The sequence below is a fragment of the Grus americana genome, chromosome 23 (assembly GCF_028858705.1).
Source record: "Grus americana isolate bGruAme1 chromosome 23, bGruAme1.mat, whole genome shotgun sequence".
In the NCBI taxonomy this organism is placed as follows: Eukaryota; Metazoa; Chordata; class Aves; order Gruiformes; family Gruidae; genus Grus; species Grus americana.
Window position 1 is genome coordinate 5,176,590 of NC_072874.1, and position 223,828 is coordinate 5,400,417.

The 223,828-nt window shown below is 49.4% G+C and overlaps 5 protein-coding genes across 59 annotated transcripts; 2 read left to right on the forward strand and 3 right to left on the reverse strand.

Moving 5' to 3' along the window:
• Positions 1-2,608: 2,608 nt before the first annotated feature.
• Positions 2,609-17,934, forward strand: LOC129195822 (CCN family member 2-like). The gene is made up of 7 exons (XM_054802380.1): positions 2,609-2,630; positions 2,966-3,275; positions 5,268-5,495; positions 10,463-10,676; positions 14,558-14,809; positions 15,223-15,431; positions 15,635-17,934. The coding sequence occupies exons 3-7, from the start codon at positions 5,430-5,432 to the stop codon at positions 15,944-15,946; spliced, it is 1,053 nt and encodes a 350-aa protein (XP_054658355.1). The 5' UTR covers positions 2,609-2,630; positions 2,966-3,275; positions 5,268-5,429; the 3' UTR covers positions 15,947-17,934.
• A 1,514-nt stretch (positions 17,935-19,448) lies between these two features.
• EPB41 (erythrocyte membrane protein band 4.1) lies at positions 19,449-113,366 on the forward strand. Of its 50 annotated transcripts, XM_054802334.1 has the most exons (25): positions 26,620-26,825; positions 28,939-29,044; positions 63,950-64,418; positions 66,770-67,000; positions 69,374-69,478; positions 71,944-71,986; positions 73,958-74,033; positions 74,533-74,751; positions 76,953-77,040; positions 77,589-77,741; positions 78,614-78,711; positions 79,040-79,212; positions 80,314-80,430; positions 81,766-81,894; positions 84,630-84,841; positions 86,595-86,651; positions 86,778-86,822; positions 87,651-87,713; positions 90,482-90,661; positions 103,759-104,193; positions 105,397-105,525; positions 107,228-107,329; positions 107,780-107,860; positions 108,725-108,832; positions 109,709-113,366. In XM_054802334.1, exons 3-24 carry the CDS (start codon positions 63,957-63,959, stop codon positions 108,821-108,823), a joined length of 3,297 nt encoding a protein of 1,098 aa, XP_054658309.1. In that variant the 5' UTR covers positions 26,620-26,825; positions 28,939-29,044; positions 63,950-63,956; the 3' UTR covers positions 108,824-108,832; positions 109,709-113,366. The 50 variants fall into 50 exon arrangements, 49 of the variants coding, with proteins under 49 accessions (XP_054658327.1, XP_054658324.1, XP_054658349.1 ...); XM_054802349.1 differs by lacking the exons at positions 26,620-26,825; positions 28,939-29,044 and adding an exon at positions 19,450-19,562 and having other exon boundaries at positions 63,967-64,418; XM_054802337.1 differs by lacking the exons at positions 26,620-26,825; positions 28,939-29,044 and adding an exon at positions 19,547-19,562.
• An 8,528-nt stretch (positions 113,367-121,894) lies between these two features.
• Positions 121,895-150,531, reverse strand: TMEM200B (transmembrane protein 200B). 2 transcript variants are annotated; one of them, XM_054802453.1, is made up of 2 exons: positions 149,820-150,531; positions 121,895-123,572 (listed from the first exon to the last, which is right to left on the reverse strand). In XM_054802453.1, exon 2 carries the CDS (start codon positions 123,547-123,549, stop codon positions 122,230-122,232), a length of 1,320 nt encoding a protein of 439 aa, XP_054658428.1. In that variant the 5' UTR covers positions 123,550-123,572; positions 149,820-150,531; the 3' UTR covers positions 121,895-122,229. The 2 variants fall into 2 exon arrangements, with proteins under 2 accessions (XP_054658428.1, XP_054658427.1); XM_054802452.1 differs by lacking the exon at positions 149,820-150,531 and adding an exon at positions 130,972-131,226.
• A 1,966-nt stretch (positions 150,532-152,497) lies between these two features.
• LOC129195900 (lethal(3)malignant brain tumor-like protein 3) lies at positions 152,498-202,703 on the reverse strand. 4 transcript variants are annotated; one of them, XM_054802545.1, is made up of 20 exons: positions 202,570-202,703; positions 184,816-184,924; positions 184,085-184,193; positions 182,610-182,667; positions 181,452-181,540; positions 180,101-180,205; positions 179,320-179,455; positions 178,738-178,829; positions 177,607-177,758; positions 175,943-176,019; positions 174,412-174,497; positions 170,609-170,719; positions 169,293-169,407; positions 169,083-169,182; positions 168,069-168,248; positions 166,649-166,780; positions 166,189-166,250; positions 163,613-163,779; positions 159,059-159,121; positions 152,498-155,684 (listed from the first exon to the last, which is right to left on the reverse strand). In XM_054802545.1, the coding sequence occupies exons 2-20, from the start codon at positions 184,875-184,877 to the stop codon at positions 155,556-155,558; spliced, it is 2,025 nt and encodes a 674-aa protein (XP_054658520.1). In that variant the 5' UTR covers positions 184,878-184,924; positions 202,570-202,703; the 3' UTR covers positions 152,498-155,555. The 4 variants fall into 4 exon arrangements, with proteins under 4 accessions (XP_054658520.1, XP_054658517.1, XP_054658519.1 ...); XM_054802542.1 differs by having other exon boundaries at positions 184,085-184,247; XM_054802544.1 differs by having other exon boundaries at positions 184,085-184,247; positions 202,604-202,682.
• Positions 202,704-209,037: 6,334 nt separating this feature from the next.
• Positions 209,038-221,938, reverse strand: SRSF4 (serine and arginine rich splicing factor 4). 2 transcript variants are annotated; one of them, XM_054802538.1, is made up of 6 exons: positions 221,425-221,938; positions 214,623-214,765; positions 213,624-213,736; positions 211,640-211,854; positions 210,661-210,744; positions 209,038-210,481 (listed from the first exon to the last, which is right to left on the reverse strand). In XM_054802538.1, exons 1-6 carry the CDS (start codon positions 221,529-221,531, stop codon positions 209,698-209,700), a joined length of 1,446 nt encoding a protein of 481 aa, XP_054658513.1. In that variant the 5' UTR covers positions 221,532-221,938; the 3' UTR covers positions 209,038-209,697. The 2 variants fall into 2 exon arrangements, with proteins under 2 accessions (XP_054658513.1, XP_054658514.1); XM_054802539.1 differs by lacking the exon at positions 221,425-221,938 and adding an exon at positions 217,537-219,065.
• Between the last annotated feature and the right edge of the window lie 1,890 nt (positions 221,939-223,828).

A 223,828-nucleotide genomic window follows, 5' to 3' on the forward strand; every position in this document is an offset into this window, starting at 1 on the left:
GGGATCTGGTGGACAATTTTACCTTGCACCCATTCAGATATGGCTATAGAGACACAGCAGCGCCTGGCTAGAAAAAGCTCCTGGTAATTATGGCAGAGTGGCTGCTTATTCAGGGGGTGGCAGAGCCCAGTGATTAATGCAGTGGCCCATAACTCTCTAGACCTCACGTTAGTCCCTTCTCTTTCACATTTTACCTTGAACACATCCTTTTGTGCCTCATCTGTGCAGGTGCTCTGGGGACCAAATCCCCTAACAGATAGAGGGCTACTCGGATACATCAGAGCTGTGCACCAAAGGAGTCCTGTACATCAGGAAGCCTCCTTAAATGAGACTGCCCAAGTCCACCTTAAACACGCCCTCCCTCCCTGCACTTTTCCTTCAGGATAATTAAGCATGCAGTGAGTTAAGAAGTGGAAAAACCCAAGGAAGCATCTATTTCGCAGGTGGGTGCAGTTGACTTTTTCCTCCCAGGGCCTGTTCCTCCTCCAGCTCTGTGCAAGCCAATGCCTTGGCACAAATGCTCCTGGCCGTGGTGGTGACTGACATTTGTATCCAAATTTTGCGGTGGTTAAGGGTATCAGAAGATCACCTGCTATCACACTACCATGTAGAGACCTGTGCTGGTCACACAGGGGTTCTGCAGCAGGGCTGAGTGCTAGGCCAGGCTTGCCGGAACTCTAGTCCTGGTCTGTGCATGAACTTCTGCGTCTTTGCCACGTTCAGAGCTGGTTGCAGCCTGCCAGGAGGCAGAACACAGAAGCTGGTCACAGAAGCCCTTGTTGCAGGGTCTTGGGCAAAATCCTCCAGCCTGTGTTAGGCAAGAAGTCAGGTTAGATAATGAGTGGTCCTAGCTTGCCTGAAAGCCTCCCAGCTCGCTGTGCTCTGGGTTGGGGTGAAAGGCCACTTTTCTCACAACAGAAACAGAGCAAAAGAGAGGTAGAAGACTGCTCTGCTTCCAGAACCAAGGCCTATTTTTTGCAAAGAGCTCAACACCTGTGGTACACTGCTCTGGGAATGCCTGTTGTTGCATGTGTGTCCTTACAAGCATCGACTTTCTTACTGTTCACCCATTCTGCAACCCGAATCCTGTGCATTGCTAAGTGGGGTTCAGTGTCTTTCCTGGTAGCCCCTCCGGGTGCCCTTGGTTGCACTCCTTGGGAAGCTGCAGAACTGGCTCTTTGCCTCCTGCCAAGATCAGGCTCCAGGGGGGCATTTTTTTTTTTTTTTCCAGAAGAGAATGTGTGCTTTTGCTGGCAAGCTCTGTGTCTAAGCACTGGCTCTTTCTGAACTCGTGATGCCAAGAGTGTTTTTATATATTTACTTCCTTTATAAGGACATCAACAGGCACCCCACCCATCCCGAAGTTTTGCGTCCCTTGATAGGCTTCAATTTCACAATAAATCCTCAAATACAATGGAGTGTTCCTCCCAGAACCAAAATAACTGTAGACTTCATTAGTGAACTCTGCAGCCAGGGACAAAATTTGTTCCCTGCTTGACGTCCCTTAAAGGATGAGCACAGCGGCGTGCCCTCAGGGCTGTAGTATCTGGCAAGCCAGGTGGAGAGGGGAATCCTATCTCTGGTGTTTCCATGCAGTCAGGATTTCACCCCAAGGCTGTGCTCAAGTGGGGAGGGGTGGGTTTTCCTGCCCTTTCCCACCCAGATTGGAGTCAGATTTGCTGCAGCATTTGGCCTTTGCTGAGCTGTGGTGCTGCCTTTGTGTGACACTTTCTCCTGACAATTTACAGCAACTAATGTCGCGATACAGCTGGTTCGGAGGGAGCAACAGAGATAGGCACCATCAGAAGGCAGGTCAGGAGCTTTGGTCCTTCTCCACTGATTATAAAGAGCGCCTAGAGAGATTAGGCTTAATTAAATGCCTAAGGATTAGATGGCATGAATCTGACCCAAACATCCCTCTAGACAGACGCTGAATTAGCACTGAACTTGAACTGGAACATGGGGTAGGTCTCTGGGAACCATGTTTAGCCCAAAAGCATTCAGAAACTGCTCACCTGTCATACCCCAAGGCACACGGACCTGCCAAACTCCTTCCCAGCCTTGCAGCAAACTTACAGCCTCGAGAGACATTGATGGGTTCCGTTCTTTTATTAATAATATACCACAGATGGAGAAATCAAGGGCGACACTTATGTCTTGCAGCCTTGTATCATCAGGAGAGAAGCTGGGTGAAAGTGCTCAGTCAGTCTTAAGAACTGCAGCTTACCCTCAAACCCAAAAGAAGGCAAAAAGCAGGGGACAGGACGCCTCCGTGGCCCCAAACCTGGCAATCAGTTTAGCCTGAGCCTGTGAGCAGGGTGCATCAAGCATCAGTAGTTGGGTAATGAACAATGAAACGAAATTCCTGTGAACCTCACCATCTCTGCTGGGCCAAATTTATGTTTGATGTATGCTGCTCGTACCGGCTTTTTATTTTGGCTTCTGCAGGCAGAGTGCCACTGGGAGAGATCACACTGAGCCAAAACCCATGTGTGTGCTTGCCTTCATTTTATTCTTTAGCCTTACATTATTTTTGGCAATTACCTAACTGTCTTCTTTTTTTAAATTACTATAAATTCAGGAAAGCCGCTGGTCGGGGATGGTGAGTGAACCCAGAAGAACGTAACAAGGTGAATTAAACACCCACTATTCTTTGCTTGGGGGAAATTTTAAGCAGGGTTGACATCTTTATCCCTTCACTTGAGGCAGCTCAGGCAAAAAGAAGAGACGCAAATCAGTGTTAACTTGGGTGTTTCCTTCCTTTGATCACTCTGAGTCACTCAACCTTCATGTTCTCCTCTTGCTTCTTGGCAAGTGCCATGTCCAGTGGGGTGAACAGTTCAGCTGTTAGCATTAGGGGTAGTTTTGGTTGTTGTAGTGCCCTAAGAAAATCTTGGACCGTGGGTGCAGGGAGCTCCCTAACACTTGTCCTTCAAGTCCTGCTGCTCCTTGACTTTTTTTTCAGCTTATGATAAAAAGGTGCCTCTGTGGCAGTCTGGCTCGGGGCTCCGAGAGGTGAAGTGGGCTCTTCTGTCCCCAGAAGCCCTCATGCGGAGGGCTCAGCGCTGCTCCCAGCACTTTGCAGTGGAGATACTGGTGCAAGATGTTGGTTCTGCTACGCGATGTTGGTTCTGTTACCCAGTAAAGGAGCTGGAGTGGACCTGGGCGCTCGTCTCTGGGCAAGGCAAGAGGGCGGCTGGCCATGGCAGAGCTAAGGTGGCTTGAAGGATGAGCAGAATCGCAACTCCGCATGTGTTACTTATGCTGCTCTTCTGGTAAGGATGTTTTAAAATTGAATTATTCTTTATTATTTTTGTTGTAGGTTGAAAACTTAATCAGCCACCATAATGCTGGTTTAGTGCTGAATATTCCCCACAAAACTCCTGACAAGTGAGTGAGTGTTAATGATTTTGGTTGAACAGTTCATTTGAGGTCATGCAGAAGGTTAAAAGAAATTCTGAAAGCAGAATTTGGAAGATCATGGCTCAAGGTGCAACCGCTGCTTCTTGGACAAGGAGCAATGTATGAATCAAGCCATACATTAATTACTGTCCTTTTAAAAAGGCACAAATATAACACCTTCAAATGCCCCATATGGCTTGGAACTCAGCTGTGGTTTATATTCTTGCTGTGTGAGAAAATGAGAACAGAGGTGTGTAGCACTTTATCCCTGTCTTATTTACGAGCAGTGGGAGAATGTCCTGCAAAATGTGAGCAGCTAATTTTAGGCGACAACATAGTTTAAGGTGCCAAGCCTTCCAAAAGGGGAAGGACTATATATCCAGCCAGACTGCCTTTAGCTCCGAGCTGCTCCAGGGCACTGGGTGTTTATACCACCTCCAGTACATTAATTCTTTTGTGTGGAGACATAATCCTTCGTTGTGACATTAGTAGAGGTAGCTGTTACAGAAACAGTTGTGAAATCCCTCGTCTTATGGCAGAGGAGAAGAAGGAAGTGCAATTCGCACTGTGCTTATGCTCTCCAGCCCCAAATCCCGAGGGGCTTTCCAAGTGCTAATTAATTAAGAGTTGGAGTTGTCTGTTTTCAGCAGTGGATGAGCAGTGGCACAGGGAGTGTGGAGGAGGCTGATCGGGGGCTGCACAGGGACCTGAAAGGACCCGAGTAAAACGCAGGGCTTGATTCCCAGCTATGATGCCCTGCACCTGGAGGCAGGAAGGAAGGAGGCTGAATTTAGATGACCCACTACAGATGACCCACTACACACTCCCTATATTTTTCTTCATCTTCTGTCCTACTTCCCAGCTCACGCTGCTGGATACAGGGACTGTATGGCACCGTGCATTCTGCATACGCTCCTACCCCCTGCTTTCTGTTGGGCCCACGTAAGCGCACAGATTTTGCACCACTTCTACCCTGGAAAGGTCCCTGACTCAAAGGCACGGCTCCATCTTTTTCAGGCCACTTTTAGGCACAGAGGATTCCTGCCCCGTACCCAGCCTGCTCTGTTACACCCCAGGCCAGCAAGGACTAAGAGTGCCCTCTGCTGCACTCCTTCTCCTCATCTTTCCACCGCAGCATTCCACTTGCTGTTTGGGAATAAGCAAAACAACCTCTTCTAATACACAAAGCAACTCTTTCATATTCTAAAGGTCTTTTTGTGCAGGCTGTGCAGAAGCCCGGTTCTGTATTTCAGTAGCAAACAGAAAAGATCATGCCCCGAGATAAAACCGTCTGATATCCCGCATCAATCCTGAGGCGCAAATAAAGCCCTGCGGGGAACTGCTGTCCTTTATCAATAACCTTCACCCTGTAGCTTTTCGTTGCCTCGTAAAACAAGCGGCTCCTCATTGCAGGAGTTCAGACGGCAGTCTTTATAGTCATGAAACTTTCATTTCTGGGAGCTGGCAGCACCAAGTGCTGGTGATGCCCAGTCCGTTATGGTACCTAATTGGACCTAACAGTGCTGAACTTTCCATCTTGCCCTCCTGTTCAAAGGAAAAACATTGAGCGCCACAAAGCTCTGCTTATTTAAGCCCTCAGCTCTTGCAGCCAAAAAGGAATGGATGTAGGTAGGGAAAGGGCAGGGGAGGGTATCAAGAAAGCTGTCCCAAGCTTCATACTTTTGGAGTTAAAAAGAGGACAAATTAAAAAAATAATAATTATCCTGCTTTTACTGGGATGTGATTTACCCATGTGGAAAGTAACCAAGCTGCAGGCTGTGCCGGCAGGCCCGTAACCGCCAGGGCCACAGGAATCTGCTCATGTTCCCTGGAATTTGGACATTTTTTTGTTGCACCCATTTCAGCTTGCTTTCCAGATTGTCACTCAAGCATGGGGCACGCCCCCTCCAGGAGGCTATTTAAAGAGGAGCTGGTGTGCAACTTTCTCCAAAGAGAGAGGAGAAACTGCGAAGGAGAAGGAGTGAGTCAGTCGGCAGCCTGAATCCCCTCCCTTCCCTTTACTCAGGATGTCTGGCAATGTGGGGCCAGTGACCCGGACCTTCTTCCTCTTCCTCCTCCTCACACCTGGCTGGGTACGTATTGCGCTGCAGCAGCTCTGTGTGCTGGCTGGGCATTGCAGCTTCTTGCTTTGATGCATGCGAATGCTTTAGGCTGAATAACTCTTCCCAGCTGCCACCTGCCTCCAAAGGTTTCTGAGAGAAGGTTGGCTGTTAGCAGAGCAACGCGAATGCACCGTGTAACTAAATCACACTCAGGAGCTGCGCCGCGCGTAATGCCTGTCATCTACGGATCTCAAAACTCTTCACAAATGTGAATGGATTTTGTTTCACTGCACTCGTGTGAGCTAGAAGCCAGCCCTGGTTTACAAGGGGGGAGAAGAGAGCAGAGAGAGGTGAAGGCACTGAGTTTATGTCATTGCAGGGAATAAAAGCCTCGTATCCCAGTTCCTTACCGTCACCATCCTTCCCTGGCTGCCACTGAATCCACCCGTGTGTTCCCAAAAATGGTGATCCCAAGGGAGAAATTAGACTGCAGCCTCTCCAGAGCAGCATTTGTGCCTGTTTTTGTGTTAATACAAGTGCCTGACAGAGCAGCTGATTCTGCTTAGGACTTTTGTGTGCTATTACAGTGCCAGTAATAGCAGGAACATTGCTGCAGTCATTAATGTATCTACATTGCAGTAAGTGCCTTTTGGATCGGTGAAGAAATCAGGTTCACAGAGCCACTGTGCTTTGCACAGCTTATTGTGCTGGTAGATGCAATAAACTTCTGGTTGATAAGGTCTGTTTGATTGTTCCTGGCAGCACCCAGCACGTCCCTTTCCTGTCAGGAAAGGTGTCCTGGGCACCTAACGCTACTGTGATCTAGGGGCAATTTCTGTGACTGGGGATGCTCTTCTTGATTCTTGCACTGACCCAGTTTTGGCAGCATCATATTGGTCATATAAAGGACAGCAGTGAGTCCCGCTGCTGTGACGTTTTATTACTACTCTGAGATGATCATTTTCCCTTTCGACTGCCTTCGAAATGGGACTTTTGATTTTCTTTGAGCCCTGAGAGTGATGTTTAGTGGATTGAGCAAGGAAATGAGAGCTGTCGCTCCTGAATCTGCCTCCCCTGTTGTTCAGAGGTGAGAGTAGATCCAGGATTGCTTGGGGTTAGGTTTAGCCCTGCCAGGCTCAGCCTGGGCAAGTCCTCGTGCCTCTGCTGTCTGTCTGTGAAATGGGGGTGGTGGTTTTTCCTCTCGCAATAGGCTGTTGTACAGCATGCTGCAGCAGCCTGGGAAGGTGCCTTGAGAGCCTGTGACAGCAGGAGAGCAGGTATTATCCATGATAATTCACCGCTTGGAGTTGGGGAATAGCTGTGCTTTGACTGCTGTATCTACTGCCAGTCTTGGAGCGAGAAAGACAGCCAGTTACGTAGTTATTATATTGCTTCTACCTTACAGCCTTAACCCCAAAAGCACTTTGCAAGCAGCGAACTCAGCTCCAAAATGCACCTTTCCCAGCCCTTTGAATGCAGCCACAAGCCCAAACCCATCTTAAAAATCCTCTTTGGCTTGGTCCTTAGCTGGTTCCCTGGGGTCCTTGGACATGGACTGATCAGGAATGATCAGTCCTGATGATGCCACAGAACTGCTGCAGTGGTGTGAGCTTGTGTCCCCCCACTCATGCCTTCCTGCGAGTGGAGGGGAAGAGGTTTTACGTGAATATGAAGCAAGAAGAGCATTCTCACTTTTTCTTCCCCCCCCAGGTAGCTGGGTTCGGTGCTGGCAGTTGGGAGGGAGCTTGTTCTGGCTTGTGAGCTGAGCTGATGGGACCTGGGAGTCAGTGGTGGAGAACATGGATGGAGCACAGGCAAGGGCATCCTGTAGTCAGACTGTTCTTAGTCCTGTGGTGGCTTGGCCGTCGCCCAGGGGTCCTGCGAGTGGCAGATTCACACATGGTGTCTGAGATCGATACAAGAGCTGCCAGCAAAGCCAGGAGCAGGGAGAGCTGATATTCCAGGTTTTGGTGCTTTCTTAAATCTATAGCCTTTCTTAAATCTATAGCCTTGATCTCTAACACTGGTTCTGTTCTGCTCTCGGAGTTCACAGAAACACACTGCTAACCTCAACTGAAACAAGGTCAAGGCTGTAGTGAACTTGAAGTTAGGAGCCTGCTCAGTGGAGGTAAAAGTGTAATTTTGGAACAGACCCTTCTGCAGAGCGGAAGGCAGTTAAATGTTCTCTAAATTGAGTGCCCCTGCACCCAGGCCGGTGGCGCGTTATGTGGAAATGTTGGTCTTTGTGTTAGGTGTGGGTCTGTAGCAAAGCCCTGGATGCGAGTCCTTGCACTTCTTTGGGACAGTTTGGGCAGTTTCCGCGCTGTATGGAAACAACTCCTAGAAGCAGTCCTTGAAAATAAGGCAGGGTGGAGGGTGCTCCATGCAAATGCCACATAATCCATTATTTAGCCTATTTCAAATTGCTGTGAAAGCAGATTAAGTAATGGAGAACTCTAGGAACTTGGTTCAATGTTGACTTTCTACCAGCTGTTCCCAACTCCAGAACTTCCCCTCGCCAGCCGGTTATTTGGTGCTCACTGTTGAGACTGCATGAGCCAAAAAAGGTTTCAGCTCATTCTGTCCTCTTGTGGGCCCATAAGAGGAGCGGAGTTATAAACAGCACGAGCTGACTTTGCTCACGAACAGAACAGGCAAACGGGACCCCCAACACACCCTGGAGCCAGGTGGGCTGGGGGATGAGAGAGGAAAATCTGGAAGTATTGAGAAAATCCCTGCAAATACGGATGGATTTGGCCTTTTAAGCCGTGATTGTGCTCACTGCTGGGGGAAACGAGGCACAGGAGAGGCAGGGGTGCGGAGGCGCCCAATGGGGGTCTGCTACATCGGAGATACGGATCCAGATGTTCTGGTGCTGAAAAGCAGCTGTAGTATAATGAGGAAGTGAAGCTGGTTGTAAACAGAAGGTAAAACCAGGTGGTCTAGTTTCTTTGGGTGAGTTATTAAAGGAAATAAACAGCGCCAGCAGTGATTAATGAAGGAGAGAAAAGAAAACTCAGTTGGGGTTAATTCCGTCGCATTCTCTGTTACCCTGAAAGAGGTTGTTTTGGTTTGTTTTTCAGTAGGAGAGTTATTTTGAGAGTGTTGCTTTACATGGCCTGTGGCTGACACTGCATTGGAAAATGCTTGTTGTCATTTTTTTTTTAAGTGCATGGATTGCATCTTAATATAGGTCCTGCGTTAGGAATGCTTTGCCTCTTTTATGATCTCATGTACCTCCCACCCACTCACCCACGGTTGAATAACACGTCTTTTTGGCAGCGGCAGCGGTTGCATACATGAAAAAACAGTAGGAAAGCATTTCTGTATTTTTAGCGTCTTTTAATGCACTTCAGCAGTCGGGAAGAGATCCCTGTGACGTGCCGGCTCCCAGTGCGTGGCTCCAAGACTGCCGTCCGAGAACAGCTGGGCTACAGGCAGGAGAGGCCTGTTGCCAAAATACTTTGCGCTCAGAGTTTTCAAGGAGCATTACGCTGATTCCCGCTGAGCAGGGTGAGACTTCGGGAGGACTTGTGAGTTAAGATTTAGACCGATCCCCGTCTTACACCACATCGCGCTGATTGTTACAGAAGTACAAAGCAATTGGCATCTTCTGACCCCACGTGAGCTAAAGTCAGAGCAGCTGTTTTGAGCAACAGTCAAAACAGCTGGAAAAGTTTTACTACTGTTATTGGTGACAAACACAATATCCAAGGAAGCTGTTTCACAAGCGAGGGCTGGATGGGATATAACAAGTGCAAACAGAGCTGTAGCAAGATATTTTTTTGGCCTCTGTTCCAGGTTTCCCCCTGGGCCCTTCCCAGCTGCTGCAGCCCCTCTCCCTGGGTGGCAGCGGCGCTGTGATGGGTCTGCCGTCATGGGTCTGCCGTCAGGCGCTTTCCTCTTCACAGCAATGCAGGATCCCAAAGCGTTTTGCTGATGTCACCTACATGCAAGGGTCGTATCAGCCTCGCGGCAGCAGCTGCCCCGGGGGTGGGAGCTGAACGTGTCTAGCAGCGCGCAGCATCTGAGCACTGCAAGTTGGAGTGGTGTTCTTGCGTCCCTCTGAGCTACCTGGAGAATTTGAGTGGGCAGAAGCCAAACAAAAAAACCAGGGTAGACCTTTCACGGTCGTGATTTTACATCTTGCCCAAATCTGGGCACATCCAGAGCTGAGGGTAGTGTATTCGCCTCAAGCTGATTTGGGACAAGGTGCCACAGGTGGAGTTATTGGAGTGTCTGAAGCGTCCTGGGTTTTCCGGAGAAGGTAACCCCCCTTCAGACAAAGCCTGATGGCTGTTTGGCATCTGAAGCGGCACAAAAGCCAAGGGTGGGTTTCAAGAGATGACCAGCACTTCTGAAATGCTGCCGAGTGGGCAGCTGTAGGTTCACAAGGTCCTGAGAAAGGTTGGTTATGCTGCGTTCTCTGGAAGGGCGAGAGGAGAGGGCACATCTCTGGGAGGAATGGAGAAAGTTTGAGATCCAGGGGACAACATGGGACTCGGGAGCCTTTGGGTCAGTGCTGGCTGACTTTGGGCAAGTCCTTTCGCTATGTGCCTCGCTTTTTCCATCTTCGGACTGGGTCTAATGACGCTGCTGCAGAGTGCTTTGATGTTTTCTCCTGAGCAGTGCTATGTAAGAGCTGGGAATTCCTTACTGTTAATAATTACTGTTTTATTGCTTCGAGGGAAGGGGGGGCTGAGCTGCGCGTGGGACTCCAAGCTACTGCTTGTCCTGTTTGTTTTGGCCCTGCTTCCCAGAGGCATCTTTTTTTTTTCCCCTTGAACTCCAGATGAGTTTAGAGATGAGAAAAAGAGGAGTCTTGCAATTCCTCAGGAGCTGCATGCATGTCCTCTGCAGCAGGGCTCTCCGTCGGAGGGCGAAGTCAATCTTCCCTCCTCTTGATGGGGTGTCTTGAAGCAGAATCATGTTTTTCATTTCCCTGCCTGGCTGGCTTGCGGGAGACTCATTCTCTCCGTGGCTTGTCTGCCCTCCAGGTAGAACCGCAGGCCTGCACGTACCCATGCCAGTGTCCCTCCCAGCCTCTGCAGTGCCCCGCTGGCACCAGCCACGTGTTGGATGCCTGTGGTTGCTGCAAGGTGTGTGCCAGGCAGCTCGGCGAGCTCTGTTCCCTGCAGAAACCCTGCGATCATCACAAGGGACTCTACTGCGACTTCTCCAAAATCCACAGAGGCAGCGGGATCTGCTTAGGTGAGAGCTGTATGTTCTGTTATTGTGCGGTTTTCTTGTAGCCCCTTCAGCCCTCTGCCTGCAGACCTCCCAGAAAACCCATGGCATCGTCAGAATTTCCTGCGGCGCTCGGAGCTTCATCCAGCATCACACCGTGAGATCTGTGCCAGCCCTACGAGCCAGATTCACTGATACCGATACACACACCACCTACTTCCTCCTGCAAGGAAGGATGTTTCCAAAGGCACGAGTGGGGGTTTGGGACTCTCCTTTGTTAGGAGACACCCTCTAGCCCTGCAGCGCCTGTGGGTAAATATCAGAAATCTGGACTTTTACTGCAAAGTACAGTGGCTTGGAAAATCTCACCCAAAATCTCATTGGGGATTGGCATTTTGCACTGCTTACATGCAAGAGGCAAACCGTATTTCTGGCTGTAGCACGTGGGTGGAAATAGCTGAACAACTCACTTGCAAAATCGTGTGTGTGTAGAACATGAGAATTACTGAGCCAGGTAAATACAAATGCAGACCTGTTTTCTCTAAGTTAATCCTGGTGCCTCTTTTCAGCCAGAAAAGAAAAATATTTTGGTTTTTATTTTTTTTGTTGGTTAGTAGCTATTTTTAAAGTATGCAAAAATTATTTTGGTGTAGAGGAAAAAAAAAAAGGCATTTCCTCAGCCTCCTGTTCTTTGTTTAAAACCAAGACTCCTCTGCCCCTGTCTCTGCCAGGAGCTGACTGGTTTTTACTTCAAGCTTTTCAAAATAGTCAGGAAGACAGGAGGGCTGGAAAGCTGATGTGAACGCTTTGGGAAGCGTTCAGCCACTGTGTCTCTGGAAATTCTCTGGCAGCCGTACCACTCGCACCACCCCGAGACAGCGGCATTGGGGCTTTGGGGTAAAACTGGACGGTTTTGCAGTGCCAGGATCACACATACAATTTTTTTTTTAAACTCTAAATAATGAATTTAACTTGTAGAAGGTGTTTTTTCCCTTCTTTTGAGAAGTTTTATAGGTTCTTTAATTTTCCTCCCCCAGTTATTGTGATCTTTAGAAGCCACGTGAGCTTCCTAGTCCTCTCTGTAGGCATCGATACACCTAAGAGCTGACGATTGAAGCTCAATGAGGTAAACGTAGGCACAGTAACATCCAGCGGGTGTAAGCTGGGAACTGCCTAATTAAGACTGGCAATGAGGTCTATGTTTGTAAAGGCAGCTAAATCACTGGAATGATTTACTCAGGGGCATGGAGGAATCTCCATCTCGAAGACTTCACATGGAGACTGGATCTTTCTAAAGAAACGCTTCATATTCACCATGACGTCTGGGTTTGACACAAAGATTTTTGGAGTGAGAGTCCCAGATTGTAAAAAATCAGACTCAAAGACCACAACTGTCCTTCCTGCCTTTAAATGAGAAATTAAGATTTTCATGGCAAAAATCCCAGATGAATGTAAACCAGGAGAGCTCCTAAACTGGACTGAGGATTTGAGACATGATGTCCTTGGGTGATATTTCTGTGACATCCACACTGATGTCATGGAAGATGGGGGATTTTAGAGGCAGTGAAAGGAGCTGAAGGTGGAGTGATGAATTGAATGAAGGGAAAGATCAGTGTTTGTGAGTAGAGAAGACTTAGAGGTATCCGAATAAGATGTGATGGGAGCAGAAAGGAGCAGAGACGTGTTCAGGTGTCATGGGAGAAGCTTCTAGGTTGGGAACCCGCCCGAAGGCCATGTCAGAAGCAACAGGAAGGGAACCATCAGAGGGAAAATTGCCGTATATTTGTTTAATGTTATCACAGTATGTAGCACTTCATGTGTTGCAGAGGAATTCATCCCTTCCTGCAGAGACCTCGGAGTATCAGAAACGTAGAGATGATCCTGTAGAAACTCTAGAGTAGGACAACCTAAGGGTGGTAGGGTGGGTGCAGGGAGCTGGCAGAGCTGCGGCAACTGGGGTGGCTCACTTGAGCTCTGCCATATTCCCTGCGGAAAAGGGCAAAAGTCTCCTTGGCTGGACGTGGCGGTCGGAGGCGGGAGGTGGCAGTGGTGCCAAGCGGAGCTGGTAAATAAAGAGTCTTCTCACTCCGCTGGCGCAATCCGTTTTGGTGCTTTAATTGGATCAGGTCAACGGGAAAGTGAGGTCATTGTAGGGTAATGAAGGGCATGACAAAATGATTGAGTTTTGAAAACAGAATAAAAGCCCTGAGCTGCCGTTCCTGGGGTGGGGAGGAGCGCTGCTGAGGGAACAGCACGCTCAGTTCATTGGGATGGAGAGGGCTCGGGCTAAAAAACAGAGAAAGAGGATTTAAAAATAAGTATGAATGGTTGTGTAGAGGGAAAGTGGATGGCTTCCGCTTTGACGGAAAAAGTGAGGATTTTGAAACTTCCAAGTAGGAGCACAGGAGTATTTTTATACCAGTGGCATCGAGGAGTTGCAAGTTGAGATCCAGCTCTGGTTAGAAACAAGGCGTCAGCAGCCTGGAAGGATTTGTGTCCCCTCAAGGACGAGGTGGGATGGAAAGAGGCTCTCGCCTCTTGTTTGGTCCAAACCCTTTCTGTCTGACAAAGTTCCACAGGCGAGCAGGACTATGGGGAAAATAGATCAGGGCTCCTGGTAAGCCTCTGCAAGCAGCCAAGAATCCTTTGTTTTGGTAACTTCCCAACAGAGGTTTGCATGGATGGTTTTTTGTTGTTTTTAAGGGTCAGGATTTGCAGAAAGCAGCAGCTGATGAGAACTGTCCAAAAGCAGGATTTCTTTCCTGTGAACAACTCAGAGATTTCAACATTTCATTTCAGGCTGAAAGAAAAAAAAAAATTAAACAAAAAAAAAAAATCCCAAAACTTTCCAGGAGTTATTTAGAATACTCGTTTGGCTGTGTCAAAACTTTCCACTTCCATTATATCAAAATGTTTCATCTTGATCTTTATAGTATCTAAAATAATTACCCGAGCAAAATGCTTCCCCCTGTGGATACTGTCCAACAAGTATTTTGCTTGAGCTATTGTAAGAGCATAAAGGAAATCTTTGATATCAAATTGAAATGCTTCAGTTGTTTCTCATTGAAAACATTCCTGACGTTGATCTGTGCCTGCAAAACTCTTAATTAGCTAAGAGTTTTCTGCTGAAGAACTTCCACTTGAAAAATTTTGGCTAATACGGACATAAGAACTTGTGAGCGTTGCTCGCGCCCGCAGACTGAAGATTGCTCCTATGTGTCAGATATCCTTGCGTTTCCTTTTTTGCTCATTTATCGGGAAGGAGTGAAAGACTCGTAGGAGGGCTGGAGATGAGAGATCTGCAGATCAGAACAGAGAGAAATAGAAAAAGTTGTGGCTGGAAGGAAGAAGAGATTCATTCATCACAGAGGAGCCAAAAAGGTCATAAACCCAAAGTGTTATTTTCCTTTTGTAGGTACCTTTAGACGTGGGGAACCGACTGCTCTTGGGAAACTGTTGCCTTTTGGTCTCCTAGGAGTAATGAGGAGCAAAGCCGCCGGCTCATGTGTTGTGTCAGGAATGCATCTTGCACAACACCAGGGACTGGGGCACTCTGAGCCGGACAGGGAAACCTCTGGCTGGGGAACAGGCTGTTTACAAGCTGTAAAGACAAAATCCCACTTAGTAGCTCATCCAAGTGGAGAAGAGATTTTTCTAGAGAATTTTGGGAGGTCTGGCACAGCTGGAGCCGACTTCCAAAAATCGATGTCAGGAATAGCCTCGGGTCCAAGGAGCCCGACAGTCAATGTGCCAACTTCTGCTGGATCCAGCGCTGGGACGGCAGAGCAGGGGGGAGTCTGCATGTGGCACGTGTCCTCATCAGGAGCCCTGTGACCCTCTGAGGCCGTGCTGCCGGACCCTACCATCTGCTCAGCTTCTCCTCCTCCTCTTCCTCCTTCCCACAGCTCACGAGGGTGCGACGTGTGACCTGCTGGGCAAGATCTACCACAACGGGGAGAGCTTCCAGCCCACCTGCAAGCTGCAGTGCATCTGCATGGATGGGGCCATCGGCTGCATCCCCCTCTGCTCCGACGACCTGCGGCTGCCGTCCCCCGAGTGCCCCAATCCCCGGCGGGTGAAGTTTCGCAATAAGTGCTGCGAAGAGTGGATCTGCGAGGAGGGCAGTGAGGAAAACCGCTTCGAAACAGCCATGGCGGGTGAGTGGTGGGCAGAGGCAACAGGGAGCTCTTTGCTGGGGGACAGGGGACCCAAACTGCCCCAAGTCCCGCCTTAGGGCGTCACATCTGGTTTGGAACCGGTGGTGAGTGCTCGCTTTGTGGATACCAAGCGTTGAACTCCAGAGCTGTTAAGGTGAGACCTTAGCGGTGCTGCGGGGAGGCTCGCACACCCCCTGATACTGCAGCAGAACTGGCTGCAGCGGGGCTGTGGTAGGAAACGGCCCTGTGCTTCCCTGCGTCCTCCTCCTGCCGAGAGGCTGAGTAGCTCACGGGACGGATCAGACCTTTGCTGCTGTTCCTGAAGAGTTAGACCAAGTTGGGAGCAGCCAGGGAGCTGCCACGCTTCATCCCAAGCCCTGAACCTTGCCTTGTGTCTCTTCCCTGTGGCTCAGTTTTCAGGGAGGATCCGGCACACAAGCCGGAGCTGAATAACCTGCAGGAGAACTGCTTGGTGCAGACCACCGAGTGGAGCGCTTGCTCCAAGAGCTGCGGCATGGGCATCTCCGCCCGAGTAACCAACGACAACCCCCAGTGCCGCCTGGAGAAGGAGACCCGGCTCTGCATGGTCCGGCCCTGCGACTTCCCCATGGAGAAAACCAAGGTACTGGCCTGGGGAGAGGGGACGCAGCACCGTGAATGCCAGGGACAACCCAGTTAGGTCCTTGCCCGGCATGAGCCCGTCTCACAGGCTTTGCTCTGTGCTTCCACTTTTTCTGTTGCCCGGTGATGGAGACGGAGCACAGGCCGAGGTGGACCTCTCATCTGATTCTCATGTCCTTATTAACCCACCTGCTCTCTCCATAGAAGGGGAAGAAGTGTGTGCGGACCCCAAAACCACGCCAGAGCCTCCGCTTTGAGTTTTCCGGCTGCACCAGCACCCGCTCCTACCGGCCCAAGTTCTGCGGCAGCTGCACGGACGGTCGCTGCTGCACCCCGTACGTCACCAGCACCGTGGAGGTGGAGTTCCGCTGCCCCGAGGGGGACTTCTTCCAGCGGAAGATGATGTTCATCAAGATGTGCTCCTGCCACTACGACTGCCCCCGAGACAACGACATCTTCCTGGCCACCTACCACAGGAGGATGATTGGAGACCACGTCAAGACAGAGACGCAGTAGCCCTCTCCGTGCCAGATCCGTAGGCCAAGGCATCAAGAGGGCTCTGCAGTGCTTTCAGGGCTGCGTCCCAGGACAACGCAGCCTCTTCCCCCTCTGTGAGGGGCTCTGCTCTTCAGAACAGCACCATCGCCACCAGTGCTCCCGGTGGCCTTGCTAACAAGCCGATGCGCAGGGGGGAACGGCCCCGTCTGCCCCAGGCTCCTGACCTTCACCCGCAGTGCTGCAAGGCTCAGTGAAGGAACCAGAAACAGGCTTGAGCTGCAAAACTTGATCCATGTTCCCTCTGACCAGATGGGAGAGTGGATCAAAGCCGCGTGGCTCCAGCCTGTCTCCAGCTGAGAGCACAGCGGGTACGATTCCCCGTGGCCAAAACCACGCGGCAAACCCAGAGCACGAGACGGGAAGCCCAGGAGGCCTGAGCTAAAGCCGAGCTCTGCCCCCAGAGCGGGGCTCTGCTGCGCGTTGATGCAAAGCTCGGTGAGCAAAATGGTCCTGGCCCTGTGCTGGGCTCCTGCTGAGCTTCTCAATTATTTTTGGTTAATTGGATCCAACAAGTTGGCAAAAGCTCTGCCCCAACCTTGTGCCCACCTTTCACCCTGCCGCGTGCTTTCCCGTCAGCAGCTTTGTTCCAGATCAGTTCGCTCCTAGAGTGGCCGGATCATTTCCTGGGTGACCCGTTCTCCGCGCAGCTCAAGGCTGGGCTGTCTTTTTTTTTTTTTTCCTCCACGTTAAATTCCTTTTAGCCTTGTGTGCAGATGAGGAAACAGCGAGTTGGTAGTGTCACTGCAGGAGCTGGAGTGTGGCTCGGGGCCTCCTGCAGAAGATCTGGGCGCAGGAAGGAGTTTCTCCATAGACGAGAGGATTCGGCCAGGCTGTAGCTTTGCTCCGGCAGCGCTGTGTTCCCTGGGGCCCGTTTCAGCCCCGAGCAGCTCTTCAAGCGTGAAACGGGGGTGAGCCAGGCCGCAAGTCTGAAACACGTCCCCCGCGGGGGCTGCTCCTGGCAGTTTTTAGTGCCGCGATGAGCGTGTCCTGCTGCGCCTTTCCGTAATCCCTTCAGAAGTGGCTCCGGGGTGGGAGAGGGGCTGGACTCGGCCGGCTCACGCTTCCACAGTGGGGCTGCAGCGACGTTTGGCTCCGGAGACTTTGCCGGTGGGTCACAAGTTGGAGGAACGCTGTTCAGCTCCGTCCTCCCCGGCGAGTTTAAGGCCCTGGCAAGAAAAATGCCCATATTTGTAAACGGAGCGGAGCTCTCCTGCAGTTCCCGAGGCAGCGGCACAGAAAGCCACGCGGTGCTGGGGTCTCCAGCGGTGGGGTTCCCGTCTTGCTGCAGGCCTGCGCAGAGTCTCTCCGCTGTTAACACGAGCTGACCGCCGGCCCCAGGAGCGACGCAGCCCCGGGGTATCTCTGAAGCCTTATCCGTTGGGTTTAGTCTCTGCTGACGTTAGCAGAAACATCCAGGTAAAGGCCCAGTCTCGTTCCTTCAGTCCTCCCAGCCTTCAGCCTTTCCCGCTCACTGGAAATGGTGACGAATCCCTGTCCCAGCCGGGCTGGAGCAGGGGCCGCACTGCAGCTCCGAGGCATTACCCCGCCACAGCTCCCACCCCGAAGCGGAACGTGATGCCGGAGGATAATCCCAGCCCGCAATAAACGCTGCCGCGCAGCCCGTGACTCCGCTGAAACGTCAGCTCGGGGCCCGCGGCTCGGCTCTTTTCCTGCTCTCAGCCTGCGGAAGCTCGCGAGCCTTCACCCTCCTGTTACCTGTAATCAATTGGAACTGTAAATAATTTATCTGATGTTGTTTCTTTTTTTTTTTTAAGGCCTTTGTACAGTTTTTGTATCCTTTAGCACAACCTTGCTCGGGGCCTTTCCTCCCCTCGCCCTCCAGGTCTGCTCTGAACTTTTCTCCTGCCGTTTACACGGCTTCTGAGTGTAAAACTACGCTGAGGTCGCACTTTACTCAACGCTAATAAATATCTCTTTATTTTTTATATCCCTGGCAGCATCCCTCTGTCCAAGGCTCCTGCCTGGTTTCCCCTCCGGCCTTTCCCCAGTGCCACCAGCTTACTGGGACCAGCGCTGGGACCCTCTGCAACACTGATGGCCGGGTGGGGAGTGGAGGGGGGTCCCGTTCCCCCTCCCGAATTGCAGCAGGGCTGGTGTGAGTGTCACGGGCACCTCTGCAGCCCACAAACTGCGGCTCCTGCTCTGGGGGGGGGGGACAAGCAGAGTCCGTCCCCCCCCACCTGCTTAAGGCCCCAGAAGTCCTTAATTCCCAGTTAAAAATAACCCCAGGAGCAGATGTGAGCAGTAGTTGGCGATAACGGGGCCAGAGCGCGATGGGCTTTGCGGTGGCTTAACAGCTTACGGATTCATCCTGCTCTCGGCACATTAGCCAGGGGCTCCCTCTTCTCCCGCCCCCGGCACCTCTTCCTCCCCCCAAACCCAAATCCTGCCCTGGGGAAGGCTTAGGGCTCCCTGGGGGGTGGCGGGGGACCGAGGCTCTGAGCCCGGAGCAGGATCCGTCCCGTCACGGAGGGGAGACGGTGACAGGCCTTGCCGGTGTCCCCGGGGCGGTGGCCGTTAGGTGGCACCAGGCACCTCCCCGCGGGGGACACCCCGTCCCCAGGGCAGGGTGCTGTGGGGTGCGGGGCCCTGGCCTGCCCCAGGAGAGCCGAGTGGGTGCTGGGGCGCGCCCAGCTGCTGAGCGTGGACGGGGGCAGCACCCAGCTCCTCCAGCCCAGCCCCGGGCACCCACCAACACCCCAGGGCCACCACCACCACTGCCGGGCCACCGCCACGGCCTGGCCAGCAGCACGACTCTCGGTGCTGGCGAGGAGGCCGAATCCCGGCCCGACGCCACCTCCGCGGCCGTGCCGGTCCCCAGGGAGCCCCGCTCCCCCCTTATCACCCGCAGCCACCGCCTGCGCGGCACCGATAGCCCAGGCGTGTCCCTGCGGCCCCGGGGATAAGGCCGGGTTTTTGGGCAGCCAGGGCCGTGCAGGGACCCCGGTGAGGAGCGGGAGCAGCTCCGGCCCTTATCGGCCTCGGCCACGCCGCTCACGGGGCAGCGTCACCCCCGGGGCGCCTGCAGCCTCCCCTGGGCGAGAGGGGAACGGGGGCTCCCCCGGCTCCCCGGGCAGGCAGGGGTTTTTCCCCTAAAAAACCATAAAACAGGGGGCGGGTGAAAATGAGCATAAAAATCTACAGAAGACCCAATTCTGCCGGGTTTTGGGGGGATTTGGGGCTCTGCCGGCTGTGTCCCGGCAGCCCCCTGGCACTCGGGGCTGCCCACGGCCCCTGGGGTGCGTGGGGAACCCGCGGAAGCGCTTTCTCCTTATACGGGATGGTGACGTCACGGCGGCGCAAGGAGGCCAGCGGTGAGGTCACACCCCCCCCCGGGGGAGCCCCGCCCCTTCGCCCACCGAGACGCCACACCGTCACCTGCCCGCCCCGCCCACTGCAGCGCCGCCGCCGGCCCCGCCCCCTCCGCGGCCTCCAGTGGGCGCGGCCGGCGGCCCGGGGGGCGGGGCGCGCGCTGACGTCAGCGGGGGCGGGGCTGCGGCGCAGGTGGAGGCAGCGCGGTGCGGAGCGGAGCGGAGCGGCGGCCCCGGGCCGGGTAAGGGCGGGGGAAGGGCTGGGGGTTACAGTGGGCTCGGGGTTGGCCGTGGGGGCACCCGGAGTGGGGTCAGGCTGGTTGTGGGGTGGAGGGGTCACGGGGGGATCTGGGGGCCCCCCCGGGGGCTCCTAGTGGGGTCAGGGTGGTTGTGGGGTGGGGGGGGTTAGGAGGGGACGTGGAGTGCTGTGGGGCGGGGGGTCCACAGTGGGGTCAGGCCGGGTGTGGGAGTGGGGAGCGTGGGGTGACCTGGGGCTGGGGGAGCCGGGGGGTCCCACAGAGGTCAAGCGAGATGTGAGGCGCTTTAGGGCGCTCCGGGGTTTGGGGGGTCAAGCTGGGTGTGGGGGACCCACAGTGAGTGAGGCGTGGGGAAATGTGGGGCGTCGGAGGCGCACAGGGGGGCACCGCAGCGGGGCCAGGCAGCGTGTGGGGCAGAGGCGGGGATGTGGGGTGCTCTGGGGTAGGGTCCCCCCAGGCTGGGTGTGGGGGGAATGGGGTGCGCTGGGGCTGAAGGGGAGGACATGGGGTGCTCGGAGCAGGGTGCTCGGGGTCAGCGGGGGGCTCACAGCGGGCTCAGGCTCGGGAGGCAGATGGGGCGCAGAGGCCCTGCCCCGTGGGGGGATGGCAACCCCTGGGCTGGGGTGTTTCCCCCCGGCGTTGTTCCCGCTGGTGCAGTGGAGGGGAAAAGGTGGGTGCAGCCTCAGGGACCCGGGTCCCCCCCTGCACCCCATGGTCACGGCGCTGGTCGTCCCTCCCTGGGAGGTGACAGCTCCCGCCTTGGCACCCGAGTCTGGCTCTGATTTCCTGGAGGTGTTTGGTGCCCGCGGGGTTGTGCCTGAGCCGCAGCCTGCTCAGCCGGCACTTTGGGGTGGCCGCGCTCTTTCCCCTCTCTCCAAGACGCCGTCTGCGCCTGCCGAGACGATTCCCGAAGCCGTCGGTGGCCGAGCTGCAGAGTGCCGGGAGCCTCCTCCTCCCGTCGATACCTGTCCCAGCGCGGATCGATGCCGTGCTCAACCAGGCAGCGCTAAAACCTCACCATCGACTTTCTGCGCCGTTCCCCCAGCGCAGCTGCGGGAGCAGGGGGTTTATCTCGCCACATCCCCTTTTAGACGAGGGTGCTCTGCGCTGATGTTGCAACCAGAGGAGCATGTGGTGGGACTCGGGTCCCCGGCAGTTCCTGCAATCTCTTCCTTTACTGAATTTTGTCCTCTCGCAGCCGTAGCGGGATGAGGGGTCAGTGAAGCTGCTCCCTAGCCTGTGCCGGGGGCTGTGCTGGGGGCTTCTGCCTTCCCTGCTTCCCGGTGGGCTCGGCAGGTGCCGTGGGGTCGGAGCCGCCGGGGACAGCGGCTATCTTTAGGGCTGTGTTGCAACGGAGGGGTGTGCCTTGGCTCGGCGCTGCGTGGCGGCTGCCTCCTCACCCGAGGATTGACTTACGCCGAGATTTCCGCATGGGAAAAATCAACATTTGCTCTGCGGTTTGTGGGACTGGGTGTTGGGGTGCCCCATCCTCCGTGGGGTCCGTAGCGGGGCTGTGGGGCCGGCGTGGGGCTGGCGAGTCTGGGGTCGGGTGGTGTTGGCAGCTGCCTGCAGCGGGGTCACTGCCAAGGCTGCTGGCCGGCCCTGCCAGCTTGGGCAGGCAGCGGGCAGGGGCTGACGTCAGGCGATGCACGCCCTGCGCGAGGTCGGGCTATGCAAGGTGCGCAGGGCTGTGGTTCGGCGCGGGGTGTGCCAGCGGCCCCCCAGCATCATCACGTGTGCTCTGCCCCCGCCCGGCAGCGGGACCGGCTGAGCCGGAGCAAACAGTTGGGGATGGGGAAGGCTGACAGCACAAAGAAATCTCTGCTGCGCCGCGGGAGAGGAGCTGTGCTGGAGGGGAGCGCCCTTGGGTGCGGGAGCATGTTAGGTTCTTGAAGGTGCCCCCCCAAACCGCCTCCATCCCTCTGCTGCTCTTCCTCAGGCTTTAACGAGGGCATGGACACAGCTCCGGGAGAGCCAGCGGCAGCACGCGCTCCCCTCCGCGTCCTCTTTCTGCCAGAGTAACCTGGTTACTCCATGGGAGTAACCTGCACCCGCGCCAGAGCTTTGGGTGCCACAGGACCAAGTTCCCTGTTCGGCTTAATCCTTCCTGCGCAGCCGTTGCACTGCTCGTGCTGAACGTGCCCGTGGGTCGCGCAGCTGCACCGTGCCCATCCCCGAAAGGAGGCAGCTGAAACGTGTGGAGCAGTTTGTGTCCCCCCCAGGCGCGCAGCCGTGGCGTGGCTTCTCTCCAAGTGCTGGGGCGTGCGTAGACGTGGGTCTCCCCCAGCTCATGGCGGCGCTGGCAGTGCCTCTAGTTTCTCGCCCGAAGCGGGGCACGTGCCACTTCTGCGTGTCGTGATGGTAACGGCGAGTCAGAGGCAGCAAAAAGTTCCTCCGTGCATCAAACTGCTTTCCCCGTGGTTGTGCTCAAGCTGTTTTGCGGGCGGCGGGGGCCTCCTCCGTCCCTTCGCTTGGCTTCGCCTCGTGCTGAAGAGAAACTTCAGGCCTTCTTGAGAGGGTTTGAATCCCTGCCGAGGAGAGAAAGTGCCTTCTCATCCGCAGCCGTGCTGCTCTGACGAGGCTCTTCTGCCGGTGCGCAGCCTGGCAGCTGCCGGAATTGCCTGCAGCCACATCTCTCTGCACCGCGCGTCCCTCCCGGGCTGGCACGGTCCTTCGGAGCTGCCGGTGGGTGAAGGTCGGAGGGTAAGCACAACGTTAGCCGTTCGCCAAGCAGGGAACTCTGAAGATGTCACTAATTTATCGTATAAGGGAGCTTTTTGTGAGCTCCATGCGCAGCCGTTCCCCAGGGAGCAGAGCAGAGCGGGCTGCAGGCGGTCCCCACCCCGGAGGACAGATATCCTCCCTCGTGCGTTTTACCTTTGTGCGTGATCCCAGCCGCAGGTAGTGGCTCAAGGCTGCGGTGGTTGGAAGTTTGGGGTCAGAACTGGCTCTTGGCCACGCTGGATGCTGCGGGTGTGGGAGCTGCCTGGGGTGTGATTGGGGGGGGGGCAGGGACTCACCCACCATCAACCCAGAGATTTCTCTTTGAATAAGCTGCCCGGGAAGGATTTGCATGTTTCGGTTGTCCCTTTTACGCATTTTTTTTCTTCACCTAGTGATTTGCGCGAGGCTCTGAGTCAGGCTTCACAGGGAGGTGCTGCAGCCAGCTCTCCGTGCTTAGCCTGGGACCAGCGCCGGGTGTGGGACTGCAGCTGGCGCGTGGGGACGACCCCTCCGAGCGGTGTCGCGCGCTGGATGCTCTGCTGAGGCCGCGATGGTTCATTCCACAGCTCTCGGGGTCCCTCATGCCCTGAGCATCGGGGCCGTGCTGTGCCGTGCCGTCCCTGCCGGGGTGGGCTCTGTGGGGCTGCGTGTCCCCCCAGGGCTGGTGGGGTCCCTCTGAAGCGTCCGGCCCGTCTACGCGCTTCTCCCCACTAGAGGCTGCTGATGAACAGAGCATTTTTCTTTCCCTGGCTCTGACAGAGCAGCGAGGTCTTGAATTTGCAGGGCTGAGCATCCCGGCCTGAGCTTTTCCTGCTGATTCACACTAGAGACAGCAGCGGGCTTCCCCCGGCAGCGGCCGGGTTCAGGGGGCACATCTGCTCCCCTGCCAGGCCCACAATAGATCTCTGCACTTCATTAAGTCTTAATTAGGCAAATGCACCGGGACCATGTGCGAGGCCATTGCCAGGGGACACGGATCATGTGTGGAGCCGGGCATCAGGGATGCCGGCTCCCATCCCGCCTGCCTTGGGAGTGCCGACAGGGTTTTTCCAGCTGGGTGCTGAATGCGGAATGAGTTCAGCTTCTTGTATCGTTTTCCCGGAGGATATGTGCGCAGTGATAACCACTTCACCCCTCCAGCGGATCCCAACTGGCAGAAAAGCCAAGGATTGGTTAAGCCGTGGAAGGGATACTTCACCGCTGGGCACGGCAAAGCCGCCCGGGAGGCGCAGAGGCAGCTGGTTTAGTACCTAAAGCCTAGGCAGGGTGGTAGTCTGGAGTTTTGGAAAACAAGCCCAAACTCTGGGAAGATGATTAATCACGTTACAATTAGGTGTAAAATGAAAGGCTGTTGCTGTCGCATGGCAATAGCTGCAGTGGAAGGTGCCTGGGAAGGAATTTGTGGTGTTGCACAAGACCCCGCTGCCTTTGCTAGGTACAGGCACTGCCGGGAGGGCAGCGGGGTGCCAGCTGGCTCCGGCTCCGAGCAGGCAGCGCGGCTTCCCCAACAATGGCAGAGCTGCGCTTTACATAATCTGGGACTTGCAAAACAAGCTTGAAGGTCTGGAAAATCCTCCTGCTATTGTTTGTGCTCAAAGTTTGCTAAATTTCCTGGTTTGGTCTGTGGGTCTGTTTTTTGTTTTGAGACCGCAATGGGGGAAAATGTACTTTGCACAGGAAAAAGAAAAAGGCGTTTGTGGCGTTTAATCCATGCCTGCTTCTTAGATGAAACTATTTTTGCGGCTCACAAGAGGTTTTGAGCAGCTGCTCACAGCTTTATAGGGCTGCAGAGGACTCTTCGTCTATCCAATTAGCATGGTTTGTCTCCAGTCCCCTCCTGATGCCTCCCGAGAAAATCCTGAAATATCAGCCATGCGGGCACGGGGTGCTGTGGGCCGTGCACACACAGGCACCAGCTGGGCTCCCAGCCCAGGGACAGAAACACCGGGTCAGAATGGCTTTGTGTTGTCCAAGCTTGGCGTGGGTCGGACCCTGCTGCTCTGGGAAGGCCCTGAAGCTGCCTCTTGCTGGTGGATTTTGGGAGGAGAGGCTGGAAGGGAGTGTGGGTCGTCTTATTTTGCTGTGTCTCGTAGGCTGGAGGTGTCTGCTGCTGCTTCCTGCAGCTCGCTGGTTTGAAGGCAGCCGGGAAAACGCAGCTGGGAGGATGCTGAGGCTGTTGGGAACCATCCCGGCCCCGCACCGGCTTGCGGACAGCCACGGGCTCGACAGCGGCATGTTGCCTGGCCCCTGGGAAGTGTTTTGGGGTGTAGGACCTGCGCTTCCTCCTCCATTTGCTCATCCCAAAGCCTTTTCCCAACACAGCTAAAGCCATTGACGCCCTGTGCACCATTCAATTAAATGAACAAATCCTGTTAAAATCTTCTCCGCTCCTGTTTGTAAATAGGTGACTAAGAATCCTGCCTTTTCCTGCCGTTCCTGGGAAAGCTAGGTTTCGGTAGCAAGGAATGAGGTTAAGTTCTTGCTGGCCTGCTTAATGTGAGGCAAGTTTTGGCACCCCAGTAAGCAGCAGAAGAGGAGGAGGAACCCTGGCCTGACGGCACAAATACACCCTCTTATTTGAGGTGGGTTCTAGCTCCTTTCATGGAGGTAATTACATCTGGCCACAGTTGACCTGAGCTGGATTTGAGCAAAGAGGTGTGAGGCTCGGGAGTGACCGAGCTCCGACTGCAGCAGTGTTAAAGCCATCTTGTAGGTGTTGCAAACAAGCCAGCGTGTTGCAGTGATGAGGTGGGAGATGTGGGGAAGCTCTGAGCTCGCTTACAGCCTGGAGAAGCCGGTGTTGGTGCTGAGCTCTGCTTGGCGTGGGTGGGAGCTGGGGTGGACCGACGTCTTGAAGCATCATCGTAGCCAGGGTGTTAATGCAGCTGATGCATTACAGCATTTATCCTGCTGTACATGACCTCCGTGAGCTGATCCCTGCTTGGTTGCTGCCCCTTGATTGCAGCGATGGTTTTAGCTGCTTGTCAGACAGCACCAGCCTTTAAGGGCTTGTATTTCTGTCTCTGCTCTCCAGTAGCCCTTGGAGATGGGGTAAGCTGCTTGTGGGCACCTCAGAACTTGAGGGGAGCTCCTTCTCTGCGTTGAGGGTCTGTATCCAACAGGAACAGCACCGAGTCGCCTCCCTGCATCTGCGTGAACTCGAACACTGAGCACGGGAGCAGTGGAGGTCAGATGCTGGCCCGGCCCGGAGCCACGTTGGGCTGTAACGTGACTTTCTCCGTCTGTGTCGATGTTGTGCTGGGGGCGCCCGCATCTGACGTGGAGGTGAACCTCTCCCGTATGGTGGGGATCAGCCTTGGCCAATCTGCAGCTGTGAGCAGCCTCGCTGCAGGCTGGCAGATGGGGTCAGCGCTGCTCGGGGATTTCCTCGGATACGAAGTGGAAGCTTTTAATAGCAAACGTGGTCGGCTGTATCATCGCATAGCTTGAAACCTGTCCTTTAAAAATACTGACTGTCAGCTGGGATGTGACTGAGTGAGAGAAGTCCACTCTTCTCAGAACTTTTTTTCCCTGGTTTGGAGTAAAAATGAAATATGGTTTAAACCTATCGCTGGTGATGCTAACGTGCTCGTGGGTTTGGGGTGCAGTTCTTCCCTGGGAGGCAGCCTGGAGAAAGCCCTGCCATTCTCAGGAAGGTCACTTGGCCCCATGTGACGGTCGGATCCTTCCTGGTGTGCTGCGCTGTGTCAGATCCTGTGCCTCAGCCAGGTGCCAAGACTTCGGTCTTCTAGGAAAGGCGGCAGGCGCTGGTGTGGGTTTCCCTCGCTACCCACTGCCAGCCCATGGGTGCCTGGTGCCTCGCGAGCGGCAGTCGGAGGTGTCAGGGCAGCATCCGGAGTTGCAGATGGCTCGTGTTGGGGTTGCAGCGCTGTTTAATCCATCTGAGCTGCTTTTCAGTGGGAAAACACAAGATATCTGAGCTCAGAATTGATCCACACTGCTGGCCGGGCTTTTTCCTGGCGGTGCTGTTTTTCCCCAACTGCTGTAGCAGGAGGCAAATGTGGTTACAGCAGCTGCCTGGCTCTGGCAGTTTGTGTCTTGCCTCCCCTACAAACTGCCTTCAAACTTTTTGGCTTTCTGGCCCCCTGTTCTGGTCGATACGAGGCCGTTATCAGAGCTCAGCAAACCGCGATGATCGCATCCGAGCACTGTACCTCAAACCACCTGGCAGCGTTGGGCTGGATGAAGAAGCTTATTTGCATGGGGCGGTTAATTCTCTGTATGTTTTAATCTCTACGACCATCTGTGTTCTTGCCTGGGCTGGGGAGACGGGAGCTCTTGGGATTTATTCCAGGAGGTGAACATGGAGGGGACTGTTTATTCTGTGTCTGCTGAAAACTGCCCTGGGTCAAAGCAGAACAACCTCATTAGCTCTGGGAACAGTTGTTCCTGCATCTTCAGGCAAGGAGGCCTTGATGTGTCAGCTCTATCCTGGAGGCACATCCCAAAAAGCTGCAGGGAGAGGGCAGGGGCAAAAGGCACTTACTGAAAATGGAGACCTCTGTGAGTATTTCCAGCATGCAAACCCAAAACAGAGAAGGTCTGCGATGGGCTCAGCTGGCACCTTGGAGGGCTGTGAGGTCCCCCTGGGGAAGGCTGCATTGGTTTGGGGTGAGGTAGTGTGCTAAAGCATCTCCTGGCCACCCTAAAAGCCCTGCCCCGGGTTGTGGCAGCCTCCAAGGAGCGAGTCTGCCCCACCAGCAGCTACTGCAGTCTCTGCCGTGGTGAATGCCATGGCTGGAGCTCAAATTTGAGCTTCAGAAGCTGCTGATGATTACAGGGGTGCTCACATACAACACCAAAGTCAGGGGACCAGTACCTATAGAAAGCTTTTTTGCAAGCAATGCTTGAAGTCTGCCTTGTTTTGGGCTCTCACTTTTGCAAGCTGAGGCTCGGCAGCTCATCACAGAGCCCCAACCAGGATCTCGCGTGGCACGGGCAAAGGCAGCGCTTGCTGCAGGCTCTGTCGAGGAACGCCTGTCCCATGGGGCAGCACGGCCCCGCCGAGGCTGCTGCTGACATCCGAACCCAGAGGGAATGATCCCTGCCCTGTAATTAAGCTCTCTCCTGCTCCTGTTCACTGGACTAATGAGTAGTCTCGTGGATGTACTCCTTGCAGCTGCTCTGGATTCTCTGTGTGGCTCAGAAGCTTTCCAAGAGAGCCACCTGCAAAGGGCAACCCCAAATCTCCATCCCTGTCTCATTGGTGTGAAGCTCGTGGGCTGGGAACCTTTGAGTGTAAAGTCTTTTCCCTGACTGCACCTTGCACGCTGTAAATTTGTCTGCCAATGTACACCTTGCTCTTAAGAGAGGAAAATCCTTCCTGCCATTCATGCTGGCAGGGCCAGGCAAGATGGAGATGTTCCCCCACCCTTTGGTTGAAGGCTGCCTCTTGAGGGTTCTCTTTCATCTGCTTGCCAGACTCTTGACAGCAGCGGATAATAACAGTTAAAACCAAACAGTGCTCCAGCTAAATCCTCTCCTGGTTTAGCGTTTTAGGGTTTCAGTCTCGACGGAGGCCGTCAGCGTCGCGGCGCATCCCAAAGGGTGGGTGCGGGCTTGTGCCTGTCTCTCTGGTGCGGCAGGATGGCTGTAGAGGAGGTGCATAGTCCTGTGCCCGGTGCAGTGTGGCACCGTGCTAGACGTCCCGTGTGCTATGTGCATTTGTCTGTGCTCTCGTGTCGGGCACATTCCTGGACCCTCGGTGGGGCGATGGCATGGGCCGAGGATCTGGCTGGATTTTGGCTCCACTCCGCTCAGACCCTGGCGTGCGTCCGCTGGAGCACGCAGCCGGCCTTGCTGCAGCTGAGAGCACCGTTGCTCTCTTGAATCTCTTCATTTAGTTAATGATCCTTTTGTTGAGAAGGATTAGGGTTTAGAGGCCTCTGGCAGAGTGTTAATTAAATTAAGTCTATGGGTGTTTTGTTGAGTTTTTAAAGCCCACTAGAGGGCTCAGTTGGAGCCCAGCGGAGTTGGGGCCGGAGGCGCTGGGCTGTGTCCATCTGCTGCAGAAGTTTGCATGAGAAGTTATGTAAGGCCAGAGGAGCCGGACAGATGAAGTGCGTGGGGCCAGTCTGCAGCCTCCGCACCGCGCTCGCTGCTTCTCCAGCCCGGCTCTACCCTGCCTGACCCGTGCCGTGCCACCCCGGGCACTGGCTGGGGCTCCGGAGACCGCACTCGCTGGTGGCCAGCAGGCACGGGACGCCTGCGTCACCGCTTGCTGTGTTATCAGTGTTAAGTAAAGTCAGGCTAATGTGGGTTTTTTTTGGTTTTGGTTTTTTTTTTTCCTTCCCCGCTTGGTGTTTACATTTCTAAGAAGTGGCTCAACGTGAACGTCTGGTTCCACCTTCAGTTCTGGGAAGAGTCAGACACCGAAGTTCGCTTACGTGAACTCTGTTGCAGCACTCATGTAAAATACAAGTGTGAGCACTAGGCTTTGTGGGTTAAGGGATTTTTCTGGTGGGTGCGTGGGGTTTTTCATGTTTAGCTGGAACTACTTATTAACCAATGTCTCTTCTCCTTTCTTTTCTATACACTGCCCCACGATGGATTTTGGTGCTCCGCCTGCGTGGTTTGCCCGGCTGTCTCATCTCTGGGTAAGTACCTGATTCGTTAGATCAGTGAGGGGAGATAGCTGAAACCAATCGCTTGGACTTAAATAATGAACTGACCTGTTTATTCTGTCTTATACTCTGGAGCATTGATTGTTATCAAACAGCGAGGTTTGTCTTCTCTGTGTGTGTGAAGATTTTGGATATTGAAAAGGACTTCATACAGCAATTTCCAGACCAAGTTTTTAACATGAAAAAGCCCCCAGCAGTAGTTTTTCTCACGAGCCTGGACTGTGGAGCGCTGACCCAGCAATAAAAGCACACTAAGTGCCAGCAAGTGAGCAAATGGAAGAGAAAATGGTTTTGGTAGTGGAAAGCAATACTCCCTGTTTCTCCCCAGATTCCTCCTGACGGCTGGTGATGGTAAATCAGTACTGCGGTTGTGTAAGGGACTCTCTGAAGGCCAGAGCGCGGCGCTGGGCTGGCTTCCCTTTCACAAACCTGCAGATGCGCGGGGCTTTGCAGGGCACGGAGCGGAGCCTCAGGCCCTTCTGGTGGGAGAGGAGGGGAAATGCGCGTTGAGCTTGGAGAAGCGCGGCAGGGGCCGATGTTTCCAGCTTGCGTTCACAGAGATCCTGCTTTGCACAGGGGGAAATCGTCCTGGTGGGGTGGTTTCTCTTGGCTTCCCAGCAGAGGTGTGGTGGCTGCCCCCGAGCCTGGGAGGTGCTGTTTGTGTATTAAAGCTGCTCAAAATAAGGTGTGTGTGCCCAGGGTGGAGGAAGGGAAGGGGTCTCTGCTTGGTAAAGCTGGTTCTCTGGATGCAGTGCTGCCTTTGCTTTAAGGTTGCTATCACTGGAAACTTCATAAGTTTTTAATTGACTTTTTTTTTTGTTTTGATTTAAAGTATCCTCCTGCTAAGCATTCCCCTTTCTTGTCCATCTCCACCCCCTCCCCAGTAATATCCTCTCCTCTCCCACTAATGGAAAGGACTGAGCATACTTAGAGAAGCTCCACTCCGTGTCCGAGCGTTCAATGTACTGCCAGTCACTGATGAAAGACTTGAAGGGAAAGCAGAGGAAGGTGCTGGGGGCAGATTGCTTTATTCTTAAACTCAGCGTTATTATACGATGGCTCACAGGGGAGGGCAGGAGAGATGAATCAAATCCAAGCATAAACCTGTTGTTCTTACACAGAAGCACTATATTTGGAAGCTGAGCAGCTGTCTCCTGTTCTGAATGAGCTGTTCTTTGCTATCAAGTCTCTAAAAGAAGAATCATTAACTAGAGAACCTGCCTTGATCAGAGGTGCTGAGCTCCCATCCCCACCACACGCCCAGCAGTCATTTGAATGCAGAATAAACCTTGTCCACACAGAAGGAGAAGCAAGAAACACAGGCTGGCAGCTTGCTGGCCAGGAGGTCGTATTTGGAGCAAGATGCAAGCGCTCACTCGCGTGACGGTGGGAGTGGGTTAGCGAGAGGTGTACCTCTACCAGAACAGCGGCTGTAGCTGTGCCAGGGTGTCCTGGACTGGGAGAGTGGCAGCAGTGCCCTCCTTCTTGGTGCTTGAGCAGACCCTCAGGGCACAATTGCCCGTCTGGTTATTGTTGTGTGACAAATTTCTGGTCAAGAGTGAATTTCTTCCGTGGAGAAAGCTTGTAACCTGAACAAGCCCCGTTTTGTTCTCCCCAGAGCAGTCTCGCTGCGACTTTTGTCTGTGTGAGCAGCCTGTTGTCTTTCATGTACTGCACAGAGAGCAGGGAATTGCATTTCAGTGGTCCTGCTTCTTAAAGGCTTTTGGGGTTTTGCCCTGATATGAGATGAAATTTGCTGCTTGCTGAATACTTGGTATTAATTTTGGTCAGCAAACAAGAAAGCTAAGTGGTACCTTGTTAGCGATGGCAAAGATAAAGGTGGTGTGGTACAGTTTCACTGGATCAGGGACAGCCCTGACCTTCACCCAGCAGAGAAATCGGCAGGCTCAAGTTGCCTTTCCATCTTTAAACCTGGCTTATCTCTTAGGTAAACATAAAATGCATAGGAACTGTAGTAAGTGAATCTCCTCTCCTGGACTGATAAGTGTGTTGGGCATCGGTCCTAAAAGTTAACACACCAGTAGCTTCCGTGAAGGGATGTGCTATGAGAAGCTGGAGGGCAGAAACCGTGAAGGAAAATGCTGAAGATGCAAGTGCAGCAAGAGGAGCCCGTGACGTTTGAGGTTGTGCTCTTGACCTTCAAGCTAAGATTCACATATGTTGCCATTATTTGAAGCCTGTCAAGAAATCTGAAGTGAGGTCGTGCGTGCTGGGTGAAAAAACGTTCAGAGCTGTGTTTGTGGGAAAGGTGGTAAGCGGCAGCGTGTCTGTCAGTGGGGTGCTGCTGGGCTGGGTCTGTCCGTATGTTGGCATTGGTGATGCCGGGAGCCACGTGTTGTCAGCTTGAAGTTTACCTGTACGTGAAATTGTTTCTCCCTATCCCTTAATTCATGGGTCACCTAGAGGAGGGCATTGCTTCGTGAAGCCGTTGAACAGCAGTTGTGTTGTGAACTCGGGTCTCACCTTAATTTGTATTCACATGTAGCTCAGAGAGGAAAAACAAACAAGGTCTCCTGCTTTTCCATGAGATTTTCTGCTTTAAAGCTCTCCTGGAAATGTGGTGGCAGGGTATCTCTTTCACTTGTCCCAGCCCTTCAGAAGAGACCATCAGAATCCAATGCAGTGTCAAGTTCTAGGGCTGGCTTAGCTCAGTGGTTTCACTTTGTCGCTTTGTAAGGCAGTGAAATAGTTCTCATTGTGGTGTTTAAAATAGCAGCGCTGCCTTCTGAATTACCATCTAATTAAATGAAAGCAAAAACTCAAAAGCAAGTGAGCTTTCTGTATCTCTTGTTGCATAAGAAAAGCTGTTTTAGTTGACCTAAAAACCAACATTGAAAAACAGCCTAAACAGAGATGCTTTCCTCCTAGCTCTGTGGGCAGTTCGTAGCAGTTGCTACTGTTCTTGGAGAGCCATTCATGCAGTGGCAGCTGCAAGCCCTCTTCAAAACAGTTACTCCTTTGAGACTTGCTTCCCTTTTGCTTGATGGTTGGAGGAACCCTGCTGTGGAGACAAATAATTAGAAATAAAAGATGGCAGCTTAATGATTATTAGCTTCTTTCACTGCAGACTGCATCAGAAAGCTGAACGCAGGGGTGAGATCCGGCTAGCGTGCATCTCTTGCTCGAAGGATTTGCCGTGTACACCATGTTAACTTGCAGCCTCTGTGGACCTGCGGAACACACTCAACTAAGAGTTATATTATTTATTTCGGTAACAAACCTTTTTCAGAGAGGACGACTCGTAGCAATTAACTGTGACAATGGTAACAGTTCAGATGAAGCTTGCTTCCTGCCCTCTCCTCCTAGTCTCTCCATCTGTACCCACAGTTTTCCTCTACAACTCCTGATTTCCCTCCTTCTCCCCTCCTCCAGTACTTCAGTTCTGCCTATAAATCTGAACTGCTTTGGGTTTTCTTTATAGAACAAGCATGGAAAGGTAGGACCTTAAGTAAAGCCTCAAAATGCTTTATTTTGTAAAGCTCCAGAAAAACCGGCAGCAACGTGATGCTATCCTCTGGGATTTTGTCCTATTGATATTAATCTCTTTGAAGCTGGTATCCATGACTGCTACTTTCAAAGGTTAATATACTGCATTTCAACCAAGCTGAGAAGTCTTTTATTTGTGATACAGAAATGTGCACCAGTTAATCATTGCGCACCTGCAGAAGTGCCTCTCTCAGCAGACTCGGGCTGTGCTGTATTAGGTTGTGGGATCATCTGTAGAAAGGACTCGGGGTGATGAGTCTGAGGCAGTTAGTAGCTTAAGACAAACCCTGCAAGGTCCAAGGAGACAGCAGGTAGGGAAACAGCACTGAACAACATGGTGCGGAGCTTCAGCTCTTATTGGTGAAAGAAAGAAGGAGACCGTGCTCCATTTAGAAGTTGTGTTTGGCTTGGGTGAATTTGCTGCCTGGCCTTTGGGTTACAAGTGACCAGAGGGCTCTCTGCCAAGTATGTAGCTCCAAATTACTGCGAGGTACACATCGGGCCTAAATAAACCCTGATCTCAAAACTTTCCTTCCCTCAACCAAAGAGCTCTGAGTATTTTGAGGCGAAGGGATGCTCTTTGCCCAACCTGCAGTATGGGGTCAAATCTGCGCTTGAGCAGCCCCTTGTGAAAGCTTCACCTAACTGGTGCCTTTCTGAGGAGAAGCTGCAGTTCAAACATGTACCTGGTGTTATTTAAACAGACCTGAGCCTCTCCTCACTGCAGTTTGACTCGTCATCCGTGCCAGGAGTAAATCAGCCGCTGACATCCTTTGTTTGTGGGATGGCTCTTCTGCCTCCCTGCCTTAGCGCTGGTCCCTAGGTGGCACTAACTGTTATTTTTGGGTTTATTTCAACAAAGGCTGCATAGCTGAGCTTGTCCCCTGCTGAAGTGACAGCTGCGTCTCTGGCCAAGCTGGCTGTTCGTGTTTGGTTTAGGAGGCTGGTGCAAGGGCTTGAACTTCCTCCGGCTGCCCAAACATAAGAGGTTTCCAGCAGGGTCTCCTGGAATTTATTAACGAGGGGCAGGGAGTCAAGCACTCTATGTGAGCGCGCTCCTCTCTTTTTAGTTGTGTCTTCACTAAGACTGCTAGGGAATGAAAAACTGGTAAATGCTTGAAGTAAGGGAGAGCTCGTGACCTGATGGAGGTCAGCATGCCGTTGGGCCGGCTGTGTGTCTTGCAATGGCTCTTTCCTTGGTTCAGTCCGTTTCCCGGGCTGTTTCTGGAGCTCAGGCTCATGCCACACTGATTCTGTACCACTTGTATTCACAGTATCACCTGTCATCTATTCTCCAGGGGTTTTAAGAGCTTTCTAGATCCTTTAAGTGCAGCCACTTGTATGTTTAATACTTCCTACCCATACTTAAGGGGAAAAGTATTTCTCTCTCAATGTAGAAACATTCACCATATGAAAACTCGATCCTGCAATCTGAAGCTGACCTACTCTAATCTTTAAATGGTGCATCTTGGCAGAAATGTGATTTACGCACCATCTTTAAGCCCTGGAACAAAGCTGGCTTTCCAGGGAGCTGTTCTTCCCTACACTGGCGCGCAGCCTGGAGAGAGCCGATGCTCCTCTTCGTCTGTTTTCTTCCTCTTTCTTCTTGGAGCTGGTCTGCTGTGCTGCAAGATACCAGACTCAAGTGAACATTGTCTTCACGTAAACCGATGAAACCCACAATGGGAGCTTTTTGTTATTTTGAATTAATAATCTGAAATAAACAGATTCTGGGTGGGATGGGAATTCCTAGCTGTACAGGCTGAGTTGTCCAGCCGTCCCCTCTGCTTTCCCCATTTCCCCAAAAGGCATCCACATAAACCAGCCCAGTACCACAAAGATGTAGTTGCTTGAAAAATGGATTTTTCTACCCACAAGAAAGAACGCGTGTGTTTAGTTTGGCAACAATGGCCTTCAAAGGGCACAACTCCTGCTGTTAAAACAACCAACAAAGGAAAACTCTCCAGTAGGGAACCACGGAGAAAAGGATAGGAGAAGCAGCTTGGGTTTAGCAAAACTTGAGGCTGCCAGGATGCCAAGTGGGATTACAATAGCAAAATCACTTAGTCTCTTTAATTATGGAGGGTGCTGCTTGGCCCTTTATTAACTGGCTCAACAATGAATTGATTGTTGGTTTTGGATGTCCAGCTACGATGGGCTGGACTAGATCTAATCTTTGGTTAAATACTTGATACAGAGCCAGGTGAGTGTACATGTTCCAGGTTGCCTTTGCTGCGCACACACGTGTTGTATAGCAAAGCGGTGCAGCATGTTCTAGTCCTTCGTGAAAATTTCTTGAGTTTTCTTCAGCCTGTGGCAGGCTTTTTCGGGAAGTGAATTCTGCCGTGGCTGCCACTCTGTGGGTTTAAATCGAGGGGTGCACGCTGGAGAAACACAGCGTTAGCTGAAGCACTTCTTCCTTCTAGGTAAATCATTTACCTGAAATCTCTTTGCTCTAGATCAACGTTTTACAGGAAAACAAAGCTTGTGAAGTCGAAGGGAGATTTCCTTTACACCTCACCTTGGCTTTCTGCTCTCAGCCAAAGCAGCACTGCTGATGGTGACAGTACATCTCGGAAGAGGAGCCAAGGGCAGAGGGCCAGTAGCTGGCAAAACTGAGCCACCTGCTCTCCTCCCACCTTGTTTGCTCTTGTGAAATGGCTGCTGCTGCTGCTGCTCTGGAGATTCTCACTTGCTAGTAAAATCTGTGAACGTGGCACGTAAACTGAAAATGCCTATTGTGTGTGTACAAACGTATGCATACTACAGACACAACCAGCTTATTTAGAGCAGTAGTGGATAAATGATTCAGTTGACCAGCTTAATTTCTTTGTTTTCGTAGAAACTGGCATAATCCTGAATCTTTCTCTTCACCTTACATCCTGCTTGCTTTGGGGGAGGGAGCACTGATACCAGTGTGATGCACAATTCCTTTGTTTAGATTGGGAATTCCTCACGTAAAGGAGCTCCTCGGGGTGAGGAGAGCTCTGTGCAGTTTGTTACTTGTGCCAGTAATGCTCTAGGCACAGCGTTCACCGGCACTGGTGTAAATTGGGAGCCCTGTTTTACAACAAATCCAGCAGCTCATCCTGCAGGGCCCTGCAGAGCACTGGATCACCTTACAAAGGATTTTATTACTTTTTTTTTTATGAAGAACTTACTTGAGCTGGATTGAATCTACTCTCAAGATGCTATTAAGAGGCTAGAGCGTGTACTTCTGAGCCGCTTGCTAGCTGCGTGCACTTTTAACAGGCAGAGGGTAAGGTTTGGCATCGTCCTCCGTTGTGACCCAGTTGATTTGCCCTCACCAAGTCCGTCGGGATCCGAGCATTCGCCAAGCGGCCTTTCAGCTTGCAAGGAACAGCCTCTGCCTCAGAGACCACAAACACATGCCTAAAATGAATGTAATTCCTCTCCTTATTCCTATATCCAGCAGCCGAATACCAAGAAATCCTGATTTATTGAAATAATTCTCAATTTCTAATTTATTCCTATAAAGGGACTTAACCCCAGCTATAACTGAGAGAGTTCTTTAAATATTTGCAATCCGGGTTTGGCACAGGGAAAACTGTTCTTATAGTGAAGAATTTAAGAAATTTCCATTACTTCCTATGGGATTTCAGAGGTCAGTTTGGGGCTGTGTAGGAAGGAAAAGGTTAGAAGCTAAACCAGTGATTTACAGCAGAAGTGTGGTGTTGATGGTGGTATTTCCATATACAGAAGAGTGGGGTGTTTTTCCTGTTTTTTTTTTTTTCTTTTTCCCTGCTCCCTACAAAAGGATTGCTTTGGCCTAAGTTCAACTCCCCCGGCCCTAGAAGAACATTTTCAAGGTGCTTGCCACGTGCCTGTCTTCATGTTTGATAACTGTTGCTCTTAAATTTCTCCTTCTGTTTGAAACTCTTGGCCATTTGGGGTCTGAAGAGGCAAGAGCGTCCTTTGCCCTTGTGCACACCGTGTACGGCAGCTTGCACTACTGCTCCCTGCGGATAAATGCTTCACCTGGGAAATAATGGTTCAAAATATGGGAGCGCTGCTGTCTGTACTCACTTGCTGGCAGATGGAGTTGGGGATCATCTGGTGATCTGAGCATGGTGGATGACATGCTGCATGGTGTTAAATCACTGTTTTGATGCGAAGGTTTCGTTGCCCTGGTCTCTTCTCCATGTAATCTGCAATCTGCTGTTGGTCAGTGTGTGTGTATGTTATAATGAAGCGGTGTGGTTCTGTTTGCTTGTTTTTCTTAATTGCAAGAAACTGTTGCCAACCCATGGCATCCAAAAATTGTGGCTTCTTTGCTCAGTGGTTTTCTCCTTAAAGCCCTTTTGGACAAGTGTTTCTTTTCTGACACAGTCTGTTTTCAGCCCATCCGTGGGTGAACGTTAGCAAAGGCAGCGGTTATTGTGGTGGGTCAGCATCAGACATCTGAGCCTCATCCATTCACAGCCTGGGCTATTAAAATGTGTTAATTTAATGCTGTGGAGAGTGAAGTCAGAGCTTCAGGGCATGTTTCAGGGGAGCAGGGACTTACAGCTGCCAGGCCTTTCCCAGCCCGTGTCTTTGAATCAGATGTGCTCATCTGGCTCCGAGGAAACAACCAGATAGTCCAGAGTTAAGGCGAAAATACCTCTCTTCCCTCCCATTAAGGAGCTTTTTGCAAGCGATCTCAACACCGGGACAAGGGAGGAGCTGTCCTGTTCTGCGTCTTTTGGTAGAGCTGAGTGTCATAGACATATAGAGGAGAAGGGGTAAATAGCTGTAAGCAGCACGTTAATTTTTCTAAAAAATTGGGTTTGTTTGGCTCCCATTTAGCACAAGTGTCCTTGCTGTGTGAGTGGTCCTCGTGAGGTCAGTGCTAGTGAGGGCTTCAGCATGAGGATGAAGCCGTCCCAACCAGGGCATGCATCAGCCTGGAGTATTATCTGCTGATGAAGAGGCAGGATGGTTGCTCTTAACGCAAGAGTAATGTGCTTGATAGCTTAATTCTCTTTGGGAGGCAAAGAGAGATGTCGGTGCCGTGTGTCTTTTGGGGGTGTGTAAATATTTGAGCAGGATTTGGTCAGGCTGGCATGCTGGAGCCCTATAAAAGCGCTGACGAGAAGCTGGGCAGCGTTTTGCTGTGCTGCGCTTAGCTGGTGGACAAAAATAACTTATAATTTGGCTGTAGGTGAGGAAAAGCCACTCCATGCTGTGACATGAAGAGTTCGTGAGTGGCGGGCAGGCCGGTCTCCTCTGCGGGGTTGTGCTGCTGCTGCTCCTGTTTTTGCAGGTTCACCAGTGTGGCTGCGGGGTTTTCTTGATGACCAGGCGCTCGCCATCTCACTGGGCACTTTATCGGCTCGACCAGTACCTGTTTGGTTCCTAATGGCCTTATGTTTAAAAAAAAAAAAAGAAAAATAAAGACAACCCCAACACCATCCTCCCCTCTGACCTGGGCCCCAACTTTCTGTGGGAGACAGGGAACTGTATTTAAAAATCTAGGTCACGGAGGGAGGAGAGAGCAGCCCGCCGCTGCTCGGCGTTCCCGGCAGGCAGGGCCTCTCCTGCTCCTTTCGTACCGGTTCCGGGCGGCGCCAAACGGATCTTACACCCCCCCCCCCCCCCGCCCCAGTCGTTTTAGCGCCGGGCTGGCGGGGAGGGCTGGCGGTAATCCTGTCATTTCAGCCTCCCCCTCCCGGGGCGCGGGGTGCTGTTCTGCCGGGCTGAGGGAGGCGGCCGAGGCGGGGCAGGGCCGCGGTCCCTCAGGGTCGCCCCCGGTCGCCGAGGGAGGGAAACGGGGCGGGGGGGGGGGGGGGGGGGGGAGAGCGATGAGGGGGCGCGCGCTCCCGCTGCCCCCACCCTCCCCGCCAGCCGCCGTTTCCCTTCCGCCAATAGGGAGGCGGTGCTCCTGCCCCGCCCCCTGCTCTCGGCCAATGGGAACTTACTACAGTGTTGTGGGTGGGGGCGGGGCCAGGTGCGGGGGGCAGAGCCGCGGGGCGGGCGGCGGCGGCCGGGAGGAGCGGAGCGGGCGCGGAGCGGAGCGGAGCCGGGCGGGCTGGGCGCGGAGCGACACGATCCCCCGAGGTGCCGCACGACCCCGAGGAGCCGCACCGGGGGTGTGTGGGGGTGTGTGTGTGTTTCTGCGCGGCCCGGCGTGAGGGCGGCGGGCGCCGCGCGCGGGGGCGGCCGCGCGCGCGCTCTCGGCGGGCGGGTAAGTGCGCGCGGGAGCGTGTGCGTACGGTGAGTGTGCACCCGTGTGTGTGTGCACACCCGTGTGTGTGTGTGTGTGCGTGTACGGTGAGTGTGCACCCGTGTGTGTGCATACCCCGTGTGTGTGCGTGTGTGTGTGTGCGTACGGTGAGTGTGCATACCCTGTGTGTGTGTGCACGCTGTGTGTGTGCACGCTGTGCGCACAGCGTTATCTGTGCGCGCACGGTTTTTGCACAATGTGGCAGTGTGTGCGCGTGCAGGGTGTATCGGTGCGGGCGGGGGGTGGGTGGGTGTGCAAACGGCGTATCAGTGCGTGCCCGCGGTCGCTGTGCTGTCCGGGCATGTATATATGTGTGTGTGTTTTTGTACACGGTGTGACTCTGCGCGTACAGCGTGTGCGTGCACGGCGTATCTGTGCGTGCACACCGTGTGTGTGTTCATGCGTGCGTGGTCTGTGTGCAAGGTATATCCGTGCCTGCACGATGAGCGTGCGTGCATGGTCTGTGTGCACGTAAAGGATATGTGTGCATGGGGTTTGAGTGTGCACGATGATCTGCACACGCACAGTGCTTGCACACCTCCCGTGTGTGTGTGTGGTGTATCTGGGGTGCAGTCTGCGTGTCCGCTGCGCTCTCTGCGTGTGTGCACGGTGCATGTGCGTGTGCAGCCTGTGTGTGTGTGTGCACGGCATAACCGTGCGTGCACAGCGCGGTGTGCGAGCGCTCCGTGGGGGTGCGTGTGTCATGGAGAGCCACAAGCCGACAGGCTGAGGCTCAGCCGGACACAGGTTCTGCAGGAGGCGAGAAACGGGGTGGGGGGATAGCGGGACGGGGGCACACCCCACAGGGGAGCTGGCACCCAGTGTGTGTCGTCCCCCCCCGTTGCTGGAGCGGGGGGTGCCCAGGGCTGCCGGCGGCCGAGCCGGGGTCCCCAGCTCTGTGCGGAGTCCATTGTGCAGGAGGAGGAGGAGGAAGGAGACATGGCGGGGAAGAGCTCCGGGCTCTGCAAACCGGCGGGGCCCCGCTCGCCCACCCGTGGGATGAACGTGGGTGCTGTGGTCTGGCACCGTCCAGGCGAAGGCTCTTTCCCGGCCGTGCGTCCCGCTTCCCTCTGAATTTCAGTTCAGGAATACGCGTCAGCCCGCTGGGAAGCGGCGCTCTTCAGCCGAAAGAATGTTCCGCTAAGGCGTATTTTTATTTTTTTATCTCCAGCGAGGCAACGGTTACGATGAAAACGACTCCAAAGGGCCCGGAATGAGTTAAAATCGCACCTTGACCACATCTGTGAGCGCGGCGTCAGCAAGCGTCCCGAGCGCCGTCGCTTGAGTGTTCCTTGGGGAAAAGGAACTTGCTCCCCCTTTGCGCGGTTTGGGCAGGGGCCGGTAACCCTCCCAGCTGTAAATGTTTATTTAAGAATTGCGCATCCAGCTGCAAAGAGAAAATTTCTTAGAGGCTGTCTGAATTCTGGAGCAGGTGTTGTACTGGAAATTCTAGTTCAGTTATAATTCAGTTTTTTGTGTTATAATTCAGTTAGGATGCTGGTAAAAATATAGAGAAGGGAAGCAAAATCTTATTGTTGAATGACAGCATGAAACTAATTTTTGCCTTATTTTGGTGTTTATTTTTAGGATTTTAAGGCTTTCCAGATGCGCTAGGTTTTGTTTGCAAAAGTTCTATAGATCTGGAGGGATGGTCCTTCTAATTAGTTGATTCTCATTTCACAATTGAGTTACCAAAGATAAAAATAGTCCCTAGAAGGTCTCGGGAGGGAGGAGAAGACGGCCGTATGTTGGTGGGAGACGTGGAGGGGCTCTGACCTGGCCGCTATCGCTGTTCATCGCTGCGCAGGGCAGTTCTTTTACAATGAGCTGACTCGCGTGTCGCTGCCCCAGGAGCTGCTCCCTTCTCTTGGGAGGTTGCTTTGTGGAGGTGCAATAACAGATTTTTCTTTTTTTGTTTTTTTTTTTTTGGTAACGGCTGGCGGCAACTGTGTTTTGAATTTCTTGAAGGTTTTCCTGCAACGTTGTGGTCGTTAACGGGCGTGTTCTGCTCGTGGTGTGTCGGGTGTCAATGCTGCTAATGTACTTCGTGTTTATTTTTTTACATAATGGTTTCAACCTCTGGCATCTTCACTTTCATTTCCGTGACAATTTTGAGCGTTGGGTGTGATTTAAAAGACAGCGGGGTCCTTGGCGTATCTCTGCTGACATGGCCTTAATAAAGAAGGCGAGGATTTTCTAGGATTCCCGTGGACAAACATAAGCTGCTGCAGAAGGTAAATATCAGGATAAACATAGCACTCCTTACCTTTAAAACTCAATTAGAGCCTTATGAAACAGAGAGAACGATGATTTTTTTTTCCCCTGATATAAATGCATGAAGTATTTCCTGTATCAGTTTAGAAGAACAGGAATTACCTGTGTTTTCATCTGATCTCCCAATTGCAATTTAAACCAAACTCTTATCAGAAGCAAAGCGTTTGACAGGAAGGCAGCAGTCTCTCGCTCGGGCACTGCTGACCCGGGCGAGGGGAGGAAGGACTCTTCTTGGGAACACCGTATGTTCCCAAAGCCTGAAAAAGCTTTAGACAATGAGACTCCAGATCTACAGCTTCTGTCCCCGGTAACGCGCTGCCAACTGCCCGCGTGTGCCGCATGAGCGGACGCGATATTTTCACTTGACAGCATTTGATTTTTGGAAAGCGGTAAAGCATATCTATTCTGATGCCCCATTTACTGCTTATTGAGCAAATATTGGAATTGATGGGAGGTAGGCTGGTAGATATGTTGCTTTTCTAGTAAGCAACTGCATTTACAAATTCATTCATTAGCGATCAAAGCGTTGCTGTGCCGGGATAGCTTGCAGGCATCCAGCCACGGGATGTTGGGATGCTCCATGTGCTTTGAAATGTTGATGGGTGGATGATGATGTTGGGAATGTGATATGTAACGTGCTGGAATAAAATTGTATGTAGGGACGTGTTGCTGATGGAAGGCAGTGGCTCTGTACCGGGTTTTTATCCGGGGTTGTTCTCAAAGGTATCTTGGATTTTTGGTGTTGATAAGTAAAAACTCTGGATCTTCATCCGCGCGGCAGTTCGTGGAGGTGTTGGTTGTGTGTCCACAGCATCTGGCCAGGAGTTTCTTGTCAACACCTTTCCTTTATGCATTCTCTGATGAGTGGTGTTTGAGGAGAGCCTCTTCATTTGGGGGGACCACAACAGTACCTGTTCTGCTGCAGAACAGTTTTTTCTTCAGCCTCTGAATGCCACATTTCATCCGTTTCTTGGAAAAAGCCCGGGAAGTTGGTGCAGCTCAGCGATGCTGTGGATGGGGAGAGCTCCGGGCTGTCTCTGGGTGTCCGGGCCAGGGGATCGCCTGGGATAGAGAAACCCAACCGGCGTGGGAGGCAGCGCGGGTCCTTCCCACCCCGCTGCGGGTGGAGGTGTGCACGGCTCTGCAGATGGGGAGCTCGAGCTGGGCTGCGTTTGTGTACTCTGCTGGGTTTGTCTGGACTTGCTCTGCTTGTTGGAGCTGCTTTTACCTTCATGGTAACGAGCAGTGATGAATCAGAGGCGTTGCTTTAATACGGTAGTCTTTGAGGGGCCTGCAGTAGCACTATGGATGCAAATTGTTTCCTCTTATAAACCTTATTTTGTGTTTTTAAACTCAGTTCAGCCCCATGTAACTTTTCTGGAGCGTTAAGGAATGGCAGATACTCAGACCTGGAGCTGTGTTTCATTGCTGTCGTGCCGCGCTCTGGGGAAACTCGACACAAAGCTTTGCATCTCGAGTGGAAATTGCACTCTAGGCTTGGTGATCTTTTGCAATGATTGTTCTGCTTTCTTGGTGCTTGGCTTTTGCTGTAATCTTGCGTAGATTAAGCAGGCGGCTATACGTAAAGATTTCACCTTATACTCCTCATCTGCTACGCTGTTTTGATCAGTACTGTGGTTCCTTAAGTTGCAAAGAACTGTAGGATGCGGCATAGCAGGGATTTATCTTTGTCCATCGGATGGATTAGGTAGGAATGTTCATGGCTTGTACTTAATCCAGATTAATATTATTAGTTTCTTTACGTTCAGTCGGTTGTTTACGCTTGTTTTCTGTTTATGTGAATTTTTGCTTGTGTAATGCCGCTAACATTATGTATTAAAAGCAAATACTTTTAATTCATCTGCGTAGATGGACTAAATCTCCTTTTTTTTTTTTTTTTTAATGAAGCAGTTCCGCAGAGAGGAAAATTGTGTGAGCTTGGGGTGCGTATTTCAAGCACTCATACTCTTCCAGGGCATGCTCCTCCAGACCCCGCTGTGTTTCTGATACGAGCTTTTTAAACAAATCCCCATGCCAACTTAACTTCAGCTGCTGCGCTCAGAGCAAGCATCTAGAGCAGTGGTTTATAATTTATGAAGTCACACAGCGCTTGAACTCCGGTGCTTTTGGAGGGGACCGAGTGTTTTTGTATCTCCCCCATCTCGATGCAGAGCCTGGAAGATGTAGGAAGAAGAGCAGCTCTAGAGAGTGTTTCTGCTTGTGATGGGAGACCCCCGTGGCGCTGGCCGGTCGCGTGCCGTGGCCATGGCCGTGGCCGTCACATTGCATGCTTCCCTCCCACGCGTGTATTTTTGGAGAGTGGTCCATTCCATCTGTTGGCGAGGGTGAGTGCTGTGAGACGTCAGCCAGGCTTTCGGGCAGGTTCGCAGCATGAAATAACGTCCTCCGAGGCTGTCCGAGGAAACCTGCAGCCCAGACTTCAGGTTCTGCCCAAACCGAGGTCCTTCTTACAGGGATCAGGTCAGTGTGAGTTGTGACCGCAGCAAAATGCCCCGTGGATGGAGTCCTGCGGGTGGAGGCTCGGTTTGGAAGCAGCAGGAGAAAGATTTGGGCTAGTTAGCTGTTTCTATGAAAAACACAATTCCTTTGAACCCGCAGGTCACCGGTTGTAGGCTGATTATTTCCCCCCCTTCCCCACCCCACGTAATGCGTGTGTGTGAGAGAGATAATTAAAAGCTTTTAGTTAAATAAATAACTAAGCCGCTCACGCGGCTTTATAGTAGAATTGCAGAGTCAAACACTTGGAGGTAGAAGATGGTGTGTGCTGCTGCTGGTCCCTGCAGCATCTCCTCTGTCTTTCTGTGCGAGCTCAGACCAGCGTGGTCTCGGTGTGTGATTGCATACAGGCTTTCCCCCGCCTCCAGGGCTTGCATATCGCTAAATATAAGATAAAGCCACCTGCTAAGTGGAAACAGTCCCGTCCCATTGTGTGCGGGGCCCTGGGCTGTATTTATTTCCCCGCTATTCAAACTCTGCTCCGAAGACAGGATTAATAATTCCCGCTTGGGTTCATCTGCGATGCCTGTGTGCAAATGAATCAAAAAGCACGAGCTGGTCTTTGCAATTCGCTTGTGAGATGGGGCTGGATGCTTCGGGCCAGGGGGTGGTGTGAGTGTTGAAGGGCGGTTTGGTTTTATCCCTTAGATGTGGAGCACAGTGGAACATTTTATATTCAAGTCCCGGTTTCTGTCTCTGTGAGCTGCCCGCAGTGCCTCAAGCCAGGCACTCGGAAAATGAGAAACATGCAGCTGGTGACCATTCCTGGGGAGTTTTCGGACTCGTTCGTCATTGGGCAGGGGCTGGTTCACGGAAGGGTAAAAATCTTTCAAGCCCAGCTTCAGCTGCCATAGCTAGGAAATGTGTCTCCTCCTGCAGCCCTGCCTTGCTTGCTGCCTTCATGAAACAAATGATAAGAGAGCCCTAGAACCAAATATCCCTAATTTCTCCGCTTAACGTGAGGGCCAGAGGAGAGCAGGGTGCCCTGGGGCTTTACGGGCAGATGCAAATTTTAGTGGGTGCAGAGGCAGCTCAGGGTGGCGATTTGCAGATCGACAAAAAAACCCCAATCCTTGAATCCCCAAACAGAAACTGTTAGTGTGTCTTTTAAATACTGGATTCTTTGTACACGTCATTTTCTAGTCCTGCTTGCAAACTCACGTATCATTGCCTACGGGGATGCAGCCCCTTGGGTAGACGGGGAAGAACGTGAGCTGTAATCCTCCCCGGCCAAGGGAGCCCTCCTGTTCTTCACATCGATGAAAACACAGCTGATCATTTTGTCTGAAAAGTCTTAAAATCCAGCATTAGGCCAAAGTTTTCTGTCTTAGGTGCCCGTTTTACAACTGTTGGCTTGGCAGCGATTGACGTGCAAGATGGAAATTGTGTGTTTAAATTCAAGGGCGTTGTCGGTGCGCAAGTCAAAAGAAATGCCACCTAACCGACATCTCCGTTCTCCTGCCTGAGTGTGTGTAAGTGTACAGAGGGGGTAAAAAGGCCATCTATAATGTCAACGTGCCCTGGCACAGGCAGAAGGCAGAGGATGTGTTCCCAGTCTTCTTGCAAGAGGAAGGGGTCACATCCTACGCAAGAAAACAGCATTTTTAGGGTCCTCAGTAGCAAATATTAAAATTTGAGCAGTAGGAAGCCAGGTGGGGTGAGTACTGGCACTGCCCCAGCGTCACCCCATCCCTCCCGGGGCTGTACCCCAAGAATGTCACCCCATCCCTCCCTCCCAGGGAGTACCACTACCACCCCGTGTCCCTCCATCCCTCCCGGGGTTGGCGCCAGTGGCCGATGCCAATCTCGCTGCTTTTTTACCTCCAACCTGGAAGTGAGTATGCGTGGTGAGAACCTAGTGAAACTTGGTGAATAAGCGCATCGAATAGCAGCATTATAAAATCGAAGTGTGGGGTGCCTGGTGCAGCTGATGGAATAACTTTCATCTGGGTACAAATCGGAAATGTTTGGGGAGGAGTCCAGCTGCAGAGAAAATGACTGTTTTCAGCTGTTTGTTGTATGTAGCTCTAGTCAAAAGGGTTTAAGGACCCCCACGCTTTCTTGGAGAGGGAGAACAGCTAGGAAGAGAAATTGATTTGGGAAGGTAAAATGCAGGCTAAATATATGTTGGTTTTCCATTGATTTTCATGTGCAGCCAGCCCTCCTGGGGTGTTTAAACGGGATGGAAAAGAGCTCTTGCAGATGCGCGGGTTTGCTGAGTTAATTACGCAGATCGGCTGACTTCATTCTTCAGGAGTTTCTGAAAAAGAATGTAATATTGTAGAGGACGGGCACAGGATGGACCTTGGAGAAGGGAGTTTTATCTGTGGTGAAGCCAGGAGGAGCAACGGGGGCGATTGCATCAACATGGGAAGGGCGTGCTGCCGATAGCACGGGGAAATGGCCATGTGCTGAATTCCTCTGACTTCAGCAGCATCTGATAGAGTGTTTCATTAGAGGAAATAGTTTCTTTAGACTTCTCCTTGAGGTTGTTGTTGTTGTTGTTACTGCTGCTTCTGTTATTTCCCTCCTGTCTACCTAGATGCTGTCTTCAAAAAACACTTCCTTTGTTTATGGGTGGCAGTATCTGGTTTGTTTGGTCCCGCCTGTCTCTGCGCTTCCCTTCCCTCCCCCAGGAAATGGTGGAAAAAAGCTGGAGTTGGCCTGTGAGGTCAGAGCAGCGTCTGGCCTGTCCTGGTGCAGGGATTGTGTCCCTGCCCCTCTCTGCAGCGGGGTTTGGGATGCTTCGCCCCCTCGTAACGAGGACCCGAGGGACTAGCAGTATCCAAGCGTGTTTGTCTCAAAGAATGACTTTTTTCCCCCCCTTGCCTGCACGCTGGAGCAGGTTTTTTTCTGTTTTCTTTTGCTTCTCAAGTGAGATGCTTTGAGTAGCTGGTGTCTCCCATCTCCTCAGTTTTGGGGCACTGAAAATATTCCTCTTCTCGGTTGCATTCAGGTCCACTCGATCCCCCCCTGCGAATGCCCAGCAGAACGGGATCTTGGATGCTGGTGGGGAAACCAGCAGCGGCATGGGCAGTGCTACTGCCTTCATATTTTGCAGCTGCTGCTCTTGGCTATATTTATTTATTGGCTTATTATCTGACCTGATGATGACAAATGGCAATATTCCTTTTGTAAAGATGTAGTTTATTAAAAAAAAAAAAGAGTTCCCACTGCATGATGAGTAGAGAGGGAGAGCTCGGGGAAACAGAATCTGTTAGCGCTATGTGCCTGCATGCCTCCAGAGGCAGGAATGGGACTAGATAATGAACTTGAGAGATGACTTCAGCAAAGCAAGGAGGCTTGCAGTTACAGTGAAATTTGGTATTTCACTGTAACGCTTCCCTTGCAGCTTGCTTTCTTTCCATAATTGTACTGGACTCTCCAGCATCAGTATTGCCTGATTATTACACTGGCAGGGTTGTTCAGGCTGGGTTTGATCCATGCGGTGCTAATTGCAGGTGATCTAGTAACAGAAATACAGCGGGCTTAAACTTTTTTCTCCTTTTTTTGAGGTAGATGCACAGCTACATCTCTACCAGCCATTAGATTCATTGCAAACGCAGATGAAGCGAGCAGCAGAGCTGGTGTAGGGAGACCTGCGAGCATCCCCGTGCCCAGAGATCAAACACCCACCGGTTCAGTAGGTTGTAAGGTTTGCTAATCGGTGGCTTGGCGAGGTGCAAACCTGATGACAGGGTTAGCTTTGTTTGCTGGGCTAACGCTGCTGCTGGAAGTGGTTGCACATTAACGATTTCTTATGATTTCTCATCGCAAACAGTTGTAAATCGCTTGCGTAGTAGGAACAGATGCAGAAAGCCCTCAGCCCTGGTTTTGCTGTGCAGCATACCACCTCCTGCCTTGGGTCTTTTAGATCGAAAACAGAATTGTAAGGAAAGAAAGATCTGTGCCCTTTTGATGCTTAAACTATAAAATCAACTGAAAAACAGTGGATAGCTTGTGCTCGTTTCGGAAACAGTTTAACCTTCTGAAACTTCCGACTCTGGCAAAAAAACCAAGTAGTGCTTAGTTATACCGAATCTAAAGTTTGATTAATTGTAATTTTCATAACACTTGACCTTTACCACTAGAAAAACATCTTGGGATAGGTGAAGAACATTTTTTTTTTTCCTCAACTGTAACCACCTGTTTATTAAGTTTATTAAACTTTCTCATAATCTAGCTGGGGGCGGAGAGGATGTAGGCTGGAGTTGCAGCCACGCATCTCTGAAGGATGAAGTCTGTGGGTAGGTTGTTCCTGTGCACTTCAAGGGTCTGCAGAATTTTTCCCTTGTGTTGAATATCCTGATCCACTTCAGCAGAAACACTCCCTGAGAAAATATTTTGAGAGATTTCTTTAAAATAAAAAAACAAGTGGAGAAAAGCACAAGCCTCTCTGTATTCCTGCGGTTGGAAACTGTCATCAGAGAGCTTTTCTAAGGGAGCAATTTATGAAAACAGCGCAGAAATGCAGCCAACTGCACCCCGCGAAGTCGAGCATCGTCTCAACGTCCCTAGATAAGCCAAACCCAGCAGTCGCTCGGTTCCTCCTCTCCGGAAGAAAACAGCAACTGAGGACCGTGCAGTTTTTGTCTGCTTTTCCTGAGTTAATCTCCTTGCATTGCTTTCCCACCCATTTACTGTGTTTTTGTCTGGTCACAAGGTGTTTCATGGGTGCAGCCAGTTCAGATGCTGCGAGTCAGAGACGTTTGGGAATGAGTCAGTAGAGCTCAGGATGGGGCAAGTTTCTTGGAAACAACCTGGGAGATCCCCAGGCTTTGCACGAGCTTAAAATTAAGGCTTGACTCCAAGGCGCAAAAAGATCCAGACTTCTTGGTATTGGCTTCTAGTAGTGCTTTGGGAAATACTGCTTGAAATTTGTTGCTCTCTTTTAAAGAAAAAATCGGTCTTTGCTGCTCCAAGCAGCAAATTATAATTTTTTTTTAAAATGCAAATTGGAAAAAAATTCAGCTTGGAGAAGTGCAGGTATTTGATTTTTAAGTTGATAGTCTGTTGTGCAAGTAATGAGCCGGTGTGGTACCCGGTACGGTCCCCTTACGGATTTCAGTGATTGTGTATGTAATCTGCATTTACTGCGAGGAAAAAGGGATGTGGCACTTGCGTTTTAGTAGGCGGACTGTCTTTTTGGTTGAATCCGTGTAAATGGGGATGTGTGTGCTTCATTGGAATCCGAGATCCGCCCATCTCTTTTATTAAAGAAGTGTTTGGTTTATGCCACCTGCAGTAAAAGCCCACGCTGCCGTTGCCTAATTCCTAATGGCACGAGCGTTTATGTTTGTGTAGCATCTTCCTGTTTTAAACCGTGCTGGAAGTTGATTTTGCTGCTTAAAATCAACTCCTTGCGTAAACTAGCAGCTCACTGGGTGACCACTAATTGGTTTAATTGCCGCTCTTAATATTAAATACATTGTGGATTAGAAAAGCATGTTCTGCTGCCCAAAGTACTCGACCGAAGTGGCCCCAGATGTGGGTGACTCCACGTTCCCCGTGTCCCCGTGCAGGCACATCCCTGATGTGAGCAGTTCGTGCCACCGCCGTGATCCCTGGTTGTGGTCCAGTGCGGTCTCCGAGCCCTGTTGCTGAGCAAACCTGCACCAAGATGGGTTTTTCTCAAAAACCTTGTGTTTGGGAAGGTAGGCAAGGGCTGGGAGCAGAAATGAAGCCATTTACCTTTTTATTTTCTTAAGTTTAGCGCTGACCTTCCCTGCCGTTGTCAAGAATGAGTTTTGCAGTGCTGTTGGTGAAACGCTTTGAAAGTCCGCTACACCACGCAAAGAGAAACATATTTTGGAAAAAAAAAATAAATCTAATATTCAATTAAAAAATGAGTAGACGATTGTGGTAAAGCCATATTTCTTTCTGGTGTGTAGCTGTTTCACCCAAGTGGCACTGCATCAGACCTTTGTGCAATAGATATCTATTTGTAGAAAGGAAAAAAAGAGACCAAAGTTTACGGGTTCTTTCTCAAAATCCAACTGAAGGCTGTCTTGCACAGGGGGAAGTATTAAATCTGAGCAATGAGAGTTGCAAAATAACTTCTTTTCCTGCTGTCTGCAGATGCCGGTGTGTTTGTGAAGGCTTTGCAAGCGGCAGAGGGTGGTTCTGCACCATTTGCTAAGGCTAATGCTGTGCTCCCTTGTCCTGGGCTCTGCAACAGGGAGTAGTTTCAGGTCTTAACCTCCCAGGTCCGGTGTTAATGCCTGAACAGGCTCAGTTCATGGTTTAAAGTGACCCGTTCTTGGGAGGGAGATGGTTTTCAGGCATTTCTCCCATAGTCTGGGGAGTTCGGGGTCTCCATCCTCCTTTTTTTGAATGGTTTGCGAAAGGCACCTGCAACTCGCGTGAATTTATATGGTGCTGGCGCTGACGGTGATGGATGCCTGACATCTCGGATGTTTCCAGGTTAATGTCCCCAGTCCTGAACTGGTGCTGTGCTTTGTTGAATCCCAAAGAAGAAAACAGACAGTTAGTGCCATGGATGCATGGGGGATCTGAGGGGCTGGCAGAGGCTGCTGAGATCTGGGCGTTGAGGCTACGGTGACCTTCTGCACATCCGCTCTTTCACCAGCCCTGCTGCTCTTGCTCAGGGGTGTTAGTCCACCACTGAGACCGGGAATCTCTATTTCTTTTCCCAGAGGAGAGGCTGATCCTGGATGCTGGTGGATTTGAAGCGTTGCCTCCAACTCCATGCGGCGCAGCCGTCAGCAGCCTCGTGCGCAGGGAACTCTGTAATTAATGTTGGCTCTTGAGTGCCGAGTAATTGGGAGCAGTAATTGGATGGTAGCTTAAGAGTAGGAGCATGGTTAAATAAAACAAACAGGCTTGCAGTCATAATGTCAGCAGGTAAAATGCCTGGGAAATGGCAAATCCGCATGGCGATGACGTGCGCCACGAGCGTCCGTGAGCAAAGTCCCTGCTGAACGCAGGCGTGCTTCAAAGCGAAGCAGTGAAACCAAAACGTGCAGGGGCAGGCTCCGCTCCTCCTTCCCTGGGTGCTGAAAAGGAGACACCACTCGGTAAGGCAGAATTTTTTTTTAAGCATCTCTCTCACTTAGGAATAAGATAATGAAATGTTCTTGATGTGGAGTTGTAATTCACTTCTGAACGGTTTTTGCAACTTGTTTAGTTTGGGGAGCTGAAAGGAGCTCAGGCTGCTGTGCGTGCATGCACCGACATCCTGGATGGGACGTTACGTTTGTTTCTGTCGTGTCTTTTCTTTCCTTTTTACTCTCAAACCACATTTGCCACTGCGAGGGCTGCAAAAAACTAGCTGCTTTCTGGAGCTGGCGTGGCTTCACTCTCATTTTCTGTACTGCCCTACTAACAGCTTACACCGTGTCTTGGGGCGAGCTGAACCCCAATCAGCCCTCGTTTGCACGTTCATTATTTTTGTCTTACGGAGGAACAGGCAACCATTTACCTTCAGTGTGGGTATATAGAAAGAGAACCTGAAGGGAGTGCAAAGGAGGTGGTTTAAGAACATATTTATTGGAGGAGTAAAGAGCTGGTTTGGCGCGAGCCGCCTGGCCGGGGAGCCTGGGTGAGCTCACCGATGCTTTTTGCTCTCTCCACTCTTTCACCCTGGCGTCATTTGAAGGGTCTTCTTATGGCAGTTTTAGCCTGAACAATGATATCAACAGAGCTTGCAGAAAAGAGGATTTGTGTGGCATTTTATTCCCTTGTGCTGCATGAATGTGGATTTCAGCGATATTGTTGTGTCGCTCCTGCTGTCAGCAGCACAGTGAAAAGAGAAGCTCACTTGTCTGGTATGGCGACTGGGGCACTCGCGGCCCTTTTGCAGCATAATTTTAGCTGGGGCTCTCCAGTCAGTCTTCAGTACTGGGTGCCGGACAAGACCAGTAGGTTTCAAGTCCAAAATACCGAGGATAGTAAGGTTTATTCTTAATTTTCTGGTGGTTTTGGTACTTGCTAAATGCCTGAGCCAGGCTGAGTCCCCGTGAGTCTGCGGAGTTTTCAGCTGGAGGAAGCAGCATTGGGCTCAGCGAGGCTTCAGCTGTGCATGAGGCGATTGCACAACTGGGATTTAAATATAAAAAAGGGAAAAATAAGCAAAGCTTCTCCGAAAAAACATGCAGCTAGTTATTCATCCCTCCTCTGTATTGTTGGGTGTGTGCGCGTGCACATACGTGCGCACACTTTGAATAGAGTAAGGATTATTGTGAGACCTTACTTGTAAAATAAGTATCAATGGGATGCTAAATTGTGTACACAAGATCAGTAGCTTATCGAGAAAGCAGCGCTAGCCTCAGCTACCATTTATTTTAACAGGGAGATACTTAAACCAGCTGCTTTCTCTTTTCTGCATGTGCTTTATCCCTACGAAAGGAAATATTTTTACTTGCAGGGCTCTTTATTATTATTATAATTTTTAAATATTGCAGTGTTTAAAAACTTGTGAGCTCTTTGCTGTTGTCTTCTCAGCTGGAATGTGGCCGGCGGTGTGTATCGGCACCGACGTATCGGCACCGGCGGGAGTGGAGAAAGCTGGTTTACAACAAAAGCAATGCCCCGGTTTCCCCACGCCTGCGGTCCGCCCGCCTGTCTTTATGCCCAGGCTCTCTTTAATGCCTTCGGGGACGTTAAGCTGCTCCCGGCACGGTGTTTAATGCAGAATGAAAGGGAGAAGGTTGAAAGGGCTGCGGCGGGAGGAAAGGTGTGAGCGGGCTGGGGAAAGGGGGAGCCGGGGAGAAGGTGGGAGGGGAGCAGTGGGGTGGTGGGGGGAGAGAGAGCAGGTCTAGTGCAGCCAGACAGGAGGGTGGGAGAGATCCTTTTAGTGCATCTTGTCCACCGAGCAGCATCCGGACTCCTGGGCGGAGCGATGGTTGGATCAGCAGAATTGCGCACGGCTGGAGAGGAAGGTGCTGCGGCGTGTTGTTCAGAAGTACAAGGGCCAGCCAGGAGTGCCGGTACGAGGCTCAGCACTAACGCTGTGCTCCTGGTGTGCCGGATGGCAAAGGTGGGAAATACCTCTCGAGGACTGCTCGAACGTGGCAGTGCTAGTGTTCGTTCAGTGAAACCCAAACCTACCAAACGCTTCCCGTACCAACCCATCGAGTGCAGAAAGGAAGGCAGCAACTGAAAATATAAGCAGACAGCCCCTGTAAATGTGGGTGCAAAGTGTGTTTCTGACCCCCTCCTTGCAGGTACTGAAGGTGAACGCAGCTTCCTTTTCCTTTCTGTAGTTTGAAGAAGGCAACTTCAGTGCGTTTCCTCCATGCAAATGATTGCAACAACTGTGAGCCGGAGGGTTGATACAGGAGCTAAGCAGAGGGTGCTGCGGGGACTGGCAAGGATGCTTACTTGGGTCTCCAACACTGGAAAAAACCTTGCAATGCCATGTTATCTCCCTTCCTATTTTTTTAAATCAATTCTCTCCCTTCCCCCCCAAGCTGATATTTAATATCCTGCTCACTATTTCCTATCACTGATGGGACAGGCTGCACGCTGGAGCTCAGCTGCAGTGGGCTATTAGTACATTGGGATGGGAGTCCGGTGTAGTAATTCAAAGCAAGAGGCACCCCGTGGGATAACGCTATAATGGCTCCGTGGGCAGGCAGAAGGTGTCAGCGTAATTATTTTGGTTCGGCAGCAGGAGCGGTGGTAATAAAGTGCTCACTGGGTATTTGCTCTCCCGAGGATCAAAGGGATTCCTGACAGCTGAGCAACTGAAATGAAGTGTGCCGTTGTCCATCTTGAAGCGTGCTACCGAAAGGTGATGTACCAAAATAACCGGGTTAGGCATTGAAATATCGTCCCTCTGTCCCATGGGTCAATATTGAGAGTATTGCCTGAAATAGTCATGTTTTCTCTGCAAACTTGTCATCGCTGCGCTCCCGTTCTGTTGCTTCAAGCAGACTGCCAGTGGTTTCTCAGCACTGTAGTCACCTCCTATGTAAATCCTACCAAAGAAACAGGCGATTATTTAATGAAAATCGCATTTCCAAGCTGTGTGCAATTGTGTCTTTCTAAAGCATCCAGAAAGCTGGGTCGTGTCGTCTCCCCGTCAGCGATGGCAATTTTGATTCAAAGCCATCGCCAGTGAAAATGGTTGGTTGTAAATGTGTTGCATCAGATGTGTCAATAGATGTAATTAAGGAATGAAGACTGCCATACACCCCTAATTAAAGGGATTAAAAACTAAAGCTGCCTGATTTCATTGCTGAGTGGAAAAAATAAACAGACTGACTGGTGGAAATGGTTGGGAGGCCAAGTCTTGGGTAGGGTGGTTCTGCTGCAGCCACATTGGGGACCGACAGGAGCAGCTCTGGGGATGGTGGTGGGACTAAGCCGCTCTGCAAGTTGTGCGTAAGTGACAAATTACAAAAGCACGCAGAAGAAGATATTTAGTCGTTGCTTCACTGCTTTGGTTTCTGTTCCTGGTGGGGATGGAAGGATTTTCATCCCCCGCCAGCCGTGCTGGGATGCAGCCTCGGGGCGGTCACTGTCGTGTCACCCCACCATGTCAGTACCTGTCACCAGCTCCTGGCTGTTGGAGACGGTGGTGTGGGATTTCGTTGCGTAGAAGCAGAAGCGAGATGTGCGTATGAGGTGCTGGATGCAGGGCAGGACCTCCAGGCATCCGTGAGGTGGTTTTGCACACGTGAAGCGGGCAGTATTGTGCCAGGTCTGGGACAGCGAACGTTGTGTAATGGAAATGTTAGGAAGCCGTGCTCAATGCGGGCTTCTCCCCAGCCTTGCTAAGAGGAGAACTACTTTGTCATGGGATGGGGACTGCCGATCCAGACACTATGATCTCCCGATGCTTATTTGACTCCAGGTGGGTGCTGGATCCCCGAAGGGCTGCTGGGGGAGCACCTCCGTGCGGGAGGTGTTGCAGTGCCTGCTGTGATTTTCCAGGAACCATCTTCTCCTTTGCTTTCCAGCTTGTGAAGCCACCCCAAGGGGAAGGGTGACTTTGGGGTCACTGAGCATCACGAGCAGGAGAGATTAGAAGAAAACCATCCTTGTGGAGGTGGTGTTCAGTGTCTGAGTGCGTGCCTGGGACGTGCAATGCTCTGCTGTAATACACGATGCTGCATTCGTTGGGAAAATGTCCTTCTGGGGCCCTGGTGGCACTTGAGTTTGTCCCAATCAAACTGATTCGATACCTTGAGGCTTTACAAACGGCATCTGACTCTTGGGTGCCAGTATTTGGGAAGACATCTGAATGACTGGTTTGCAGGCCTGCCTGCTGATTACCCATGGACCAGGTCTGGTTGAGATCGTGGTTGCTGGGTGTTTGTCTGCTATCTCCAGGAGCCCGGAGATGCACAGTGGCATCGTCCCCATGGGATGCTTTTCTGGGAATGGTGCAGAGTTTGAATGAACTTGTCACCTGCACTATTTAAAAAACAAAACAAAACAAAAACAGGGGAGCTTTCCGGAGCAGGTGTCTCCCCAACTCCCTTCTGTGCACGGTGCCACCAGAAGATGCTTTGCTGTTCCTAGTCTTGAGACAAGGTCAGCAGCTGGCTGAGCATCTGCATCCCAGTTTGCAGTCCCCGTTGCTCTGTGCCTCGTGGAGCTGCAGCCAGCTGAGAGAGGGTTTGTGCTTCTGCAGGTTCTTCTGGTTTTGTTAGGGGACTTTATTTAGCTCTTAGTGGTTTCTAAAGCTAAGCTGCGTGGTCATGCGAGTTTTCAGATGGTTAAAGGTTGGGTTCTTTCTGTGATACTAGGAGTACACAGCTCGAGGTTTGTGGTGGGAACAGATTTCTTCTTCTTCCTTGTCCTGGTGTTGCTGTGTGTGATGCTGAGCCCTGGAAGGAGAAGAGAAGACTTCAGAACAGGGAAAATGCCGAAGGGTGGCAGCTTCCTGAAACAAAGCCTTCCCCTTGTTCGGGAGCAAGCGCAGGCTGCTGCTGCTGTGAGTACGATACCTGCGGTGGTATGTACCCACCCAGTGAAACTCAGCTTTACGAACCTCCCTGCTAGCTGACTCATTCATCCTGGCCTTGCCGAAGCGTTTGCAGCCGCCCCAGCCGTGTCCGCAGAGCCAGCGGCCATGGTGGGGCTGGGTCGTTCCGGGCTGATGGATGCTGAGGAGGTCTCCAGCTTCTCCATCTCCTGTGCTGCTCTGCAGGTGTAAGCCGCTGGGGCTTGGCTGTCCTGTCGAGAACACCAAGAATTGATGAATTTAGTAGGATAATCTACAGCTGGCCGGTACCTTCCAGTGCTCCTAGGTGGGGGTCGTTAAACAAATGCAATGTTCAGGGCTTGCTGCTAATTACTGTAAAGGTATTTGGCCCCTTGCAGCCCCCATCGTCACTGCTTGTTGCTCGATGTTTGCAGTGACCGTGCTAGAGCAAACTGCGTCAATAAACTCAGCTTTGCGGCTGGTACCAACTTAGTAAAACAGCAAGCAAATGTCCTTTCTGCTGCCTCTGGGCAGACCCTTGTAGCGCTGGTGTAGACGGCGCGTCCTGGGGTATCCTCACCGCAGGCTCTTCGGGGAGAACAGGTCTCCTTCGCGTTGAATATTTTTGGAGTGTTGGTGTCAGGAGGAGAAGCGATGGCTGATTTACAGGAGAAAAGGTCTTGAAATCAGCTTAGGGTAGCATAGGTGCTACCTTGTTTAAGTAGCCTTCATATTCAGTGGCAATCCTGAAACAGTAAGCCCAGCTTAAAGCCCTGGCTGAGAATGCTTTCAGGTAGCTTTTACCTGGGCTTGGCGGAGGGCGAGCCTCGCGTGACTCAGGGCATGCCAGCCCTTCTCGTAAGTGGTTCCCATAGTTTAAATGTCATGTGTTTATTGTGCAGCTAATAATGTAAAAAAAGGGGCGCGATAGGTTATTTTTAATGAATTTTGGGCATTTACCAGGGTGTGGCAGATGTATTTGAGGCACTCGGATGAATGCAAATTGCACTGCAGCCGTACAACTACAAATCAAGCGGTTAAGCGCGATGTCCCCGGCACACAGCGGAGGAACAGCCCGCGCGTGTGAGCCGGAGCCGTCGGCACCCGCTGCAGAGCAGCGGCAGGCGATGATGCCTGTTAAGAGCTTTTAGCATCAAACGTCCTTCTGGCTCGCGGTGCTGCAGTGGTACGTACTTGGCAGGTGCCTGCGTGAGTGTGTGCGCGGGTGGTGTTTATCTAGCAGGCAGCTCTTTATCAAAGGAACGTGCGGGTCCCTCTTGGGTTCTAATTATAGCTTTGGTTTGGAAACAGCCGAAGGGAAAACGACAAAAGCAAAAAAAGCGCTTTACCCCTGTGCTTGAAAAAACTGTAAGGAAGGAAAATGAGCCCTGTTATGTTAAACCTGGAGTGTAAATGAGGCACAGTGTGAGTAAACACATCTGTGTTCAGGCGGGGAAAAAGACCCACCCTTATGAATAGTGCAGGGAAAAAACCCTCCTGTTAAGTTGATTGAGATCTATTGCTTATTTCTATTTAACTGTTGCTTTAGAAAGTGGTGTGCTGCTGGAGGAAGGAGGCTGTTGTCACGTGCGGCGCTGGCGATATCACCTCTGTTTCGCTGTCGTAGCCACCCTAGGTATTCCTTCAGCGCGAAGCCGGGAGCTGTCGTGATGGAGTGACCTGCAGGATGAAGCCTGCGCGCCCTTGGCTTTGCTCGCTCGTGACAAAACGCCGCTCGCGGTGCTCTTGCGAGCGTGCGGGCTGCACCGTTCCAGCTGCTTTTATTTGCACAGATTTTTGGTGCCTGCCTCATTTTATGCGTGCTGGGCTGCCCACGCTCCCTGCCTCTGCGGAAGGCTGGTGGACGGAGCAGCCCCCAGGGATGCTATCTGCAAAGCGCAGGTGCCGGAGCTGCCCGCAGGGTGGGGACGGCTGCCGGGGGTCCCTCCCTTCCTCCGCGAGGTCGGGCAGATACCGGCTCCTTCTGCAAAGGAGGGTTTCGGTGCGACTGCCGCCTGCCAGGCTGAGCTCGCAGTTTCCTTCACGGGTGGTTTGGAGGCTTGTTTCTGCAGAGGGAAAGCTTCGGCAGGCGCCGTGCGTTCGAGGCAAAACCTTGTTATTTTTGCTCTGACCTGTGTTGAAGCAGGGGAAGGGAGCCCCAAGAGTCACTTCTGCTGCTCTACAGCCTAGGAAGCAACACTTGTATTAAACTGACGGCGTTCTTAGTCTTTTTAAGCAAACAACCGATTTGCTCCTGCCTTGCAATATGAGGAGCTTCGTGCTCATATGTCTATGAGCAGCTTTATTTTGCTGGCAGCCTGGTGCACGTGCCTTCTCCATGGCTCTACTCTCGGCTCGACCACTCCAAGTTCAAGTGAGTTTTCTTAACAGGTCCCACATGGGCAGCCTTTCCAAACCTATTGCTGTAGACAGGGCTCCGGTGACAAATACACGTTTTCATTTAAATTTCAGTGCTTTACCAATGAGCAAAGCCCATGAATTCCTGCGTAAGGAATTTTGTAGCATCCAGGAGGATTTCTGAGGATACATGGGAGGAGTTCCCGGCTCCCTTCGGTTGTAATGCACTTACTGCTCCATTTAGTCAGGTCATTTTATAAGCCCAGTCTTCAATTTGACATAAATGATTTGCTTTCAGCAGATGGTGAGCTACTATTTTTTGCCCTCATTTAAATAGGAAAGCTGTACGATACCAGAAGATGAAAGAGGGGCATGGTGCTGCCGACATACAGTAGATTACGAGGGCTGGTCTAGTGAGAATTAAATCCGGGTGGTTGTAATGTGCCATCTGTGTTGTGTTGGGGGGTTTATTTTCCCCCCGTTCGATGAGGCTCCTGAAGTCTCCTGTTACCCTCCGGGTAAGGCAGCGTTGCCAGCTGAGCATCCCTTTTGTTCAGGACCCAAAGTATCGGCACAAAAAGACGATGCGCGTTAATGCTAATGGTGATTATAAAATGCCAGTGCTAATTATTCCTCTAATAAAATATATAAAATAAATTTTGAAAAGCTCTGGTGCTTTACTGTATTTTAAAGTTGTTCGGCTTTCTTATCGAGAGGCTCAGTTTATTGCATTTGAATTTCTTGCTTTGTTTAAAAAAAACCCTCACAAAACCAGCTCTCTGCTATATTTTTCTAACTGTAGTAAAAATCACGTGTAGGATATGTTACTCGAACAGAGGCATGGGGCGAGTCCTGCTTGTGGTGGTTGCAGTTTCCTCCTCTCCCACCTGCAGACGGAGATTTGTTGCATGTGCACCAGGTCTTGAAAAAACCTGAATTTTCAGCCTCTGCTATCTATTTCAGAGCAATGTTATGTGTAGTTTCCCTGGTGAATTGTGCGCTTTTCACACATATTATGAAATGGGAAGGAACGCATTTTGAAAAAAACCCACCCTGTTGCTGAAACTATTTGATTTTTGCCTATTTTTAGCAGAAATTTCTCTCTCGTCGTGGTCTCTGGTTCTCGCTGGAGCAGTAGCATTCGCCGAAGCCACACGTTTTTGGGTAGGAAGGTCAAGACAGTTTGTTCCAGCAGCGTGATTACCGTTATCTGACGTTGGGCATCTCTGTGAAACAGTTTGTGTTTCCAAGAAATGAACCTTCCCGGTGGACAGTCCTTTTTCTTCTCTCTCTGAAGGACTAAAACACTGGGAATTAAGTAAGTTATGAGCCATAAATAATTTTTCAAGGCTTGGAAGCAGCGATAAGTTAGATTTTATTATTACTGTGCTTATTCGTCTGCCTAAATAAGAGAGACTGGAGGATGCTGACAGGTAGGAAACAGTGATGGATGCGTATCTAAATATTAGCGTTTCTTTGAGCCTCTGTAACTTGTCACGAAACAACCCAAATGAGCAGCATCGTTATTTCCAGAGAACTAACGCACCATCAGTTAATGACAGCCTTCTGGGAGCGCAGGCGCAGTAATTCGGCATCCTCCAGGCTTGAAGGCTTTCTCAACAGGGAGCCGTTGGGATCTGTTGAGCTACTCTAAAAATCTGTATTTTAGATAAATTGTTGTGCGTGTGTGCAGGCTGGGAATGGGGAACGGTTTGGCGTGGAGCGTGGTTGTTTTCGATGTTGGCGAGAGCAGAGCCCGTGGAATGGTGTGGGGTTGAAAGCGAGTTTTGCTATCCTCTGCTCATTAGATATTAATTACTGTTGGATCAAACCATGGATGTTAGGAACAGGATGAGCAATGAGCCATTATATTCCTTTTAAGCCTCAAGTCTGTTTTGTTTAAAGGATTTTGATGCAGAAGCGCAAGGCGAGTGTATAGGTGGCGGTGTGCTCCCCACAGCCATGTCCTTGGGTAGAAATAGGGGGTGAGCCCTGAGAATGGGGGGGGGAGCTCAGGCTGTTTGGGTGGTCGGAGGGACAGCAGGTTCATAACGTGCCCGTGTAGTGGTTTGCTTTGCCATTCGGTGCTCAGGGAGGTTGATACCTTTCTAGAAGAGGTGTGCGGGGCTCCCTCTCCATCATTGAACACCGATGTTCCCGGCAGTGCCGTGGGACACCAGGAGGTCCCGGTCCTCTTCTGCTGTCGGTGGGGAGGTGGACCTGCGGTGCGGCTCTCCTCGGGGGGGAGAAGCCTGTTTGTCTTCTCCCCCTGGCTGCTCCGAGTGTGTTTAATTATCTTAAGATTGCTTCCTGTTGCTAAAGTCTTCTTGTCTGGAGTAGGATGTTCTTAAACGTAAAAATGCTTAAATGTAAACCCATGCTGACACACTTTTCTGATGAGATTTTTACTCAGAAATCTCTATGTGGGATCATATCAAAGTTTTGCTGTGATTTTCTTATTTCTATACCGTTAAACGCCTTCTCTTCTCCAGACTTGTGAAGAGCCTGCCTTTTACAGGCTGTCTGCCACCAAACCCTCATCCTCTACCAAAAAAATAACCCCCAAACCCGGCATTTCCAAGCATGGCAGCTCTGAGCAGGAGGTGAGCAGCACTGCTTGGGTGCTCCTACAAGAGCAGAGCATCCTCCTCCAGGGGCCAGGGACCTCCCGAGGCACCTGCAGGCTCTGCAGAATTGCCTTGTAGAATAATGATGGAAGAAAATGTAATTTAAATCAAAACCTGCTTGTGGTTTGGCTGTGAGCAACGCTTTCTCCAAATAACGAGTTGAAGAGCAGCGGAGCAGGAACCTCACGTCGGCTCTGCTGTGGGCTGGGTTGGAAACAAAACACGACTTAGCAAACATCTCTGTGCAGCAAAGGTGCTTTTTTAAAAAAAAAATACAGCCTCTCGGGTATGCTTCTTGCTTACAAATCTCTTTGCTTTCGGTCGAGAGCTTAGGAAACCGTTTCTGAACATAAAACTTCAAAGGGAGGGAACCAGCCGTGAGCTGCTCAGGTCTTGCAGCAAGATGTTTGCCTGCACCCAGTGAGTTACTGGTGCTGGCTGCCCTTGTGGAATGGTTACTGGGAAGGGCTCGCACGTGCCGATCTCCGCGTCCCCAGCCCTGCCGAGAGGATCTGGCCGAGCTGCGAGGTGGTTCCCGCGGGACGGAGGAAAGACGCAGAGATGTTTGCTCATTGCCAGCGAGACCTACCTTCCCGTGCCAGGAAAGGTCCGTGACTGCGGCTTTGAAATCCAAACAAGTAAACATTCCTTGTTCCAGAATTGTTGGTATTTAAGGAGAGAAGACTATCTCCAGAGGAAATGTTTGTTTGTGGACTGTCCTTGTTTACTGCGACTGATAAGAGCTGGTCTTTGTGCCCTCTCTGCACTTGGGATTGCAAGAGCCTTGGTTCTGCCTTTTTATTTTTAAGAGAACGACGTGCATCCAGTGTGTGTTTTGATAATGATTCTTACAAATGTATTTATTCAAAACAAACACAGTGGGAAGCAACTACAAAGCAGGCTGCTTTGGCAGCTGGTGCAAAAGGCAGCTCGCTATCGTCGTGTTTTCGTGGTGGGACAGTCTCGCAACGCGTCCATCCCGCTCTGCGTGTGCGGGGGCATCAGGAGCTTTGCCCGTGGCGAGTCTGTCCTGCATCACGGGCTTGGGGTGATGTGCGTTTGGCTGAACGTAGCTTGTTGCCCCCTGCACCGCCTCGTAGCATCTCTAGGAGGTTTTGGAGAACCGTGGAGAGCGTGAGTTGGCTATGTGGCGGCTGGGGTGACTCTGCAGATGGAGCCGCGTGTTGCTGACAGAGCCAGCAGCATCCCTAGCGAGGGATCACGGGAGGAACAGAGCAGAGCTGCAGGGGCAAGTCACCCACGTGCTGCCATCTGCAAGCAGATCACAGCCCCTGGTGAGTGTGCAGCCCCTTCAAAACCTCTCCCGAACTGAACTGCAGATGTTTCTGGTTTAGGGAAGAAGGAACTTCAGCGTTGTGGATTTTTTTCTTTTCTTCCCCCCCTCAAAATGAGCAGCAGGCACAAAGCTGCCCTTTCCTCGAGGGTGGTGGTGGGAGCCAGCTGGATGCTGCATGAGTCCACCATAGCCTTTCATTTAACTTGGATTTTACGGCTTTCTCGTGGAGCCTGTTCTGTGATAATCTTGCAGAGACAAACTCCTGCAAGGCTTCTGGGGAAATGAGGTGACACAACACCCAACTCGGCAGCGTTTTGGAGAATTACCTTTGGGTGCTCTCGCTGCCTTGGTTGGGCTATGCCAAGCTGTCCTGTCTTCTCCCATGCATAGCGCTGGAGGAGGAGAACCGATGCAGCGTGGTTTTCTGCACATCTGCATCTCCACCTAGCTCGGAGCCGTGCCACATCTGGGTTTTGGCAGCAGCTTGCGATGTCCCTGGTGTGCCCGACCAAGGCTGCCCGTGCAGGCTGTCTGCTTGGCTGCCCACGCTCTCAGTGCAGGTAGAAAGCTGCTGGTTCAGTGGCCTCCACCTCTCCGTTGGGTTTGGAGACACCCAGAGCAGCTCCCCGTGGGGAGATGGTGTGCAGGGCATGAGGCTGTCAGCCTGGTTTCTGGAGGAGACCGGGCTAAAATGGGCCCTGCAGCTCATCCCCAAAGCTGGCTGGGGGAGCTTGTCCAAGCAAAGAGTTTTCAAAGAGTTCAGAGAGCCTGTCCCAAATCTGACGCAGCTCCGAATCACTCCGATGGGAGCATGGATCCTGGGGGTTACCATCCTTGCTTTTCCAAAAGCCCTGCCGGCAAGCAAAAAAAAAAAAAAAAGCAAGCAAAAACCAATACAAACCTCATAAACTCAGAAAATTTTCGTTGCTGGAGAAACAAATTCAGTGAAGGTCTCTAATGCTGCTTTGTTTTCACCACAGCATTAGGAATAATATTCAGCTTTTCCATTAAAGGCGAGGGAAGAGTACTTTGGGTAGCTAGGAGGGCTTTTCTCTTTCAAGCACCCTGGTTATTTTGGCAATCAGGACGAGTTAAATTAAAATTGTTGAATGCAATAATATGTAGGAGGGTGACATCTTGAAATGTTTCTCAATTTTCAGTATGTATTTTGAGCAAACGTTTGTATGCCGAGGCTTGGGCTGGGGAGATTGAAAAGCATATTGGATTATACGCTGTTTGCTCTGTGTAAGCAGTGGCAGTTTATTGCTGCAGATACATGTGATGCAACGCGCAAAGATTAGTTCTATCCTCTCTAAAGCATGATTATTTTGGGTCCTCTTTATACCTTAAATAGATATTCTTCTCATGTGATTTCCATCTTTCTGTGTCAACAGCCCAGGCTAAAGTTGAAATAAACATTGCATCAGCTTAATAGCCCCGGCTCTGAAGAAATCTGCTCTCCATTATGGAGGTTGTTTGGAAGCTTTTTCATTTTACGTTTTTCCAGTGCAAAGATCTCGTGAACTCTGAAGCCTGCGCGGCTCCTCTGAGATCAACATCGTTGATCAACCCTGATGAGTAGTGTCCCCAGCAGAGCAGCAGCGTGGTTCATCGTGTTCAGATATCTCCCTTTTTAGTTCGTGGTGAGGATCCGTGGCCTCTTTCAGGGACATTTAGAAGTGACCAGCTGTTAAAATTTGTGGCCATGCAATTTTTGACTCTCGTGGGCTGTAAGAGTTTTCTCTCGAGCGGTGGATTTCTCCTTCCCGTTGCAGTGGTGGTGAAGGATGCTGTAATGCTGCAAGCCGTCGCAAGCCGTCTGGGGTTTTGGCGTGGCGTGGTAGGAGGAAGGTTGCCCGGACACGTGCGTGTCCTCGTCTGCTCTGCTCCCACAGCCAGTGCTGCCAGAGGGGAACAGGGACTGGGAGGAAGAGAGGACCTCCGGACAGTCCTGTGGAGCAAGACCCTCTACTATGTCTTTCCCTTCCCCTAATCTTATTTCCATTTTTTTAATCATTTGCTCTTGTCAGGCTGCAGACCTGGTGCCAGAGCATTTAGCAGGTTGGAGTCAGCAGCATCCAAATGGCAGAAGGTGCATGGGCAAATGTCGATAGAGATGTTTCTATCAAAGCAAACCTTAACAAAATGATTTGTTTGCTCTTAATGTAGGCTGGAGTCGGCAGGACAAGGTGGTGTGACTGGGGAACGCATATGTCTGTGCTTGTGGCTTGGTTGGAATAGCTTAATGCAGACTTAAATATTGGAAAGCTCGTGATTGAGACCTTCTCCACCTCTCTTACAGCATCATCATGACAACAGAGAAGAGTCTAGCGGCGGACGCCGACAATTCGGAGCAACAGCAAGCCAAAGAGGAGGAAGGAGCTGCTGAAATACAAAAGCAAGAGGCTTCCCTAGAGGAAGGCGCTCAGCAGACATCGGAGGGACAGCCTGCAGCGGGGCAGAAGCAGAAGACCTCCAACGGCGATACGCCCACGCACGAGGAGCAGAGCAAGAAGGAGCGCCGCACCTCCGAGGGCCGGGGTCTCTCCCGCCTGTTCTCATCCTTTCTCAGGAGGCCCAAGTCTCAGGTGTCCGAAGAGGACAAAGACACTGACGCTCCTAAAGAGGCGGGAGGTGACCAGAAAGATCTGGGATTAGGAGCCAGCCCTGATGAAGACATCCTGGTGAAAGCCCCAATTGCAGCTCCTGAGCCTGAGCTCAAAACCGATCCATCGCTCGATCTCCATTCCTTAAGCAGTGCGGAAACACAGGTAAAACACCCTGCTCCGTGTGGCATGCTCCCTTCTGTTCTTGAAAATGTGTCTTTTTAGCCAAAACTATAAAAACTTCATATCCTAGGATGGTAAGCTTGCTCAGAAAAACTCATGAGATGCTAAAAAGGGTCTTGTCAGCTGCCTGTGTTGCATCGCATACTTCCCACTCTTGCATCCCTCTATCAGACTGTCCTGCAAAGTTCCTGCTCCTGAAATTGTGCTTGCACTTCACAGCATAACTTAAAATGCCCCGTGCTGACTCTTTGTTGAGGCATAGGAAGTCACATCAGAGCTAGGGTTCAAATTCATAATTCACGACAGAGCCGTTGCTCGTCGCAACGTCCTTGGTGTGTGCAGAATGAAAGGCAGGTCAGTGGCATGAGGTGGAGATTGCAAGAGGACGTGGATTTGGGAGAGGGTTTCTTCAAGGAGCGCAAGCGTGGCATTTCAGGACTTGGTCATCTGTTCAGTCTGGGCTGGTGCTGAGCCTGCCAAATACAAATATTTTCTGCTTATGCATCATGTAGACAGGGATTTCTGCGCAGCACGTCGGCTGAGCCCCGCTCCTGGTAGCCGTCTGGTGCCTACTCTTTGCAGCCCAGGGTCATTTGTCATGCAAAATGTAAAAGTTTTTAAAGCGTGGTAGAAACTGAGGCAGAGACATTCCCAAAGCTGCAGCTGGTTATTGATTTGGGATATCAGATGCCCTCTCCTACTCCTTGGGTAACTGGAGCTCTGCCGTTACTAGCGCGGCTGCGGAGTTAGAGAAAGGCGGGCGCCCCTTCTCCCTTCCCCTTCTCCTGGGACAGGGATTTCCTACAACCCAACCAACCTGGGTGTATTGCTGAAGTTGTGGCACGTTCGTGGTGAAATCTGGGTTACCTGCCCCGCTGCCCTAAGTTTTGAAGGGGCTCCAGAGAGGTGTTACACATCTGCAAACTTTTGACTTTTGGAGCAATACTTTACAAGTTAACGCATTGCCAGCTGTAGGCAGTAACTGTAAATCCACCTCCTTAAAATTCGAAAGTTGTAGAGAAGGTAGTAGGTAACACCTTCTTCTTTCTTTTCCCAAATTTCTGAGCCTGTGAAAACCATGGGATGATCCCTGCTCATGTTTTGTACCTCTGAGGGTTGGGATTAGCAGAATGGGGAAGAGCTGGAAATTTTCATGCAATTTTAGCCCAGAAATTCTGTCTTCAAGAGGAAACGCGTGATTTCTTTCTCTATTTAACTTTGATTTGCCGCTTCTGAGTGCATGTGAGTGTGCACTCACAGCCTTCCTTCACCATGGGCTGTTCGTTTCAGACGAAGCATTTGTGCTTTTTTTTTTTTTTTTTTTAGTTCTTATTTTAGGTCAACGTCAGTGGCTTTTTGAACTGTGACACTCGGCAGATATTTCTGCTGTGAAAGCATTTGTGAGGTGCTGCCTGTTTGATAAATGCTGACCGACGGGCATTACGAGCTTTGACTGATTCCCTGCTCCCGATTGTCCTGGCCCTGCTGGAACAGAAGTCAGCAGCTTGTGGACATTATTTAGTTTTTAAATACCTCCGTGCAGTTGTGGCTGAGTGTGATTTCATGAGATGTGATGGGCTGAAAAGACAGGGTTTTGCTCTTCCTCTGCGGTGGCTGCGTGCTCCTGCTGCATCGAGCCACTTCCAGCACTTGTCAGAGCCTGCCATGAACTCGTTTAACCTGCTGAAATGGCAGTGAAAAAAAAAAATAATGCAGCTTCCTTCCTCCTCCTGTCCCCAAATTGCATCTCTTTCTGCTAGTTTAGTGAATTAAACTGGCTCACAAAGTGCTTCAGCAGGCAAAGGGAGAGCGGTATGAAGGCTGCCTTCCCTTTTTGGTGGCAGAGAGCTGCTCGGTGGGCTCAGACGGCTGTGAAATCTCAGCACTGACCCCCCTCATTTTAATGCTGCTGCTGTCGGTGCCCTGGAGCAAAGCCCATCGCCCAGGGTGGCAGTGGGGCACGGGTGGTGGGTGCGCTGGGTGTCTGACCTAGGAGGGGAAGAACTTACTAGTCCAAAAGGTGCTGTTATTAAAACCGTGAAGATTTGCATGATATAATCTGCTCCGATTTCTCTCATCAGCCCTTTTTCCTTTTTTATTACATCCTTTATTAAATGAAGACCTGAGAATGACTTGAAGGGCTTTAAAAATTAACATCGTCACCTTCCTCACCCAAGCTGCCGCTCCACGTCCCGGGTTACACATTTAGCTCAGACAATTAATTTCGGAGTGTGATCCCAGCCCTACAGTGCACCTATACAATGCTCGTTTCATGTGACGGTTTTTTTGCTTGATATGTCAAAATTGCAACCGGGATGATGTGGGGGTTTCAGCCTGCGCAGGAGGAGAGGAGGGACGACCAGGAGCCAGACAGCAGAGACCTCGGGGGCAAGGAAGGAGGGGAAGCCAAGGAAGAGTGTGCCAAGCCAGAGCCGAAACAAGAGACCCCGGAGACCAAAGCAGAGAAGGATTTGAAAGCTGCCCAGAAAGCAGTAAAAAGACACAGAAACATGTACTGCAAAGTCGTCTTGCTGGATGACACCATTTTTGAGTGTGCCGTGGATGTAAGTACTTCCAGGGTTTGTTTGTGCTTCTCCTCTTTTCCCTCTCCCTTCTCCTCCCCTTGAAAAATCACTACAAACAGTATTTAATAGGGGTCTGATTTGCTGCCAGTGAATTACATGACAGGCTTTACTGCAGAACAATCTGGCTGTAAGCTGTAACAACTTTAGTGTGTTGTAAAAATCTCTGGGTGCCTAGGGATCTTTTTTTTTAAAATTTTTTTTTATTATTGTTCTACAATTTCCAGGGTGTCTTGCTTTGTAAAGGTGAGGAGAAGCTTAAAAAAAATCAACAACTGATCTCACTTGCTGTTCATCATCTCTGTCATTTGTTTTGCAGATTAGAGTTTAGGTTTTTGTGTTAGGTTGGGGTTGTCTAAATTATTTTCTGCCCCTTTCATTTGAATAAAATGGGTTGTCGAGTTGATTTGTGCTTTTTTGTTCACCCAAGGTACCTTCACCTATCAGGTTGCTGGCTAACATAACTCCCGGAGCTTGGATGTAAAGAAAAACATGCTGTGTTTAGCCTGCAGTTGAATATATTTGCAGTAAACAATTTAAAATTATTATGTCGACTTACAGCACTGCAAACCCCTTCATCTGAGAGCTTTTCTTCTGCTTTATTTTGTGCATTCTCTCACAGGGCTGTCTTGCTGTCAGGGCAATAAAAAGCTAGCAGAAATCCCCATTTCAGTATTGAAGTACTTGTCGGGAATATTAATAATCCGGTACTTACCAGTCGAGCATACTTCCATCAGCTTGTTTTTCCCCAGTCCCGCTGGCTAAATGGGCCAGGAGAGGGTATCTGGGCACAGGGCTCCTTGTGAAAGCCGTTACCTTGGGTGATCCTGGGCAAGTAGGTCAGCGCTGGCCGTTTGTGTAACGACGTCACTGCTGCTACTGCCCGGGATCAGCCCGGAGCATCGCCACCCCCCCGATCACCTTCCCCTTTGCCGGGGATCTCGCGTGCAGCCCCCAAAAAGAAACCGTACCCCAAAATGCTGGTGACAGCTCGCCGTGGCGTTGTACGTGAGTTTGCTGCAGCGATGCCTTCAAATAGCGTCAGGCTGCACGGACGCTGGTGGTTGGAGAGCTGGGGGTGGTGTGGGTGGTCCTGAGTTGAGCAGGACGTTACAAGTCTCTTTCTGTAGGGCCAGAGGGTCGCGGTGGGCGCTGCGGGGAGGATCAGGAGGGGACCCTCTTGACTTGACAAGTACCCTTGGCTTTAAGGCCAATGTAATCCTACTCTAGCAATTAAGACTTGAGAAGGAATTGTAAATAATGTAGGCAAAGACCAGCACAAATTCCTTTATCCGAGAAGAATAAGCGCTTTCAGACATCCTTTCAAACTGGGAGCTACGGAAGGTTTTTAATTCCTATATGTCTTTATGTGCCAATTCCTTGAGAAATACCCAGGCTGACACATGCGCTATGTTACCTATAGATTCACAACGTATGCGCTAACGACCTTACAGCTGAAGGACCGGAATGAAACGAGGCTATGGTCTTGGATCAGTTGCTGTGCAAATATGACTAAAAGGAGAGATGCGGACACAAGCGATGCATTAGTAAAGCTTATTTTGCGTCACTGGAACTGCACTTTCTTTTCAGCAAAGCCTCCAATAGAATTAGCTGCTGGTGGTTACCATAGTTTTGTGCCTCAGGGATGTTTTCCTTCATGCTTTTGGACTAAAAGGGTATCTGGTCCTCAGGCCAGTCCACTTCTGCAGGATTTGGGGGAGAAAAAAGAAGAAAAGAGGAGATAGGAATGCTCCAAGTGTGTTTCTGGAGGCAAGAAGTTGTGTGCTAAGCAGCTTTTGGTGCACAAGGCAAAACCGGAGAAGCTGGGTTTCATCAGCAGGTCGGGTTGATGAAAAGGCCGTGGAGATGATGGACTTTGGTCCTGAGCTGCTGTTTCTTTTGCGAACCTAATAAGTCAGGTTGCCCCCCAAATGGGGCACCGGAGCAGGGGGTTATAGCAGCAGTTTCATACCCCACGTTGATCATCTTCTGATCAGTGAGTGCCTGGTTGCCTGACGGCTTGGAGCTGGGAAGTACCAGTGCAGTAGATGTTCTTTGGGAGGGAAAACCCATACAAGTCCTCGGTGTTTATCGAGGTGTGTTGAGAAGCTCAGCTTTGGGGGGCTTCAGACACGGAGCTGGTGGTAGCAGAGACCCACTGCAGTTCCCATCGCCTCTCCAGTTTGAATTTTTACACCTGATGCTCTTTCCTAGCTGGGAGATCTGATTTTGAGCTATTGAGGACTTTTTCCTTCTTGGCAGTGCGGTTTGACTACGTTCCCTTTCTTCCCTCTCCCATGAAGAAGGACGGGTAAAAACCAGCCCATCCTACAGAATTTCTTTTGCTATTTGCAGAAACACGCCAAGGGGCAGGATCTACTTAAAAAAGTCTGCGACCACCTCAATCTCCTGGAAGAAGACTATTTTGGTTTGGCCATATGGGACACGCCAACCTCCAGGGTAAGTAGCCGCTGTTGCGTGGTGCGTAATCTCTTCTTCAGACTTCTTTTGGTGTCTCTCCCCAAAGGACTAAGAGAGTCATCACAGAGGCAGAAACTGTGAATAAGTGACTCACAGGAGTGTGGATTTTATTAAAAAAGCTACAGGAACTTGGATCTTCACCTGGAGAAAATTCATTATATTAGTTTACTGCAAAACGATGCCATTAATTTGTAAAGCTCTAGCTCAAGAAGTTAGGGGAAGATGAGGCTTTTCTCACTCTGGAAAAGCAGCGGGTTTGTTTATTGTCATTTTAAGAAGAGGTTAACTACTCTTAGGCTGCAGAAGATGAGCCTGAAAGGCTGCAGGGGGACTTGCCAGTCTCGGAGCCTGTGTTCGCCAAGAGGCAGAGCTCTCTCTTGGGTTTGTTTTGCTGTCTCTGATGTCTTGCTGTTTTCTTGTATGTGACATTTGCTTCCATGTACGTAGCCTGGATTTTTTTACTCTACGAGGTGGTCGTGCTTGCAGAGGGAGGGATAGGTGTGCTTTTAGATCCCATTAAGAGCAAAAAGAATTTAGCTGGAGCAGCTCAACTTCTCACGCTTGTGCTGTGGGGAGCTCGCCGCTGCTTCTCCTGGATCCCTGGCTCTTCTCACGTCCAGGCGCGCTGGCATTGATTCTTCCGAAAGCAAAAGCATGCACCTCCTTCCTGTGCTGCTTTCCAACCATTAGGGACTGAAAACAAACATAATTTTGTCAGATTTTTGTCCCAGAGCTGGGAGCTGAGGAAGGTAAAGCCGACGTGCATGGGTTTAGTTCCAGTGCTGAGTAAGCTGCTTGGTAGAAGTCTGGTTTGCTCTGATGGGGGAAAACACCATTTTTGGGGTGTTTTTGGGAATCTTTCTGGTTATGTTTCATTGAACTTTGAAATCTGAAGCTCCATCTGTCTCTTGCTGTAGCTTCAATCCAGATCCGACACCGAGTTACTGATTCACAAGTAGAAATAATCTTTATAGGAAACCAGCGGATGAGCATCTGCACCTCACGCGCAGAGCTGCGCGGAGCAGGTGGAGGTGTGTGTATTCCTGGACAGGGGAGGGTTGTACGTGGGATTTTCCACCTTGATGTTTAGGGAATAAACCTTCCAGGCGACGGGCGTTTTCCCATGTGGGAACAGGAGATGGGGACAGTGGGAACAGGAGATGGGGACAGTGGGTAGAGCAGCTGGTCGGCACCGGAGGAGCTTGATGCTCCTGCTGCTCTGAAAGGGAGGATTGTTTCCCGTTGATTCATGACACAATGGTGGATAAAAGTGCCGTTAATTGCTGTACCCGTCATCGTCTGCCGGATCAGGCAGGGTGAGAGCCGAGGATGCGTGACTGCACCCTGGGCTCGGCTGCAGTCGTGCGGCACCAGCATGGACGTAAAGATGCTCCGCTTAAATCAGCGACCCTAAGACAACAGCAAGTGGCATCCTTTCAACTGGATTTCGTATCCCCAGTTTTATAGGTTAGAAGGGCAAGCATATAAAAAGGTATGATTAAATTAAGTATCTCTGTCACCCTGCCATGAAGTTACGTGTCCTTCTGGTCAAGACAGATTAGCTTGGGGGATTCAGTGGGTTAATTCTTTCACCTCGGGAGACCTGGATGTCCAAATCCTGCTCAGAGCTCATGAAAATGAAGAAGGTGGTTGAATGTAGTCTCTCCAGGAGGGCTGTTTGCACCGCGCCGTCCCCTTCAGTGGGGCAGACCCTGACTTCTGCAAAGGGAAAAGCTCAGACTTGACGTGCCGGGAGTTGCTCAGACTGTGCTGGCAAAAGCAGAAGTTGTTTTTTGAGGCTTGTGTTGCACCAGCATCCCACAAACCCCCAAATTACAGAGGAGGGGGAAAAAAAAGGATATATTTCTAAATTTGTAGCTGACATAATTACTAGAAACTTGAGTCATACTTAAGAGATGAAGTTTATGTCACGCTCCTGTAAAATATTCCATCCTTCCCCAGCAATTGGATGTTTTCACTCATATTTCAGTGATTAGGTCGTTTAAAAACCATAGCTAATAATAGAAAGTATTGGTGATCTTTATTCTGAGTAGGGTAAGTATGGAGACAGGGTGCCTAGAATGAATGCAAACATCCTTGTTGCCTATTTTTAAAGGTTCTGGAGGGGAAAAAAAAGGTGTTGCACAAGTGCCCCTCTTAGCTGGATGTGGCTGCTATATGCTTGCAGCCCTAATATGCTGCTTCTTTTTCCCCTCCTCTTCCTCGTGCCTTCCCTACGAGTACCTGGTAGGTGAAGGGTTGGAAGTGCACCCACCGAGACTGCAGACTGGAGTAAAAGTTTTGGAAAAATGCACCGTGTCTCCAGTTTCCATGGCTGCATTCGTGTCAAATGTTGTCTTTTTGCCGTATTTTTAGCGATTTGCAGTTTTCTCTGGTGTTTCTGGAACGTCTGTTAAACTGTGAATGTTTTTATCCTCTTACAGACGTGGCTGGATCCTGCCAAAGAAATTAAAAAACAGGTTCACGGTAAGTAGTTTGAATTTATCGTGTGGGGGTGTGTGGTTGCTCCCCCCTTCCCTAAATAAGCGTGGCTTTGGCAGGCGATCCGAGGGGCCCAAGGATGGGTGAGAGTTCAAGTGAGGGTGTCTGGCAGGGATCAGCACAAGTTCAAGCAGGCTGTGCATCCTTTCTCCTCTTCTTAAGTACTTAGCGATGCTCTGGATTCAGAAAAAAAAAATGTCATTTCCTTGGGAAAACATAGCTTGGGGTGCGTTCGCCCCATGCAAACCCACGCTATCCTTGCTACCATGCGATGCCGAAATGGGAGATCTGCTCCCTGTTGGAGGATGGGATTTAAAGCTCAAAGGAGATTGGGAGGGCCTGAGTAAAATTGTACGCTGTAGTAAGGTTTTATGGACTCGGAGGCTGTTTCGGCGTCCGAATAGGGGTACCGGAATGATAAATGGCTCAAGTAGTATCAGGGCAAATGCCAGATGGTTTCCAAAGTTGTATTTTAAGGTCTGCTAGCACTGAATTAGTTCAAGATGAGGGCAGTGTCAAAGTTAAATAAATTTTAGATGCTTTTGTTTTCTCTCAGGAGCACGTCTGACTGCTTTGAAAGTAAAATACTGTTTTATGAAAGTGAAATACTGTTTTATGAAAGTAAAATACTGTTTCACGTAGGATTTTAGTGGGGGGCGCAGGACAAAGTGTGTCATTAAGTACAGATTAGGGGGGAAATGCGGCAGGGCTGTGGAGTGGGAAAAGCTCCTGCCTTTATCAGCTTCTCTTTGAATCGATAGCAGGAGGTGTGCAAAGGGCACGAACAGCTCGTGCCATGCCGCGCGGATAAAATTCAGCTCCTAAGTGTAATGAGCAACCTGCTGTGGAATCTGATCCCCCGAGATGGGTTAAATAGGAAATTGAGTTTACTTGAATATGTGGTGAATGTACGTAGGGATATGCATGCACCAGTGTATGTTGGTTTAGGTAACCTCTGCTACCTAAAATATCTTCTTGGAATAACTTGGTTTGAACTGTGTATAATGGAAACAACATGCCTTGTGTTTAATCCCAGCTACGGCGTTGCGTAAGAAGTAAATCCCTGAACGCTACGTCCCCCCTCCTCCCTGTTTGCGATTGCGATAAATCTCTGAGCAAGTTAAGCACAAGGGTATCTTCTCTTTCTGAAATAAATATTATTTTGAACTAGTGCTAAACTATTACGAAAATTACTTTGAGTGCTTAATGGGTTGGTCAGGACTGTTTTCTGCGGGTAAATGTGATTATTTTCAAGAAAAAGAGAGTAACCCCTTCAGCTGTGTCACCTCGACTCTCCGTACCGCAAATAATGCCAGTTCTAGGTGTGATTATGTGGATTCTCACTCCGGTGAGCGCCTGTAACGGTGCTGTACAAGGTTTGCAACAAGCTGTGTTAAAGCGTTTAGGTCTGGACTTGTGAAGCTCTTCCTTGCTTGCTGATTTCTTCCAAAGATTGATGCTTGTATTGTGCCGAGTTTAAACTGTGGTCTGACCGCCCGACCGCAGTGCATTAGGCTGCTGAGTGAATTAGCACATCTGCTCCTTACAAGAAATTTGAAAATTGGGTCGAGTGATGAAACAATACTAATTCATTTACTTATAGCACACCCCTGACCTCTCTTCTTTTGAGATTCTTTTCAATCAATGAAAAAATATGTGAGTAATTTAGCCTCTTAGCAAGGAATTAAACTTTTTTTTCCGCAAGTTGTGGTTTATTCACGTGTATTTGCCTGCCCTGCTTTGTTTTCTCCTGCTTCTATCTTAGCGCCTGAAAATGAAATCATATCTTAAACCATCTGCTTAAGCAGCAGCTAGCAAGTATTAAAATCAGTATTGTCATCTGCTGGCTGTATTTTGAAGATCAGACTGGATATCCCCGGCTTTTTGTAACGACTGACTATTGTGAAGCTGTTCTGGTGGCTTTATTTTTCTCAACCTCTTCTTTATTAATTGCAGGAGGCCCCTGGGATTTTACCTTCAATGTCAAGTTTTATCCACCGGATCCCGCGCAGCTGACGGAGGATATAACCAGGTGGATTACCTGGGAATCCGGGGAGCTCACTAGGCAAAGGAAGCTACTAGGACTGGAAGATTAAATAGAATTTTTTAATATTTGGGTGTTATTCCATCCTTCAGCAAGGACATCAGCTGTCTTGGAGGGTTTTTTCTTTGTTTTTAGTGGATGCGTGGGTTGTTCCCTCTCTTCACTGAAGTCCACATGCGTCATTTATAATCCTGGCATGTGTGCGCTTGTATAGAAAAGTACATTTTTATTTAAAAACAAGATTTTCTGATCATAAGTGTCCTCTACTCCCTTTGCAGAGTGGAGGTGACCATACATCCTCCTGTCCTCTGCACTGTTTACGTGGGAATATTACCCCATAAGTAAAAATACAGGTAGAAATTAGAAACAAGCATCACCTTGCATTCATCAGTGGCATAAAAAAAGAGGTTCTGTTTGATCTTCAAGTTTCTCGCATTTCTCAGTGCTCTCCATAAATAGTATTTTGCTTTCTGTCCCCCTCCTCCAGGTATTACTTGTGTCTTCAACTTAGACAAGACATCATGACGGGGCGGCTGCCCTGTTCCTTTGCGACTTTGGCTCTGCTGGGTTCGTACACGGTCCAGTCCGAGTTGGGAGACTACGATCCTGATCTGCACAGCCCGGATTATATCACCGAATTTAAATTGGCCCCGAACCAGACAAAAGAACTGGAAGAGAAGGTTGTGGAGCTTCATAAAACGTACAGGTAAGGTGCAGTGGCTGGAGAAGCCTGAAATAATGGAAATAATGGGGCTCTCTGGTGTTTTCCCCACCTCTGTTGTATGCTTTTTTGTTTTCTGCTGCACCAATTTTCATGTTGGCAACAGAAGCTTTAACATTAAGGTGTGAATTTTCAGCTACTGAGGAAATCAACTATTTAAAAAAGATCTAATATTTTAAAGTTATAAGAAAAATGTATCTGGAAGCTGGAGTTCTTTTATCCTGCATGAAGAAGCAGGTATGTTTTTAGGAAGCAGATGCAAACTCTGGCACTTGTTTTTTAACAAATGCTCTTTTTCAACAGTATAGCCATGAAAGTGGGTTTTATTTCATATGAAAATGCAGTACAAAGTTTGCTTCTTTTGACCTTGCCCTTTGTATCTTTTTTTTTTTTAATATTTGCTTTGGGATTTATGTAAATTTTGGATTGCAGTCTGGTTGGAGCAGATCCCGTCTCTGTGTATGTGCTGTAGCCTACAGCATGTTTGGGGTTTTCTGCTGCCACGTTTAATGAGTAACACTTTATAACGTGGAAGTATTCCAGATAATGCAGGACGTATAAACCGGAGTTAGGCTGTCCTTGTGTTTCCAAGCACGGCCATGACCTGGGCAGATGTGTCTTGTTCAGGTAGGATTGAAGGACCAGATTAGAGGATGACAGTATCCGAACATCTTCCTCATCTTTATTTTGAGCGTATTTTCATAAATGCTCTCGAGCGCTTGGATCGCAGAAGCTGTGCGAAGTTGTGTGCTCGCGTGGAGAGCGGCCAGCCAGCTGCTTCTGCCTTCTCCCAGAGACACATTTGGGTTTTAAGGGAGGGGAAAAAAAGCCCCTAAAACCACTCCGTGATACCGAGGCCTTCAACCGGCAGCCCCTTGACCTGCGAAAAGCTGCTGGCTGATGCACTAATAACGAGAACAGAGCGAAGACGAGACCTTCTCGCAGGCAGACGGGAGCTAATAACCTGAGTGCGGTAGGGAAGGGTGGACGTGTGCCCCCGGCTGTGACCAAAGCTACAATTAACACCTCGCTCAACCCCGCAAATCAATACCTTAAATTGATTCCCCTCCATTTGCACTGAGAGTAGAGGAAACGAGGGAAAATAAGTACGGGGCCACTGACAGGCTTCATGACTTGAAGTCAAAGGCCGTTAGCTGTGCTAGAAGTGGTAGATCGCGCCGTTGAATTATTCATGGCTTCATTAGAGGGCTACTTCAAGATATAGGACGTAGTTATATTTAATCTAGTCGTGTGTGCAGGAGGGAGGAAGCAATACGTACCCATTTAATTACTGGTCCATATTCTGTGAACCTCTGTCAGAGGGTTTTCAGTGGGAAAATTTCTTTGCTAAGCCATGCTCCATCTCTTACCACTTTATTTGCAAAGTGCAAGGCACATGTCGGAGATGGCGACTGCTCCTGGGTCTTTCCTAGAGGACTGTCGTTACAATTGCCTTTGTCTGCCCTGTCTCCCACCACTAAAACCTCAATTTACATTGCCCACAAGACGTACACGAGCTCTCTCGGTAAGAGAGACGTCAAAGCAGGGAACAAAACGCAATGCATACAGCCGAATGCTGTCCCAGCAGAGCTGTTACATGTACCTCGTACACCAGAAACTTATTAACGAGGGCGTTTCAATAACGTTGCTAATAGCCTCCATTATCAGGATGTTTCTGTTAAGCAAAGTTGCGTTGCGGTGCCCCTCCTGCAGACAGGGTACCATCTGTTCCTGGAAAATGTCTCATTCATCTGGTCTGCCCCAGTAGGAATCGCTGCTGAGTGGTCTCAGCTGTCCTTGCATTTACTTTGGAGAATAATAGCTGGGTTTGGGGGGGGTCCGGAGGCAGGAGGTGTGGGAGGACAGTACGGGTCACCCTCTCTGCCTGCAGCTGAATTGGCGTTTCGTCCACTGAATCAGGTTTTATGCCCTGTATCACACTTACTCGCTGGCTTGTCTGGGGTCCGTACAGCTCCACGGAAATAAGGTGCATCTGTTTTATGAGGAGGTCTCAAAGCACAAATTTGTGCATTGAAAGCAATTTAATAATTCATCGTCCTGGCACAAATTTGTTTGTATTGAAAGCAAAAGAAAATCTAACGAGTAAATGGTTTTGTGAAGTCTGATCTGTCCCCTCCTAAAAGCAACAGTTCTGCGAATCCCAAGCCCTTTCTCTCTTTCCCCAGATCCATGACTCCAGCCCAAGCAGACCTGGAATTTCTTGAGAATGCAAAAAAGCTGTCTATGTATGGAGTTGACCTTCACCAAGCTAAGGTGAGAATCAGCATGTGTGCACCAGCCTGTGGATTTTGTAATTTGATTATCCATCCCTTGTAGGAGCAAGCTTACCTATTTCAGGAGGTTCCTTTTGAAAGATACAGGAAGTACGGAAGCACAGACACACAACAGAAATGCCACAAGCATTCTTGCAAGGGAAGGGATTCTTCCTGATTGCTTATTAATTATATATCACAGGAAAATTTACAAAGCTGCTGATGCAGACAGGTCCTTGCTCTGAGGAACTTAGAATAAGGCTCTGACCCTGCAAGGTCAGCCACTCCGCTCAGAGCAATGCAGGGTAGACTTTAGATGAGCCCTTTGAGCAAACAGCGTCGCAGGACAGATCGGCAGAAGGGAGGAGGTTGTAAGGAGAAGCGTGAAGGAAAAGCAAGCCTGGCCCTGGCTGCACAGGGAGCTGGAAGCAGAAGTCGGGGGCAGGGGGAGGTGAATTTGGGGGAAGACCAAAGGGGTCGTTCGGAAGGCAGACATTGATCTGAAACTTGTAACCCTGACGCTGCTGAAATCCTCATCTGCTTTCCCAGGACTTGGAGGGAGTGGATATCACTCTGGGAGTCTGTTCCAGTGGCCTTCTTGTTTACAAAGATAAACTGAGAATCAACCGCTTCCCTTGGCCCAAAGTCCTGAAGATTTCCTACAAACGCAGCAGCTTCTTTATTAAGATTCGGCCCGGGGAGGTACGTTCTGACTTCTTTGTGCTCGCGGCTTCTTTAGTCGCCTTCTGATTATCACCATCGTGCTTCACTAAAACAAAGTTAGGGGAGGGAGCAAGCTTTTCTCTGAATGAACATTTTACACTCTATTGGGTTTCTGATCTTGGCTTGGTATTAAGTTCAGATAGAGCCTGCTCACCTTGCAGATAAACCAGCGGGTGCCAATTTAAACAACGTGTCATCCAGCACCACCTCCTGGCACTGCGTGGTATTCCCAACATCCAGAGGAAAGCGGTGGGAAGTTCTCAGTTGAAACTGGGAGAGGACTAACTCCTTTTTTTTGGAAACGGGGCAAAACAAAGGCTCTTTGTCTCACTTAAAATATTAAAAAACTAAAATACAGAGGCATACCTTTTCACTTAGCCTGCTGCAGGCAGGGGGTGGCTGCCCTGACGCTGCCTCTTGTGAACGGGGAGATCCCCGGAGCAGCCTGGCTGCTGGAAATAAGAGTGGGGAGGGAGGCTGTACTGGGGCTCTGCCTCTTTCCTCCTCTCCTCCTTCCTCCTGCTTCGCTGCCGTGACCCAGCCTTGCCGGGAAGTCGATTTTTGACCCAGCTGAGTAGCGTGACAGGGGGGGTGAATGAGTCTGAATGGTTGCTAACCCCACAGTAGGCTCCTCTGCAAATCCCGGTGCATCCTGAGAGGTGCAGGGACAGGGGAGTGGTGGACCAAGCCCTGTGTTTTCTCAGACCATCCTGCACATCGTGGAGTGGGTTCAACTGCTTTTGGACTAGACCAGCAGTTTGTGCCGCAGCAGAACAGGTCGATGGGCTGGGGACTGGGCTCCTGCCACATTTGTTTTCTTGCTGTACCTAAATAACTTCTATTTTCCACAGCAAGAGCAGTATGAAAGTACAATTGGATTCAAGCTCCCAAGTTATCGGGCAGCGAAGAAGCTGTGGAAAGTATGTGTTGAACATCACACGTTTTTCAGGTGGGTTTTCTAAACGGTATGACTAATTCTTCAGATTAGCTGCTGAAAATGAGCCACTCCTTCAGTGTTCCTTGGTGTTGCACAAAATTTGGAGTGAAATGGTTGCAGAGACGTTTATATTGCAATAAATTTCTAATAAGCTTCCGCTTCATGAGATACATAAGAGGGAGGTCTTCTGGCTTATGTAAATGTGGGCTTATAGTTCGCGTTTGTTGTTTTGTTAATGAAGCGTATGCAGAGCCTTCTTTAATTTGTATTTTAATTTCCCTTTACCTGCCACTGCCTAGATCTGGAGGTAGGATTTTTAAATCGTGCGTGTGGTTTTCAGGCTGACTTCCACCGAGGCCATCCCGAAGAGCAGGTTCCTGGCACTGGGCTCCAAGTTCCGCTACAGTGGCCGGACGCAGGCACAGACGAGGCAGGCAAGTGCCTTGATTGACCGACCCGCTCCACAGTTCGAGCGGACGGCAAGTAAGCGAGCCTCCAGGAGCCTCGATGGAGGTGAGTGTCTGGTGCCTCTTCCCTCTCCATGGCTGGATTCTGCAGGATGCTGAAATGCTCCTTAAATACCACCTAAATTCCCTGCTTTAAAAAAAAGAAAATAAATAGAAAAGCGTAACTTCTCACTTTAATACAAGACCTGGATATGAAATGCAAACAGAATAGTAGTACTAGCAAGAACTGACTGACAAAAAGGATGTAGGTGGGCGCCGAAGGCTTATGGCAAAGTTCTGGTTGCAAAGACATTTCCTCATTCAACCTCAACGCATTTTTCCTTTTAGCAAATCAGGAATTAAGCTATTCTAGGGTTTGTTTTGTTCAGTGTAGCTTCTTAAATGATGTCGTTTTCCTTGAGGGGGGGAATTTTTTTGCCACAACTGTTTGAAACTTTTTCAGTGTCTATTAAAGCGATGCTGATGTTGAAGTTGGTGGCACATCGATCAGGTGGGCTCGTTCCTGACAGTTTTGAAAGAGCCGGATAGCCGCAGGCTAGAGGAGGTGAGGCAGGGAAGGGGGAGTGCCGAAGTTTGCCCCCCTTGATCTGGATCATGGGATGCTTGTAAAATTAGGATCCAGGGAGAGGGGAGAATCCCTTTGCACTAAGGGCGCCTGACAGAGCAGGAGCAGCGTTGCTTTGAGCCCTGAGGTCATGCTGCAACCCGGCATGGAGCAGGGCTGCCCCAGTGCCCCGTGGCCAGCAGCAGCCAGGCTGCCCCTGCTCCTGGCATGGATTTAGAGGGCTCAGCAACACCCCGAGCCTGGGCTTCACGCCTCGGAGCCGGGAAGGGAAGGGCTGCTTGGTCTGAGCTCCATATCACAGCAAAGCAAAACCCCAGCTTGCCTGTGGTCTGGGCGTGCGAGGTTACCCAGGCACGATGCACGGAGGCTCGGGGACCAGCGCTGTTGGTTGCCCTTTGGCCGTGCCCTGTAGACCATGACGGCCCCAGAGCAGCAGCGAAATCCCCGCTGCAATCCCGCACCCGAATGTCAGAGCTCAGAAAAGAGCAGCCTGTGAATGTAACGCTTCTGTCCCCGTTGAAGTCTGCAGCCTTTTTCCATCTGCTGTGTGGGCAGTCGTTAACATGTGCCCCATTTCTTCAGCTAAACGTGCGACTCAAAAAGTTGAGTTCAGAGCCGTAGAGGAAGAGAAGCAGGAGGAGGTGGTGGTGGTTGAGGTTCCTGAACCAAAACCCGCGGATCAGGTCCGAGAGAAGCCAGGTATAAGCTGTGGTGGTGGCTACAACTCTCTGCAGTGCCTTTCCTATCCTTTACATGCTTGTTCCCAACAACTCAAAAGTTTCACCAAATCTGGCGGCTTTCTTTTTTCGTTTCTTTGCAAGAAGAGTTTCACAGTCAGAGGAGAGAGAGCCCGGCAGAGCCCCGGCTCTGGGAGACTCGTTAAATTTCCACCTTGCACCTCGTTAGACTGTAATTCTTGCGGGGAGGTGGGGAAAAGTTTAGGATGCGCTGGCACTTGAGAACTGTCTCCTCGTTAAATTTGGGTGTTTCTGTAAATATGGGTTAGAAAACGTTGAAGTTTGATCTTGAAACTTCTTGTAAAGCTTCTGAAATTCTTCATCCTGGGACCTGCTTGCCATTTTTTAAGCCTATTCTGGGTTTTTTTGGGGGGGGGAGGTTGAGAAATGCCGCCCATTTTGCTACATGGAGCTTATATTTCTCTTAAGATAGGTACTATTAATAAATATTAATGCCCTTAAGAGGTGTGTAGGTACAACAGCATATTTGAATACTAATAAGTCTGTCACAGCAGCGGTGTTGTCAAATATTTGCAGTCTTCATCGCTTAAATATCGAATGCCTGTGGTGCATTAGGGCTGGAGATGATTCGTATGCAACTGCATTCTGGGCTGCTTCCACCCCGACTTTTTTTGCAGCACGCTTTTGACATCACCGTTTTTCTGGTATGAAATCTAGACCAGGCTTTCATAAAGTAACGTGGCAGACTGTCTCCCCACCACTCTCTTGCCTCGAATTCTTGCTAGTCAGCATCACCTGGCAGGGAAAGCCTGACGCTGGAAAAACAGAAGAGGGAGAATTAGCATTTAAGACACCAGGATAGATGGCTGTGTGTTCTTAATTTTCAGATTTGAAGTGGATCACTCAAGTACATTTAATTAAAGCAGCTAGTTTTTATATAGGTTTTTATCTTGAGGAGCCTGGGTGTGTTTTTCCTGGATTTTACGAGCCAGCACCTGCATCTCCCCAGACTTTGCAGCCAGAACCCGTCCTGGTGCCGCACTGGAGAGCCGTTTGCGTGTCCCCGTGTATCCCTGCCTGGGCAAGAAGCCTGCAGCGCTTACTTGTTTTCCCCTCTCATCCAATACACTGTTGGTCCTGGCAGCGCTAGAAAGACCGATATGCAGTTGCTTGGTGAAAAATTACTATTAAGCTGCCTGATTTAAAAACCTCCTTGCTGTTCTCAGCCGCTGCCTTGGAGAGGGATCTCCCCTCACTCTTTCCTCCGCTGCACCGACCGTCATGTGTCCTCGTGGTTCTCCGACCGCTCTGTTAACCCATGCAAACCTCTTTCTAGCTAAACACGCTCTTGAAACTTTTGAAATGAAACCCATTGCAGAGGAGGAAGAGGAGGAGGAGAAGGTAGAGGTGGTTAAGGTTCCCGTTGCTGAGCCAAAGTTACCGGAGCCGTTGCGGACGCGGTCAGGTACAGCCGCAGCGGTGTTTGGCATCGGTGTGGCTCCCACGGCCGCCCGTGCTGTGACCTGCTGGGTTGAAGTGATGCAGTGCTGTAGGACGGAGTTTGCATCGTTTGCAGTGGTGTTCGCTGCCATTAAAATCACGCCCGGCTTTGCAAGTATGCTGTAATACACGAGCGCTGCTTTATCGAGGCACGCCTCTGGGTGAGACGAGGAGGTGCCGTGGCTTGGCTGCGTGTCTGCGTGTTAAAATGAGTGTGCAATGGCCTTTTAACGCTCCTCTCTCGCTGTCCCTTCTCGTAAGGTTCGTTTCCCTGAGCCATGGGAACGTGAAAATCAGGTTGTGCGCTCTGGGACCGCTGGAGCTCACCTACACTCGGCTTTTTCTTCTTCGCTAGGGAGCCTGCTTTTTCCATAGTTGGGTGGTTGTTTTCTTTTTCCCAGAGTAGCTTCACTGCTGCAGACAGATCCACCCTAATCATAATTAAAAGCAGAGTCGGTTAGTCATTGCAGGAAGAGGAGATCGATGCCATGGAGGGAAGTAACTGGGAACTTCATCCGTTTTCTGGATTATTGTCAAAAACACTAAGCCAGCCCCTGCACGTAGACTCGAGGATATTGCGTGGGATGAGCTGCAGCAGAGCAGGCAGCGGCCAGCGTCAGACCCGAGCACATCCAGGGGTGTCCTGCTGCAGCTGCCCCTTCTTCTCATTCACCTCCTGCACTTTTTCCTCCTCTTGACACTTTTTATTCCTAGTAGGGACTGTTTTCTTGGCCAGGGTGATGATGATGGCTATTTTATATCGCATATTTTGGAGCAGTGCTTTTTACAGTGTTTAGTCAAAATAGCTAATGGTAGTAAATCGAGAAAATACAACTAAAACGATGCAGCACAGAAGTTGTCACTGAACATCAAAGGCAAAGCTTGATATCTGTTGTTATTTACCCGCGTGTCTCGATGCTCTGAAGTGCCAAGAGAGGCAGGAGTCCCTACAGAGAGGAGGCCCTGAGGATTTACTGATGGCACTATTTCCTTTGTCATCTTCGAGGTGACATTTTAACACGTCCATAACTTTTTTTAGCCAAACATGCTCTTGGCAGTGTTGAGGTAAGCCCAATTGAAGAGGAGGAGGAGGAAGAAAAAATGGTGGTGATGAGAGAAGTAGAGCCGGTCCCGAAGGAGCCAGGTACCGCCGTGATGGCTTTGCACACCCGGCATCCTCCTAATCCCGACTGTCCCTGCCGTCTCACCGACCCTCTGTACAACCTCCCCGATGGCTGTCACCGCTTCCATGGCATAAATGACACCGAGACGCGGCACCGGTTGTCCTTCCGAAAGGATAACACAGAAATGAACTGCCGTGCCGAAGAAGCGGGGAAATAATGGAGATGGCGGTGGTGGTTTTGGGGTTTTAGGGTGGGTTTTCAGAGGAAGTGGTGTCTAGGAGTTTGTCTTAAAAGTGGAATTTCAGTCTCTGAAAAATCAGGTTCTTTTTTTTACCTCTCCATCTTGTGTGTTCTTGTCCACATGGATACTTTATTCTGTACGTGGTTTATACACACAGATGAGTTATCTTTTCAGTGGAACCAGAATTCTTACTTAGGAGTTACTTAAACTTACAATTTCTTCTTTAATGTCAAATTTTCTGGTGTTTTTGACAAGCTGGATGGACACTAGTAACCTCGTGTTGGCTGGGTAGGTTACACAGTGTGAATGTCACTGCATAAACTGTGACGTTAGGAATATGAGACCGCGTCAAAGAAATTATTTCGGGCGACTAGTTACCTTTGTAGTGGAACGGCCATAAAAACCCAGCCTCAGGAGAATTAAATAGTTTATTGCATCTATAGGTACGCAGAGTGAATTAATTGGGGCTCGCTTTGTCGCACAGTATTGGCTTGAATATTTGGGAGGTGGCAGGCTTTTCAGGGATTGGGAACTGTCTGGGAAATCAGGAATTGAAGGAAAGGGTAGGCAGTTGATTTTGTGTGTACCTAGTGCTTGTATTTAAGACTGTCATCCTCTGGAACGGTGATTTTTTTTGGCAGCATGCTGTTCATTTCTGCACTGTCACTGATCTGGAGGTGCTGGGTATCTTCTCGCAGCGGTGCCTTGGGCTGCGGCAGGAGATACCCACCTCGGACACGCAGCCCCAGCCTGCTTTGAAACCCACCTGGAAGTTGCTGCAAAGTTTTATAGAGCAAGGCTTGTTAATGATTTTTTTTTTTTTTGGTCTGAATTGCTGAAAAGACTGGGGAGATGGGGGAAAGCCTGTGTTGCCCTTCCAGAAATCATCTGTTTCTGGTTGAGGAGATGCCAACGAGTCAAGAACTCACCACAGCTATAAGTGTTTCTATTTTAACGGCTGCATTGGGATGGACTTCTGTGTCTGTTGTGTGCGAAGGACCCAGAAATCGATGGCAGTGTGTCAAAAATAGATTCGCCTTTCTGGTGTGGCTTCTCTGCAGAGTGCAAGCTTGCTTTTTGTAAACCATCTGTTGTGGGGTTTTATTTTATTTTATTTAAACCATAAGGAAAATAATCACAACTTCCCCGTACTAAATGCACAAGCTGCTTTGCTCAACATCTTTCTTTATTTTCCCCCCCTTTTTTTTTCCCCCCCTCCTTCTCCTCCCTTTCTTTTCAAATGACAGCGCTGTAATTTGGAAAGACTTCTTCTGGTGCTTTAGAAACGTTACCTGTTCTGAACCATGTCCCTGTTTGTCTCTCCCCCATCCTCAGCAGTGGCCGTGATAACCCCTGAGAGGAGTCCCCGTCCCACCTCTGCCCCAGCCATCGCTCAGAGCCACGCTGCAGAACCACTCCCAGCTAAGCCCGACGTGAAGGACACATTCGCTGCCTCTAAAGTAGAAAAAGAAGCGGCGAAACCCGATGTGAGACGTGAAGAAATCCCACTGGAGAAAGCCAAGCCGGAGCCAGCCGATGCATCAAAGGTATGTCAGACCAGGCTCTCGTTGGAAGAGGCTGGAGCATCGGCTCTAGAAGCCAGCCCGGAGCAGCAGCTCTGCACATCTTCCCCTCCCGGGCAGCGAGGGGTTTATTCCTCACCCAGGCATTCGGTGGGAAAGAGTTACGGGCATCTGGGTCCCAGGGAGATCTCAGCCCTGACCCTCTGGGTGCAAGGAAGGATGCCCAGGGCAGCTGGGTTTTGGTGGTTGCAGTCAGACTAAATGTAACGTACTGATAGACGGTTAAAACAGCTGGCCAGAATTGCACACAAGTTCACAGTAATTGAATTTAGAGCTCACCCACTGCTGAGCTGTCTCTGCTGATTCCTGGTACAACAGCAGGAGCGATTCCAGTGAAATCGGTGATATGGATCTGGTCCGCAGCCCAGCGTCTCAATGCAAATGTTTTTTACATTGATAGGCTTTCTCTGGGAGAGCTGTTAATATGTTTCTGCAAACTGGCCTAAAACTTCAGTTGTGAACGGCACTGTTGAGACCTCTGGGGCTTTATTGTTTAAATGAAAATTTTTTTAAACATTATTTGAACTTTTTACAAATGTCCGAGACCTCTGCTGACCTTGATCTGTGTGTGTTATTCTTGTAAGTGAAAAGAATGTGAAAAATTTCTGTTCGTATTACAGTGTCCTTAATATTCTGCAAATCTCATTGACTGAAACCTTGCAGTGTTGCAGCAGAGGTGTATGCCTCAAGACACAATTTTCCCATTACTCTGAATATTTAGCTATTCCCAGCATTACCAGACCCACATTTTTGCTGTAACATATCACGCACTGGGTCTCATGTGACATGCTCCAGGGGAGATCACTATGACTTAAGGTTGGGACATGGAGGTGAAGGAAGGACGGTTGCTTTAAAAAAATTTCGTGACCTGTGTGACCAGTAGTTTTTAAATGAAAATGCTGAGGGGACCTTCAGGATGGCACGTTGGAGTGCGCATCGTGGCGCACAGTTCCTGCACGGCTGCTCACCCTCCCTAGCATTAAACTGAGAGCAAGTACATTTTATTCATCCCATCTCGCTTATTACAGGGCTTTTTCCTAAATGCTTAAACACTGGATTATTTTTTTTTTCCCTTTAAATGTAGCTGTGGGAGGAAATTGTGGATTTGAACGTGCCAAATTTACCCTGTTTCTCAAATGTAGCTGCATCACTTCTTTTAACGCCCACCGATGCTTTTGCCTTCAGAGTATTTGGCAATCCAGTTTCCCTCAAATACTTTCCTTAAAGCGTTAAGACAATCTTGGCTCTTTGCTCGGGGACAGTAAGGAACTGGATTTGTGATGTTAGGCTTGAGTTTGTAGATAGGCCACTTCTTACTGACTCTGCGAGCGTAATACCTGCGCGTAACAAATAATTTTCTGGTTTCGAGGTGGTCCGTGTTAATTTGAGCACGTTGCTTTGGGTAAGGATTTCACTGGGAGATCCAGCTGCAAATTAAATTTGAAAATGTTGCCTGGCAAAGCAGCACTAGAGAGCACTGGTTTCAAATGCAAATAATTCTGAAGCTGAAGGAATGATTGTAAATGTGCTGTTAACTAACAGACTGTCGGAGAGTTGCGGTGTCATTAACTCTTTCCGGAGGACTGCATGTTGGTTTTTGCATGTTCACCCAGCATTTCAAAACCAACTTTATGCAGCTGTGTTTTGAAACTAAATGATCTCTTAAAACAAGTCTACTAACAAGAAATGTTTTTACCAATTTATTTCTTAAATGTAGGTGAGGAAAACGCACATTGAGGTCACGGTACCCACCACGAATGGTGACCAGCCCCAGGTTTGTGCTGATAATTCAGTTAGGTTGCTCACTTTTTCTTTTTTTTTTTTTAAGGTTATACAGTGAGGTTCAACATAGTTAAATGAACCAACAACTTTTTTTTTTTTTTTTATCACTGCCCAACAGCAGCAGCCTGCAGAAAAAGAGGAAGAGCTGATAAGAATGAGGAAGGTTAGACATTTTACACTTTCACCAAACAAATTTGCCATATCATTCATGCATCTGTAACCTGTTTAAAAAGACAGTGCTCCAATTTCTTCATGTGCTTTGGGTTGGGGTTTTTTTGTTGTTTTTTTTTTTCTTTAAACTGCAACTATCAAATACTTGATTTTAAAATTAATAGCTTTTTGTCCCATAGACAGTCTGATTGCTAAAATTATGCATGTTGAATGTTCGAGAGAAGCACACTTGGTTTGATTTATACAATTTATCCTCCCTGTAACAAATTGAATTAGAAACCAAAGAAAACTGTATAGCGTGCATTCCAGGAAAAGCAAAAAGAAAAAAGAAAAGAAAGGAAAAAAAAAAGCATAATGCTTTTTTTGTATCGATTGAGTATTAGGGGACATATCCGAGATGGGAGAGGTGGTTAAGACATAGTTACTGTGCACATTGAGACCTTGTAAAAGTTCCACCAGGCAGTGCAGCCTCGGGCACGCATCACTATCAGGAGTATGAACGTCGTGCAAGGCTTCCACGCAAAACCGGTAAAGGAGCGATACAAATCGAGGCAAAAGCCGACGACCCCTTGGGAGCTGTCTCTTTAAAGGACTCATTGCATTTCCCCATTCTCCATGAGCAAGAACCCCCATTTCCTGGTGGGGGCCCCACGCCGGGTCCCCACCCCACCCCGGCACAGCGCTGCGCTCCCGACGTTGAGTTAACTTTTTTAATTTGCCAATTTGTCAATCCCGCAAGAACAACATTTTAATTTTTTGTGCTTTTCTTTTTCTTTTTTTTTTTTTTGTTTTGTTTCCCCCTTTTCTTTCATTTTCACAGAAAAGATCAAAGAGGCTAGATGGTGAAAACATTTATATCAGGCATAGCAATTTAATGTTGGAGGTTTGTATGAACTTGAAGCTTTTTTCAGTTGCGTTTGCCTAGACCTTCTGCATCTGCGCTGAACTTTTTTCTTTCTCTTCTGCCGCTGCCTTTGTTTTTGCATGCTGTTGCATGAAAGACCTTTTTTGGTTGGTTGGTTGGTTTTTTTTAAATACGCTTTTGCATGGTGACAGTAAACACGACGATGTGCAGGCATTCTTCCTTCTGCCTCTTCTGACTTTCATTCTCTCACACTTACCCAAAATATATGATTGGCAGAGCTGCTCAGGTCTGCTCTTGGACCCGCTGGGTGCTCACAGTGACGTGAATCGTGGCAGGGGGCTCATTTACAAGTTTCTCCTTGCTTGAAATAAGGTGGGTTTTTTTTTCCCCTGGGGGGAAAAGACAGTCTATGAAAATGCAAAAATTCAGGGTAAGATGCAGGTGAAATTGCCTCGCAGCATCTTCAGCGCTCCCCCGGGCCCCAACCTGCATCGGCACCGGGTCCCCTTGGAGCTGACGCGGGGGCTCGATGGCCGTGGGTGGCTTGCGAGCAGGTGAGAAGCCATTTCATCCCTCCTGTTCCCTTTGGCTTTGGGAAGCCTTTACGCTTGGTTTTGCCCAAGCACGGTCTCAGAACAGACCATGCCAATCATATATTTATTATTTTTTTAATACACTCTGTTACGGAAGACGTTTTGTGGCTTCTGATACTCTGTGTTACGTGTTTCTACTCGACCTTGCAGCACCAGCAGCTGGTAGGGTTTCCCTCTTGGTATCTCTTGCAAGTGAAGTGTACTAACTGCCTTCTCCTAATCTCAAATTTTAAAAGTTTTGCAGCTTTTGGGTGGTTTTCGGTTGGGGGTTTTTTTTTAAAAAAAATTTTTTTTTTGACTGCTACAACCTAAGCTTTCTGCCACGAGCGAAGGGTCTGCGGCACGACGGGCAGGGCTCAGCCGCCGCCGGAGCGCTGCGAAGACTGCGCCTGTCACTTCCTTTTGCCCAACTCGAGCATCTCCATCTCCCCAACCCCACACAGAGCTTTTTCATTGCTTCTAAACCCCTTTTTCCTGTTAGTGCAATACTTGGCTCTGGCACCCAGCCCCTTCTCCCTCCGCTGCCCTTCCCACCGGTTCTGTTGCAGGTGCTCCAACCCTCCCCTAGGAAAGGGCTGACCCCAGCAGCTCACCCCCTTTATTCCTTTTGGGTTTTTTTGTTTGTTTTTTTTTTTTTAAACTCCATGCATTTGGCAGATCAGGTGTTTTTCCAGCAGACCTCATCCTCCCGAAGCTGCCGCTTGATTTTATTGTAAGCCTTTTATCGCTCCGTGCTTGGTAACCCGCTCTCCGTATTATTACAAAAAGGGGCAAAACGGGAGGAGAAGCGTTAACGCTGAGTGAGCTTGTTCCTCCAGATGCTTTCAAGACCCCACGTAGCTCTTCGTGGCTTTAGCTTCTCCGCAAACCCTCCCAGGACCAGCTCCTGCGCAGTGGTGGATAGCCAAGGTGGTCTTTCTCTCTTCTCTAAACCAGGAGCTGCCGTAGGGCTCCTGGACCCGGCAGGCTTATTTATGGTTTGTTTTTTTTTTTTTCCTAACTAGCAGGCACGTGCCTTGTGCTTTCATCCAGGAAAGATGCCAAAACTGGTTTGTTTTTTTCCCCCCCGCCCCCAGAACCGTGCCAAATGTTGTTACTGAGGGGTTTGGGGCTGTAGCCCTGCAGAGGGTGGGCGGTGTGTCCTGGGTAAGCTGCAGGGATGCAGAGATTGGGGGTGCGTTTGCTCTCCCATCGTCTAAAATTGATGGGTTGAGAACCAACTGAAAGCCCCAAAATAGTGACGTTTCCCAGTGATGCTTTTACTGACCTTGATTTCCCCCTTTCTAACGGGTGAGGCTTGCTGCTTTTTGGCACTGTCCAGAAAAATTGTTGTTTGGCTTACGCCTATTTTATGGCTTACGCCTATTTTATGCAAAAGCTTTGTTTTCAACAAACTCTGGTTTGCTTGCAAGGAAAAGCTATTTTTAAACAAGTCGAAGAGAGCTGACTTGCCTTGAAGTCTGTGCGTTTATGCTGTAAACTGGCATCGCAGAGCAGAAATCTGGCTTTTTCCAGATGAAGTATTTTAGCAGGAGTTTCTTCATTGATCCAGCACAAAGTAACTTCTCGGTTTGATTTTTAAAAGGCTGTCATCTCATCTTCATTTCAGAAGTCTAAAACCTCCTGTGGTAGCTCCTGGAGGGATGAGATGAGAGTTGGGGGAAAAGTAATGGGGGTATTTTGGGACCAAAGATAATTCCTGGTAGGACGAAAGCAAAATAGGTATGAAGAGAATAAATAAAATTGGGAAAATATTTTCTTTAAATGTTAACTGCATTTATACTCGTGAATTTTGAGGCTAGCAGAGGGAAAAGAAAGCAAACCCACCCAATTTAAAGACATTAAATTAAAAAAACAAAAACCAAACGAAACCCAAACAAACCTATTATTGCAATTTTAAAAAAAATCCCACATGGGGAAAACCTCAGCTGTCATCTCTTTTGGTGTAGCTTGAGATGAACTGATGGCACGTCCCGCTCCTGGAGGACACCCCGCTCCGTGCCGATTGCAGTTATCCCAATTAATACGAGAGGAAAGAGGAGAGAGGACGTTCCCTTTGTGTGTTTGCAGTGTGAGCACAATTGATGGAAGTCGGCAACATCTCTGCTGAGCGCAGCTTTGCTATGCGGCAGCCTAGGCAATCGCAGGTGTCACCTCCGTGTCTCTTCATTTACCCTGTCCTTTTACTAATAGGATCTAGATAAGACCCAAGAAGAAATAAAGAAGCATCACGCCAACATCAGTGAATTGAAGAAGAATTTTATGGAGTCCGTCCCGGAGCCTCGGCCGAGTGAATGGGACAAACGCTTGTCCACTCACTCCCCTTTCCGGACCCTCAATGTCAACGGGCAGATTCCCACGGGAGCGGATGGAGTGAGTACCTCGGCGGCGCGTGGGTGTCGGTGCACTGCACTCTTCCTAGCTTTGCAACCTAGGATTCAGGCTCGGCTCCCCTTAGTTTTTAGTTAAATTGAATGTTAATAGTTAATATTGACATTTAACATGTATAATGGTCTCTGAGAGAATTGATGGTTTAGTTGTAGTATCATAAAAACGGGATTTATTTTGGCTTTGGTAGAAAAGAATGTAGGAATTCTTCACTTCTGGTTTCGATGCTGCTTTTCCTAGCGTTGCTTTCATCCATGATGCTCGAGTATACTTCACGTGGCTGGTTTGGGGACTGGCTTAATCCTGGTGCCAGAATATAGGTCTCCCCAAAATGTGTGTGTGGGGAAAAAGCCCCAGATCCCTAAATTGAAGGGAATTACTTCAGAGATAATACGGCAGCGGAGATAATAACCCAGTGGAGATGCACTAGGACGATATCAGTTTTCAAAAGTCAGTTTATTCTCCAGTTAATCCAGTATGTCGTTGGGTTTAGTCTTGCATTAGGACCTGCAGGTGCTGATCTGCTGTGGAGGCTCAAGAAGACTCCTCAGGTGGCTACAGCAGGGCTGTTCACACGTGGTGGAAATCTTTCTCCTTACAGGAACAGTACCTGTACGTTAGTAGCCACATACATTCACAGCTTCTCTGCTAATTTCCTTGAAAAGGTAATTTTTCAAAGAAACCGAGTTGGAGCAGCAGAGATCTTGTCTGCCAACTGGTTTCTTGTTGGATAACAGCCAGCTTCCCTCTTTAATGTTGGCGTAACCTAGCTCAGATTTGAAGCTTGTGAGTAAAACTGTAGTTACGGGCCGTGGTAATCAGCCTCTTAAATAGTAAATGCGATTTTTTTATTACAACTGAAAAATCGCATCCTGGCTGCCGTGGCGGCAGTCGTAGACTCTCTCCTGGTTTAAGCCCGGCTTCTCCCCTTCCTACCCACAGGGCTGCAGATAAGCTTGCATTTAATCTTCGAACCATTGCGAGGGAGCTACTTTTTAAACGGAAAAAATCTTGCAGTGGATGGAGGGTTATTGTCACAGGTACAAGGGGTTTTAAGCACCGAGTTTACTACAGGCTCCTCAAAGCATAGAGAGCAGCCGTGACAATTATAGGGCTTTTTTACCCCGCTAGATAAACAAAACCCCCAAAATGAACTAATGAGGGTTGATCGTTATCCTTGGAGTTATCCTGTTTAACACACGGATGAACTTTTTCCTCTTTGGTTGCTGAGTCTCAGAGTAAATTCTGCAGGACTTTGGGCAGCAGAGCTCTGCCCGCGGCGCCACGTGGTTTATGGCTGTGTGGGTGGGATAGGGCAGGGGCTCTCAAGGTCCACAACTGCAGTTCAGGAATGATATCCCTGGTTATTAGGAAGAATTTCTTGCATGGTGACCCCATTGTGAGGTCTTGGGGGGCTGCTGTTCACGATAACTGGATGGCGTGGGCTTTTCCCATCTAAAGCTGCAGCGGTCCACAGCGATACAAGAATGGTGTCAGCCCTGGATTTGCATTTCTGGAAATTCCCTCTCAATCTGATCCTCTCCAAATTGGTCTTGCTCTGAGATGGAGGTGGACACCTTCTGCTGTGAACTTCCAGAAATGCATCTTCACCAGGCACCTTCCGGGAAGGCTGTTTTCCTTCCCCTGCATATGTTTAAGGATGTAAATCATGATGCAAAGCAATCCTGTTTCTTCTGTTCACGGTGGTATCGACGCCCCGCTGTAGTGGCCAAAGGGTGTTCTGCCAGGGGCTGCTTTTCTGCTCTTCCTATATGTTTTATTGCAAGACAACTGAACCTTAACACGCTTTGTGTGTCCAGGTCAAGAAAGTCACTGTCCTATCTTCCGAGAGACAGGTTGGTGGGCTTGAGGTAAAGCTGCTGTTCTGATATGTGCTTCTGAACCAGACTTCTGCTATTGCAATGGCACCAAGCAAAAACTCAACAGCAGCTGCTGGATAATATTTTATTTTTTTTTCTTTTGGCTACATGAAGTAGTTTCATAACTCACACACCGAGAGGACTTTTGCACTGCTGCAGCTTTTGCAGCTTTCAATTTTGCTTATTTTGGTGCATGGCTGGTTCGAAAAAGCTGCATGAAAGATATAACCGTGTATTCGGAGAGAAAAGCAATTATGAAAGTTTAACTGTACCCTGTTCTTTTTATGTTGTCTTTCTTTCCGTTTTTTTGTTTTAATGATCATGTGACTCTTGCATTTTATATTTTCTTTTGCTGCCCAGTCTCCCAGCTACTTTCTCCCCAATACTCATCACTTAGGGGTGTGCAAAGAACCGGTCCCAAAATACCGCACTGATCAAAGGAGACTAGCTCAGCTGAGAGAGCTTAGAACCAAGTTTTTCCTCTCCTAGGTGCACTTGGGTTTGACCAGGTCTGGCAGACTAAAGAGATGGAGAGTTACTGAAAAGCGACATTTCCCACAATCTTTTCTTTCTCCAACGAAAGCGTTAGAGCCCTTGCATGATGATTTCCTCATTTTGGTTTTTTACATTCTTTAGACTCCAGAAACAAAAGTGCTAAAATGCGGAAGAAAATTGAAGGAGTGTGCGATGCTCCTACTGCCGTCCTGCCTGTCCCACATTCGGGATTTCTAAGATTAACAATTTTTCACTTGTTCCAGTAGAATTTTCAAAACAATCAAAATTTTGATACTGTCGTCAGAACTTTGAAAAAGCATTTTGTATCTGCACTGCAGTCTGGATGTTCAGCGGTGTTTTAACAAACGCTATTTTTTAAGGGCACTGTAGAATAGGAAGCTGTCAAAGACCCTATTTTGTACTACGCCATTTCTAATGCCTCAAAACTTTTTTTTCTCAACCATTACAACTCCCAAACGCTTCAGCAGGTTTTGAGCATACGCTTTGCTGGGAGGGCAGTGACAAAACACGCATGATCCTGATCCAGATGTTAATGAGATCTGCAGAAAGGACTGGATTTTGTAGCTGTAAGGCTGGTGTGACCCGAGCCACCAGCAGCTCCGCTCTCCCGGGCAGTTTATTTTCACGTTGAGAGGAAGGCTGTCCTAAGGCTTTGCACACCTCCAAGTATCATTTTGGGCACTTTCCATCTGTCATTTTTGTTCATCTCTCTCTGTCTTTCTTGATCTTCTACCATGAAAGCAGACACAGGAACGTCCTCTGTTAGTACAGGATGAAGACAAACTAAAAAAGCAGGAGATACCTACTGAGACAGCCTTTCCCCAGCAAGCAAGTGGAGAAACTCTTCCAAAGGTTTCTATTCCAATTCCTGAAGAGCAGAAATCACTCAAAAAGTGTCAGCTCTACTCTAGCATTTTTCCTTCTCCACATATTCCCTTTATGATGTCCCTTCTCCTGGTCGTAGCACTGACTGTTTGGTGGCTGCTCTTTCTCTGAGTGGCAACAGGGTCATGTTGAAACCTCAAGACCAAAGCTCCTGAATTTCTTGGCCGTAGCCTCTGCTGCATCTTCCTTGTCCTGGTCTTTGATCTCCGTAGTTCGCTGTCCCGGGGAGGGACACCCCACGACCATCGTGTTAATCCCGCTGTGTGTCATTGTGTAGCTGTGATCCGGGGACCTGGCAGGAGTGGTCATGGATTGCCAGGTCCCTTTCGAAGTTTCCTAGCGTGCAAAAGCAAATTCTCTGAACCGTGTTCCCGATTGCTGTAAGAGGGCAGACGGGGAGCGTAAATATGTGGGAGGAGACGTTTGCTTCTTCGGCCCCTGTAGACGTCACGTAGAGTTGCTGCAGCCTTGCTTTTAAGCTTGTTGTTTTAAATGTAAGATGTTCACGAGCTGAAGAACATTTGATACTGCTCCAAAAGAGGCTTTTCAGCAATCTGCCGAATCTAATCCATAACCACTCCTTTCCTTGGAATCTAAGATTGGCATTTAAATGAGAAGTGTTGATTATCAATGCTGCCGTTAGTGTTAACTTAGAGACAGGGACGGGCAGCTTTTCATTTTCCCAGTGGGGGAAGCTTTTCGCAAAGCATCGCCGCTTCCCTCTTGCGTCCCTATTCTTGTTTCCAAGAAAAAACATCGTGTTGTAGGAGAAAACTCATTGCAAGGGAATATTTATTGTAAACATAGATTAATCATTTTCCTGAATCTGGTGGTCTTGGTACACTTCAGATGTGTTTTATTTAATTTGTGTTGAACTAACTGATGCATGTTTGCTTAGGTCACGGGACTGGAGTAACCTGCTGTTAGGTACGTCTCCTCTGTTAGCATGTTGACTTTACTACATCAGGACACGCTTCTAATGTTAAAGCCATGGATTGTTTTGACTTCTCTAACAAAACCGTTGCATGCCGCTTGTTGTATATTGCCTACAAATGTAAATGTCTGGATGATGCTCACGTTTACCCGAGTTACCCTGGTTGAGCTGCGTCGGCTCCAAGAGGAGTTGCCCAACTGGGCTGAGCAGAACTGGTTTGCGAGCTGGAGGGAAGACGGGACTTTGTGTCTAAGGGGTTTCTTTTCTGTATATAGTAATTATGGGACTGAGCTTAGCCAACTGCTTCTCCTTTCGGTAGTAACGTGCTTTCTGTTGCTTTCTCCGGAGGGTTGGTGTAGACACGATTACTTCTGAGAGCAGCCACCAGTGCCAGCAGTGTTGGCAGCTGCTCCAGCAGCACAGAAGAGAAAGGAGAGGACCTTTATTACAGGGACTAAAATATGTGAATATATATAAATACATGTATTTATAACCCTTTATAGATCTGTATCTGTGTGAACAGTGTTATTTAGGAAGCTAGCAGATAAGCTTTCAGGAAAAAGATGTAAGGCAAATATGGCATGTGCTGTCTGATCCGAAGGACCGTGGTGTATCACGGACCGTTTGAGCCGCCTCTCTTGCTCTCAGTGTACAGGTTGAGGCTCTAAATGCTGTCTCAGAAACTTCGGTTGCTAGTGAAACCCTTCCTTTTAATCTGCGGGAATCTTTCTGATTACTCTTGTAACCTGCTCTGATTAGTTCACCGGTTTGTGCCTTTAGGACTTTGTTTTGTGAGGATGCTGATTTTTCATTGGAAAGTACTCTTCCCTTTTTAATACACTGCCTTTAATACACAGTCTTCCTCTTTCAGTGGTTGGAAGCGTAGAAGGCACTGGGTTGTTGTACGGGCGTACGGAGAGCTGTCGGCGGCTGCGTCCGAGGAACACGCCTTGGGATGCAAATGAACTCTGTCGAGCTCGGTGTGAAGTTTAGGAAGGCTTATCCCGAGAAGGTGGGCCCTGGAGAGGAGAGGTGGGGAAGGATGCTGAGGTGCCACGTGCTGTGCGGAAGATGCGGGATGGAAGAAGCCGGGGGGATGCTTCTGGCTGGGCTTCCCTGCCTGAATCTCCTTCCCCAAATTAGAACGGCCGTGATAAAAAACAGGGACTGTTCGTTCTCCCTGTCCTGGCGTGGAGAGGGAGCGGACAGGAGTTATTCGGATCTCTCTGTCCGTTTTCTGTCCGTATTTCCTGGAGAAGAGCAGCTTTAACACACACCTGCTTCCTTTCAAAAGCCATTGCTCGGGCTGGCTGCCGGGCCGCTGCTTTGAGCACTGCTGAGGTTCCTCATGCTGTCTCTCTGAACCGATGACAAGTACTTCGAAGCCATACCAGTGGCTTTTGCAAAGCCATGGTTTCTGTAGCTCAATCTACCATTTCCAAAGGACCTGAAGTCTAAAAATCTTTGCCCGGAGCAATGTTTGAACATAGTGCTCAGGGGACCTTATCCTGGAGTGATGAGAGATGCACTCTGTCGGTCACTTCAACTCAATTCTTAAACTTCCGAATCAAAACGGTCTCTCTCTTCCATTTTTTTTTTTTTAATCTTGAGGTAAGGCTGGTTATCATCAGCAAAAAAACTTTTAAACTTTACATTCTGAGAATGCTCAGGAACATTTTTGGGATTTATATAACAATTATCACTGCAGAGCATAAAGAAACTGAACAAATGCTTTATATTTCTATGGCAGTCTAGAGGCCACTTACCTATATTCACCCGGGCGGATGTGATCTCTTCTGACAGAGAAAGCCCGAAGCTTATCAGGAACAGAAACCTCATCCGTTGGACACCGCAGTGATGTGTCCGCTGTGCTCCAGCCCCTTTGCCGATTGCTCCTCCGCTTCTTTTCCCATTTGCTTGCGAGGGCAGAGGGGGTCACAGAGGCGCCCCGCGGCAATCCACGTAAGGTCTTGTTCCTGCACGTTAAACATCTCGTTCCCGCGCGCGACGTATCTCGTGCGTGTCGGTGCCGTGCTGGCTCATTCCTGGTTTCGCCCTTTTCCCTTGATGTCCGTGCAGGATGCGGCGCCGAAAGATGGGATTTGGGGATGCCTGCTGTCGTACCCGTGCACAGGGAGAGCTGATTCGCTCTGTTTTTGTTTAAGGGCAGAAGTCTCAGGGTTTTCATAAAGGAACCAACGCGGGTACTTCGCTCCCGTTTTTCCTCAGGATTAAACTTGCTGCGAAGCACCGGCAGCCCCCCGCCCGCCTGCCCCACGCCCTCACCGGCGTGTGGGACTAACGCACCCTGTTTGTACGTGGCCGGTGCGATGCCAGTCCGTGAGTGACGGAGAGCTGAATTATCCCTTCCGGAGGGAAGCTGGAAATAGCCACAGCGCGTAACCTCATCCGGGTTGGCGTCAGAAATCCTGATTTTTTTCAGTGCGCTCTGCTGCAGAAAATGACGTTTTGGTGGCTCTGGCGTGCCGGTGATTTGGCTACATGAAGACTGCCGGCAGTTTTGACGTTAATTAGACCTCCCCGGTGTTTTGCAGTCTGGTCACTTGTCTCTTTGGTGCTCACGTGTGGGATCCGGTTAGCGGCTGTCGAGGCTCGGTCCCTTCGGGTTTTCCAGCAGGAAGCTGGCGATTGACTCCGCGCTCATTTTCTGAATCTTCTTATCCTGATAGCAGCTCTTCTGAAGGCCAGATAAAACGCAGAATAGGTTCTCGTGCTTTTGTGCTTTACGAGCAGGTGGGCTTTAGTATTTGGAAGCAGCAGCGATGGCAGAGCCAATCGCTAGAAACTCAGATTCAGCTCTGAGGCTGCGTTAGGTATCGGGCTCCGTATGCGATGATCATCGGTGATATTCGAGGTGTCCGTTACTGTAAAACAACATCCCTGTCTTCTTTTCTGCTATTAAAAGTGAACAGATAAATGAGGGTATTGTCTGCATCTCCTGCCGTGTGCTGCTTTGCCCTGCGGGTCGATCGAAGATGAACCGAGGACTCTACGGGCAGGTCAGGTTAGGGGACGGAGTTAAGCTGAGACCAGCTCTCCTCCCTTGCAGATTGTGCAGTAACTAGTGATGACTCTAAAAAGTAGGTGTTCGATATTTGCCTCCTATCCTGAAATAATGAGGAGAGGGGGATTTTCTGAGCGTGGCACCAAAGGAGCGGTTCGTGTTTGGAGGAGCGAGGTTGCGTTGGCCTTGCTGTGTCCGTACCACGAGGCTCCTCGAGAAGGTTATGGGCAAAGCATCTTCCACTTCACATCAGGGTCAGTAATTTGTCATTCTCAGAATTATTCCACTGGTTTCTTGGGTTTTCTTTTTTCCTGGTCATGGAGTTGATGGCACCTGTTCCGACCCACAGAATGAGGTAGGATGCTTTCCGGAAAAAATTTAGCCCGAAGAAAGGTTATGGATTCATTTGGTCGGTACTTAGTGGTGGGTGACGCTGGAGAACCTGACAGCGGTGGTTTCTCTTGTGTCCCTGTTTGCGTCCGTCTTGGTTTGTGAAGCTGGAGGGAAGGACTAGCCTTGGCTTGTGCCACTTTGGGATCTTCTAGCGGTGGTACGCAGGCGTGTTGGATCAGTTTGTGGGGACTGAAAACACTTTCTTTTTTACCTAAAATGCTCTCTTTTGGAACACTTTTTCGGTTTTGTATTTCTCGAATTTTTCTTTGTAAATATGTACATTTATCATTAATAAATGTTCTTGCAAATCAGATTCTTCTTCCCACTGCTTATTAACGAAAAAGGTTTACGCGACTTCCTTGGACTAACCCTCAGCGTTGCTTTCTCAAACCGGGAGCCAGCAGACCCCAGGTCATTCCTTACCGGTCGCGTTCGGGGCGCTGGGTCTGCTGGACACTCTCTGGTTGGGTTTCGTGCTCCTGGGGAGAGGGGACCCGCGGCTGTAAGCAATGCACACGTGCAAACTGGCCGGAATAATTCGATTGAGGATTAAATCCAGCTTGGTTTAAGAAAGGCTTTGTCTGCAGCGGGGTGGAAAGGTTCAGCTCTGTACCAAATAACGTAACACAACACGTTCTCCCTCTTCGCTCCTGAGAGTCAACGACAGGAAAACTAGCTTGCAGAAAGTTGTCCCGAGAGCAGAAGTGCTGCAGGTCCTGCGAGAGCCTCTCCCCCGCACGTTGCGTTGCTCCTTTCTGGTATCGTAAGCGAAGAAACCGATGAACCGCTGCCTTTCTGCTCGGTGGCACAGTGCGAGCCCCTGCTTGGGTTGAGGCTGGTTGAAGCTGCCCGAGGTTGTGTCTAGAGACTGTGTCAAGAGTCGGTCTTAATTTTAAATCCCGACTTTTCTTCTGTGAGACGATCGACTTCTGGATAAACCGTTCGGCTCCTTCCGTGCCGTCGGGAGCGATCCCAGGAAAGCGAATCCGGCTGCGCTGGAGCAGCGTGCGGCTTGTGCGGCTGCTCTCCTGGATGAGCCTGGCACCGGCGCAGAGCCACAGCTTCGATTTACGAAATGAAGCAAGCAAAACGCAGCAGCGCAAAATTGCTCTCCGTTATAAACCCTGATGGTATCCCCACTCTTTTCACTAAAGCGTGTTTCGGTGCCACTAGCGGCTTTTTCTCCGCAGAGGGGATTTGGAATAAGAAGTGAACAGCTTCGTACCACCCATCCAAAGCCTACAAAGGGATGGGAAGGGGATCAGGGTGGGTGGGGAGAGGAATCACGTTGCTCAGAAACCTTATTTTAATAATTTAAGTATTGCTCTTGAGGTTGTTTCCTGTTGCCCAGTAGTTGATGCAGCAGCTTGGAAGCGGCTGCTGCGTATCGTGTAATATCCTGGGATTCTTGTTCATCACAGCAATTTCATCTTTTTAAGCTCGTAACATGCTGTGGATTTTCTAGCCATACTTTTCACTTTGGTCACATTCCCTTTTATCCTTTTATCGTCTGACTAGGCTGGTCAAGATGTTGTGATCAGATTAAAAAATCAATTAAAAAATCAGCCCCAAACCGCAAATCCATAGGTAATGGCCATCGTTTTTCAAATGCCAGGGTTTATTGAACAGCTTCTAAACTTTTTAACTTCTCTCTTTAAGGCAAAGCCATTCTATAAACCATAGCAGGTATTGTAAAATAAGGATCTCTTTATTTGCTGCTTTATAATACTTTTTACCCGAGTGCTTTGACAGCTGTGAGATTGAGCATCCTTTGAGCTGGGAGTTCTCGCTGGTGAGTGCGGTTCGCTGCAAAAGCGACGTCATCTACCCGTGCATCCGTAGACGGTCACGCCGAGCCTGCTAGCTTCTGTGGATGCTTGTTCGGGGATAACCTAATAACGGGGACATCCGCAATGCCGGACTGAAAAAGAAGGGGACTGGGAAGTACCAACTAGCTGGAATTTACAGTATTTCATGTGGTGGTTGTAGGGAGTTAGCGTGCACTGTAATTTTATGTTTTTATCAATTTTTATCAAATGTCTTTGGTAACTGGTGGGTTGCCATCATTTTAGCACTCCTTAAGTTTCCTGCAGGATAGGAGTCTGGTTTGGGATGGGGACAACTGAATATTTCTAGGGGAGAGGCAGCAGCATCCCTGCGCGGGCTGCAGGAAACAGGTACCCACGCTGGCAGCTGGTTCGTACGAATATATCCTGATCCAAAATAACAGGTTCTTGAAAAAAATACAGGCAAACAAATTTATACAAAACCACTTTTTAAGAAAAAAAAAATTAAAATCCTTTTGATCGCATGGTAGCAGCCATGCAATTAAACCTGTTATTAATTTATCCCCAGTCTGGATTACTGTGTGTCACCTACTACACCGTACCGCTTAAGCTGTGTCCTCCGCATTTGTCGCCATCGGGAGCACAAAGTTGGGTTCACCAGGGGAACGGTTTCGTTGCATTCGTGTCTGGCTGGATGTGTTTCTTCTGGGGCATCGCATCCTGTCCTGTATTTTCTTTATGCTGCGTATGGCTTCCGCGAATAGTCTTGCTTCGCGCTTGATTTAGGCGTCGCTGGGTTGGTTTCGTGTCTCGGGAAATGAGGATTTTTGCGACCCAGGCGCTCTCAGGTTTCATGGGTCTTGATGAGAGCTTGGAACTCTACGAATCTGAGCCCTAAAAGCAGGAATGCTTTTGCATTTGCAAATTAAAATAAATCTTGATAAGATCAGAATTTGTAGCAGATGTTCAAATTCCTAGGGTTTTGGTTTTGTTGTTGGTGGTGGGTTTTTTAATGAAAAGATAATCTTTTCTAGCCTACATGCAAAAACTGCATTTTTTAAATATAGGAACAAACATAACCTTGGTTTTGTTTTTTAAAGTGTGTGTAAATAGGTAATTTCATATGGAAACAAATACCTTTCAATTAGTCAGTGGAATAGGAAGGCGAGGGAAAAAAAAGTGCTTCCGATCAGTTGATCTTATCAGGATTTCATTCTGTCTTTATAGCTTGCATGTTTATTGCCACACTTTGCTGACGACCCGTACATGTACACCGTAAGCTTCATTTAAGCTTTTCCCTTGCTTTACGCTTTTACCGTACAAGATACTTTCTTGTGCTAACGTAAATTAGTTTTTCTGTATAGGAAAGGGAGCTGGGAAATTGTTTTGACTGGCTACAAATGTTTGTCTCTTAAATAGATCTGCATTTATGTAGCTGCTTAATCTGCTTTATCTGCGATTTTGTCTCTTGGTCGAAGTAGTGCCCCAGCCGGTATCTGAGGAAATCTCGCTCCTCCGGTATTTTCCATTAAACTCCAGAAGATGTACTGCGTCTTCTCAAGATCCCACGATTAATTAGCACAATTTAGCTTATATATATATATATATATATTTATTACGGAAAGATCGGTATATCGTCAGTCCATAAATCAGAGTTTTAAAGTAAGATTAAGACGCGGGCATTCAAAGCTGATAACCTCCATTCTGTTTTGTGAAATATTGCAGTGGAGTATCTTGCAAAATGAGAGTGGGATCTGGAGATACCTTTGGAGGAGCACGTATGGAAGTGGTTTTTGATCAGAAATAACATGTCCCTATGTGTGCAGTCAGACCTGATCGCCGCAGCGCTGGTCGCTATCCCTGCGCTCCTCTTAAACGCCTTTTCCTAAGCAATGTCCCAAGAACTTAAAAGACGCCCAAGAGGCTGGGAATCGGAATCTTCTTAATAAAAAGTGAGGCAACAGTCTCTGTTCGTCTTAATACCACCCCCAAAATTAGAATAACAGTGGACTTGCCATGCTTTTGTCAAAATTTCATCACTGTATTTGGATGAACAGATACGTGGCTGTTTTTATACAAAGTTACCAGAAATCGGCCGTGAGGTTAATTATTGAGAAGAAATAGTAATGGCATTGATTAAGCAGCATCCCTCTGAGTTTTTCCCCTCCTCGTTCCCTGATGCTGGATGATGTGACAACTTTGATACGTGTAAAACCGTCAGTGCCTGTACCTGCTTATTCTGCCCTTCCTTGGAGGCAACTTTCCACGTCGGTAATGAGAAACACAATTTCTAGCGGAGAGCGGGACCGTAGCCATCGTTTGCTGCTGGTGACTGAAATGCCGCTTCTCTGTGCGTATGAAATACTCATCGCTGGGGCATTTGGGCAAGGAGCTGATTTTTGCTAAAGCTTTCTGTCTTGTTCATGTTTTAACTCTTCTCTTCTGTCACTTGTTGCTTCCCTCCTGGCTAGAGGGCTCCCAGAGATGTGAGAAGACCTAGTTGATGAGACCTTGCTAACGAGCTGAACGGAGAGCAGAATAGCACCAGCCTTAGTTAAACCTTGGCACGCTCTTCCCACGTATCGCAGGTGCTCTAGACACGCTTGCTTGCTTCTCGGAGGGCTGACTTGCTTCACCACGCGTCTTCTCTCCTGTGCACCGTCGCAAACGCCAATTTTGTTGTATCTTCAGGAGGTTTTAGCTACCGCAAAGGTTTCCGTGCACCGGCTGCTTTTGGGATAAAGTATGTTACGATTTTTTTCGGTAGTCACCGATTAAATGGTCAAGCGCAGCTGAACCGCGTGCTCGGTGGGGTCAGCACGCATCAGCGTGAACGTCTGGCTTTCCAGTTTAAAGCCGTGTTTCTTTATTCCTCAGCTGAAAAGTTTTGTGCTAAGATGTGCGAGTTAATCAAACCGGTTTGTCTAAAAGAAATAGTACAAATTCTTTCAGATGACCAGACTGCATCACCAGTTCGGGAGCCGCTTGGTAACTGAAGCAGTTGATTTTACTACTGACTTGTAGATACTCCTACAGTAATATTCCCGATGCCGTAATGACAAGGCTGTGTTAGTTATCCCAGAGGGTGCTGGGAGGTGCGAATGTTCCCAAGGGCGAGGAAAAGAGCAAAGCACAGGGATTATTGTGCGCAGTAATTCCGGGCTTATTATTTTAACCTCCACGTGCAAGTCAAAACACAGCGTAAAATACTTCAAGGAATTAAAAGCAGAATTGGAGCATGGGTTTGGTGTAGTCGGTGAGTTTTGTTGCACGCCTGAATTTTGGATGTGCGCAAGTCCCCGCTTGCTACGCTGAAATTATTCCTGTTTCCAAACTGGGCAAGAAGTGCTTAGTGGTGGCTCTTCCTTTAGTTGCAGAGAGTTCTTTTAATATTAATTCCTTAAACTTCAGGAGGGTGGATCAGTAACGTACCGGGAAGGCCGTGTCAGTAAACGCACTGGATACATCCCGTAGCACAAAGGTTTTCAAGCTTTCAAGTGTCCGAACCCACTGCTGTTGCATGCGTTACTGGAGATGTGATATATTATAAAAAACCAATGTTTTGCCTTTATGCTTCATGACCTCCTGTTCTCCCTAACGCTCTCTTTCTCTCTCTCTCTCTCTCTCTCTCTGGCCTTTTTTGTGTATTCGTTTCTTTTTAGAAAATGAGTGACTTTCTCTCCCGAGAGGATGTGGCTGCAGTGCCAGAGAGGAGCAATGTTAACACTGGCTTTGCGTGGGAGGGCTCAAAGCAGTCGGTAGCGTTTAGTGAGACCCCAGAGCCTTCTCCCAGCCGTGACCTTGCTGCTTCCTCCCTAAGCAGCGAGGAGGAGGAGGAGGAGGCAGCTCCCAGTCTCCCCGCCAGCAAGGAGGACCTGAGATGTGGAAAGGGGGTTTGTGCGGATGCGGAGAAGGACTCGGAGCTCTCTGAGCTGGAGCCCCCCGCCAGCCCTGCCGCACCTCCCCGGCAGCCCCGGGGAGGAGAGGAGGAGGCGGCAGAGGATGGCAAAGACAGATTTGCCTTTAGAAAGCTAAATGGCGAGTGTCACGACTCAGATGTTAATAATGGGCTGCCGGCGGTCATTCGCTGCTTCCAGGTAGTGAGCCCCAGCGCCTGCTCCCCCACGTCCCCCCGGCTGGCTTTGGAGTTGGGAACCCAAACACTGCAGCAAGCAGATGTCACGGACCCAGAGAGGAGTTGTGTTTGCTTGGCCTGGACTCGTGCGTGGAGCTAATTAGCCGGTTAATCTCCTGCAGTCAGTGCACACGAGCCCCTCTCAATTTATCTTGGCGTTAAATACAATTGCTGCGGCGCAACGCCCTTTGCCTTTTTTTGATCAAAGCATCCTGTTGCATCCCCCAAAAGGGAAATATTTAGGCTCCAAAGGCACGGAATTTTAGTTCCTTAAGGTATTTGCCGGCTCCTGCTGAGCCTTAGCACAGCAGACCAAATTGGAAGCACCGTCAAACGTGCTTTTACGTCGTGAACGTGAGCTGTGATGTCCCTTTCTGCTCCCCACCGTGGGAGATATTTTTGCCTGCTTCAGTGTTGATATTAATTGCTGTTAAATAGGTGTCCGCTTCCCCTGCTAACAATCACGGTGGCATCTGTCAGGTTTGGGGACGGTGAGCAGATATCGAGCCCTCTGGGAAAACACTGTGAGTCTGAACTAACTCTGTCTTCTTCTGGATAATTATCAGGTGGTGGAACAACTGATTTCTCTTCCCCCTTTCCCCCGTTTCTCTTTCGAGACGTCAAGTTTCTGTTTTGTCTGACATTGATTTAATAAAAGTTAAAGACCTAGGATCTGACGAGGATTTTTAATAATCGAGTGTTTCGCTTGCAGTCAGGATAAAGCGCTCGGCCGTGATCGAGTCTTTATTTGCCCAGGGTTTGTGTTAATCTTGACATTGTCATCTGTAGAGGAGGGTCATCTTCTACTGGCAGCTGGCAATGAGCTTCTAGTAATTAGAAAGTTAATAATCAGCAGAAACGGTTTCTTTGTGATATTGTGACACACCAGTTAAACCCTTGATGCCTCGCTCGGGCTGACCTGCGGGCTCGGCGTTGGGGAAGGTCTGGAGGATTTTTCAATGTCTGTTTAATCCTCACGCATGATCTCTGCCCTCTGAGCAGTGTGTCGTACCAGAGGCTTAATTAAAACCAAAGATTTCCACGCTGACCTTGGTTCCCACAGTGCTTTTATCAGATCAGTGTCAGAACATTTGCCAGCGACACGGTCACAGCGTGGAAACGCTAACTGGGTCTTTACGGAGGTGTTTTTAACCCTATTTCATAGCCGCCGCTAGTGAAGACACAGACAGTCACCATCTCCGACGTGTCCAGCGCCGTCAAAAGTGAAATTCCCACGAAGGAAGTCCCCATCGTCCACACGGAGACGAAGACTATCACCTACGAAGCTGCACAGGTAAGGTGTGTTCTGATTAATTTTCCAGGGGCTTAATTAAACTCAAGTAAGCGGTTTGTTTCCGAAACCCCCGGATGAGACAGCAGCACCTGCCTTTTTTTTCTCCAGGCATCTGAGTCGCAGTGCAGAAGTTAGCTGATGCTGTGGACACAATTTCCAGGTGCATCTGGTATTTTTAGAGGAGTGGTGTTTTTCCTGTCCCTGAGGAGTAATTATTTTTGCAAGATGTGCACGCAAACAGAATTTATCTTCAGCCACTGGTGGCTTCGGGATGTAGATTTGACTGTACGGAGTTAACCTGAGTTGGCCTTTTTCTGCAAGAGATGCCTTGTCTTGTTTTCCCGCGCTCTCCTTGCTGTTTATACCTCTTCAGAACTTGCTTTATAAATTATTTGCTTGTCCTTTAGTTTTCAACCCTGAAACAGGTGTTGAAAACCGAAAGTATTGTATAAAATGCAACCGGAGTGAGTATCTGGTGTTTGGAAACTAGAAACGTTAGTGGAGCAATACCAACGTTGCAGGTAGGGTTTCGTTGCTGAGGTTAGAATTAATCCTCAACCTAAAATAGGTTTTATTTGAGAATTTGGAGCCTTTGTTAGCTTGGGTTTGTTATACCTGTGGTATTATTGGTTTTAGAAGCAGCCCGTGCTCTGGTGCTGGAGCGCAGTGACTGTGGGGTGTAGGGTTGGTTACGGGTAGCCCGTGGACCACACTTGTATAATTCGGGATTCCCAAGGAATCCCGTGGCTGCTCAGCATCCTCCCCGATCGCAGGAGTACAGATGTGCCTGCGCCGGGCGGTGGTGAGCATCGCCCTGTTTCTCAGCGAGGGAACAGATGACTAGAGGAGTTCTGCTCCGGTTACTGCTGTTACCGTTTCTAACCGGGAAATGAAAAGGAAAAGTGAGTCTCCAGGGCTGCGAGAAGTCAGCCATGCAGGCACCGGCTTGTGCCGTGCCGTGCGATTTCTTCCAGTCCGTGGAAAATGGTCCCACCTTGTGGTAACTCCAGATATCGTCCCACCGCGGTTCTGGGGAAGCTGCCCAGCGTTCGTCAGTGGCGCACCGTAAGGGAGCTGCGGCCAGGGTGAGTTGGCAGGATGACTTATTTTAGGTTTCTCGGCAGACCTTGAAAGGTCGAGTCATGCAGGATGGGAAACAAGTACCCAACTGTAAAAGAAATTGTCCCGAGTTCAGCAGACGTCGGGACTTTTGTTGCTTCTGCAGAGTTCAGAGTGATGTGTGAGGTGCTGTCAGGAGGGTAACAAGTACCTTCTGAAGCAGATTGTGCTCTCTGGCTTTGCGAACCTCCGTGGATATGGCAGGTGTAATTTGGGGTAGGTCTCTGCTTTGGTCTCCCTTTGTGGTCCCAAGCGTGCAGCTTGGCGTGGAGGAGCTCGACCGGCATTGCGGGGCCAGCAGCGTACCCAGATTTGGGTAACATCCCAGCTCACCGCGTCTGAGGGCTGTCACGGCTCCTCCCTGGGTGATTCTGGGCACCCGTGCGTTTCCAGCCGTAAAGCCCACGGGCGTCGTGCTGAGCCTTCAGAGCCCTGCCCAGTCCTTGCGCAGCTGGGCGCAGCTCAGCTCGCTCTGTCCCGCGGTCCACAATGGAGAGGAGTTTCTGTCCTCGGATTGCGTCCCGCTCCGTTAATGTGGAGATCCTGTTTCTGTCCACACTGCTGATGTTCTTCTGTCCCACAGACAGATGGTGGCAATGGAGATTTAGACCCTGGCATCCTGCTGACTGCTCAGACCATCACTTCGGAAACCACCAGCAGCACCACCACCACGCAGATCACGAAGGTAACAGCACGGGAGCGTGACAAACCACCACCACCAGCTAAAACGACGTTGATAGACAGATGGGCAGAGCTGAATAATTAAAAAAAAAAGAAAAAGCTTAAAGCCCAGTTCCCTTCTAAAAATGTGAAACAAAGCACGAGGGGCCCAGGTTTACCTGTGTTAAATTAAGACTGAAGTGCAGTCTGTGGACACGGGCTCCGACTGTCCTGTGGGACAACGGGAAAGAACCGTACTGTGAGTCAAAGCTCTTCCCCGGCTCAGTTATAAGAAAATGAATATTTGACAGTTTTTCTTTGAGCAGCGGCAGTTTTCCCCCGTGGTTCTGATACCGTGGTATGACAGCAGTATTTGGTAACGCTATTTTTGGATACCGTCTTTACCCAGGCAGCCGCAGCGCGCTTAAATTCCTTTTCACTTCCAGCCTAACCGTAGTTTTTCCTTTCGTACTAGACTGTAAAAGGTGGCATTTCAGAGACACGGATTGAAAAGAGGATCGTCATCACAGGAGATGCAGATGTAGACCATGACCAGGTAGGAGCTTGGGCACGATCCAAAAGAGCATCTCAGAGCTTGCCCAAACTAGACAGGCTGCCTTTCCGAAGACGACTTCACCAGAAAACAACCTAGGGAAGTTCTACTGGGGTAGAAATAAAACTTCAAACCTGATTTCAATAATAAATTCCTCTTTGACAGTACGCAGTTGTATAGCTGGGCCACCAAAGCTTAATTCTCCTCTGAACCTGGTGTTGGCAGCAAAGTTTTGATTCCAGAAGCGTTTTGCACAAATGCAATTTAAAAAAAAAAAAATCCACAGAAATGTGAAATAAAAGTTTCCTGTGACATCCGGACGATCTGCATTAATTTTCTAGTAACTTTGAAGCGTTATTGCTGCTGCATAGTGCCAGAAGTCATTTCAGAGCACTCAGCACCTGCATTAAATCTCATCGGCTTTATAAGAAACCTGATGAGTCAGCCTTATTGGCCTCTAGCGTGTGTTGGAAGCGATGATTTTTGTCATCAGAGGATTATACTTTGAATTTAATTTTAGTTGCAAGTATCATGGGGCTGGAGAATATTCGTATGACAAGAACTAGTTTATTAATTCCAACAGCAAATGTCTGAGATGATGTCTGAAATGTGCTCATCACACTTGCTGGAAGAATAAACAGGGTTTGCTTAATTGCTCTCATCCATCTTCTACCACGGGGCAGCGGAGAGATGCTGTATATTCTTAGAAAACAGCTTTTCCTTTCAGAAATAATCTAATACCGCCAAAAGTCACCAAACTGCGGCTGAAGCGGCTATACTTTTCTTTTTCTCTCCCCAGAGTTAGAAATAGCCCCTTGTCCCCCTGAGGACCGGCGGTGGCGGGCCCTGAAATGCAATCTCTTTCAGGTTCTAGCGCAGGCGATAAAAGCAGCGAAGGAGCAGCACCCGGACATGTCGGTGACCAAAGTGGTTGTGCACCAGGAGACCGAGATCGCAGAGGAGTAGCGAGGCTGTGTGAGTAGGGCGAACGCGTGCGAGTGAGTGACGGGTCCTGCTTTCCCCCCAGGGCGGGGAACTTGATCCCAGTGCAAGCGCGATTTGGCTAAATACGGTCAGTGTTTAAGTAAAATTATTATTGTTAGCTGATGAGTCCCGCTCGAGCCGTTCCTATTAAATCATTTAAGGCTGATGAAGTAGTCACAAATACAGACTAATCCTGCGATGGAAATGAGCCGAAAAAGCCTAAAAGAAGCTATGCGGCTCCTGTGACGTGCCCGTTTTGCCGTACCGAGCGCCTTTGCCGCACCGGCAGCGCACCGAGCTGTAGGGTTCATGCAGACCCCTGCCTGTGTCAGTGCCGGGTAACCCCTGAGCTGGACCCCGAGCTCCTGCCTTGCCTGGAAAGGTCTCTTTTCTGCAGCCTTGATGGGTTTGGGAAAGAGCTGCTCGAGGAATCCAGTGCCGTAAAGCCCGTCCTGCCCCGCGCCGGTGATGATGGTGTTGCCCTGCGTGTGTCCTGCCTCGTCCCAAGGAACCTGGTAGCGCAGGGATTCGGGAGGCGGAACAAGAAGTTAGGCAGGATGAGAGGCAGCGTGGTTTATAACAGACGTTGCGGTTCAGCTTAGCTGTCCGAAGCCGAACGAAAATGGCAGGGGACTCCGAAGGGTTCCTGGACTTGCAGCTCTTAAAATACGGTCCGTCGGGGATGGGAGCAGGACGTTGCTTGTGCCGAGGTGCCTGGAGGTGGCTCCGAGCCTGAATTCACCCCCCCATTGATGGTGACTCACCTTCTGACTTCAGTTCTCCAGCGGATTCAGGGAAGCAGGTTCCTCTCTTTCCCAGGAAGCCGGCTGTCGGTAGCCGTAACTTACCGTGTTTCTCTCTTTCCAGGAAGCGTTCCTGCCAGACACAACGCCAGGAAAAAGAGACCCAGCAAAACTACCAAGAAACTACCTGGAGCACAAAGACCTCGGATTTACATGACTTGACACTCAGAGACATTCGTATCATTTATTAGGAGTTGCGCTTTGACATTTTACTTGGGATTTTCCAGACTCCACTGGATCCTATTGGATATAGATTTTTTTTTTTTATATATATATATTGTGACAAAAGTATGCCATATTTCTAACTGTACTGAATTATTTTTTACAGGTTTTCAATTTTGCATTCCCTCTCACGCATAGCCTCTTCAGATACAGACCCAGACACACCTTGCAGGGCTCAAAGGGTCGCTTTTTTAAGTCCTATTCCCTCCGCCTCGTCGGGGATAACGGAGATAAGCCGCATCCGTTCATATTCCAAGCGCGGGATCCGTACGCGCCTTCAAAAAGCCATGGGTCCTTCTGCCGGGAGAGTCAGTTTAAAAAAAAAAAAAAAGTCAGACTTCAGTTTTGTGCAGCGTTTCCGATTTGCCTCTTGATGATTTTTAATTTTTTTTTTTAGCTCTAGGGAGCTTGAGACTCCAGCCGCGATCCCTGGGCGTGCAGAGCAGAGCTGCTGCCTTCGCTCCGAGTTTTCCTCCCCGCTGGGTTTCAGGCCCCCGATGTGTGAACCCAGCAGGGTTTTGTGGTGTAGCCGATGCACACATCTTCATAGTTGATTAGATTTAAGGAATACTGAAAGTTGCTTCGAGTATCTTATACTGTGAATTTTAGAGCTTTAAGAGGACTGTGATAGCACCTCGCCTTCCTCCTGTGTGTCTCTGCCGAGTGCTACCTACCTGTTTGTGTTTTCTAGACGCCATTAAATTAAAAAGCCCTTAGAAGTGTGTGTTTAAGGTGTTTGGACTCTGAATGCTATTAAGGTAGGCTTATGCAGCATTCACAGTAACTGATTTTTTTTCAGTGTCATAGTTTTTCTCTCGTTTGTGTTGATGATTTTTACATTAAGGGGGGCTTTTTTGTAAGTCAGGGGTTGGTTTGGTTGGGTTTTTTCCCCCTCCCCTCGCAGTGCTAAACACATTACCCATATACCAGGGCAAGGTGTTACCTCCTACTATCATTTAATTTAATTTAAAAGCCTTTAGACAATCCTTCCTAGGCCTGTCAGCTGTATCTGGAGAGGCTGAACAAGAAATCTTTGGAGATGTCGGACGGTGCTGGCTGTGATAGAGCCAAACTACGTGGAAAGTGCTGCCACCCCCTCTTCCACGCCGGCTCTCTGCTTCGTTTGGCTTCGTGACCGCCTCGCCGGAATGAAATACTGGGATTAGTGTCTGCATCTTTAGGCTGAGCTTACAGACCGCTGGGGCCATCTCCAGCCTGGTGGGGATGAGCAGAAAACATCTTTTCTGGGGCTGGATGCATTTCCCTCCATGGCACCGGGGGCTGAGCTCCCGTTGCTGCTTTCGGAGCTTCGTGGAAATGTTCTAATCGTGCCCTAGTTTCTCCTTCCAGCATTTAAATTTAAAAAGAAAAAAAAAAAACCCAAACCCCAAGCTTTGTAAAGAGTCTGCCCAGACACTTGTGAACACTTTAGTACACTTTGAGGTTGTGATTTTTTTTTTTTTTTTTTTAATATATATATAGTGTGGCACATTGGTAGCTGAGGGCAGGGAGTGCTCTGCTGCTGCTCCTCAGTTGAGGATGGGAAGAAAGTGGCAATAAAAAAAAAAAAAGCTCTCTGCTATTTTAAATTTGAATAATGTGTTTCAGAAGTCACTGGATTTAGCTCAGGCTGCAGCGCCTCGCTGTTTAGCTGCAAACAGCCTTTGAACTACACCGGGGCCAGTGTAGCTTCTCAGATTCAGGTGCAATTTTAATTAAGCTCTCAATATTGATTGGAGAAAATGCTGGAGCTGCTGGATTTTTGCTTTTTTTTTTTTTTTTTTTTTTTTTTTGAGCCTTGCTGGCCCCGGGTCCTTCTCAGCCTCCAGCCCTTGCCATGCTGGTAGCCGCTTCCCCGGGTGCGCGGTGCCCTCCCGTGATGCTCTGCCTTCCACCGGGCATCTCGCTTGGGGGGTTTATGGAGTCCTGGGCTCCGCAGCTGTAGCGTAGAGATTAAATCTTCCTATTTATGTCCAAACAGCCCTTTCCTTCCTTATTCTGCAACACGGATCCTTTAACAGGTCTGTGTCCCTCCTGCCCTCAACTTACTTGGGTAATGCTTGCCTTAAACGCCCATCACGCCCATCGTCACCTGAGCATCCCTCTGGCCATGTCCCTTTTCTGGGAATTCAGGTTTTTTACCGCTCGGTCCTTCCTTCTCACCCTGGAGCAGCTACCTGAGGAGTAAAGGGGCACGCGGAGTAGTCGTTAGGAGGAGTTCTGAGCTGTACCAGACAAAGCCAGCGTGATAAATTCAGTTTGTCCGTAGCACTTAAAGGCGCTTTGGCTGTCACGAGAATTTAAGGGGAACGTGGTGCGAGGCCGAAGCTTGGCCCTTGGGTGTTCAGGTGGGGGGTCCTGTGCCCTGAGCACCGTGAGCAGGACAAAACACCCTGAGCAGGGAAATTCCAGGGTGACAAACGTGCTGGCACGAGAGGTGGTTCCCTTCCCGAAGGATGTGCTCACCGTGGCTGCGTACGTCCCTTTTTCGGGGCCCGTAGGCTAGAATAACCCTAACTTTATTTTTTTTTCCTGGATTTTGGGTGCCTGTTTCCAGGTTGTTCATTCTCACACTTCCCCCCCCATACACACACTTTTAAATTCTTGCTTCTTGAGTACTTTAAACAAATTATCGCCTCGTCTGACCTTTGCCATCACCCTGCTGTCTGACCCCTGGGGGGATTTCCAGCCCTGCCTACGGCGCCCGAGCCCCGGAGCTGGACAGGAGCAGCGGCAGCTTGGGAAGAAGAAGAAAGTTAAGAGCAGAAGAAGCTTCTTCCATCCTCAGCCGGGGCTGCCCGCACCCCGTCCACCTCCGACGGGTTTTTAAAATCCTTGACTCTTAGCGTGCCGTGTTATTTCTAGGGACAAACCAGCTAAGTAAGGTCTATTTATATGAATGTTCCCAGCTCTTCCCACTCCACAAATTCACCCAGAGACTGTCTTGATTGTATAATATACATTATATGGAAGCTATTTATATATGAATGAATGTTTTTATAGAAAGGAAGGCAAGGAGCTCGTGTTCTCCTCCATTAAACTGGAACGGCAGCTCCGGTTGCCAAATAGCGATCTCTGACCAACGCAGATGGGTTAGCAAAGGACTGACTGATTTCTGATTTTAATAAACTGTGGTTTCCTGATTTTCCTAATTGTACGATGACCTTAAGAGGTGGTAGCGTCCCAGCCTTAGAGTTGAAACTTGTAAAAAAAAAAAAAAAAAAAAAATTAAAAATAATATAGTTGAGAATATGAAGGAGCTTTGTAAAATTTTTTAAGGCAATTGTGAATTGTCTAGGCTAGCAGTTTACACTCTTCTTTATAAAAATAGGAACTTGGAAAATTGGCAAATCTTTATAGATTGACTAGTGATGGGAGCTGTTATTTTGGACTTTCATAGTAAATCAAAGGGAAAGTTGCCGTAGCATTTAAACAGGTGTAAGTGTTCAGTATCGCTTCTTGTATTGCATTTTTCCAATAAATTTTCAAACAAAACTCTCTCCCCGGCTCTGCAGCCTTGTTCCTCGGCCTCACCCCCTCCAGGTCTCTCCCCCCGCCTGGCTTCGTGGCAATTCGGGTTTTCTGACCTGAGCCAGACCCGTCTCCTCCCCAGCGTGTCCCCGGCTGCGTTTTCCTGCGCGCTTGGTGCCTTCAGACGCTTCACGCAGCTCCCGGGGGCCCCGGAGCCCCCAGAAAGGGCCAAAATGGAGCCCCAGGCTCCAGCATTTCCCTAAAGCATCATCACTTGATGCAAAACCTCCCTTGGAGCGGTCGGAGGTGAGCTCAGGTGAGTGTTTCCGCTCGGCAGCTGCTGCCGAACCCTGAGTGAGTGTGATTGAACTGGAGCGGGGGACGTGTCTAACCCTTTTTTTTTTTTTTTCCTTAATTTTTTTGTCCTGTCTCATTTTTTTTCTGGCTGCAGCATCTTTAGGAGGGACAGAAATACCGAGCAGAAAGCTGACGGGGCATCTCGGCTGCCAGACTGACGGAGAACAAAAGCCAGTTGGCCCAGTTAGGGCGACTGGGGATGGGATGGGAAAAGCATCCCCGTGGATGTACCGCACCCCCCGTGCCTCAGTTTCCCCAACAGAAAGGGAAGGGTTACCCCACTGCCGCTCACGCACGTGTCCATATTCCCATGCCAAAAGCAACGTTAATTCAGATTACTCTGGAGATGAGTCACGGCATCACGCTGACACCCTGCCTTCGGCCAGTTTGCTTTCAAGCCGCTCCAAGTAGTAAATCTCGACATAAAGCGAAAATTTACAAAGGAGCCACAGAAATCGGCCCCGGATAGTTGGCAACCGGCCACCGCTGGAGCTGCTTGTCCGTAGCGTGTCACAGCAGCTTGGGGCACTTCCAGCAAGGAGACGGAGCCGACCCCGCGCTGTTCCCCTGCGCCGCCGTTCCCCCACGCCGCCGTTCCCCGCACCGTTCCCCGCGCCGTCGCAGCCCCGGGCTCCTCGCCTCGTGCAGCCCCAGCAGGGTCACGCCAAAACGCGCCTTAAAAAACCCGGTCCCGGGTCAGACACCGCGCCGGCGTGATGAGCCGCAGCCAAAGAAATCATGTTGGGGGCCAAACGGCCGAGAAATGGTTTAATTACTCTGCTTAATTAACCAACCACCGACGCTCAGCCACCGAGCTCTGGGGCTGTCAACCAGGAGAGCCCCCCACGACTGGAAAGGCTTTTCCTTAAAGCTCCCCCCTTAAAGCCTCCCCCAGGCCCGGCGTCCCAAGCACGGGGTGGCTTTACCCCGCCGCGGGGGGGTCTGAGCCCCGTCGCTTCCCTTTAGCCCCGTGCCCCCCCCGCAAACGGCAAAGTCTGCCGAGCCCGGAGCCCGGTGGCATTTTGCCTGGCTACGAGCAAGGGAAAATATTAGGTAAACAAACACCATGGCAATGCAGAGAGATGCAAATAAATAAAAAAACCTCCACCCACAACCAACCCCCCCGTCCCCATCCCAACACCAGCAGAAGGCGGCGGCAGCCCGCAGGGTCCCGGGGGGGCCGAGCCCCAGCTCCTGGGTGGCCCCACACCAGCTCCAGCCCCTGGACCCCGCACCGACGGCGACGGCTCCGTCTCAGCGGTCCCATCCTTTGGGAAGGAGCCGCAAAAGCCATTTCCCTTCGTCACCCCTGGTCCTTCCTCAGGTCTCCAGCCTGGACCCCCACCTGGGGCCCAGAGGAGCAGCCGTCACACCGGGAGGAGAAAGTTCCCGTCCAAACACCAGCTTGTTCCAGCGTGGGAGATTTTTAGGTCATTCCTCTCGTTTTCGGGGGCTCGGGCGGCCGGTCGTGTTGCCAGCGGGTCAGCGTGGTGTGCTGAGGTCAAGGCCGCTCTCAGGGCCCCATCGCTTCAAAACAGGAGAGCCCAGGGTGGATTAGGGTCCGGGCTAAACAGGGTTAAAAAGGAGGAGTTGCATTTGCAAGGGGCCAGGCAGGACACGCCGAGCTCCGTAACTGGGGAAACTGAGGCGCGGTGATGAGCACCCTCCCATCCTGCAGCAGCCGGGTGGGTGGCACCGGGTTCATCCCCGTCCCTCGGGGCCAGGCACCGCTGCGGGACACCTGCGGGTCTGCGGGCACCAGCCCCAGCAGCTCTTCGCTCCCACCCTGGCTCTGAGGGCTCCCCCAGGAGCAGCCCCCCAGGTCGCTTTGGGGAGCAGAGCATCCCTGTTGCCCTGCAGAACATCCCAGCGCCACGCCAGCCCCAGGAGGCTGGAAAACCAAATCAGCGAGCGGGATTACACCCCGGTGCCCACCAGCACAGCCCGGTTGCTCGACGCCGCGCTTCCCGAACACGGCAGACCTGAAGCAGCGTCCCTCCTGCCTGCTCCATCGCAGCTGCCACCTTGCCTCCCCCTCCAAAACCCGCGAGCGGGGAGGCGGCAGCTCCCTGGCCAGAGTCCGGCCTCTCCGTCACCCCACGGAGCGGGACGCGCCGGCTGGATCCATCCCGCTGCCCTCGGCGAGCGCCAGGGAAACTCGCGGAGCCGCGGCAGCAGCGGGGGCTGGTTGCACCCGGTGCAAACCCAGACCCGTGGCCGCGGCATGCAGCGCCATGGGAGCTTTCTCCTGCAGGACACGTCCAGGAGCAGGTCACTGCTCCTCTGCCCCTGGCTCCATCGTCCGAGGGGCGACATCTCATCTCCTGAAGGCAGCCACGCGGCCTCTGCCCATCCTGCCCGCTACGGGACACCACAGCTGGTCCTGGCTCCGGAGCTGGCCGCGCTTTGGTGCCGCCGGAACCGCACGCAGCGACTCGCGGCTGTTCCCGACCGGCACGCCGCTCTGCCTCCATAGCAGTAAAACTCCAAGGCAGAAGCTTTCCCCTGCCGCCGCCAACACGCGCATCCTACCGAGCTTCTTGGGACGAGACAGTTTTCCTGGGGTAAGAACGGATTCCCAAAGCCCAAATTCCCAGCCCATAAATACCCCAAGCCCCAGTTAACCCCTCGTATGCCAGACGCACCACGTTACCTGTGCAGCTCTCCTTCCCCCGGTTTGCCCCCAGCATGGGCAGAGCTCCCCGATGGGCTCCAAGCCAAAGCCCCGGAGATTTGGGCTCCGGCTCCGAGCGCGCACGTCGCGGGGACGCTGGTAACGGCTGACGGACGACTCAGGCTTCGGAGCTCAGCTCACCCCGTCCCACCCGGAACCATCCCACATTGCACAGCCCCTTTCTGCAGCAGGAGAAATGTGCAGAGCCTGGGGTGCCAGCGAGTCTGTGCAGGACACCCCCAAACTCACAAGACCCAAAAAATAAAGCCAAAAAAAAAAAAAAAAAAAAAAATCAAGCAACTACCACCAAACCCACCCCAGCTCCATCTGGGAAGCACTGGGACGGGCGCCCTTGGCTCAGCGCCGTCTCATTAACGCCGTGAGGCACTTTGCATCACACTCACTTCCTTTTTTTTTTTTTTTTAAAAAATAAAGCACTCAAAAAGCAGCACCACCAAGCACCTCACCAAAAGGTCACAAGGCTTTACAGCACTGGGGAGCACATCCACACCCCATCGCCCCCGCTCAGGGGTCCTCACCTTTAAACATAAGGCGCAAAGCGCCGCACTATCGCTCGGTGCACGTCGCGACCGCCCCAACCCCGGCACGGAAAGCCCCGACGCTTTATCTTCCCAGTGCCTGGGGAAGGAGAGTTATGGCTGGGAGCACTCCCCTAAATAACGCACCGACATTTGCATTCCCTGGCTGTGCTACGAGTGCGCGGCCGCTAGCAGAGCGCGTTCCTTCCCATAGACTTCACATCTTAGGGAAGGACTTAGCGGCCAGGCAGACTCCTGGCTGTGGCTTTCCTCGCTGTAGGGAGAAGAGGAGGAGGAAGGAGGAGGAAGGAGGAGGAGGAGGAGGAGGAGGAGGAAGGGCTGCAAAGGGCTGGCAGCTCGGTGGGGCCCGGTGTGCTGAGCAGCGTCAGGCGTGGGGTGGGGGGGTGATGCTCCCCTGGCTGGGGGTGCTGTGCTGGGGGTGTGGGGTCTGGCCCCCTTGCATTTGGGAGCTGCTGCCTTTTGGCTGCTCCACCCCTCCTCTCCAGCCCCCCCCCCCCCTTTTTTTTGCCCCTTTGGGGGCCGTTTCACGGCAGGGTCCCCGCGAGAGCCAGCCCTGCCCCTGCCCCGTTCCCGCTGCGCAGTCCTTGGCTCCAGCTCCCGTTTAACCCCGTTACGGAGGTGGTTGAAGGGTTGTTACCACCCCCCACCACCACCCACCCCCACCCCCCCACCCCCGGGGACGGAGCTGTCCCAGCCTGGCACCCACCAGCGCTGGCCAGGGTGGCCCTGGGTGTGGGAGACCCTCTTACAGCCGTTGGGCTCCGCGCCCTCCCCAGGGCATCTTCCCCCCACAGCGATGGTTTCCCCCAACCCATTTTCCACATTTTGTCCATTTTGTCCCCAAACTACGGCTGTCCCATAGCCACGCGCCAGCCTAGAGGTCCCTCGGCTCTCCTGCCTCCATCCTCCGCCGTGGTGGCCCAAGGGACACCGCGTGGTCAGTTGTGGTCAGCGGTGGGGACGACCCCATTTTCTTTTGCCGTTTGGGGTTTTTTTCCCCATGAAGTCCCCCTTGTCCGGGTAGGAATCTCCCCCTGCAGCAGGCACCTCCCGGGGCGGGACAGTTAATCCATAGCGCACAGAGCCGCTTCCTGGCAGGAGGAGAAGACGCCGTCCAGCATCGCCCTTCACAAGCTGCACAGCGTGAGATCTCCAGCTCAGCTCTCCAGGCGAGCGGGGCCAGCGGAGAGATCTGGGGTGGATTTTTTTTTTTTTTTTAAATTTTTGCTTTATTTTTGAATTTTTGTTTTTAACTCAGATCCATTCCTGCCCAGTTTTATTCCCAGGGGACAGCACGGGGCAAGAGCATCCACGGCATCCATCCGTTGAAGCCGGCGCTGTTCAAATCCCCCAAACGCTCTTGAAACCGCGTGGCGGGCAGAGCTGCAGGTGAGGGATGTGCAGATAACGCCCTCCCCAGGGAGAGCACGGGTCTTCTCACTCTGCCGGATTAATTAATCAAGCAGCTTTGCATTTCGAAACGATCCCTGCGTGGCTCAGAAACGCTTCCCCGAAGGACGCTGCTGAGTTGGGCAGGAGGAGGATGCTGGAGCGGGTGCGAGGTCCAGGCAGACGCTGCAGGCAGGTTCCCTTCTCGTCCCTCATCTTTTGCCACCTTGGGTTGCAGCCGCTTCCCGAGGTCGGGCTGAGCCCCAGCCGGAAAATGAAGGGGGAAAATTAAACCAACCCCCCCCGCCCCGCAGCCCTAAAGCAGCTCCTGGTGCGGCTCCTCGGGGCGTTTCAGGCCCCAATTTCTTGCTGCCGGTTTCCGAAGCGTGGCCCAGAGCCCGGCGTTAGCTCTGGCTCCGGCTGGTTAAGCCCGAATGAAAAGTTATTTTCAGATAAAAACAACCTCCTGGCACGTCCCCTGGGATGCTGCGTTGGGGCAGACCCCGCCGATGGCTTTCTGTTGTTGCTGTTTATTGCCTTGAACCGGTGCCTAAATAATTTTGGGATTAAGCAGCCAAATAAAGAGCTGAGCGGAGGGCTGGTAGCGTTCCCAGCGAAACCTCGGGGATGCTACCGACTCCCAAACCGCAGCCGCCGGCCCCATCGCTGCTTCCCTGCGAAAGGAGATGCTGGTACCCAACCTTGGGAGAGCTTGCATCAGAAACACAGACGGCCTTTTCTTGTAAAGCAGGGAAAAAACCCCAACAAAAAAGCACTGCAGAGGTGTGGGGGGAGCTTAGGGGTTGCTTTTTGGGAAAAGGGGGGTTCGGCAGCCCCACAGCTGGGGGGGCTGCATGGGGCAGGGTGGAGGGGCACGGGGGAAGGTGGTGCTGGGGCTGGATCTGCTCCGGGCGATAGGGCACGAAGCAGATATCACTCCTGTTTGAAAGGCAAAATAGCCATTAAAATGAAAAAAAAATCAATAATAAAAATTCAAACAAAACATGCCGAGTTTTCAAAAAGAGGGGGGAAAAAAAAGCTATGGAAACCCCAAAGTTTTCTAGCACGAGCGTGGAGAGGTTTTGTTTCTTGCAGGCTTTAATCCGCTGTTTCCCAGCCCCGGTGCCAAGCGCTGGCGGTGTCGCGGGTGATGCGGCAGGCGATGAAAGCTGGGCGAGGGACAGCGGCACAGCCGGCAAAACCCGCCCCGGCTCCCGCAGCCCTGTCCCCTGTCCCCAGCGCCATGGGGGGACAAAAAGGGGTGACAGGAGCCCCTGGCCGGGGACACTTCCCCTCTGCCCATCCCTGGGCACTGTCAGTCTCCCAGCTGCTAGGAACGCTTGTGCTGGCAATATTTTTTTATTTTTTTTTTTTTTTGCCAGAAAAGGCCGTTTCCAAGCCATTCCGCAGGGATGTTTTGGTCCGGAGAAGGACGTTCATCCCTGAGGTTTGCAAGGCCCGAGGCTCCATGCTCACTTCACACCAGAGAGAGGGAGAAGAAGAGACAGGAATAAAAAAACCCCGCAACTATTTCATGCAGATAAACCGTATTTCGGCCATTTACACGCACCGCGGCGGGCTCTGCTCTTGGGAAGGCAAAAGGCAGAGACCCCATCTAAGGGGCAACGGCACATTTTGAAGCCCCCCCAGGTCACGGGGGGGAGCAGATCCATCCTCGCCCCTTCGCTCCCATCCGTCCTTCAGCCCCCCCCACCCCCCTGCAGCATCCCGGGGCTCCTCCTGCCCGAGAGCTGGGGGGAGCGGGATGGGCTGGGATGAGCCCCCCGCACCGGCAGACAGAGCTGCGGCGGGTGGACGGGGTGTTTCTGACCGGGGAACAGGATCGGGGCAGCGACGGGGGCACGAGGGGCACCGTTTACTTCTGGGTGGACGGGGAGGGCAGGGTGAGGGGCGGCCCTCGGGTGCCTGGCAAGATGCTGGTGTCGGATGCTTCGGCAAGGCAAAGCTGCTGCTAAAAAAAAAAAAAAATTAAAAAAAAAATAATCCTTCTCTGCTTTTTTGGTAGGTGCTATCTCCCCAGAGATGGGGGAAAAGAAACAGGCAAAGAGCAAAAAGATGGTTTGGAAAGATGCAGCCGTCTGCCCAAGTGGTACCTCACCACGGGGGGCTGTGGGGATGCTCCCACCTCGGTGCCCTCGGCAGCCGCCCGAGACTCAGCGCCCACCGGCCGTGGGTGCCCACCCACACCCCCCCCCACGGCTCCCAGGTCTCCGCCAGAAGCAGAGATGGACTCGGTGTTAAAAAAAAGTTGGGTTTGGGTTTTTTTGCGGGGGAGAAGGACTGGGTCAAACCCTGGCGTCATCCTCCCAGGGCCAAGGGAGGACAGCCCGGCGGCGGTTCGTCGCGGTGTTCGCACGAGCGGGTGGCACAGCCGGGACGCTCCAGTCCCCGCCTTACAAATACAAAGGTGCAGGATATTCCGCCAGTTCCCATTTATTTTAACCTGGCCCCACCGTTGCTGCCTCGTGGCCGTGCCACAGCCCGTGGGACCCATCCCCATCCCGGGTGGGCTTCACCCCACCGCAGCCACGTGGGAATCAACAGGGATGGGGGCTGAGCACCAAAGTGGTGACCAGCCCACGCCTTCCGTGGGGGGAAAACATGGCAAAGGCCCTGGGAAAGGATGGGGAAAGAATTGCTGGAGCAAAAATTGCTCGTTTGCAAGGAAACGAGCTGCCGACGCTTCCCTTCTCCGGGCCGCTGAGCCTGGAGCCATCACCCAAGATGGGATGCGAGCTGCATCCCGCAGCACATCCTCACCCACCGCAGCGAACCCATTTCTCTACTTCATTTCTCATTTTAGCCACATTTTCCTACAGCATCTTCCTGCTGCGATGGGTTTTTTGGAGGGTTTTGTTTCTGTGCTACCTTCTCTCCGGGGATCGCACCGCCCCAGCACCGAGGCTGGCTCTCCGATCTCATCCCACACAGCGCCTGTTCCGCAGCCGAAGGGCACCAAAAAAAGGTGTTGGCACCCAACGGAGCCCGGCAAAACCAGAACCAATGCTCACCCCTACCTCTCTGCCCCAGCGCATCCCTCCCACTACCCACATCCTCCCGCTACCCGCATACTCCACCCCTCAGAAAACAGCCCAAATAAACCCCGACCTGCAGACGGGCTTTGGGAACCGCCGTATCCCAACAAATTCCGTTTTAATTTTGCAGCTGCCTGCACAGGGTGGGCAGCAGCACCTCCCTCGCTGCCTGTAGCTCCCCCGGGCACTTTTTGCATCCCTACTCTGCAAAAAAAAAAAACCCCAAACAATCCCAAACCTTAAGCTTATCAGCTTATCCTGCAAATATTCAGCAGTTACAGAGCATCCTTACTCTCTCCAGCTGAGCGTGGGTGGGGGCAGCAAGACACGCTGCCCACCCCGAGCATCTCACAGGGAAGATGATGAGGCGAGGTGGGACCGCACGGCATCGAGATAATATTTAATGGCCCCGTCGGACTTACGTGTTCCGGCCAAGCAAATTTCCTGGTGGGCTGAGGTTTGGCAAGGGGACACCAACCCCCAAATCATCCCCCCCCCCCGCCCCCCCCCCCCTCGCTGAAATAAAGTGCTGCAGGCGCCGGCGGGGCTTTGCCTGCCCCCGCGTCCTCATCCCGCAGTTTGTGTTGGCTCTCAAAGCAAGGGCTCCTCTGGAAAAGCCACCAGGAGAAGGGCTGGTAAGGCCAAGGGCATCCACCGGGAAGCCGTCGGGAGGCAGCCAGGAGAGGAGAGGACATCCCACCCTGGCGAGTCCTCCCCCAGGAGCAGCAGGTCGGGGCCTCCCTCTTGGCATCCGCTTAAAAACACCGCCTGGATGCGGGGGTTTGGGGTCGCTGGTGGGCACCGGGGGCCAGGATGAGGGACAGCGACGTCACGATCCCCGAGGGGCATGGGGAAGTCAGACCCGCTCCCCACGGTCCATCCCCACCGCCCAGGAGCTGGGTCGGGGCTCACCCCGGCTCAGGGGCTCGCTGGGCTCCAGCAGCCGGTCCGAGGACTCGCCAGTGCTTTCCAGTTTGGCGTAACCCACCAGGCTGACGTGGTCCAGCCGGGGCCAGCTCCGGTTCTTACGGTCCTTGATGGGGGCCACCAGCAGCACCCCCGGCTGGCCGAGGTCCAGGGACTTGGAGTGTCCTGGGGTGTGCAGCTGCGCATCGGGGCTGAGCTCCACCGCTGCCGGCTCCGCGCCGGGGCAGCCGCCATCCACGTTGATGATGACATGGCCACCACCGCCACCGCCACCACCACTGCCGCGGTCCTGGCCACGGGGCGTGATGCTGCCGACACCAGAGAGCGGAGCCTGGGAGAGCCGCAGTGCTTCGGGGGGGGGCTTGGCGGGGCCCACCTCTGCCCTCTCGCCGGCCCCCCGCGCTGCCGCGTCCAGCAAGCGGTTGTTGAGCTTGATGACGGGCAACGCCAAGGCACCGACAGCCGAGGAGAGCAGGGACTCGGCTCCGGCGCGGCAGGAGAGGCCGAGGTTGGCCTCGGCAGAGGCGCCTGAGCGGAGGCTGAGGAGGGAGGCGGCGGGGGATGCCGCCGGGTGCTGGAGGAACTCGGCCATGGTCTGGAGCCTGTTGGGACCGTAGCAGTCGGACCACTTGCTGCAGGGGCCGGGGCAGGGCTGGCGGGAGAGATCCACCTGGTAGCAGCCCTCCACGCACTCGGCATTGGCCTTGGGGACGGGCTGGCCGTCCCCGCGCTGGCAGCACCCATCCTCGGGGCCGGTCGCCTCAGGGAGACCCGCCGCCATGGAGTAGAGCCCCTTCTGCATCAGCCTGCGGGTCTCCATGTCCCTGTTCTCGTACAGCATGGTGTTGGCGCAGATGAAGATGAAGAGCCCGATGCCCATGATGACGGGGCCGATCAGCTTGAGCTTCTCGCTGTGGGGCACGTGGCGCCCGGCAGCCACCTCCCTCCTCATGTCCCCCACGACGCTGGCATTCCCCGCGCCGGCCCCGGTGCCCCCGGGTCCCCGGTGGGGCCAGTAGCCCACCACGGCGATGGTCATGCCCACCAGGACCACTGAGATGCCCACCATGACGAAGGCTCCTGACGGCGAGCGCATGCGGAGCTGCCCTTTCACCGGCACCTCGGGCGGTGACTTACGCCGCAGCCTGCGTCCCCGGCGCCGTGGCGGGGCAGGGGGCACCTGTGGCTTGGTCCCCCCCGCCTCCGGCTCCCGCATGGGTCCGTTGGTTTCGGCGCTCTTGGCAGTCATCGTCTCCGGCTTGGCCGCTCTTCCTGCGGGGTGAGGAGGAGAAAAAGGGGGAGAAGAGGCATCACTTGATGGGTCTGGGGGTCTGCGTGCCCGGGAGGCTGGGACCATGGGGGCACAGGGACACCAGGAACATGGGGACACCAGGAACATGGGGGGCACAGGGACACCAGGAGCTGGGGGACACTGAGCCCACAGGCCGGAACACATCGGGGACCAGCAGCTTTGTTCTTCTCCTTCTCCTGCCTACTTTTGTCTAGTTATTTCTCTCTCCCCCCTTGACAGCGGTGGGATGGCTAAGGGGCTCCCCCCCACCGCGCTGCCAAAGCCTCAGAACTCATATCCCTGAACCCCCGGGGTCGTGCGGGGCAGCGAGGATGGCTGGGACCCCGCTGTGCCACGTGCTGCACCAGCACGGAGACATCGCTGGCCCTGGGGGGGGCAAAATCACCTGCGTGATGTCCTGGGTCACCAAGTCCTACGACACCCGCAAAAGGGCGGCACCAGCCAGCTTGGCTCGACGGCCACGAGGGAAGGGGACGTTTATTTGCCCAGTTGGGAAACTGAGGCACGAGCGCACGTGAAAAACCCAAACCAGAGGTCTGACGACGCCACACCGCACGGGGCCTGCAAGCCGACGCAGCTGCCCGGTTTGCTCTGCTCGCTATCCAAACACAACCCAAAAACCTACTCCAACGTCCCATTGCCCTCGAGCCGCCCATCGGCCCGCGGGACCCACCAGCCCAGCACCCACACAGGGTTTGAGCCGAAAGGGGCTCTTTTCCCGACCTGCTGCTGTCTCAGCGCACGCATGGGCTCCTGCCCTAGCACGCACCGAAATAAAGCTCCACCTCCAGGGATTGCTGGGGCGTTCCAGAGGCCACAGGATTTCCTTTTTCCCAGTACCTTGTCTCCTAGACAAGCCAGAAGGTGTGAAAGCTGCTGCCAAAACCAACTGGTGACCAGCCCGGCAGGGAAGCATCAGCTGGGCTGGCACCGTAGCGCACGGGGTAAGTGGTACCCAGCGATACGGGGAAACTAAACCACGCTCTGAGCATGTCCCAGACCCAAAACATCTTTAAAAAAAAAAAAAAAAAAAAAATAACGCACAGGACGGTGTGTCCGTGCCCTCGCCCGCGTCTCCTGGCACTGCCGGAGCCGGCGCGGGAACGCTGCCCGGGCTGTTCCCAAACGGGGGCCGGGGACGTGCCACCGGCATGAGCGAGCATCACTGCAGGGTGGCCCCCAGCCAAGGGATGCTGCGGGACGGGGCTCGCTGCGCCGCTGCATCTTAAATCGCAAAAGGAAAGCGTTCGGATAGCGCGGCAGCCCGGCGACATCGATATTCGGCAATTAAAAGCCAGAAAGTAAAAAGGAGGAGAAACACCCCGGCGTGGGCGGCAGGAGGAGGGTGACCGCTCTGATTTTACTCCCTAAGATGAATGAAGCGCTGAGAGCCAGCAACCAGCATCACCGACAGCAGAAAAATAAGATACTAAGGGGTTTTTTTTTTTTTCCAGTCTTAATCATCTTAAGGTGTTATTAGCATCAGAGGGAAGGAATTAAAGATATGAGTTTCAGGATGACAGCATGTTCCTGGCACAAGGCTGTCAAGCTGTGACAATTTGAATAAGGGAGATTTAAAGGAAAAAAAAAAGAAATAAAATAAAAAATAAAGTCCCAAACAAAACAACCCAAACCCACGGCCCGCTGCTGAGCGGGGTATAAAGCTTTCTGCGAAACAAGCCGGTAATCCCGCATTGCGAAGCGGGAAACACACAATAAACCGAATGCGACGGTCACCCTGAATGGAAAAAAAAGAGGTTTTAAATATTTTGGTATTAAAGGGAAACAACCGGGCACTTGAACACGTCCCAGAGACTGTGGGACTCTTTTTGCTTCCGAATGCCCTGATGTAGGTTATGTCCCAGCTTTCTCTAATTACCGTCTTAGATTCAACTGCTCTTCAATTTCTACCAACCCCTTTAAACGCCTTGCTGGCTACTTAGGGATTAAATAAAGTAAAAAGCAACCCCCCCCCGCCCTAAACTGCAAGAGCGGAGCAAAGGCTCTTCGATACCATCTGCGGGGAGGGGGGATACGAACCCCCCCAGGGCTCACGGCCCCCCAGAGTCACCCTGGACACCCACCACCCACCACCCACCTCCTATTTCTGGCCCCGAGCCTCAGCCGTGCCTCGTTACACCCAATTCCGCCGTTACCTCCTTTAACCCCCCGAGCCCCCGCGGAGCTGCATCGGGGACCCCCCAGCATCCCCCGCGTCCCAGCCAGGCTGCGCTGGGTCCGGGTGATGTTCACCCGCGCTGTGCCGGGCTGCCGGTCCCACGCTTTTGTACTGGATACGGCCCGGGGTTAAACCGCGGGAGCTGGGGTGCTTAAAAACGGGTGCAGAGGGCCAGAGGGTGTCCAGCCACCCTGCATCCGCGGGGTCCAGACCCGGGGGCGGGGGGGGGGGGGCTGAAACAACCCCGCTGCCCCCTCCTCTCCCTCTCCCCGGGCACAGGGATGGAGATACGGGGCAGGAGGGATGGGCAGATGCCGGCGAGCTGCGTCCAGGCAGGGAACCCCCCTCGCCCCCTCCCCAGCCCCCTGCCACCGTTCCTGCCCCGAGCGCCGCTGCCCGATAGTTGCCTGCTTTCCGAAGTCAGAGCATTTAATTGCTCATCGTCGGGGCTGGTTGTTCCCAGAGTTCAAAACCATTACTTTTATTAATAGAATCTCCAAGGTTATATAAGCTCTTTAAAAAAAAAAAAAAAAAAAAAAAAAAAATAAAACCCAGCGTTGCCATCCGATTCTGCAACTCGCAGACGCTGACACTCACGCGAATGGATTAATTCAGTGCTGGAGCAGCGGTGCTAGACACAGCTCAGCTGGAGGGCAGGGCCGGGGGTCCCATGGGTGCTGCCGGGGCGGGGGGGGACAGCCCGGTCCCTCGGTGGGGGCGGGGGGGGGACAGGCGGTGACCCCCAGGCAGTTCCCTCCAGCCTGGAAGCAGCCGTGGTTCACCGGGACACGATGCCTCCAGTTTGGAGGTTTCTCTTCCCAGTGGGGAAGAACAAGAGTATAGAAACGTAAATGTCGTTAGCGTTAGGGAGCAAGCTGAGGGATGCTCTGCTGCCGGGTTCGGAGTTAAGCTTCCAATCCCCGCAATAAGCCTGGCATTAAAATAAACGCAAATATTTCTCTAATCCCCCCCATCACGGAGGCATATTGCTGGCTCCACCCTCCCACCCCAATCCTCTCCCGCCGCCTTCGCAGACAGACGCTCCTAAAATTTGACACTAAATCCCAACGCGGCCGACAACAGTGGAGCCGGACCGGGGGTAGAGAAGAATTTGGGAAGGGTCCCTCTTGCAGGCGGGTTCCCGCATCCCTTGGGTGCCCCGGGGATGCTCTGCCCCTGCCATCCCCACGCTGCCAGCTGGAATTTGCAGCATGCCACAGGCTATTAAAAACCAGATTCATCCTCAAAATCTCCCTCCGGCTGCGGGATGAGGGGCTGCGCTGGTGCCTGGCAGTGCCCCCCCCCCGGTGCCATGTCGCAGGAGATGCCAGCCAGCGGCCAGCCAGCTCGGTGATGTGCTGGAGAGCTGCAAAAACACCTTATGGAAAAGGGCTAAGTGCAGGCAACGCTGAGGGCAGCTGCCTTCCCCTTGGAGATTTATCCCCCTTGCCGGTTATCTTTCCAGGATAACACCTGGAAAGGGCTTCGGCACCGGACGGACTCCGGACACCGCACCCGCAGGGATTTAAAAACCCAGCATCTCCCCAGGGAGAGCGTTCCCATCGCTGCCGTCCTGCCCTGCTCCGGGCCGCGTTGCCCATCCTCGGGACACGGTCCCATCCTGCACCCAGGATCCCATCCTGCACCCAGGATCCCATCCTGCGCCCAGGATCCCATCCTGTGGGTCTTCTGCACGTCACGCCTGCAGCGCATCCCCCCGAGGAGCTGGCCCGGGGAGCAGCTCAGGCTGCAACGAGCACTCAAGAGATGCCCGACAAACAGAAAGCCCCTCGTTTTTCCTTTTCTCTTGCGAAAATATTGCTTTAAAGCCGCTCCTCCTGACTTTAGGAAGAAACTGATTTTGAAATTCATTGCCAAATCAGCCAGCGAAGCCCGCAGCGTGTTTAAAGGCCGCGGTGATGGGCGAGGCCCCCAAAGCGCCGGGGCACAGCGTGGCCCCCTCCGCCTCATCCAAGCCCCCCAGGGAGCCCCTGCCACCGCACAGAGACGTTCCCAGGGCTCGGCGCAGCCTCGCTGGGGACGGGGTCTTTACAGCTGCTCTGCGGCTCACCCGAAGCATCCTCCTCCCGAGGAGCCAGGGCAAGGAGCCCGCAGCACACCCGACAGCCACATGCTGGAAAAAAAAAAAAAATTAAATCCAGTTTCGATGGCTTGTAAACTCCCGAGATGCCAAAGCCCGTGGTGGCTGAGCTCCCCCAAATCCCCCCTCCGCAGGGAAAGGGGGCCCCAGGCAGCCGAGACCTTACGGGTACGAGGATGTGCCGAGCTGTGCTGCGAGAGCCCTCCCTGGCTTCCCCACCCACCAGGGAAGGTACGGAGAATGGTAATGACAGTCTGCGCCGAGATGAGACGCTTAAAAATAACTCCCTTTTTCAGCCTAACCTCCAACGCCGCCCCCGGCACGGGGCAGGGAGGGGATCGCACGGCTCAGCTCCCAGGTGCCAGCTCCCCGCTCCCCGTCTCGCCTCCCATCCCGGCTGGAGGAGAGACGAAGCCGGCGGGGGAGCAGCGGCAGTCCTGGCGCGTGGTGCAACCACCGTCTTGGATGCTCGAGGTGGTTTTTGAGGCCCCACGTCCTCACCCACGTGGTGCCTCCTCCTTTCTTATTTTTCTCAGGCCACTTCAAATTTCCCCCTTTGGCTATACATTAAAGGTGTCCAGAGAGAAAAAAAAACAAAAAACCAACAAAAACCAAGATAAAAAGCCACGGGGCATCTTTCTGGCTCCCTCCCTGGTTACCAGCACCCACCAGCAGCTCCCAGCCCGAAGCTGCAAAGCCTCCTCTGGGCTGGGTCCCCAGGGGTAAAGCCCCCTGCCGTGACCCCAGCGAATGCATGTCCCCAACGTGGTGACAAAATCTGTCTCTCCAGCTTCGGCTGGGGGTACCCGTTAATCAATCATAATTAATTAAATTCCCTCGTAGAAGCTTTCGCATAAGCCCAGTAACGCTAACGATTGTGGTGCGGGAAGGATTATCGCCCTTCCCAGCGGGAACCACCTTCTGGTCCCGGGCTGAGGGTCTCACGCCTGGTTTTAACGGGGCTTGGGATGTAATTTTCACCTTTCCTGCAGCAGCGGAGACCTCGGTTTCCCCAGACGAAGGACGGGGTGCTAACACAGAACCGCCTCCGCTAAGCACTTGCTGATGGAGACATCACCTCCCCGCCTGGCCAAGCTGCGGAGAAGCATCTTGCTGGCTTCCCATCTTCAGGTCACACATCCCAGAGAGCAGCCAGGAGCCACCACTGTCACTCGGAATACGATCCAGGACAGCAGGCGACGGGGAAAGACGGTGCTGGGGTGGTTTGGGGACGTGGACGGGTCTGTGCCTTTGCTTTCCACCCCGCGTTTGATGGGCTACCCCGAGCGAGAAGGTCCTGATGGGCAAACGGGATCCAGCAACGCCTGGGAGCGGGGAGAGCCACCAGTCCCACCAGCGCCACCGGTCCCGTTCACCTTGACTTCTCCAAAGTCCTCCCTGCTCCCAAAACGGGGCCATCCGCTGAACTCCTTCCTACCCCTTAGGCAAAGAAAGTGCGTGGAAACATCCAACTGATTACTAATTACAAGAGCTTGCCTTACCCAGATTTGCTCTGCTAATTAGACTAATCTCTACGGCTGGGAAATGAGCCGCGGTCACCCATAGCGAGGAGATCACACAAGTTGGATGGATGCTTAACTCATGTCAGACCCCTGCGAAGGGGATCGTAATTCCCAGCCGCTTCTGACAGGCCATTGTTTAACGAGACAATAGAAACGCTGGCAAATTTTGTGTTTCTCCTCCAAGCTGATGCCAAAATCAGGACATCTGCATTGCTCAACTTTTTTTGATATGAACCAGATGCAAATAATTAATAAATCCAACTTCAGGATAATGCAGGCATCTAAATTTAAACGGAGAGCGGGTTTCTAATGGCAGCTTTTTGCTTGCTTGGAGGGGGAGGAGGAGTGGGGAGCTCAGGGGGATTTCCTGGGAGAATTCCTGCCTCCGGGAAGCGGTGCAGGGCGGCAGGGCACCTGGGGATGCGGGCTGTGGCCAAGCACCTTGCAAATCCTCACGGCCAAGAGAAAAGGAACGGGGAGCGGGGGGGAAATCCGTAGGCTGGGATTTCCAGGGAATTAGGACCAAACTCTTTCTGAATTTGGCACCTTCCCTGCTGCTCCTTTGAAAAATCCCTGCCAGCGTGCAGGGAGGGAGGGAGGGAGGGAGAGAGGGGACTCCGGGGGGCTGCCAAGTCCTCCCTGCTCCCAGGCACGGCCCAAGTTCTCCAGTGGGTACAAACACACAGAACCCATCCGCTCCCACCCCAGGCGCCCACATCCCACTCTGCCTGCAAGCAGTGAAGTTCCCAGACGTATTCCCAGCTGGGATTACTCTTCCCTCCGGCATCGTCAACCTCCCGTCTCCCCTACTATTCACCCTGCAAAAGCCCCGTCTCCCCGATTTCGTGAACGGGAATGGAAACCCACCTGGAAGCGAGACGGGGGCCGTGGGTCTGGCTGAGGTTGTTCCCCCCCCCCACTCCAAGCCGTAAAGCCGAGCCCCTCGTGCCGAAAGGCCCTCCCGATCCCAAACTCCGGGAGCTACCGGGATAATTTCCACCCACTTCTCCTCTCTCGAGTGGCTACATCAAATCCTGCGCGGGGATTAGCTGCGTGACCGCTCCTCGCCCCAACCCTCTGCGAGGAGATGCGGGGAACTGCGAAAAGTGCTGGGATTTGGATACGACACCCGGCTCCTTCCCAGGTTCCCCCCCCCGCCCCCCATCCCCATTTCTGGCCGTGTGAGGGTGTGCGTGTGTCCGTGCGTGGGCTTGCACACGAGCGTGCGTGCACATCTGTGCACGCCTGCATGTCAGCGTGTGCGTGCAAAGCGCGTGTATGCGGGCTACGTGCGTGGGTCCGTGTGCTCGTGCCTCTGCGTTTGCCTGCGCGTGCTTGGCGTTTGTGTCCGTGGGTGCCCCGTGTCCGTGGGTGCCCTCTGTGCATCCTCCCGCGGGGTCGGCGTGCCGGGGGTGGGGTGGGGGGGTGATGCGAGTGCGTGCGCCCGGTGCCGTGGCCGTGTCCCCGTGTCCCCGCGTGGGTGCCCACCCCCCCTTCCGCGGCTCCGTTCCCCTCCCGGCCGCCTCCCCCCCCCCCCCGCCCCATCCCGCACTCACCCGCGGCCGCCGAGCCGGGCGCCTCCCGCCGGGGCCGGGGCCGGGGCCGGGGCCGGGGCCGGGGCCGGGGCTGGGGCTGGGGCCGGTCCCGGTCCCCCGGGGGCAGCGGGCGTTGGGCTCCGCCACCGCGGCCGGGGCCATGGAGCGGCGGGAGGCAGCGGGGCGGCCGGTTCCCGGTTCCCGCTTCCCAGCTCCCGGTTCCCAGCTCCCGGTTCCCGCTTCCCAGCTCCCAGCTCGCCGCCGCCGGGACGCCTGGGCGGGTGGTGGTTGGGGGGGGGGGTTCCGCCCGGCCCCGGGTCCCCGCCCCGATCGGCCCCGGCCGCGGCCCCGCGGGGGGGCGGAGCGCGGGGATGGCGGGGAGCGGGGGGGGCCGGGACCCCCCTGTCCGTGTGTGTGTCGTGTGTCTCGCCCCGGGGCTGCGGGCTCCGGCGGGGCCGGCAGCCGTTTCCCGGCCGTGGGAAAGTTGCGATCGCTTTGCGGGGCTCGATGGGGATTTTCCTGCCGCCGAGCGGGGCTGGAGCCCGGCCGGGCCCCCGGGGCAGCAGCCGGGTAGGGATGGCTCCCTCCGCCCCTCGGCACCCCCCTCTGCCTTTGCCAGCCCCCTGCGCAGGATGGGACCCCCCGCCCCGTTGCCGAGGGGATGCTCAGAGTGCGGCGCAGGGTGAGCCCCCACCCCCACGGCACAGCCCCCCCAGCCCCGCCGCCTGCCGTGCACCAGCACATCCCATTTCTCCCAGCCAGCCCAGCCTGCCCTGGGACTGGGGTGGTAGTAGTTGGCCCCTCTCAGCTGGGAAAGCAGAGGAGAGTTTGGCAGTCGGGTTAAAAGCATTACCCGAAGTTAACTCTGGCAGCAGAGGCGTTTGATGCAGCCCCCCCCCCCGGCAGTGTTTAAAGCAGGTTCCGGAGGCACTTTCTCCTCCGGGCAGGCACAGAGGAGAGCTTGTGCAAGGAGCCAGCTTTAAGCACAGCGCTTTGCTTTTCTTCCTCTGAACTTGCCAAAAAGACACGCACAGACCTCCCCCCTCAGCCCCAAGGATCATGGCACTGCATCCCCGCATCCCCATCCCCATCCCCACGTCCCCATCCCTGTGTCTCCATCCCTGCGTTCCCATCCCTGCGTCCCCATCCCTGTGTCTCCATCCCTGCGTCCCCATCCCTGCGTCCCCATCCCCACATCCCCATCCCCGCATCCCCATCCCTGCGTCCCCATCCCCACATCCCCATCCCTGCATCCCCATCCCTGTGTCCCCATCCCCACATCCCCATCCCCGCATCCCCATCCCTGCGTCCCCATCCATGGGGCAGCCGGCAGCGTCCCACAGCTGTAACCACTGGTGGCACATCACAAAACAATGGAAACAACCGACCCTAACTTCCACCAGCATGCTCACACACCACCACCACAACACACTGGTAAGTGCCGAGGAGATTTGGCTTCATTACACCCCTGAGCCACGGATGTTTTGCACGCAGAGAGGCTGTTTATCAGCCTTTAATTAAAAAGGTACCGAGCTTGCATTCCCCCTCTTCCCCATAGCTGTGGTAAATCTCAGAGCATCAAACCAGACCCCTGCTCTCCCCAGGGAGCCACAAAACACAACTCTGCAATTTCTCATGTGACTTTTTGCCACCAGCACCCCATGGTCCATAAGTAAATGCAGAATCTGGTCATCTGGCTTTATGGCAGGTTTTTAGGGGTAAAACTCAGAAATGGGGCGCAGGATGATGAGTTCCTCACCCGTTTCTGGCAGGGGAGCATCATCTAGTAAGTCAGTGATGAGAGAAATAAAATCCCCACTCTGAGTTACGCTGCAGAGATGCTGCACGGTGTCATCTTCCCCCGACCCTCTGCCACGCTCCATTAAAGCAGAATTTGGGAAACTTTGGAGCTTCTCGAGCAGTGAGCGCTGGGGAAAGGCGAGGGATTCTAGCTGCGGGCTCAAGGTGCCAGCTGCACTGCTGGACCGGAGCGATGTCTCGCTCATCCTGGCCATCCAGGCAAGCCAACAAACGCAACTGCCTGGGGAGGAATGATATTTGGCTTTTCGTTCTGTTCAAGTGACATGTTCAAGGTCTCCCTTTGCTACCACTGGAGACCATCTGGGCACTCCACGATCCAGAAGAAATTAATGCTTTTGAGTAAAATTTGATTTCTATTCAGAAGCTGTACCTGTGCCAGGTGGAGCCGGCCAAAGAGCCGGAGGGGGAAGCGACGAGAGCTCAGCGCCCGGCAGCTTTAGGAGCGAGGGTCAGCGCTTTCGGCGGTGCAGGCAGGGAAGGGATCTGGCAGCACGGAGCTGGCAGGGGGGGCCGTCACGCTCAGGCACTGCCCACCCCTACGCAGGAGCCTGCTCAAAAGCAGTTTTCCCATTGCAGGTCGGCCGGCGATGCCCCGAGTGGGTTGTTCTCCCCGCGGGTCTACCGTTAGCGTGATAAAAGACGTTGGAGGCAGCGCAGAGGAGAGGGCAGCTGCCTGCACTTCTCCAGGGGTTAAAGCTGGACTGTGCAGGGGACGAGCTCCTGCAGAGGAGGCAGAGCTCAGCCTGGCTCTTCCAGCCTTTGTGTGGTACCCTGCTCACTGAGGGGGAGGCGGTTGTTGCAGTCGCTGTGTCCTTTCAGATAGAGGGAAGAGGAGAGAAGAACCCACTGGGGACAAAAGTGACAGCAGGGAGAGAGGGGAAGGGGCTCGGGGAGGAGGCTCAGGAGCAGAGCTCATGGCGGGACGGGAGATGTGCAGGACCAAAGAGCACTTTCCCCGATGCTCTGGGAGAGGGTGGGCAGTGGTTGCTCTTACAGACACATCTTGGATGGGGAGGAACAAGAAAAAACGATGTGAAAAAAGAATCGACGTCATTGTCTCTCTTCAGAGAGAAAAAATTAATCTTGTGGTAATTGGGCACCTCCTCTTGATTTTGGGGGAGGGAGGGGAGCTGAATCCACCTTGTTTCAAGCTCCGGTGATCCTGGCAAAGCCTCCTCTGCTCTCGGCTGCCTTCGCTGGGGACGGAGCCTGGACGGGAGGAAGCATGTGGATGGAGGAAGGAGAAGGAGAACTAGACAGCGAGTGATCACAGCCAGGATCTGAGATCAGAGAGAAGGAATGTTGTTATGGAGAGGCTGAAAGCTCGGGGTGGGGATGACTCATGCTGGAGAACATACAGCTGTTGGAGCGGGATTTGGCACCGGCTCGCCGAGGCTGCGGAGCCTTCCCCATTAGCAGGGAGGGGAGAGAGGAGCCTCCGCGATGTCTCCGATCTGGCAGAGGCATCTGCCAACCTGTACCAGAGGTGATGGGGAGGGGAACGCTGCCTGCCAGAGTGGGGTTACGACCCCGAGAGATATTTGGGGAGGAGGCAGGGCTTGGCAGTGAGGTTTCTGGCTAGCAGGGTCCCTTCTGGCTGAGGGATGTGGATCCTTAGTGCAGGGGCTCGTCCGCTTTCGGCTGGGGTCGGCGGTGCCGCCCTGGGGAAGGGGGCACTTGGAGCGGTGGGGATGGGACGGGGCAGCTCTGCTCAGCCCCGAGGCCGCAGCTGTGAAGAAGTACAAGGTACGAAGCAGACGGTCCCTCTCCCTTCCCCAGTAACGGGGAAACTGAGGCACAGAGCAGGGACGCGATGTATTCCCACCGCCAAGTCAGCTGCGGAGGTTAACAAAGCCTCGCGACGGCTCTTGCTCGCTGCTGCATCCTCGGCCTGCGGCCACACGCTCCTCGCGCTGGGAAGAGACAGAAGGCTTTGGGGCTGGAAGCAATCTCCGGCTGAGGAGTCAGACCACCACCCCCTCCCCGGCTGCTGGCAGCCGACACTTGTAGGGCACGAGGGCTTTTATCTGCCCTCCATCCACCTTCCGTCCAACGGGAGATGCTGTAGCAGCTTCCCCAATATTCACCAGGTTCCTGCAGAGAGAAGGGGGGGAAAAAAAACCCCAAAACCATTCCCCCCATCCACTGAAGGCAGGGCAGGCAGGGAAAGAGATTTAGGCAAGGCATTAGGAGTGGGGGGATGAGCTAGCATCTTCCCAAAGTCGCTTTCAGAGATTTTTTTTTTTTTTTTTTGGTATCACGCCTGGAAATAACGACAGAGCCAGATTCCCAGCGCCATGGGATAAAAAGCTCCGTAGGCTGCTTCGGAGGTGGCCCCGTTTCAGTGGTAAGCAAAGCGACTGTAAATATAAACAGACTTGTTATTAATTATGTTCTGTAAATGTGGAGTCATTATCTTTATGTCCCTGGAAAAGTAATTAGCTCTGGCTTTTCAATAAGAACTTGGAAAAGCCTGAAGACCTGAGTTCTGGAAATGTCACCCTTCTCCACAGAGAAGAAAAACCTGCATATTTTCCCAGAGTAATACGAGTTAACCAAATTTACAAAATGAACGAGTTTTAATATATTGCCAAAGCTTTAAGTTAAATGCCTCTTCTCTTTCCTGTGATTTATAATCCTGGTTCGCAAACTTTTCCTGGATTGCAGATGTCGTACTGGACTCTACAATGCTGTACTTTATTCTCTACCCAGCAGTACTTGTACAGGAGACAAGGTGGGATCTGATTTATGGGATCTCTCCTCCACTGCCATGTAAAGCAATTCCTCCTCGCCTGACCGGGCTCACGGATTGCAGAGCTCCGCGTAAAGAACTCTTCCTTCCGTACGACCAACCAAAAAGAAACATTTTCCAGTCGAAGGGAACATCAAGCTGATGACTTCAGGCCGAAACGCAGCTCTGTGAAGTTTTATGCAACTGAAAGTCCACAGGAACATACCCGTGCGCGACAGAAAATATTTGGGACGATACCATCGCCTGCTGCATTTACATTCCTGATGCTCCAGCAGCTGCTCAGGGAGAGGAGGAGGAGGAGCGAGACGCTGCAGACCCATGACCAGCACTAGCCAGAAGCCACTTGGCCACTGAATTTCCAGCTCCGACGACGCAGCGTTAGCGCAAGCTGAGGGAGGAAATCTGCATTGAAGCTGGTTTTAATTTCACCCGGTGTCTCTTTAAAGCAGAATACGTACCGTGTGTTACGAACGGCACAGAGGGAAGGTGCTCGCTCCCGTCGTGTACATCCCCACCACCTTGGCGGATGGCTCGGGCTGGGCGGGGGGGGTCAGTGCCCAAATTTAAACAGCCAGAAGCGTTCAGGAGAAGGGTTTCTTGCTCTGGAGTAGCTGCACCTGGCCATCGCTTCGCTCGCTTGGTCACACAAGGGATGAAGGTCCGAGTCCTGGTGGGAGGAGGGGACCGTCTAGGAAGGATTCTCCCAAAATGCACCAAAAGGCTTCTCCTTCTAGCTCTTCCCCAGATTTCAGAGAGGTTCCCACAGCAAAATGTTTCGGTTTGTCATTTCGGTTGTGGTCTAAATTACGAAGCGTTAGTGTTTGCTAATGTTGAAGTAACAAAAATAAAAGCTGAAGTGCTCCAGCTAAAGCTGGGATGGGATAGTTCACAGAAATGCAATGTTCTGAGATTGCCTTTTCATTTCAAAACGAGCCATAATGTTGCCAGCTCCACGTGGCTCTCGGGGAAGGTAATTTGTATTTTCAACCCTCTCTTGCTTTGCCGGAGCGGGCAGGGGCAGGACAGGAATTGGGGCAGGTTGGGCCAAATTTTGACGTAGACGGAGAGAAACGCGCTTTCAGACCCCGTTTAATTGAATTGCCGAACTCATTGCTGTAGGAGCTCGTGAACAAGCTCGGATGGGGAGAACTCAAACTGACAGAGAAGTGCTTGATCAGCAGCTAACGAACGTGATCGATGGGATGACGTCTGCAGCCGCAGAAGCCCTTAAGGCATCGGCGCTCCGAAGGGATGCACCGCACCGGGAAAGCATCATCCTCCGCACAACCCTCGACCGAGGTTGGGATCCGCATCCCCAACCCCTCCACGCCTCCCATCGCTTGTTTGTCCCCTCCCTTAGTAAATCACACCCTCGTTAGCACCACGTCTTCATTAGCAGCTTGCTGTGCCGGCATGGCAGGGGGAGAGGTGACACCAACAGGGTCTGGCAATGTCCCCTCTCCTTGTTTCCCCCGGCAGGACACGGAGCCGTCCTGTGCCGAATGTCCCCTTCCCAAAAGGGTCCAGATTTGTTTTGCTGATGCAGAAGCCGAGCATCTCCAGTCCGTCACAGGAGGAAAACCACGGGGCTCAGGTGTTTGGGCAGCCACCGGAGGAAAATGTCCCCTCACCCGCCTCGTCCCCAAGCTGAGGACACACCTTAGGTCACCGCATTAAACAGGTATTATTGGCAATTAAGATAACTGAGCCCTGCACTTCCCAAATACGGGGAATATCCCCACAGTGGAGGGGATAGCTGCTCACTTAAATGGTGTCTGAGCACCAGCTCCCCAGGCAGCCCAGGGAAAGCTCTGGTTCTGCTATCAAACCTCTAAAGGATTTGTAATTTAAAAAAAAAAAAAAGAATTAAAAAAATCACCCAATGCACTGGCTGCAGCCTTTTCCTGTACGTTAAAGGTAGTTACCGCAGGCCAGGCAGGAGCAGGAGCCTGAGCAGCGTCTCAGCACTAACACATTTATCTGCTCCTTCACCCATCAGCTGCGTCCCAGCAGCTCTTGCACGTTGTTGCATTTATCCGTGTCCCTGCTTCAGATAACATCCCAGGGCGCAGGTAGGGAGCGGAAACCTCAGGAAGGGGGGAGGGCTTGGGCAAGATCCCTTGGAAAAGGAGGGGAGCCCAACCTGACGCTCAGACACAAAACTTTCTTGATTTGGGATATTCGGCTTCATCCCTGGATAGAAGCTCGTCCTCTGCAGTCCTTTCCTCGACAGATTCGGATCCCCCCACTCACATCGCTTCGCAGGCACAGAGCTGCCGCGCGCAAAGAGCATCTCTCACTTTCCAGGGCTTGGGAGGATGAGAAAAGCTCCCACGCATCTCGCTGCGATGCTCCCGGCAGGGCAGCCCCCCGCGCGCCTCGGCCAGGGGTCTCGGCAGGGGATTTTCCAGCCCAGACCTGCAGCACGGGCCTCCCCCTCCCCCCCAAATCCTTCCTAGCCTGGTCCCCAGGGCCACCAGCCTGGCAGCAGGGCTGGAGCCGCGCGCTGGTCGCGTTTAAAGGGGATGGCGGTCACATTAAACAGACGTGGGGTGGAAGGTGCAGGGCCAGAGCAGGGCGATGGGTTTGAAGCTGAGAGGGAACTGAAGGGCTGGAGCACTCAGGCACTGAACGGCACCTTTTGGGTGCTCAGACGTGGAGGTTCATCCCAGACACTTGATTTTCCCAGCCCTGGGAGGGTCCTGGGCCCCCCCCCAGCTGCTCAGTGGGAGGCATTGCGGTGGCCTCATTAAGATCAACCACCGCGGGGTTTACACAGGGCTGGGATTCACCTAAAGGGCACACTTCCACCCAGAGGGCACACTTCCACCCAGAGGGCACATTTCCACAAAACCGAGCCAGAGCAGAGCGTGTTTGCCATATGGCGCGGCCAGCAAGCAGCTGGGAGGAAGGCAGACCGGCTCGCCACGATTTCATCTTTGCAATTTTCTTCTCTTGAGTGAGAGGATGGAGAGGAAGAGAAACAGAGAGGGGACAGCTGCTGGCATCCTTCTCCTTCCCCGTCGGAAAGGTCAGACGCTGAGGATGGAAGCCCGGCACAATGGCTGTCTCCAGGAAATTATCTGGGCTCCAGCATCTCGCCGTACTTGACCTTCCCAGCAAAGGCCGGGCAGGGACAGGAGTGGGCTCCACAGACAGACGGGAGCTACAAGAGCTATTAACGCTAATGGGTGGGAAGTGGCCATGAATAAATCAGCAGCATCTTTCCAGCCATCAAAGCCTGAAACCCTCTGGTATGGAGCGAGAAGCGGAGGGGAGACCAAGCTGACGTATGTTTGGTTTATGACGGGGGCTCTTCAATGCCCTTACCGATAAACCCAGGAGACTTGGATTTTGGACCTCACCCCCCAGCCCTGCGCAGACACCCCCCTCCCCCCCCGCAAGGGGTTTCTGAACATCGGCGAGCAAAGCCTTTCATTTCTGAATGTCTCCGGGCTGGATCTGGGCAGGGGTGTCACGCTCGCCCAGCCCTTTCCATGCCGCAGATGGGCGAGAAGATGCGGGGAGGCATCATCGGTTCAACCCTCCCGTTAACCAGACACATCCTTCTGTCTCCAACCGTCCAGCCTGACCTCGGTAATCTCAAATCCTAGGTATTAGGCATTTAATCTTGCATTTTATCGTGTCTCCTCTTTCCAGGGGGTCTGAAATTAAAAGGGAAACAGGGAAGAGTTGAGCTTCTGCGGGTTTAATTGGTTCTGGCTGGTGGATAAGAAGGAAGGAAGGAGGAAGAGGCAGAGGTTTCTTTTGCTGGCTTTCCTTGGCGTGTCCCGAGCAGCTACAATTATTCCCGGAGAGGGGAAGAGATGCAGCACCAGGGGAGGGAGGAGAAAAAATGTCCCTTCCCGGACAGAGGAGGAACTCGCGTTTGCATCTCAACCGGCCTGGGCGTGAGGGAGCTGAGCGGCTCCGTGGAGCGGAGCCAGCGGCTGGGCTGGAGGCCCACGGACATTATTTTCCATGATGCAAACGGGGGGGGCAGAGGGGCTGAGGCGGGACATGGACTCGTCAGGGGTTTGGTGCCTTTGATGTCTTCTCCTGCCTTGCGGGAAAGCTGGAGGCATCTGCCCCAGCCCCGGGCTGGTGCTGGGGAGCGTCCCAGTCCCGGGGAGCAGGGCTGGATGCTGAGCACTGGAAGTGGCAGCAGGATGAGCCAGGGGCAGAGGGGATGAGGAGCAATGAGTCTGGGGATCCCCATTTCCGAGCGCTGGGAGCCGATAGCAGTGCAGTTCTGGCTGCGGCTCCCGGCTGGTACCCGGTGCAGCTCCCAGCTCCACTTTGCTGATGCCCTACGGGTCCTGGGATACAAAAATCCCAGTTTCCATTCCCTCTCCTCAACCTGCTACACATCCTCTGGAAATCTCACTTTTTACTCCAGCTCAGAAGTCCTGACGCGGGTCGCTTCACCATTAATGCCATCTTGCTACTCACTGATGCTAACCAGAAATAGAGCTGTCCTGGCTAATAAATGCACTTGGTCGATTATTATTGGCAGAATGGAAAGCTTTTAATTGTGTCCCCGTCCCCGCCAATGTAATGAGGAACTGTACTTTGACCTCAGTTGAGATATCTATTAGCATTCTATTTTCTAGCTAACAATAGGCAGATCCACAGCTGTTGGGACACAAGAAAAAGCCCAAACGGTGAAGCCGTAATCCCGCTTTTCCCTATTTACCAGGAAAAAGCACGATGCGGGAGTTTCAGCATCCCACGGCGCTGACCACCGGCTGCTGGGGAAGGTCACTGGGAACCACTGGGATGCTGCAAAATTTCACTACTACCAGCCCGTGGGAACTGCTGCACGTCACCGGGAAGAAGATGAATTTCGGAAGAACTACGCGCACTTAAGGAATAACGCGACCTGCCAGCCGCGTAATGCAGCCCAGATAAATGGAACCGACGGCTGGAGCTTACCCAGGTAAAAATGCCAGAGCAAGAGGGCTCTGGGGACAGGCGATGAGCTCGGGGATAAAGTAGGACATTTCCGGAGCCGACACTGCGAGGTGTCTCCCTGCGCGGGGGCGCAGAGGTCACCACGGCTGCGGAAGCAGGGCAGGATGAGGAGGTGGGACCTCTCTCGTGGTGCTGATGCTCTGCGGCATCCGGGAGCCGATTGCGCTTGTGGAACCAGGCTGTCCCGCCGTGTTCTCACTGCCTGAGCCCTCTCTGTGCAGGAGGGTGCTGCCGGTGATGCACGGGTTCTAAACGACCTAGAAATAAGCAGGTTTAGGCCACCGAAGTGGTGAATCACCCTCCAGCAGCGAGCCCGCTGCCCCAGACTATTTCCCTGCTAAAGACTGCAATTAAGATTGAAGTCAGAATTTTTGCAGCAAATGCGTTTTCACCTTAAAAATAAGAAAGAAGGGGAAAAAAAAGTGATGGATGAATGCTGCTCTCTTTCATCTTCTCTATAGTGAGCTCTCTCTGCTCTACCTCTCCTCCAGCGCCAACCTCAGCCTCCTCGATGTCGCTGTACGTCGGGAGCTGGTGCCTCTCCAGCCACCTCTTGCGGGGCAGCTTAGAAATTTCCACCCAAAGGCTCAGCCCTGACACAGATCACTCAGAAACAAACGGAACAACAACATCTGACTGGGGGTTAAATAAACCTTGCGTGTCGTGGGGCCATGGCTGAACCACCCAGCTCTGCAGTTTGCCTGTGGGGTGCAGGGCATCCCCCCGCCCCGGTTATAGCCGAGCTGTGTGACCCTTTGGGGTGTGATTGCCATCCTCAGCTGGAAAAAACTCCCGTCCCCCTTCTCCGGGCTCCCCTGGTCCCCAGCGGGGAGATGGTAAGGTCAGCACGGAGCGCATTGCCCGCTGTGGCATGGGAGAGGGTTTGTGAGGAGAAGCTAGAAGAGGCTCAAAGCTCCTGGCAGCCGAGATGCGCCAGCAGATGCCCATTTATCTCACACTCTCCTGCCTGGAGAAATAGTGGAAATCCAGAATTCGGCACCACCCCCAGCCTCCTGCAAGGCCAAGGGTTGGGTACAAATGTGCAACCTAACTACAAAACAAGAAGACATCTCGGTGTCCCCTGCCCCACGCTGCGCGCTGGGAGATGGGGCAAAAAAACCCCAAAACACGAGGCGTCAGGACATGGGTTACACACCCATTGCGTGAGCAGCACCCAAACGGCTGCTCTGCCAGCGTCCCAGGCTGGCACATATCGCGGAAGAGGTGCCCACGAATTACATTTTGCAGCTTAAACCCGCCGTGAGAATTAGGCTCTGCATCCCTGCATCCTCAGTGCGCGGCTCCATATGGCAACCATTACCGCTTGCGGCAACCGGAATAGTTTGCACCGTGCACACACACACACACACACGAGCGCACACACTCTCTCCCCTGCCAGCCTCCTGCCCTCCTTTGTGCGTAATCAAGCCCATATGCTAACGAACTGGCGCGCAAAGCCAACCTGCCTCCCCCCCCCGCAGAGCACCTTTGCCGGGGCAGGGTTTGCGGCACAACGCGCCTTTACCGAAAGACACTCCCGACGAAAGGACGGCTCAGCCTTTCCCTGCTCCATCGTGTGCTTTGGCTCTTGGGGACAAACATCCAAAAGCTGCTTCTCCAGAGCCGGGGAGCAGCCGCTGTGAGCTCCGGCTTGCTTGGGACAGGCAGCGCGTGTAGTCATTTTACAAGCAAAGCCAGTAACGCTGTTTGCAATTAAACCAGCCCAGCCCTTTCCACTGCAAGGTTTTATTTCTTGCCGCGGGACCTCGGCAAGCTTCAAAGCCCTTGGCTGGAGTTTCTTGGCATCGGGCGAGTTTTCTTCCTCCTCTCCAAGACCCTCGCTGGAAAGGACTCGGCAGCTTGGCCAACAGCACGGAGCAGAGGTGAGGAGGCTGGATGCAGGGATAGAAATTCAGGAGGTGAAGTGACACCAGTTACCGTGCTTTGCTGAGAAGTTTTACCTAGAAAACACCGAGTCTCCTACAACCCATCCCAATCCATACGTGCCTACATATATCCGTAACCCCGGTGGGTCGTTGCAGCCCAGCGCGAGTCCTGAGATGGTCACAGTCCATCAGCCCTCAGTGCAAAGGCAACGACAACCGTGAAAAACGTTGGCTATAATCTCTCCAGAGAGGATTAAGCCATGCTGAGTTCAGAAATGAAGATGTTTTATGGCCACCTAACGACTGAGCAAGGGAGGAGACACCAGCAAAGGGACCCAGGATGGAATGAGCAGGAACAGCCAGAACCCAGGGGTTTTTTTGGGAGTAAATCTTTCATTTAGGGAACCTGACACTATTTCCCCCAGCAAGTTTTCAGTTACGGTCTGGCTAATGGAAAATCCTGTAATAATTATGTCAGTGTTGTAATGCTATGGAAAATACCGTAATGAGATCAGGTCTGTGCCGGGCTCCTCCGGCCAGCAGCACGGCAACGTGCACAGGCTGCCCCTCCAGCCTCCTCTGCTCCCCGCAAAGATTTTGGGGCTCAGAAACCTTCCTGGTGCCCGAAACACCATCGTGATGGGGGGGGAAGCACCGTGGGTTTCTCCCACTGTAAGCACGGGCTGGAGGGCAGTCAATGAAGGTCTCAAGGCACGGTGGCTCTGGAGGAGGCTCTCCAGACCTCTGATCCTCCTCAGCTTCGTAATCTCCATCAGTGATATTTTTCCTAGAGATATTTATGGCTCTTTCCATGTTGCTTTCCTTGTCCCACTGAATATTGCATGTGCTATCGTTCCCCAAGGACCGATAGTCTGAAGAAAGCTGATTCTTTGCAGGCTTTTCTAGAGCTGCTAAATGGCACCTCTTCTCTTCCCCGGCATGATTATATCTGCGCATTTCACCACTGATTATATTTGCAGGCACATTTGAGTGTGATTATTAGCTGAAACCTGTCAAGGAGTCAAGCTCAGTTGTTAGAGCATCTCTGGGGGCTGCAGTCAAAAAAAAAATAAAAGCAGCATCTTTCTTTTTTCAGGGGGGCAGAGCCACCCACGAGCTGTCCGAGCCACCCACGAGCCATTTATTCCCATCCCCCTTGCCATGGGGTACTTGGCTGGAGATCCCGACCCAGACATGGATAGCCAGAAGTGAGGACTAGGAGCTAAAAACAGGGTAAAAAAAGGCAAGAAAGAGGGAGGAGAGCAGATGTGCAGGTCCAAAGGGAAGGTGGGGAGTCCGTACCATGAGGCAGGGACCTTACGAAGCTCCGCTCCTTCCAAAGGTGCTTATAGAGATTGTTATCATTAATTTATGTAGATCCACACTTGCACTAGGAGAACTTAGGAACTAATTAAACAGCAACCGAAGAACAGCCCAGTCTCACGTCTCACCCAGAGAGAAGCAATTCCTGGGAAGAAACGATCCTGTACAGAGAGGGAACTGAGCTGCTTTCCTCTATGTGCTGCTTAATCTTCCTAGAAATCATACGAAATTTGGGATGATTTTCTGGAGAAGAAGGAAACGAATAGGCTCACAAACGCAGGAGCTGTCCCAAGGCAACAGTGCAAGCTCCTTTGGCATCTCGATGCCACAAAGCGGGTTCACTCTCAGCGGTCCAGGGGAAAGGGAATCATCTGATGAGCAATGGGTTTTGTAGAAGACTCAGATCCGGTCTCCAAGCGACTGTGCCTAGATGAAAAACAGGGAAAAAAGGAGCCATTGGGGAGAGTAATTCGCTAACCCTGCTAACGGGCGCTGGAGCAATTACACACGTGGCTCTAATAGGCAGGAAAATAATTAACGCTCTGCCAAGGGCTCAAGTGGTGGTTTTATGAGTCCTGCTGAAGCCGAGCTCCCATAGGGGTATCAGGGTGAGGTTTCGTTTCATTCTTTTGGGATTATTTCACGATCTCACGTGCAGCTATTGAATTTTTCCAGCTATGGAATTACTCAGCAGCGAATTTCTTGACCCTCCTTGCCCTTTGAGGAAAGGGCTCCGACGCACCTCGTCTCTGGGACCACCCGAGCCACGCGTCCGCATTTCCAACCCCTCCAGGTGCTGATATTTCCTGGCTGATGGTTTCCAAAAGTTACCCAGCACTTGCTGAGTATTGCAAGGAGCTTTTCTAGGTTAATCACACTCTGGGAGCCTGCACAGGCAGGCATAAGGGAAGAGGAGAGGAGAAAACTCCTGCCGTGTTATTGTACCAACACATGCAATAAATACTACTGAAAGCGTCCCGTACATCTTGCCTGCAGGGATTCACCACGTCTGACCTCAGTCGTCGGAAATTCAGCCTTTCTCTGGGCTCTCCCAAGAGTTAAGGGGAAAAGTCGGCATTTCCACACATCCGATCCCAAAATAGCTGTGTAAGAGAAGGGGGATTCACTTGTTTCCACAGATGCTGCTTTCTTCTCCCTTGACCAACGCAGGAGCTGAGATGTTCAGCTGATGCCAGTTGAAACGAATCGTACTTCTGACATTGCCCTGCATATCTCTGGACCACACCAGATCGCATAGATCCTGTCCCATCTTATTTCCCGCTCTCCTTCGCGTGCCCGGGGAGAAGGGATGAAAGCAGACAGCACTCGTGTGCGGTGGAGACGGGCTCAGGCTGGAGTTCTTGTCCTCACTTGCCCTCAAGCCGAGCGGTTGATGCTCTGTGTTGTAGCTACCGGGTCTACACCCATCTGGATGATGCTCTTCCCTTGAAACCAGGCAAGGGCAACACACGATGGTCCCTCACGGTCCAAAGCTGTTTGGCTTCTGCCCGAGAGCGGAAGAGTGTGATGAGGGTAACGGAAGGTAAAAACGGTTTGCTATTTGCAGAATCTCTCTGCCACAGCAGGTCTTACCCTGTGGGATCAACAGAAGACTTTGTTTTCTTTATCCCTTCCAGTAATTTATCAATTTTACTGTTAAACAAAGCTGCCTCTTGGAAGGGGAGGTCTCCTATTTTAAATCTTGATGATCTTAACCAGACGTGTCTTCTTAAAGGGATGCAGTTGCTACTGCTCTGGCTGAAGACTCTGGAAGATCAAACGGTGCTCTGAGAATTCACTTTACTACATCATATTCCTCTGTGAAGGTACCGTCACCCCATTTCCATCATCCAGAAGGCCTTAAACACACATTCACAGCTCTTCCCATTGATGAAGCTCATGCAAAAACATCACATCCATCTCGCCTGGGTGCTAGAAAGTTGCTGGTGTGAAGGTGGGCAGTAGAATCATAGAATCTTAAGGTTGGAAAAGACCTCTAAGATCAAGTCCAACTGTCGACCCAACACCACCATGTCTACTAAACCATGTCCCGAAGTGCCACGTCTACCAGAAGCTCCATCATCTCACCATAAAGGCCGTGATACCCTGATTGCTTGGTTGTTAGTTCAGCAGAGCACCAGGAATGCAAGCCAAGGCTCACGGTTGACTTCTACCATGCCAAGAGTCTCCAGCCAGGGTGGATATTGCTTTTTTTGGAGTCATTAGCGTGTTATGCTCCTCCTGGTTACCACCACAAGCTCTTCATGAGTAGAGTTATTTGCAACATCCAGCTGGAAACGTGGTGGCAACATGCAAGAGTGCTATCTGCTGCGTCGCTCTGGCTGTTTAATGTAATTTGATTGTAAATAGACGTAAACAAGCACTGGCTTTAGGGCAAGAGAAAAGCTTCGGCGCCTCTGTTGTGGGGATAGCTCTGTGCAATAGTAAAAAAAAAAAAATAGAGTCTGTTTCCTGCCCTGCTTACATCAAGTCCTCATGCACATTTTATCAGAGAAACCGCCTGGGTATTAAAAAAACAAAACAAAAGAGAACAAACCAACCAAACAACAAAGACTCACTCTGAAACTGGTAACATCGAACACAACTATGTTTTTATCCAAAGCCAAAAAATGCTTTATTTATTTGAAATGCAAATGGTTCCTTTATCTACTGCTTGGTTCACAAGGAGTTTAGGGCAGTTTCCTTCCAAATGGGTCGCTCAGCATAGAGTTTTGCAAAATCCTGGGGAGGCGGAGAAAGCAGCGGGGAAGACACGGAAACCCTCTTGGCTGATTTTGGGAAAGGGGCCTCCCCATTCCTTGGGAAAACATTCCCAGCGCTGCCTTCGCGGGAGACCTGCTGCAATGAGATGAGCAACACAGCCCGTGCTGCAACCACCAGCGTCGCTCTCCCACCCGTATCACCCACACCTCCGATGCTCACTTATCCTTCCAGCCCAGCCCGCGAGCTCTAACTGGTGTGAGGTGAGCATCACAGGAGCACACGGATCCCGACGGCATCCTGCATCGACAGAAGAGTCTTTCTCCTTCGAGCACCGCGGGATTCCCGCTCGTTTTGGGTCTCCCCATCCCGGCTCCTGCGGTGGGGGGGTAGAGGGACGATGCTCCTGCCTGCAGCCTGGTCTCGCTCAGGCTGGAGGAGCTCGGTGCTCTGGCTCCTGTTTATTTTGGGCTTTCTGGCCGTGGGAAGGGTCTACAGGCTGTCCTGGGGGGAGCAAGCGAGGCTGCGTTGCTGCTGGGGCTGCGTTGCTGCTGCTCGAGAGCGTCTTCGTGCTGTTTTGTTGCAGGATTTGGAGGAGCTGGTGGGAAAGCCACGGGTTTGCCTTCACCCTGCGATGCTCAAGGGACCCCCCCCCCCCCGCCGTTCTTTGCTGCCCAACCCACACCTCCGGGAGGGATGCGGGGTCAGGGAGCACCTTTGGGAGAGCGGATGCTGCTGGGAAGGTGGGGAAAGGAGGGATGGGGATAGAGAGAAGGGCATGCCCGCGGGTTCATGTATGGGCACACAGTGTTCACGGACGGGAGGAGAGCTGATTGCGGGAGAGCAGGAGAATGAACCAATCACATGAAGAATTGATTGATGGGGAAGGAGCCGAGCAGGCAGGGAAATCCTGCAGGCAGGGGAGGGGAGACCAGACAGAGGAAAAAAACCCAGGGAGAAAAACAGAGAAAGTGCTACTGAGCTCTGAAGCCTAATTAGGTTAATTCTTTCGGTGCGTGGGGCTCTGGCACAGCACAAGGCAAAGGAGAACAATCCTTTTCACAGGGAAAAAACCATCATCAATGTTTCAATCATTGTGTTGCTCATGAAATGAAGATGCTTGAGAAGTTTTTCAGTGAAACCAAAGAGCAAGACCTTCCCCAGCCATCGACCAGCAGCAGAGACGTGCTTGGGAAAAGGGAAATTTATATTCGAGCCTCTTCCCTGGCCTTTTTCAATTCCATTCGTAAGAGAGACGAGTTCAAGACGGTGCGAAAACCATCTAGAGAGACTCATTGAATAGTTGTGTGGTCCCACTTCGTAACGCAGAGACATACCACAGCTTCCCTGCGCTTCGTTTCTGCCAGGGATAACAAAACGCAGAGCCGCGTGCCCCGGGTACCTGAGCCCAGAGCAGAAAAGCTTCATTCGAGTTTTAGGACGGTGCGTGAACCGGAGGCGTTTTGGCAACCCCGACCCGCAGAGCCGCAGTTCCCGGCACAGCCACGACCCCGACCATGGAAACCGGCCGAGTTTGAAACAACCTTTTTTGAGTTTTTTTTTCTAACACTTGGGTAATTTGGAGTCAACTCAAGCACAGAGCTGACAGGGAGCCTGGACAACGCACTCTGCAGGTGGAAAAGCTTCAGGCAGCATTGCTGCAAAAAGCCACTTTATGGCCCAAAAGGACCCACCGCCGAGGATGCGCGGGGACATCGGGTTGACCCTGGTGAAACCGTAACCCTGTTTCTGAGGACAGACCGTACTGCAAACGCAACACCCACGCGACTGAAGGCACCGGTGCCACGCTCCAAGACGGGAGCTGGTGGGGCAGGGGTTTGCCGGGGGGATGCCAGAGCCCCCGACGCCGGCACCACTCGGGGTCATGGCACGGAAAACCCGCTCGCACAAGTCTTCAGCCTGTTTCTCGGAGAAACGGCTGGAAATGTTCCAGCAGCAAATGTATCCGTCTCCAAAAGGGAAAAAAAAAAAAAAAAATCTTGCTTACATTAACAGTGTCTGGATGGTGAATAATGTAGAGAGGAGAAAGCGTCATGGGGCAATTAATAAGCCGAGGCTGTACTTGGTGGCAAGGATGTAAGAAAATATTAGGGGAAGTGACAGGCAAAGTCAATAAGCAGTGGAGCAAGCGCATTATTCGGGGAAAGGACCAGCGGTTCTGCTGATGGCTGGGGTGCAGCAAACACTGATAAAGTCCCCCCCGGCAGAGCACAGCCAGCCTCATCCTTGAGCCCCTCCAACCATCATTCTCTCTCTTTCCCCCGGAGCTGAAGGATGGAGAGGGCAGGTTCCCCCTGCGTCCCCGCGGGGCTGGGCTGGCAGCGTAGGGCAGCGATGTTTGTCTTTACAGCTCCCGGGCTTGAGAGTCTGAAGTGGCCAGATGAGATGCGCGTGCAGGAAACCACGGCAGAGACCCTGCGGGGGTCCCTGGGGTGCAGGATCCGGCCGTGCGCGGGACACGCCGCCTTTTACATCCGCTGGTAACAGCAGGTTAACTGAGGCCTGATAAAACGCTGATTAACACTTCACCCCCGCTGGAAAAGCGCAACAAAAATCAGTGTTTAAAAGCACTTAAAAAGCTTTTTTTTTTTTTTTTCCCCCCATTAATGAGACGCTCAGCAGAGCAACCTTTGCCCAGCCCCGGGCTGTTCCCTCCCAGGCCCCACTGCAGCCCCCAAAATCTCCCCAGGCCAGATCTGGGCACGTTATGTGCAGGGAATAAAGGCTGCAGCCAACCTCTCAAAGGACCAACACAACTCCCGTACAAGCTTTTCTCTTGAAATTAGTGTTATTCATCTTCAAAACCAACCAGCTCACCCCACCCCGACCATCAAACCCTGACCTGCTGCTGCCGTCGCTCCGGACGCAGCCCCTCCGTGCCGCACCACCTCGCTCGACGACGATGGGAGCAGAGCTCAGCCTAGCAAGTCCCAGTCCTTAAACTCCAAAACCAGCCAAGGCCAACAGCCTCCCGTCACCCCCAGCTCTCCAGACGGCCGCGGCTTCCCCGGCTGTAGCGGCGGTGAGGACGCCAGCACGGGGGCACGGACACAGCGCGGCTGCTCTGCCAAATCCTCTGAGGGGGGAGGCAAAGGAGGAGGGGACGGGCGGTCGTTTTAGCCCCCAGGAAATGTGCCGCACGGGGTGGAGGTGGTAGGACGCTCCTTTTCCCCGTTGCGGCATCGGCCACATTTGCCCCTTCGGCAAATTCTCACAGCAGCGTTCAGGAGGAGGAAGGAGCTGCTCAAAACTCCGCGTGAGCGATAAAAATCACGGGATTCCCCACGAGCGCTGCAGGTCACACCTTCCCGTAGGGGAAAACATCCCACTGTCAGCAAAGAAAGGCGACCGGCGAAGGTTTGTGCACGTACCTCGCTGCAGAGCTGGGTATCGCCGTCCCGCATGGGGCAGAGCTGCTGGAGGGGAGGAAGAGGAGGAGGAGGAGGAGGAGGAGGTCGTCTCTTCTGGAGGTGCAGGCTAAGGGGGTTGCCCGCCTGCTCCCACGGACTGCGTGCAGATGCAGCCCTCGAGTTGCAGCTCCCAAAGCTCGGCGTAATTACAAGGGTTTGACGAGCTTTGGGGACGGGCAGAGCTTAAGGAGTTTTGCTCCGGTGGCTGGCGAGGGGAGAGGCGATGGGCCGCGGGGCGACGCAAAGAAACGTCCCTCCCGCCATACTCTTGTCTTCACCTTCAGGCAGAGAGCCCTCCAAGCCCTCGCGTGGGCGTGCAAACCCCACCAGGGAATCATGCAAGGGCCTCGCACGAGGGAAAAATCAGTCCCGAGGAACGTGGTCAAGGCCGACCGCAAAACAGCTTGAGCGTTCAAGCAGGCAAAAAATAAACTACAGGTTTTTCCTGCCCAAGGAGAAATACGACTCGGGACAAAAAAATTCCACGTCTGCCTGAGCAGAATAATCTGCAAATATAATCAGCCATTTGGGTGATTAATGCACCCTGCTCTGTTAAGACTTCTCCATCAAAATCTTGGTTAAATGTCACAAGTGCAACACCACAGACAAGCGTGCAGCCCAGCAGAGCCCCGAGGGAGCTAACAGAGCAAGGAAAAGCAAAATTTGATGTTACCGAGAGTGCAAGAAGCATCCAAACTAACCAGACTGGGAACCCGATCACGGTAACAAAAGCAAACAAGCCGGGGTTTAAATAGAAGCAAAAAAACCTTGGGAGGGAAAAACCAATGAGAGCAAATGTTTACCCTGATGATGGGATAGTTTAGAAATTATGGCCGGGCGCCAGCTCTCCAATATTTTTAGTTTTGGAAGGACTGCTAATCTCAGCTGCCGAAGTGGACGTGTGTCCTTGTCCCCTCGTGCCCTCGGCTGGGCGACACGCTGCAGGTGCGGCCTCGGCCCCATCAAACTCCTCCGTGAAGATCAGGACCAAAGCCTCCGCCACCCGAATCTGGGGGAAACCCGACCGACGGCATGCTGCACGGCGTTTTGCAATTTATCTGCTAATTACAATTAGAGCAGAAACAAACACTCAGGTGAGTTAATTAAAATCGTTACGGGGGACACTGAAGCAGCCCAATAGGGCATTAAAGAGACACAGAGCCCCCAAAATGCAGAGTTTTAACGTTGATTCATACTGCCAATGAGTTCTTGCTAGTTGTAGTTAAATGCTTGGCTTCAGACGCTGCTTGAGGAGGCCGGCAGGGTCCAGGGACGGTCCTGCCACGGGAAAGCCCGGGGGATTACCATATCCTGCCAGCACGGAGCTGGGGCGTCAGGCTCGGTGCTGTCCCGTGTACGAACCAAGGAGAGCTCAGGCACACGGCTTGGCTCCGTCTGAAGAAGAGCCAAAAGATGAAAACGCCGCCCGCGCTTTGACTGCCAGGTTTGGGAGGAGGAGAACGAGGGGCCAAACCAGGGACCGCCGCGGCCATCAGCTTCCCCCCCTCCCGGCAACGGCCCCGCAGGGCAGCGAGCCAGCCCAGCTTCCCGGCGAGCACACGGCGGGGTCGGAGCCGAACGCGGACAGGAGGAGTCAGGTTTGAACTTATATTAATTTTATTCACATTTCCAGAAGAAAGCATCAGTGGAGTGCAACGTCATGGCTAGTGTCAAACAGCTCAAGTATTTGTTTGGTTTAAAAGAGGCAAACATTTCAGAGGCTGAACCGAGACAACGGGGGCACGCTCCCTTCCCCTGCACGTGTTTCCAGTTCAAGTAACAGGAATTTCAAAAATAAGCTGGCTCATCACATGACGGAGGGGATGTCAAAAACGTTAAAGCTTTCTGTGGTATAAATCTCTAAGCAGGGCATGAAAGTAGCAGGCAGGAAATCTTCTACAGCTGAACTAGCTTATCCCCTGGGCTGAATGTTGGGTTGGTTTTTTTTTTTTCCTTTGGTTATAGAGTTTTGCTCTCAGTGTTGCTGAACGTTTCTGTCCAACTTTAATGTGATTCATTACCCAGAGCAGAAATTTGCTGCTACTGGATTACAAGGATGATCACTGGCGATGGCACAGAAAAATTTTAACAGGACTCTCTACCGAGGAGAGAAAGAGAAAAATGTGATTGCTTTGGATTTCAAAACCAGGGATACAGGAACAAAAACATATCCAGGAATAAGATCCATTTTAATTGAGAACTGCGACTTCCCAATTGCGCTGCTGGCCCACGGGAAGTTCTCACAGATCCGCGTTGCTGCTAAGGAATATATTTATATTTCTGCGTGACTTCTGGGTTCGGCTGGGCCAACAGCTGGTTTCTGCTGACGCAGCAGATAACGAAAACCTCCCAAACCAGGTGGCATTAACCAGTTTCAGCTTTGTTCACCACAGAGCTACAACTTTTGGCTTTCTGCTTCAAAGTGCATGTTCCGTATTAGACAACAAGGCATCAGACAATCAAAGGCATCTGCAGACCCCTCACCCTTGACCGGGAAAAGGCAGAGCCGTTTGTACAGGCAGAGTCTGGCAGCGGAAACAAGTCACCGAGCCCCACGTGAAAGCGGCGCTCCCCGACGCAAGCGAAACGACATCAGCAACCAAAGAATTCCGAAGTTCTGGGGCTAAAAGATGAGCTGGTTTCTTTGTTTTTCTGTCTTGTAAATATTAGGGAATTTTAAAGTGTCCAGTGAAGACACTGGAAATCTTTCTGCCCTTGCGTTCTTGTGAAGTTGCTTGATTTTATTAGAATATAGCTATATTTGGAAAAGGAGTCAGCAATAGAAGTGTGCACATTCTTGCCTGCTCTGCAAAGACAATTATTGGATTACAAAAAAAGGCACAAGAAGCACATTCCTCCTCCTTCTATCCCTAAAAGGGTTCCTCCTTCCTCCTTGCTGAAAGCACTACTCTTGCAGTCACTGAACAAACTCCAAGTACACGTTTTCGTCTTTGATCCAGCTGGCTTGGAAGCCCCTAGGATTAAAGATTTCTCTTCTGTTTGAATAATTTCAGTGACTAGAATCTCATTGCTTGTTTCACCAATTCTCTCCATCCTCTATCTATATATAGTAAAAGAGATGAAATAATATTACATTTTGGTTTATTGCTGGAGGCAATCTGCTGTTCCCCAACTCAGTTTCCCAAAGGAAGGAGGTACAACAGAAAATCCGGCAGGACTTGCTTGCTGGAAACAAGAACAAGGCAAAATTGCGCTCACCCCACCTGGCTGGGTGTCAGAGAGGGGGAAACTGGAGCAAAGAAGGGCTCAGGGTTATTTAGCAAGTGAGCAGAGAGCCAGGAACAAAACAGTCCAGCTACGGATCCTCTGCTCCAGTTGTCAGGAAACAATTTTGCTTTGCCTCGAAAGCGAGTTGTGTCAGAGTCCAGGACATGCCACTTACAATTCAAGTCTTTACACTGATGCTGGATGCGCGGAGTGAGATACAGGAATGTGACTCTTTGGTGAATATCCTGGTTGTCATGCTAAAAATGTATTTTAATAAATTAAATTCATATCTTGTCCAGTCCTTAACACTGCATTACATTACTCTCCTGCAGTTGCCTGGCTGATATTTAATGTTTCAGCTATTAAATATCCCACCACCCCTATGTCTTCTCTGTGGAAGGTTTAAACTCTGTAACATCTTATACAAAAATAGAAAGTATGGAGACAAATTGCACTCTATATTAATCCAGGACTGAATGGCTTCAGCAGTGGGGATTCTGATCCATTTACAATTTTAAGGAACTTACTACTTCAGGCAGGTCACAGGGACCTTCTCAGCAGCTGGAAGGTTGGACAAAGGACACGGAGTGATTAGGGAAAGAAGACCAAGTCCCTGTGTCACCACATGGACAGCGTGTTCGTTCTCAGTTCCTGATGGCTCTTGGAGAAGCTGCAGGGCTGGGACTAAGGCAGCAACACTACTGACAAAAATGGCAAGTACAGGAGGGAGTCTGAGGTGCCTACGGATGGATCACGTCATCATGCAGTGCCCTGAGAAATTCATGCAACCCTGGGCAGAGGCTGATGGTACATCTGCCTGCGGCAGCACCACGTACGCACACCTGCAGCGCTCGGAGGGGTTCACGCGCACAGGATTCAGCCTGGCAGCTTCAAATGACGGGGTGAAAAGGCTTCCCTAGCTAAAATAGTTCTAGCTCAACTCCAGAACAGCCAAATATCTAAGATGGAGAGTGGCCAGAGGAAGAGTCAGAAGCTAGCATGCTACCAGGCACGGAAGGAAACACTGAGCAGAGCCCTAGCAGGGCTCACCGCTTCCCCCAGCGCTGCCATCATCAGAGGACGGCTCTGGAAGTATCGGTGCGGAAACTCCCACCCGGGACATCGCAGACCCAAGTGCACGTTCATAAAACTATGCTCTGACTTTGAGCAGAGCAGGAAATAGTCGTGCTCCCCTACTGCCAGGAGAGTCCAGACTGCATGCGCAGGAACGCAGCCACAAGCTCTGCTTCCTCCCTGATGCGGATTAGCACTCTCTTTTGAGAAGCAATTCTTAGTTCGTCCTGCTGTCTGTTCAAACCCTGATTCCCCTCCGGTCAAACTCCCCTGTGTGCTCTGCCTGCCTTGCCACTAGAGAGGCAGAGGAGCCGTGCCCTGCTGCTACAGCACACCGGCTCTTTGGTAGAACAGATCAAAGCCCACCTGGAGGCCGAACAGGCTAAAGCACTACGCGTTCGTGAGTTTCAATTATTCAAAAATAAAAGCAAATTGTTTCTAGGAAATCTGTTTGCAGCTGTACGCACATGCTGGCCACTGCTGGGTTTCCACCTTGTATTCCTAGCGTTTGGGCTGACAGTGGAGAGGACAAGAACGAACCCATCAAATTCCCAAGTGCTCCCGATTGTGCCATTTTGCCGTACGATGTTCCTGGTCCAGACAGCAGTTGCACAAAAGCACTGACGGGAGAATTACAGCTAGAATATTTGTCTCCTGTGGGAAATATCTTTATGAGAGGTCTTGGCCTACCCAAAGCCTATCTACACAGGGCTTGCTTCCCGCTCTCTGGTGACATGAACGAGAACATTTTGCTTGTTACCAGAAACAAAGCAAGCCATCGCTGAATGAAACCCTTTGCCCACGCTACATTTCTGCTGTGGTGTAAGCAGCCCAGGAGCCAAGGGTATTAGAACAACTAGGATCAGGAGGAGACACTGGAATTTAAAAATCAGTCCTGAAAAGGTCAGCTCGAGTCACAGCATTGAAGGATACAGGTGAGTCGCTCTGAAGTGCATCTTTTTCCTATTTTCTTACTCTCTTTGAGTTTTTGTACCTACAGAATATATTGAACATGCTGGTGATAACTCAGTCGCTCTTTCAGGCACTGTCATTAGACACAGCAGTCGTCTTACTCATAGCTTTCTTCTAGCTATTGCAGCTCCACCAATGTTACCCTGGATTCCCCTTATAACCGGAGGTTGCTTCTAGATCTCAAAAAGAGATTGATATATCAAAACCAAATTCAATTACAAAATATAATAATATCCTCTTCTTGGAAGTGAAGCTGCCCCATATTCCAGACTGTGGCAGGATTTTTATGTCCTCAAAATATTTTTAATAAGTTCTACTTAAAATACATCTGAGTCCCAATCTGCCTGTTCAGCACGTTGTAATGCTGTCGGTCAAAGATCCGCTCCCTGGCAATTCCTCGTGGGCTCTGCCAAAGGGCTCTTCTCAGTTGTCTTCTGCAGACTTGAACATGAGAATGGCGTTGTAGATCTTCAGGGCAGGACCCAGCTTGATACTGAGTATTTTAACTATGTCGCTCTGGTTCAGGAGCAGGAAGGCCTCACCATCTATCTGCTAGAGGTTGGAAACACAACATAAGATAAAGATTACCATCAAGAGATAGGCAGGAGTCTCATTTCTGGTTGTTCAATTAAACAATGTACTTTGAACTGAGGAATGAATACAAGTCTGGAGATTGAAACCTTGTATTTCCCCCTAGTTCCAGTATCCCCACCCCTGTGAAGTTTCCAGGCAAGCTGCCCTGTCCAAGGGTCTCAGACTCATCCAACAGCCCTTTTTCTAGAAATAGAGAAGCCCAAGTGTGGACAAGGCTTATGGAGAGACCATGAGGAGGATGCTGGTTCATGAGACTTTATATTCACTATAATTGCTCTAAAAAGCCAACAACTGTCAAAAATCCTATGGCCTATTCACAATCTGTGGCCAGAAATTAGATCAGGAATTCCAGAAAGCGAGTCTTCAGGAGGCAGCTGTCCAAGAATTAATATATTACACTGATCTACGATGATTAGAAATATAAAATCACCATTTCCTAGTGCATTCATTACATACTGTCATTGCATAGACTTTTTGACCCCTGTTAAGCTGTTCAGGGTAAAATTTAAAGCCAAACACCCTTTTTTTCTGCTTTTTTTTTTGGTCAGCTCTGCTAAAAACCTTACAGATGAGAAAAATTCCTGAGATGTGAACATCTGGCTGCTCTCACAACTAGTACGTACTATGCCCGCAGACAACAAGTCTCTGTTTAAAGGAGAAACAGAAGGCTGTCGTGAAATTGTTTTCAATGACACTCAATGAGCTTGCTTAGCACATGGTAAAAGAGATCATGTGCTATATAAAACAAAGCACAGTAAAGACACGTAATCTGTCTGGATTTACACACACACTCTCCTAATCCATCAGCAAGGAGATATTTGATTAGATTCAAAGTAAGCAAGCGAAAAACATACTACCTTGTGAAAATTCAGGATGCTCTAGGTAGCAGCAAGTGAAATCATAACATTTTTTTAAGAGGTTAAAAATTTACTTGGATTTACAAGAACATCCACAGAGACAACACAAATATAATTAATATAAACCCCAAATGCTGCAGGGAAGAAGCTAAAGATTAACGGACACAGACAAACAATATGTGCCTCCCTAAGTTATTCCATTAAAGTCCATTTACAGGGACTGACAGCATCTCATCCTCTCACTTGATGTTCACCAGTGCAGCAGACAACACCAGACACTCAACTCATCCAGAATAACAATTATTCTATTTCTGTAGTCTTCCTAACTAGAACTTTTTTGGACGTCAATGGCTGGTGGAAGAGGATACATTGAATAAACTTGGACAAACATATAATTAAAGCAAAGAGCTGGGTGCCAGGATTTGGTTTCCCCTTCTCTAACCATACAAGAGACGTTTAGCAAGTTACTTCACCTCCCAGTATGTACACTGGAAATGACAGCAGTGCTCCCAGTCCACGGATGGCCACACTATGTCCCTGAATCTTATTTGCAAGCTGCCTAGAGTCTACACTACCGCAATGAACATGTTAAAAATAGCTTGAAACAAATGGACTGCTGTTTAAATTAAATAATACACAGTCAAGAGTAGCAGAAAACTGCTGGAAAACAGTCCTACATTTCAAAAGGCTTTTGAGTGCAATATTATTACTCTGCTTCATTTTCACTGCATTGCCTCAAAGATGCTTATTTTAAACAGACCTTCCTGAACTGGACCTAGAAACAAGCATAATACCAGTGCCTGTGCTTTATTATTAATTTCTTTGTTCCATCTTATTTGGATGGTTTTTAAAATTCTGTGCACAATTTGTTCTCTTCGTTCCTAATGTAAGCAGCAACTTATCCCTCTCCCCCCCGCCAAGAGAAGTCTGCAAGGGATTTATTTATCCTAAACGGAGAGCACTCAAAGGCCTGATTACGGCTAATGGACAACACGGGTGGAGTTGAGCAGTCCTGTCACTCACACCTGAATTCTGGCCAAAGCCAAACTGCTAAAAGGGTTTTAATTTCAAACAAACAATTTGGTTTGAGCATAAACCTGAAAAACAACCCAATCCCCTCTCATTTGGCATAGGGAATCATACTCTGAGGCTGCAGAAAGTAAGGTATTAAAACAGAACATGGCTATCGCTCTCTGAACCAGAAAGCAGACACTGTGTTCAGGGCTCGTTTCAATTACGGCTAGAAGAAATAAAGTACATTGCCAAGGCTGGATTCATTAGAAGATTTGGTAGTTACATCTTACCTAGCAAACTCTCACCTCTGAATACATCTTCACTAGAAATCAGGATGCACCTTTTATGCTCAGCTACACTGAAAAGACTGGTTCACTCAAATAAATTTCATTATTCCCACTGTATTCAATTAAACAGCAGTCCACTATATTGTTACATTGTGAAGAGTGCTTTTTGCAAGCCTCCATTTCTTTTGCTTTTTATTTCGTCTGCGCGCGTTTTTTAAAATAAGGGAAAACAAAATACAGATACATAAATCCCCTAAAATGCACTACAGCCTGATTCATCCTGAAAGGAAGCCGGCTCTGGGGAGCAGTCATCTATTAAAAACCTGCCCTTTACAGTCGCTACGATGTGCAATGCTTCTCCGCGGTACAGAGGGTGTGCTCAGCGCCACACAGAACAGAGAAGGTACAGCCCCTTCCCTCAAGCTCTTACAATTAGAGCAGTAGAGCTGTGATAATAGAAGGGGAGGTACATCTCTGCAAATTAATCGGGGGCTCATAGAGAACCTCAAAGTCACACCTGCAAGGTACCTGGTAGCTGATGCATTCAACAGACTATGATCCACGCAAAGAAGTGCGTTAAAAACCAGGACAGCCGTATCCTGTGCCTGCTGAGGTTTCTCAGAAGCCATGGTGAATGCACCACAGACGGGGAACAGAGTCCAGCCCGCACGTGGCAGGGATGACAGGACACACTGCATGCAGGAGATGCTCTGATTTCCCAACCACTGCTTGTTCAAGAAAAGGTTCCCCTCCTGCTCTCACCTCAGCCCGTGGGGGAAGCCAGCGATTCCTGGGAAACCCTATGACTGCCAGCCTCACCAAGAGAAGCAGGCGTATGTGCTTGTTAGAGGGAGCAGACGAGATCTTCGTTGTACCATTCCAACAGGACAGCTTTATAACGATGCCAAACCCACTGCACAATAGTCCAAGCCAGGATGTTAAGCATAAGCTCAGTGATTGGAACTGCAGGGGAAATTTAAAGCAGCAGAATGCAATTAGCCATGCTGGAATTCAGCTCCATGCTGAAGCTGCCTCCTAAATGCCACAGGCTCTTTAACAACAAGTCTGAGCATGCCTGTGCTCTCTGCACGTAACTCCAGAGTAACGGGGTACAAATCCGCCTCGCTGCCATCAGACCCGCCAGTGGCACAGGATTTGGGCAGACTTGACTTACCTCTTCCCTGAAAACAGATGCTTGTTCTTTGCAACCAGGTAAACGCTGAATAAAGCTTACCACCTGGAATTACATTTGGGAAAAAAGAAATATGCATAATTAAAATGGGGTATCATCAAGTAAAAAAGGTCCTAATTCTGTATATGAGTTCTATATGCAAGAATTTTTAAAACTTTAATGCTGACAACTCTCCCATTAACGAAGGGTATATATATGAAAAACGTGACTGGGTTGCTGCTGCAACACCCCTGCAAAGCATATTCTGGTTACCCGTAATACTTCCTGTATTGCTTTTTGGCCATTGATCTTTCTGTAAAAGTCCAGTTCCTCCATTGCTCGAAAGGATCTTTATACAACATCAACAATATTTTTACAGATTAAAAGCTGTATATGGCTATACTGTTTTATACCCATCCACAACTTCACTTTCTCTATGGTATTGCTGGAAAGTAAAATAAAAAAGAAAAAAGGATTTAGACAGTTTCCCATGATGACATGCCTTTAGGAGACAAGATAAACCCACTGAATGAGTACCGCTGGTTTATCAATGTACAGAAGGCAGAAGAGCTGGGAAGGAAAGGAGGTTTTGTTTTATTTAATCCATGGTGGGTGCACAGGATCCATGGAACCGACAGGATTAAACCAGTAAAAGTTAATTTTACATTTTACATTAGGGAAAATCTTTCTAAGCAGGAAATCTGTTAACTTTTGGAATAATCTCCCCGGAGACATGCAAGCAGCCCTTGGATCACATTGTATAATGCTAAGTAGTGCAAGGAGCAGTCCTGAACGCAGCGGAGGATGACTTAATATGTATTGTCTTCTCCAGATGTAGCTTCGCTGCTTCATAGAGGATTTGTATATTGAGGCATAATCAGATCAAACATCTCATGCTAATTGGATGCTCCCTCGCAGGAACAGCTCTGTTTCATGAGGCATATTCATTTGAGTTATTACAGATTTGACATTTCTCCCATGAACACAAACAGACAAACAGTTAGGAGGGGTCACTGTCAAATACAAGCTTCCCTTCAACTCAGGACTGTCAGGCTCTCTCCTAGATCGTGTCACTGCATCTCCAGCTGATCCCACCACTTGACTAATACCCATTCCTTTCCCCAGTTCCGACCACGCAGGCGCGGAGCTGTCAGCGTGCCTTCCGGTTTTGCTCTACCCTGGCAGAAGCCGATGTCTGGTGAACAGCTCTGACTCCCGTTGTTTCTGTTATGTAATCTGGAAGCAGAGCATCTCTCTCATGTTTCGCCCTTATCTTTTGCCAGTAGGGACAGCTCCTTTTTAAAGGGAACCCCTAAAATCCACATCTCCATCAGGCAGTGACTCTGAATCTTCTTCTGTAGAAGTGCAAACTCCTATTATAAACAAATAACAAAACACTACTTTCCTTTTGAGTCATTGTGTCCACTCCCCCTGCCCCCTTATAATTAAAACACAAATGAAAATCCTTCTGCAGGGTCTGGTACCTCCCAGAATTTAAGAGACAGTTGGAACCTGTGGGCAAAACGGTAAGTGCCCTTTAGTGATACGGTATTGAGAGGCTGGTAGAGATCTCTGGGGAAAGATCTGAGCTTGCCTTGCTCCTGTGTCCTTCCCTGCACAATTGCTGCTGGCTATTGTCACGGACACTGAGTGACGGGCCTTTGATCTGTCCCTGGAGTCATCTGTACCACTGCAAGCACTCCGCGCCACAGGAGTGGAGTGCCTTTCAAACAAACAGGAGTCCTGGGGTTTACCAGAAATGGAGAAAAGAAAGGGAAGGAGGATGCAAGAGAAGACAGGAGAGAAGGTCCCCGGGATGCGAGCCAGACCCTGGGTTCCATGGAGCCTGGCCCATCACTGCTGGGGGAGGAGAGTCCCCAAACCAAGAAGTGGCAGTTGAGGGACAAGGCCAAACCACAGTAACTCCATGGGCTAGAGGAAACCACCACAGCCCCACAACGTGGCAGTGAACCAAGGGAAAGGCTGAAGAGGAGCGTGGGAGAGGTGTTGGACAGGTCAGGGGCAGAGTGGATCAGGAAGATCAGGGCTTTTCCTTGGAGGAGGTGAATGCCTGCCTGCCCATCCTGCTGGTAACAACCTCAATGCTCACACAGCTATCTGGTGGAAGCATCCTACACTACAACTGCATGGTGGTAAAGGAAAGGAGGTTGAAAAAGAGCTTTATGTCATTCTGAGAAAACTCCATGCAACGCAGATGGAAGGTGCTGATGCAATCCCAGATGTGTGTTACATACTGTATTGGTATACCTTTTTGGTAAGGTTGGAAGGCAGCCTCCTACGGCACCCATGTGATATCAAGCTAGAGCAGAACAGACAATGCCTCATGAGACTATGCAGAGAGGAGCTGGGTTTCACTGGGATTTAGTAGCCCACAAGCCATTAGCTCAAGGACACTCCCCCCAAGCTCTGAGCATCTGATGCGGGATTAACTAATGGACGATACAACTCTAGCACATATTAATGTTCTTCTGTGATTCAATATCCTTCACTAGCTGTGCTCTGAAAACATGACAGGAAGCTTTCAATAAGTAACAACGCTGTATTAAAGTAACTACTCTTGTTGACTGTTCAGTGTTACCAAGAGTTTTTTAGCTTGAGGGCCCCTAAATGCTGCTGCTGCTCTGCCATTTCAGCTGTTCTCAACCAACAGAGAATTAAAGTAACATTTTTTTCCTTACTGTGGGTTTTATAAAATAAAAACAGTTCTTCAGTCTGAAACCAAAGGAGAATTTTATACCCCCATTGCTCTTGTTTCAGATCAGCAGAATGGCCTCCTTTGTGCAGCACAGTTCAAAGCACAACCCAAAGGCAAATGTTTGCCCTGTAGGAAGATGTTCGGAGCCCAAATGCCGACAGATCAAATCTACTCTGAAGTCACTAAAACACAAAGTCCTGCTGCTTTCATCTTCCAGACCTGCGGCTACATTTCACCGCACATGCTGATCCTGCAAGTGCTCATACAGAGGCCAAATGGATTCCTCTGGGAATTTGTGATGAACATAATTTGCAAAACCAGATCCACTTTACTGAAATTCAAGACAAAACCTGTAATGACTTTAGCCAGTCCATTGTGGTGCTGCAACTGATCGTTTTAATGTGCCATTCACACTCCTACTGGCAGCCAAAACTTCACCAGTTGTTTCAGGCTGCAGCACAGAGCACAGTTCAGTGTACTCTGGGGTTTGAATCATGATATGCAGAGTGCCCTGCATTCATGCCCTGTGGTCCCTGCTTACATTCATCTGTTATCAAACGAATATCCCGGTTAAATTTACCCAGCAGTTGCTTTAAAGGTCAACTGCAAAGGACAAATTTTATTTGGCTTGTATCCTAACTCTGTTCTTCCATGAACCAGCCTCCATGTTTTATCCAAAAGAGAAGAGATTCTGATTTTCATGTCTGAGGATTAACTGCTTCTTATTGATTTTCTAAAAGACCTTTTGGAAAAATCATTGGAAGCTTTCTCAAATGAAGGATACGAACAGGAAATCTTTCAGATATTTTTTTCTCCTTGCTATGAATTTAATTCAAACACATTTTCATTACCAAAAAAACCCCCAATCTACAACAAAAAGAAGGAACAAGTTTTAGAACAGCTACACTAATTGCTCTACCCCCTTCACAACTGCTGTGGTTCCCATCTCCTGTGATACTGCGATCCCACCAAGCTCCTAGCAGTCCTCCAGCATGAAGAGCAAAGTCAAGATTGGATTTATCTGATGTAAGAGGCACTTAGGGAAAATGCACTTTCTAAAAGTCTCTGAAGATCCTCTATGCATCACGAAGAACGACACCTTTTCCCTGCTTTGCAGCTTACCTACTTCCTTGCAAGCGCAACATTACAGCACATTTCTCTTGAATTAAATGGCCTGCGATTAAGCGCCAGGATCCAAATTGTCACCACTTCCCAAGCGGTGATACAAATATTATTTATGCCCAAGGCATCAAGGCAAAACCCAACTACTCAGCACACAAAAGATACCGGCTTTTTCACACACCATCTAATTACAGGAGACATCTCAAGAGCTAGAACTGTAGAGACACATCCCCAGCTGCACAGCTACCTCTGTCAGAAATTCAGAAATCAGGTCAGGCTGTGGGCAGTTTTGTTCCAGGGGAATGAGGCAGGGAGACGCAGGAGGAGTGGGCATGCACAGTGCAGTTTGGAATTATCTGCAATGTAAAAGTGAATCAGCAGCAAAGTCACAGGAGAGGGGGAGGGAGATCAGAGAGAAACAGAATCTGCTTGTCAGAATCATGTTTCAGGCCTGAGGACTAAAAGATCAAGGGGTAAATAAACAAAAGAAAGGGAGGGAAGCCATGGCCAGCAGAGGGTTAATAGGGATCCTTCCCCTCCCTTATAAAGGGACTTGGGTATAACTTAAGCTGAGTCAGCTATGGCATATACAAAGCAAACAGAAAAACATTGCCTAGGAAAAGAAAAAAATAAAGATGTCTTCCAATTAGTGCTCCAGAAGAGGAGGGCTCTGTCATTCCCGCACCCCAAGAGAGCAGAGCAGGGAACAGGTAACTCACCTCTTCCACAGTCCATTTGGCCACGTGTTTTGCTGTGAGGCCCGAGACCTCTGGCAAGAGCTTGCAGTGCTGCTCCCAGCAGAGATGGAGGCGGTGGGTCGGGTTAGAGGCCAGGGAAGGCATGAAGATGGACTGGTGGAGGGCCTGCTGGAGATCCAAATCAGGGTCTGGAAAAGGAAACGAGACAAGTCAGAGTGGGGGTTTCAAGTAAAAGCAATTACAACAAAGCAGGAGGAAGGGTCACACTCTGGAGGGAAAAGCAAGGCAGGGCGAGCAGACAGCCAGGCACGGTTACTGCATGGCACACTGAGCTCTCAGGGCTTTCTTCCCACCCTCCTGAAAATGAGAAAGAAAAAAAAAAAAGATAAGATAAGACTGCCAGGCTGGAGGCTTTATCGTTAGCTTCTTCCCTGGAAAATGATGTCATGCTGCTAACAGAGAAGATGTTTGCAGCGTTTTATTGACAAGGTGGAGGAGTTCTGGTAACAGCATCTTCGGCTGGAAACTAATGGCATTGTTCCAGCTCACAGCTGTAGCCAGCCTGTGAACAGTGCTATGCATGCCAGCTGATGGCCTGGGCTCGCCGCCTCCCCAGGAGACTCGTAGGCCAGGAGTGCTGCACGTTACCTCCAGACATCAACTCGCTCCTCATGTGTCAAGTGACAGAAGCTTTAAAAATCAAGGCAAAAAAAAAAAAAGGAAGAAATCACTCCTCCCTAATGAGATCACTCGAGTAGTGCAGAGTCATAGTCCTACAGGGACTTGCCTGGTTATACAACAGGAAGCGAAGCAGAGGATGGAAACAAGATGGGAAACATTCCTCTGGTTTACAGCAGTTACCGTGTGCTGTCCGCTCACCCCCCGCCCTGCCAGGCTGTACACGGGGGGTGCAGGCTGCCCGGCGCCATCCCGTGGCAACCGTACAAAATTCCCAGTATTTCCAGCCCTCAGAAAGGTTCGGCATGCCCAGCACCCGCACGGCTGCCGCTCGCCTCTGCTGGGTTTGCTCAGCGTTAGCACAAACGGCTGTTAGTAGGATGGTGTGTAAGGAGCTGCGGGGTGTGCCAGTCACTACATGGAAAGCACAAATTATACAGAAAAAGCACATTTCTGTGATTTGCCTGTTCCTCACCAGCTGAAGTGAAAGCAGCACTGGAGGTAGAGCCTGATCTAGGAAAGGTCACTCCCCTGTCCCCTGTGTCACCTTACCTTGTCTCCACCTCCTAAAGGATGTGGGACAGCATCAAATACAGCTCTCTATTTCTAACAGTGAGACCAAAGAGGGAGGATTCAAAAAACTAAAGCCTGAGCAAGAACCGCTCAGTTCGGGAGCTCCTGGTGCCAACGGGGCACAGGACGCTGCTCCTGGGAGGGCTGTCACCTCCCCAGCGGCAGGGCAGCAGCTGCCCTTGCGCCCCCTCCCTGCTACAGGAGGTCCCATTTGTGCCCAAGGTTTTATGTCCTGCCACGTCCCTGTTGGTGGGCAAAGTTGCTATCACAGACCGTCTCCTTTTCTTCACTCAGCCCAGATCCTTGGGGGTAAGCATCCAAACCACGATCTAAACAAATGACTTTCCCTTTGAGAAGGAAGCAGTGTTCTAATAGTTTAAATACAGCTGGGTGAAAGCTCTAGGTAATCGTGAAATTACAGGTCAGTGGATTATTGCAGAATTTCCCTCCACTGATTTCCATCGTTCTGTTTAAGGTGAATGCAAAGGGAGAGCAGACAGCTTTCCCTGCCAGCTGCAACTGCAGCTCATAGCTGGCAGACTTCTCTGGCTCTGACTGCAGAAGTCAGCACTAGGTAAAAATGAGTAGGGAAAAAAAAAAAAGCAAGGAAAAAAAAAAAGCTAGGCACCTGTCCCAGTTTGTGCCTGCTTAGCTATTTTTGATTGGAGACTTATTACCATGTTAAATCCTCCTAAAAGCCTGGTCAGCTCGGTTCTCTGAAATAGCTTTTTATAGTAAATCTGAAAGTTAAGCATATGGTTTGCTAAAGTGATATCAGAAAGCTTCTTTTAAAACTTAACCTGTCACGTACCAGAAAAAAAAGGCATTGTTTTTCCATTTAATTTTTTTGTTTTATTTGTCATCCTTAGGAGAACCTTAGAAAAGTCACCACCCAAAACGATTCTAATTATGTTTCTGAATACCCAGTGGGGTCTAAAGAAACAAGTCAATGGAACTTAAACTATCTGCGAGGTTTTGAGCAAGTCTCTGTTGCCACCTCTGCGGGCCCTGTCAGCAGAACGGTCATCGACTGCTTGGGGAACAAAAACCCCTTGCCACTTCAGAAGAGCATGCAGTGGTACAGAGATGGTGCAAGCTTGTCTTCTCAGTTAATAAATATGAAGCTTCACTCTACAAAGTATTAAACATTTCATTTCTAAGTAATTTTACCCTTCCTCCTCATTTTAAAGGAAGAAAGACTACCCTTACCATCACCTCCAGCATGTGCTTGCTCTTGACTGTGGAATCAAAGACAAAAAAACTGTAAAGTTTTAAATGCTTCTTGTGACTACGGTATATTGTACATATATACACACATGAGGAAAAAGAAATAAAATTTAACCAACCTTTCCCATTGCTTTCCTGTTTCACCAGCTGGAACTTTATATAGGCATGCGAGCACCCAAGCCTGAAAGCATCAATTACAAAACATTTCAAAAGATACACAAATTGACAGAATTTCTTCTCTACACAGAGAATAATGGCACTTTTAGGAACCAAAAACTTCTCCCTCTTAAAATAAGCAATAGCACTGCTCTGTTCCTGACCTTTCTCTCCAAGCTAAGCACTGTGCTATCAAATTCATGGCTAAAACTCAGATTTGAGTTCACTGCAGGAAAGAGAGGGCCCAAAACAATGGGAGGAAGGGAGGAGATTTACCATGTCATTCTAAAACCCAATGCTGCAAATCTCTGATCAAATTGGGCTGTTCTAAGTTATGATTTACATCTGTATTTCAGATATAGCAGCAGCATCAAGAAACACAACCGTTAATGCATGAAAATTCATCACAAAAATCTTATTTACTTTTTTGGTTTGGCTGTGATGTCTGCAGAGGAATCCTCTTCTACCCAGTCTCTCTCTTGATTGTTTTCAGACTGTTCCGACAGACTGTGAACGCTGCTTTGACATGACTTTTCACTGCCTTGTGCCGATTTTCTGGAAAGAGAGATAAAAATGATAGTAGCTAAATTGACATCCTCTGTTCCCTTTTCCCGCAGGAGAGCAAAGCTGGCTGCTCCTTGCAAGCGAGAGCAACAACTACCACCTAGTGGCAGAAGCCTTCCTCTCCCCCACCATCATCACTGGCACAGTACAAAAGTGCTTTTTTTTTTTCTCTTCAACCCGGATTGAGAGATTATGTGAAATAAATCAGCCCCTGTGGACCGAGGCTCTGATCCCAGCAGCTACAAGAAACCCAGTGAAGCATGTGTTACAGTGAAATCAAGAGATTTAAGATTTTTGAATCTCGATACCTCCGGATAACATTTAAGAGTCTCCAGGACTGAGTTCGATGCATAAACTGAGCCACACAGTTGCCCAAGGAAGGACAAGTAGGGTGTGATCAGATTTGCATAATGAATTCAGACCTCCCACTATCAGGAAATTAAATACTTAGAAGAATAGAAATATATTGCAATTTTGGAAGCTATTTATTCTGGGAGAATCCCAAAGCTCCTGAGAGAGCTTTATGGTAACAGTACCATTGACACACAATCAATTCTGGGGTTAAAATTAGGAAATGGAGACGCCTGCATATTCTGGGATGGGAGGAGGCAAACTTTGGCCCTGTACGCCAAGGAGGGGAGAGGAGGATTCCTTTTTTCTGGCCAAATATGTCTTGAAAACATTACAAATCTAAGCAAATAAATGAACTTTAAAATGTATATAAGCCTGCATATACAACAAAGACAAAAAGTATTGCTGGAGTTTGCCCCAGTCCAAGAACTAACACACAGTTTGCTTCAATGCTACTCAATTCCAACATTTTCATGTAAGAAAATAAAATATCTGAAGGAGCTCAACTCATTTGCCAAGTGATACACATATAGTCATTACACCTACCAGTGTAATGCAGCCGACTCTGGAGTGGATTGCAGTTACAGTTTAATAGTGCAAAATAACCTTCTTGACAGTTTTAGGACAGGAAACGAAGGAAAAGAATATATTTTAAATTGAAACAGCAAGGAAAAATTTATGGAGACAGAATGCAATTTCCTTTGTTGGAATGTGACCAGAGCAGCAGGATTAAGGAATCAAGAAACCTATTAAGGCATATGAGGGTATAAAAGTGCACTGCTTTGTGTTAAGAGTGTCTGGGGCACGGGTCAATATTACAGACAGACGAACTCAATGCTCTAGTGCTTCTCTGCCAATTCCTGTGGTTTTCAGCCTTATTAAATGGTTTTGCTCTCCAGTACCTGCCGCAGAAAAGGGTTTGGCTCACCTGGATTGTGGAGAGTCCTCCTGAGAAGACTCTCCTGCTCCCAAAAGAAATGGGGCAGCAGTCTCTAGCCTCTTGGCTTTCTGCATGCTGTTGCTGGGGGAAGGTCTCTCCCCACTCAGGCGGTCCTGTAACAGGTTTTCTCTGTTCAGGTTCACATCAGAATATGGGCAGCCAACTAACCTGTGGTAAAGAAAAAAAGGAAAAAAGAGAGATGACAATGCACGTTTTTAAGTCATATAGTCGTACCGGCCTCAAGCAGACATATCCACCAACAAACCCAGAAAAAGTGAGGCCAGAAACACTCAGGGAGCTGTTACCCAGTTTTAGGTGCAGGAAAGCAGGGGACTACATGGCAGAATTAAAAGAAATTAAAAGAAACCAAAGTCATGTTTTTTAAGAGCCACCTCAGAGCTCTTCTTCTGTAACCTGCTCGTTGGAACAGTATTTCTTGAAACAAGAGAGTCCTGCAAATTTCATTCTGAAAAATTCAAAGCCTTTACCACATTATATACTATTAGATCTTCAGACCTCCCATCTGAGATTGTTTTCTTGCTCTTCAAGACAGTTTAATCGAGAAAACCCTTCTTTTTCTAAGAGCACATAAGAAATCAAAAGGCAGAGCACAAAACATGCACTAGCTCTCCTCACTCTTGAACTTTAATAATCTACCCACACTCTCTCCCTCTTCAACTGTCTCCTTGCATACTGTTCTTGGGTATATTATTTTACACAGAAAAAACTCCTTCAGTAACGCTGGAATGTAGAAATTGGAGTGAATTAATCTATGTTGGATTGCATTGTGGTTGTAATGATTATACTGGTATAAACAGATTTTATGATGAAACAACACATTTAGACACAAGAGGGAGCTGCAACTGCAGTTATAACTAGCTCCAGAATAAACACCCTGAGATAATTTCAGTGCAGTGCAGGTGCTTGTTGCTGCATTATTATTATGGACAGCAGTCAGACTCTGGCAGGCAGAACCCTTACAAGCAGATCTCATATACATACGTATAATGTGTTCCATATCGTGGTCCCCTGACATGACCGATACCGTGGCAGCCTGGAGTAGGACACGCTTGTCCCACTGCTCCCACTCGATCAGCAGCACCTGGTAATAAGAAAAAAAAAAAAGTTAAGCAGATTTGTAAAATGCATCTAAAGAGCAGGCTGCACTTGGGAAAATCATTCAATGTAACAATATGATGTCATCTACTTTACCTAGAGGGACTTGCAAAGCGTGTCCAGTTTTTGCACACCAGCCTACTGGATGAACATCAGGGCTGTCTGCATCGACCCAGAAATCATAATTACGGTCCCAACCATCAAAATGTATCTAAAAGAAGCACACAGTCTCAGTGACAGATACAGCTAAGGACATGACTCAGCTTTTATTTTAACTTCCCCCTTTGTTTCACCTTGCTCAGCTTGGGGCTGATTCATTCAATCTCTCAGTCAAGCACAATCATCCTTTGTGCTCAGTGTAACTATTTGGTTTCCTGACCCCTGCATCTACATTTTACAGAACAACCAGGTTCTGGTGACACAGTCAGATCACAGAGTCTGCAAGAAAGCACAGGCCATGGGGTGCTCCAGCACGCTCTATACTCAAAGACTAAATCTATGCAAATGCAATTGCTTATTTAATTGTTTTGTTTTCTGAGGATCCCAAAACACCATAAAAGCCAACAAGTTCTGTGAGTTTTGCAGTGAACAAGCTAGAATTTTCTGCTGGGCGAAGGGAGTAGTAATAGTTAGCTCAGATCCAGGTCAGGCTAACAGAGACCAAGGATCGCTGCAGTTTAAAGGCCACTGGGTTGTTTATGTGCCAAAGTTTCAAACAAATGTATGAACTGAGCATCATGCTACCATATATTGGCAAAACTTGGCTTTTGCTTGCAATCACAGCGATGAGATTGAGACACAAACTCTGCTGATGGAGAGCGAATGCTACTCCTGCCCACATAATCATCCTTTGGAGACCTGTGGCCGAGGAGCCTCCCTCAGTGCAGCCTCCACTTTAGCTGCTGATACTTAATCTCTCAGAAGCCAAAGCACATCAGATTTTTCTGACAATATATGAATGTGAAAAGAACTAGTTCAAATGCATTTATGTAACAAATTGATACTGGAGAATGAAGCCACTTCCTACACGTGCCAGGGTTTAGCTTGCTTTGGGTTTTCCTTTAAATATGCTAGGAAAAAAAAAAATTGTCAGGTAGCTTCCCACCAGCAGAACATTAATGCTGCCTTCGCTCGCACAGATCACACAGAAACCGCTAAGAGAATGGAAAATCATGCCGTCAAATGTTATTTCGTAATAGTTACATTAAAACAGTAACCAACAATACCAGGCAATTCCATCAGATTTAACAGGACAAAACAACAGAAATCGTTTCCAGTTGGGCAGGCGTGTAGGCTAGATCATCTGCAAGGCGTTTGTTTGCAGCTCCTCATACCAAATGGGTATTTTTTCTGTACTGCCAATCACTCTATTCCTTAGCACGAGGGCTCTGCACTTTGAAGCAAGGTCATACCTTAATGCGATGGTCGTCTTTGTCAACTATTGTTGCCACTCTTATCAAGATGGGATTTCTTCTGTCCACAGCCTCTAACTTCATATTAACTTGGAATCCGTGAGCAGGACGCTGTAAGAGAGGATTGTGAGCAGAATGCTAAGAAGTCCGGGCGTTCAGGGCTAGTCACCTGCTCTGAATAAAATGCACTGAAGTTTTCATCTACCATTCAAATGCCTTTGCAGCTTTGGCCCCTGATCTTACACAGCAGACTGCTTCAGAGGTTAAAATCAGAGTTTCCTAGAGGATTAAGCTGTGTGGTTGTCAGCCACCCAAAACTACTTGAGAGGAAGTCTGAGCTTTCTCAGTGCAGAGGAGCATTTCACAGCCAGGGCAAGAGGTACTTCCCTAACAGAAGAAAGGCCAGATACCCTCACAAGCTCCACCAACATACAGACTCCACCATCTGACAGCAAAACTCCCAAACACAGCAGAGAGATGATCTCCCATCTGACAAGGACAGTGGGCAGTTCAGCATTGTCTTACACTTGAAACACACCACCACGTGACATCTCTCTTCAATGCACTATGTGACATCCTTCTTGGCATCTGGATATTACAGTTACCTTCATTAAGCAGGTTACCACCTACTTCTTATGACGACAACTGCATCTGCTTGTTAACGACAACTGCTGAGAAGTGCAGTGCTGGGACTCGAGAGCGGCCCCAGCCACGTCTCCCATCTGCAGTTGCCAACTTATCCTTTCTCTCAAACTCCTTTGTAAAAACCCCAGAATGTCCTCTGACCCACTGCGTGCCCTTTGCAGCACCCACTGATGTAAACTTCTAAGTAACAGATGGCGTTTACCAATTTTTCCATTTATCTTTAAATGACTGACTGCAAATTCCTCCTCTGACCTCCTCAGCTGGGGGTTACAGAGGACTGGATACTCATTCAAAACGCATCCTTCTTCACTTCTGCACACAAAGGTCAGGATTTTAGCAAGAGATGATAAATCGTTGTCTTTGAAGAAAGATCAGGTTAATGAAAAGATGATTATAATCACTCTTCCCTCACAGGCTTCCTTACTCTTTTTACTGCCAGTAGCTGGGGGTGGGGAGGAGGTCCACTTCTGAGCTAAGGGGATTACAGACTCCAAACCTCAAGTTTCTCTTTGGACTCTTCCCCTGGATGCAGACATTTATCCACAGGCTTTCAGCCACACGACACACCGGAAGCCAGACAATCTAAACTGCTTTTAGTTTTAAGAGCATCTTATTGAACCAGCCAACCTTGTCCGTCTTCCTCGAGGAAGGAGCCTGAGTGCTAGGGAACAAAATCCAGCCCAGAAGATGAGCAGGGCTATTTGTTTCAGTCTTGCTCAAGGGTTTCTGCCTTTTGGCAATAGCTTATGAATGTTTTTGAATCTACAGCCCAAGACAATGGCCCGAAATAGTGATGCTGACAACCAAACTGTCTCCTCCTGCATTTTTGGGTGGAGGAGAAGGCAGAAATCCAGACACAAGATCTGTTATTTGTGCTGATGATCAGTGTCTCCAGACTACATGAGATAGCTCTTGAAAACTGTTAAAAACTAATTCAGTGAGAAATGCCTGTTCTGGCTCTCAACCCATATTTTTATGTACTGATTTCCTGTAATTGCTAGCTGGAATAATAATAATAATAAAAAAAAAATCAATAACTGTGCCACGTATTTGCACTTCAGACCAACCAAGCCAGAAAAATAACGAGGTTTGATCTTGAAAGACTTCTATTAACTGTTGATATATCAAATGCTCTTTTTTTTTTCTGTCTCATTTTCGTCTTGGATGCTAATTTATATTCTGGAGTTTCATGAGAGCCAGAATTGGCCCTTCTGCTATTCTCTCAAAGCCAGATACCTGAAGGAGCAAAACAATGGCTGCAGAGATGTACATAAAACAGGAAAAGAGGCAGACAAGGCAGCTGCATTCTCCCTTGGGAAGACATTTTACTTCGGAAGAATCCAAAAAAGGGAGTACTTGATACTGAAAAGGCTCCCTGCCCTGAGCAAAGCCCTGTTATCTTTGGGTGACATTTATCATCACATTTTATATTCTGAAAATCTGAGGAAAGAATGCCTAATGATAGATTACTGAGGACTTCAGACTGGGAGTTTTAAGTAGGTCACGCTCCACTGTTTCTTTTCGTATCATGAACAGTTTTATCTTTCCAAAATATTTGTCTCTACAAAACTACTTCTATCGTCCCTCTATTGTGTAGAAGACCAACTCCTGCAGTCTTTCGCTCTTGTATTCTGAAGGTTCCTATTTTCCAGCACTGTTGGGATTTTAGAGCACGGCTCAGAAAAAGGCTGAGCCTACCCTGGGGGCAACAAACATGTCCTACTGACAAGCGTCACTCATTATCCCGCACACTGGCTCCGAGGCGCTTCACATACTGTGTTGCACGGTCAAAGACGCTGTCCGCCCAAGTCTGAAAAACCTGAATCCAAGGGATGTTCTGGAGTTCAACTGTGCTGCAGATAATTTCAGCTGTGGCCTTACAGTTCTCTAAAGAGGCAAAACCAGCCTCTTCCTATTCCCCAACACCCACCCTGCAACCTACAACAACTTCAGGTGGACACCTGCTGAAATCTAGCAATTATCAAACTTGTCTGGCTGGATTTTTACCTCCCTTATCTGAGGCCTCCCTGATTGGTTTTCCTCCTCGGTCCCAAAGAGCTTACCAACAAGATATACAGGAGGGCAGCAGGTATTAACCTGCAATGCTAACTTCATTGAAAGGAATCAAGACAAGTGTCACGATAGCACAGAAAAGTTTTTAAATATATTGCAAAGTTTAGCAAGGTGACCCAGCAGTGTGGAAGAAGCTGCTTAAAAAAAACAAAACTTTGAAGTATAGGCTTTTTTAATGAAGTTATTTTAAAGGCTTTTGTTTTGTTTCTGCTCACAGTGAGATTCCAGACAAGAAACAAATGGTCATGCTCCCAAGGTTGAGAGAACCATCTTCCAATTTAGTCTGCAGGATGATCTTACTCCATCTAGGAGTTTGGCAAAGATGCTCTATCATCTGTTAGTATGCTTATTTCTGTAGAGGGCACAGCTGGCTCCTCCCAAGATGATCTATATTAGAACATGTAAGTCCTTGGTAGAAACTTCTCACTCTACCCTAATTCCAGCCCCACCAACCAGGGGAAGGATTTACAGAGTGCAAGGTGAAAATATTTTAGAGAAGTTTTGAAAACTTCATGAGGAGGGGGCACCTGACGGAGGAAGTTCAGACTTCTTTCTCATTTACCCTCAAACACAAACACCCCTTCTTCCCTTCCCCACCAAACGTCCCCAGCTGCAGGCCAGTGACATCCGCTTCCGACCCCCATGAAGGGAAAATCTGGAAAGCCTGTTCCACCAGCACCCGTCCCGCTCAGATGTCAGCTGGGAGATGCCCTTTGCCCATGCAGTCAGACCTTGAGCAGAGGACCAGCTCTTCCTCCTCTCCATGCCCTCTCTGAGGCAAGGTACTGCCCCTTCACACATCCCGCTAGAAAGCTACAATGATCTGTGTGGACTGAAGGCTCTTCCCTTAAGTCTGCTAATGGAGCAAGTGAAGATGTTTAGTCAAAAATCCTTTCCAAGACAGCTTTTCATGGCTTTTTTTGTTTTAAATCTTGTAGTCTGCTGTGTGTTTTGTTTTAGCAGCAGTGAGAGATGAACTTAAATTCAAAGTAAAAAACCTAGTTTCACCCTCTTGGCATGGTCAGGAAAGGGTGGATAACAGCAGCTTCCCCTACCCTCCTCATCAAGCAAAAAGAGTCACTAACCAGTTTGAATGCTCTTGCTGGGGCTGCCTGGGAATTAGTTTCTTCCAAGTATTTCTCCCATGAGAAGGCTTTGGAATCCTTGTATCCTGAAAAAACCCCAAAGCATTAACATTTAAGAAAACCCCCACATTTATGTTACAAACGACAGAAAAGCATCTACGTAAAACATGGCTATGATGTTAATTTAGCACTTACAATGGGATGGCACTGGAAAACGGTCTCTTTATTCATACAGCACACACAACAGCACTGCAAGTTTCCCTAGCTTCTACCCAGGGCTTTAACCCTGACCTGAAAAACCTGAAGAGTTCATTTCTGGACAGCTTAATCAATGCTTATTCTCTAGAGAAAGCTGCCAATTAAGAGCTAGTCAGAGGATTCTGTGATATGCAATGGCATCACTGAATTAATTTCCTGTTTTATTAACTATTCTATGTGTGAGTGCCTGCAAGATTGTGGAAACTTCTCATCTCCTGCTACCTACTCACCCATAGCTGAGTAGAACTAGCAGTCTGGAGAGAAAAGGCTCCATCACCATTACCGTAATCTCAGACACCTACATGGGTGTGCTAATCTTGACAATAACGAGATCTCTCTCCCTGGCAGCTGCATTTAAGAAACTGCTCTGCCTTTTTTTTCCCTTCCTATTTCAGTACTTTTTAGCCTCAGTATTGTTTCCGTTTAGCAGGAGGGTGCAATGACTAAATGCATAGGACAGTCTACAAACTAATGCACGTAAATCTCTCAGCAGAGAATCAGAACTGACTGCAGGTTCTGCTGGGGGCACAAGCAATCGTGATACGAGTAGGGGAGCTGCACGCCACAGCCTTGTTGCACGTTACAGGAGCAGGAACAGATGCAGTGTTGCTGAAGAGTAAGTGTTCACAACCCCTTTTGCATCTGCAGCAAAGGCACAGAGGCTAATTCCTCCAATGCACAGGGATCTGGTAGCACCACCCACTCTACTAAACTTGATATGCAGTAATTACAGAAATTCTTGCTCCAGGGCTGTCAATCTAGCAAACAGCAGGCATCATTTTTTAAATTTTTATTTTAAGGTGTATGAGCACTTCCAAGGCCTGAAAACAACACTGATTTTCCTGTAGGTTCTGTCCTTTTTCATTTGCCAACATTCTCTTTATTTACTGAATTCCAGTGCAGCAGAAAGAGATGTGGCTTCAGTTACTCCTTTGTTTCCAGAAACTCCATCTTATCATCTATGAAATCATGACACTGATTCCTCTTTCTTCCAGATCACCTTAAAGGAAACGCTGCTAATACTTAAAAGTTCTTCCCCTTCTGAAATCAAATTCAATTATAAATTACCAAACTCCATTCCGTTTTTTGAAAGAGCTATGGAACAAAGTAAAACGCAGTGGCAAAAAGTATGAACAATAATATTGTTCAGTCAGTAGAGAAAAGAGTACTGAATGGAACCTGTAACTTGCAAATACGTAATTATGTGGAAGATAAAGCTTCCAAAAGGAAGATTTTGGACTGAGGCAGGAAAGAAGTCTCACTTTCAACATACCAGGTGGTGTTGTCAGTGGGGTTCCAGTTTCTTGGCAGTAGCCCACAGGACGAATATATGGGCTGCTAGCTTCACACCTGAATCAAAGAGGGAAAGTTGGCACCAGTCAATTTTAAAGCAAAAAGAAAAGTAGAATTTCAAATGCTGTCTGATACGCCTTTGCTGGGTTAGCAGATGCTTTCAGTGGGTGTGATCATGGTGTAAAAGACAAGTATTACCTCATTAGAATTTATAACACCAAGTTTTCAAGGCGTTCGAGCTGCCCCAAAAGATAGGGAAATACAAAGAAGAATGACTGGTACTTTAAAAAAAACCCAACAAAAAGCTCCCCCTACATGGACCATACCAACCACAGTTCAGCCTGGACACAGATCATCCAAGCTAAAATCCAAAGGAAGCAAAGAAACAAAAAGCAAACCCTCATCCCTAACTGAAACACCACTACTGTGGAAGAAGGGGAAATTACTTTTTAAGGCCTTTGCCAAGAACTGCCTGCTATCCATTCATTCTAGCTGAAACCTAGTGGTAGTTTGTCTGGTTCCCAATTTTATTGCATGTTTAGATCTTCTGGTCCCTGAAGGAGGCAATGGGCCAATGTGAGACAGGCCCTTTAGTCACACCTGCTCCAAGGAAGGGACCAAAGTAGTCTTTCAGATCTAGGAAAAAATCTATGTGTCTTCAGCCAACCTGTACTTTGAAGTTTTGTTTGCTTGTGTTTCCCATTAAAATTTTCAAATTCCAAACAAAACATGGCGTGGGAAAAAAGCTTCACAGGCTAAAACGGTAAAGGAACAAGATCTGAAGTCCTGCAAATGGAAACACTGGTGTTACCTAGCTCTGCACGATGCATTTATGAACGGAAAGAAAAGACCAACTTGCCACCAAACGGGTGCCTATTCTGAAAACAAACAAACAAAAGGAGATGGGGGAGAGAACACAGAATACTGATGGAATCGGCGCTATCTTGACAAGCATGTGCTTTGTGTTGCTTTCACAGACAAATCTGAAGTTGCTCCATTCACATAGGTTGGAAAACACAGACCAAAAAGGGAAAACATTTCCTTGACTAATATTCCACCTGGCCCCAGCATGAAGGCAGGGGATCAAGACTCTCAGAACTAGAACAACTGCAGTGCAGGTCAGGACTTAAAACCCTAAATGTTGGCAATCATTTTTATTTTCAGAGGGCCTTAGCCAAACTCCGCTGAAGCAAACGGAAAAGAATTTTACTGACTTCAATCCTGCCTGCTTCCAAAGTTAAGTTTGCAGAGAGGCATGCTGACACCCACTACTAGTCCTGGAGGAGAGGATGTTACTAATCCCAGGTGGCGTCACTAGTGGAGCTTACTCTTCCTTTAGCTCTGCCAGAAGAACAGATAACATTCCCTGACCTGACTCAAGTCAGCCAGCTGCATTACCTCGAACGCTTCACGGGCAGTTCAAGCTAACCCCACTGGTTTTGCACTGAGCTAACCGATGAGCGCTCAAACAGAGGGGTAAAATAGCAGGGTAAAAACCCAAAGTAATTATTCAGATGCTAGAAAACTGATTTAAGATCCCAACTTCAGTGACTACATTTAAAATATTAGATATTACCCGTAGTGGAAGAGCGAGACAAACCACAGTCTACTTGTAGATATATATTAGAAATAGAATCTCTTTACCAGTAGTCATAACTCTCATCCCAGTTATCGAAATGAATTAGCAGGCGGTTATCCACCATGTCCGTGACGGTTGCGACACACATCAGCGACGGATTCTTCTTGTCCACTGCCTCTAGTTTCATTCCCAGACGAAAACCAGAGGGTGTGACAGGCTGAGGAACAGGACATCAGGAAAGCGAAATCAGCCACGTTCTAGGTCAGGCCATTTAAATCACCCTTATAAAGTCATTTGTTGCAGGTTGTAACCGCGAAACCCACAGACCAAACCACACTATAGATACTAGCAAGAGGTCTACAGACAAGACTTCCATGTGTTCTGGCAATGACTGTTACTATTTCTAAAAAAGAGCTGACATAGCTTGAATAACAGAATCTCCAGGTACACAACATCACTACAGACTTGAAGGCTAAGATGCACACGCCTTGTAGTGACGAGTATTGGCTGAGGACAAGTGTGAGTATTGTAGGTCCTGTGTAATTAGTGGAAAAGTTAGAGTCTTCAAGGAAAACAGGTGACTCAGTGGGAAGCAGAGCCGAGATGCAGTCAGGCCCTGATCCTCCTGAAGTCAACACTCTGTCCATCTGCAGTGTCAAATCTGCCAGATCCATGGACTTTATGTCATCTGAGTGACACAAAATGGGAGTGTTATACAGGAACTGAGGCTAACAACCAAAAAGAAAGCAAGAGTGGGTGAAGGATGAAAAATGCTCAAGATCCGTAGCCTCATAATGAATCCCACGGTGCACATGAGTATGCTGCTGGAAACCAGAAATTATTTTGGAAATGATTAAATTAGAGGAAAGTGACACAAATACCCTGACTGTGGGGACACAGCAAAACAGACCGTTGTAATAGATTTCATAAATGGTAGAGTAAATCTTTTCTTCCAGTACCGAGGACGAAGGGAAATACAAATTCTCTCTCTGGAAAGTCAGTGACTAGGGGAAGGAAGAAAAATTGTACTGCTTTCCCGATCTTAAAAATAAATCACAGCAGGAAGTAGCTTGCATCTGATTGTACCATGGTTGTACCTCTGACATGAGCATATTAAAAACATGTAAATATTCTGGTCAAAACTCACTTAGCATCAGACCTATCTGAAACATCTTGTATTCAGTATCACCACTTACAGTGCCGAGAGTCTTAAAAAGGCTTTTTGGAGCTGCTTGAGCTTTGCAATTCTTCAAATAGGAAGTCCAATTAAATTCTCCCTCCTTGAAACCTAGAAAGAGAGATAAAAAGATTGTTTTACACAGCCCCGTTACCTTCAGATTGGTTTTTCAGAAATGGAAATTACCTGGGAAGAATATGAACTCTGCATGATAACTGCCCTTCTACAATCTTCAGGGGTTATGCACTTCAGCTAAAACATCTCTCTCTTTTTCAGTATAATGTCCAATCATTAATCTCAACCTTCAAATGCTTCTAGGAAATTAAATGCAGGAAAGAAGCAAGTTCTGAACCCCGAAGAGACTCCTTGCTTTACACACTCATCCAATGAAGAGTTTCTAATTTGACGAACAATGTCAATCTTTGGGAATATCAAAAGGAAGCTGTTTTGTTCTTTTTGTATCTTACAACTCTTCCCTTTAAGCCACTCAGATCGTGTTCCGCAATAAAATCACACTAAAAATGAAACATGCAGAGCCAGGACAACTAGTTCTTAGAAGAATTTATGGTTTTTTGTACACTGTTCTATTTTTTTCCCATACCTTTAGGAGGGAGCAGCTTATGACTTGTTTTTTCACACCAGCCAACAGGATGGATGTCTGAGGAATCAGCATTAACCCAGAAGTCATAGCACTCTGGATAACCATCAAAGTGTAACCGCATTCTGTACCCTTGTACCTATAATGAGGGGAGCTCTGATTATCATAAAGAGTCATGAAGAAGTTAAAGAAAAACGCTAATCAAACACTCCTTCCACATTTGGATTTATAGATAAAAGTAAATTTAAGATCTCATTTATTTCTCAAAAGTTTAGTTTTATTTTTCCTCATTTACGTATCCCAGTTTCCATGCTCCTCTTTCCTCACTTCAAATAGTTGAAAATAAAATTGGTTAGTGTAACTTCACCGGCCTCCTATTCCATACTCAAGCACATATTGTGGTAATATCTAGAGTACAAATGCAGCCCAAGAACTTTTATGCCTACACCAGATCAACACAGATTTCACATAATTGAAGAAGCACAAAAACATTTTGACTTGCTTATATTTACTAAGCCTTATGGCCAAATTGCATTGTTCTTTTTTGTATTTGTTCGTTGTGTGCAATTAATAGGCTTGCTATTCTGAGTTACAATTGCAAAAATCTAACAGTAGGACTTCAGGCACAGATCCTTAACCATGTAACGCTATCCCTTCAGTGTCACCCTGAACTTGTCCTAACCACTAATTAATTAAAGTATTATTATTACGTTTCTACTTTTTATTGAAAAAAATCCTAAATGTACATGGCACTATTGAAATCAAAGATAGGAACAGCAACTACCTCAGCCACTGTGAGAACACAAAATCGAGAGGGGTGTTCAGGATCCAGCCCTTCCAATTTCATTCCAACTTTAAATCCATTTCGGCCTTGTGGGAATGACTGATACTGTGAGAGGGGAGAAAGAAGAAAACATTTGCTTTTAATTCCTGAAGACAAAAATTTATTGCAGACTAGTCATCAGATATACTTAAGGCTTCAAATTCTCAACTAAGAAAATTCTATCACTAAATGATTGCTCCTTTAATAGACAGGTGCAGGTAGAGAGATCAATAATGGCATGATCACCATATTTCAGATTTACTTGTTATTCTAATTAATCTCTCAAAAACACCGAACCAGGAGCCTGTTGCAATTAGCTACGAACAAATCTTCCAGCAGATGCAGAAACAAGCTCTATTCAAACACAAAACAATCCCCTTGACAGCCCAATGTTGGAGGGCTGGCAGAAACAGAGCCAGGAAAGCTAAAATCACGAGGTCAGCAGCCCAGACTTTCCCAAAAGGTAACTTCTCATCTTCAAATGGTAAAAGGGACAAGGCATGTTTGATCTAGAGCCCATTTACACAGTCATTCCAGAAAACATTTGTGGTTTTCATTTATTTGCGGTCTTAATCCAAACTAAACATTTCGAGCATAGTAAAGGCTTAAAATCTGAACAGGAACTGCAAACAGCTTACTGCATCCACGGCGGTTACCTGACTTTCCTTCTCATCTCACTCCACAAGGTGCCAACAGCTCTTGGCTTTCAAGAGCTCACTAGGAGCTGAACTTTTCATGTGGGCTGGTGCGCTGGAGTGCAGAAGCAGCTTCTCCAAGGCCAAACTCATCCTCTCCCACCTTCAATGCATCGGACTGTGAATGAACACAACGCCCAACCTTCCTCCTAACAGTCACTTATCATTGAGACAATCTACAACATTCCCAGAGCTGACTGACTTGCAGTTTTCTGCAGAGGAAGGATGGAAGGGGTGTTGTACAACCAGACGTAGCACAGGACATATGAAAGACATTAAGCTGTCCCTCTCCAATGTTATTTGGAGATTGCCTAACAGCCCGGTTATCCAGAGCTACTCAAAGCAGATCGAAACAGGCATTGTTTATTTCTGAGTGAGATTCAACCAGCATTTTTTACACCCTGGTTTGGGATGAGACTCATGGGGCAGATGCTTGTTTCCACAGTGCTTCAGGGCTGGAAACAAACATGGGGTTTTTACTGCCTGCTTGCACCAAAACAAGTCATAAATGTAACTGCTGGCTTGAGGGTAGTCTCCAATCCTACCCCCACTGAGTTAGTAATTCTGTGATGCTGCTTTAGAAAAGACATAGCAAGAGAGTTGAAAAAGCTGCCAACCTCTCTGAACAGTTTTAGGGGAGCAGCTGGCATCCGTTCCTCTTCTAAGTAGGAAGCCCAGTTCCATACCTTCTTCCTTCCAGGAACAACTAAGCAATCAAAAACAAAGAGAAAAATGAATGTTTCTCTCAGATGCCTCCTGCTCTGCCCTCTCTTCTCTTTCTCCTCCCACGTACATGCCAACGCTGTTTTGCTGTTGTACCCCAAAGGAGGCAGTGTTACCCAACTTTTGAGGAAAGGTATGAATTCCAGCAGTAGGAAAACTGTGCTCATTTCTCATTTAAAAAAAAAAAAATTATTATATCACAGGTCAAATGAATTGTGGCACCCGGATTGCTGGCAAGCTGCCCATGGAAAGTTGCCACCATAAAGTTTGAACAAGATATAATAACTTAAAATTGTAGAAAATAATTTCTTCTCCTAATATTTCACAGAGGAATAAGGGGTTAGATATAAACTAAAAGACAGCACAAAGAGGCATATAACTGCAGCTGAAATAAACCTAAAACAAAACAAATGAAAAACCAAGTGAATTTCTGTTGAGTTCACAAGATTTTTTGAGAGATATATATACACATATATTTATAACTGCTAATACCACAATGCATCTACCAGAGAGGCAGCTACCAGTACACAGATGATGAAAACAACAACTTGGGCAGGTGCTTGGATTCATTCTAGTAGGACCATGGTCATACAGACAGAAAATCACGTTTTAAATGAATATTAAAAATCTCCCCCCAGTTTACATATGCTAACTCCTTTAAGGCATATAATAAATGTAACCCAGAGTCTATAATCAATCACAGGTTGTTTACAACTTATTTTCTATTTAGCATTTGTAGTCTGTGGCTATGAAGCTCTCCAAAGTCAATGGAAAAGAGATTCTTACTGGCTTCAGTGAGCTTTGGATCAGGCTGTCTCCTCCTAGATCTTCTACACTGTGCCCATCATGCGGGCAAATCTAGTATAGTCTTGCTAATACATTTCAGAAGACTGACTGTGGTAAGATGGTTATGTACCTAATAAGCTATTCTGAATGTGAAATGAGCTCTACTGTCCTTTCCTCTTCTGTTTACTATTATTCATTTTATAATAGCTAGTAAAAAAATAATAATCTATAAACATTAAAGAAAAGAGACTATGAGCTTAGCTCACCTTGTTTTATTGGTTTAGTGTTTCTGCGGCTTTTCATATTATTTGATTTATTCTTCTCCTAGACACAGATATGTTAAAAAAAAGTTTAGCAATATTGTTTTCTCCTCCCTCTTTGATCATCTCACAATGCAGGTACAATAAGGATGTAACATGTAACTAACAGGACTATAAGCTAGCATTATTTTCTTGTGAATAACCCTGCAAGAACATTAGTAGGGTATGTTACATACATAACTTTGATCCTGCAGTATCCCAAAGTGCTTTACAAATTATTTAATATATGCTACTAAAGTTCATTTAAACATGGCTACTGAAGAGCAGCACCGGCCCAAAATCTCCATTACAATACACAGGATTTACTGCTCACATAATCAACCTTACTGTAACGCTCCATTTTCCTGTTCCTTTCAGAGAATGCCAGGGAATGGATACAGAAAAAAAGTCATTTATGAAGCCCTGAAGGATGTAGAAGCTTCAAGTAACTACTGTCGTAGATGAACACCCCAGAGAATGTGGTCTCCTTGTGTCACACTCCCAGCCAGATGGCCATTCACATTCCTTCTATGTGGTTTTCAAACTCATGTTAATTCACCCAGGGTTGTCATTTCTCAAAGCAAACCAAAAAGGGCAAAATCTGAAATGCAAAGCTGCCTGCCAAACATGCCCCAGAAGAGACAGAGGGGCACTTTCAAACGAGGAGGAGGAGAGGGGGGAAGAGACAGAATGCAAGTACTTCTGCAAACATACATACTTTAGAACATCTTATACACATCACAGAGAAAAGCTGAGCAACAGGATGAGTTAAACTGTTCATGACATCAGAAGTTTCAGCTTGCATTACCAATGAACACCTACCCCAGCATCTCTGCATTACGAAAGCATGTGCAATATGTGAATAGAAATAAAATGGTTCAGGCCTGAGATGTTATGCACATGTAGCAGAGTGCAGGCTTGCACAAAGGACCCCTAAAGGGAGTAAGATGCTTAAAGAAAGTTAGGAAAAGATCAGGTCAGGACTGAGATACTTCTATTCATCTGCCATGAATACAGGTTTCTAGTAGTGAAGTGACTGTACGTGCAAGTACCTAATACAAAGCAATCAAACTCTGTGGTTTGACACTAATCTTCAATATCACATAATAGTACTTGAATGTAGTTAAATCAAGTATTTTTGGAGGCATGTATTTTTATCACTGTGACATACACTCGGTGCACAGCGCTCTAACTACACCTATAAAGGTACAGTCAGAAATCTTGACTTTGACTTCACATGAGCTATTCACCCTCATGACTCCTCAGACGTCAGAACAGATATTCTCATTGCTGATGTACATCAGGATCAGACCCAGACCGTTCTCATGGGTACAGAACAACCTCCCTCAGCTCAGTTTGCATTGCACGGTGAAATCTGAGACACAGAACAGTCCCTACTCTTCACGGTTCTCTTTAAAGAAAATACATGCAGCCTCATTTACCTCATCCTCATCTGCATTTTCCTCGTCATCCTCAGACTCCAGAAGCAGTCTTCTCTTCCGTCGGAGACGTTTGACAGGTCTGTCAGCCTCATTCACCTGACAGCCACTGCTGGTATTAAGATTCCTACTATTTCCCCTGTTTCTGCAATCATCTGGAATGTCTCTGGTATTATTAAACATCCAAAATTGAAAACAAAATCAAATTAAACGTGCAACAATACTCCTGCAGTATTCCCAGTGTCTCTGTACTACCTCTTTAGAAGAATGAGGATGCCTGGGCTGAGAACCTAAAGAAACGAATCATGTCTGCAGGATTCGCCAGATATAAATCTTTTAAAAGCACTCCAAAGTACCAGCACAGCTCTCACCACCAGAGCAGCTCAAGAGGGTTTTTAATTTTGCCTTTTAACAACTCTATGGCAAGTTAAGGCATCATCCTTATCTGTAGGATGGGTAACCGAGGCATCGAGGACACAACCAGCATTTCTGCAGGCTGGGAAAAGAAACGAGGACAGAGCTCTAGAGAGGAGCTTTTCCTCTATCGGGCACGGGAGCCTCAAGGGCAGCAGGAAGGTCATGGGCAGAGATGTGCAGGTGGCTCTCCCTCAGCCATGCCACGGTAACACTTGCTCTGAGGATTTCATTCTACTCACAGCAATGCTTTTCTCTAACACGATGTTCTCTTTAAACATTTTTAAACACAGAACAGGAAGAATCTGGGGTTTCTTTACCTGTCCCTGTGCTGCTGGGAGCCCGTCTGAGTACAAAACTTTCCGTTCTCAAAGCAATCCATTTGCTCACAGGTTTGAAAATCAGAGCAGGGCACGTCGCCTCTGGGCACTGTAGAAGCAAAGAAAAAGACAACTATTAAATTAAGATGCTAAACTTTGTATCTTTAAACACCTTTCATGCAATTAGTTCTGTCAAAGTCCTTTATAAACTTTAATTAAGTGACCCTCAGTATCCTTTTGTGAGGGAAGTAATTATTATCTGTGCCCTGGCACACAGAAAGAGTGTACCACCTCATTAAAGAAAACCCTCTTTTATCTGTAGTATTTTAATTTTGGAGAAACCCTGCCCCCTGTAAAAGTGATAAAGGCGGATATCATCTCAAGGCTATAACCAGGACATAGTTACAAATCTTTTTATATTTCTTTATTCCTAGCAACCCTCTAACTTGAAAGACAAGTGTCAAACAAGTCCATCTTGTTTGGATACTTTTAATACAGTTGGTTAAGTTTAAAAACTTCAGCCTTTTTATATACTTTGTACATATGAAAATCCTTCATAGGTAGCCTCTAAAAACAGGACATTATTGATGGGAGAATAGAAACAATAATTTCTATATCTAGCAAGGGATACATATCAATCTTTCATCTGAATGAAAGCATGAAAATGTAAGTCCTAACTCCACTATATAATTTATGTTTACTTTCTCCTATGAATTGAGTTCTTCCTAGTACAAATTAATTTATATTTATATTTTAACAAAACACAATTGCGGTGGTCCTCGTTACCAAGCATCTCCACTACCCCGATGCATACTTCGTTCAATTTGCAAATTGTGCATGGGGGCTCCTACATATACAGCATTTCTGTTCTGCATTTTGTGTCACCGTTTGCACGCACTGGTTTGATCAATCCATTTTTGAATGCACCATTAAACACTTCAAAAGAAAAAAAAAGAAAAATAACCGTACTACATCTCACAATCCAGAATGCTGAGATATGAGTCACTTTGTTTTTTGTTTAAAAACATTTTCATAGTCTCCTTACCAGCACTTGTACTCATTCTGCTAAGACAACTGACATTTTTCATTTATACTTGATTGCTCCCTATAGCCCAATATGGATGTCAGATGGTCCTGGCTGGAATTGGGCAGACAGACTGCCTACGCACAGAGTGCACGCATGCCTGCTTGTATCGCAACTTAAAGCCTCTCCCTGTGCCGTCAGGGACTGATGATTCCAGGCAGGGAAAAGACAAAACAGGGAAAACTTGCAAGAACAAAGAGCGCTTGAAGAGCTCTGCTCGATTAGAAGTCACACTGATCAATGGAATACACTTGGGACTGAAAGGGTGTCAAAAATTCTTAGTGCTGAGGTGTCCATGTAAGAGACAGTTCTTTGCCTGATAGACTGACATCTCCTCAGCTCGTGCAGACGAGGAGAAGGACCCACAATCAGCAGGAGCATAAACGAATGCCTGTAAGTGTAAGTGAATCTGCAGAGCTTACAATGACATTCGAGATGAGAAAAGCCAGCAGGGAAGACAGGTACAAAGCCTTCCTACCCGAAAACAGAAATAGTTCCATCAAAATCCTGGGGAAAGCCAACTGGCAGACGCTTGTCCAGGCAGGCAACAAGAGGAGAGATCGTTCTCTCCTCCACAGGTATCTACGACTTCAGTGATGCAGCCCTGCCTTGAGCAGGGATCCAGCATCACTAACACAGACATTATACAAAGAGTTAACGTCCTTTCAATTACTGCACCAGGATGCACTGGTGATGTCAAAGACAATGAGACACTGAAGAGACTCCAGCTGCTGTCCTGTGGTGCCTCTGTGTCCCAAGGCAATTCTCCAGTCTCCTGCTACCACCTTAGAAGAAAATCTGTTTTGGTACAAGGCGTCAGACAAACCTATCAAGGGCTCCCTAAGCCACAACCACATGCTGCCACATTTCACCAAGAGCATCTTTAAAATACGACCTTACGCTGGATGGCTAATGGTACTCTTGGGATGAGAGCTCTTAATCGTCACTCACTCCCTAGCACTGGTCTCCATTAGTACTCTCTGGAAGACACCCAGGCACATCTGTGAGGGAGCTCTACTGAAACACTGAGTAATTTAATCAAAGGAAACTAGTGATTTACCAAAGTAAATGAGGCTGGCCAGATTAACCGAGTGGTCTGGAATGAAAGAGCTCAGAGGTTATCATCTAAACGTTCTCTTTTGAGCTACTGTTTCTGCATAAACAGAGTAAGAACAGGTCTGCAAAGAACTGAGGTGTTTCTTGTCCATTACATTGATGTGCGTGTCCAGTAACATGCTTGTATTATCCTGCTAAAACTCAGTTTTTCCCTAATTTCAATTACAGTAACCTTGGAAACCTCAAAACTTTTATGGCTAGTAGAGTAACTCTTGGCACGAGCCAGATTAGATTGTCAAGGATGTTCTTGCAAAGGTAACTAACACTACTGGGGATTCATCCTGAGCCAGGAACACCAGGTTAGCACAGCACTGTGCCATCCATTCCCGCTCCACACGGCATAATGCATGCAACCGGAGAAAGGAATAATGCTGGAAGGTCCGGTCGCCCCCAAGAGCAGTCAGCTAAGGCTGCTAAATAAACTAAATAAACTGTTTGTAAATCAAACAGTGCCAGGTCTTGCAACTCAGCTACATGAATCTTTAGCACAGCCCTGGGGCACTTCTGGCCTAGGGCACCTAGCACCATCCCAAGCAATTCCCAAGCATCGTTCGGGAGGTAGCATGGAGCTGAGACGCTGCCCAGTGGTGCAACTGCTCTGTTTTGGAGGCTGAGAGTATTTAATAGGGTATATATGACCAGACCATTCTGGTCTCAAAGCCCCCAGACAGGCAGTTTAGTTTAATACAGATGCAGACGTAATTGCTGTCATAATAAGTAGATCACCAGTGTTAAGGAGAAACATTGACGTCACTGCTGATCCACTACCCTGGAAAGAAGGGGCTCCAGCTTCCCAGAATCACCAGTTAAAGAGATCCCAGGATGTAAGTTAAAACTCAGCATGAGAGAGATGTTTGACTACATTGACAAATCTAGCCCAGATCATTTATATAACCACACTTACCTTCCACAAAGGCGAGCACAATGCATGCGCCAGGTACTGTTATGACTATGCAGTAATTACATTCACTCTAAATACTCCTAAAATATTTGAAATAAGACAGTGACTCACTCCACACGCTGCGCCAGGGAGCACCACGCTATTGAAACACACGTTTCAGTTAGACCTGTTTCTAGAAGCTTTTTCAGAAACTGTATATTCTCTTCCACAGCAAAAAGCTCACCTTCCAAATCAGTGCTAGAGGCAGTGGAAGCGTTGATAGCAGCAGGAGCAAAGCTGGTTGGGCTGGCATTTACTGCTGAGGCTGAAAGAGTTTTTATGGCTTCTGCTTCTACTTCAGTAATGATTTCTAGCAGTCCAAACTCATTTAAACGGAACTGCAGGTAAGAGAAGAAAGCAAGCAAATAAGCAATAGTAAAAGGGCTAGGAAGGGAGACAGGAAGGAATAGGATTCCCTGAGGAGCAAGTAGGTATGGGACAAAAAGAAATGGCTGTATGTACATTAAAAATAAGTAACAATAAAAGTGAGAAATACCCAACACAACTCTTCCTCAAAATGCCACCAACAGGCCCCCCAAAAACCCCAACAATGCATTTTGTTGTCAACGAAGGAAAGCAATGTTAATTCTACCTGCTTTGGATACACTCCTCTTATAAAACTCAGACCTATCAGAATAAATACCCTCAGAAAAGCAGTTTAACCCAAAGCTCTAGTCTGACGGTTCAAATTCATCCAACAAAGCACAATTACATTTATTGCGGTTATGACATACAGCAGCTTCCCTAAAATCTCAGTGCAAGCAGGAATCACCCAGCTGTTGACAGAAAGGTCACGTTCCAGTGGAGGACTTGTCCAATACGTCCCCAGCTGGTGCTGGCTAGGCTTTAAAGACCTCAGAGCACAGCAACAGCTGGGACTGCATAAACGCAGCAAGCATCTGGAGCTGCAAGAGGCCAAGCGGTTCTCAACCATTCTTCAATGACACCTGACAGTCTGGTGGGAAATGAACTTCCCAGAGGAGCAGAGGAATGCGGGGATAGGCAGAGGCAATACTGCTGAAGAACAGCAGACAATGAGAAATAATCAGCCTTTCTTCAATTGATAAGCTCGTCCTTGCACAGTACCACTTATTAGTGAAAGCCACAGTGGGGCCCTGAGCCAAAAACAGAGGGAAGAGTCTCAAGTCCAAACTGTTTCCAAACAACCTAACAATACACCTAACAGAAGCCAGGGGCAGTGCAGGAAGGTAGGAGACATGTACCAGTATGGCCAGGAGTCACAGTGTCCGAGCTCCCAGTCCCAGCTCCCCCAAGTTTTGACCCCTAAGAAACCCTCTGTCAGTTGCTAGGGTAGGTGACCCTCCCATGGAGGTTCTGCTAGCACACCCATCCTCTGCTACAACACAGCGCCTGCCTACCAACCCTGTACACACGCCCTGTCCTACTATGGGCCAAGAGTAAATTCAGATGCAGAACTAGAAAACCAGATACACAGCGAAGCACCCACACCATGGGCTAGCTATGGAAAAGGAATGATATGTGGCAGACTGCAGAGACTCTCATCCTTTAAGCTTAAGAAATTTATTAGGCTATGAAGGAACTCTTCATGGGTCCAGATAAAATTATTAAAGTGCCAAATAGTGTCAATGTGCATCTTTTATTAGTCCTGATCTGCAAAGGCAACTGAACACCAAAAAAAAAAAAAGTTTGGAAAATATCACCTCACCGATGAGCAAATAGCTCTAAAGATTGCTCACCCCTTGATCATCTTTACTGTCTGCAATACAGAGCTACTGAACTCCAGAATGAGAGAGACAAGTCAAAGGTGGGTTGCATTTGCAAGTTCTGCTCCAAAGCTTTTATTCATAGCACTCTATTAGTTTGAGATCTTTTCTCAGCTATCAGCTCTTCGCTCAAACGTGCTTAACCCAGTTTAAAAGCATTTGCTTCACCTCTGAAGCAGGGCACCTCATCGCATTGAGAAGCACCATTCTTCCTCTACTCCTGCATGCTTCCTGGGCTCTGGATCCTGCCTCCAGCACCCTATCAGAGCCTTATCCCAAATGTTCTTCCCCCTCTTCCCTCTTTTTTATCTGAACCCTTTATTTCTTAAAGCTTCAAAGATGCCAGACTTGCTTCTAAAAAGCTCACTTCTTCCTCTGCAGCCCTGAAGAGACAGAGCATCATTTTTATTTCAGCACAAAGAGGAACGATCCATTTCAAAGAAATGATAATTCAAAGTGGACTAAGTTTCCTGCAGGAGACCATCCGGTTTAGAGGAGGAACCTATCACTTTCCTCAAATGCTAGAAGAGCAGCAGCACAACGGTGCAGATCCCAGGGGTTCCTTGCCGTGGCTGATAAGGACAGCTCAGCATCATGAGCAGAAGGTCAGTGGAAGAAGCATCTCCAGAGCTCTACGTGCCATTAAGCAGCAGAGCGAGCGCGAAGCAGAGCTCGCAGCTGGAGGTGGGGAAGGGTGCCAATGTCATTTTGTATTAGCAGATCAGTCTCAGGGGAGACACACTCCTGCATACAAATTCGAACAGTTCTGATTCAGCCCAAACCAGTGAAGACAGCAAGCTGTTATTTCCTCCTTTAACAATTTGATGGCATACTTGCAGCCACATGAAATGGTGAAGCCCAGCCCAGGCCGCAAAAAACATAAGTCTGCGTCAGAAAAATAACGAGCATCTTTATTAAAAGTCTCTGATCTGAAGCTGAGGACTGGCTGAACCACAGAGGCAACCTCCAGTTTCATCCTGAGACTCTTCAAGGCAATATCCCTCATTCCTAAGTTCTGGAAATGCGTAACTGTGCTACTATCAGGACTGCACCTTCCTTTACACACAGGGGTTCTGTATTGAATAGCATGTTTGCTAATACGAAATCCACACAAACCCTCCAGAAACAATCTGCCCTTCCTGGCAATATTTTAAAGGGCATTAAGAAAACATTGTGCGTGCAAGACCTGGAATATAGCAGGAAGAGAGGGGAAAAAGATTAAACAGCAAAAGCAAAAAAAAAAAAAAAGAGAAGTGTTTGGTATTTCTGCAGAAAAAACAAAGTGTCTGGCATCTTAAGAATGAAGTGGCTTCCTGTGTAGCTAGTTGTCATGTTCCAGCTAAACACTTCTACCAGACTCACTAACCATGGTACTTGGTGCTCTTATACTTGATCATCTAACATAACACAATATTATTTGGTGTCTTTCTGTCTAATAAATAACGTGGTGCTTTGTGGATTCTCTATTATCACAAGGAATCAATAAAAGTGAAGCTGTTTCTGCAAAGGAACTTTAGTGCTAGTTAAGAGAAAACCTGTGGCAATATACTGCTAAGCTCTTTTAAGAAGCAGAAGTCTAACAATCTTGATTAAATACAGGGCAGAAGTTAGGCCACTGCAAAATAATCATCCAAAGGACCTCCTAGAAAGCTAGTGGACCCAATTCCATGTCAGTTTTATGGGAGTGTAAACTACTCATCTCAAAACACTCCAAGCATATATGTTCATCCATGTTCTCCCAACATTTGCTGGCAGCAGCATTTTCCCCACACCCTAAGCGAGGACTGACAGCCCATGTAGACTTTTCTGCACAAAGGGAGGAGGAGGAGGGGAGGAAGTAAAAGACTGTCAACACTTGCAGAAGGTGGGGGTCCTGATTCTGAATGTCTGACGCAGTACCAACAATCTGATTTTTCAAAGCTCTTGAATCCTTTCAGCTCCAATTTATTTCACTTGAAATTGATTTTTTTTCCCCCCAGAGGTTCAGACTTTGCAGCCTTGAGGGCAATTTTATGTATTCATTTTCAGCCATCAGAAGTGCAATCGAACTGAAATAACAGTTGAAGGTAATTTGGGAAACAGTCAACACTCACTCTCCTCCCTCCTCTAAGATAGCACACCATGTTTGTGACCAACAGATCTTGGTTCTGATTGACACGAGAGCTGTATTTGTCACTATCAGGAATACGTAAGATATAGGCAGCTGTCAAAAGCTGCAAAAAAGAACGACTGATGTGAAAAGAACCTAAAGATTCAACCCCACAAATTCAGAAAATTTGTCTTTCAGAGAAAATGTCTTTCTCATGCTGGGCTGAAATTAATGGGATTTCTTGCCTGAGTATGTTGTACGGACATTACTAAGAATTAGGAAACTCAGGCCTGTAACTTCTATCAGCAGAAAACAATTACTTAAAATACTGCCTGCCTTTAGAAATCAATTGAGCAAGAAATTAGAAGGGGAGAGGGAGTATCACCAGCTTTTCAGAAACACTAGCAAAACGTCACCACTTCCTTGGTAATGCCAACCCAGTTGTTTAAAACAAAGTGTTTTCTCCGCACAACTTTTATTTGCAAACTACAGAATATATTGCAAATACTCTGAAACACATGGTGGCCACTCATGTATTGCGTTCCTTGGTTTCTTACTTGTATGTTGCTACCAGGCAAGGTACCAATGCCGTCTTTCCAGTCTAAGGCATTCAATATATCGCGGTCCACTGTCGGGATGCTGATGATTCTATCCGAGACATTCTGTTCCATCTTTCTGCTTAGTCTTTGGGCTCTTTATTTAATTTTAAGAAAGAAAACTAGGGTGTGAAAACAAAAAAAGAGGCACAGAATAAACAGGCCTGTTGCTTACATTTCATGGGTTTTCAGAGCAATACTAGTTTCAAAAGATGGGAAAAAGTTACAAACTTGCATTTTGCCCATGACACTTAAGTAAATATGAATAGAAAGTTAAGAGCGTTAAGCATATGTGCAGTTTGAGGACAAAAAGATACACCAGTAAGTTTTAACAGTTACTTGATTTGTATGACATTTTTGCTGATTACAGTTCACTGGCAAGATCCCGGGGTCTCTGGAGCTTTCGTCTGGATATTAGGAGCACCAGGATTTAACATTACAGAACCACAAATACACAGGTACATGCACAAACTCATGTACTATATACAAGTGACAAGTCTGTACAACTTGGGGGGGAGCAGCAGCCTCTAACAGCTGTTGCCAGGTCCCTCTATACTGCTATAATGCCAAGGCTTTATGCTACAAATGCTATAAAGCTCTTAAAATGCGTAAGCTCCACATATTGCTTTTGTGTCCCAGCAAATAAACTAATGGGCTCCATTAGAAGACTCAACTAAAAGCTGTACTGCTATATGGGCTCCCCATATCCATTTACTCAACTATTTTAGCGGTAGACACTAAACAAACACTGACCATAAATTATCTGTACGTTTCTGCCCTTTAAACGTAACCTGAGTATTTTCAATCTAGGAACATAACTGTTTGCTTAAATAAAAACAAAAACCAAAACAAAACAAAAAAAAGAAAGATTCAGAACCTTCCCTTGAACTGGCAGCTCTACTAATCTTTCCAGGGTGAGCAAACCCACTGATGTTAAGTTTGAAAAAGCACAGCCCAACTGACAGGTCTAACTGCATTCCTGTGGGAACGACCAAAACTAGGGTCTTCAAGCTGACATTTGAATGCTGGAGTTCAACAAGGTCACTCTGAGCTCTTGGAGTAAGAGCAGGCATCATCCAAGGACCATGCGCTTGCTCTGCCAAAGGCAGATCGTTTCTCTCCTTGAGCACTGAAAGTGCCTTAAGATACATGGTCAGGGCAGGTTTTTAATTGCTGAGCACTTAAACTAGGGCAGGCGAGCTCCACTCCTGATGTGAAGCCTTCCACATGCTAGACCTTCTACCTACAGTTTGAGAGGGTAAGTTTAATTCAGCCAAAGGCAAAACCACAGATCTGATGTAGGATAATACATGATGTTTGAGCATTCCTGCAGCTCTAATTCAAGCATCACAGCTCTTTATGATTATCTTAATTGGGTCAAAAGCAGGACAGACATTTGTAAACTGCAATACCAAGTATCTTTGGGTATCACAATCTAATCCCTGTAGAAAGAGTTGTTCCTCCCCCCTTTTTTTTTTCCCCAAAATATAAAATTCCAGCTACTTACAATCCTGCATAATTGCCAAGATTAGCGGCATATAGGCTAGTCAGAATGAGTCAGGAGGGGAAAAACGGGAGCAAAGCTGAGCAGCAGTCAGGCTGCAGCAGCCAGTTCACCTTCCACCGGCTTTAACGGTGGTGCGGAAGATCCGCAGCCGGTGTCCTTGGCTACGTACACAGAACAGATCCGCATCAGCACCGCTTCAGCCGTGGCCGGACGGAGATGTATGAATCGGACTAAATAAGCCTTATGTACGGTGGTATTGCACGACTGTAGCCGATGGCTGGCCATACATTAATATTTGATGCAGCCTTGTACATCTATAAACACTTGTTTGTAGCCAACATTTCGACGCCGGTTTCAGCAAGGGCAAACCCATCTCTTTTTAGATGTTACTCTTTGCATTCAGGCTTTAAAAATAAAGAAGCTTGAACGCCAAGGCTATTTACAGAGCTCCCTCTGGGATGAGAGGTTTGGAAGATGCTTGGGCAGAAGTCATTAAGTTGTAGATTTATTTAAAACTGGGCCAGGAAAACTGTCAAAAATCACAACATAGAAAATAATCTTGTACTAACCACAGAAGACCTGATACAATAATGGGCCTTTTTCATCTTTATATTTCATAAATCCAGTAAAACTCCTAGAAAAATATAATAAAGAAATTACTTTTCTTATAATGCTCCCTATCAGTAAAATCTACAGTAAAACCAAGATAGCCCAATAAAAGGAAGCAAACTGTGCAATTAAAAAGACAGCAGAAACTAGCTTGAAACATTTTGAAGAGCCGTAGTCAAGCACGAATGTTCCCCATTTGTCCCTATTTGTGATTGCTTTTCATTTTTAACATTTTAAGACTCAGAAACATTAACGCAAAAGAAGATACAGCAAAACTAAAATGAGTCATTTAGTCCCAAGTCGCAGATTCAGATTTATGAAATGATAAATGACTACCACGCTGGCAGAGATGATGGTTCATAATTAATATGCTACCACCCAGACCTCTGCGCTTTATCTTTAGATAGGGAATCCATAGGCAGAGGAGGTCAGAAATATTCAGGGTTTGATCTCGTTCTGCCATTCACAGTACAGCCTTGGGAAACTGCTTCATCATTACTGTAGAAAACCAGCTTTGGCTTTTAACATCCATCTTGCCTTAGTTAGGAGACAAAAAAAAAAGGAAAGAAAGAAGGCACAAGTTCATACAAACAAATAAAAGTATGAAGGCTAAATGGGTGGATGGGGGTTCACGGTATTTCTCTATGCACCATCAGACCTAATGGGAAGAGAAACATTTCAACAGAAATCCCATTTCAGATGCTGCCAGGTTGATTTCCAGCGACATGAGGATTTCAGTGTCTTTGTATGAGGGTAAATGTGAGAAACACAATGGTGCAACAAACCCAAAGACTGTAAATCAAGTAACAACACTGAAGTTTGCAGCCCTTCTGGCTAAGTCTCCGTGTACCAGGAGGCAAAATTCCATTTTAGAAGCAGCTGGCATCAAGAAAACCATCTGATAGTGTGCCGTTCTGGGAATAACTGACGTACAAATCACCTTTCTTCCCCGAAACAGAATGGGAAACCTAGAAAAGCTGGTCATTTCATTCAGTGTAATATATATGCACTCAAAGCGAGCTGGCATTCAGCGTTCTGTGCATCCCCAGTTTCTTGTAAGATTTGGCAGCGGTGTCTAACACCCAAATGCATTAGATCTGCCAGTCACTCTTACGACATTAGTGGAGAACCTAACTGCAATTTAAACAGAAATAAAATTTAAAAAACATGACTTCTTGCAGGGCGCAACTAATCTGGTCTCAGGAACTGCTTGAACACTTACCAGTCCAGACACAAAAATCATTTGCCTGTCCTTTGCTATGATGATGACTGATGATACTTTCCTTACCCATCAAAACCTATTACTCACCTCGGGCAAGTAATATTTTGCAAGGCTGAACTAATACCATTACCAAAAAAAACCAGCCTCACCTCCAGGAACCTCATCAGTCAGGGACTGAAATGAACTTTCAGAGCCTGCACTGGAACCGTACCAATGCCTCAAGAGAAAGTGTGAGTATCCACCAGCAAGTATTTAATGACGTGAAGAAGACTTAAGTGCTTTCACTATGTCAGTGAAGGAGAAAGAAAAAAAAAGATAAATTTCAGCATTGAGGAATCCCAGGCTCCCCCCATTGTATTTCCTACTAATTTTTGTTTCTCATGAAAAGAGAGAAAAATTTTAACTACAAAACAAGGAAAATACTGCTCTGAAAGATTAGAGGTGGGAAATGGTCTAGGAAAGGAGAGGGATGCTTTGGGCTTGCAGCATGGGCTGGAACGGAGAAGTAGCAAACACTTTTTGTCCTAGCTCTGCTACAAGACCACTAAGATAAATTACTTTGGTTTTCAGGAGTTTGCCGTGTTCATTTGTACAATACAGCCCTTCCAAGGTTACCCTAAGTACACATTAATGTACAGATTACGCTCAGGTGTTATTGTGCTGGGAGACAAATAAACAGGCACCGTGGCAATGTGACTTAAATCAATTTATAAGATCAGACAGCAATATTGTGAGTTGACTCTAAACCCAGCAGCTGATCCTAGCATTAAGCCCAAACCAGCATCGTCATTCGTAAGCTGCTATCTCTTGGTTTCTCGACACAGTTGTGTCAAAAATACACACCCCCGCACATATTGATTTCAGCTGTCGAAAGAAAAGCACCCGCGCAGGTGGTGGCTGCTGAACGTGCACTTTCTGCAGAGCGCCCGTTTTACAGACAAACCCGTTCCCTGCCCTGCTGACACGCCAGCCAACTTTCCCCACAGAGCACACTGAAAAGCGAGTGCTCGGCAAGTCCACGGCAGCACAGCTGGTTGTGAAGGCTGAAGGCGGCGCTGCCTCACCTCAAGTCTATCTCTGTCTGTGATCGTATTTGCTTTGCTACCTGTCTCTTTAGAGTTACGTGACGTCGTGAGGCCAGCAAGGAAGCAGCATTTCTTCTGTCCTTTTTGCTGCAGAAGCTGAACAAGGCGCTGAGCGCTACGCTGGAGAGCATTTCAACCTATTCCAAACAGAAGGGGAGGGATGCAAAAGAAGATACAAAACCTACTTCCATGTCCACAGAGTTAACGCCTTCTGTTCGCTTCTTGGAAGCAAGAAACAGAAGCACACCTTGCCTTCATTTCTACAGTTTTCATTAAAAGTGTTTGGTGCTGAGCTGCTTTTCCCCAGCTCTTCACCTCCTCCTGCTCACGCAGAACGGTGGCCCTGCGGAAGGCACCCAGCAGACAAAGCCCTCAGTGGGCTCAGCCGGGAGGCCCAGGGACATCTCCGCGAGGCCTGGGACCATGACGCTGCTAATCCCAGTCTCCGGGAACCACTTGTAACCACTGCACCACTTGCACACATTAGTGAACGTCACCTGGGGCCGCACAGAAATCATACACCATCAAAGCTGTTACGTTCAGAAGCAACTGCAGGAGCGACCCAAAGCACTCTTTAGCAAGATGCTGGAACTTCTGCTATTTCTAAATCTGATCCAATTTCTACAACAAGAGATGCAAGTTATAAATACTTTCCATCACTCGTAATCAGAACTATTTTCACTCAAAACTTAATGACCTGTAAGGAAGCTGTAAGATTTGTGATTCAAGATAAAGTCAATTTTGTGACAACATAAAAATTGCCGTGCTGGGGAAAAAAAAAAAAAAAGGCAATTCTTCTAACGGAGAACTAAAAGTTCAGTCACACCACTTACACGTTTAACTAAGATGCAAAGAATTAATTTAGCAATAAAATATGCTCTTAAAGTGGAAGTAGTTAATGAAAACAATCAAGAGGAGCACGCCGTTACCCATAAGGTTTTGTGGTCCTCTGACATTTTTGACATCTAGAAGGGCTGCATGTTGGGTGTCAGCTCCCAGGTAGACGTTTTAAAAGGATGTCAAATCTCTGCACTAATTATTTTCTTTGTTTCTGTTCTGAAACCACTTTATGATGTTGTACTTTTCTGAATACTCCTAATTTTCTGGGGAATAATTAAGGTTGGTTATCTAAACTCCAAATGACTGGTGTTAAGGGGACTAGTCTTAAGCTCCAGAACTACCAGTACCTACTCCACAAGTTTTTCATGTGTCATACTGACACCAACAGCAATTGTTCCATGTTGAATAGTGCATGTCAAGTATTTCAAAAGAAAAAAAAACAACGCACAGAATTGATGAAGCAAGCTTAAAAAATACAAGTAATTGTAGGCTTGTCTTTCAGATCCATTTGATGCTGAAGTCAAGAGGCAGAACCAGCCAGAGTGCCCATATCCTGTGTACATAATTGTGTAATGAAAATTGCAAAACAGATTTTTCTTCTGGTATGTGTTTTCTAAATAGCTTGGTAGAGTACGCAGTCAAATTGTTATTTGCAGATTTAGCATTACTACAGAATGAAGGAATTAAAGTAAAATCTGGCACAGATGGCCATATAAAAACATCCAAACTTCTTTCAATTAAGCATCACATGCCTTCTTTGTGTTAAATACAATAAGAAATTGCAAAAATACTGCTGTCCCTGTTGCAGAAAACATTAGGTCAAAAATTAATCTTCTTAGAAAACCATCTGAGTCTGAAAAGTGAAATGTTTAGTCAAGGAACTAATTAAACAAAAACCTAGAGAAGTACTTTTTCAGATAATATGAAAAAAGCACAGCTTGAACATACATACATAAGCCATTTTCCATCCCTCCTTTCCGATCAGCCATTACAGCAAGTACAGATGGATTGATATCACAGTCATGAAAGGTAAGCAGTGGAGGAAAACATACAAATTTTGTGAGCAATATTGCTGTTATTGATCCAACAATGAACTTAAGTTTATGCTTAGTCCCATCTGATTTCCTAAAGGGTTTTGTGTGCACTTCGGAGCTTCACTGAGAGCATCTATGCAAGTGCCCAGCACCCCACGCTTGCTTTATTTTGACTACACCAACCAACTTTTCACCTTGAAAAGTTGTAACTCAAATTTCCAACTCTTAAAAAAAAATAAAATTAAAAACACCTTCACCCACAATCCACACAGAAGTACCAACATTTTCCAAACGTGATTTATAAACATCTTGTGATTTGTAAAATAATGTTAAACAAATGATACCTTGGGCTCTGATATCCCCGTATCAGATTTTGTACAGCAAGAGTTACAAACCAGAGTTGAGATGCTATTTTTCCCCAACAACCCAGTACCGTCCCCGATCTTGCCATGTTGCTCTCTCAACGGAGCGAGCCAGGGCAGCTGTAGACCCTCTCCAGGCATTTCAGAGGCAATTCCTTCTGAATACTCCTTCTGCAGCCAAGGGCAACCTGCTGCAAGTACAGAAATCTGCACCTGGTTTCAATACAAGTGAATGACAATGAAAAGGACTGCTGAGCAGGTAAGGGCCTTGCACTGCTGGAAATAAAAAAATTTTTAAAAACACACCTTTATGGGACTGACCTTTTTCCTATGTATTTATTTTTAAAGTGATCCAGTCCTATGCTATCTCATTTGAAATGCTGCATTATGCCCAACCTACATATATTCCGCCCCCGCAGCAGACGTAGCTCCAACACCAACAGGGAAACTGGAGCCCAGGCTCGGGGCAAAGGAGCGGACAGGACAGAGCTCAAGCTCCTGGGTCCTGCACCACGCTGCCATCGCTCTCTAGCCATAAAGACATCCTCAAACACGGTACCAGGAAGAAAGCAGCTCCTCAGAGCCACGACAAGGGCACGGCAGTTTAGCACTCCCAAGGGAGGTGAAGGCTGAAACTACTGTAGCTCACCCTGTAAATTCTTCTCCCTGCTCCAGTGTTCTCACCATTCACGTTCCAGTTTCTGGGGACACCGTAAAGTAGCATCGTGGAGACCAAATATGGGAAAGCAGTCAAAAAAAACCCCAAACAACAACCCAACAAACTACACGCAAAGAGAAAAAGAAAGGGTCACACAAAGACGTTGAGCAGCAGGAATGCAAGAGTGAAGCACATCTGCACACGCACATCACCTGCAGAGCACAGTCAGGGTTACTAATTAGGAAGGACAGGGTTTGGTGGGATCTCTGCTAATTGATTCCATGTGTTGGAGCATTCAGCTGCCAGCCTTCATTAACAAGTAAACATTTGGTCATTTTTCCCCCCCAGTCTATGATCTAATTTTTCAACCCACTATGCTACCTTCATCCCTCTCCTCTACCTCAAGACAACACACTGCTGGAGGGCTTGAGAAAAGGCTTAAATAGATTAAAAACTTTAAACTATGGGAGAGAGGGAACAGTGTTTGTCTGGGGAAGAAGAGCTGACACTGCAACTCAGGAACCACCCTGTTATTCCACAGGAAGACTACAAAGGGCCAGAGTAACTGCTGCTGCAGTCCAGTCTCAGTTTGACCCAGTTTAACTATGTTTTCCTGATTTTCAAATTGTGCAATTCTGATAATGGGACTTAGGCCACCAAAACTCTTTCCTGTGCAGAGGCAAGGCATGGAACGGCACAGGAAGGCTGAACAGATGACTCTCCACACCTTCATCCACGTCTCCATCACCACCCTGGGAGAATTGGATCTCGTAACCCATCTCCCAGTGTGAGGCTTGCAGCCCGCCTTCTCACCTCTCAACAAATAACCAGCATTCATATGGAAAAGGACAAGGGAGTTATACTGAGGCTATACCCTCAAATTCATATCCCCCCCCAATGGAATCTATCATCATACCTAGAAGGGTTTAAAAGCTTTGCATGAAGACAAAAGAGAGATAAGGGAGAGCCAGACCTCCTGCAGATGAAAGGACACAATTTTAAGCCAACCATTATAAAGTAAAATTGCAGATGCTGTTTTAAATACATTCTAGGTGCTACTGTAAATAATTGGTCTAAAGACCAATGTTCCTGCCACTGCCTTAAAATTCCAGTAAATAAAGAATTGGTGGTAAAACATACAGACAAACAGCATGGCTGGGGCAACGAAAACACACCCTTGGGCCATGAGAAGTCAGTCGGTCAGGAATCGTCTGCAGGGCACATCTGTTTGTAACCACTCACCCTACTGCAACTCACTTCTTATGGCAATGAAAACCACAAAGGCAAGATAAATTAACTCCGGCCAAGAAAAATGGAACTGGCCCTGCACAATCTGCCCAGTAGTTGTAGCTCGGCAGCTCAAATTCGGGCTCCGTTTCCACCCCTGTACTCACGATGAATTACAATTTATTTTGCATGCGTTCAGCCTTAATGGAATTATTTGCAATGTACGGTGCAATCAATTTTAGGCCAAAACTAGAGCACAGAGGCCAAAAATGTCCTCCATTTTAATTGCATCTGTAATTACTTTATGAAACTACAATCCAGCAAATTACCCTGGGGACTCTTGCTAATTATGATTACATATCTTATACCGCTCAGTAGAAATACTGAGGAAAAGACTGTCCCCACCCTCAAAAAATATGTAAGTGAAATAGATGGGACAAGGAAGAGCGGGGAAGCAAAACACGGACACTAACAAGACGACGTCGGGCTGTTGTTAATTGCTGCATGGCAAGAAGAGTTTGCAGCATCGAGTACCCGTTTTCTCTCCTTTTACTTCTGTTTTATTATACAATAAGACGTGAACCAGAGAGGTCTTACGCAACTTGGCACAAAAGATCAGAGCTCTTTATCCCTTAATCCCAATTACAGACCAACGCGCGTATGGTTTTGTTTCTTTTTTAAACTTATCTGGGTGATATTTGAATAAATTAGAGTAAATGTTTTCATATTAAATATCTAATCCGATTCCTTGCGGCACCAAGCGTCAATAAAACTGTCCTAATCCCTTTCTTCTGAACACCAAACATCATTAAGATTGTCCCATACCAATTTTTACCCGGAGCTCTGATCAATATTTTTAAAGTATTATATTTATCCCTCTATTTATCTGGCACTGGCTGGCCTTCCCTCTGTTAATAAAACCTTGATATCATTGGTTCTAGTCTTTGAATTTGCTGTCAGAAAGTTTGATGATGTTCCCTCCCCGCCATGTAATAAATCTCTATTTTCAAACTTAAATCTTTCTAGTCTTGGGTAAGCCTGCAAGATCTCTTTCTACTGCATGGTATTTACACAGTTTTTAATATTTTTGAGTTTTCACACTCCCAAGAAGTTTCCGTCGGAGCTGTAAAGGGCTTGATAACCCTTGCTTTCTCAACCACCTCTCGTGGATCTATTAGAAATGAGTAAACGAAAAACAACCCAGAAACTGTAAATATTTTATAATTTTGCTCCTTAGCCTGCGAACAACTTCAACTCGTCTTCTGAACGAAGTCCTTGCTTTATAGCGGACTTTCCCTTTCAGAGTGGTTTACATTACACTTTCCTCACGCAACTGGGAGCTTTAAGCTGAGGGGAAGCCCTGAGGGGTTTCCTCAGCACCCAGCGGGGAGGAGACCCCCAGAGAAAGGCTCGTCATCGCCGGAGGTCGAGCTGGGACGGGACGCGGGGTTACTCCTCACCCCGGAGGCGCCATTTCCCCTCACAAACCCGGGGCCGAGACGGGCCGGGCCGCTTCGCCGTGGCGGAGCCGCGGCGAAGCGGCCCGGCCCGTCTCGGCCCCGCCGCCCCCCGCCACAAGATGGCGGCCGGCGGCTTCCCGCGCTCCCGCCGTTCCCCCCCTCCCCGCCGCCCTCACTCACCCCAGCCCGGTCAGCCGGTGCTTCTCTCGCGTACCGGTTCTTTTTCTCTTTAACTCCGGCAACAATTAGTGTCCCGGCGGTCCCACGGGAGAGTAGAGCGCATGCGCGGCGGTCCCGTTCCCCGCCGGTCCCGGTCACGGCTGAGGCGGTGCTGAGGGCAGGGCGGGACGGGGATGAACCGGGAACTGGGATGAACTGGGACGAACTGGGACGAACTGGGACTGGACCGCTGGGTCTGTGAGAGACACTGGGAGCAAGGCAGGCGTGGGTCCCTGGGGCTGCAGCCCCACGCCCGGTGCTGCTTTCCGTGGGGGATGAAGCCTGGTCACGACCGTGGGGTATGTAAGGCATATTCACGGAGATTTGGGAAATGGAGATGAAAATCTCTTATTACCAGCGGATCGTGACCATGACGGAGTGCTCCATCGTGCTGCCTCCCTCGCCGATGCTGAATATAATCCCCCCCCGCATTTCTTAAACTTGTTTTTCTTCTCATCTGAGAATGTCATTTTCCTTTGTATTTGAATTTTGAAACAATAAAAAAAACCGGTGGTACATATTTTTAATGATGCTTTTGGGTTGGTTTTTTGGGGGTTTTCTTTGCTGCGAGGAAGGAGCACGAGCGGGCCCCAAGCTGCGACAACTTAAATGGAATGGGATTTCAGGAAAATAATAAATGAGATTGGAAATGGCTCATTTGAAATACACATCATAATAGTCTTCATCCCTCGAGTGAGGCACATAAAATACCCGTCTTTAAAATTAGTCGGAAAACAAACACATTTCTCACTTCATCTGTGTCAGCAAGTTCCAGTTACACCCGAGTTCTGCAGATGCTCCTGGCCGGGGGTTAAGCGCTTGGATGGTGAGGAGCCCAAAGAGTTATAAATAACTAACCTAGCCGTGTTTATTTAGACTCAAATTTTAGTTTACATTGTAGGAATTTAAGTTTTGTTGAGAGATCCCTGCTTTGGGGCTTCTCACGCTTTTATTGCACCGCTTTGGTTGTTTCAGGACAGAGCCCGCCCCATGCCTGCCACAGGAATTTACCCTTTCCCTCCTCAGAGCTCGCGTACAGGTTGTATTTCCCCAGTGAGATGAGTTTCCCAACCCTAAATCCGATTTTAGGACTCTTTTTTCAGTTCACCTGAGTAGATATTTCCATCCTAAAGCTGCCTTCTGTCTTGTATTTAATTATTCAAACAGAAATATTGCTTGGAAATAGTGCAGAACTATTGCAGATGTTCCACTGATTCTTCCTCTCCCGCCATGCAATATTATTATTTTATATTATTATTATTGCACTGGCTTCACAACTGCTGCTGGTTAAGTCCCTGCAGTTTGTTGTCCAGCACCGTGACTTGCAGCAGCTCCAGGCTGGGAAACACTAAGTGCCAGCACTGGTAGCCACATGAGTCGAAGGTTTTGATGCAAAAACTATACTTTTAGGCAAAATTAGCAGGGGGGATTCACTCAGTGATGTTCAAACACCAGTGAGACAGAAATTAACATTAAATTATACAGCAGGGACCTGGCTGAGTGACGGAGACGTGCTGGGCATGGTGACCCACGCCGCTGCAGAGACCTGGTGCGATCGCTGCCCTGCCGTGGGGGGCACTGAGGATGCTTCCGCCTAATTATCAGGATGCCCCAAAACGTCCTTACCCTGGAAATTCCTGCTCCGGCACCCCAGAACACACATCTGGTGCAAAAAGGTACCTGGGCTGAAAATCATGGTATGCGCTGGGAAGGATGAGCACGCTCATGGGGCGGTTGCCCTTCCCTACACCGGATAGTAAAGCATCGCTGTGCTCCTGCAAGGGGTCGGTGGGGAAGTGGTGATGCCCATCACCCGAGAGCAGACAGATCCGAGTCAATATTTCCATCGTACAGGTAGGGAAACTGAGGCACGCTCTGCAGGCAGCAGGCTGAGGCTTCACATCATCCCAGCCCCTCCGAGGCACCTGGGGTTATGCAGCAAAAGGAGAAGGTGCCATGGAAATGTCATTCCGATTTTTTCCTGCTTTCCAGACATGCTTCAGATAGTTTCCCTTTTCTCTTGGACAAAACATTGAGCAAGGGTGGAATTAGGAAGGAAGAAAATGAGAGCAAGAGACTCCCGACGCGCTCCAGTCCAGCACCGTCCTGCTGGATGCCACCTCCCGAAGCTGCCAAATTCAGATAAGAATTTAGCATAACGCACCCAAAATGCTTGGGAAAGCGGCTCCTCTCACCTGCATTACAGCAAGTGGTTTTCTCCCGTGGAAGCCAGCTCTGTGTGAACCGTGGCATCCCCTGACCTGGACGGGGCAAGGAAGGCTTTTGATTTTCAGTGCTGCTGTTTTGCCTTTTTAAAATGCTGATCGTTGGGTATTTGGGGACAATGCGTGGATGTGCCACCCCCTGGGCTTGAAACCTTGCGGTGCTTGAGGACTTTGCAGCCCGAAGCAGCTCTGTCAGGGCACGGAGGGGGCAAATGTGCCGGTAGGTTGGTGACGGAGGGGTGGTGGGTGCAACGCTGCGCTCTCAGAGTGCAACCTGGAGCATCCCAGGCACTGGAGGATCAGAGTGAGACCTGGAGCATCTCGGGCATTGGAGCATCTCAGCCATCAGCAGCCTGCAAGGATATTTTTGGGGGCTTTCTCAGTCCTGGAAAAGCAGCAGAGATGCTGGGATGACAGCCAAGATGGGGACACAGGGACCAGAAGAGGTTTGAGGACCCCCAGGTCAGCCTACAGAGCCCACGAGCACCTGCAGGCAGAGAGGCTGAAGGCAACAACCATCATCACCTCAGCCTTCAACTGGGGACACTGGGCTGCGATGGGGGCTGTGGCTGCGCCTGCAGGAACCCACGGGGACTCGGTGGCAGCCAGAGTCAACCACCCCGCAGAGACAGGAGGTGGAGGAAATAATGCCTTTAATTTCTTTTAATATAAACTTCTACGCCTTCTGTAAACAGTGTCAGCAACCCCTTTTACACACTAAATGCTGCTTTAAAGCTTGTCTTGCTCAAGGCTGCCTTCCCCGCCTGCCTTACGGCAGAGGAAGAAAGCCTCAGCCGAGATGTGCGGAGGGAGCGGGGCGGTGGACTTGCTTTGCTCAGCAGCTCAGTGCGTTTGACGACAGCTATCACCTCCCCACCGCATCCACCCCATGGGAGCATCACCAGGTCCCCCAGAGCAGGACACATGGGGACACAGCCCCGAACAAGCCACTTCTGGTCCTGCTGCCAGCACCAGGACCCTCCTCCTGCAGGAAGGCACTGGAATATTCGATGCCCAAGGAAGAGCCAGAGCCCAGACCTGGGGCAAGGGTTTAATTTTTCACCTTCCTGATGGTTGCAGCTGATGAAATCTCCTTCTCAGGAAGTCGCTTACCCCTCCCACCCCCGTTGCTCCTACTACATCCTTTCTGAGCGGGTGCTCGGCACGAGCTGTAGCTGCATCACGTGCGTGTGGTAGCACAACCGGGTTCCTGGTTTTGTTTCTAAATTCACATGAGCAGCCAGAGATGTGGCAACCTCAAGGCAGCTGAAAAAAAAAAAAGACTCAGCAGGCTGAAAAACCAGCTTGTTCTGGGAATGGGGGTAACGCCGCTGCTGGGGTCGCTCCATCACTGCAGCCCTCGCTTAGATCTGGGTGCATTTAGGGGTAAGCCAAAGCGCGGGAGGGTGCAGAGCCGAATCGTAGCAAGTGCTTAAGCACCAGCTTCACGTCAAGCATGAGAAGAGGCTCAGGTGTTCACCGGGGTTACTCGTGTTCAGGAGAAATCCAGCCGGATCGCTGCCTCGGAGCAAGGTTTGTGGAGGGAGCGGGAGCCTGAAGCGCAGTGTAGCAGCCCTGGGATTTGCAGAGGACCCTGTCTCTGATAGTTGACCAAATTCTTACTGAAATCCAGCAATTAAAATTCTTACTGAAATTCTAGTGTTTCCAAATAGGTGCTCTAGGTGCATCTTTAAATACTTAAGTGATTTTCTTAGGAGCTGCCTCCATATGGGTAAGCCAAAGGCTCCTCCGGATACAGAAGCAGAGACTTGGGCAAACAGGCACTGATGTCAGGCTACGCAACCCTCAAATGTCTTTTTTTTTTTTTTTTTTTTAAATCAAAACTTGTTTTTTCTACCCCTTGCTAATTTGCTTGCAACAATCAATCACCTGCTTTAAAAAGGACAGGAAAAAAAGCAGGGAGCTCACAATTAATTATATCAAACCTAACGCAAGCCCTATTCACACACAGAACTCTCCCCTCTGTGCTTTCAGCATTGCCAGAGGTGCTCACGCACGCATCCTCGAAGGATTTGTGTCTTTCCCGTTGCAGGAAACGTCCCTTCCTGCACAGAATGAAAATTGAACACCTTGGCCAAACGTTCTCCATGTACCTCCATCTCCAAAGGCCTGTCTGCAGGTATGTAGGGAAGAAATGTTCCTCCCAAAGGCCTCACTGAACCCACACACGCTTCCTTAGGAGCAGCCTTGGCAGCCAGACAGCAAAGCCGGAGGCACTTCTTAAAGCTTAGCCTAGACTTTATCATTTGCAGATTTTCTTAAAGGCATTTTTCAGCTAATTATCCTCCATTAGTAAACATCTTGTCTAGCCTGGTTTGCTTCTGTACTAAGATTAAGCAGTAAAAGGGTTTTGAAATGTTATGGTGAGAGCCTAAGATATTCAAGCCCTAAATATATATAGCTGAAAAAGGCTTTTCCCTCTAAAGAAATTAAATATCACTTCTGCAGAGCTTTCTCATGCTGCTGCAGTAATAGGATGTTTGATAAAGTCCGAGCCACTCACCAAGCCCTGACCCCTCTTAAACTCTATGGAAATATTTTGTCTTGAAAGCAACTCTTCTGATCTGTTGCCCTTTGGTCTTTTTAATATGGCAGTACAAGTTTCAAATGATCAAATTATACGGAATTACTTGCGCCTATGAAGTTAACATCTAGCTGTGAGGACCGCTGTCGTAAGTATTGTTAGCAATTTGAAATTTGCTAAAGGAAAGTTTTTGATAAAGCCATAACTAACCTTTTTTTTTTTCTTTTTTTTTTTTTCCAGACAAAGTAAGAACTCGCAAAAATATGTTTTGCCTTTTATTTTTCGGAACATTGCTGGCAGGCAGAGCAGGGTGCTGGGGACATCAGTTCTTCATTCAAAGCCACCTGTGCAACAGAAGAGCTTGTAGAAAGTTCAGTTTGAGCAATTTGCTAATGGCCCAAGTCTAAAAATCGGGATATTATTCAGGAACATCTACAAAACCCTGCCAGAAGCTGCCTGCCTTCCTCCCCATGTCCACGGGGATGCTGGGGACACGCCAGCAGAGCAGCCCCCATCACTCCCAGTGTTACCAAGCCCAGAGCTCCTCAGAAACCCATCCTGTACTTTTTTCCTTTTATAGACATTCCCCCAAGCATTGGGAGGAAAAACTCCTGGAAAATACGCTGAGAAGAGACAAGCTGAGACTCCAGCCTCAACTCCAAATTGCTCTGGGTGTAACTCGGGAAGCTGGGCTGGGAAAGTGCGTGCTAGGGAATTTCAGTTCGATGGCAGACCCGCCTGGACATTGCGAATTCAGAGCAGTCGGGGTTTCTGCGCAGCAGCTCCCTCCCAGGAAAGGGCCATACGCGGCCTGCGCCTTCAATCCATGACTGGAAATCCCCAAGCTACAATTCCCTCTGCATTTTGGGGAGGACATATGCATTAAGACAAACACCGGCTGCTGCGCAGCGCCCAGAGCAAAGGCTGGTTCACGCTATCGAAGCCTGCAACGTCCTCATCCCGCCTGGGTCAGACTAACACCTTCCTATTTAGAAAGTTGTGGTTCATGACTGAAATCCCAAACTCACAATCAGGAATTGTGAAATCAAAGAAGAACCAGAAGTAAACAGCTGGGACGGCTTCACATTTTCCTGCTGAGCGTGCTGGTCTAGAAAAACACCTGTAGAAGCATCGTGCTTCTTTCCCCTTCATTTCCCAACGGTACGGTAAGAAAGGCCAACAGCACGAGAGAGGAAACGAACTGATGATCTACAGAATAAAGCAAACAGCAGAAAAACATGCTTTCCGTGCCAGCCATGCTTACCTCCAACTTAAGATGTTGTGGGACAAACAATGATTTCAGTTGACTTGAGTCAAGCGAGTTAAGTGGGTGAAAAATTTTCTTCCTCGCGTTAGGGAAGCTGAAGCTCACTACGTGTCATTTATACAGACAGAACAGACGTGTCACCCGTTCGTTACCGCTCCTGGTTCGTTTTCCTGCATTCTCCTCCTTACTTCAATGTTAAAGCAGTGTTTCTAGAGAAATGAGTTATTTTAACTGGATTGTATTCGAGTGTCATGACTACACCTCAGATAAAGTGGCTTTCTAAACCAACAAGCCATCCTCTGCGAGTAACTCTTCTGCAAATTCAAGCTTACACCAATCGAATATAAAATGGTGACAATCACAACACAACTTCATGTAACCAGCACCAAATGTCGTCAAGCAAAAATAGTCTTTATTCAAATTTCATGGAAACAGGAATCACTGTACTTTGCAAGACAGGGAAAAAAATAAAATAAAAAAATTTAATATAAAACAAGAATATTGTCACAATACCAGAATATGGAACTATACTTCTTTTCCCTATGGATTACTGCAAGTACCTATTTTTTTTTTTTCCTTTTGACTGTGCTATTCACAACTTTGTAAGTCCAAAAAATATGAAACAAAAGTAGTATGAAACTTAAAACTTAGCACTTCCACTAAATGGCATACATCAAAGGGCATCGATTCAAGGGCAAAGACTGTTGAAGCCGTCATACCTACCTATCAGTCATCACTGCAATCTCATAAACGCACCAAGGCGCAGTGCTCATTCTCTGCAAGGCTTTTCCTGGAAAACAGGGCAATTTTGGTGCTCTAGGAAGAGTTATATTTAAAGAGAACCTTTCTATGGGATAGAAAATGAGCTGAACAGCCTTGCACCAGAGCGCGTTGCAGGGAGGGAGCACCGCAGTTAACAATGACAGACATACCATCAGGGTTGTTAAAAATATACAGCATCGACATGTTTTCTACTTCAATCACTTGCGCTACAACTACTAAAACATGTACAAAAGACTTTTCTGACCGTTTCGAGTGTGGTTGCAGCAAGGTTAGGATCTGGAGCGAGACCTTGACCGTGATCGGGAGCGTGACCTAGAGGCAGACCTAGATCTAGACTTGGACCGGGACCTAGGCTTTGAAACAGATTTAGACCTGGAACGAGAATCTGATTTGACATTTGGTTTTGACTTGGAAATTGACCTAGACCTGGAGCGAGATGCCCGACGTGCGGCTGCATCCTCACCCTCACCTTTTGCCTCCTTTTTCTCAGAATCTGATTTTAGATGCTCCTTTTCTTTGGAGGCTGACCTGGACCGCTCATGGCTGTCCTTCCTTTTCTTCTTGCTACTCGGTTTGCTGTCTCGCTTGCTGCGCTTCTTGCTTTTCTCACTCTTGCTGCGACTCCTGCTTCTACTTCTGCTCTCATCCCTGCTTCTCTTTCTACTTTTCCTTTTATCCTTACTGTGGCTCCTGCTCCTACTGTCATCCCTGCTCTTGCTCCTGCTTCTAGCCTTGCTAATGCTCTTCTCCCTGTCTTTGCTTCTACTCTTCTCCTTGCTCCTACTCCTCATGCTCTCCCTCGTCTCTCCCCTGTCCTTACTCCCACTCCTGCTCCTACTCTTTTCCTTGCTGCAGCTCCTGCTCTTTGCTTTCTCATCACTGTTATGGAGAGTGCCCTCAGATTTATCTTTACTTTTGTTTCGGGATTTCTCAGCACTCCTGCTGCGGCTCCTACTTTTATCCTCTTTACTTGGAGTCCTGCTTTTCTCTTTTTGGCCTCTGCTACGGCTCTTGCTTCGACTACGGCTCTTGCTTCTGGAACGGGACACAGACCTGAAAGTGCAAAAGCAACAGACAGCTCCACTTTAGCATGGCTTGGATTTGACTAGCACTTAAATAGCGTGCGTAATAAGTAGGGGAAAGAAAAAAAACCCAGTGTTCCTACTGCGAATTTAGGATGATGCTTCTCATTTAAGCGGGTAGCCCCCATTTCTTCCAACACAAAGACATACCTGGATCTTGATCTACTCTTGGAGCGACTACTACTGGCACTGCGGCTCCTGCTCTTATGAGAATGTCTGCTTCGAGAGCGAGACCTGGAACAAAATCAATCAGCTTAACATTAGCACATGCCCACGGAGAGCCTGCCATCCCCTGGTCCCCTGCGGGTAAAGCCCCATGGTATTAAAGCTCCTTTCAAGCAGCTGGACGGTGGGAGCATTACACAGTAACATTACAAATGTAGAGCACCCTTCTCCCCACTGCTCATCCCCTGCTGCCGCATGTGGAAGCGAGCAGTGTTGCTAATCTGGAAGAAAATTTGCAACCTTATATTTAAAATAAGGAAGCGAGAATCACTTTCCCAGTCAAGTCAGAGTTTGAATACAGCGACACACCAGGATAAAGCTTTGACTTCAGGCTTTGATTTCATAAGCAAGCTGTTCTATGAACAGTAGAAGTTTGCCTGAGTTTTCTTGTGACAACAAGTTCCACCCCAGAACGGAAAGGGGAAAATACTTGGTGTTGCATGCTGAGGCAGTTCTCTCCATGATACAACGAAAGCAGCAAATCTCTAAGAAACAGGGACCGGGTGGGGGTTTCCAAGCTGAGAAAGAACTGTTAGTCCTGGTGCTTATAGCAGAACACAATGTTCAGAGCCGAAGTGTGAAAAGCACCTTCTGTTTCATTCTGCATGCACAGCACCTGCCACGCAGCCTGCTCCTGCAAGACAGCAAGGACTATGGACTCGATGTAGTAGGGGAAGAGCAGCAGCACGCCGTCAGGTGTGTAGCTCACACGTGCACACAGTCACCAAGGAAGACCCCTCTGAACAGAGGCCTCATTTCCCTTGGTTACTTGCAGGTAACTAACACATTCTCAAAAACCAGATTTCCTGAGAACTCTGACCGCCACCAAGGTGTTTTGGAATCTGCTGTATATTCACGTGATGGCAGCTAGCTTCAGCCTGAGGTACATTAGAGACAGACGTACCTTGAATGGCTTCGGCTTCTGGAGTAAGAGCGGCGCCGTCTTGATCCAGGTCTGTCTTCCACTAATCTAATCTTTCTGCCATTTACTTCTGTCCCGTCCAGCTTTTCAAGGGCTCTTTTCATGTCAGAATAGGATTTGAACTCAATCACACCTTCATTTTTCCTTCCTTTGTGTGCATCTGCATATGTCACTTCCCCTGCCTGACGCATATAATCCTAGAGGAAGAGGACAGAATAACCATTGCCTCAAATCCAGAGTCAGGCTTCCAGGCTGACCCTGTTTCATTTCTGCAACGATGCTCACTTAACCTCTTCTATTCACACGGATATCAGCAAGGGTTTGACCCAAACAGCATTTGCAGCGCTAACGCCAAGGTTTCTGAGCAAGCCAAACACCACACTGCGATTTCACAGAGTTTGTGCGATTAGAACCAAGGCAATGTTGATAGTTTTGAGCCAAACAATAATTTAAGGTCACTCATCTCAAGGCTAGTATCAAATACGCTCTGGACTACAAGTTTCAAATTACAAAAGCGATTAAAGAAATAAAACGCTTGCTCTCTAAATCATGTTTTGAACTTGGGAAAGGTGATGAACTTCAAGGTCGAATAGGAAGAGGCAAGACTACAGGCAAGACTTCCCTTTGTCCTCCACCTAGGTAACGTATCTCGTTCTGCTGGAAGAAACCCCCCCACGCAAGTAAAAGCTCAATTCATTGCCCCACTTCATGCTTCCTGGCTTCTCTGTTTCAATTACCAACCACCTCTGTTTATCAGGGAGGGCCGTTCTGCCCAGCTTCGAGCAAGCCGCCAGACAGGGGCATCTTTCAGCCACTGCGGACTTTGGCTGCACCGGAAACGGGGCACAGAACTCCAGTTTCAGTCTGTTTTCAACCCAGCTACTCCCATCTTAAGTACACTGAAATGAAAGCTATTCAAAAAAAAAGCAATGCGTCCAGTAGAGGATTAATCATGCCATGCTCTACTTACAATTTTTAATACCAGAAGCAAAGACAAGCTATTGATGGTGTGAAGCGTTAACAACAAAAGACATCTGAAGAATCTCAGTACGTACCTGAGCTAGCGTTACATAGTCAATTACAGACCAGTTTCTACTACGTCAAAGTTTGTCTAGAACAAATTTTACACATCCTTAAAAGAGAACCCTAAAAGAAAGCGTTCCTGTAAGAACAAGTGTTTTTAACCATTGCTGCTAAGTTTGGGAAGGCAAAACTATCTTTTTGTACCCGCTATTGAAATTCCGCTCCCTGTCCTGCCCCCCCATCCATGATGCAGATAATTACGAGTCAACACCTCACCCCCAGCGTGCTCGGAGGTACTGTGGGCTACGCAGCATTAGCCAATGCTTCCACTGCCAAGAATCACCTTCCGCTCCTCTGGACTTAAGGAAATACTAGCTTTTGGCAGAGGTTTTGCATGATTGCTCATTCTGGAAGCATCCCTTCCCTGAAACTCTCTTTAAAAACCAGCTTTACACGACGTGGAAATTCTTAACAGAGACTCTGCAAGAACGATGCTATCGTTTCCAAACAGCTCTAGCACCAAGTTGATGAGTAAAATCCAAAGTGACAAGGGTGAACTCCTCCATCTCTAGTGAATCCTACCACTGGCACGATTAAAGCCTGTTTTGACAAGGCTTAAAGATAAGATAAAACACATCTGTATGCGATGTTGGTTTGTGTTAAGGGGAAAAAAAAAAAAAAGTTATTCTCGCAATGACACCAGGTCTGCGGGTGCAACTCCCAACGTCGCACTAACGATTTCATATATGCAAATCCTCTTCCATATTGACTTAATGTGCCTTTTACTTCCAACATCTACTTGTATGCATAGGAGCACACAGACTTACTAACAAGTTGGAGAACACAGGTGTACGTATACCATTTTTCCGTGTTGAAATGGAAGCTAACTTGTTTACCCTTTGTGCTCTTTAATAGAGAGAGGGTAAAGAAAGGGGCCCCATACCTTAAGATCTTGCCAACTGCAGCGGCTTGACAAATTTTCCACAATCAATCTGTATTCTGTACGGGTAGGAGGACCGTACTTATCTCTTCCGCTTCTTCTATAACCATATCCACCTTTAGGAGGTGACAAGCAGACAGCAGTACTTCAACTAGAGAAATGGAGCGCTCGCTCTACAACCCGGACGAAAATTGTTCTGCCCCGTACGCTCGCAAATATATTAAAAATTCACCCACCCGCTAATCTAAATTCGATCCCCCTTGTATAAAATGTTACAAAGAACGAAAGCATTAAAAAAAATTATAGATTTACTACAAGCACATAATTAAAACAATGCACGTGATAATTACGCTACAATTAACATGCAATTAAATTTAAAGTATTTTTTAAAACAGTTTGAAAGAAGCAACCAAATTAAACCAGTTTACTAATGTTACTTACATTGCTTAAAAGTTTTCTGAGTATCTGACCTGAATAAAGCTTTTCAGGCACCTATTTCAGATTAATCTCATCTGTCTCTAACCCCTGGGATCCTCACCACCCAGGTCTAATGGGAAAAGGTTGCGGTCGTCACATGGCTTCCTTTTTGGTCAGCCAAGGGCCACAAAGGTCAAAGAAGCCACTCATGGAAAGGGAACCCAAGGTCAGCAAATGGAACGGGCAGTCATCTTAGCCTCAAAGGACTCTTTTAATTAAAACATTGAGGTCTTTGTTAAATCTATGTTAAACAGCACAGCGTAAAGAAAACCATTCAAAGAGTTAAACGAAATGATAATAGTAAAAATGGTACAAGAAATCGTGTTTATTAATTTATCAATTAAGAGAGTTTAATACAACAAACAAGTTAATAAATAGATCAACAGTTACATTTACAGTTACAGAATACTAGTCACAACTTCAAATCATTTTCTTTTAAAATTACTTTTTTTTTTTTGAAATATGAGCAAAAAAAAATGTTTTATTTAAAATAAGTCACGGATACAAATGCATGTTAGTGCTTACTGCGTCCAGAACCGTAACTGCTGTCACGACGTGGGCCTCTGGCATGCTCAACGATCACTCTCTCCCCACAAAGATCTTTACCATTTAGCTCATAAACAGCATCATCTGCGTCTCGCAGATCATCAAACTCAACAAAGCCATACCTAAAGAGAGAGGGAAAAAAAAAAAAAAAAAAGAATCACTAGGAAGGAACCAAACCAGAGGTGTCTGTGCTCAAACCAGCCCGAGGAGCTGCCGTCCTTCAGATGAACGTCGGTCGCAGCCTCCTGAAGGCTGCTCAAGGGTTCAAGGCCACGAGCACTGCCCCACAAACCCAAAATACGGCGCTATGCTGCTTTGTTCTATACAGTTGCTCAGCAGCACTCAGGCTGCAATAGCATTGGACAGATACTGCAGTACGTACGTTGCGTGGATTAGGATTTATCCTGATTTTTGAAGAGCCCTGGGCTTATTCCTGGTCCTGTTAGGAAGCTACCTTATTCCTACACTTCAAATAGAAATATTCATCTCTAAACACAAAAGGTCTGCACGCCCTGCGTGAAGGTCCAATAAGAAATACAATTTTTGTGTTACATCAGACTCATTTTACTTGACTGTGGACAGTGCTGATGGTTCGGGTAAGAAAAGCAACGTGCTCGTGCACCAGGACGGACCTCACACCCACCCAGATAGATACCTGCAGCTTCCCATGTACTGCTGAGAAAGCGTTTTATGCCCACTACATCCAATATCCTAACATTTAAAAGAGCGTGGCGAGTTCAAGCCTTGTTAAAGGACTTCAGAAAATGCAGCAAGAGTAACCACAAACAAATTTCCTGGGCAAACGAAGAGTCTACCTGCGGCCAAGAGGCCTCCAAGGGCAGCGCAGGGTGCAGGTCCGGAGAACAGACGAAGTTTTGTGTTTAAGACCATCTGCTGCGCTAGCCTTGCTCAAGCCTTGGAAATCATGGGCAGATCCAGCGCAAGAGGAAGGATACAAATTGAAAAAAAAAAAAAAATAAAATGCTTAATTTCAACATTCAAATGAACATTGTGGCATCGGTTCCCTATTACCAAAAATGACCACGAGACAGAGACAAAAGCTTGCAGACCACTGCTTTTCTGAAAAGTTAAAGCCAGCGGTTTTGGTTTCATCTTCAGAGGTGCCACAGGCATCAGTGCCAAGGTCAGGCTGCCGTGAGCGTCAAATCCCTGTTGGCGAGAGATCCCAAAAGACCGATCGTGGGGTTTTTAAATAATTTCCTGCAGCTGGTGCTCAGGGACGAGCCGGTGACTTGCTTACGGTTGCGGAGCAATTTCACAGCAGCACTGAAGCAAAACTCAAGCTGTCGATTGCTAACCTGACAAGAGTTAAACATCTATTTAAAACCCAACATTGTGTAAATGCTTGTTATCCCGAAGGGTCAGAGGAAGAGGACAAAAACCATCCGAGTGTTGGTTATCAGAGTCGACCTGCAGTTGAAGTCGCTTCTCCTGTGGTGGGTGACCTGCCAAGAGCAGACCCGGGTCCCGGGGTCCCCCCAGCCGAGGATGCTGCAGCCCCGTGCACAGCTGCACCCTCTTTTCGGCTGCAACCCCTCCAGGATTACACGTTTGGCTACGGCAGTCGAAGTTGCGTCTTAACAAGCCAAGGGGGGGCAATTTTTGTGAGTGCTGGTGTTTTAAATAATCCAGAAGAATAAGCCCCTGATACAAAAATGCTGGTCTCCTCTTTTAGGTGACTTTTGAACCTCTCTCACTACCTTCCCCAACCACAGCCATGGCTTTGCTGGGTACCTGTACTAACAAAATACTCCAAACGCCACAAATAAGGTGGCTGTTTTCTCATGCAAGTGCTGTAGTTTCATGGAAGAAACAAGCGTGATTGATTTATAACAGTTGAAACAATCACAGTCATTTTAAAACCAAATTGGAACTTTCTTCCCTTCAATTCCAAAAATAGAGCAAGCCAGCAAAAACGTTTAGACGAGAGCTCACCCTAAAAGCAATTACTTACAAGGTGAAGTGCCTGGTACGCGCCAGCGCTTTCAAGACAATAAATGCACAGACATTTGAAGCTAGAATAACGGAGAAATATCTGAATTCAATCAGAGCAGCGTATTGAACTTGTTTTTCCCAGAAATGCACCCAAAAGTTGCCTGGGGGGCACCAGACACAACGCAGCACCTCGCTGCCCAGCACCGGTGGGCTGACACCAGTTGCCCCACTCAGCTTCCCACGGGAGTTTGCCCCAAAACGCTCCCGAGAAGGTCCTACATTGAGAGGACTTGGTCTGGCCAAACCACGAGTAAGATACTCGGCCCTAGAGTATGATACTACTCTGATGGAAAAGGAAAAAGCAAAAGTTCCAAGAAGAAACTTCTAATTTCTCTTTTTAAGAGAAACAAGGAAGCTCACACAAACCTCGAGATTACTTGCATTTAAAGAATACTAAAAATCATATCATCACTCATAAAGGAAAGTAATACTGATCCACCTGTTAAATATGTATAACATTGCACCGCATGATCTAAAAACATGAACTAAAAGCTTTCAGAAGCACCGTTTCACACCACAAAAAGCCACAACTGCTGACAAAGCCTTAACTACGGCAATCTGAACCTGCTGTGGTATGACAGCAGCGCAAGTAAATCTTCCTTTGAATGTCTACTATTACTACTTCATATGTGGCATAAAACTACTTACTAAAAACGTCAATGCATTTACTTCAGCCAACGTGAAGCTACCCCATTTTCTGTTCATGCATCACAAAAGGAAAAACCTACAGGAGCACGTCCTTATCCCAAGCAATTCCGACAGACTGAACCTCCTAAAAGGTGGGGGGGGAGTTGTTTTTTTAAATCCGAAGTGAAAGGAAAAAGAATGTGATTTTTCTAAAGCTGCTCAATACCTGCAACAAAAGGCAGACCCTCACCTTTCTCCTCCTCTCAGCTGCTCCCCCACCTGCATCGCTTCCAAAGCCCGACGGATCCCCCAGCACGAAGCTGGTCCCCAGGAGCCAATTTTTCCCCGCACTACTCATCAACGGCCGGTGCTGGAGCCCCACAGCACGAGTCCCACGTGTCGAGAAGGACCTCAAAGCTGCTGTCCTGCCCTTTGCCATCGCTGGCTAGAAATCCCTCAGGTTTAGATGGGTGGCAATCCATCCGAGCTTGACCTGCGGCTGCAGGATCGATTCAGAAGCTGCTTTGCAGGTTCCCAACAAAGAGAGACCTGCTCAGCTCTCGCCCCGCTCTCCTCTTAGCTAATCCAGTTGATGGTTTGGAGCTTTATGAATTTCGTATTACACAAGTGCTTCATATGGACAGATGCGCTCAAAGTGAGCTCAATCACCTCCACCGTTCCTCCTGCGTCTCTGGAAGGAGCGAGGTCGGGACAAGGCATCGACGTGAGCAGCCACAGAAGAAACACATGAAAAAGTGATTCCTGGCTTCAGCTTTGTTTGGAATGAAGAATGGAACGTGTCCAGCTCTAAAAAACAGTCCTGAAATTTAACTTGTGGATGGCTCGCGATCCATTCAGGCCTCTCGCTCGAGCCGTAGCCGGGAAGGGGAAGGGCAGAGGCGCAGGCAGCGCTCTGCCTGCCAGTGCTGCTCCGATGAGGCTGCTGGCGGGAGCAGGGCATTAGCAGGGAAAAAGCATCTTCAGGCCACTTGAAACAAAACAGTTAAATGAGTCACTGAAGTTACAACCTGAATAAATAGTTGAATTTCAACACTTAAACTACTTAAATGTAAGATTTGGTAGCGATCCTTCTAAGTTCCTGTAGTAATGACAAACAGCACTGGGAATTTCTGGTCTTCCAGCACAACTGAACACTTTAAAGCAAAAAGAAATTAAAATCTCATCTTATTCACCCTAATATTAGCACAGAAAAAAAAAAAATTAAAATCCACAAATCCACCAGAATTAAAACCCAATTCGCCAGCAGGTCACGTTACCATCACCTAGGTGTACTGGGCATCATTATGTTGTGACATCAATTTGATTTTTTTTTAATACCAATTGCTCTAACTGAAGTTAATGGGCATTAAATATTTTTATTTCCTTGGATTCTCCCCACCAAATCACTTCACTTTGGGCAAACACAGACTTCGAACCTAGCTAGATGAAAGAACTGAAGTTTGAAGCTTTCAGTTTTGATCTGTGTTCCTCAATCCATTGGAGAAGTTGCATCGCTCTGTTTCGCGGAGATTTTATGAGGATGAAGCCGTGAATTCTCGAAAGCCGGTCAGGGTGCCGCAGGGCAGATAAGCACACAGGTAGAACTATTTTTTAACCGAGATTGCAGGTTGGTTTCCCCATCAATGAAAGCTTACAGCTCTTAGAGTTATTAGAGCTAGCTTTTAGCGTGGTTTTAGAAGATAAAAAAGCAGGCTGAAAAGTCCAATTTTCTGGTCACTTAGTACATACACAGCACATGCACAGCTCCGGTTCTCAATGCAGTTCTGAGTAGGAAAAAAGAATATGAAAACTATGAGCATACAATTAGAAATCACAACTTGGAACGGAGAATCCTACAGAAAAACTGGCTTTTATTTTCCCATCCTTCTCTCGGGCAAACATTGCTTTCGGTCTTTGAATTGCAAGCTTAAATTACAATTAGCAGCAAGCGAGACCCAGCTAAGCTTTTAGGACTCTGCTGTATCACATTGCGGCTTCATTCTCTTGCTCAAGCATTTCAGCTTAACTGCTAAAATACCGACCGGCTAATCTCCTGCCGGCTGAGCACCGAAGATAGCCCACAAATTTCCAGAAAAAACTGCAAGAATCTCTCGAGTCAAACACCAGGCGGTAATTTTTAATCGTTTGCTAAGCGGTGCTAAAAATAAGTCACGGAGAAAGGATCAGAGGGCGAACAAAGCAAACCGCAGAGTACCCCGGCAAAAGTGCTATCCCCAAGCAGACACACACAAAATCTGGTTGCTTAAGTCAATTTTTTTGTCCAACTGGAATTTAAATACAAACCAACAGTAGCCTGTTGAAAGAACTTCAGAATACACAACTAAAAAAAAGGAATGAAATTGTTGAGTTAATCCTAGAAATACAAACTGAGCTCTATCTAACCCACAGCCGGAGCAATCTGCTACAGAAGGAGCAGCCAGCAAAGCCAACGACAACTCAGTTACACGATCTCGAGTTTCCCGTAGTCCTTCCGTTACCTGCAACTTTTGAACTCTGTCTCCCCCAAGTGAGGTTACAAAAATGACTTTAACTCTGGACTAAGGCGCATTGCATACAGAGCGCCTGAATTTCCGACATGGGCAGGCTCTGTATCTGTTACTGTTCGTAATTAAGATTCCACAAGTTTTGGGCTGCTCGAGCGCACCCGTTAAGTCGACTCCTGCACCACCTCCCCACAGACGATGTCTAAACGCCGAGCTGGGATGGTAGGGCTGGTCCCTGGTAGATATTTTTCAATAAAGCAAGACGACAAGTCCGTTAGCCATGTTAACTTGGGAGTTCTACAGCTACCGAGAAAGTCTGGGTTTGGTTCCCCCCCCCCCAACATCTTGTCTATGAAACAAAAATATTTAATTGGGAGGCTACAAACAGCAACAGGAAAACCGATCCCTTCCCAAAAACACTTTCAAGGAGACACAAGTGGGACTGGAAAACAGCGCTCAAAGATTTCAGTTACGGGCGATCTTCAATACCGCCTGGAGCTGCGTTGGTGAAAACACTGACACGTGCACACTTGTTTGCTTTAATAATGGCTTTTATTCGTCTTGTAAACCTGTTATACGTCCACCTGCCAGTACAACCGGCGATTAAACTTCACGAGCCTTTTACTTTTAACGCTCGAGGACTGACTTTTACAAGAGATTCCTCATCTCAATCTCTAAAGCAAAAATAATAATTGACTGTCCTGGCTAGTAATAATAAAATCCATATTCCACTCAGTCTTCCTAAGCAAGACTTCAAGTTGGGTTTCTTGTAAAAAGTAGAGAGGCCAAAACTCACGAGGCTTTAAGTGTTGGGGGGAAAAAAAACCCACCAAAAATCACAATTTGTCTTGAAAAGTCTACACTTGAATGTCTTGGGCAAGTGCTGGTGGAGCAGGATCCAAACCCTCTCAATGCGGCCGGGGTCAGCTGTGGAACAGCACACGGGGGGGGGAGCAGGACCCCCCCTTGGCTGGGGGCACCCCAGGGTGGGGGCAGCCTGGGGGTTCCGAGAACAGACCTCTGCTGCTGCAACCGGGCCTGCAAAGGGGGGTGGGGTGTCTGCCCCCCCCCCCAAGTTGGTTTTTTTTTGGGGGGGGGGGGGTGTTGCCACGTGGTACGGCCTGGCTCACCCCTGGGTGCTCACCCCCGGGTGTAGAGGGGCCTGGGGTCACGGGGAACCCCTCAGGGGACCCCCCCTCCCCACAGAGGGGTGCAGGACACAGGTCACCCGCCTCCCCCCCAGCCCCCCAATAACTCAAGCAGGGACCCCGTTGCCATGGCAGCCCAGGCGTCCTGCCCCCCTCCTGCCACAGAGGCCCAGCCATCCTGCCCCCCCCGTTGCCATGGGAACCCCGGCGTCCTGCCCCCCCCCCGTTGCCATGGGAACCCCAGCGTCCTGCTCCCCCCCGCCCCCCCGGGGCACCCAGGCACCCCCCCCATTGCCACACCCCCCCAGGCGTGTCCCCCCCCTTCCCCAAGGGCACTCAGGTGCCCGGTGGGGACCCAAGCCCCCTGCCCGCCCTCCCCCGGGGGACCCAGGCCTCCTGCCCGCCCCTCACAGCCGCCACCCGGGGCCGGGCCGGGCCGCGCTCTGCCGGCGGGCGGCAGGAGGGGCCGGGCCGGGCCGCGCTCACCCGTTCTTGAGATCCACCTCCAGGATCTTGCCGTAGCCCTTGAAGAACCGCTCCACGTCCCGCTCCCGCGCCTGGTAGCTGAGGCGGCCGATGTAGACCCGCGGCATCGCGCCCGGCGGGGCCGGGGGGGGGGGGGGGGGGGAAGGGGGCGGCCCGCGGGGGCGGGGCTGCACCGGCGGCGGAGCGCGCGCGCCGAGGGCGGGGCGAGGCGACAACGTAACGTCACGACGCCGCGTAGGGAGGGGAAGGGGAGCGATAAGAGAGGATACGTCACGGGAGGCCACGCCTCTCTCCCCGCCTCCCGGCCTGGCTTCGCGGCTCTTAAAGGGGCAACGCCGCTCTATGGCGTCCACTTGGGTGAGCGGGGCTGGGTGGGCCCCACCTCCCCATGCGTTGGGGGGGATGGGGCTCCGCTGCCACGGGGAGGGCACGTGCCGGTGCCCCCCTTCCCACGGGCAGGGATCGGGGCCCCCCAAGAGTCAGGGGGCTTCTGGGAGCCCCACTTGCCTGATATGCAGGGCATGGAGGGGGGGAGCTCCTTCCCCATGAGTTTGGGGACCTGTGGGGTGCCCCCTCCCCCTGCACACCGTGGTGATGGGGGTCCCCTTCCCACGGCGCGGGGGCCTGTGGGGTGCCCCCTCCCCGTAGACGGGGTGTCCCTGGGGTGCCCCCTCCCCACGCGCCAGGCACAGGGTGCTCACGGGCTCCCCTCCCATGGGGCTCCCCCCCAACCCGCCGGGTACCGCTGGGCTCCTCCTTCCCCGACCGCAGGCAGGGCTGGGGGTCCCCCATCCCCGCACCCCGGGGTGCGCAGGGGTCCCCCCATCGCATCCCCCCTGCCTGGGGTCACCCCCCAGCCCTGGCCGCACTCGGCCGTTCCTCGTTCCCACCGACGAGCAGCGCCGTCCCTCTTGCGGATCCCTAAATGCCATTTTTGGGGCCGTATTTTCATCCTTTCGCTCGACGCGTGAGATGACTAAATCGCACCGAACCCCAGCAGAGCCTCGCGGGAACATTTCAGCTTTAGCAGCCCCTAAAAAAAAAAAAAAAACACCATCACCCCCCCAAAAAAAAAAATTTAATACCATGTATCTGCAACGCCAGCAGCTGGATTTCCAACCGTGATCCCGCTTGTTTGACAAGTAGAATTAAATTTAATTATTTATTCCTTCGCGCCCCGGTGTAGGAGTAAACGCTCGGGAACATTTTGTGAAAGTAAGAGAGTTCTCTAAAGCTTGTTAGGTTTTATTGCCGAGTCAAATAAACAAGGGGAAGAAAAGCTTTGCGTTAATTTTTCTGGTTTATGTCACGCTTAATAGTGCTCTTAACAATCTCAAAATCCTTTTCTTGCTTTTTTCCCCACTTTATTTGTCGATCCGGAAAGCGCTGGGGCGCGCGATGCTGCTCTGCCTCCAACGCCGGCGGCTTTGCTGTGGGGATAAGGAAAATGCAAAATTTTTTTTTTTGGGGGGGTATAATAGTGATGGGAGAGCGGCGGGAAGACGCTGGCGAGGAGTTTAACACGGGTCACATCCAGCGGGGTTCTCGGTTTGCTCTTGTCTGAGAGAGGTCTCGGTGTGAGGGGTTACGAGGGGAGAAAATGGCGTTAACGTGGCCTGGCACGTTTAGCTGCTAACGCGGGCCGGGAGTTTGAATTTCGAAGGGGTTTGCTCTTCCCCAAGCAAACGCAGCCGCAGAGCAGCCCCCTCCAACCCTGAGCAACCTCCCCGCCCCACCGCCCTTCTCCTCACCCCCCCTGGACCCAGAAAATGCATAGAAATGAAGGTACGATGCTTAACTCCCCCTTTTCACACCCAAAAGCTGAGGTTTTGGAGCGAGACTCCCTCCCACAGCAGGAATTTTCATATCGGTGTTTTCCATCCCACGTCACCCTCCGGGGAGGCAAACGTCCCACTCGCGGCTCTTCCCCGCCGTCAGCAAAAGGCAGCGCTGGAGCAGAGCGGCCGTTTACCACTCTCCACCGGTGATACTCAAAAAATCCCGATGGGAAAGAAAAAAAATATTGCATTGACTCCAAAACTGCGGGACGCTCGGCTGGAGGATGGCATTACCCGAGGCACGACGCGGTGCTGCACCGTGGCCGTGCAAGAAATAACCAAAATCCTTGTTCTGAGCTGGTGCACCAGTTTAGTTTAATTGCACAGGGAGCCTGCTGAAAGCTGAGAGCATCACCGGGGTGCTAGATGGGCTGTGAGGTCCCTTCCCACCCAAACCCTTCTGGGATTCCATAAATCTGTCCTACAGGAGTCACACATGGGACTTACCGGAGGAAGAACCTCTCCCATCAGCATTTCCTAAGGCTTCCTTTAGAGAAGAGGCTTTCACCAGAGCATTTAAACGAGATGCTACTTCATGATCCCTTTTCCTTGCCACTGAACAGGGA

Coding starts and splice junctions, on each gene's coding strand:
- LOC129195822 (XM_054802380.1), top strand. CDS start 5,430: ATGTCTGGCAATGTGGGGCCAGTGACCCGGACCTTCTTCCTCTTCCTC. Junction 5,496..10,462: donor TCCTCCTCACACCTGGCTGG/GTACGTATTGCG, acceptor TCTGCCCTCCAG/GTAGAACCGCAGGCCTGCAC. Junction 14,810..15,222: donor CTTCGAAACAGCCATGGCGG/GTGAGTGGTGGG, acceptor CCTGTGGCTCAG/TTTTCAGGGAGGATCCGGCA.
- EPB41 (XM_054802326.1), top strand. CDS start 28,830: ATGTCTCTTCTCCTTTCTTTTCTATACACTGCCCCACGATGGATTTTG. Junction 79,213..80,313: donor CTCCAGGAGCCTCGATGGAG/GTGAGTGTCTGG, acceptor CCATTTCTTCAG/CTAAACGTGCGACTCAAAAA. Junction 107,330..107,779: donor CCACCACGCAGATCACGAAG/GTAACAGCACGG, acceptor CTTTCGTACTAG/ACTGTAAAAGGTGGCATTTC.
- TMEM200B (XM_054802453.1), bottom strand. CDS start 123,549: ATGACTGCCAAGAGCGCCGAAACCAACGGACCCATGCGGGAGCCGGAG.
- LOC129195900 (XM_054802542.1), bottom strand. CDS start 184,877: ATGGATTGCTTTGAGAACGGAAAGTTTTGTACTCAGACGGGCTCCCAG. Junction 166,781..168,068: donor GAGGACTCTCCACAATCCAG/GTGAGCCAAACC, acceptor CTCTCTTTCCAG/AAAATCGGCACAAGGCAGTG. Junction 155,685..159,058: donor CATCTGTTTTCAGGGAAGAG/GTAAGTCAAGTC, acceptor TCCAACCTCTAG/CAGATAGATGGTGAGGCCTT.
- SRSF4 (XM_054802538.1), bottom strand. CDS start 221,531: ATGCCGCGGGTCTACATCGGCCGCCTCAGCTACCAGGCGCGGGAGCGG. Junction 213,737..214,622: donor CAGTTACGGTTCTGGACGCA/GTAAGCACTAAC, acceptor CACCTCCTAAAG/GTGGATATGGTTATAGAAGA. Junction 210,745..211,639: donor AGAAGCCGAAGCCATTCAAG/GTACGTCTGTCT, acceptor ATTTTGTTCCAG/GTCTCGCTCTCGAAGCAGAC.